This window comes from Erinaceus europaeus, chromosome 1, assembly GCF_950295315.1.
Source record: "Erinaceus europaeus chromosome 1, mEriEur2.1, whole genome shotgun sequence".
Classification (NCBI taxonomy): domain Eukaryota; kingdom Metazoa; phylum Chordata; class Mammalia; order Eulipotyphla; family Erinaceidae; genus Erinaceus; species Erinaceus europaeus.
In genome coordinates, this window is record NC_080162.1 from 31,559,987 (window position 1) to 31,794,970 (window position 234,984).

Sequence of the window (234,984 nt, forward strand, 5' to 3'; positions counted from 1 at the left end):
GTTATTATTGTTGTTGTTGTTGATGTCATTGTTGTTAGATAGGAGAGAAATGGAGAGAGGAGGGGAGACAGAGAGGGGGAGAGAAAGACAAACACCTACAGACCTGCTTCATCGCCTGTGAAGCAACTTCCCTGCAGGTGGGGAGCCAGGGGCTCGAACTGTGATCCTTGAGCCGCCAGTCCTTGCGCTTTGCGCTGCCTGCGCTTAACCTACTGTGCTACCGCCCAACTCCCATTTTGCAATTAGTTTAACAAGACAACTGCTCAGCTCTGGTTTATGGTGGCACTGGGGACTGAACCTGGGACCTCAGAGCCTTAGGCATGAAAGTAACCATTATGCTAGTGCTGCCTTTCCCCTCTCCCTGTATTTTCAATTTGCTTTTTCTCCTAACTGCTTCTTTGGGTTGGGAGAAAATAGAAGAGGACAAACCGTAAGGGATCTTCAGGCTAAACTAGTCTGGACTGAGGTCAGCTAAAGTGGGAGGTAAGAGAATGTTTAGCTCCTAGCCTGAACCTGGAACATTCAGACTGGGGGAAAGTCATGGTCGGATAGAGTGGAGCTTTCACGTGGGACAGAAGAGGATATTTTGGGAGTCACAGAAGTCACTTCCTGAAGCAGCTGGTTCCAGAACCTGAGCAGAACATAGAGGAGGGTCCAGAATGTTCAGTGTTGTCACTGAAGAAGGAGGCCAGGCAAATGAGCTTCAGGGGAACTCTGGAGCTTGTGCTCCTGCCCTGCCGTTCTTCTGGTATAGTGAAGATGAGACAGTCCAGATCCTGTGAGAATTGTGTTCTCTTTGAAGAAAATTCCAAGCAGGGACCTCAGAGAGTGAGACCCTAGCTAGTCAGAAGCCTACATGTAGCTATCAGGACACCAGCAGAATAGGCTAAACTGAGCAGCTAGTCTCAACAACAAATGGAACAAAAAAGAAGGAATTAGTGAAGTCTCCCCTACACAATCCCTGACAAGCTAAGAAGTGCTGGATTTGGTAACTTGGTCCCTTATTCTGCCAAGATTTGACTCTCCCAGTAGAAAGACCAACCCATCCCAGAACCCCCAAAGAGGAGTTAGGTTGTAAATAAAACACTTTTTTTTAACCAGAGCACTGCTCAGCTGTAGTTTATGGTGGTGTAGGAGATTGAATCTGGGATTTTGGAACCTCAGGCATAAGAGTCTTTTTACATAACTATTATGCTATCCACTCTCACCCATAAATAAACTTCCTTTCCTCAGACAGCGCACACACACACACACACACACACACACACAGTATTGACATTCCCCTACCCCCACCCTTACCCTCCCCCAGCCTAGATTGGCTCTGAGTGGCTCTCTGAACATGTTCTCCAGTTCAAGTTTTCACTCCCCCACTCTGAATTTCTACCCACCAGTTGCTGCCTGCTTCCTCTCTCCCTCTCAGTTTTCAATTTCTCCCTTTAGGCTTCTCTGGCTCTCAGATTCTAGGTGCCAAGGGAAGGGGAGTCCTTGACACACTGATCCCAGACTCAGACAGTTTAGAATCCCAAAGACTTTCCCACCCCTTCCTAGGTCTCTGGGGAAGGAGGGCGGGGTCTTTGGTGCAGGGTCTCAGTACCCCCTGTGCCATTTGAGCTGCTTGCACTCATCATCTCTATTAATAACTGACCTCCCTCCCCCACTGCCAGTGCTGCCCCCACACCGATCCAGCTCAGGTTCTCTGGTCACAGCAACTCAGTCCTCCTAAGCTGCTGGACCCCAGGGAGAGCTGACCTCTGCTTGAGCAGCCGGTAAGTCTCCAATTGTGGCCAGAGGGACTGGTGCCCCTCCATTGACTGCTGTGTTTGTGTTTGCAATAATGACCCACAGTTCTGGAGAGGTTGTCTCCCTCCCCAATCTATGCTCAGCTCCCAGCTGTCTAGTTCAGAGAAGCCACGAAGAGTGGGAAGGAGAGGAATTGAGGAGGGATAAGGGGAATGAAGATGTTTGAGAAGACACTGAGGCATGAGAAGGGGCTCTGGGAGACTGGATGAACTGTCAGAGCCTGATTGGGGAGAGAGAGGTACAGGGAGAGTCCATTTAATTCCTGGACTCTGACTCTAGCAGGCCCCAATGAGTTAGTAGAATTGCAGATTCTATCCTGAGACAGGACTCAAAAAAATAACATTTTGATGAATGACAAATTTTGCTACCAGGAATCTGCATAATTTTCCAGCTTCTCCTCCTTACTGCCAGATCCTGTTATTGTATTCCTATCCTCACTCAATTTCCCTCTTCTATGATATTGCCGAGTTGATGGTCGAAGTTCAAATGTTCCTTGACCCTCTTTCCATTCCAGTTCAGGGGTCTAGGGTCAGGAGAGACTAAAACAGAGCAGAGAACACTGCTGTGATCTCCCAGGCCCCATAAAGGAGCAATAGCTTCCTATGGAGACTGTTTTTGGCTGGAACTCTGGCAAACCTGGCAGAACATCCTCTCCTCCTGCCCCCATCCCCAACCCCCAAGGAAGATCAGAGTTTCAACTGGATGCCTCCATATAAGATCCGCAAATGCCAAACCAATAAAATCCCCTATGCATTGCTCTGCCTGTGTATCATTTGTGGGTTTGTTTGTTTTACATCTACCTCTCCCCAAACACACACTGTTCTTCTAATCTCCATACTAACTCTGTAAAACTGCTAAAAAAAAAAAAAAAGCTGATTGGAGATAAGAACAAGTGTATTTCCTGCACTGCCTCCCAAGGGAAGAGAAGCTCTAAAGTAGAGGTAAGAGAGGTAGGGAAGCTTTTTTCCAATAAGGACCATATATTTACTATTTACTTATTTATCTGCTAGGACAGAGAAATTGTGAGGGGAGGGGGGGAGAAAGAGACATTTGCAGCACTGCTTTATTGCTTTGAATCTTCCCTTGTGCAGCTGGGAACGAGGGTTTGAAGAACCTGGGTCCTTGCATATGGTAATGTGTGACTCTACCCAGTCCCCATTTGGATATTTATAACTTCCTTCATGAGCCATATAAAATTATCAACTTAGGGGGCTGGGCGGTAGCGCCGCGGGTTAAGCACACAAGATGCAAAGTGCAAGGACCAGCTTAAGGATCTGGGTTCAAGCCCCTGGCTCCCCACCTGCAGGGAAGTCGCTTCACAAGTGGTGAAGCAGGTCTGCAGGTGTCAATCTTTCTCTCCCCCTCTCTGTCTTCCCCTCCTCTCTCCATTTCTCTCTGTCCTATCTAACCACAATGACAACAATAACAACAACAATAAACAACAAGGGCAACAAAATGGAAAAAATGGCCTCCAGAAGCAGTAGATTCATAGTGCAGGCACTGAGCCTCAGTGATAACCATGGAAGCTATATATATCAACTTAAAAATTAGCACTTACTGTTGCTATGAAAAAAAGCTCCTGGGGGCTGGGTGGTGGTACACCCGGTTGAGCACACACATTATACCTGCAGGGGGAAAGCTTTGCAAATTGTGAAGCAGTGTTGCAGGTTAGGTGTCTGTTTCTCACTCTATCTCTATCCAGTAAGTAAAGATTTTATATATATATATATATTTTTTTTTTTTCATGGTGCCTTGGCAGGGCCCAACCATATATGGCCCTCAGGCCAGATGTTCCCTACTCTTGCTCTAAAGTAATGGGTTTTCATCTTTGGTGAAAAGATTTATTTCTTCTTCTTCCTTTTAATATTGATTTGATAGTAATTGAGAGGGCAAGGGGAGACCGAGAGAGAGAGGGAGAAAGAGACATGCAGCACTGCTTCATTACTCATGAAGGTTTTCACTCTGCAGGTGGGGAGAAGGGGTTTGAATCAGGGTCCTCGCACATTGTAACATGTGCGTTCAACCAGGTGTGCCATCTCCCCAGCCCAGATATATTTCTTTAAGTATCTAGGACCAGGAAGAGAGCTCGTCCGGATTGTGTGCCTTCTTTGCCATGTGCACATTATGGTTCAAGCCCCAGCCCCCACCACAGTGGAGGAAGCTTCAATGCTGTGATGTTATCTTTCTCCTTATCTCTCTTTTTTTAAATATCTTTATTTATTGGATAGAGACAGCTAGAAATCAAGAGGGTGATAGAGAGGGAGAGAGACAGAGAGACACCTGCAGCACTACTTCACCACTTGTAAAGCTTTCCTCCTGCAGGTGGGGGCCAGGGGCTTGAACCTGGGTCCTTGCGCATTGTAACATGTGCGCTCAACCAGGTGCACCACCACCCACCCCTCTCCTTGTCTCTTTTTTTAATGTTTGTTTATTTATTTTGGATAGAGACAGAGAGAAATTGAGAGGGAAGGGGTAGGTAGGAAGGGGCTGGGTGGTGGTGCACCTGGTTGAGCACACATATTATTATGGACCTAGGTTCGAAGCCCTGGTCTTCATCTTCAGGAGGAAAGCTATGTGAGTGGTGAAGCAGTACTGCAGGAGTCTCTCTTTTACTCCCTCTCTACCTCCCCTTACCCTCTCAACTTCTGGCTGTCTCTATCCAATAAATAAAGATAATAATAGTAATACAGGGGTAGATAGGAAGAGAGTCACCTGCAGCATTTGCCACTTGTGAAGCTTTCCTTGTGTAGTTGGGGAGTGGGAACTTCAGCCTGGGTCCTTGTGCACTGTAATGGGTGTGTGCATTCCACCAAGTGAGTCACCACCTGGCCCTATCTGTGTCTCTTTTCAGCTGAGAAAGACCAGTTTGAAGTAGTGAAGTCCCAGTGACGATTACACAACAACAATAACAAATCTAGTAAACTTTGCTCCCTGAAGTTATTTTTGAAATTATTATTATTATCATTATTATTTTTTTTTTACGAGAGCAGTGGCTTATGGTGGTGTGGGGGATTGAACCTGGGACTTGAGAGCCTCATGTATGAGTGTCTGTTTGCATAACCATTATGCTATCTCCCCCACTAGCTCCTGAAGTTCTTTTTCCCCCCTTTTTGTTGCCCTTGTTTTTTTTTTTTTATTGTTGTTGTAGTTATTATTGTTGTTGTTATTGATATCGCCGTTGTTAGGTAGGACAGAGAGAAATGGAGAGAGGAGGGGAAGACTGAGAGGGAGAGAGAAAGACAGACACCCGCAGACTGCTTCACCACTTCACCCGCTGCACCACTGCCTGACTCCCCTCCCTGAAGTTCTTAACCTCAGGTTCAGAAGTACAGCTATGGGTGCACCCAGAAGAGCACACACATCACCATATACAAAGACCCAGCTCCAAGCCCCCAGTCCCCACCTACGGGGGTGGGGGAAGGAGCTTCACAAATGGTAAAGCAGGTCTGCAGGTGTCTCTCTCTTTTTCTGTCTCCTTCTCGCCTAATTTCTCCCTAAGAAAAGAAGAGAGGGAAGGAGGAGGGAGGGAGGGAGGAACTAGGCAGAGCCTTTTTTTAACCAGAGCACTGTTCAACTCTGGCTTATGGTGGTGCGGGGGATTGAACCTGGGACTCTGGAGCCTCAGGCATGAGAGTCTGTTTGCATAAGAGCCTTTTTATTAAACGAAAAAAAACGGTAGAAAGGGGAGGAGGAGTGAGGAGGAGGAGGGGAAGGGGAAAGGGAAGGGGAAGGGGAAGGGGAAGGGGAAGCACAGCCTTACTATACACATCTACTTTTCCAGTCTTTGTCCTTTCTTCTAACTTCCCCTTCCAACCCTATTCAGGCTGCTGAATCTGCCTCCACAATGCCACTCTCAGGCACCCCAGCTCCCAACAAGAAGAGGAAATCCAGCAAGCTGATCATGGAGCTCACTGGAGGTAAGGCATGTTTGCACCTCCATATTGTGGGATTAAAAAGAACAAAAGAGGGAGTCAGGTGGTAGCGCAGTAGGTTAAGCACATGTGGCTCAAAGCACAAGAACCGAGCTAAGGATTCCAGTTTGAGCCTCGGCTCGCCACCTGCAGAGAATTTGCTTCACAGGCGGTGAAGCAGGTCTGCAGGTGTCTATCTTTCTCTCCCCCTCTCAGTCTTCCCCTTCTCTCTCCATTTCTCTCTGTCCTATCCAACAATGATGACATCAATAACAACAACAACAATAACTACAACAATAAAACAATAAGGGCAACAAAAAGGAATAAATAAGTAATAAAATAAAATAAAAAGAAGGAGGTGGGTGGTGGTGCACCGGGTTAAGTGCAAAGGGCAGGGGCTGGCTAAGGATCCAGGTTTGTACCCCCGGCTCCCCACCTGCAGGGGAGTAGCCTCACAAGCGGTGAAGCTGGTCTGCAGGTGTCTTTTTCTCCCCCTTTCTGCCTTCCCCTCTTCTCTCAGTTTCTCTCTGTCCTATCCAACAACAACAACAAAGACAAAAACAGCAGCAGCAGCAGAAACAACAGCAAAGGGGAAAATGGCTATAGGAGCAGTTGATTTGTAATACAGGCACTGAAGCCCAGTGATAACCCTGGAGGCTATATATATGAGAGAAAACCAGAGCATCACTCTGGTACATGTGATGCTGAGGATCAAACCTAGGACCTTATCTGCTGTGCCACTTACCAGGTTGCTAGGAGACTTCTTCTTCTTCTTCTTCTTCTTCTTCTTCTTCTTCTTCTTCTTCTTCTTCTTCTTCTTCTTCTTTTAAAGATTTTATTTATTTATTAATGAGAAAGATAGGAGGAGAGAAAGAACCAGACATCACTCTGGTACATGTGCTGCCGGGGATTGAACTCAGGACCTCCTGCTTGAGAGTCCAATGCTTTATCCACTGTGCCACCTCTTGGACCACGCTAGGAGACTTCTTATCATGAGCAGCTCTGCCCCAATAGTCTCAGAAATGTCTTAAGGGTTTTTTTTTGTTTTTGTTTTGCTTGTTCTGTTTTGTTGCAGTCATTTGTTTTACTTGTACCCCCACCTCTTCTTCACCCTCCTCGCCGTCCCCTTGCTGCACCAGAGGACGCCAGTGTCCTGAGTATCCTCATTAACTAGTTCATCAACACTCTCCATTTTGTCTCCAGGGTTATCACTGGGACTCGGTGCCTGCACTATGAATCCACTGCTCCTGGAGACTGTTTTGTTGCCATTGTTGTTGTTATTGTTGGCGTTGTTGTTGGATAGGACAGAGAGAAATCAAGTGGGGGGGAGACAGAGGGGGGAGAGAAAGATAGACACCTGCAGACCTGCTTCACCACTTGTGAAGAGACACCCCCCCCCCCGCAGGTGGGGAGCCTGAGACATCCTTACACCATGTGCGCTTAACCTGCTGCGCGACTGCCCAGCTCCTTTCCGTACTCTTTTTTAAAGAGAGCAGCGCGCTATATTTCAGATTATCTTGAGCTTATCTGCCTTTGGATGAAGAGATGTGAAGACAAGTGGAACTGGAGGTGGAGTGGGGGATGGGAGGAAGGACTCAACACTGCTCACCCTTCTACATTTTCAATTTTCCCTACTCTTTCTTTCTTTCTTTCTTTCTTTCTTTCTCTCTCTCTCCCTCTCTTTCTTTCTTCCTTCCTTTCTTTCTTCCTTTCTTTCTTTCTTTCTTTCTTTCTTTCTTTCTTTCTTTCTTTCTTTCTTTCTTTCTTTCTTTCTTTCTTTCTTTCCAGGGTACTACTCAGCTCTGGCTTATGCTGGTGCAGGGAATTGAATCTGGGACTTTGGAGCCTCAGACATGAGAGTCTCTTTGCATAACCATTATGCTACCTGCCCCCCCCACCTTTTCACTTTGTAATCTAAAGGTTCTAGATATTTTCCTTTCTTTTTTCTTTTAATCTTTCTTTTTTTAAAAAAAAAGTAAATCTTTTTTTCCAAATATTTATTTCCTTTTGTTGCCTTTGTTGTTTTATTGTTGTAGCTATTATTATTATTATTATTATTATTTGTAATTTTATCTTCCCTTTTGTTGCCCTTGTTGTCTTTTTATTGTTGTTGTAGTTATTGTTGTTGTAGTTGATGTCGTCGTTGTTGGATAGGACAGAGAGAAATGGAGAGAGGAGGGGAAGACAGAGAAGGGGAGAGAAAGGTAGACACCTGCAGACCTGCTTCACCGCCTGTGAAGCGACTCCCCTGCAGGTGGGGAGCCGGGGGCTGGAACCGGGATCCTCATGCCGGTCCTTACGCTTAGCGCCACCTGCGCTTAACCCGCTGCGCTACCGCCCGGCTCCCTGTTGTAGTTATTATTGATGTCATTGTTGTTGGATAGGACAGAGAGAAATCGGGAGGAGGGGAAGACAGAAAGGGGGAGAGAAAGATAGACACCTGCAGACCTGCTTCACCGCCTGTGAAGGGACTCCCCCGCAAGTGGGGAGCCAGCCAGTCCTTGCGCTTTGCCACGTGCACTTAACCCACTGCACTACCGCCCAACTCCCTCTTTTTAAATTTTATTTTATTTATCTATTCCCTTTTGTTGCCCTTGTTGTTTTTTTATTGTTGTAGTTATTATTGTTGTTGTCGTTGTTGGATAGGACAGAGAGAAATGGAGAGAGAGAGGGGAAGACAGAGAGGAGGAGAGAAAGATAGACACCTGCAGACCTGCTTCACCGCCTGTGAAGCGACTCCCCTGCAGGTGGGGAGCCGGGGTTCGAACCGGGATCCTTATGCCGGTCCTTGTGCTTTGCGCCACCTGCGCTTAGCCCGCTGCACTACAGCCCGACTCCCCTCTTTTTTTTTAAGTTAATTTATTTATTGTTGGATAGAGCCTGAGAGATAATGAGAGGGGATGGGGAAGATAGAGAGGAAGAGAGACAGAGAGACACCTGCAGCCCTGCTTCACCACTTGTGAAGATTTCCCCCTGCAGGTGTGGACGAGGGGCTTGAGCCTGGGGCCTTAAGCACTATAGTGTGTGTGCTTAACTAGGTGCACCACCACCTGGCCCCCCTTTCTTTTCTTTTAATTTTTTTTATTATCTTTATTTTATTTACTGGACAGAAACAGTCAGAAATTGAGAAGGAAGGGGGAGATAGAGAGGGAGAGAGACAGAGAGACACCTACAGCCCTGCTTCACCACCCACAAAGCTCCCTCCCAGCAGGTGGGGTCCAGGGACTCAAATCAGGTCGGGTCCTTGGGCCCTGTAACATGTGCACCCAGCCCCTAGATATTTTCTTTTCCATAAACCTTTTCACAGCACATATAGTTGCTGCCTTACTGACTGTAAGGCAATTTTGCTGTGAAAGAAAACATCATACAATGTTTAAGAAGTATTTTTAATTTAATTTTATCAGAGCACCACTCAGTTCTGATTTATGATGGTGCTAGGGTTGAACCTGGAACCTTTGGTGCCTCAGGAATGAAAATCTTTTTATTTATTTATTTTTATTGCCACCAGGGTTATCACTGGGGCTTGGTGCCAGCACTATGAATCTACCACTCCAGGTGCCTTTTTTCCCTTTTTTAATTTTTTTCTTTTTACCAGAGCACTGCTTAGCTCTGGCTTATGGTGGTGCTGGGGATTGAACCTGGGACTTGAGAGCCTCAGGCGTGAGAGTCTCTTTGCATAACCATTATGCTATCTTCCCCTGCCTATATATGTGTGTGTGTGTGTGTGTGTGTGTGTGTGTGTATCAGAGAGAAATTGCGTGAGAACAGGGAGAAAGAGAGGGAGAGAAAGACCAGATCTGCTTCACTGCTCATGAAGCAGACTCCCTGCAGGTGGGGAGTGGGGGCTTAAACCCAGGTCCTTGAGCTTGGTAATATGTGCACTTAACCAAGTGTGCCACTGCCCAGCCCCCAGGAATAAAACGTTTTTTTTTCTAATTTATTTCTTTATTGGGGAATTAATGTTTTACATTCAACAGTAGGAATAAAACGTTTTTGCATAACCATTATGCCACCTCCCTAGCCCAAGAGGGATTTTTTTTTTTAAGATTTTATTTATTTATTAATGAGAATGATAGGAGGAGAGAGAGAAAGAACCAGACATCACTCTGGTACATGTGCTGCTGGGGATTGAACTCAGGACCTCATGCTTGAGAGTCCGATGCCTTATCCACTATGCCACCTCCCGGACCACCAAGAGTGATTTTCATTAAAAAAAGTGAAACAAGGAGTGTACATGACCCTTGTTGGAGCCCAGTCCCCTCATACACTGAAGGAAGCTTTGGTGCTGTGGTTTTTTTCCCTTTTTTCCTCTCTGCCTCAAAAAAAAATCATTAATATTTAAAAAATGACATAAGGGGGGTCAGGCGGTGGTGTACCTGATTGAGAACATATGTTACCATGCACAGGAACCCAAGTTCAAGCCCCCAGCTCCCACCTGCAGGGAGGAAACTTCATGAGCGGTGAAGCAGGGCTGCAGGTGTCTCTCTTTCTCTCCGTCTCTATTTTCTCCTCCCTTTTCAATTTTTCTCTCTCCTATCAAGTAAAAAGAATAGGGCAAATAAATAAACAAAAATAATAATAAAGGAAAAATGGCTGCCAGGAGCAGTGGATTTATTGCGTAAACACTGATCCCTAGTAATAATCTTGGTGGCAATTAAGAAGCCTCCCCCTCCCCTAAAATTTCTTTCTTCATTGACAGATGTGCCATGCTGCTGTTTCTCATCATCTATGTGACAAATATAACTGACAGTGCCTTTCTGGACTACTTGTAACTATTTCATCACAAACTCAATCCTCAATATTTCAAAAAAATCATCTTAGTCAGACTCTGTGCCAACTACCATTTTTTTTTCTATATTATGTTCTCTACTACCAAATAGCAAACATTTTTCACTATTTTCAAGAAACTCACCAAAGGAGCGTTTGCAAACTGACATTCTATTTTCAAGTGGCATGCAATCTGGCTTTACACTCTTATTTCACACTTCCAGTAAGTTTTATTGCTTTGTTTTCATAATATAAAAATGGAAATACTGTGCCAGTTGAAAAACCAAACTGTCAAGCAGTAATTTTATCTTTTACAGCAGAGTTACCCTACAGCCAATTTGTTAGGCAGTGAAAATGCTTGCAGTAAAAGTCCTTAAGCAATGAACTTAAATGAACTCACTGGACATGATAGAGACAGTAATACTCTCCTTTACTACCAAGCACAGGTCCAGGGCCATAGGATCTATAGATGAGTGACATATATCGGAGGAAGAACATTTATAAGAAAGGGGACTAGGTGGTGGCAACCCAGTAAAGCACGCACATTACCATGCTCTAGGGTCTCAGTTCAATCCCCTGGTCATAAGTGGTGCAGTGGTGCTGCAAGTCTCTCTCCTTTTCCTTCCTTCCTTTCTTTCTTTCTTTCTTTCTTTCTTTCTTTCTTTCTTTCTTTCTTTCTCTCTCTCTTTCTTTCTTTTTTTTTGGTCTCCAGGGTTATGATTGGGTCTCAGTGACTGCCTGCATATGAATACACTCTTCCTGGAGGCTTTTTTTTTTTTTGCTATTGGATAGGACTGAGAGAAATTGAGAGGAGTAGGGGGAGATAGTGAGGGAAAGACACTTGCAGATCAGTTTCACCATTTGTGAAGTGTCCCCACCAGCAGGTTGGGAGCCAGGGGCTCAAATCTGGGTCCTTGTACTTAGTTCTGTGTGCGCTTAATCAGGCGCACCACGGCTTGGTCACTTCCCCTTCTTTTTTCTGTCTCCCTCTCTCCCTATAATTTAATCTCCATAAAACAAAACAAAACTGGGAGTCGGGCGCTAGCGCAGTAGTTTAAGTGCATGTGGTGTGAAGCTCAAGGACCGGTGAGAGGACCTGGGTTTGAGCCCCCGATCCCCACCTGCAGGGAGGTCGCTTCACAAGTGGTGAAGCAGGTCTGTAGGTGTGTCTATCTTTCTCCCCCCCCCCCCGTTTTCCCCTCCTCTCTTCATTTCTCTCTTCCTGTCTAACAACGACATCAAAAACAACAACAATAAAAAACAAAACAAACAAAAAAAAAACCTACCGGGAATGATAGAGTCATATAGACAGTGAGCCCCAGCAATAATACTGCTGGGAAAAAAGGGGAAAAAAAAAAAAGAAAGAAAGAAGAAAACATAAGATGGGGAACTGGCACCAAGTAAGTTCTCAATAAATGGTTGATTGATTTCCTCAATGCTTTATGTAGACCTGGGAAGTTCATGTAAGCACTTAAAATGGAAAACTGCTCAGGCGTTTTTCCGGGGTGCCAGGAGTATATGCATGTGAAGAGCCTTCCCAATATCTAGAGGCTGTTTGCAGCCAGTTTACTGAGGGGAAGGAAAGGAGTTAGACAGGAGTATGTATCCAGGGGCCAGCTCTACACAGTGTTCACCATTGGGCTTCTCCCATGTTTTGTCAGCGGCCTCTATCTGTGATATCGCTTTACTATTTTTGTTCTGCCCCCATGCCTGTGTCCCTTTTACTCCAATCACCCTCTCCACTATTGTAGCCCAATACAATAATCCACTCTGTACCCCAGTGCCCTGGCATTCTCTCTAAGTCCAAAACCAGAAATCAAAAGTTCTCACAAACTAGACTGAAGTTGATTAGACATCATAATGTCTTCTTTCAGTGACCTCTGCCAGGACACACCTTTTTTTTTTTTCCCCACCAGGGTTATTGCTGGGGTTTAGTGCCTGCATGACAAATCCATTGCTCTCAGTGGCCATTTTCACACACACACACACACACACACACACACACACACACACACACACACACCTTTCCTTTTTTATTTATTATTTTAAAATTTATTTTCCTTTTCCTTTTTATTTATTTTTATTTGATAGGGCAAAGAGAAATTGAGAAGGGAATGGGAGATAAGAGAGGGAGAGAGAGAAGCACCTGCAGTGATGTTTCACCACTTATGAAGCTTCCCCACTGCAGGTGGGGACCAGGGGCTTGAATTTGGGTCCTTGTTCATGGCAATGTGTGCACTCACTGAGAGTGGCACCACCCACCCACCATCCTTTTTTTTTTTTTTTTAAATAACATTTATTTAGGACTGGCAAAATAACTCACTTGGATAGTGCACTGCTTTGCCATGTGTGCGACCCAGGTCTGAGCTTGCCCCCAGTATACTGAAGGAAGCGTTGGTGCTGTAGTCTCTTTCATTCTGTCTGCCTCTATTTTAAAAACAAACAAATGAAAAACAAACCAAAAAAATTTATTTATTCATTAATGAGAGAGAGGAAAGAGAGAACCAAAGCATCACTCTGGCCCATGCAATGCTAGGGATCATCTTTTTTTTTTTTAAAAAAAAAACATTTATTTATTCCCTTTTGTTGCCCTTGTTTTATTGTTGTAGTTATTATTGCTGTTATTATTGATATCCTTGTTGTTGGATAGGACAGAGAGAAATGAAGAGAGGAGGGGTAGACAAGAGAGGGGGAGAGAAAGATAGACACCTGCAGATCTGCTTTACCACCTGTGAAGCAACTCCTCTGCAGGTGGGGAGCCAGGGTTTTGAACTGGGATCTTTAAGCTGGTCCTTGCCTTTGCGCCACCTGCGCTTAACCAGCTGCGCTACTGCCTGACTCCCTGGGGATCATCTTGTAAGACCTTATACTTGTAAATTCAGAGCTGTAGCCACTGAACTACCTCCTAGGCCATAAGGACGCACTCAGTGATGGATGGCATCTGCATTGTGAGTCACGAAAAAAGAAAAAGGTCCAGGGGTGGATAGCATTAACGGTTATGCAAAGAGACTCTCTTGCCTGAGGCTCCAAAGTCCCAGGTTCAGTCCCCCTCACCACTATAAACCAGAGCTGACCAATGCTTTGGTAAAACAAACAAACAAACAAGAAAAGTTTTTTCTTTGCCTTGTCTCTCTTGCTTTCTTACCATCTGGAAAGGTGGACAGGAGAGCTCAGGCTTGAATCTGGGCAAGAAGATCAGTGTCCCAAGAGATGTGATGTTGGAAGAGCTGTCCTTACTCACTAATAGAGGCTCTAAGATGTTCAAACTTCGGCAGATGCGAGTGGAGAAATTTATCTATGAAAATCATCCTGATGTCTTCTCTGACAGCTCTATGGTGAGTCTGGAACTTTATTGATCTCAAACCCTAATGCCTCTACTGCCAGCTTCTCTCTATATAAAATTTATTTATATCCCCTTTTGTTGCCCTTGTTTTTTATTGCTATTGTTGTTGATGATGTCGTCGTTGTTGGATAGGATAGAGAAATGGAGAAAGGAGGGGAAGACAGAGGGGGAGAGAAAGATAAACACCTGCAGACCTGCTTCACCGTGAGGCGACTCCCCTGCAGGTTGGGAGCCGGGGGCTCGAACCGAGATCTTAATGCCAGTCCTTATGCTTTGTGCCACGTGAGCTTAACCCGCTGTGCTATTCTGACAGCTTCTTGGTAAACCTTGAGAATATAAAAAATACCATCAGCCTCCCCTCCCTGCAAATTTGTAAACCATAAGCCCCTATATGTATCAAGTTCCCAAGAGTTCCAGCATGATTTGCAGCCCCCCACCCCTCACCTTCAGAGCACTGCTCAGCTCTGGCTTATGTTAATACAGGGGAATGAACCTGAGACTTTGGTTCCCCAGTTCCCCAGACATGAGAGTCTCTTTATATAACCATTAAGCTATCTCCTTCACCCCCCCACCTTTTTTTTAAAGACTGTGTCTCTATTTTAGTGTTTGTAAAAGGGGGTAGAAAATACCACACCCTTAGTGAGAAAATTCTTTCCCAATATGGATAAGTGTTAAAGATAAGATTGCCAGATAAAACACATGATATACAGTCCTGTCTCTTAAAGTTAACCTAAACAACTTTTTTAAGTATATGTCATGAAATATTTGAGACATACATAAAAATCCTTTAGTTAAATTTGGGTTTCAATATTGTATTTACTTATTATAGGGTAGAGACAGACACATTGAGAGAGGAGGGGGAGATAGAGCAAGAGAGAGACAAGAGACACCTGCAGCTGTCATTCACCACTCATGAAGCTTTCCCCCTGCAAGTTTGGACCAGGGGCTTGAACTCAGGTCTTTGTGCCATGTAGAGTGTGCGCTTAACCAGGTGCGCCACCACCTGGCCCCAGTAATCATTCACTTTTCATTTTCTTTCTTTCTTTTCCTTTTTTTTTTTTTTTTTTTTAACCAGAGCACTGCTCAACTCTGGTTTATGATGGTATGGGGGAATTGGGACTTTGGAGCCTCAGGCATGACAGTCTCTTTGCATAACCATTTGTCCCCACCCCCAATAATTTTTCTAAAATATGTCCTAAGCTGTAGATCCACAACAAATATTTTATGACACATGCAATATCTGAGAGGCACATTTATACTAGAAAGGCTTTGTGTACCTGAGATTCAAATCTATCCAGTGTCCTGCAATTTTATTTCTCATTCTGGAAAACCTAGAACAAAATAAGTGAACTTTTATTGTTATATGCTTTTTGAGTTATTTATTTATTTTTGCCTTCTGGGTTATTACTGGGGCTTGGTGCCTGCACTACGAATCCACTGCTCCTGAAGGCCATTTTTTCCATTTTGTTGCTCTTGTTGTTGTTATTATTGCTGTTGTTGTTGTTGGATAGGACAGAGAGAAGTCGAGAGAGATGGAGAAGACAGACAAGGGGAGAGAAAGATAGACACCTGCAGAACTGTTTCACCGCTTGTGAAGAGACCCCCCCCCCCCCACGCAGGTGTGGAGCCAAAGGCTTGAATTGGGATCCTTTAGCTGGTCCTTGCACTTCATGCCATGTACACGTATCCCACTGCACTACTGCCTAGCCCCCCTTTTCTCTCTTTTTTTAAAATTATATTTTTACTTATTTATTATTGGATGGAGACAGAGAGAAATTCAGAGGGTAGGAGGAGGTAGAGAAGGAGACAGAGAGACAACTGCAGCCCTGCTTCACCACCTGTGAAGTTTTCCCCATGCAGGTGGAGAACAGGGCCTTGAACCTAGGTCCTTGTGCACTGTAATATGTGCGCTTAGCCAGATGCACCACCGCCTGGCCCGTTATTCTTTTTTCTCTAAAGAGTCAATCTAAGGGCTCCAAATGTGGTGACTAAAGCTGTCCTTTGTTTATTTATATTTATTTATCTATTTAGTCCCTTTTGTTACCCTTGTTTTTTATTGTTGTAGTTATTATTGTTGTTTTTGTTGTTGGATAGAACAGAGAGAAATGGAGAGAGGAGGGGAATACAGAGAAGGGGAGAGAAAGATAGACACCTGCAGACCTGCTTCACCCACCGCCTGTGAAGCGACTCCCCTGCAGGTGGGGAGCCAGGGGCTGGAACCGGGATCCTTACGCAGGTCCTTGAGCTTTGCACCACGTGCGCTTAACCCACTGCGCTACCGCCCGACTCCCCCTTTGTTTGTTTTTAATGAGAAAGAGGGAGATAGAAAGATTAGAGCACGTTTACCCCTTTTAAAAAATTTTTTTGGTATTTATTTATTTTAAGCCAGAGCACTGCTCAGCTCTGGTTTATGGTGGTGTGGCGAATTGAACCTGGGACTTTGGAGCCTCAGGCACGAGTCTCTTTGCATAACCATTATGCTATCTACCCCCCCATCCACAAGTTTACACTTTATTATATAGTTTTTTAAAGTTCTGTGTATTTATTGAGTGAAAGGGAGGGAGAGAGAAAGAGATGGGGTGGGGTGGGGTGGGGTGGGAGGAGAGGACCAGAGAACCACTCTGGCACATTTGTTGCTGGGAATCAAATTCAAGATTTCATACTTGAGAGAGTCCAATGCTTTACCTAGTGCATGATGTTCCAGATCACTCAGTTTTTGTCTTTCTTGTCTTTATGTAGCGCCAGGGATTTGAACCTAGGGCCTTATACATGAATGGAATTCACTCTACCAATGAACCGCTTTCTAGTTTAAAATCTAATTGGAGAGGGCATAAAATGTCATAGCTAAGAAGGAAAAGATCTTCTCCATTTCTTTTTTTTCTCTTCCACCTTTCCTTGGCAACTCAGGGGAGAGTAGAAACAGGTGCCTACATGGGACCAGGGCAGGAGTGTCAGTCTTGACCCTTACGTGAGAGCAGAATAAAAATGCTGAGTTGGTCATATCTAACTTTAGGAGACCAAAGCCCTTTTCCTTGCCTGGGTCTGATTACAGTGGGTAGAACATGCAGGGGTAGGGTGGCCAGGATAGCCTCCTGGAGGAGATGGTGGGGTTATTTTTAGGCTTTGGAGCCAAATGCAGTGTTGCCCTTTTGGCCAGCCCTTCTAGCCACTACAGTTAGTAAACTTCAGTAAGTCTTTGTGCAAGTGGTGCCAAGAGGAGAGAGGAAGAAAAAGACACTTCTATCTGTTGGACAAGATGAGGAGGGGCAGGAGACAGAGATCTCTTTAGTTCGTTAAACTAAGGTTGGGTTTTTCAGGTACACCTATCCTCTTAAATTTTAACCAAGCCAAAATTTTGACTCTCTTTGTCTTGGCAAAGACAGTGAAAGGGGCTGTGGATGAGTTGCCTCATCCTAGTATAATTAGAAGATCAGAGCTAAGGGAGGTGGGGCTGCCTTTTAGGGAGAGTTTAATTCCTCCCAGGCAGGGAATCCATTATCCAAATATTAGGGATAGAAGTCAATCCCAGAGAATTCAGTATCTTCTGGTCACTGATGACCTCATCCTTGCTGTGCATGCTTCTGTATTTGTCTATTCTTCATACTCCTTTCTAACCTTCCCCTTCTATCATCCTTTCTTTTCAGGATCACTTCCAGAAGTTCCTTCCTACAGTGGGGGGACAGCTGGGCACAGCTGGACAGGGATATTCTTACAGCAAGGGCAGTGGTGGAATCCAGGCAGGGGGAAGTGGCTCTTCTGGACAGTATGGTTCTGACCAGCAGCACCATCAGGGTTCTGGATCTGGATCTGGGGGTGCAGGTGGTCCTGGTGGCCAGACTGGAAGAGGAGGAGCTTCTGGCACAGCAGGGGGTGGTGAGCCAGGAACAGGCAAGTATTCTCACCTAACACACCCAACAATAATGCGTCTGGTTCCTATAGCAGAGATATCCTCCACAAAGCAGGCCTAGACTGGGAGCTTGAAAGGCCTATTAAAATACCGTGATGGACTCTGAGTCTAGGGTGATAGATGTGTCTGCTCTATCCAGATTTAAAAAAAAAATTATTTATTTTCCCTTTTGTTGCCCTTGTTCTTTATTATTGTAGTTATTATTGTTGTTATTGATGTCATTGTTATTGGATAGGACAGAGAGAAATGGAGAGGAGAGGGGAGACAGAGGGGGGAGAGAAAGATAGACACCTGCAGACCTGCTTCACCGCCTGTGAAGCGACTCCCTTTGCAGGTGGGGAGCCGGGGGCTGGAACCGCGATCATTACGCTGGTCCTTGAGCTTTGTGCCAGGTGAGCTTAACCCGAAGCGCTACTGCCCGACTCCCCCAGATGTATTTTTTAAGATTTTATTTATTAGTTAAAAAGATAGGGGAAAGAACTGGACATCACTTTGGTTCATGTGCTGCCAGAGACTGAACTTGATGCTCTAGAATCTCATGAACCTCATGCTCTAGAGTCTAGTGCTTTATCCACTGTACCACTTCCCAGACTTTTTTTTTTTGCCACCAGCGTTATCGCTGGAGTTTGATGCCTGCACCATGAATCCACTGCTCCTCAAGGCCATTTTTCACAATATGTTGCCCTTGTTGTTGGATAGGAAAGAGAGAAATTGAGAGAGAAGGAGAAGGCAGAGAAGGGGAGAGAAAGATAGACACCTGTAGACCTGCTTCACCTCTTGTGAACCCCACCCCCTACAGGTGGGGAGCTAAGGCTCAAACCAGGATCCTTTCTCTGGTCCTTGAGCTTTTCACCATGTTTGCTTAACCTGCTGTGCTACTGCCCTCCCCCAGCCCCCTTTTTAACAGAGTACTGCTCAGCTCTGGTTTATGGTGGTACAGGGGATTGAACCTGGGACTTTGGACCCTCAGGCAAGACAGCCTCTTTGCATAACTGTTATGCTATCTAACCCTAATCCAGATGTCTTCTCTTTAAGTCACTTTTCTCTCTATTTTTTAAAAAATTATTTATTTACTTTGTATAGAGACAGAGAGAAATTGAGATGGGACGGGGAGACAGAGAGGGGGAAAGGTAGAGAGACACCTGCAGCATTGCTTCACTGCTTGGGAAGCTTCCCCACTACATATGGGTCCTGGGGGCTTGAACCCAGGTCTTTGTGCATTGTAGCATGCTATCACCTGGCCCCTGAGTATCTTTCTAGCTTTTTGTTTTTTTTTAAGAATTTATTTATTTATTTATTCATTTATGAGAAAGATAGGAAGAGAGAGAGAAAGAAACAGACATCACTCTGGTACATGTGCTGCTGGGGATTGAACTCAGGACCTCATGCATGAGAATTCAATGCTTTATCCACTGCGCCACCTCCCAGACGACTCTTTCTAGCTTTTTAATTTCAGTCACTGATCTGACCCTACCTTCTCATTATTCCTCAAATCTTATACAATTATCAGGATGTTTTATCTTTGGTTCCTGAACCTAACAACTCTCCTAGTGCAGGGATGTGGGACTAACTTTCGTTGACTACTAACTGATATTATTTGGCTTACTCTCCTGTCTGCTAGGAGACCAGGCTGGTGGAGAAGGAAAACATATCACTGTGTTCAAGACCTACATTTCCCCATGGGAGAGAGCCATGGGAGTTGACACCCAGCAAAAAAAAGAATTTGGCATTGACCTGCTGGCCTATGGAGCCAAAGCTGAACTCCCCCAATATAAGTCCTTCAACAGGTAAAGGTGGTGGGGAAGGAACCAGATGCATTCCAGTGAGTGGATTTGGTGGGAATGAGATGCTTGTTCAGATGTTTCAGAAGGAAACTTAGGACTGAAAATAATATGGGCGGGGGAGGGGGGCAGGTGGTGGTGCACTTGGTTAAGTGTGCACATTACAGTGTGCAAGAATCCAGGTTCAAGCCCCTGGTCCCCACCTGCAGGGGGAAAGCTTCACGAGTGGTGAAGCAGGGCTGCAGGTGTCTCTCTGTCTCTCTCACTCTCTATCTTCCCCTCTCAATTTCTCTCTATATACAATAATAAATAAATAAATAAAACATTAAAAATTATTTAAAACAAAAGAGAATAATATGGGTCCTGCTCTAGCTTAGCGGAACAGTGCAGTATGATAAAGAAAAAAATGCTGAAAATCAGTATTTAAATTTTAGGTCATAAGTCACTTGTAAGCTTTGTGGGCATCAGAAGGCCACCTTATCTTGGAGTCTCAGTTGCTCAAACTATAAAAGGAAAAAAATATGTATCTAGAAAGAGAGAGACAAGAAGCAGAGACTTAGAAGATAGAGGGGCAGAAAGAGAAAAAGAAAGAGACCAAAATACTGAAATTTCCTTCAGTGCAGTGGGGGCCAGTCTTGAACTTGCGTTGTGCACATGGCAAAGCAGCACACTTTGAAGTTGCAAATGAGCAATTTCACTGGTGCTTGATTTTATAAAAAATATTTATTTCCTTTTGTTGCCCTTGTTTTATTGTTGTAGTTATTATTGTTATTGTTATTGATGTCATCGTAGTTGGATAGGACAGAGAGAAATGGACAGAGGAGGGGAAGACAGAGAGGGGGAGGGAAAGGTAGATACCTGCAGACCTGCTTCACCACTTGTGAAGCGGACTCCCCTGCAGGTGGGGAGCCGGGGGCTCGAACTAGGATCCTTACATCAGTCCTTGCGCTTTGCACCACATGCGCTTAACCTGCTGCGCTTCTGCTGGACTCCCTATTTTTATATTAAAAAGATGTATTGATTTAATTAATTGATTTTTGCCAGACCACTACTCAGCTCTCGTTTATGGTGGTGCTAGGGAATTAATTATGCTCAGAGCCTCAGGCTTAAGAGTTATTTGCATAACCCTTATGCTGTCTCCCCAACCCTTCTTTTATTTTTATATTTATTTACTAAAGAGTAAGAACAAGGGGAGAGAGAATCAGAGCATCATTCTGGCAAATGCACTACCAGGGATCAAACTCAGGACCTCAAGATTATGAATCTGATACTCTAGCCACTGGGCTGCAGTTTTATTTTATTTTGCCTTCAGGGTTATCCCTGGGGCTTGGTGCCAGAATTATGAATCCACTGTTCCTGGTGGCCATTTTTTCCATTTTATTGGATAGGATAGAAATTGGGGGGAGTGAGAAAGAGAGAGCTAGAGTGGGAGAGAGAGAGCAAGAATAATAAAAGAGAGAGAGAGAATGACACCTGCTGGGTTGCTGCATCTCTTCTGAAAAGCTTTCCCCCTGCAGGTGGGGAGCTGGCGCTTGTGTGGCTCCTTGCACTTACTACTATGTGCACTTAACCAGTGTGCCACCACATGGCCCTCAGTTTATTTCTTTAGTAGGCATACCTAATCATTCTTTTGGAATTAGGCTTCTTGAGGCTGTGAATAGATCTGTGTGGAAGCAGGATCAGGAAGTGCCAGAGCAGTTCTTTTACATTAGATGAGACAGGCTCAGTTTTCCAAGTACATTAATTCCTCTAAAACCATCCATTATTTACAGGAGATGAAATAGAGGTTCTAAGTAGGGTAGTCTGGTCTGAGTCACAGTTATTTCTGAAAATCTACAAGTACCCACTAGCTTTTTTTGTTTTTTGGATAGAGGATGAGAGACAGAAAGCAGGAGAGAAGCAAGGAAAGACACTGCAGCACTGTCCCCCTGCAGGTGCTCCCATGTGGTAGCCAGTCAGGGGCTTGAACCGGGGTCTTTATGTGTGTGTGTACTATAGTTGAGCCACCTCCTTCCCCCCAGATCCCTTTTATTTTTCTTTTTAATATTTTTATTTATTTATTCTTGGATGGAGACAGATAAATTTAGATGAATAGGACAGGTAGGGAAGGAACAAGACAGAGACAGACACCTACAGCCTTATTTCACCACTTGTGAAGCTTTCCCCCTGCAGGTGGGGACCAGGGGCTTAAACCTGGGTCCTTGCGCACTGTGATGTGTGTACTTAACCAGGTGCACCACCACCTGGCCCCAGATCTCTTTTCTTTTCTCTTCCCTTCCCTTCCCTTCCCTTCCCTTCCCTTCCCTTCCCTTCCCTTCTCTTTTCTTTTCTCTTCCTTTCCTTCCTTTTCTTTTCTTTTCTTTCTTTCTCTCTTTCCTTCTTTCTTCCTTTCTTTCTAAAGATTTTATTTATTTATTGATGAGGAAGATATGAGAGACAAAGAACCAGACGTTTCTGTGGTACATGTGCTACCGGGGATTGAACTCAAGACCTTATGCTTGAAAGTCTAATGCATTATCCATGGCACCACAGTCCCTTTTCTTATTAGCTTTGAGAAGATAAGCAAACCAGGAAGTGGAATGGAGTAATAAAGGAAAACAACAGAGTACAGATACAATCTGAAACTTGAAATCTGAGACTTCCTTATCCTCAAAACAGGGTGATAGTATCATTCATAAGGTTTTGTTTCTTTCGTTCTTACTTTTAACTCATTATTGTATCTCCTCCACAGGACGGCCATGCCCTATGGTGGATATGAGAAGGCCTCAAAACGCATGACCTTCCAGATGCCGAAGTTTGATCTGGGGCCTCTGCTAAGTGAACCTCTGGTCCTCTATAACCAGAACCTCTCCAACAGACCTTCTTTTAATAGAACCCCTATCCCCTGGCTGAGTTCTGGGGAGCCTGTAGACTACAACGTGGATATTGGCATCCCCTTGGATGGGGAAACTGAGGAACTGTGAGGCATTTACTCCCGTACTTTGTATCAAATTTCCCTTCTCTACTTCTAGCTGGGAAAGGGAGAGCTGAGCAGGATACCCCCACTGTAAATCCAGTATTCTTGTGGGAATAGAAGAGAAGGGAGGCTGAGATCTACCTTTCTAGCCTTCATGTCAAGTCTCCACTCCAAGCATCTTTCCTTATCAACTCAGGGCTTCTTTCCACTTGTGTTGTATGGGGACTGCTCTTTTATTGAATTTGTTCTGTAAATGCTAACAGCTAATAAACTTTAAGGAAATAAACTTATTCTTCTTTTGTTTTTTAAATATTTATTTAACCAGAGCTCAGCTCAGCTCTGGCTTATAGTAGTGCTGGGGATTGAACCTGGGACCACAGAGCCACCTCAGGCATTAAAGTCTATTGCATAAACCACTGTGCTCTCTCCTTAGCCATATATATATATATATATCATAATGGTTATGAAAAAAGACTGTCATGTGTGAGGCTCCAAAGTTCCAGGTTCAATAATCCCCTACACCACCATAAGCCAGAGATGATCAGTGCTCTGGTAAAATTAAAAAAAAATATATATATATATATATGTATGATTGTTACCAGGGTTATCACTGGGGCTTGGCTATTATACAATTAATCCTGGTGGCCATTTTTCCCTCCCCCCCCTCTCTCACTCCTTTTATAGAGAGAAATTGAGAGGGGAGGGGGAGATAGAGAGGGAGAGAAAAATAGAGACACTTGAAACACTGCTTCACTGTTCCTGAAGCTTCTACCCTGTAGATGAGGACCAGGAGCTAGAAACCAGGTCCATGTGCATGGCAACATGTGTATTCAACCAGGTGAACCACCACCTACCCCCAATATTTATTTATTTATGAATGAAGAGAGAATTAGAGCATCACTCTAGCACATATAGTGTCAGGGATCAAGCTCAGAATCTCACACACAGAGGTCTGATATGATATCTACTATTTCACCTCCCAGGCCACCTCCTTCTGATATTTGAGAGTAGATAAGAACTGATGGTAACAATGTAGAGATACTAATTAAAATCAAATGCTAAATATTCATTGTTCAGAATTCAAGAACAGACCTGAACTCTGGCTATTTACACACCCACACCCTTGAAACCACATTCAAATAAATACAAAGACATATTTATTCAGTGGTATGCAAAATAAATAATCATGCCCAAACACATGGCTCACATATGGGAAAAACTAAGAAGATATTGTGTGTTGTAGTAAGGTGTTAAGACCTGGTATTGGGATTCGGGTGGTAGCGCAGCAGGTTAAGTGCACAAGGCGCAAAGCGCAAGGACTGGCTTAAGGATCCCGGTTAGAGCCCCTGGCTCCCCACCTGCAGGGGAATTGCTTCACAAACGGAGAAGCAAGTCTGCAGGTATCTATCTTTCTCTCCCCCTCTGTCTTCCCCTCTTCTCTCCATTACTCTCTGTCCTATCCAACAACAACGACAACAACAACAACTACAGCAACAACAAAAAGACAAGGGCAACAAAAGGGAAAAAAATCTTTAAAAAAAAACACTTGGTATTAACTCTTTTTATGTAGGTGATTAGAAATTGGGATAATCAGGGCTATCAGATTATCACAGAACTAAAGCCATGAATTTTCTATTTTTAGATATAGAGAGGAAGAAAGAGAGACTACAGCACTGAAACTACCTTCAATGTATGTGTGGGAGGATACACTTGAACCTGGCTTGTACACAGTGGAGCAGCACTCTGTTCAAGTGAGATATTTTGCTGGCCCATGCAATGACATTCTCAAATGACACCAAGTTGGGTGTATGTATGTGTACATGTATATGTGCATGTGTATGTGTCAAGGACTGCAGATTCCCAAAATTATAGTTTAATTAATTAATTAATTTACTTCCAGGGTTATCACTTGGGCTTGGTGCCAGCACTACGAATCCACTGCTCCTGGAGGCTATTTTTCCCATTTTGTTGCCCTTGTTGTGATTGTTATTGTTGTTATAGCTGTTGTTGTTGTTGGATAGGATAGGAAGAAATTGAGAAAGTCGGGGAAGACAGAGGAGGAGAGAAAGACACCTGCAGACCAGCTTCACAGCTTGCGAATGGTCCGCCCTGGGAGGCTGGAATCGGGATCCTTTTGCTGGTCCTTGTGCTCTGCGCCATGCGTGCTTAACTCGATGTGCTACCGCCCATGCCCCTATAGTTTTTTTTTTTCCTTTTAGTTAAAATTGAAGTGTGGAAAGATGGAGGATTCCATTTGTTGTGTTAGAACAGGAACTTTGGTAGTAGGTGTGGTGAGTTGAATGCATATATATGTCTATCTGAAATATTTTATTTCAACTTTGAAAATGTTATTCTCCATTAACTTAATTTCCATTTTATTTAATTATTATTTTTTAATGAACTTTTAAAAATTTAATTATTTATTAATGAGAAAGACAGGAGGAGAGAGAAAGAAACAGACATCACTCTGGCACATGTGCTGCCGGTGATCGAACTCAGGACCTCATGCTTGAGAGTCCAAAGCTTTATCAGTGCGCCACCTCCCAGACCACTAATTTCCATTTTAGGTTTAGTACCACTGAGTAGTTATTAGTACCTGTTCAACGTCTGAGCAGTGAAAGCAGAAGATCAATCTTCAATGGCAAAGTGAGTGTCCAATCTTTAGTATGTAGCTGCTGAGCAGGTACAGAGGGCACTTCTACATCTTCGGACTAGTCTACAACCTCAGTTAAATAGTTGTGGAGATGGGAGCATGTTTAGAACTTCCTAGACCATCTTCTACTACATAAATCCACTGAGTGAGTTCCTTTACTGCCAGAGACCTTAGTGTTCACTGCCTGGCCCCTGAATGTTCTCTTTTACCCAGAAGAACACTTAAATATCTCTCTCTGGGTAGCTAGGGAAGGCCTAAAATCTTACACTTTAAAAACTCAATGTTAGAGTGAAATAAGTCAGAAACAGAAGGATGAATATGGGATGATCTCACTCTCAGGCCGAAGTTGAAAAACAAGATTAGAAAAGAAAACACAAGTCGAACCTGAAATGGAATTGGAGTATTACACCAAAGTAAAAGACTCTGGGGTGGGTGGGTGGGTGGGGAGAATACAGGTCCATGAAAAATGATGAATGAAATAGTGGGGGTTGTATTGCTAAATGGGAATCTGGGGAATGTTATGCATGTAAAAAAAAAAAAAAGAAGTAGAAACGCAAAAAAAAAAAAAAAAAAAAAAAAAAAAACTCAATGTTAGGACAACAAAAGGGAAAATAAATACATTAATTAAAAAACAAACAAACAAAACAAAAAAACTCAATGTTAAGGGGGTCGGGCGGTGGCGCAGTGGGTTAAGCGCATGTGGCACAAAGCGCAAGGACCGGCGTAAGAATCCCAGTTCGAGCCCCCGGCTCCCCACCTGCAGGGGAGTCGCTTCACAGGCGGTGAGGCAGGTCAGCAGGTGTCTATCTTTCTCTCCCCCTCTCTGTCTTCCCCTCCTCTCTACATTTCTCTCTGTCCTATCCAACAACTAACAACATCAACAATGGCAATAATAATAACCACAACGAGGCTACAACAACAAGGGCAACAAAATGGGAAAAAAATGGCCTCCAGGAGCGGTGGATTCATAGTGCAGGCACCGAGCCCAGCAATAACCCTGGAGAAAAAAAAACCAAACCAAAACAAAACAAAAACCTCAATGTTAAAGCAACAACAACAAAAAAATTGAGGTATAATTGACATATAATGTACACAGAATTCTGTATTTGTATATATTATGAAATGATCGCCTCACTCTTACTATACAAGATCTTTATTTACTGGTCAACAGTTTAATTACTGGGGCTGTATACCTGCGTGATTTCACCGCCCACACAAGATTCCCCTTTTCCTCCTAAGATTTATTAATTTTGGCCCAGCAGGTGGTGCAGTGGATAAGGCATTTTTGAACAGAATTGAATTGAATTATCAAGCATGAGTCCCTGAGTTTGATTCTTGGTATGGTACGTGCCAGAGTAATGTTCTGGTTCTTTTTTTTTTTTTTTTGAGCAGAGCACTACTCAGTGCTGGTTTATGGTGGTGTGGGGAATTGAACCTGGGACTTTAGAGCCTCAGGCATGAGAGTCTCTTTACATAACCATTATGATATACCCCCACCCAATGTTCTTGTTCTATCCTTCTCTCTCTCATTAAAAGTAATAAATCTTTAATTAATTAGTTTTTTGCCTCCAGGGTTATTGATGGGGCTCAGTGCCTGTACCATGAAAACACTGCTCCTGGAGGCCATATCCCCCGGCCATATCACCACCCCCCCCCCCCCCCCCCCGCCTTTTGTTGCCCTTGTTGTTGTAGCCTTGTTGTGGTTATTATTGTTATTGATGTTGTTCGTTGCTGATAGGACAGAGAGAAATGGAGAGAGGAGGGGAAGACAGAGAGGGGAAAAGATAGACACCTGCAAACCTGCTTCACCAGCTGTGAAGCGACGCCCCTGAAGGTGGGGAGCTGGGGCTCAAACCGGGATCCTTGCGCTTTGTGCCACCTGCGCTTAACCCTTTGCGCTACCGCCCGACCCCCAAAAGTAATGAATCTAAAACACACACACAATGTCTCTCAAAAAATAAATAAATATAGAGGTGGTTCCTGTCATCAGCGTTTTATAGATGAGGGAGTTAATGAACAGAGACCTTAATTAGCTTGTCCCAAATCATTCAGCTAGTAACAGGTGGGTTGTGTGTTTGACCTTGACATGGATTTTGTGTCTAGAATCCAAGTTACTCAGCATCATCAAGAGCAAAAGTGAGCTCATAGCCCATCTCACTCTGTCTCTGACTGTTGTTAGTTAATGCAAATAAATAAATAAATAACAACAACAACAACAACAACAAAACCCTAGAGAAAGGAGAACCAGAGCATCACTCTAGTACATGCCATGTGCCACTTCCTCCTATCACTCTGCATATACCCTTTTTTTTTTTTTTTTACTTTTTATACAGTTAGAGAAAGAAAGAAGGAAATAGGAAAGGAGAGATATCATAACACTGTTGCATTGCTTGTGAAGTTTCCGGATGTTGGTGTTTCCATGTGGTGATGTACGGGCTCAAATATGGGTCCTTGCGCAAGGTAAAGGGAGCTATCTAAACACTCCTGTTATCTTTAAATCCATCTTCTGTTCCAGATGGTACTCAATCTATATTTATAGTTGTCTGAAAACAAAGTCCTACAACTAAGTATCAGATGTTGTGTCCACTGGAGCGCAACAAGGTAAAAGTTAAAAACACACAAAAATACAACCCCTTTTCCAAGTATAACCTCCTATGTTCTATTATTATTTTAAATGCCCTGTTTTGGGTACTGTTGAGTTGATGGTAGTGGAGTACCCGTGGATAAAAACAAAATGAAAACAAAAACAAAAACAAAAAAACCACAAAAAATTTCTTAGACTCAAATACTGTAAGGGAAAAAAATGGGTGAAACTTCTCCAAATAAGGGAATGAGGGGATGGGCAAGGCAATTTCTGTCTTGCTCGCTCTATTCTGCAGTTATTTGTCCGGGAAATGAGGCTTCAGCTAGTGGCCACACTGCTCTATATCTGCTGCACTTGGAAAAACAAAATTACAATCCTAACGTTATTACAGAGTAGTGATTGCCTAGAACACTTGCAACAGTTTTTGACCCCTTGGACAGCTCAAGATTCTTGCTCACCACTGCCCACTGCCGACCTTCCCAAACCACGGCTAAACTACCTCCAGACCGCCATTTTAAACAGCACTATCGCGAGATATACTTAGCCGACTGGAGTCTGATTCATTTACTTTCTTGCTAGAGGTTCTTTTTGGACTGTTCTCGCAGTAGCTGAGGAAAGTGTCGCGAGAGCTGGTTGCCTTGGCTCCCTGTAGCTATAGCAGCCGCGGCGGTTAAGGTTGCGGCGGCAGCGGCGGTGAGTGCGACACCCTCAGGGGGGCGGGGCCGGAGGTAATGGGGTGCAGGGGTAGTGCCTAGGGAGCGAGTGGGGAAACGACGGGTCTCGGGCGGAATGGGCCCGTGTGCGTCGTGTGGGGAAGGACCAAGGTCCAGCGGGTGCAGGAACCGGGCGCCGGTCTGTACTAGGGCACGCGGGGAGCACCGGAGCTGTGGGGAGGTCCAGGGGGAGGGACCGGGCTGGAGTAGGGTCCCAGGGGCAGGATCGGGAGCCTGCGAGGCTGTGCTTGTTGAGATCGAGGAGGTTACCGAGACTCACAACTGAGTACAGGGACCAGGTTACTGCGAGGAAGAAGTGGGGAGAAATGAGGTGCATGGAGGAGGAGGAGGGTATGTTGAGCGGGAGCAGGAAGGTTGGGCCCGGTTTGCTTTGCAGTGGCGGGGACGGGATGTTCGTGGCCCCCCAGGGTCCCCTGGAGGGTGGTCGGGGCTGCGTGCCAGGACTTGGATCCGAAGTGGTTTGGCGGGAATGGTGGCGTCTTAGACCTTCCTCGCCCTCTGCCCCATTGCAAACAAGTATCTATGGACTCTGAGCTGAGAAAGTAGGTCCCTGGTGAACTAGTATTAGCTGAGAAGGATCTGTTGTTGGTAGAGAGACGGGGCGAGTGGGATAATGAATGACATAGTGTGGAGTGGGGGCGGAAAAGAAAACTTCTTGGGAAAAAACACTGAGCTGTGTTTCCTCTGGAGCTTATTGAGTTGGAAGAAGGGGGTGTGTGTATGCTGAGATCACGTTTCTTAGATTCATTCAAGTGTAGATTCCTTTACGGTGTGCTTATGAAATTACATGTGCAGTGCAACAGTTTAGAAGATACAGCGAAACAGTATTCAATAAGCCAGTCAAATCGTCCAGGCTTGTAACTTAAAACTAAAGAAAGTTTTCCTATTGCAGCAGCAGTCTGAAGACTAGGGAAGTTTTATTTACATGAGTATGGAACCTGGTGTTCCCGAAGTTCAGATTACTTGCCCTTTTAAAAGACAAATTTTTATTGACGCATTTGGATTAGACAGGACAAGGAGTATAATTTTCAAACATATGAGGCTAATTTACCTTTTCAGAATGGAGGTATGGTAGATGCAGTGGTATATGCATTTATCAAGGTGTGATGTTTATGTAGCATTGTATACCACTGGTACATCAACTTTTCCATAAGAAATGATGAAAATAGAACAAGTCATGAATAATTGTGTTCTGGAAATAAAAGGGAACTTCCAGGAATTAGTATCACCAAGGGCAAGATTTAGCATCTGAGTCTCAAAGACTGTTTTCTGTAGACGTTTTGAACTACTTTGTTATTATTTCTGGTGAAAAAAACTTCAATTAAGGCCTAAATTTATTTATTTTATTGTTATTATTATTATTTGTATTTTTCTGGGCTCTTTCTCTCTAGGGCGGCTTTTTCAGATGGGGGAGGGGCTATGGAAACTGCAGCACCCGGTCTTCCTCTAGTGTAGTGGGGGTTGTGATTAAACCTAGATCTCTGGGTAGATAGCATAATGGTTATACAAAGAGACCCTTGGAACTGGAGCTCCAAGGTCCTAGGTTCAGTCTCCTCCTACATCACCACAAACCAGAGCTGAGTAGTAGTGCTCTGGTAAAAACAAACAAACAAACAAACAAACACCTAGGTCACACACATGGCAACTATGAATCCACTGCTCCTCATGACCATTTTTCCATTTTATTGGTTAGGACAGAGAGAAATTGAGAGGGGAGGGTGAGAGACAGAGAGACACCTGCAGTTTGTGAAGTGACTTCCCTGCAGGTTGAGAGCCAGGGGCTCAAATCTGAATCCTTGCACGTGTTCTTGCACTTAGTAAGTACTATGTGCCTTTAACCAGGTGCACCACTGCCTGGCTCCCCCCCCCCCCCAAGTGAACTGGCTCCTAGGCATACAATTATTTGCCTCAAGATAGCTCACCAGGTAGGATGCCCACTTTACTGTCTGTTCCAACTTTGGCACTACATGGAATTGCCATGGTACTGGAAGCCCTGTTTCTGTGATGTCTCTCAATAAAAAAAGGTAGCTTGGGAAGGGTGAAATCACACATTTGTGAGACCCCGCTTCCACACCCACAACAATATCCAGCTAAATATTTTCTGATATTTTTCTTTTTTTTTTTTTTTTTTTGCTTTTTTTTGTTTTTGCTACCTTTTCTTTTTTTTTTTTTCTTTTTTTTTTAATTTAAGAAAGGATTAATTAACAAAAACATAAGGTAGGAGGGGTACAACTCCACACAATTCCCACCACCCAATCTCCATATCCCACCCCCTCCCCTGATAGCTTTCCCATTCTCTAGCCCTCTGGGAGCATGGACCCAGGGTCATTGTGGGTTGCAGAAGGTGGAAGGTCTGGCTTCTGTAATTGCTTCCCCGCTGAACATGGGCGTTGACTGGTCGGTCCATACTCCCAGTCTGCCTCTCTCTTTCCCTAGTAGGGTGTGTCTCTGGGGAAGCAGAGGTCCAGGACATATTGGTGGGGTCTTCAATCCAGGGAAGCCTGGCCAGCATCCTGATGGCATCTGGAACCTGGTGACTGAAAAGAGAGTTAACATACGAAGCCAAACAAATTGTTGAGCAATGATATTTTTCTTTTTAAAGTTTATTTATATATTTACTAATCTTATGGGTTTTCCTTTGTAGGTGACTCTTTGTTTTTCTCTTGCAGCCTTGAGGATCCTTTCTTTATCCTTATTCCTTTCCAGTCTAAGTATGACATGTCTTGGTGTCTTTAGGTCTGGGTTAATTCTGTTTGGGACCCTCTGGGCTTCTTGAATCTTTATGTCTTTGGTGTTGTCTAGACTAGAGAAATTTTCAGCTATTATGGCCTGGAGAACGCTTTCTTCCTCCCCTTCTCTTTCTTCCTCTGGTAAGCCAATAATGCGTATATTGTTTCTTTTGAAGTCATCCCATAGGACTCTGTTGTTATTTTCAGCGTCTCTTAATCTCTTTTTGAGATCTCTTACTTCTTTTTTAGTTGTCTCTAATTCATCCTTAATCTTGCTAATTCTGTCTTCAGCCTCATTGATTCTATTCTCTCTGCCCTCTACTGCTTTCTGGAGTTCATCTATTTTGTTGCCCTGCTCTGATACTGTTTTAGCTTGTTCAGCTAGTTGCCTTCTTAGCTCAGCGATTTCAGCTTTCAGCTCTCTAATAACCATGAGATTATTAGACTTTTCTTCCATATTCTCATTTGTTGTTCCTGCAGTTCTGATTTATATATTTACTAATGAGGGATAAGATGAGGAGGTGAGAGAGAACCAGAATATCACTTGGGTACATATGATGTGGGCCTTATGCTTGAAAACCCAACACCTTATCCACTGTGTGACCTACTAAATAGCCAAACTTTCTGTTTTTTTTTTTTCTCACCATCTTTTTGGAAGGGACAGCTTCTTTGATCACATAACTGAACTTTTTCATGATGAGGTTTAAAATTCAATAGTTAGAACTCTTTCTATCATTTTTTCCCTACTGAGTTTTTTTTTTAATTTCCTTATTGGGGGATTAATGTTTTACATTTGACAGTAAATACAATAGTTTGTACATGTATAACATTTCCCAATTTTCCACATAACAATACAACCCCCACTAGGTCTTCTGTCATCCTTTTTGGACCTGTATTTTTCCCCCATCCACCCCAGAGTCTTTTACTTTGGTGCTCCACTGAGTTTTTTTGCTGGGCCTTTATGCTTGCACAATTCCATCATTCCTAGCAGATAGAGTCTCTCTCTCTCTCCTTCCCTCCATTCCTCCCTCCCTCCCTTCCTCTCTCTCACCTTTTTTAAAATCTTTATTTATTGGATAGAGACAGCCAGAAATCGGGAGGTATGGGATATATGAAGAGAGATAGAGAGAGACAGAGACACATGCAGCACTGCTTCACCACTTGCAGAGCTTTCCCCCTGCAGGTGGAGACCTGGGGCTCGAACTTAGTTCCTTGTGCAGTGCCACCACCAGGCCCCTTTGGAAGAATTTTTTTATATTTATTTATAATATATAGTTTAAAGTATTTTATTTATTCATGAGAAAGATAGGGAGAGAGAAAGAACCAGATCAGATACATGTGCTGCCAGGGATTGAACTCAGGACCTCATGCTTGTGAGTTAGTGCTTTATCTACTATGCCACCTCCTGGACCACTGAAAGAATTAATATATATATATAATTAGCGACTGGGTGGTGGCACACCTGGTTGAATGCACTTGTTGCAATGCACAAGGACCCAGGTAAAAGCTGCCAGTCCTTATCTGCAGGGGGAAAGCTTCACAAGTGGTGAAGCAGTGCTGTGGGTGTCTCTCTGTCTCTCACCCTCTCTAGCACTCCTTCCCTCTCGATTTCTGGCTGTCTCTATCTAGTAAATAAATAAAGATAATAATAAAAATAAAAATTTTTATTTTGCAGCCCTGCTTTACCATTTGTGAGGTTTTCCCCCCTACATGTGAGGTACCAGGGGCTTGAAAACGGGTCCTTGTGCACTGTAACATGAGCGCTTAGCCAGGTGTGCCACCACCCAGTCAGAGAGGGAAGGAGAGACATTGCAGCACTAGTCCTGCTTGTGAAACTTGCCTTGTGCATTATATTTCCATGTGGTAGCCAGGGGTTTTCACTCATGATAGTATTTTCTTTACTGAGTGAACTATCTCCTGGCACCCCAATGGGGGAAAATACATATATATATATTTATACATATATTCCCATTCTGTGGTTAATGATTGAACTTATTACTGTGATTGAGACTCTGTGTTTGAGTTCTGGAACCACATGGGAGCACATGATGGTGTTCCATGGAACCTCCACTCATGGTGGAGAGGTGTTGTGCTGTCTGTACCTCTGATGACTAATAACCCAGCGCATTGTTTTACCTTCACAACACTTTGCTCTTTAGTTGATACAGTACTAATAGTTTAACTCTGAAGATAAGAAAACTGCATTTTAAAATACTTAGGGAAGTTGCGAAAAATCACAGAACTAGTAAATAAATGGTGTGGTAGGGATTGGAGCTGGAACACTTACTGTGACTGAAAAAAATCTGAGCAAGACTTTTGCAGGCAGGGAGTTTTGGTATGGTGGGGAGAGAGACAGAGATGGAAGGCGAAATTGTTCAGAAGAGCAGAATTCAGTCTCTGCCTTTATGTATAGATTTGTCTCCCACAAACAGTTATGGGGAACTAATTTGAATATTAGCATGATGCTAAATATGAGGTTTCTGTTGTGGAACAGGGAAATAAATTACCATGTTCATGCTGTGTGTAATTGCAGGGAGGGAAAATAGTTATAATAAGCAATTATTAACATTTGTAAGATTCCAGAAAATTACCATTTAAATAGTGGAAATGGTTATCTGTATTCATATGTAGGGCAAATGTTACTACTACTGGTTATAAGGAGTTTAGTTAAACATTATTTTATTTTACTTTTATCATTTGGTGTCTGGAAATGAGAACAGGGCCTCATGCATGTATGACACTGCTGAGTGACCTCCTTGGCTCAATTTTCTTCTTTTTTTTCTTCCTTTTTTGAGAGAAAGAGAAAGAAAGATAAGAGAAGGAGAGCTAGACGGAGAGGATAGACTTTGCTTCACTATTCATGAAACTCCTTTGGTGCTATCTGTGGTTTGTCCCTCTGTTGCTGGATCCCGGCTCAGGCAAGGTATATGCTCCTATCAGGTGAGATATTTATCACTCCCTCAAACTTTTTTTTTAATTAATTTATTTATTTTCCCTTTTTGTTGCCCTTTTATTGTTGTAGTTCAAACTTTTTTTTTTATTGCTGCTGCTGATGTGTGCTGGTGAGTGTGTGTGTGTACGTGCATGTGTTTGTGATGGTAAAAATCATCTATATAAATCAAATTATGTATTTTCTTTTAACATTTATTTTGATAAGAGAGAAATTGAGAGAGGAAGGGGATCTAGAGAGAGAGAGAAACACTTGCAGCACTGCTTTACCACTTGTGAAGCTTGCCCCTTCAGATGGGGACCAGGGCCTTGAGTCTGGGTCCTTGCACATAGTGTGCACATGTGTGTTTACCTGGGTGTGCCACCACTTGGTCCTTGTATTTACTTTTAGTTTTTTTTTTTTTTAAATTACCAGAGCAATGCTTAACTCTGGTTTATGGTGGTGCAAGGGATTGAACCTGTGACTTTGGAGCCTCAGGCATGAGAGTCAATTTGCATAACCTGCTTATCTACCCCTGCCCCTACTTTTAGATTTTTAAAGAACTCTTTATTCCAGAAACCAAAATTGATTTTCTGTTTGAAATTAACATTTTATATCTTAGTACATGATTTCTTTAAAAATAGAAGTGAAAATAATAAACATTACCACTGAAGTGTTGCTATTTAATTTTAAACTTGGTTGAAGGCTTACAGGTCATGTAATCCAATCTTTCTTTCTTTCTTTTTTTTTTAACTAGAGCTCTGCTCAGCTCTGGTTTATGGTGGGGTAGGGGATTGAACCAGGGACTTTAGAGGCTCAGACATGAGAGTTTCTTTGCTATCCACCACCACTCCTATCTATTTTTTCTTTCTTTTTGCCTCCAGGGTTATTGCTAGGACTCGGTGCCGGCACTGCGAATCCACTGCTCCTGGAGGCTATTTTTTCCCCCCATTTTTGTTGCCCTTGTTATTATTATTGTTAGCATTGTTACTAATGCCATTGTTGTTGGATAGGACAGAGAGAAATGGAGAGAGGAGGGGATGACAGAGAGGAGGAGAGAAAGATAGACACCTGCAGACCTGCTTCACCGCCTGTGAAGCGACTCCCCTGCTGGTGGGGAGCTGGGGTTCGAACCGGGATCCTTATGCCGGTCCTTGTGCTTTGCGCCACCTGCGCTTAACCCGCTGCGCTACAGCCCGACTCCCAACATGAATCTTTCAAGGTCCATCCAAGATCAGCTGAAAACGGTGAAGTCGCCATTTTTTATAGCTCAGTAGTATTCCATTGTATATATATAGCACAGTTTGCTCAGCCACTCATCTGTTGTTGGACACCTGGGTTACTTCCAGGTTTTGGCTATTACAAATTGTGCTGCCAAGAACATATGTGTACACAGATCTTTTTGGATGGGTGTGTTGGGTTCCTTAGGATATATTCCCAGGAGAGGAATTGCAGGATCCTAGGGTAGGTCCATGTCTAGCCTTCTAAGAGTTCTCCAGACTGTTCTCCACAGAAGTTGGACCAACTGACATTCCCACCAGCAGTGTAGGAGGGTTCCTTTGACCCCACAACCTCTCCAGCATTTGCTGCTGTTACCTTTTCTGATGTATGACATTCTCATAGGAGTGAAGTGGTATCTCGTTGTTGTCTTTATTTGCATTTCTCTGACAATCAGAGACTTGGAGCATTTTTTCATGTGTTTCTCGGCCTTCTGGATCTCTTCTGTGGTGAATATTCTGTCCATGTCCTCTCCCCGTTTTTGGATGGGGTTATTTGTTTTCCTTTGGTTGAGTCTGGCAAGGTCTTTATATATTTTGGTTATTAAACTCTTGTCTAAAGTAAAGATCTTCTCCCATTCTGTGAGGGGTCTCTTGGTTTGAGTAGTAGTTTCATTAGCTGTGCAGAAGCTTTTTAATTTGATGTAGTCCCGTAGGTTTATGCTTGTCTTAGTCTTCTTTGTAATTGGGTTAGTTTTATTAAAGATGTCTTTAAAATTTATGTGGAAAGAGTTCTGCCAATATTTTCCTCTAAGTATCTGATAGTTTGTGGTCTAACATCCAAGTCCTTGATCCACTTGGAATTTACTTTTGTATTCGGTGAAATATAGTGGTTCAGTTTAATTCTTCTGCATGTTTCAACCTATTGTTTCCAACACCATTTGTTGAAGAGAGTCTGCTTTCCCCATTGAATAGTCTGGGCCCCTTTGTCAAAGATTAGATGTCCATAGGTGTGGGGCCTCATTTCTGGGCTCTCAATTCTATTCCACTGGTCAGTGTGTCTATTCATGTTACAGTACCAAGCAGTTTTGATGACAATGGCCCTATAATACAGTTTGGGATCTGGGAGTGTGATGCCTCCGGTTCTGTTCTTTTTTCTCAAGATTGTTTTGGCAATTCTAGGTCTTTTCTGGTTCCAGATAAACATTTGTAGCATTTTTTTCTATACCCCTAAAATATGTGCTTGGGATCTTGATGGGGATAGCATTAAATTTGTAGATGGCTCTGGGTAGTGTATTCATTTTGATGATGTTAATTCTTCCAACCCATGAACATGGAATATCTTTCCACTTCTTTGTGTCTTTTTCAATTTCTTTGAGTAGTGACTCATAATTTTCAGTATACAAGTCTTTCACTTCTTTGGTTAGGTTTACTCCTAGATATTTTATTGTTTTTGTTGCTATAGTAAAAGGAATTGATTTCTGGATTTCAGCTTCTTTTTTTTTTTTTTTTTTTTTTATTTAAGGAAGGATTAATTCACAAAACCATAGGGTAGGAGGGGTACAACTCCACACAATTCCCACCGCCCAATCTCCATATCCCACCCCCTCCCCCGATAGCTTTCCCATTCTCTATCCCTCTGGGAGCATGGACCCAGGGTCATTGAGGGTTGCAGAAGGTAGAAGGTCTGGCTTCTGTAATTGCTTCCTCGCTGAACATGGGCGTTGACTGGTCGGTCCATACTCCCAGTCTGCCTCTCTCTTTCCCTAGTAGGATGGGTCTCTGGGGAAGCTGAGCTCCAGGACACATTGGTGGTGTCTTCAATCCAGGGAAGTCTGGCCGGCATCGTGATGACACCTGGAACCTGGTGACTGAAAAGAGAGTTAACATACAAAGCCAAACAAATTGTTGAGCAATCATGGACCCAAAGCTTGGAAAAGTGGAGAGGAAGTATTAGGGAGGTACTCACTGCAAACTCTGGTATACTTCTGCTTTCTTACTTTGGTGCCATACTCCAAACTCAGTCAATTTCTGCTTTGCGTTTCTACTTCTTTTTTTTTTTTTTTTTACATGCATAACATTCCCCAGATTCCCATTTAGCAATACAACCCCCACTATTTCATTCATCATTTTTCATGGACCTGTATTCTCCCCACCCACCCACCCACCCCAGAGTCTTTTACTTTGGTGTAATACTCCAATTCCATTTCAGGTTCGACTTGTGTTTTCTTTTCTAATCTTGTTTTTCAACTTCGGCCTGAGAGTGAGATCATCCCATATTCATCCTTCTGTTTCTGACTTATTTCACTCAACATGATTTTTTCAAGGTCCATCCAAGATCGGCTGAAAACGGTGAAGTCACCATTTTTTACAGCTGAGTAGTATTCCATTGTGTATATATACCACAACTTGCTCAGCCACTCATCTGTTGTTGGACACCTGGGTTGCTTCCAGGTTTTGGCTATTACAAATTGTGCTGCCAAGAACATATGTGTACACAGATCTTTTTGGATGGATGTGTTGGGTTCCATAGGATATATCCCCAGGAGGGGAATTGCAGGGTCATAGGGTAGGTCCATTTCTAGCCTTCTGAGAGTTCTCCAGACTGTTCTCCACAGAGGTTGGACCAATTGACATTCCCACCAGCAGTGCAGGAGGGTTCCTTTGACCCCACATCCTCTCCAGCATTTGCTGTTGTTACCTTTTCTGATGTGTGACATTCTCACAGGAGTGAAGTGATATCTCGTTGTCTTGATTTGCATTTCTCTGACAATCAGAGACTTGGAGCATTTTTTCATGTGTTTCTCGGCCTTCCTTGCTCCTGCCTGATTGCTATGGAAAGAACTCCCAACATTATGTTGAATAGTAATGGTGATAGTGGGCAGCCCTGTCTAGTACCTGATCTGAGTGGAAATGCTTCCAGTTTTTCACCATTGAGTATGATGTTGGCTGTAGGTTTGCTATATATAGACTCCACTATCTTCAGGAATTTTCCATCTATTCCCATTTTTTGTAGTGTTTTGATCATAAAGGGATGTTGTATTTTGTCAAAGGCTTTCTCTGCATCTATTGATATGACCATGTGGTTTTTGGTCTTGCTTTTGTTGATGTGGTGGATCACATTGATTGATTTACGTATATTAAACCAACCTTGCATACCTGGGATAAATCCCACTTGGTCATGATGAAGAATCTTTTTGATATACTGCTGTATCCGGTTGGCTAGAATTTTGTTCAGTATTTTCGCATCTATGTTCATCAGAGATATTGGTCTGTAGTTTTCTTTTTTGGTTGTGTCCCTGTCTGCTTTTGGTATCAGGGTGATGTTGGCTTCATAGAAGCTGGCAGGGATTATTCCAGTGTCTTCAATCTTCTGGAAGACTTTTAAAAGTAGAGGTATTGGTTCTTTGAAGGTTTTATAGAATTCATTTGTAAAACCATCTGGTCCAGGGCTTTTATTTTTGGGAAGATTTTTGATAACTGTTTCAATTTCATTAGCTGTGATGGACGTGTTCATGTTATCTACTTCCTCTTTACTTAGTTTTGGAAGTTGGTAGGTATCTAGGAAATCGTCCATTTCTTCAGGTTTTTTTTTTAAAATTTATTTTATTTATTTATTCCCTTTTGTTGCCCTTGTTGTTTTATTGTTGTAGTTTTTATTGTTGTTGTCGTTGTTGGATAGGACAGAGAGAAATGGAGAGAGGGAGGGGAAGACAGAGAGGAGGAGAGAAAGATAGACACCTGCAGACCTGCTTCACTGCCTGTGAAGCGACTCCCCTGCAGGTGGGGAGCCGGGGTTCGAACCGGGATCCTTATGCCGGTCCTTGTGCTTTGCGCCACCTGCGCTTAGCCCGCTGCACTACAGCCCAACTCCCTTTCTTCAGGTTTTTTAGCTTGGTGGCATGTAGTTGTTCATAGAAGCCTTGCATGATATGTTGAATTTCTTGTGTCTGTTGTGATATCTCTTCTTTCATTTACAATCCGATTTATTTGGGTCTTTTTTTGTTTTGTGAGTCTGGCTAAAGGTTTGTCCATTTTGTTCACTCTTTCGAAGAACCAACATTTACTTTCATTGATATTTTGTATGGTTTTCTTATGTTATTTATTTCTGCCCTAACTTTAGTGATTTCTGCCCTTCTGGTTGCTTTAGGGTTCCTTTGTTCCTCTTCTATGTCTTTAAGATGTGCAATCAGGCTGTTTGTGCTTTTTTTTTTTTTTGTTTCCTAATGTGTGCTTGTATGGCTATGAATTTCCCTCTCAGTACTGCCTTAGCTGTGTCCCAAACATTTTGATAGCTTGTGTCTTCATTTTCTTTTTTTTTTTAATATTTATTTATTTATTTCCTTTTTGTGCCTTTGTTTTTATTGTTGTTGTAGCTATTGTTGATGTTGTCATTGTTGGTTAGGACAGAGAGAAATGGAGAGAGGGGAAGACAGAGAGGAGGAGAGAAAGATCGACACCTGTAGATCTGTTTCACCACCTGTGAAGCGACCCCTGTGCAGGTGGGGAGCCGGGGACTTGAACCGGGATCCTTACACCCCGTCCTTGCACTTTGTGCCATGTGCGCTTAACCCGCTGCGCTACCGCCCGACTCCCTTGTCTTCATTTTCATTGAACTCTCGAAACATTTTGATTTCTTCCTTTATTTCCTCTTTGACCCAGAATTTGTTAAGAATTGTACTGCTGAGCTTCCACATTTTGGGACTATTACTAATCTTTTGTTGATTGTTAAGTGTTAGTTTAGTTCCACTGGAGTCTGAGAAGATGCTTGGGATGATTTCAATGCTCTTGAATTTGTTGATGCTGTCTTTGTGGCCTAATATATGGTCTATCCTGAGAATGACCCATGTGGACTTGAGTAAAATGTGTATTCCAGTTTCTTGGGATGAATGACTGAAAATGTCCAATAGTTCTAGTTTATCTATCTCTTCATTTAGCTCTCTTATGTCTTTATAGATTTTCTTCCTGGATGATCTGTCAAGTTGAGAGAGAGGGATGTTGAAGTCCCCTACTATGACTGTGTTGCTGTTAATATATTGCTGTAGCTCTTTCAGTAGATGTTTGATGTATTTAGATGGCTTCTCATTGGGCATAGATGTTAATAATTGTAAAGTCCTCTTGATTGACTGATCCTCTGAGCATTAAATAGTGTCCATTCCTATCTTTTTTAATCTTATCTATTTTAAAGTCTATCATGTCAGATATGAGAATAGCTGTTTCTGCCCTTTTTTTGTGGGCTATTGGCTTGTATGATAGTTTTCTATCCTTTCACTTTAAGTCTTTGTCTTGTTGAGTTAGGTGGGTTTCCTGTAGACAGCATATTGTTGGGTTGTGTTTTCTGATCCATCTTCCTACTCTGTGTCTTTTAACAAGTTAATTTAGGCCATTGGCATTTATTGATATCAAAAATTGAAGATATTTTAACACCATTCTTATAGAGTTTTAGAGTGTTCTGATATATGGCCTATTTATGGTGGTCTGACTATTTATAGGAGACCTTTCAGAGCAGGCTTGGTGATAGTTGATTCCTTCAACTGTTGCTTGTCTGAGGTTTTTATGCCTTCATCTACTTTGAATGACAGTCTAGCAGGATACAGTATTCTTGGTTGAAAGCCTTTCTCATTGAGTACTCAATAGATATCTTGCCATTCTCTTCTGGCCTGTAGTGTTTGTGTCGAGAAGTCTGCTGCTAATCTTATGGGTTTTCCTCTGTAGGTGACTGTTTGTTTTTTTCTTTTTTCTTTTTCTTTTCTTTTCTTATTTATTTATTTATTCCCTTTTGTTGCCCTTGTTGTTTTATTGTTGTAGTTATTATTGTTGTTGTCGTCGTTGTTGGATAGGACAGAGAGAAATGGAGAGAGGAGGGGAAGACAGAGAGGAGGAGAAAAAGATAGACACCTGCAGACCTGCTTCACCACCTGTGAAGCGACTCCCCTGCAGGTGGGGAGCCGGGGTTCGAACCGGGATCCTTATGCCGGTCCTTGTGCTTTGTACCACCTGCGCTTAACCCGCTGCGCTACAGCCCGACTCCCTCTTTGTTTTTTTCTTACAGCCTTCAGGATCCTTTCTTTGTCCTTACTCCTTTCCATTCTAAATATGATGTGTCTTGGTGTCTTTAAGTCTGGGTTAAAGATTTATTTAAACTTGCACACGCACACACACACACACACACACGACTTGTTTTACACACACACACACACACACACACACACACACACACACACACACACACACACTGAGCACTGCTCTGCTCTGAAATAGAACCTGGAACTATGAAGTTCAAGGCATACTCATGCTGTATTCCCAACAAGTCAAGCTACTTCCTCATCCCCAACTTACTTCTTTGCCTAAAGTTACATGGCTACAGTGTGGCACTCACTGTCTTGATTCCAATGAATTGTTTCTTCTACTGGGCCACATTGTCAAATTAATAGTTAATGATTTCTAGAGGGGCACACTGATAACTCACAGTAGGATACACACTTTAGCATGTACAGGGAGCTGAGCTTGAGCCCCCAGGACCATATGGGACCACCATACATAACAGGTGCTATAGTGTCTCTTCTCTCTCTGTCTCTGTTTCTCTTACCTTCTACCCTTTGTCTCTGCCTTAAATAAGAAAGAGGAAAAAAAAAAAGAAGAAGATGGCACCATAGTAGCTCTGTAAATACTCATGCCTGAGGCTCAGTGCTTTGGTGTGTCTCTGTATCACACATACACATTGTGTGTGTGTGTGTGTGTGTGTGTGTGTGTGTATCATTAAAATAAACACACTAGTTAAAAGAGCCTAGGAGTGGTGAAATTGCACAGGTACAGAGCCCCCAATATGCTAAAAATTGCTATATAGATGGTTAAAGATATTCTTTATTCTATTTTTTCAGAGATTCATTTGTTAATGAGTGAATCAGAGCATCAGTGTGTTGCTGGGGATGAAACTCATGAGTGCATGCTTGCAAATCCTTCACTCTACTGATGTACCACATTCCTGGCTGCTTATTTTACCTATTTTAAAAAAGATTTAGGGGCAGGACTTGGCGGTGTCGTACCTAGTTGAGTGCACACATTACCTTGCTCAAGGACTTGGGTTTGAGCTTCCTCTAGCACCTTTTACAAATGTTGAAGCAACTTTGTAGGTGTCCGTCTTTCTGTCTCACTGTATTGCCTCTCCTCTCAATTTCTCTTTGTCCTATCTAATAAAAATAGTAGGGGAAAATATTAAGGGAGCAGGGATAGTTCAGCATACAGAGTGTACACTTTATTTATTTAGCCTCCAGGGTTATTGCTGGGGCCCACTGCCTGCACTGTGAATCCACTGCTCCTTCAGGCTATTTTTTTCCCCCTTTTGTTGCCTTTGTTTTTTTTTTAATCGTTGTTGTGGTAATTATTGTTGTTGCTATTGATGTTGTTGGATAGGACAGAGAGAAATTGAGAGAGGAGAGGAAAACAGACATGGGGAGAGAAAGGTAGACCTACAGACCTGCTTCACCGCCTGTAAAGCGACTCCTCTGCAGGTGGGGAGCCGGGGGCTTGAATCGGGATTCTTTTTTTTTTTTAATTTTAAAAAAATATTTATTTTCCCTTTTTGTTGCCCTTGATTTTCATTGTTGTAGTTATTATTATTGTTGTTGTTGATGTCTTCATTGGGGGACAGAGAAGGGGAAGACAGAGATGGGGAGAGAAAGACACCTGCAGACCAGCTTCACTGCCTGTGAAGCGACTCCCCTACAGGTGGGGAACCGGGATCCTTATGTGGGTCCTTGCGCTTTGTGCCATGTGAGCTTAACCTGCTGCGCTATTGCCCGGCCCCCTATATGGAATAATTCTAAACATATTATTGAACTTTCACCCTCTAGAAGAAGCCTGAAGACCTACTTTTCTACTTGTACCCGTACCCTCTGGGAAAGTTCTGTCATCTTCATCCCTCTAGGGATATGTAAAAGCACTAATTTCCCAGCACTTGTATTTGTAGTAGTACATAGGTGAAAAGTGGATTTCACTCCAAATTCCGTTTCTTTGGTTGCCTGTGAAGTTGATTTGTTTTTAATACTTTTTTTTTAAAACACTGCACAGTGGGTAGAATACCTTTCTGCATAATCTCTTTACTTTTTTATATAGAATATTTTATTTATTTATGAGAGGGATTAGAGGAAAGAGAGAAAGAGCCAGACATTATTCTGGTATATGTGCTACCAAGGATTGAACTCAGGATTTCATCTTTGAAGCCCAGCACTTTATCCACTGTGCCACCTCCCAGACCACCCTTTCTGCATAATCTCTGTGCTCTCTTCCCAACCTTTATTTTAAAAATATATATATTTGTTTTAAAATTTATTCTTATAAAAATGAAATGGATTTGGGAGGCTGCCTAGTAGCATGAAGCTCTGAATTTATCTTCTGGTGTCACATTATAAAAAGTATATAGTCGTGGTCTGGGAGGTGGTGCAGTGGATAAAACATTAGACTCTTAAGCATGAGATCTCAAGTTCAATTCCCCGCAGCACATGTACCCGAGTGATGTCTGATGTCTGGTTCTTTCTCTTTCTCCTCATGACTAAATAAAATCTTTAGCAAAAAAGCATATAGTCTAGTTGTGTTAAATACATTCACATTATGGTTGACGAAGTAAATCATTTGAATAGTATGCTCCTTTGTCATATATAGGACTTAGGTTCAAACCTGGCCCCCAGCACATTAAAGGAAACTTTGGTGCTGTGGTCTCTTTCACTCTCTGCCTTTATCTAAAAAAGAAAAAAAAAAAAACAATACATTCACACTATTTTACAACCAGTGTTCAGAACTTTCTGAGATACAGATTAAGCATAAGCAACCTTCTATCCTTTGCTTCTATTCCCAAGCAACCATCATTCTGAAATTATTGTTTCAGGTGTCTGATGGTGATAGAATCATGGAGTATTTGTCTTTCTGTGAATGGCTTTCTTTCTTTTTTTCCCCCCACTGAGCACAAGGTCCTTAAGAGACATCTGGGAGTCGTGCGGTAGCGCAGCGGGTTAAGAGCAAGTACCGGCAGAAGGATCCTGGTTCGAGCCACCGGCTTCCCACCTACAGGGGAGTTGCTTCACAAGTGGTGAAGCAGGTCTGCCTGTGTCTATCTTTCTCTCCCCCTCTCTGTCTTCCCCTCCTCTCCATTTCTCTCTGTCCTATCAACAACGACGACATCAATAATAACTACAACAATAAAACAACAAGGACAATAAAAGGGAAAATAGATAAACATTTGAAAAAAAAGAGACATCTATGTCAGGGCAGGGGAGTTAGCATAATGGTTATGCAAACAGACTCTCAAGCCTGAGACTCCCAGGTCCCAGGTTCAATCCCCTGTACCACCATAAGCCAGAGCTGAGCGTTGTACTGGTTCAAAAAAGAAAAAAATGAATCATCCATATCAAAGGATCTATTAGAGTTTCCTTTTTAAGGCAGAACAATAGCCTGTTTTATGTGCATACCACTTTTTCATTTATACAATATTTTGGTTACTTCAACTTTTTGCTATTTTAAATAATGCTGTTATGAACATGGGTGTACAGTAAGCTTTTTGAGACCTAGTTTCGCTCTTTCTTTTAATTTTATTATCATTATTTGTTTACCAGAGCACTGCTCAGCTCTGGTTTATGGTGCAGAAAATTGAACCTGGGACTTTGGGACCTTAGGCATGAAAGTCTCTTTGCATAACTGTTAGGCTATCTACCCCCACCCAAGACCCTGTTTCTATTTCTTTTGGACATATACCCATGAGTGGAATTGCTGGGTCATATGACAGTTCTTTTTTCAATTTTGAGCTATTTCCATACTTGTACTGTTTTTTTTTTTTTTTTTTTTTAACTAGACCAGTGCTCAGTTCTGGTTTATCCTGTGGTATAGGGGATTGAACCTGAGACCTAGGAGCCTCATGCGTGAGAGTCTTTTTGCATAGCCATTATGCTATTTCTCCTGCCCATATTGCTTCCCTTAGTGGCTACATCTTTTTATATTCCAACTAGTAGTGCTTTCCCACATTGATATCATTTATTATTGTTTAAAGAAATACATATTTGTGAAAGAGAAGAAGAGGAAGAGGAGGAGCTGCAGCAGACCATCACTGTCTCCTTGCTTGCTGGGCACTGAACTTGGAACTCCATGCCTTCAGCCTGACAGTTTACCCACCGCACCATCTCCTGCACTGTTATTTTATTACTATTGATATAGTAGTTATCCTGATGGGTGTGAGATAATATCTTACTGTGGTTTTGATTTGTTTTTCCCTAATGACTAGTAAGGTTGAATATCCTTTCATGTGTTTATTGGCCATTTGTATATCTTCTTTAGAAGTGTGTTTGTCCCCAGGGCCTCACAAATGTATGGTTCCATAGCTCCTGAACCGAATTTTTTATTTTTACAGGGTGAGTTGGGGTGGAGTACCACAGTACCAGTGTACTGTCTGTTCTGTTATATTCTCACATGTTATTGGGGTTTAAGCCCAGGACTTTGGACATGGCAAGACATACATTTTACTGGATGAGCTTGCTTTCCTGGCTCCAATATCTGACTCTTTTTTTCTACTTAAGTTCTTCGTATATTTTAAAGTTAAGTTGGTGCTTTTTTTGTTGTTAAGTTCTAAGATATATATATATATATATATATATATATATATATATTCTGGATTTTAGCTTTTTTAAAATATTTATTCATTCACTTTTGTTGTCCTTTTTTTTATTGTTGTAGTTCTTATTGTTGTTACTGATGTCATTGTTGGATAGGACAGAGAGAAATGGAGAGAGGAGGGGAAGACATAGAGTGGGAGAGAAAGATAGACACCTGCCGACCTGCTTTACCGCCTGTGAAGTGATTCCCCTACATGTGGGTAGCTGAGGGCTTGAACCGGAATTCTTCCGCTGGTCCTTGCGCTTTGCGCCACTTGAGCTTAACCCACTGCGCCACTGCCCGACTCCAACTTCTTCTTCATATTTTCTTTTTCAAAGATTTTATTTATTTATGAGAAAGACAGGAGGAGAGAGAAAGAACCAGACATCACTCTGGCACATGTGCTGCCGGGGATCGAACTCAGGACCTCATGCTTGAGAGTCCAAAGCTTTATCACTGCACCAACTCCTGGACCACCAGCTTCTTTTTTTTTTTTTTTTTAAATTATTTATTCCCTTTTGTTGCCCTTGTTGTTTTATTGTTGTAGTTATTATTGATGTCGTAGTTGTTGGATAGGACAGAGAGAAATGTAGAGAGGAGGGGAAGACAGAGAGGGGGAGAGAAAGACAGGCATCTGTAGACCTACTTCACCGCCTGTGAAGCGACTTCCTCCCCTGCAGGTGGGGAGCCGAGGCTCGAATGGGGATCCTTATGAAGGTCCTTGTGCTTTGTGCCACCTGTGCTTAACCCACCTTGCTACTGCCCTACACCCTGGATTTTAGCTTCTTATCACATAAGTGATTGCAAATATATTCTCTCTTTCTTTAGTTCTCCCTCTTCTCTCAATTTCTTTCTGTCTCTACCCAATAAATAAATAACATATTAAAAAATCCTTAAAAAATTAGTTCCAAGTCTAGTTCAGTGAATCAGAGATATGTGTGTAATAGGTGCCCAGAAATGTTCCCTCCTTTTAAAAAATTTTATTTATAAAAAGGAAACATTGACTAAAACCATAGGGCATAGGGGTACAACTCCACACAATTCCCACCACCAGAACTCCATATCCCACCCCTCCCCTGATAGCTTTCCTATTCTTTATCTCTCTGGGAATATGGACCCAGGGTCATTATGGGGTGCAGAAGGTGGAAGGTCTGGCTTCTGTAATTGCTTCCCCACAGAATATGGGTGTTGGCAGGTCGATCCATACTCCCATCCCCTCCCCTTTTGTTTTATTTGATGGGACAGAGAAATTGAGAGGGAAAGGGAAGATAAGGAGAGAGGGAGACACCTGCTGCACTGTTTCACTGCTGGTGAAGCTTCTCTGCAGGTGGGGACCTTGTGTATGGTGATCTGTGCACTGTACTGAGTACACTACCTCCTGGTCCCAGAAATATTTTTTTAATGATTATTTGATACCCTAATTAGAAACTGTTTAGTACCAATATCCTGTCATTTTGAATTGAAGTGTAAATATATTTTCAGTTAAGTTGTAGGTTTTATTTATAGTTAAGTTGTAGGTTTTAAGAACAGACCACTGTGGTAGAGTATTAAATTAAAAGTAGTAAAAATGAAGGGAAACTTGAGCTTAGAACATACAGCTCTAACTGCACGCAGCACATTTAATTGCCTTGGTTAAGGCATGTAGACAGAAAAACAAACAGTGAAGGAAGCATTTCATTTTTAGTTCAGGGAAATTAGTTGTAAATTCTAGGGGAAAAGTTTGTTTCTGAGAAGATGTAACTCACAAGGAATTGTTGAAAAAAAAATGATGTGATGTTCACAGGGTGATGATGAAGAAACTGACTTCAATTATCGCTGAAAATAAAATTCTTTCTGGTGAGGTCACTATTGGAAATGCTTCCAGCACTACCACTCAAATTTGGTGGCTGTCAGACCTACCTTCTGCAACCCTCAATGACCCTGGGTCCATGCTCCCAGAGGGATAGAGAATGGGAAAGCTATCGGGGGAGGGGGTGGGATATGGAGATTGGGCGGTGGGAATTGTGTGGAGTTGTACCCCTCCTACCCTATGGTTTTGTTAATTAATCCTTTCTTTAATAAAAAAAAAAAAATTTGGTGGCTGTATGGCTAAAGCAGGAAATGTTCCCATAACTCTAGGTGTATTTATGGAAGGACTTGCCTGGCTGTGACCAAGTGGTTGCACAGGTTGTGGGTGTCACTGTAAACATACAGAAACCTGCTTTGCTGGAGGAGGGGCAGCTTCCTAAGGATCAGGTGCGCATATGAAGGGATGAGCTCATCCTTCTAACCAGACCTGCTCTAGACGCGGAGTGAATGGTTTTCTAATTACAAGTCCTGCAGCTGGGAGAAGCAGGAAATGGTTGAAACTTCAGACTCTTTGTGAGTACTAAACAAAATATAGAAGCATTTTTGGAACTCTTAAGATATATGGATGTGTGAATATCAGGTTGCTGGAGACACACTCATGTACACAGTGTTTCTTTAAGTTGCGGACTGCTATAGGAATGGTGGGTTGAGGAACACTTTGGTGTCTCTAGCACTACCCTAATGATAATTTCTGAGGCAGCTTAATGATTTGTTTCCTGGACTGTCTTAATTGATTTTGCTTCTTGAGAAATAAGAACCCTGGGGACTCCTTTTTAATTTCTAAGAAGCTTTAGGACTTTTATTCCACACATCAACTTCACTGTCTGACATCTGACCTTTAGAGCCTTATGTGTGATTCTGCTTTGTTTTGATTTATCTAAATTATTCAAGTTTCTTTAAAATTGTTTTTTAATTGATTTTATTTTTATTAGTGATTAACAAAATTACAAAATAAATTTCTTTAAAATTGGTTTTAAAAAGCATCAAATATTTCTTTTTTTCCCCCAAAAATATTTATTTTTAATTAAACATTTTACTTTGAAGTCACTTTAGGTTTATGCAGAATTAGAGAGCTTTGATATTACTCTATCTGTAGTTTCTTTCAATGATAACATCTTACAATAAGTAAGATGTAAATAAGTATTACAATATTACAGCCAGTTTATGGATGTTGATAGAGTATAGGTTAATTTATCATAACTTTTTTTTTTGCCTCCAGGGTTATTGCTGGGATTCAGTGCCTGAACTACAAATCCACTGATTCTGGAGGTTTTTTTTTTTTTTCCTTTTTGTTGCCCTTGTTGTTTATCGTTGTTGTTATTATTGCTGTTGTCATTGCTGTTGGATACGACAGAAAAATCGAGAGAGGAGGAGAAGACAGAGAGAGGGAGAGAAAGACACCTGCAGACCTGCTCCACCGCTTATGAAGTGGACCCCTCCCTCCCCCACTGGTGGGAGCCAGGGGCTCGAACCCAGATCCCTCAGCGGGTCTTTGAGCTTTGCCTGTCGCGCTACCATCCAATCCCCGCATTTCTTTTTTTTTTTTTTTTTTTATTGTTGTAGTTATTATTGATGTCATTGTTGTTGGATAGGACAGAGAGAAATGGAGAAGGGAGGGAAAGACAGAGAGGGGGAGAGAAAGAAAGACACCTGCAGACCTGCTTCACCGCCTGTGAAGTGACTCTCCTGCAGGTGGGGAGCCGGGGGCTCGAACCGGGATCCTTGCGCTGGTCCTTGTGCTTAGCGCCACCTGTGCTTAACCCGCTGCGCTACCGCCCGGCTCCCAATCCCCGCATTTCTATTTATAGTTTTGGATCCTATGATTTCTATATCACTTTAGGATTATGAGGTCATAGATGAGGGGATTATTATTATTATTATTTTTAAATTTATTTCTTTATTGGGGAATTAATGTTTTATATTCAACAGTAAATACAATAGTTTGTACATGCATAACATTCCCCAGTTTCCCATTTAACAATACAACCCCCACTATGTCATTGATCATCTTTCATGGACCTGTATTCTTCCTACCCACCCACCCCAGAGTCTTTTACTTGGGTGCAATATGCCAATTCCATTTCAGGTTCTACTTGTTTTTTCTTTTCTGATCTTGTTTTTCAGCTTCTGCCTGAGAGTGAGATCATCCCATATTCATCCTTCTGTTTCTGACTTATTTCACTCAACATGATTTTTTCAAGGTCCATCCAAGATCGGCTGAAAACAGTGAAGTCACCATTTTTTACAGCTGAGTAGTATTCCATTGTGTATATATACCACAACTTGCTCAGCCACTCATCTGTTGTTGGACACCTGGGTTGCTTCCAGGTTTTGGCTATTACAAATTGTGCTGCCAAGAACATATGTGTACACAGATCTTTTTGGATGGATGTGTTGAGTTCCTTAGGATCTATCCCCAGGAGAGGAATTGCAGGGTCATAGGGTAGGTCCATTTCTAGCCTTCTGAGAGTTCTCCAGACTGTTCTCCACAGAGGTTGGACCAATTGACATTCCCACTAGCAGTGCAGGAGGGTTCCTTTGACCCCACACCCTCTCCAGCATTTGCTGCTGTTACCTTTTCTGATGTATGACATTCTCACAGGAGTGAAGTGATATCTCGTTGTCTTGATTTGCATTTCTCTGACAATCAGAGACTTGGAGCATTTTTTCATGTGTTTCTCGGCCTTCCTTGCTCCTGCCTGATTGCTATGGAAAGAACTCCCAACATTATGTTGAATAGTAATGGTGATAGTGGGCAGCCCTGTCTAGTACCTGATCTGAGTGGAAATGCTTCCAGTTTTTCACCATTGAGTATGATGTTGGCTGTAGGTTTGCTATATATAGACTCCACTATCTTCAGGAATTTTCCATCTATTCCCATTTTTTGTAGTGTTTTGATCATAAAGGGATGTTGTATTTTGTCAAAGGCTTTCTCTGCATCTATTGATATGACCATGTGGTTTTTGGTCTTGCTTTTGTTGATGTGGTGGATCACATTGATTGATTTACGTATATTAAACCAACCTTGCATACCTGGGATAAATCCCACTTGGTCATGATGAAGAATCTTTTTGATATACTGCTGTATCCGGTTGGCTAGAATTTTGTTCAGTATTTTCGCATCTATGTTCATCAGAGATATTGGTCTGTAGTTTTCTTTTTTGGTTGTGTCCCTGTCTGCTTTTGGTATCAGGGTGATGTTGGCTTCATAGAAGCTGGCAGGGATTATTCCAGTGTCTTCAATCTTCTGGAAGACTTTTAAAAATAGAGGTATTGGTTCTTCTTTGAAGGTTTTGTAGAATTCATTTGTAAAACCATCTGGTCCAGGACTTTTATTTTTGGGAAGATTTTTGATAACTGTTTCAATTTCATTAGCTGTGATGGGCCTGTTCATGTTATCCACTTCCTCTTTACTTAGTTTTGGAAGCTGGTAGGTATCTAGGCAATGGTCCATTTCTTCCAGGTTCTCTAGCTTGGTGGCATATAGTTGTTCATAGAAGCCTTGCATGATATGTTGAATTTCTACGGTGTCTGTTGTGATATCTCCTCTTTCATTTACAACCCGATTTATTTGGGTCTTCTCCCTTTTTTGTTTTGTGAGTCTGGCTAAAGGTTTGTTGATTTTGTTTACTCTTTCGAAGAACCAACATTTACTTTCGTTGATCTTTTGTATGGTTTTCCTATTCTCAATGTTATTTATTTCTGCCCTAACTTTAGTGATTTCTGTCCTTCTGGTTGCTTTAGGGTTCCTTTGTTGTTCTTCTTCTAGGTCTTTAAGATGTGCAATCAGGCTGTTTATTTGTGCTTTTTCTTGTTTCCTAATGTGTGCTTGTATAGCTATGAACTTCCCTCTTAGGACTGCCTTAGCTGTGTCCCAAATATTTTGATAGCTTGTGTCTTCATTTTCATTGAACTCTCGAAACATTTTGATTTCTTCCTTGATTTCCTCTTTGACCCAGAAGTTGTTAAGAAGTGTACTGTTGAGCTTCCACATTTTGGCACTGTTACTAATCTTTTGTTGATTGTTAAGTGTTAATTTAATCCACTGTGGTCTGAGAAGATGCTTGGGATGATTTCAATGCTCTTGAATTGGCTGATGCTGTCTTTGTGGCCTAATATATGGTCTATCCTTGAGAATGACCCATGTGGATTTGAGTAAAATGTGTATTCCAGTTTCTTGGGATGAATGACTCTGAAAATGTCCAATAGTTCTAGTTTATCTATCTCTTCATTTAGCTCCCCTATGTCTTTATTGATTTTCTGCCTGGTTGATCTGTCAAGTTTAGAGAGTGGGGTGTTGAAGTCCCCTACTATGACTGTGTTGCTGTTAATATATTGCTGTAGCTCTTTCAGTAGATGTTTGATGTATTTAGATGGCTTCTCATTGGGTGCATAGATGTTAATAATTGTAAAGTCCTCTTGATTGACTGATCCTCTGAGCATTAAGTAGTGTCCATTCCTATCTTTTTTAATCTTACCTATTTTAAAGTCTATCATGTCAAATATGAGAATAGTCCTGCCCTTTTTTGTGGGCCATTGGTTTGTGAGGGGATTATTTTAGTTAAAGCCATAATCCTGCAGTTTCACAGATCTTTAATGTTACATTTGTGGCTGCTACATAGTAAGATATGCTTAGATTAATTGGTTGAAATGAATGTGTATGGGATTGCTATCTGTACCCATGTTGAATCTTGGACAATCCTCTGACAATAAACTAGAATGTGGGGCCAGGACATAGCTCACTGGATAGCATATGCAAGGTCCTGGATTTGAGCCCAACACCACATGAGAACACTGTAGCACTAGGGAAAGCTCATGAATGATGCACTAGTACTGCGTTGTCACTCCTTCCTGTCTCTTAACTCTTTCTCTATATTTTAGGAAAAAAACAGTAAATTTACCTGGGGATTAAGCTATTATGGTAGATATATGAACCCCCAGTACTGCATTACAAAATAGTAATAAACTATAAAATAGCCAAATATTTGAAGGGAGCAGATCTAGGGTGCTCAGGCAACCTATCTTTGTCATTCTAACTAATTATGAATTTATTGGTTCCCCCCAAAGACCCCTACTAAAAGTGGTCTTCACCCACCTGTTTAACCTTCATGAACTGGCCTATCACACCATCTTAGATGACAAATTCAGTTGGAACCTCCTGGGAACCTTTACAGTGGTGAGTTGTAGGAGGCAGACCAGTTCTTCTAGATGGCAAGGGACCTCAAGTATGAGGGCTGAAGCCATATATGGAAGCTGCTGGAGAAATTTAGAGGTGATGTCGATGAGGACCCAGATGGTGACCCACTGTTGCCAGACCAAGAAGAGTGGATGGGAGTCCTGGATGCTATGGAAGTCACTTTGATCCTGAGGAAGCAGTTGAACCAGGCCAGCTGGAGTCTGTATGCCCAGGCTTCTGCCTGTATAGACTCTGAGCTCTGTCAGCTCTTGCACACATTCTTCCTGGAGGAGGAAGTGAAACTTCTTCAAGAAGTGGGTGCTCATCTGGCCACTGTGTATAGGCTGGTATACTCCTATCATAAGGTGGCCAAACGTATCAATCTTAACACGGGCTCCTGTCATGCTGGAGGACCAGGAATCTATAGGGAACTGAAAGTGTGGGGATTCTCCCCCTAGTGTGAGAACCTCTGCAAGAGCCTGTTCACCAGGTCGTAGTCACTCTGGGGTCCTGCCATCCTACCTGGCAAAGGATTCCAAGTTCTGAGTCTTTTGCAGGCTTCTGCAGAGGGAGCACACTTGCATTCAGTTGCTGATATATACCCTACAGTTCTTTTTCTTGTATGTTAGTCAACACCACACTTATTTTCCTTTTCAGCTTCCAAGGCTTTTGTGTAAATTTTACTCCTGCAACCATCTACTTTCCTAGTTTCTTTCTTTTTATGGATTTTTACACTTTGTATTCCTTTATTGTATTCCTTTAGCCAAATTATTCTTAGTGAACTTCATTTAGGAAGGAAGAGAGGTAAATGTGTATAGCTAATCCATGTATTTAAACAGAAACAGCAATCCATTTCTTAGAATTTTACATGGATACAAATTGACTCCCATTAACATATCGTAGTGTTTTGAAATTCTTTTTTAAAAAAATTATCTTTATTTATTTATTGGATAGAGACAACCAGAAATTGAGAAGGAAGGGGGACAGAGAGACACCTGCAGCCCTGCTTCACCACTCATGAAGCTTTCCCCCTGCAGGTGGGGCCCCGGGGGCTCGAACCTGGGTCCTTGTGCACTGTAACATGTGCACTCAACCAGGTGCACCACCACCTGGCCCCTTGTTTTGAAATTCTTTAAACATATTTAATGAGAGAGAGAGGAAGAGAAAGACTTAGCATACGTGATGTTGGGGATCAAACTTGGAACCTTATGCTTGAAAGCCCACTGTGTCATCTCCCATGCCTCAGTGTTTTGTAATTCTTACATAAGCAGCTAGGAAAATGGCTCAGCAGAGAAAGCAAATACTTCGCAAAACTGATGCTCCAGATTCACCCTCAGCATTGATCCCTCACATTGCATATGACTGAACATTCCTGTAATCTCTTTCATGAAAGATAAATAAAATACGATCCATGCATAAATGGAATTTTGTAGAGATGATTCTGTAACTTTATTTATTTATTGCCTCCAGGGTTATTGCTGGGGCTCGGTGCCTGCACTACGAATCCACTGCTCCTGTAGGCTATTTAAAAAAAAAAATTAATATTTATTTATTTTCCCTTTTTGTTGCCCTTGTTGTTTTTTATTGTTGTTGTAGTTATTGTTGTTATTGATGTCTTCATTGTTAGATAGGACAGAGAGATATGGAGAGAGGGGGGAGAACAAGACAGACACTTGCAGACCTGCTTCACTGCCTGTGAAACGACTCCCCTGTAGGTGGGGAGCTGGGGGCTGGAACCAGGGTTCTTAGGCCAGTCCTTGTGCTTTGTGACATGTGCGCTTAACCTGCTGCGCTACTACCTGACTTCCTGGAGGCTATTTTTCCCTTTTGTTGCCCTTGTTGTTTATCGTTGTTGTTGTTACTATTATTGTTGTCATTGCTGTTTGATAGGATGGAGGGAGGAGGGGAAGACAGAGAGGGGGAGAGAAAGATAGACACCTGCAGACCTGCGTCATCACTTGTGAAACAACCCCCCTCCATTGGGGAGTCGGGGGGCTCGAACCCGGATCTTTATGCTGGTCCTTTTTGCTGGTCCTTGCGCTTCGTGCCACGTGTGCTTAACCCACTGCGCTATCACCTAACCCCCGATTCTGTAACTTTTTGCTGACTGTTAGGTTAAGATCTAATATTGAAATAAATACCCACACATTACAGTGCACAAGGACCCAGGTTCAAGCCCTTGGTCCTCACCTACAGGAGAAAAGCTTCACAAGTGGTGAACAGGGCTGCAGGTATTTATCTCTCTCCCTTTCTATATCCCCTTCCCCTCTCAATTTCTTTGTCTATTTAATATTTAAATATTTAAAAATATTTTTAAAAGAAAGAGAAACAGTTACTCATTTAAAAAAAATAAATAGGGAGTCAGGTGGTAGCGCAGCAGGTTAAGCGCAGGTGGCGCAAAATGCAAGGAGTGGCATAAGGATCCCGGTTCGAGCCCCTGGCTCTCCACCTGCAGGGGGGTCGCTTCACAAGCAATGAAGCAGGTCTGCAGGTGTCTATTTTTCTCTGTCTGTCTTTCCCCTCTCTGTCTTCCCCTCCTCTCTCCATTTCTCTCTCTCCAACAATGATAACATCAATAACAACAACAATAACTACAATAATAAAACAAGGGCAACAAAAGGGAATAAATATTAAAATAAATAAAAGGGAGGAAAAGAGACACTTGCAGCAGCACTGCTTGACCACACATGAAGCTTCCCCCTGCAAGTGTGGACTGGAAGCATGAACTCGGGTCCTTGTGCATTGTAATGTGCTCTACTGGATGCACCACTGCCTGATCCCTACATATAGTTCATTCTTACAGTAGCTGAATTGTGTGACTATACTACATTTATTTACTGTTTCTACTTTTTGGCTATTACAAATAATGCTGTTGTAAACATTTGTGTAAAATTTTGTTGTCACCAGGACTTCAGTGCCCTGGACTGACTTTTTCAGGTAGACAGAAACAAGAGGGTGGGGAGGGGGAGGAGGGGAGGGAGAAGGAGAGAGAGAGAAACATTCAAATTTGCCCCAGTGTGCTTGAGGCTGGTCTGGAATGTGAATTATGTGCATGGCAAAACAGACACTCCCAGGTGAACTATCTTGCTGACTTTGAGTTAAATTTTTAAGTGAAAACACACACACACACTTTTCCCCTCCCATTTTTGGTGCCAGAGCACTACTACTCACCTCTGGTTTATGGTGGTATGGAGGATTGAACCTGTGACTTTGGAGCCTCAGGCATGAGAGTCTCTTTGCATAACAGTTATGCTATCTAACCCCAACCTAAATGAGCACAAGTTTCAGTTGCTCTTGGATATATATCTACGATTAGAATTACTGGCTTATATGGTAACTATGTTTAGTCATTTGGGGATCTGCTTGACTAGATTATACCATTTTTACATTTCCACCAATTGGGTTCAGATTTACTGGGACTTTGGACCTGTACTATTCCATCGCTCTTGGTGCTGTTAAGTTAAATGGTGAAAGGTAAGTACTGCAGTATTCCATAGCTCCTGAATCTTCTCCTTTGCATGGTGTCCTTCCTATGTGGTGGCCAGGGGCTCCAACTGGATTCCTCAGACACGGTAAAGTGTATACTCTATCCCAGTGAGTTGTTTCCAGGCACCCTGCTAATACGTGTAATTATTAGTCTTTTTGATTATAGACATCTTAAGGGTTTCAAGAGTGGCTTTGATTTTAGTTTCCTTAATTTAATTTAACCTGTGCCTCCTTTAAGTCATTAGTATTAATAGTCATTTTTATGACAGTTTTAGGTTTACAGCAATATTGAACAGAAAATAGAGTTCTCATTTATCCACATACTAACATGTGTCTTTTTTCTGTTGTTATCTTGCAGGAGCATTTTATGTATGTTGTTTTTAACAATATCTTATTGTCTGAAGTTACCTAATGCCTTTTCTTCTGTTCTAGCCTCTCATCTAAAATTCCATGTTACTCTACTGCTTATATTTTCTTCTTTTTTTTTTTAATGTTTATTTATTTATTCCCTTTTGTTGCCGTTTTATCGTTGTTGTAGCTATTATTGTTGTTGTTATTGATGTTGCTGTTGTTGGATAGGACAGAGAGAAATGGAGAGACGAGGGGAAGACAGAAAGGGGGAGAGAAAGATAGACACCTGCAAACCTGCTTCACCACCTGTGAAGCGACTCCCCTGCAGGTAGGAAGCCGGGGGTTCGAACTGGGATCCTTATGCCCGTCCTTGCGCTTTGCGCCACCTGCGCTTAACCCACTGTGCTACCACCCGACTCCCTGGTTGTGTTTTCTTAGCCTTCTTTTAGCTAAAATAGATTTACACACTTGGAATATTTTTATAATCTTGACAAATTTGATGACACTGGTCAAATATTTTTTTGGGATGCTCCTCTATTGAAATTTGTCTCATATTTTACTTATGATTACACTTTATTTAATTTGCTAAGACAGAGAAATTGAGAGGAATGGAGGATAAAGAGGAAGAGCAAGAGAGAGAAAGAGAAACCTATAGCCCTGCTTCAGTACTTGTGAAGCTCTCTCCTCCAAGTGGGGACTGGGGACTTCAACCCGGGTTTATACATGGTAATGTGCACTTAACCTGATGAGTCACTGCCTGGCCCCTTACATTGGGTTATGTGTATTTAGAGTATTTAGAAATAATATAGAGATACAGTGCCATCCTGTTTACATTATATTGAGAATATTATGGATATGATTTATGTTTGTTGATATTTATCTTGATCACCTGACCAAGGCACAGATTGTAAAGTGACCATATGTGACTTTTTCCATACTCTGTTGTTAACTTTTTTAAATATTTAATTTATTATTATTATTATTATTGCCTCCAGGGTTATCACTGGGACTCAGTGCCTGCACTACGAATCCACCACTCCTGGAGGCCATTTTTCCCATTTTGTTGCCCTTGTTGCGCTTGTTGTAGTTGTTATTGTTGTCATTGTTGTTGGATAGGACAGAGAGAAATGGAGAGAGGAAGGGAAGGCATAGAGGAGGAGAAAAGGATAGACAACTACAGACCTGCTTCACGTCTTGCAAAGCGACCTCCTATAGGTGGGGAGCCGGGGGCTTGAACCACGATCCTTATGCTGGTCCTTGCGCTTTGGCCATGTGCGCTTTGGCCATGTGCGTTTAACCGCTGTGCTACCGCCCAGCCCCCTAAATATTTTATTTTAATGAGAGAGATATAGAGAAGGACTCTCTCTCTCCTCTCCCCTCTCTCCTCCCCCCCCTTCTCTACCCCTTCTCCCCTCCCCTCCCCTCCCCTCTCCTCCCCACCCCACCCCTCTCTCACTCCAGCCCCCTGGGGCAGAACCTCAGCACCCAGTATAAAAGGCTTATGGTAGGAGTCGGGCAATAGCGCAGCGGGTTAAGTGCAGGTGGCGCAAAGCGCAAGGACCGGCATAATGATCCAGGTTCGAGCCCACCTGCAGGAGAGTTGCTTCACAAGCAGTGAGATAAGTCTGCAGGTGTCTATCTTGTTCTCCCTCTCTCTGTCTTCCCCTCTTCTCTTAATTTCTCTCTATCCTATCCAACAACGCTGACATCAATAACTACAACAATAAAACAACAGCAACAAAAGGGAATAAGTAAATATTAAAAAAAAAAAAGGCTTATGGGGAGTCCTGCGGTAGTGCAGTGGGTTAAGCGCACGTGGTGCGAAGCACAAGGACCTGTGTAAGGATCCAGGTTCTACCCCCCAGCTCCCCACCTGCAGGGGAGTCACTTCATAGGCGGTGAAGCAGGTCTGCAGGTGTCTTGCTCTTCCCCCTCTCTGTCTTCCCCTCCTCTCTCCATTTCTCTCTGTCCTATCCAACAACGACGACATCAACAACAGTAATAACTACAACAATTAAAAAAAAAAAAGAAATGTTTATGGCTGTGTTGGGGATTGAACCTGAGACCTTGGAGCCTCAGGGATGAATAAGTCTTCTCCATCATACCATCTCCCCAGCCCTGTTGATCAACTTTTCCTATGCTTATTATTTTTGTCTCTTCGAAGAAATGTCTATTCTGAGCCTTTTTAAATTATTACTTTAAAAAGTGACCATTATAAAAACTGTGTTTATGGGAGTCGAGTGTAGCACAGCGGGTTATGCGCACATCGAAGTGCAAGGACCCGCATAAGGATCCCGGTTAGAGCCCCCAGCTCCCCACCTTCGGGGGAGTCGCTTCACAGGCGGTGAAGCAGGTCTGCAGATGTCTATTTTGCTCTCCTCCTCTCTCCATTTCTCTCTGATCTATCTAACAACAACAACATCAATAACAACAATTACTACCACAACAATAAAAAACAAGGGCAACAAAAGGGAAAATAAATATAAAAACAAAACAAAAACCCTGTGTTTATTTTTATTACTGATTTGTAAAAGTTCTTGATACTTGTCTAGTTATGAGTCCCTTTCCAGATAAGTAATTTGTAAACACTTCTTTCTTTTTCTTTTCTTTTTTCTTATTTTTTTGGTCAATGCCTGGTGTTCATCACATCAGCCTTTTAGAGAAGTAAGAAGAGATAGGGCAGTCCGGCGGTAGTGGAGCGGTTAAACGCACGTGGCACGAAGAGCAAGGAATGGCCTAAGGACGGCTCAAGGACCCCTGGCTCCCCTCCTTGAAGGCGATGAAGCAGGTCTTGGTGTCTTTCTTTCCCCCTCTCTGTCTTCCCTCTCCTCTCTCCATTTCTCTCCTATCCAACAACGACATCTATAACAACAATAAAATAAACAAGGGCAACAAAAGGGAAAAAAAATATATATATTTAAAAGCAAGAGACAGAAGGAGAAGGAAAGATTTCATAGCACTGACGTTCCTTTCAGTACAGGGGGCTGTGGTTTTAACCTGCTCGCCGTTTTGGAAAAAGCTAGTAGGTTTATTTTAGGTATATTCCAAGGGGCCCATGACTTTACCAGTTTTTGCCTGCCATCTAATATGCAGGTGGACCTAGGTTATTGTCTGGGGAGATGGTGTCATGGTTGGAAAAAGGACTAGAAGGCTGGATCAGGGCAGAGAACAGCTCCCAAATGTGGGGAAAATATATAAATATTATTAACTGTAAACCCCAACAATTTGATCTGGGGCCCATATTCAGCACAGGAGCCTATGTAACCTCTGCATCCCTGTAGGTCTGAGCTCGAATTCTGTGGTCACGGCTAGGAACATTCCAGGTTGCACTAATTTCAGGACTCATCTTCCTCGGGTGGTAGAATATGTTGTCCAACCTCCCTTTGGAGAATGGAACATTCCCTACCGTTGTTGATCCACATTGAGGGCAAGGTCCTATAGGGGCCCACAAAAGAGTCCATTATGTTCTTCCCGATGGAGATGCCCAGTGACAGTGGCGAGAGGGATCTGTTAGAGGACTAGGACCATCATGTCTGTGAGGCCTCCAGGTGATGGGGTGACAGGCCCAATTTTTTTTTCCCTTTCGTTGCCCTTGTTGTCTTTTATTGTTGCTGCAGTTATTGTTGTTATTGATGTTGTCGTTGTTAGATAGGACAGAGAGAAATGGAGAGGGGAGGGGAAGACAGGGGGGAGAGAAAGACAGACACCTGCAGACCTGCTTCATGGCTTGTGAAGCGACTCCCCTGCAGGTGGGGAGCCGGGGCTCCAACCGGGATCATTACCCTGGTCCTTGCACTTTGCTCCACTGCGCTACCTCCCAACTCCCAGCAGGCCCAATTTTAATGAGAGTGAGCAAGTAACAAAGAGCTCCATTTCACCATATGAAGTTTTACTTGTTTTAACTTTGTTATTCTCATATGCTGTAGGGAATTGAACACAGGGTCTCACACATATGCAAGGCAAGTATCCTATTACGAAGTCACCTCTCTGGTTCCTGTAACTGACCTGTAAGTGATAGTTGAATGTGGCAAAAATATTACATATGAATTATTATATATTATAAACCTACCAAAAATAGGTTGTAGTTTTTTGGTGTGATATAAATCTCAAAGATTTTCATTATTTTTTTTTAAATAAGTTATATTTTTAGATTTTATTTATTTATTAATGAGAAAGATAGGAGGAAAGAGAGCAGGAACCAGACATCACTCTGGTACATGTGCTGCCAGGGATTGAACTCAGGACCTCATGCTTGTGAGTACAGTGCTTTATCCACTGCACCACCTCCCGGACCACTATTTTCACTATTGTCAGAGAAGACAAGGTATGATCCAGGGCTGGTGTGATAGGTTAGCCGGGAGGATGCCCACTTTATTAAGCATGTGACTCAGTTATGAGCCCCTAGACCTCTATGGCATTGGGGTACACTTTGGTGCTATATCTCTCAGTCTCTGAAAAGGTTGTACTTGAGAAGAGAGGCTTTGGTTGGACTTGATTGCCTGAGGTTCCCAGTTCAAGTTTTACAAGTGTCAGAGTGGTGTTATGATTTATTTCTCTTCTTCCTTCTCTTTGCCTCATGTGAAACTCTTGCTCTCATCTGTAACTAAAAAATTTAAAAAAAAATTGGCGGTACATTTTTCTTGTTAGAGGATTGCATTGGTTTTAATTTTAGACAGTGCTTGCATGTGGTTAGCAAAAATCTTAAGTACATATTTTAGGGGCCAAGTGGTTGTGCACCCAGTTAAGTGCACATATTACCAAGTACAAGGACCTGGGTTCAGGCCCCTGGACCCCACCTGCGGGGGGCCCACTTCATAAATGGTGAAGCAGGTCTGCAGGTGTTTCTCTTTCTCTCCCTCTCTCTGTCTTCTTATCCTCTCTCAATTTTTCTCTGTTCTATCTAATAAAAATTAGGGAAAAAATATATATACAGCCACCAGGAGTGGTGGATTCATAGTGCCAGCACCGAGCCCCAGCAATAACTCTGGTGGCGATAAACAATAATAATAAATAAAAATAAATAAAAACCATATTTAAAAATATCAAGTTATTTTTTTCATAACCTATAGAAGAGACCTTCATATTCAGCCAGAGTTGTGCTGAGCTTTCATCAGTGTGCTTATAAAACAACTTCTCAGTAAAACTGTTTTATAACTGGAAGTACTATATAGAAGGGTGTGTTTTGTTTCTCTGGGGCCTTTGTGCCCAGCCTACAAATGTTAAGTCCTGGGCTGACTGATCACATGTTTGAGGGCAGGACCCTGTCTGCTGTTTGTTCTTGATGATATAACTTGGCCTGGCCCCTGAGAAGAGGGGTGGAGATCGTTCACTGTCCTTGCCTTCAGGATTGAAAAATTTTGACATCCCAAGTGTTTAAAAATTGATTATTGAATTCAACAGCTCAATTTACATAATAACTTTAAGAGTCTATCTTGTTTAAAACAATTGGAATTTTGGCAATTAATATAAGTCCACACAATCTTGGAATTAAAGAGTTAAACAGTGATACTGATTTATTTTTTAAAGTCCAAAGCATTTGTTTATTCTTTAAAGTCAGAAACATTCCTTTTGACTTGAGTGCAAAGGGCTTTTTTTTTTTTTTTTAAAGGGTGGCCCTTGGTTTTGAAACAGCTGCCACCCCACAAACCTTATTGTTATACTGCTGACCTTTGTCATCAGGAATGTCCCTGGAGGAAACAGCCTCCTAATTGTTTTTCTTAAGCCTCTATGACTTTTGTGATGTGTCCTTTCATGTTGCTTTTGGTTAGTTTTTTAGGTCTACTTTGCATTTGATTGGAAGCTTCATCTCTTTTCTTTTCTTTCTGTTTTCCTTTTCTTTTTCTTTTTTCCTATATGATGGATTGTTAGTGTCAGTTCCTGGTAGGTGGTAAGAAGAAATGCCCTTTCCCTGTCATCTTGTTCTACGGGGAAACCTTTGTGGTTTAGATTCAGTTTCCCATTGTTGCTAGCTGATTTTGTCTCCTCCCTCTCAGCCCTTCCCTCCCAACTTTAGTTCTCCCTTGTCCCTCTACATTCCTGTATCACTTGCTCCATACATGCCCTTGTGATAGCAAGAGGCCTTTTGCTGGTGTTTGAGTGTGCTGTCCTGTGAGTATACTTGTAAAACTGGGTGGGTGGATGGAGTGATGGAGGGAGCTGCTGCTTAGTGCTTGTGTTGTGCTTAACAGAACAGCTTAAACTTTAAAAATCAAAGTTTTAGGTCGTGCTAATTGTTCTGCTCTTCCTCTCTGTCAGTTACAAGGTTTAGAAGTTTGGATTTTTTACTATTGGTTTAAAAAAAGTATCCGCAGATTTTCTTGAGTTCAGTAAAGGCAAGGATTTAGTATTTTGTACTTTACTCAAATGGGTTATTTGATTTATTTATATTTATTTTTACTATTAATATATTGAAAGCAAGATTCAAAACTATTAATAAAGAAAATATGTTGTGGCAAAGTTGGAAAGTTGCATTTACTTCTCAAATCAGAAGTTTAATTTCCCATATCAGCAGAATGTTGGCAAAATTCACTAAGATTTCGGCACTATGTTATCAGTTCTTGGAAATGGTTTGCAGAGTACTTTAGAATAACAGATGCTTCTGAGAATTAGCTTTGGGAAGTTGGATAAATTCAGTAATAGCACCTGCTCTTTTGAAGTGTGAGACTTACATATTCCGTTTGAAAGTTAAATACTTAATATTTGGTGTTTAAATTGAGCCAAATAATCACTTCATAATGGCTTTTTTCATTGAGTTGTATGTTTTAGTCCTTAACAGAGGAGAGAAACAGAGATACTGGGTGGATGGTAACTGATATTCTGAGTGGTTCTAAGTTGTCCATCTTGGGTTCTCCAGAAGTCCTGCTAATTAAAAATTTTATATAGGCAGCATGAGAGAAAACTTGTAACATGTACACTCAACCAGGTGTGCCACCACCTGGTCCCTCATGAGAGAAAACTTGTTTGTTGGATTATATTGCTATTTAATTGAATCACTTATTCGGTTGATAAACTGTATAGTAATGAGGTCCAGAGTTTCTATTCTGTGACAAGTGCTAGTTCCTATGCTAAATGCTTTGTATTGATATTTACCTTTTTTTTTTGACATTTATTTATATATTTACTCCCTTTTGTTGCCCTTGTTTTATTGTTGTAGTTATTATTGTTGTTGTTGTTGGAAAGGACAGAGAGAAATGGAGAGAGGAGAAGAAGACAGAGTGGGAGAACAAGATACACACCTGAAGACCTGCTTCACTGCTTGTTAAGCAACTCTCCTGCAGGTGGGGAGCTGGGGGCTTGAACCAGGATCCTTATACTGGTCCTTGAGCTTTATGCCACCTGTGCTTAACCCGCTGCGCTACTGCCCGACTCCCTTTACTTTTCTGCTGGGCTATCTATCGTTGCTGGTGTAATGTCCTACACTTTTCTTTCCTTCTTTCTTTTTTTTTTAAAGAATTTATTTATTTATTCATGAGAAAGATAGGCAAGGAAGAACCAGACATCATTCTGGTACATATGCTGCCGGGGATTGAACTCAGGACGTCATGCTTGAGAGTCCAGTGGTTTATCCACTATGCCATCTCCCAGACCGCAATATTTACTTTTAATACCTAATACAAACCTACCAGGTAGGCAGTAGGAGAATAAACATGGGCTTTTTTTTTTTTTTTTAATATTTATATGAGAAAGACAGGAGGAGAGAGAAAGAACCAGACATCACTCTGTCACATGTGCTGCTGGGGATCAAACTCAGGACCTCATGCTTGAGAGTCCAAAGCTTTATCACTGCACCACCTCCCGGACCACAACATGGGCTTTTCTTTTCTGTAAATGAAGAAAATAATTCCTATGTGAAAGATTGTAAGATTTAAAAGATATTCCATGTGCTCAATGCCTAATGTAGAGTAGGTGCTCATTAAGTGTTAGTAGCTACTTTCATTATAACTTCACAGCTGAAAGAGCCAGAGAGGTGAAGTAACTTGCTGAGGGTCTAAGATGTAAATGGTAGGTAGAGCTAGGATTTGAACTGGCTCAAAAAACCCTGGAGATGGCTGGGATATTTTGTTTGAGTATTGTGAAGGCTTTTAGAATGGATCTCTGCCCGTCCCTGTACCTCCTAACCACACAGAGGAGGGGTTTTCATAGCTGCCTTTCTTTGGTATCCTCTGTTACCTTCCTAGTCATGTGCTTGGTCTTTCTCATTGCAGTTGCTGGTACCATTCAGTGCCAGTGTTCTTCCAGCAGAAATGAGACAAGCCAGTACAGTCAGTGGTTTTTCTTTTAATTTTCCTCTTGTTGATAGAACCATCACACTTTCATTATTGTTTGTGCTGAAAATTTTGAATAATGATGTATTTATAATGATTCATAAATAGTGCATATTTTAAATCAAACATTAAAATTTATAAAGCCTTATTAATAAAGAAACAGGAGAAAAGTCCTTTGGTTCTGAGTTATTAAGTGCAACATTATGGAACTCATAGTATCATTTTGCTACTCTGAGGCCTGATAATTAACTATTGGCTCTCTTTCTTTTAACCATTGTTATTAGTTTGGTGACATTAGAAGTGTGTTTGAGAAAGAAATTGTGTTTGTCCTGATGGCAATAAAGTAGAATATCTTTCTTCTGTTAATCTTTTGATAACACAAGGTATGATATAACTTAGACAGTAGGTTCAAAGAGATATGACAGGTCATTCTTATAACTTATCTCTTACCTATAACTTGTATCTCACTAGACTTAGTTTTTGTTTATTCTTTATTTGGCAAGTATTGAGCATCTGATGAATACAAGATAATTTTATCTTTCTCCATTTATTTAATGTTGGGTGTGATTCTACCATTCCTGCAAACTCTTGTTTATTTGTTTTTTCTTCCAGGTAGATGGTGAGGGAGAGAGGAGAGACACAGCAGCACTGCTCCACTATCTGTGTAACTCCTTTTTTGCATGGTGCTGCCAAGTGTTGGCCAGGGTCTCAAATCTGGGCCTTTATGTGTGGTAAAATGTGCACTTTACTGGATAAACTATGTCCTGACACCTGTATAACAATTTTCTAATATTATAGTCCAGTAAAGTACTGATATACTTTTTTTTTTTTTGCCTCCAGGATTATAGCTGGGGCTCAGTGCTGGCACTTCAAATCCACTATTACTGGTGGCCATTTTTTCCATTTTATTTGCTACGACAGAGACAAATTGAGAGAGGAATGGGAGACAAAGAGGGAGAGAGAAAGATAGACACCTGCAAACCTGCTTCACCGCTTAGCTGGGTGCACACTGCTTGTCCTTCTATTCCCTCCCCCCGCTTTATTATTATTATTAACCAGGTCACTGCTCAGCTCTGGCTGATGCTGGTGTGTGCTGGGAATTAAACCTGGGACCTTGGAGCCTCTTAGGCATGAAAGTCTGTTTTTGCTTAGCCTTTATGCTCCCCCACCCCCACCCTGATAAATAAGTGCTTAATGCACTTTCTAGGAGGGAGAGATTAAGTCCCATTTGGTAGAGAGTAGTATTTAGATAATCATTCCTTTGGAAATTGAGTTATTATAAATTATTACGTCTTTCATATAATATGACTATTATTAGTTTTTTTGTTGTAGAGTTTATTTTTTATTATATTTATTTTCCCTTTTGTTGCCCTCGTTTTTATTGTTGTTGTTATTGATGTCGTCATTGTTGGATAGAACAGAGAGAAATGGAGAGAGGAGGGGAAGACAGAGAGGGGGAGACAAAGATAGACACCTGCAGACCTGCTTCACCGCCTGTGAAGCGATTCCCCTGCAGGTGGAGAGCCACGAGCTGGAACCGGGATCCTTATGCCGGTCCTTGAGCTTTGCACCACGTGCACTTAACCCACTGTGTTACCGCTGGACTCCCCTTTGTTTGTTTTTAATGAGAAAGAGGGAGATAGAAAGATTAGAGCCCGTTTACCCTTTTAAAAAATTTTTAAAAACTTTTTTGGTATTTATTTATTCATTTATTTATTTTAAGCCAGAGCACTGCTCAGCTCTGGTTTATTATTTTTTTTAAGTTTCTTTCTTTTTTTAAATATTTATTTATTCCCTTTTGTTGCCCTTTTTTTTTATTGTTGTAGTTATTATTGATATCGTAGTTGTGGTATAGGACACAGAGAAATGGAGAGAGCGGGGGAGACGGAAAGGGGAAGAGCAAGATAGACACCTGCAGACCTGCTTCACCGCCTGTGGAGCGACTCCCCTCCAGGTGGGGAGCCGGGGCTCGAACCGGGATCTCCTTGTGCCAGTCCTTGCGCTTTGTGCCACCTGCGCTCAACTTGCTGTACTACCACCCAACTCCCTCAGCTCTGGTTTATAGTGGTGCAGGGGATTGAATTTGGAGCTTTGGAACCTCAGACATGAGATTCTCCTTGTATAATCATTATGCTATATCTACCTCCACTCTGAAAATATTTTTTTACCTTATTTCCTTATTTTTGGATAGACAGATGGGTAGGAGTAGTTAGCATAATGGTTATGCCTGAGACTCCACCCCAGGTTCAGTTCCTTCCTTCCTCCCACCATAAGCCAGAGTTGATCACTGCTGTGGTATAAAGAGAGAGAGAGAAAGAGAGATGGAGAGGGAAGGGGGAGATAGGGAATGAGAAAGAGAGATAATGTCAGTAAAGCTTTCCCCCTGCAGGTGGGGAACAGGGGCTTGTATCTGGGTCCTTGTGCATTGTAATTATGTACGCTTAACCAGGCCTGCCACCACCTGGCCCCCAATTTTTCAGTTTTTTTTCTTTCCAACTGGTTTTAGAGAAATTTATTGTAAATGACAGTTTTCTAAATTATTACAAAAGGAGATATAAGACTTTCTGTCCACTGTCAGGTTACAGTTATTGTTGTACGCAGTGTAATAATTTGAAGTTGCTAAAGTCCAACCTACAGGAAATTGACTTCAGCAACTGTATTCACTAGTGAGTTTGAGATAACCAGCCCATGGGATTATGCATCGACCTGCCAGTGCCCAAATCCAGCAGAGAAGCAATTACAGAAGCCAGAACTCCTCCTACCTTCTGCACCTCCAAAACAACTTTGATCCATAATCCCAGTGGGGGAGAAGTGATAGGAGCAAGAGGATAAGAGGACTCCGAACTCCAAACTCCATCAGGTCCCAGAGAGAGAGGATGAAAAGGGGAGAGATATTTGGATGTAGTAATATGGTTATGCTCTCTTAGAGCGGAAGAGAGGATGGACCTGGAAGAAAAAGGGGACAATAATGTACAAATGTAGACAGATAGTTGTAGAGATAACAGTTAACCCATGTCTGCAACCTTGGGAGAACCACAGTGGTTTGCAATGTAGGGACTTGGGATGCCGAACTCTGGTGGTGGGAATGGTGTGGAATTTTACCCCTGTCGACATGTAATTTTGTAAATCAATATTGAATCACTAATAACAAAAACAAAAACAAACAAACAAAAAACCACTGAACAGAAAAAGGATAGCCAGCTTAGAAATTAACTTAGCTGGGGACTTGGGCGGTAGCGCAGCGGGTTAAGCGCAGGTGGCGCAAAGCGCAAGGACGGGCATAAGGATCCCGTTTTGAGGCCCCCCGGGCTCCCCACCTGTTGGGGAGTTGCTTCACAGGCGGTGAAGCAGGTCTTCAGGTGTCTATCTTGCTCTCCCCCTCTCTGTCTTCCCCTTGTCTCTCCATTTCTCTCTGTCCTATCCAACAACAAAGCAATGGCAATAGTAACCGCAATGAGGCTGCAACAACTAGGGCAACAAAAAGGGGGAAAAATGGCCTCCAGGAGCGGTGGATTCATGGTGATGGTGCAGGCACCGAGCCCAGCAATAACCCTGGAGGGAAAAAAAAAAAAAAAAAAGGCAACAAAAGAGAATAAATAAATAAATAAATATTTAAAAAGAAATTAACATAGCCTTCTTTCACAGTTGTAGAGCTTCGCTCTGTTTTTCAAGCTTGAATTAGAGACAGATATTGATTTCATTGATATGGTCTGTATTAGAGTGAGTTTTCAGTAATATCTCAAACTAGATTTTAGAGGGCTCTTTTATTTAAGGACTGTCTGAACTTAACCTGGTAAAGTTAGAATTGGTTGTTGTGGGAGTGGATCAGTAGTGCAACGGATTAAACGCACATGGCAGGGGAGTTGATTCACAGGCAGTGAAGCAGGTCTGCAGGTCTCTTATCTTTCTCTCTCCCCTCTGTCTTCCCCTCCTCTTTCCATTTCTCTCTGTCCTATCCAACAACGAAAACATCAGTAACAACAACAACAATAATAGCTACAACAACAATAAAAAAAAAAAAACAAGGGCAACAAAAGGTAAAATAAAAAAAAAAGAATTAAAGGAGTCGGGCGGTAGCGCAGCGGGTGAAGCGCAGGTGGCGCTAAGCACAAGGACCAGCGGAAGGATCCCGGTTCGAGCCCCCGGCTCCCCACCTGCAGGGGAGTCACTTCACAGGTGGTGAAGCAGGTCTGCAGGTGTCTATCTTTCTCTCCCCTCTCTGTCTTCCCCTCCTCTCTCCATTTCTCTCTGTCCTATCCAACAACGATTACATCAATAATAACTACAACAACAAAAAACAACAAGGGCAACAAAGGAATAAATTAATTAAATTAAAAAAAGTTTAAAAAAATTTTAAAAATTGGTTGTGTATTGATTCCTTCAAACAAAGTTTCTGTTTCATTTTATACTTTTAGTGCCCATTGTATTCAACTTGTGAGGAATAAAAATACCCTTAAGGGGGAGTCTCAAGCTGTAGCGCAGTGGGTTAAGCGCACGTGGCATGAAGCGCAAGGACGGTGCAAGGATCCCAGTTCAAGCCCCTGGCTCCCCACCTGCAGGGGAGTCGCTTCACAGGCGGTGAAGCAGGTCTGTAGGTGTCTCTCTTTCTCTCCCCCTCACTGTCTTCCCCTCCTCTCTCCATTTCTGTCTGTCCTATCCAACGACGATGACATCATCAACAACAATAATAACCACAACAATAAAAAACAAGGGCAACAAAAGAAAAAATAAATAATAATAAAAAACTTAAAAAAATTTAAAATACCATTAAGGAATACGAAATGTAGTTTATATACATAAAAAATACAATAAGAGGGAGAATGAGAATGCTGTAATCTAAACCTCAAATGCACTGAGAATATAGAGTAGGGGAGTCCAGGCAGTGGGATACAGGGTAGAGAGGACATGTTAGCATGCTGAAAGACCAGGGTTTATGCCCCTGCTTCCTGTCTACAGAGGGGAAGCTTCATGAGAAGTTAAGATCTTTTATTATTTTACTTTATTACTTACTGTATTGACATACAGTATATTAGCTTCAGGTGTACAATAGATTGAGTCAGTATTTGTATAGTACACCTAGCCAACATCTGTCACCACAGTTACAAACTTTTTTCTTATGAGAACTTTTTAGATCTATTAGCAGTTTTCAAATATGCAATCCAGTTGCTAACTATAATTACCATACTGCTCATTCTGTCTCTGTGATTTATTTTGTAGCTGGAAATTGGTACCTTTAGACTTCCTTCACCCACTTTTTTAGATACTGCATAAAGAATGACGTTTGTAGAAAAAAAATTTCAAAAGGAAGTTTTGAAATTAGAAAATTTCTTTATGTATAATATATATATATATATATATATATATATATATATATATATATATTTTTTTTACCAGAGCACTGTTCAGCTCTGGCTTATGGTGGTGCAGGGGATTGAACCTGGGACTTTGGAGCCTCAGGCATGAGAGTTGCTTTTCATAACCATTATGCTATCTACCCCTGCCCTATAATATGTATATTCTTTTAAAATGGCAACAATAGATCACCTTTGAATTTATTTTTTAATTTTTTTAAATTTTATCATTATCTTTATTTATTTATTGGATAGAGACAGTCAGAAATCAAGAGGGAGTGGGGAGATAGAGAGGGTGAGAGACAGAGAGACACCTGCAGCCCTACTTCACCACTTGTGAAGCTTTCCTCCTGCAGGTGGGGACCAGGGGCTTGAACCTGGGTCCTTGTGCGCTGTAACATATGCACTCAACTGGGTGTGCCACCACCTGGCCCCACCTTTGAATTTATTAAGTCTTCTGCCTACTGTCCCAAGTTTTCATCCTTTGTATACTAAATGTCTCTACAACTGATATCTTATAATTGCTGTCTCTTTTTAAAAACATTTTATTTTAATGAGAAAGATACAGAGGTTAAGGCACAGAGAGAAACACCAGAGCACTGCTCAGCGCTGGTTTATGGTATTGCTGGGGACTGAACCTGGGACCTTGGAGCCTCAGACTTTAAAGGCCTTTGCATAACTACTATGATATCTCCCAAGCCCTAATTGCTGTCTCTTCTTGCTCACCATTACTTTCTTCAGAAAAGTAATGCTCCTTCATCCCACCCTCACAATGTAATTTATTTTATTTTTTATTTTAAAAAATATTTATTCCCTTTTGTTGCCCTTGTTTTATTGTTGTAGTTATTAATGATGTTGTTGTTGTTGGATAGGACAAAGAAATGAAGAGAGGCGGGGAAGACAGAGGGGGGAGAGAAAGATAGACACTTGCAGACCTGCTTCACCACTTGCGAAGCTACTCCCCTGCATGTGGGGAGCTGGGGCTCGAACCAGGATCCTTATGCAGGTCCTTGCACTTTTCGCCACGTGCGCTTAACCCGCTGCGCTATTGCCCGACTCCCTGTTTTTTTAAATTTTATTTTTCCTTTTTGTTGCCCTTGTCTTTTTATTGTTGTTGTAGTTATTATTGTTGTTGTTATTGATGTCGTCGTTGTTAGATAGGACAGAGAGAAATAGAGAGAGGAGGGGAAGATAGAGAGGGGGAGAGCAAGATAGACACCTGCAGACCTGCTTCACTGCCTGTGAAGCGACTTCCCTGCAAGTGGGGAGCCAGGGGCTTGAACTGGGATCCTTACACCAGTTCTTGCACCTTGTGCCATATGCGCTTAACCTGCTGCGCTACCGCCCGACTCCCTGTTTATTTATTTAAAAAAATTTTTTTTAATTATTTATTTATTGGATAGAGAGAGTCAGAAATCGAGAGGAGAGGGAAAGATGGAGAGGGTGAAAGACAGACAGACACCTGCAACAGTGCTTCACCACTTGCAAAGTTTTCCCCCTGCAGGTGGGGGCTAGGGGCACAAACCTAGGTTCTTGTACACTGTAACATGTGCGCTCAACCAGGTGTGCCACCGCCCAGCCCCTTATTTTTTTTTTATTTATAAAAAGGGAAGCATTGACAAAACTATAGAATAAGAGGGGTACAACTCCACACAGTTCCCACCACCAGAACTCCGTATCCCCCCCCCCCCCCCGATAGTTTTCTTATTCTTTATTCCTCTGGGAGTATGGGCCCAAGGTCATTGTGGGATGCAGAAGGTGGAAGGTCTGGCTTCTGTAATTGCTTCCCAGCTGAACATGGGCGTTGACAGGCTGATCCATACTTCCAGCCTGCCTCTCTTTCCCTACTATGGTGGGGCTCTGGGGAAGCGGAGCTCCAGGACACATTGGTGGGGTTGTCTGTCCAGGAAAGTCTGGTCACATTGGTATTATGTTAACATCTGGAACCTGGTGGCTGAAAAGAGAGTTAACATACAAAGCCAAACAAATTGTTGACCAGTCATGGACCTAAGGGCTGGAATAGTGCAGATGAAGAGTTGGGGGATACTCCATTTTGTAGATAGCTACTAAGCATATTTTAGTTAAATTCCAAAGGGCCTGTGGCTATACTAGTCCTCCTCCCCACCCCCCACCCCCAGCCTGATATGCAGGTGGATCCAAGTTATTGTCTGGGGAGATGATGTCATAGCTGGAGAAGGACCAGAAAGCTAGATCAGGGAAGAAAGTAGCTTCCTAATATGGGAAAAGGGTACAATATTGTTGACTGTAAACCCCATCAATTTGATTTGGTCTGGGGCCAATATTCCACTTAGGAGCCTATGTGACCTCTGCATCCCTGTAGATCTGAGCTCACATTCTGTGGTCATGAATAGGAACATTCCAAGCTGCCCAATATCAATCCTTCTTCCTCAGGTATAGCATAGAGTATGTTGTCCTTCCTCCCTTCGGAGGATGGAACATTCTCTACCATTGTTGATCCAAGTTCAGGGCAAGGTCCTGTGGGGGTCCACAAAGGGGTCTATTGTGTTGTTCCTGATAGAGATGACCGGTAACAGTGGAGAGAGGGATTTATTTGAGGTCTAGGCCCATCATGTCTGTTTGGGAATCTCAGGACTCCCCAAATAGGGCCCCACAATGTCATTTCATGGAACACTGCTCTCCAAATAAATTTTTCTAATTTAAAAACTTTAAACATATTCATAATGGTTATGCAAAACAAATAAATAGATAACAAAACCCAGAAAAACCCTGTTGTTCGTGGTGCTCTAAGGTCCCAGGTTCAATTCCCAGCACTGCTATAAGACAGAGCAGAACAGTTAAAGCAAAACAAAACATAAACAAACAAAAAAGAACTAGTGTTAACCTTGGTGTTAAAAGACATGGGTTCAGACTGAGGAGATGAGTAAAATAGTTACAGAAAAAGGCTTCCATACCTGGGGCATCAGTGGTTCCATTATGCTATTTCTACAGCCCAACACTAGTCCTTTTTATATAACTTCACAATTATTCTACTCCACTTGTCTCTTATAACAACTTGACCTTTGATCTTTTACTCCATTTGAGGTTTAACTTTTTTAATTAATGAATTAATTTATTCTCTTTTGTTATTCTCATTGTTTTATTGTTGTAGTTATTATTGTTGTTATCATTGTTTGATAGGACAGAGAGAAATGGAGAAAGGAGGGGAAGACAAAGAAGGGGAAAGATAGATACCTCCATACCTGCTTCACTGCTTGTGAAGCGACTCCCCCTACAGGTGGGAAGCCAGGGGCTGGTACTGGGATCTTTACACCCGTCCTTCAGCTTTGCACCACCTATGCTTAACCCACTGCGCTACTGCCCAACTCACTGAGTTTTACTTTTTACAAAATAATAATGAAACTTTATTCTATTTCTTATATATACATTTTTTTGTATTTAAACCTCACCCTCCCCCTTTGGGATGCCAGATTGCCATTTTTTTTTGCCATTTTTTTGTTATTATCATTAAGCTAAATAATTTTAGTAGTGATTTTACATTTAATCACTAATACTGTATACAGTATAAAGTGATTTTTATAGGATTAAGATCTTTTGAAAGTATTAATTTATTTTTCAATTTAAAACATTTTAAACCTGCAGAGAAGTTGTAAGAAGTAAAAGTGCTAGCAGGAGAAGCATAATTGTTATGCAAAAAGACTCTTGATTCCAGAGGCACCAAAGGTGCCAGGTTCAATCCCCCACATAAGCCATAAGCCAGAGCTAAGCAGTGCTCTTTTATTTTATTATTATTATTATTTATTTATTTTTTTCCTCCTCCAGGGTTATTGCTGGGCTCCGTGCCTGCACCATGAATCCACCGCTCCTGGAGGCCACTTTTTTTCCCCCTTTTGTTGCCCTTGTTGTAGCTTCGTTGTGGTTATTATTATTGCCCTAGTTGACGCAATTCGTTGTTGGATAGGACAGAGAGAAATGGAGAGAGGAGGGGAAGACAGAGAGGGGGAGAGAAAGACACCTGCAGACCTGCTTCACCGCCTGTGAAGCGACTCCCCTGCAGGTGGGGAGCCGGGGGCTCGAACCTTATTATTATTTTTTAAATATTTATTTTTTTATTCCCTTTTGTTGCCCTTGTTGTTTTATTGTTGTAGTTATTATTGTTGTTGTCGTTGTTGGATAGGACAGAGAGAAATGGAGAGAGGAGGAGAGAAAGATAGACACCTGCAGACCTGCTTCACCGCCTGTGAAGAGACTCCCCTGCAGGTGGGGAGCCAGGAGCTCCAACCGGGATCCTTACGCCGGTCCTTTAGCTTTGCACCACCTGCGCTTAACCCGCTGCGCTACAGCCCGACTCTCTAGCAATGCTCTTTTAAAAACAATGAAACGGGGTCTGGCGGTAGCGCAGCGGGTAAGCGCAGGTGGCGCAAAGCTAAAGGACCGGCGTAAGGATCCCGGTTGGAGCTCCTGGCTCCCCACCTGCAGGGGAGTCTCTTCACAGGCGGTGAAGCAGGTCTGCAGGTGTCTATCTTTCTCTCCCCCTCTCTGTCTTCCCCTCCTTTCTCCATTTCTGTCTTATTTAACAACAACAACATCAATAACAACAATAATAACTACAACAACAATAAAAAGACAATAAAGGGCAACAAAAGGGAAAATAAATAAAATAATAAAAAAACCAAAGAAACATACATTTTCTTTTTCTTTTTTTTAAATTTTTTAAAAAAAATTGTCTTTATTTATTTATTTGGATAGAGACAGCCAGAAATCGAGAGGGAAGGGGAAGATAGAGAAGGAGAGAGACAGAGAGACACCTGCAGCACTGTTTCACCACTTGTGAAGCTTTCCCCCTGCAGGTGGGGGCGGGGAGCTAGAATCCAGGTCCTTGCACACTGTGACATTTGCCCTCAACCAAGTGCACCACCACCGAAACATTAATTTTCTAATTAAAATGCCAGGGAGAAACACCAAAGTACATTTTTCTTCTGAACTGTTGCTCTTTTGCCCCTAAATGTTTCACTGATATCCTAGAAATTCTTTCCTTTTTTTTTTTTTTAAATTATTTTATTTATTTATGAGAAAGATAAGAGGAGAAAGAACCAGACATCACTCTGGCACATGTGCTGCCGGGGATTGAACTCGGGACTTCATGCTTGAAAGTCCAAATCCCTATCACTGCGCCACCTCCCGGACCACCTCTCTTTTCTTCTTCTTCTTCTTCTTTTTTTTTCTTTCCAAAATAGAGCTATGTGGGTAAAATTCTTTTTTTTTTTTAATGTTTTTAAAAAATTTTTATATTTATTTATTTCCTTTTGTTGCCCTTTTTTTTTTTAATTGTTGTAGTTGTTGTTGTTATTGATGTTGTCATTGCTAGATAGGACAGAGAGAGATGGAGAGAGGATGGGGAGAGAAAGACAGACACCTGCAGACCTGCTTCACCACCTGTGAAATGACCCCCCTGCAGGTGGAGAGTGGAGGCTCAACTGGGATCCTTATGCTGGTCCTTCAGCTTCGTTCCACATGCGCTTAACCTGCTGCGCTACTGCCCAACTCCTAATTCTTCCTTTTAAAAAATTTTTTTTAATTACATTTATTTACTGGATGGAGACAGCTAGAAATTGAAAGGGAAGAGGGTGGTAGAAAGGGAGAGAGACAGAGAGACACCTGCAATACTGGTTCACCACTCGCAAAGCTTTCTCCTGCATTTGGGGACCGGGGACTTGAACCTGGGTCCTTGTACACTGTAACATGTTCACTCAACCAGGTGCACCACCACCAGGCCTTGGTAAAATTCTTTTACTTTCTCATATCTGCAGTAGATGACATTCTGTAGAAGGATTATGTTGTTTGGTGCCAGATATACAACTATGTGAAATATTTTGTCATTAGTAATTTTTCAGACCATTTGCCTCTTTTGACTTTGTTCTTATTGGCTCTAACCTCAAGTATTTTTTAAAATTTTATCTTTTTCCCCCCTTTTGTTGCCCTTGTGTTTTTTTATTGTTGTTGTAATTATTGTTGTTATTGATGTCGTCATTGTTGGATAGGACAGAGAAATGGAGGGAGGTGGGAAGACAGAGACGAGGAGAGAAAGACAAACCCCTGCAGCTGTGCTTCACTGCCTGAGAAGCGACTCCTTTGCAGATGGGGAGCCGCTGGTTGGAACCAGGATCCTTATTCCCGTCCTTGCGCTTCGCAGCATGTGCACTTAATCAGCTGCATTACTACCCAACCCCCTAATCTCAAGTTTTTGACACACCTAGAGCAAAGTATTAAATCTTTATGTTGCTGCCATTAAAGAGCTTGATAATTTATTACTGCCTTTTTTTCTCTTTGCTTATTGAATTTAGGAGAGCGTATCATAAGGCAGACTGAGTTTCAGTAAACTCCAAATGTAGGTATTGGAAACCCTACCTGCTTGCCAAGTTCTTTTGCCTGTGAGCAAAGTGTAGGCTTGGTACTTGTCATTCTTTCACAGCAGTTGAACGGAAGGAATGCTACATAGCTTGTTGGAAGTTGCTTAGTGGTTTCAATTAGGGTGTGTGTGCCAGTGTGTGGAGAGAGTTGAGGGTCTTATAGTTGATATGGGAGTTGTGGAGCCCTTCCTCGTACCAAGCTAGTCATCAGATAGTATTTATTTAGTTTTTAGCACTGTGATAGGAAATTTTAGAGTAGTTTAATAAAATACATAATGAAATTATAGTATAATAGATAGTTCTAGTTCTGTTACTTAAAAGCTCTTATTTAGGTCACTTAATGGCTTTAGGTCTCATTGTACTCTTCTGTAAAATAAAAATACTTATATGATAGAGCTGTTGTGAAGATTAAATAATGTTATGTACAGTATTTAGCACGTATGACATGAGTATTTTATTTCACACAGTCATACCACAGATATATGACTGATGCCATATGAAATATAGAGAGTAATAAAAATAAAGAGTAACATGACACTAGAATGTATAATCAGATACTTTAATTGTGACATGTTGATTATAAATAGCCTTTTAGAGGAATTTAGAGAAAGAACAGTCTTATGCAATCGCTCAGTGTTCTTATATGCCTCAATTTTTCTAGTGGATGATGTTTAGTGATCTCCCAGAGATTTACTAAGATGCACCTGTATGTTTTTAGCTGGTCCACACAGTGATAGGAAGGCATGGGGAACTGTAGAAACCAAATTTAGCACTACCATTCTTGATTTTTTTTTTGTAATGTGGATATAGCATCTTATAGAAAAACTTAAAGCTTGACATTAAAAGCATTTCCTTTGAATGAAGGTTCCTACTTTAGTGTTTCTCCCTGATGTCTCACTGGCATTTTAATTAGGAAATTAATGTTAGGGAGATGGGCGGTAGTGCAGCAGGTTAAGCACAGGTGGCGCAAAGCGCAAGAAGCAGCGTAAGGATCCCAGTTCGAGCCCTCAGCTCCCCACTTGCAGGGGAATTGTTTCACAAGTGGTGAAGCAGGTAGGGAGGTGTCTATCTTTCTCTCCCCCTCTCAGTCTTCCCCTCCTCTCTCCATTTCTGTCTGTCCTATCAACAATGACGACAACAATAATAACTACAACAATAAAACAACATGGGCAACAAAAGGGAATAAATAAATGAATATTAAAAAAATTAATGTTGGCTAATGGATGACCTCTGATTGTTAGTCCCTTGGATATAATCTGAAGATTAAATGACGTATAGCCCAAATTATCTCTTTTATCCCCTGGCAAAAATAAAACATAAACCAACAAACAGGACTGGAGAAGAGAAGAGAAGATCTTGGACTGTTTACTAAAGGCATATAATTTAATCACCATGAATGGTCCTTTGGGATGGGACAGTTTTACACAGAATAGAATACAGATTGATGGGAGTCAGGCTGTAACGCAGCGGGTTAAGTGCACTTGGTGCACTGTGCAAGGACCGGCGGAAGGATCCCGGTTCGAACCTCAGGCTTCCCACCTGCAGAGGCGTCACTTCACAGGCAGTGAAGCAGGTCTGCAGGTGTTTATTTTTCTCTCCCCCTTTGTCTTCCCCTCCCTCTCCATTTCTCTCTGTTCTATACAACAACGACTACAACACTAAGCAACAAAAGGAAATAAGTAAATAAATATTAAAGAAAATATTTTTTAAAAGTATTTTTTAAAAAAATGAATACAGATTGATAACTTAGTCCTCTCATGTTTAAACAGGCTTTTATAACTATAAACATTTAAGATATCGGGAGTGGGGGCGGCGGTAGTGCAGTGGGTTAAGCGCAGGTGGTGCAAAACTCAAGGACCAGCAAGGATCCTGGTTCGAGCCCCCGGCTCCCCACCTGCAGGGGAGTCGCTTCACAGGCGGTGAAGCAGGTCTGCAGGTGTCTGTCTTTCTCTCCCCCTCTCTGTTTTCCCCTCCTCTCTCCATTTCTCTCTGTTCTAACAACATCAATAACAATAATAACTACAACAAAGACAACAAAAGAGAAAATAAATAAATAAAATATTAAAAAAACATTTTAAATAGCTTTAGGAATTTCTCCTTTATTCAAAATATTTGAAATAAATAATTCTAATTCCTAGTTTGGTGTGTACTTGGTAATTTTGTTGTTAGCTGATTTTGGAAAGTTTATATTTGCTTATTATTTCTGTCCAGATCCACCTCTTCCCTTCTAGAAAATTTCAGAGGCATTGAAAATAAAGTTGCTCCACCTTTACCAGTCCTTTGATTTGAGTGTTTCTCTTCTTTGGGGGGGGGGTCATAAGGGGTGTGTGGGTGAAGGAGTGCATTGTTTGCCAAAGTTTCAAGTTATAGTGAGAAGTGAGGCAACCTTGATCTTGGCTGGCAGAACAGCCTGAAGTTAGTAGTCATTAAGTGATGCAAGCTTTTGATTTTCTTTATTTTCTTTTCTATTAAAGCTCTCTCACACGACTGGCTATTCTAGTCACAGAGGGAAAGAGAAGAGACTTTCTGAAGCTCTGGGTGGAGTAATAGAAATTGTCTGGGGTATACTGAAACGGAGTAGCAAGCAACAGCAAGATTTTTACTTCTCAAGGACGGCATGTCAGTTGCTGAGAACTTGACATTTTACTTCAGAGGATGACAGGAGGAGACAGTAGGCAGTGAGGAGAATTATATGGATTTTTATCTGCCTCTTCTTCTAGTTGGAAAACTCTTCAGTCCACAAGACATGTTATAAACAAGCCTACTCTGATCCCTGGATGCTGCTGGAGTTACAGATTATTTCCACCTCACCAGGATTTTATGGAAGCAGTTCAAGACAAAAAAAAAAAAATAAGGAAGTAATACTTGAAGATTTCTCTGTTTGTATTAGTCCTGTGCCATGTTAAATTTTGAACATTGTTTGGAGCAAGTGGAAAACAGCTCTGTCTATGGATCTAAGAGGATACCTGACTTCCTTGAGCTACATTTATGATGTTTGGGGAGTTGTAAATTCAGACTCTTTCAACATAAGTTCAATAAGTACTGATTTCTCTTTCCATTAAGAACTTCATCAGAGAGAAGCATCCTCCCAAAAGATACAAGACCTCCTCTGTGTTTTCTGCCTAATGTGATCAATAATGTCTTGGAAGAGAAATTATTTTTCGGGGGGCCGTGGTAGTGTACAAGGAATGTTTGCACCCCGCAGCTCAACCTCCATAGCCCCTAGCAAAGGCCTCATAAATGAACCAGGGCAAAACAGCTGCTTCCTCAACAGTGCCCTGCAGGTAAGACTTGACTTTTGGTTGCTACTGATGCTTCACTGCTCTGGGTTGACATTTTAATATATAGTCAATAATTATATATAGATTATCTATCTATCTATCTATCTGTAGGGAAAGACACCACAGTATATATGTAGGGAAAGACCACAGTACAGGAACTTCCTCTACTGTGGTGGGAGTTGGGCTTGAACCTGAACCTGAGTTATATGACAAATTAGGCCTACTACCTAGGTGAATATTTTTTGTGTGTGTGGTTCTGAGGCATTTTTCAAAAAAATTTATTCTCTTTCATTGCCCTTGTTCTATTGTTGTAGTTATTATTATTGTTGTCATCATTGTTGGATAGGACAGAGAGAAGTGGAGAGAGGAGGGGAAGACAGAGATGGGGAAAGAAAGATTGATACCTGTAGACCTGCTTCACCGCCTGTGAAGCGACTCCCCTGCAGATGGGGAGCCCCCCGGAGCTTGAACTGGGATCTTTACACCGGTCCTTGCCATGCACTTAACCTGCTGTGCTACCGCTCAACTCCCGGTATTTTTTTATTTATTTTTATTTTTTATGAGTAAAGATACCTTCTGTAAGCATCGCTGAAGTATTTTTCCTTCTCTTGCCAGGTTTTATGGCACTTGGACATCTTCCGACGTAGCTTTAGGCAGCTTACAACTCACAAGTGCATGGGAGATTCCTGTATCTTCTGTGCTCTAAAAGTAAGTACTTCAGATTTGTCTCTTCTTGTTTATTATGTTACCACATGATTAGTGTTGAGGTGATTTGGTTAATCAGAATAATACTAAATTTGTTACTGGAGGGCTGGGTGGTAGTTGAATGTATACACTATTATGCTCAAAGATTTCAGTTCAAGCCCCCCTTCTCACCTCCAGAGTGGTCGCTTCAGTGGTGGTGAAACAGATCTGCAGGTGTCTATCTTCCTCTCTATTTTTACTTCCCCTCTTAATTTCTCTCTGTCCTATCACATAAAAATAGAATTTAAAAATTAAAAAAAAAAGTAATAATAAAAGAAGGAAAAAATGGCTACTGAGAGCAGTATATTTGTAGTGCTTACAATGAGCCCGGGCGATAACCCTGGTGGCAATTAAAAAAAAATCATTATATGAATTATATGCCTTTGGTTTAACACAAAAGATGAATATGATTAACTTTGCTTACTTCAGAGAATTGTGACTTGGTTTGGGTGTCTATTTTCCAAACCTTTTCCCGATATAGACCTATTTATTATGAGAGAATGTTGTTCAAATGATCTTATTTTAGAATACTTACATGAAAAATTAATTCTCTCTCTATATATATTTTAAAGATTTATTTATTTATTCATGAGAAATGATAGAAGAAAGAGAAAGAACCAGACATCACTTTGGTACATGTGCTGCTGAGGGTCAAACTCGGGACCTCATGCTTGAGAGTCCCAATCCCTATCCACTGTGCCACCTCCCGTACCACAATTCTATATTTTTGTAAGAGTAAACAACAAAGTGTGATATTCATAATGATATTCATTATTTCTGTTAAAGCTAAATTTTTAGCTTAGTATTTCTTCCTTTCTTTCTTCCTGTCCTTCTTCCTCTTCCTATACTCCTCCTTCCTTCCTCTCTCCCTATTTTTTTGTCTTTTTTTTTTTTTTCTTCCAGAGTTATTGCTAGGGTTCGGAGCCTGTACTATGAATCCATTGCTCCTGGAGCTATCTTTTCCCTTTTGTTGCCCATGTTGTTTATTGTTGTTATTGTTGATGTCGTTGCTGTTGGATAGGACAGAGAGAAATCAAGGGGGGGGGGAGACAGAGAAGGGGAGAGAAAAATAAAAACCTGAAGATCTGCTTCACCACCTGTGAAGCGACCCTCCCCATATGTGAGGAGCTGGGGGCTCAAACAGGGGGCTCAAACTGGGATTCTTGCACCTGTCCTTGGGCTTCGCACCATGTTTGCTTAATAGACTGCACTACCGCCTGGCACTTCTTTCTCTTTCTTTCTTTCTCTTTCTTTCTTTCTTTCTTTCTTTCTTTCTTTCTTTCTTTCATCTTCTTTCCTTTCTTTCTTTCTTTCTTTCTCTCTCTTCCTTTCTTTTTTCCTTCCTTCCTCTCTGTTTTTCTATTTATTTCTTTTTTATTTTATTTATTTATTTATTTAAAAAAGAGACATTAACAAAACTGTAGGATAGGAGGGGTACAACTCCACACAATTCCCACCACCAGATCTCGTATCCCATCCCCTCCCCTGATAGCTTTCCCATTCTTTATCCCTCTGGGAGTGTGGACCCAAGGTCATTGTGGGTTGCAGAAGGTGGAAGGTCTGGCTTCTGTAATTGCTTCCCCGCTGAACATGGGCGTTGACTGGTCGGTCCATACTCCCAGTCTGCCTCTCTCTTTCCCTAGTAGGGTGGGGCTCTGGGAAAGCAGAGCTCCAGGACACACTGGTGGGGTCATCTGTCCAGGGAAGCCTGATCGGCATCATGCTGGCATCTGGAACCTGGTGGCTGAAAAGAGAGTTAACATACAAAGCCAAACAAATTGTTGAACAGTTATGGACCTAAAGGCTGGAATAGTGCAGATGAAGTGTTGGGGGATACTCACTGTAGACTATTGTGTACTTTTGCTTTCAGGTATATATTTTGCCCTAGTTTATGGATACGTGTGAACATATGCCCTATCTCATGGGACCTGGTCTATATCTAGGTTTTGGGACTTTGTTAGGAAGTGAACCATCTGGAATGGAATTAGAGAATACTATGAAAGGAAAGGTCTTACCTGAGTAATGAAGCTGAAGGGTTGTCATTCCACACCTGAAGTCTCTGGACACAGTCTGAAGTGAAGTATGCTGAGGTGGCACTCGTTGCATTGATTAGGTTGGGATCGGTGGATGCAATATTATTTGGTATGAAATGAGAGAAGCATGCAGGAAAAGTGCGCCCTACCCTAAGGTTCCAGGACTGGAATATAGGCTCTATAGTGGAAATGTGAGGTTCCTGCTGTCTTAGGGTTCAAGAAGACAATAGATAATTATTGTTATCATCACATTATTTGGTAATTGGGTTAACTTTGAAAAGTTCTTTTGTTAGGATTTGCTGTATAATACTCAACATCTTGTATATAGCTGTGCCACCGGTTACTTCTGTTCTCCCTGGTCTAGGCTTTTGAGAGAGTCAACATATCAAAGACTCAGCCTATGTATTGAAAAGATTCAGTTTGTGCTTTAAAAACTTTGAGACGGGAGTCGGGCTGTAGCACAACGGGTTAAGCGCAGGTGGCGCTAAGCTCAAGGACCAGCGTCAGGATCCCAGTTCGAGCCCCCGGCTCCCCACCTGCAGGCAGGTCCCTTCACAGGCAGTGAAGCAGGTCTGCAGGTGTCTGTCTTTCTCTCCCCCTCTCTGTCTTCCCCTCCTCTCTCCATTTGTCTCTGTCCTATCCAACATCAACGACATCAATAATAACTACAACAATAAAACAAGGGCAACAAAAGGGAATAAATAAATAAAATAAAATATAAAAAAATTAAATCTTAAAAAAAAAACTTTGAGACATACAATCAGTTTTTCCCCTCATATTAATTAGTGATTTATATGACTATAAATTAATAGGAGTGTACATAAACACCATTCCCACCACCAAAAGACTATGTCCCATTCCCCCCCAGCCAAATGTCCACCCTCACCCTCAACCCAGAGTTTTTACTTTGATGCCCTACTCCAGTTTCTCTTTATTCCTATCTTTTTTTTCAAAAATTTATTTATTCCCTTTTGTTGCCCTTGTTGTTTTATTGTTGTAGTTATTACTGTTATTGTTATTAATGTCATTGTTGTTGTATAGCACAAAGAGAAATGGAGAGAGGAGGGGAAGACAGAGACGGGAGAGAAAGACACCTGCAGAGCTGCTTCACCGCTTGTGAACAGTGTACAGTAAAGTGTGCACTTTACTGGGTGAGCTATCTCTTGGCCCTTGAAAGACAAATTTTTTAAAATATTTATTTTTCCTTTTTTGCTTCTTGATGTCTTTTTGTTGTTGTAGTTATTGTTGTTATTGATGTCATTGTTATTGGGTAGGACAGAGAGAAATGGAAAGATGAGGGGAAGACAGAGAGGGAGAAAGATAAGACACCTGCAGACCTCCTTCACGGCCTGTGAAGCAACTCCCCTACAGGTGGGGAGCCGGGGGGTCAAACCCGGATCCTTATGCCGGTCCTTGCACTTCGTGCCTCGTGCGCTTAACCCACTGCACTACCGCCCGACTCCCAAGACAAAATTTCTTAAGGTTGAGAAGAAAGTGTGAGAGAATAACCTTAGAGGTAGAGAAGATTTATTATGTAAGACATGAAAAATGCAAACCTAAAAAAATGTTCCTTCTGTTCATCAGAAGTCTCCATAAAGAGATTAAAGACACAATAGTTAAGACTGGGAGAAGTATCTAAGATATATAACCTAAAAAGGACTGGTATTGATAATTTAGCTCCAGAGAGGAACTTACAAAAAGTAAGTAGCAGCCTGGAAAGTGGCACAGCAGATAAAGCATTAGACTTGCCTGCATGAGGTCCCGAGTTGGATCCCTGACATTACATATGCCAGTATGATACTCCGTCATGCTGTCTCTCATAAGTAAATAAATAAATAAATAAACCACTTAAAAAGATTAAAAAACAAATGAGTCAACAGAAAAAATGTCAAAAAGCAAATTGTTCTGCAATGTGCAGAATAGGATACCTAAATGTCCTTCCCTTCCCTTTCCCTTGTCCCTTTTCCCCTTTTTTCCCTTTTTGCCCTCATTCCTTTCTACTTTACCTTTCCCCTTCTCATCCCTCTCTTCCCCTTTCCTTTCCATTCCTTCCCTCCCTCCATCTTCCTCTCCCCTCCCTCCACTAGGCTTATCGCTGTTCTATTGGAGGTGGTTATTCTTAGTGAAATAAGAGAGGAAAGATAACTACTGAATGGTTTCACTCATGTAGAATCTGGAGAACTGATAAACATGAACTTGCAAAAACAAACAAAAAACCAGAAGCAAACAACCTGTTTCTAAGACTTTGTAAGAACTATGTTGTTTATCTTTGGAAGGGGGAGAGTGGGGGACACCGAACTTTGGTAGTGGGTACTATACACTGTAATCTTACAATCATGTAACATTATTAACCACAAATAAAAAAATGGAAAAAATTATGTTCTAAGTATAGGGTCCTGGGATTCAGCCCCCAGCACCACATATGCCAGAACAGTTCTATGCTCTGTCTTGTTCCACAAATAATAATTTTTTAAAGTTATGGCTTATGGGAGTCGGATGGTAGCACAGCGGTTAAGCGCAGGTGGCGCTAAAGCTCAAGCACCGGCGTTAGGATTATGGTTCGAGCCCCTGGCTCCCCAACTGCAGGGGAGTTGCTTCACAGGCAGTGAAGCAGGTCTGCAGGTGTCTAACTTTCTCTCCCCCTCTCTGTCTTCCCCCCTCTTTCCATTTCTCTCTGTCCTATCCAACAGCGACGGCATCAGTAACAACAACAATAATATCTACAACAATAAAACAACAAGGGCAACAAAAGGGAATAAATAAATGAAAAAAACTTTTAAAAAATTATGGCTTATTCCCTCAGTAATATGTTTTACAGTAGTGAAAATCAGTAGCCTGCTGCTCCATGTATCAACTTGAGTTTAAAAAATTATATTAAATGAAGACAGCAAGTCCTTGAAGTTTACATAAATTTTGACTCCATTTACTATAAATTAAAATCATATAAAACTATACAGAGTCTTCTGAAGGAATACATCTATGTGATAAAATAGAAGCTTCAAAAGTGGTGAAGCAGTATAATTCATGTGTCTCTGTCTTTCCTCTCCTCTCAATTTCTCTCTGTCTCTATCCAAAAGAAAGAAACAAATAAAAATGTTTAAAATAACATCTATTTTACATAGCCACATTATCCTTCCAGATCTGTACTTCATAAATTTGTATTTAAAAAAATAGATTTGGAAAAAAAGTGGATTTGGGCAGGGAGATAGCATAATGATTATGATTATGCAAAGAGACTTTTATGCTTGAGACTCCAGAGTCCCAGGGTCAATGCCCTGGACTGGACCACATGAGCCAGAGATGAGCAGAGCTCAGGTAAAATAAATAAATGATTTTTTTTACTTAATAATAAAACAATAATTTAATTATATGTACTTATATACCATATAAATAATAAGGTAATAATAAAATAATATTTATTTATTTATAGCAAGATAGAAAACCAGAATATCACTCTGGAGTTTGCAGTGCTGGGGAATCCAACTTGGGACCTCTTGCTTGAGAGTCTTATTATCCATTATGCCACCTCTTAAACTGCATAGAAATTTAGCTTTTCATGAAGTTTTACTTTTTAATATTTTAATTTCTTTATTGGGGATTAATGGTTTACAGTCAACAGTGAAATACAGTAGTTTGTACCCACATAACATTTCTACATAATGATACAACCCCCACTAGGTCCTCCTTTCTATGACCCACATAGTCAATGACTGCCACCTCTCCAGATTCAAAGGAGGTCTCGAAACTTTACATCAGGCTCAACCTGACGCTGTTGAGTGGCTACGGAAGAAGGGCAAACGCTAGAAGAAGAAGAACCCTCCTCCTCCCTCTCCCCCTCACCCCAGAGTCTTTTACTTTGATGCAATACACCAACTCCAGTCCAAGTTCTGCTTAGAGTTTTCCCTTTTAATCTTGTTTTCCAGCTTCTGTCTACTGAGTGAGATCATCCCCAATTCATCCTTTTCTTTCTTTTTTTTTTTTTGCCTCCAGGGTTATCGTTGGGGCTCGGTTGCACCACGAATTCACTGCTCCTGGAGGCTATTTTATTTTCTCTTTTGTTGCCCTTATTTTTTTTTATACTTTATTTATTTTCCCTTTTTTATTGTTGTAGTTATTATTGTTATTGATGTCATCATTGTTAGGACAGAAAGAAATGGAGAGAGGAGGGGAAGACAGATGGGGGAGAGAAAGATAGACACCTGCAGACCTGCTTCACTGCTTGTGAAGTGACTCCTCTGCAGGTGGAGAGCTGGGGGCTTGGCCCTTGTTTTATCATTGTTGTGGTTATTATTATTGTTGTTATTGATGTCATAGTTATTGCATAGGACAAAGAGAAATGAGAGAGGAGGGGATGACAGAGAGGGGGAGAGAAAGAAAAGACACCTTCAGACCTGCTTCACCGCTTGTGAAGCAACTCCCCTGCAGGTGGGGAGTCGGGGGCTCCAACTAGGATCCTTACTACCGCCCGACCCCCCCCCCATCTTTTTGTTTTAAATCTTTTCTGACTTATCTCACTTAACATGATATCTTCGAGCTTCATTCAAGATGGGGTAAAGAAGGTGAATTCACCATGAACCTGAGACTTTGGAGCCTCAGGAATAAGAGTCTTTTAGTATAACCATTGTCTACCCCTGTTCACATTTCTCAGTTTTCCACATAACAATTCAATGCCCCTCTAGGTCCTCCTCTGCCATCATGTTCCAGGAACTGATCCCCTCCCTTCCCCAGAGGCCTTTACTTTGGTGCAATATACCAGACCCAGTCCAAGTTCTAATTTTTTTTTTTTTTTTGTAATTGGATTCGTTTCATTGAAGGTGCACTTTAAAATTTAGATGTAAAAGAGTTCTGCCAATATTTTCCTCTACATATTTGATAGTTTCTGGTCTAACATACAAGGGGTGTTGAAGTCCCCTACTCTTACTGTGTTGCTGTTAATTTATTACTGTAGCCCTTTCAGTAGATGTTTGATGTATTTAGATAACTTCTCTTTGGGTGCATAAATGTGAATAATTGTTAAGAACTCTTGATTGACTGATCCTCTGAGCATCAAGTAATGTCCATTCCTATCTTTTTTTTTTTTTTTTTTTTGCCTCCAGGGTTATTGCTGGGGTGTGGTGCCTGCACCATGAATAAACTGCTCCTGGAGGCCTTTTTTTTTCTACCCCTTTTGTCGCCCTTGTTGTTGTAGCCTTGTTGTGGTTATGTTGCTGTTGATGTCGTTCGTTGCTGGATAGGACAGAGAGAAATGGAGAGAGGAGGGGAAGACAGAGAGGGGGAGAGAAAGATAGACACCTGCAGGCCTGCTTCACCGCTTGTGAATCGACTTCCCTGCAGTTGGGGAGCCAGGGCCTGGAACCGGGATCCTCACTTCGGTCCTTTAGCCGGTGCTTGAGCGGGTCCTTGCGCTTTGCGCCACGTGCGCTTAACCCGCTCGCTGCCCTACTACCACCCGACCTCCCACCCATCCCTATCTTTTTAAATTTTATCTGTTCTTAGGTCTGTCGTGTCAGATTGAGAATAGTTGTTCCTGCCCTTTTTTATGGTCCATTGGCTTTTATGATAGTTTCCCATGCTTTCTTTTGGGTCTGTGTTTCTCTTGTTGAGTTAGGAGGGATTTCTGAAGACAACATGGTTGGGTTCTGTTTCTGATCCATCTTCCTACTCTGTCTAAAAAATTACCTGTTGTTCTTAGTTTCATACGGTAACAGTGTTCAGCCTGAATGGGTAAAGTTGGGGAAAGTGACTAAGCTTTTCTTCCCTTTTGATGTTTTCTTTGATCACAGAACCTGAACCATGATAAAAGCACTTAAATTTCCTGAGTTGGTATGTTCTTTTAAGTAGTTCTTAGGTTTTTATGGAGTAAAAACCTTAGGTATTTGCCTTCTCTTTCTATTTTTTAAAAAAATTTTAAATTATTATTATTTTGCCTCCAGGGTTATTAATGTAGCTCAGTGCCTGCACGACGAACCCACTGTTTTGCAGGCTACTTTTGCCCGTGTTGTTTATTGTTGTTGTTGTTACTATTCTTGTTATTGTTGTCATTGTTGTTGGATAGGACAGAGAGAAATCGAGAGAGGAAGGGAAAATAGAGAAGGGGAGAGAAAGACCTGAAGACCTGCTTTACTGCTTGTAAAGCGAGCCCCTTGCAGGTGGGGAGCCAGGGGCTTGAACTGGGATTTTTCCGCCAGTCCTTGCGCTTTGCGCCATATGCGCTTAACCCGCTGTGCTACGGCCTGACCCCCTATTTTATAATCTTTATTTATTGGATAGAGACAGCCAGAAATTTAGAGGAAAAGGGGAGATAAGGAGGGAGGGAGACAGTGAGACACCTACAGCACTGCTTCACCAGTTTTGAAGCTTTTCCCCTGCAGGTGGCGACGGAGGACTTGAACCTGGGTCCTTGCGCATTGTAATGTGTGTGCTCAACCATGAGCACTACCACCCACTCCTTTATTTATTTATTTATTTATTTATTTATTTATTTATTTATTTATTTATTTATTGCCTCCAGGGTTGTTGCTGGGGCTCAGTACCAGCACTATGAACCAACTGCTTCTGGAGTTTTTTTCCCTTTTGTTGCCTATCGTTGTTGTTATTGTTGTCATTGCTGTAGCTGTTATTGAATAGGACAGAGAGAAATGGAGAGAGGAGGGGAAGACTGAGTGGGAGAGAAAGATAGACACCTACAGACCTCCTGTGAAGCGACCCCTAGCAGGTGGGGAGCCAGGGGCTCTAACCGGGACCCGAGCTTCGTGCCATGTGCGCTTAACCGATTGCGCTACCACCCGACCCCCTCTTTCTTTTTTTTAATGCTCTTTACTCCCTACTCTTGTCCTATTTCCATATTGTGCTTTTAGCATTTTAGTGTGTTTACCGATCTGGGCCTTTATTTTTTATGTAGTAAGGGGAAGGTAGGATATGTGGTGGTAGTGGAGATGTGGTAGGTTTGATGGTGGGAAGAAAAACCTGGGATTCTGTCAGAGTACTTATCTGGTATTCTGTAGGTAAATTACATGCTAACTTTATTGTGTCTCTGTGTGGTAAAATTCTGTATATTTAAATCCTGGCTTTCTCTGTGTCCTATTTAAAAATTAGAGCAACATTTGGTGATATTAGTAAGAATTATTTTTTGTTTCACGATCTGTTTGCATTCTCTAATACCATGTTTGATAGAATTCCTTCTTTATAGATTTTTTTTTTCAAAACAGTAAATTCCAAATTGAATTTGAAGTGTTCTTTTTTTTTTTTTTCTTTTTTTTTTTCCTCCAAGGTTATTGCTGGGGTTTGGTGCCTGCACTACAGATCCACTGCACCTGGAGGCCATTTTTCCCATTTTTGTTGCCCTTGTTGTGGTTGTTATTCTTATTGTTGGACAGGACAGAAAGAAATGGAGAGAGGAGGGGAAAACAGAGAGGGGGAGAGAAAGACACCTAAAGACCTGCTTCACCGCCTGTGAAGCGACCCCTGCTGGTGGGGAACCAGAGACTCAAACCAGGATCCTTGCGCAGGTCCTTGAGCTTTTGTGCCACCTGCGTTTAACCCACTGCCCTACTGCTGGACTCCCGAATTTGAAGTGTTAAGGAATTGTCAATTCCATAAAGTCAGAATTCTTTGTGTTGATGCATAATTATTTAACTTTTGACCATTATTAAGGACAAAAGAATATAAACATGTTATTAGGTGATCAGAATCTAGCCAGCTTTCTCTTAATCTGATGTTGGAGGAAGGATTTACCCTTCCGAATCTCATTGAAAGATGTGTATCCCTGCTCTTTTCTTTCTTTAGTTGTTTACTTTATCTTACACCAACCCTTAAAAAAATGCACTTACTGTTATCCTATAGTGAATATGTTTTCATTGTTTGGTCTTTAATATTTTTGTTTTTTCTTTTGCTTTGTTGAACAATTTCAGTATTCCTTACTTACCCTTATTCAGCTTTTGCACTCCTTGCTTTAATAAGGTTAGCTTTGGAATGAGTGAGAGAACTGTAATATAGGAAGTAGGTGAGGAGGGTATCTAAGTCTAAGTAGACACTATTTCATTATGAAATTGATATTGACTCACTACAAACTATTGTGTATTTTTGTTTTCAGGTATATATTTTGCCCTAATTTATGGATATATGTGAACATATGCTCTATTTTATGGGATCTGGTCTATATCTAGGTTTTGGGACTTTGTTAGGAAGTGAACCTCCTGGAATGGAATTAGAGAATACCATGAAAGGAAAGGTCTCACTTGAGTAATGAGGGTTGACATTCCACGTCTGACGTCTCTTTACACAGTCTGAAGTGAAGCATGCTGAGGTGTGGTACTCATTGTGTTGATTAGGTTGGGATCGGTGGATGCAAAATCATTTGGTATGACTTGAGAGAAGCATGCAGGAAAGTGAGCCCTACCCCAGAGGTTCCAGGACTGGGGGAAATACAGGCTCTATAGAGGAAGTGGGAGGTTCCTGCTGTCTTAGGGTTTAAGAAGACAATAGTTAGTTATTGCTATAATCACATTGTTTGGCAATTGGGTTAACTTTGAAATATCCCTCTGTTAGGATTTGCTGTATCATACACACCATCACTATATTTCATGTCCTTTGACATTATTTGTATATAGCTATGCTACTGGTTGCTTCTCTTCTCCCTGAACTAAGCTTTTTAAATTTTTTTTTAATATTTATTTTATTTATTTATTCCCTTTTGTTGCCCTTGTTGTTTTATTGTTGTAGTTGTTGTTGGATAGGACAGAGAGAAATGGAGAGAGAAGGGGAAGACAGAGAGGAGGAGAGAAAGATAGACACCTGCAGACCTGCTTCACCACCTGTGAAGCGACTCCCCTGCAGGTGGGGAGCCGGGGTTCGAACCGGGATCCTTATCCCGGTCCTTGTGCTTTGCGCCACCTGCGCTTAACCCGCTGCGCTACAGCCCGACTCCCAGCTTTTTAAATTTTTTATTGTTGTTGTAGTTATTATTGTTGTTATTGATGTCATCATTGTTGGTTAGGACAGAGAGATATGGAGAGAAGAGGGGAAGACAGAGACGAGGAGAGAAAGAGAGACACTTGCAGACCTGTTTCACTGCTTTGTGAAGTGACTCCCTTGCAGGTGGGGAGCGGGGTTCTCGAACCTGGATCCCTACGCCGGTCCCTGTGCTTTGTGCCATGTGTGCTTAACCCTCTGTGCCATGTGTGCTTAACCCTCTGCGCCACCCCCCGACTCTCTGGACTAAGCTTTTAAGAGGGTCAACATATCAAAGACTCAGCCTATGTATTAAAGACTCAGTCTGTGCTTTAAAAAGTTTGAGACATTCAATCAGTTTTTTCCCCTCTCATATTACTTAGTGATTTATATGACTATAAATTAATAGGAGTGTACATAGACACGATACCCACCACCAAAAGACTGTGTTCCACCCCACCCCCCATGAAGCTGAACATCCACCCTCACCCTCAACCCAGGGTTTTTACTTTGGTGCCCTACTCCAAAAATGTAAATTATTAACAATGGTTTTTATTAGAAAGAAATTGTGTTGGAGTGTCTTTCCACTTACTTTTTTTCCCCCCAGTGGTGCTTGGGATTGAACCCAGGACCTCATGCATTTGAAGGATGCACTTTACTACTCAAGTACATCTCTGGCTCATCTTTCTGCTTACTTTGAAGCATAATTCCTCTCAACTCTAACTGAACAAATAGAAGGGATCTATGTGCTAATTATCCTGCTCCTTCAAAGATGCCCAGTTTATTCCTACTTAGTGTGAGCAAAAACATTTTCTGACCTCAATAATTGTTGTGCTATAGCCCAGGGCCCTTATTCATATTGAATTTTCTCTTATATTCTAACCCCCATGGTATTACTTTACTTTGGGGTTGGTTTATTTATTTATCTCTGTCAAGGGGAGGAAATCCGTCCTCTGTACTTAGTATGCTGTAGAGATTTTGTTCTCTTTCCAGGGATTGTACTAGAGGCTCTGCATTGCCAGCTTGTAGGACAAAGTGTTTTTTGTTATAGGCAAAGAAGAATGCTGCATTGATTGATTAAATTCAGCAAATCTCAATTACTGATTTTTCTTTTAAGAATGCTAGTAAAAAAGAAGAAAGAATGCTAGTACAAGGCATTTAAGACAAGGGAATATTAGTAGGAGAGGAAATAGGTATTTTTATATAAAGTGCCCTGGAGTGTAAGCTTGTGTATGTTGAGCAGTAAGAGTGTTCTTTTTTTTTTTTGAATTTATTTATTTATTTATATAATATAGGAGGAGAGAAAGAGTAAGAACCAGATATCACTCTGGTACATGTGCTGTTTGTGATTAAACTCAGAACCTCATACTTGAGAATCCAATGCTTTATCCATTGCACCACTGCATGTTCTAAAGGAGCAAGAATGTCTAAATTGATAGTTAACTAACTTGATAGAGAATAAATCCCTCAATGTTTTTGGAATATGGAATATTGTAGCATGTACATATGTCTCTATTGAGTACTGAAACATAAGCACAGGGAATAAAGGGGCTGAACCCATGTTTGAGGGGCCAGATTGTGGCACACCAGGTTAAGTACACATAGTACGAAATGCAAGTATCTGCTCAAGGATCCCGGTACGAGACCCCAGCCACCCATCCCTCCCAGCTTACCACCTGCAGGGGGAAAGCTTTACAAGCAGTGAAATAGGTCTGCAGGTGTCTTTTATCCCCTCTCCCTCTCTGTCTATCCCCCTCCTCTCTCAATTTCTCTTTGTCCTATTCAGTAAAATGGAAAAAATGGCCATCAGGAGCAGTGGATTTGTAGTGCTAGCATTGAGCCCTAGTGATGAAAATAAATAAATACTCATGTTTGAGTCCCGGCATCCAACCTGTTGGGGAGAAGCTTCATGAGTGGTGGAGTAATGCAGATGTCTCTTTCTCCCTCTCTCTTTTCCCCTCACTTCTCAATGTCTATCTGTCCTATCAAAATAAATAAATAAATAAAAAGAATTAAAAAAAAAAAGAGGAGGGAGGATGGCTACCTACCAGGAGTGTGGTGGACTCGTTGTGCAGACACTGATATCCCTGATGGTGATGAAAAGGAAAAAGAAAAGAGAAAAACAAAAAAGAAAAGGAAAAAGAAAAGCAAAGGACCCTGGGGGAAAGGAAGGCCAAAGGAGATAGCCTTTTGTGAGAGCAGGGAAGACAGCATAATGGTTATGTAAAAGACTTTCATGCCTGAGGCTCTGAAATCTCATGTTCAATCCCTAGCACCATCACCAGTGCTCTGGTCTTTTGTCTCCTTCTTTGTACATCTCTCTCATTAAAATAAAATAAGTAAATATTACAAAAAAAAAAAAAAAGGGCATTGTGAATCCAGTGCAGATTATGGAAATTTTTTTAACTTGATGGTGGGAATAGTGTGTAGACACTTATCACAGGGAGACATGAAATTATACCCATGTCTTAAACACTGTCCCATGATTTACACAATAAATTATTTGAAAAAAATCATTCACTTTTTAATTTTTTATTTATTTAAAAATATTTATTTAATACCTTTTGTTGCCCTTGTTGTTTTATTGTTGTAGTTACTGATGTTGTTGTTGGATCGGACAGAAAGAAATGGAGAGAGGAGGGGGAGAGAAAGATAGACACCTGCTGATCTGCTTCACTGCTTGTGAAGCAACTCCCCTGCAGGTGGGGAGCCGGGGGCTCGAACCGGGATCCTTACGCCGGTCAGTCCTTGCACTTTGCGCTATGTGAGCTTAACCCGCTGTGCTATAGCCTAACTCCCCTCACTTTTTTATTATTACATATATTTTTTGCCATTAGAGTTATTCCTGGAACTCTGTCCCTGCAATATTCAACTGCTCTCTGCAAACTATATTTTAGATAATGAGAGACAGAAGAACAGAGTGATGGAGAGGGAGAGAGAGAAAGAGCAGGAGAAACACCACAGCACCACTAACCACCTTTGAAGCTTCCCCCTGCAGGTGCTCCCATACGATGACTGTGGGCTCACACCTAAGTGCTTGCGTATGGTAAAAAGTGTACTTTTCCAGGTGAACTATCTTCTCTCCCCACCCTACCCCTTAATGTGGTGCCAGGGAATGAAGTCAGGGTTTTGAACATGCATGATACTGCCTAGTGATCTCTCAGCACCCCCCCCCTTTATCATTTAGAGAGAAAGAGGCAATGGAGAAAGATGAAAGATACATAGTACTGCGTTAGCATCCATGACATCCTCATGGGTACTGTCCATGGTGCTCCCAATGGTGCTGGGGCTTGAACCCAGGGTTTGTGTTTTATTAGGTGAGCTCTACTAGGTGAGCTGCTTCCCATATCCTCATGGCTTATTATTAATTCAGTTCTTTTTTTATAGATTATAGGAATGGAAGGGTCTTCATTGCCCTTTAGTCATGGACAGTAATCAGAAAGAAATTTAAATAAAGAAATTTAGATTTCTATTATGTTTTCTGGAAATTTAAGCTAGTAATAAACAACCCAAACATAATTAAGGTTTATCTCTTTTCTTTCTTTCTTCCTCTCTTTCTTTCTTTCTCTCTCTTTCTTTCTTTCTTTTACAAAATTACATTTCAACAGGGGTTTAAATCCACACCATTCCCACTACCAGAGTTCTGTATCTTCAGTCTCCCCACTGCAAGCCATTATAGTTCCCCCAAGGTTGTAGACATGGGCCAACCATCATCTCTACAACTATCTGTCTACATTTATACATAACTGCCCCCTTTTTCTTCCTGATCCAATACTCTCTTCCTCTCAAGATATATCTTTATGTTTGGGGCAAGTGTCATCGATCCGAGTTGAACTTTCTTATGTTGTGTACTTATGGGATGTGAGAATACCATTTTTTGTTTGTTTTTTGCCATCAAGCTGAGGCACAGTGCTTGTATGTCTCTACCGATTCCTGTGACTATTGGTTTTTTTTTCCCTTTCCTCTAGATAGAAGGTGAGAGACAGAGATAAAGAGGGAGAGAGAGACAGAGAAGCAGAGACAGTGCAGTACTGCTTATGTAGCTTTCTACCTGCAGATGCTCCATGTAATCCAGGGCTTAGAACCTGGTCCATGTGCATGATAATGTGTGCACTCTACTGAGTGAGCCACCTACCCAATCCACACAGGATTTGTGTGGTCTTTTGGTTAACATATTTTAGTATTAAAAGTCTAATAAAATTTGTTTATTATCTTGGTATCTAGCTATACCAAGATATTCTCAACATGGATACTATAAAACTGAGCCTTATATCCTTTTTAAAAGTGGAGTTAAAATGGGTGAGGCCACAAAAAAAAAATATATTAGATCATCATGATTCTTTCCATTCCAGAGTATATGGCAGAACTTGAAATTTATACAATCTCAGAATCTTTGTGCATGTCCAGGAGGTTTCTCCTTTTTATTTCCCCTATGGGGTAAGTGGCTATGGTATTGATTCTCAATATCTGATGCGAATACTGTTAGTAACCTATAAGACACTGTGTTTTTAGTCTTTGCAAAAATTTGTAGTTTATAAAATCCTAACATATTAATTTATGATTTCTCACTGAAAATTATACTATCCTCTAGTGAAATTTACATTTCTCTGTCAGTATGTCTGCCTGTCCAGTATGTTTAATTCTTGATTTCTTTCTTATGTGTATGTCTGAATATATTGTATATGTAATAGGAATGACTGTTAAGTAATTTATGATGGTCTTTTAGCTCATTTAAGTCCAAAAACTGTATTATGAACTGAGTCCAAATCAGGTTCTAAACTGATGGGGGATTGTTGATATTGATAACTGAATTTAATTTAAAGGAACTGATGCAGGTGCATTTCTAATCAGGAAGCCTTTAAGGTAGCTATTTTCAGAGATAAGATTAAAGAATTCCAAAGGGAAAACAAGCCAGATGTTCTCTACTTTCCCTAAAGTTGGACTAATTGATTTTTTAAAAACTTTATTTATTTTTTCCTTTTTGTTGCCCTTGTTGTTTATTGTCATTGTTGTTGGGTGGGACAGAGAGAAATGAAGAGAGGAGGGGAAGACAGAGAGGGGGAGAGAAAGACAGACTCCTGATACCTGCTTCACTGCCTGTGAAGGATACCTGCTGCAGGTGGGGAGCTGGGAGCTCAAACTGGGATCCTGATGCCTGTCTGCGCGCTTTCTACCATGTGTGTGACTAATTGATTTTTATTAAGCTGACTGGATATTTGATGATACTAAGGAATTATTATTACTACTATTTTAAAATTATTTTTATATTTATTTATTTATTTCTCCTTTGTTGTCCTTGTTTTTTTATTGTTGTGATAGTTGTTGTTTTTATTGCTGTTGTTATTGTTAGATAGGACAGAGAGAAATGGAGAGAGGAGGGGAAGACAGAGAAGGGGAGAGACAGACAGACATCTGCAGACCTGCTTCACCAGCTGTGAAGCAACTCCCCTCTGAAGGTGGGGAGCCGGGGGCTGGAACCGGGATCCTTTCACGGGTCCAGTCCTTGTGCTTTGTGCCACGTGTGCTTAACCCGCTGGGCTATACCCGACTCCCACTAAGGATTTATTATTAACATTTTAAGGAGTTACTCTGGTTATAATACAAGAAAAGTATTGCTTTTTTAGAGGAATATCTTGAAATAAGTACAGATTATATCTGGAATTTGCTTTACTGTAATCTGGGAGTGGTGCAAATGGGTGAGTGATATAAATGAATTGAGACTGCCCCCCCCCCCGTAATTATTGGAAATAGATGGCATGTACTTAGGAGTTTATTGTGCTCTATTGTCTATCGATGTTTATCTGAAATTTCTACATAGGATGGTGTCCAAAATGGCAAACATTTTATAATCTTTTATGCTCTTTTTTTTAAACATTTTTTTCCTTTATTGGGGGATTAATGTTTTATAGTCGCCAGTAAATACAATAGTTTGTACATGCATAACATTTCTCAGTTTCCCACATAGCAGTACCCCCCCCTACTAGATCCTCTGTCATCCTTTTCCAGCACTTGTTTTCTCCTCCCCACCCACTCCAGTTTCTTTTACTTTGGTGCAATACACCAACTGCAGTCCAGGTTCTTGGAGTTTTCACTTCTGATCTTGTTTTTCAACTCTGCCTGTGAATGAGATCATCCCATATTCATCCTTCTGTTTCTGACTTATTTCACTTAACATGATTTCTTCAAGCTCCATCCAAGATGGGCTGAAAACAGTGAAATCACCATTTTTTTTTTAAATAGCTGAGTACTATTCCATTGTGTATATATACCACAACTTGCTCAACTTGCCACTAATCTGTTGTTGGACAACTGGGTTGTTTCCAGGTTTTGGCTATTAAAAATTGTGCTGCTGTGAGAATAGGTATACATAAATCTTTTTGGATGGGTGTGTTAGGTTCCTTAGGATATATCCCAGGAAAGGAATTGCAGGGTTATAGGGTAGGTCCATTTCTAGCCTTGTGAGAGTTCTCCAGACTGCTCTTCACAGGGGTTGGACCAATTGACATCCCCACCAGCAGTACAGGAGGGTTGCTTTGTCCCCATACCCTCTCCAGCATTTGTTGCTGTTACCTTTTCTGATGTATGACATTCTCACAGGAGTGAAGTGGTATCTCATTGTTGTCTTTATTTGTATTTCTCTGACAATCAATGACTTGGAGTATTTTTTTCATATGTTTCTTGACCTTTCAGATCTCTTCTGTGGTGAATATTCTTTTTAAAAATATTTATTTATTCCCTTTTGTTGCCCTTGTTTTATTGTTGTAGTTATTATTGTTGTTGTTATTGATGTCGTCATTGTTGGATAGGACAGAGAGAAATGGAGAGAGGAGGGGAAGACAGAGAGGAGGAGAGAAAGATAGACACTTGCTTCACCACCTGTGAAGTGACTTCCTTGCAGGTGGGGAGCTGGGGGCTCGAACCGGGATTCTTACGCTGGTCTTTGCGCTTTGCGCCCCCTGCGCTTAACCCTCCATGCTACCGCCCGACTCCCTGTGGTGAATATTCTGTCCACGTCCTCTCCCCATTTTTGGATGGGGAATCTTTTATGCTCTTGAAAGAGCATTCAGTATTCTTTTGATATGCAAAACTGGTGAAAGGTCTATTTTCTAGTAGTCAATGATCCTCAGGAACTAAGTCCATTTTCTTCCTTTCAAAGAGTTGTGCTTGCAAATAGGGTAGATTGACCACATATAGGTTCTGTGATTTCTAGAAGTTGAAAAAGGGGTGTGACTGTATAAAGCCAAAATAATGAGAGCTTTGGGAAGCCCAAGTCAAGATGAGAAACTGTCAGAACTGAATAAGTAGGATTGTATGAAGTATGTCATGCCTTTATGGAGGGCATTATAGTATCTTTATTTTCTCAGGGATAAAACGGACTGCTTTCTGGGGTACTTTCCATACACTTCGGGGCTTACAAAGCATCGGATTTAGTGACTGCAATTTTCCTTGACTTCTATCTTTTCTACTACTCTTTTCTTCTTTTGAATACAAAGCTAGGAAATCCTAAGAGAAATAAGCAACTGTACTTTTGCATAAAGACAAAAGTCTTTTTTTTGGGGGGGGGTCCCCTTTAGTAACAGCTGCATTGTGTTGCCCAAAGGACAAAGGCTTTTTGTCTTTATAGTACTTCTATGTTATTTATTATTATTATTTTCCTAATCCAAATAATTATGTATTCATGTGGGTAAGATTATTTGCTACTTGATCCAAGAAAGTTGGGTGAGGAAGCACCTGCTTTTAGTCATTAAAGTCTTGTTGTTTTTGCACTTCGTCCAAGAAAGTAGTTATTAGGCAAGCATAATTTGCTTTTTCCTGAGAATTAAAAGGAAGGCCTCTTTGCTTTTATCCTATAAAGAGTAGAGAGAAACCTCAAAGGTAGATTTTTTTTTTTTCTGTTTATTGAAATGAAACCATCAGGGCTTCCACTGGAAAAAATGATTCCAGAGTTTTGGTTTTTCCTGCCCTTTCTTCCTCCCTGCTGTATAATTCAGCAACTGGAAGAATACCAGTTTTTGTTCCTTATTGGTGCTACCACCTGTTCTTACTGTTGAACGAAATGTTCTTGGCTTTCTCTGATGTGAACAGGATCTCCCTTTGGGAAAGGTGGGAGGAGGGTGAAAAAGGGAACAGGAGGAGGAGGTCCTCTCCAGCCTTCAGCTCATGTGAGAGGGAGACACAGAGGCTAGTGTGCTCTGCTAACAGAGGGGCTTTGTGCTACACAGATGCATGCTGGGAAGATGCTGGCTGCTTTATCTATGATATACTTGCTTCTTCCTAATAATAAAAAATTAAAGAAGAAATCAGTATTTAAATTGAAAATAAACAAAATGAAGACCTGAGGCTATTCTGACTTCACAGTAGGTGAAGGCAGAGCTCTGACTTTAGGTCTTTCCATTTCTGTGCTGAAACTCTTGTTATCTAGGTCATGGGAGGTCTGCCTCTCTTGAATAAAAGCAACAGAATAGAGAAGAGTTTGACTTTTCTTACCCAGATCTCAAAGACTAGAGTAGAGCTCAAGGTAAAAAGCATTTCTGACTCAAGACCGACTTCTTCAGCATAGGTCAGTGACAGACATCATTTTAGTAACCTAAAATGACTCCCAAATGTAATGCTAATAATAGATAATACTTAGCTAGCAGTTATCATATTGCCATGCATTAATCTAAGACACAGACAGATATAGATATATAAATGTTTAAGTCAAATAAGGATTTAGAGAATAGTATTTATATTTAGGGAACTAAATATAAATACTATTATTGACCCTTTACAAAGTTTTAAAATTTATTATTTATTATGAGTGAGCATGAGAGAGAAGGGACAAAGAGATCAGTACATTATTCAGCTCTGGCATAAGCTGGTGTTGGGATTGAATTTGTGGTCTCTGAGACCTCAGACATGTAAGTTGGTGCTCTAACAGGCTGAGCTTTCTACCTGACTCTCTCTCTCTTTATTTATTTACTTTTTTCTCTCTCTCCCTCTCCCTCCATTTCTTTCTTTCTTTCTTTCTTTCTTTCTTTCTTTCTTTCTTTCTTTCTCTCATATATAACACTGGACCACCTCACCTGTCCAATTTATTATTATTACCATCATTATTATATTTTTCACTTTAAAGAGAGAAGGATATTGATGGGGCAAAGGAGAGGAAGAGGAAGAGACACTGCTTTGTCACCCGTGGGTTTCCCTTGGTGTGCTGTTCATGGTACTCCTATGTGGAGATAGGGCATCAAATTCAGGACCTAACAAATGGTAAGGCATGAATTTTACCTGCTGAACCATTCTTTGCCCCTTAATTCTCTTTGAAAAGTAAAAACTAAAGACGGAAAAGTCAAGTAATTTGAATAAGGTCATACAGATGCTAAGTAGCAGGACTGTGATTTTTTTGAGGGGTGGGTGGGCACTGGGACTTAACACTTGTACAGTTCTACCTTTCTCAGCAGACCTTTTATTCTCCCCTTTTCAATCTCAGAAACAGTGATGGGGTGAGGAGAGACACTGCAACACTGCTCCACCATTCGTGAAACTTCCCCTGGTCATGTGCATAGTTTCCTATATGGTGCTAGGGACTTAAACCAGGGTCCTTGAAAATGGGAAGCTGTGTGTTCTATGATATTTATTTATTTATTTATTTATTGATCAGAGCACTGCTCAACTCTGACTTATGATAGTTCTGGGAACTAGATCTGGGACCTTTGGTCCATTATGTTCGCTCCCCAACCCTAATGTGTTTATTATTATTAGTATTTTTTAAATATTTATTTTATTTATTTATTCCCTTTTGTTGCCCTTGTTGTTTTATTGTTGTAGTTATTATTGTTGTTGTCGTTGGATAGGACAGAGAGAAATGGAGAGAGGAGGGGAAGACAGAGAGGGGAGAGAAAGATAGACACCTGTAGACCTGCTTCACCGCCTGTGAAGCGACTCCCCTGCAGGTGGGGAGCCGGGGTTCGAACCGGGATCCTTATGCCGGTCCTTGTGCTTTGCGCCACCTGCGTTTAACCCGCTGCGCTACAGCCCGACTCCCTATTATTATTATTTTTAACCAGAGCACTGTTCAGCTCTAGTTTATAGTGGTATGGGTAATTGAACCTGGGACTTTGGAGCCTCAGACTTTGGGTTCTCTTGCATAACCATTATATCAACCCCACCCTATTTTTTAGTTGTATTTTTATTTATTTATTATTGGATAGAGACAGAAATTGAGAGGGGCAAGGGTTAGAGAGGGAGAGAGACAGAGAGGTATCTGCAGCCCTGCTTCACTATTTGTGAAGTTTTCCCCCTGCAGGTGGGGAGACTAGGGGCTTGAACCTGGGTCCTTGTGCACTGTAATGTGAATGCTTAACCAGGTGCACCACCACCTGGCCCCAACCCTAATGTGTTTTTACACATGCAGCTAGTACTGGTGTCATGCTAAATTTCCATAGGAGATGTCCATTCAAAACAAGATGAGGGCTGGAGAGATAGCATAATGGTTCTGCAAAAGACTTTCATGCTGGAGGCTCTGAGGTCTCAGGTTTCAGTGTCTGTCAGTGTCTTTGTCGCTCTCTCTCTACCATTCTCTCTGTATTTCTCTCGTTAAAATAAAATTGTATATATATTAAAAAAAGAAAAAAAAACCTGGCTAGGTGATGGCACAACTGGTTGAGCACCTGGTTGAGCACACATTTTACAATGCACAGAGACACAATTTCGAGGCCCCGGTCCCCATTTACAGGGGGAAAGCTTTGCCGATGTGTCTCTGTCTCTCTCCCTCTCTTCCCTCTTGATTTCTGGCTGTCTCTATTCAGTAAATAAATAAAGATACAAATTTTTTTTAATTGTATAGCAATAAAAAAACAACAAGACGGGGGTCCAGCAGTAGCACAGCGGGTTAAGCACACTTGGCGTCAAGCGCAACGACCAGTGTAAGGATCCCGTTTTGAGCCCCTGGCTCCTCCCCACCTGCAGCGGAGTCGCTTCACTGGCCCAGCCCCCTTCTTTATTATTATTATTTTTATTATTTATTTATTTTAATGAGAGATATAGAAAGAGGCAAGAGAGACCGGAGCACTGCTCAGCTCTGACTGATGGTGGTGCTGGGGATTGAACCTAGGACCTTGGAGCCTCAGGCATGAAAGTCTATTTCTATAACCATTTTGCTGTATCCTCAGCCCATAGCTTTCCTATTCTTTATCCCTCTGGGAGGATGGACCCAGGATCGTTATGGGGTGCAGAAGGTGGGAGGTCTGGCTTCTCCAGAGCATCATTCTGATACATGTAATGCGGTGAATCACACTTGAAACCTCATACTTTCAGAGTCCACCTAGGGCTTCATTTTTTCTTAGTATTAATAATTAGAAAGAACAGCAGATTGGGATATAATGGTTACCACCAAACTTGCTGATCTGACTTGACTTTCTTTCAGCAAATCATCATGTGGTCAGATTTGAGAAACTTATTTCTGGACATTAGAATTATAATGCAATCAGAGGAAAAAGATTTCTGTCATATTTATACTATAGATATTAGTCATAAAATAAATAAATCTTAAATATTATATGTGGTATGACAGATGGCAGTAAGCACCACACGGAAGAATATATCTGGTAAGGTTGGGAGGTTTAGAGAAGGGTGACTCGGCTTGCAATTTTAAATAGGGTGATATGTCAGAGAATACAATATCGAGGAGGTAATATCTATATAAAAATACGGAAGGAATGAATGATGGACTTGCTAATAGGTAAGTTAAGATGAAGGACAAGAATTAGTCATTCTAAGTTGGGAGAGCTCTCTATTGTTAGGTCACATAGGTCATTTTTATTTGTTTGGTTTTGTTTCTATAAAAATAAATAATAAACAAGTAAAGTAAAAATTAAACTTAAAAAAAAAAACCAGCTGTCTAGAGTGGTGGATTTTGTTGTGCAGGCATTGAGTCCTTCTCCATGGAAAGGAAAAACAAAAACAGACAAATAAAAATGACTTGTGTGATCTAACAATAGAGAGATCTCCCAACCTACTCAATGCTTGCACAACAAATCCACCAGACTTAATGCTGGGGCTTGGTGCTTGCGTGAAGACTCTACTGCTCCATGTATGTATGAGAGAGAGAGAGAGAGAGAAGACAGGAGAGATACCTGCAGCACTGCTTTACCATTTGTGAAGCTTCCTCCCTGTCAGTGAGGACCAGAGACACAGAGACACTAGAACCTAGATGTATGAGCATGATAACATGTGTTCTCTACTAGATGTGCTACCACCTAGCCCTGAGTAGGTGTTCTTAAATACGCATTCAGCTTTGTGGATTGGTAGTAAATATAATATGACACATTTTTCTATATAAAAATGCCTCATGACATTTCCAAGAACAATTTTTATTTTGGGTGTTATACGTAGGTATTATGCTATTCTTTGTACTTTTATATTAACAGAACAGTGGGTAAATTTGATACCATGAGCACCTCGGAGAACAATATATTAGAGGAAGTAAGACCGTTGCATTTATTTATCACACTAGTCTGTCCTAATGTGTCCTCAGTGACATCACCCTCATTTGTAGGAGCAAGGATCTTTATTATATTAGCACTTTTTTTTTTCTTTATTGCTAACTGCAAGTATATCAACTCATGGGAATAATATTTGGTTCCATATCTATAAGCATGGAAATGCAAGTGCAACAGTCTGGGATATATAAACAATTTAAATAACAGCATTATTGCATTTTTTTCCCCTTTCCTCTCCCCTACAGGGAATCTTTAACCAATTTCAGTGTAGTAATGAAAAAGTGCTTCCATCGGATACTCTTCGTAGTGCTCTAGCAAAGACTTTTCAGGATGAACAGCGTTTCCAGCTGGGAATTATGGATGATGCTGCAGAATGCTTTGTAAGTGCTGGTCTCTTTGATATGGCGTGGAACTGCTGATGACTGGGTTTCCAGGGACTAGCTACTTTATTCTGGACTTTGGTTTCTACAATTAGAACTAGGAATTTGCCTAGATATTCTTTTTAAAAAATATGTATTTATTTATTTATTCCCTTTTGTTGACCTGTTCATTTTTTTTTATTGTTGTAGTTATTATTGTTGTTATTGATGTCGTTGTTGGATAGGATACAGAGAAAAGGAGAGAGGAGGGGAAGACAGAGAGGGGGAGAGAAAGATAGACACCTGTAGACCTGTTTCACACCCGTGAAGTGACTCCCCTGAAGGTGGGGAGCCGGGGGCTTGAACCGGGATCCTTACTCCAGTCCTTGTGCTTTGCACCACCTGCACTTAACCCACTGTGCTACTGCCAGACTCCCTTGCCTAGATAATCTTAAGTTCTAGGTTGTTTCTGCTAATAAATGTTAATTGCTTAGTAGGTTTGTTCTTTTTTCTTCAGACTCAGGTATTTTGTGCATAGAACAACTGATACTATCACCTTTAGAGGAGATGGGGCTCATTAAAATGCATAATTGCTGAACTCAACCTTGCCCTTGAGACTTTCTTTCTTTCTTTCTTTCTTTCTTCATCCCTCTTTCTTTCTTTCTCTCTTTTTATTTATTTCTTCCTCCCTCTTTCTTTTCCTTCATTCCTCCCTTCCTTCCTTCCTTCCTTCCTTCCTTCCTTCCTTCCTTCCTTCCTTCCTTCCTTCCTTACCAGAGCACAGATCAGCTGGTATGGGTGATTGAATCTGGAACTTTGGAAGCTCAGGCATGAGAGCTTCTTTGTATAATTATTGTGCTACCTACCTGCCCCCCGGCGCCCCCCCCCCCCATTAAGTTTCTGATTCAGTTGTTCTGGAGTGGACCCAGGGATATCTGCATCTGACAAGTTCCCAGTATTACCCAGGATGGTGATACTGATGCTATTGGTCCAAGAACAACATGTTAAGAACTCCTGTATTACTAAACATAATAGAGAATAATTGATTCCCAAGCATAGCTGTGATTTACTAGATAAGTAACTGTGTGTTTACACTAATTTTTAGTAGAAAATTAACTTTTCTGAACTGCGGATTCTATTCATCAGCCTTCAGTCAACTCTGTTTTGTTTTTTGTTTTTTTTTTTAAAAAGTCAATGAGTGATATACATTCCATAACAAGGTAAAATGGAGGTCAAAATCAGAGGAATGGGGGGTCGGGTCGGGTGGTAGCGCACGGTTAAGCGCACGTGGCGTGAAGCGCAAGGACCGGCGGAAGGATCCCGGTTTGAGCCCCGGCTCCCCACCTGCAGGGGAGTCGCTTCACATGCGGTGAAGCAGGTCTGCAGGTGTCTGTCTTTCTCTCCCATCTCTGTCTTCCCCTCCTCTCTCGATTTCTCTCTGTCCTATCAAACAACGAACGACATCAACAACAACAATAATGACCACAACGAGGCTACAACAACAAGGGCAACAAGGGGGAGGGAGTAATTTCCAGGAGCAGTGGATTCATGGTGCAGGCACTGAGCCCCAGCAATAACCCTGGAGGCAAAAAAAAAAAAAATCAGAGGAACTCACTATGTTTTATTATGTTGCAGTGGAAATGTAAAGTAGCATAGGCCCTTTGGAAAATAATTAGACTATTCCTTAAGAAACTAAACTTACAAGTAATATTATTCACTGTTGCATTCATGGAGTATATCCTAGACAAAAGATAACTTCTGTTCAGATAAAAACCTGCATGTGAATGTTCATAGAAGTTTTATGTATTGGGGCCAGGCAGTGGTGCACCTCATTGAGCTAACACATTACCATGTGCAAGGACCCAGGTTCAACCTGGAGGAAGTAAACTTCTAGAGCAGTGTAGCAAGTTGGCTGGTTTTTATCTCCTTTTCTGTCTCTCTCTCTCTCTTCCTCTCACCTCTCACTCTCTCTTTGTCCTATTATAAAATAGAAAGAGGGGCCAGGTTGTGGCACACCTGGTTGAGAACACATGTTACAGTGCACAAAGACCCAGCTTCGAGCTCCTGGTCCCCACCTGCAAGGAGAAAGTTTCATGAATGGTGAAGCAGGACTGCAGGTGTCTCTCTGCCTCTCTGTCTCCCCCTTCCCTCTCAATTTCTGGCTGTCTTTATCCAATAAATAAAGCCAATAAAAAAGAAAAAAAGAAAAAATAGAAAGAGAAAGATGGCAAAAAAAAAAAAAGACTCATATCTGGAGTTCCAAGGTCCCAGGCTCAATCCTCAGTACCACTATAAACTAGAATCAAGTAGTCCTCTGATAAATAAAGGCATATGTATTGCACCAAAGTAAAAGACTCTGGGTAGGAGCAAGGGTTCAGGTCCTGGAAAATGATAATAGTGGAGGATCTAGAGGAGGTTGAATTGTTATGTGGAAAACTGAGAAATGTTACACATGTACAAGCTACTATAGGTTACTGTGGACTGTAAACCACTAAACCTCTCAATAAGGAAAAAAAGTAAAGACATGGGAGTTGGGTGGTGGTGCAGCGGGTTAAGCACACGTGGCGCAAAGTGCAAGGACCGGCATAAGGATCCGGGTTCGAGCCCATAGCTCCCCACCTGCAGGAGAGTCACTTCACAGGCGGTGAAGCAGGTCTGCAAGTGTCTATCTTTCTCTCACCCTCTCTGTCTTCCCCTCCTCTCTCCATTTCTCTCTGTCCTAACAACGATGATATCAATAACAATAATAACTATAACAACAATAAAAAGACAACAAAGGCAACAAAAGGGGAAATAAATAAATTAAATTAAAAAAAAGTAAAGACATAAATGATGACGATAATAACATTAAATTGTATGCAACTTTTATTTTTTCTCTGTCAGGAAAACCTCTTGATGAGAATTCACTTCCACATTGCTGATGAAACCAAAGAGGATATATGTACTACCCAACACTGTATTTCCCACCAGAAATTTGCAATGACACTGTTTGAGCAGGTGAACTATCTTTCTATCACTATCACTTCTTAGAATTGTTCTTTAAAAAGATTTTAAAGATGGGATGTGGGCTGTCAAATGAGTGCAGAATAGTGAGTGATTGAGGATGTTTGGTTTTGTTTATTCTTTCTGGGCCCAGTGTGTATGTACTAGCTGTGGTGCCACTTCTGATCCTCTGCCTTTCATCCAGATGGTCCACTACATCTCTACCACTTCTCTTTGGTGAGTGTTAATATGGTTCCCTGTTTGTGCTCCTGGTCACTCCTTCAGATACTGGGCTTTAACCGAAGGCATTAGACTTAACATCCCTGTTGATTAGTTGGTAGTACATTTAATTGAAAACTAACCTGTTTTCCTTATTTCCTCTCGTTCTTCCCCTTGTCTTAGGCTCAGTTTTGACCAGCAAAATTGAAGGAGGAATGGGAGTTTTATGAGCTTTGGAATTTGGGATGGGCAGAGACACTCATTGTGTTTGTGGGATATTGAGGACTGGTCAGGACAAGAAGTGGTGGTCAGAGGAAGAAAGTCAAAGCATGTGAGATATAGTGTACTAGAATGATTTATTTGATTAACTCTTTTTGATACCAAAACCATCCTTCTCCCCCCCCCCCCCCCCATCTTAAAGCAATCAAGCTATATGTATGCTGGAAAGACGAGAAAAGCCCTCACCGAGCATGTTTGGTGAGCTGCTGCAGAATGCCAGTACCATGGGGGATTTGCGAAACTGTCCGGTGAGTTAAGTCAGAGGTAGGGTCTGAAGCAGGAAGGGGAAACCCTGGGGTCATTGGAAATGAGTCAAAACTAATTGTAAACAATCAAACTAGCCTTAAATATGTATTTCAGAGTAATTGTGGGGAGAGGATTCGGATTCGCCGTGTGTTGATGAATGCTCCACAGATTATCACAATTGGACTGGTGTGGGACTCAGACCATTCAGACTTGGCAGAAGATGTCATTCACAGCCTAGGAACCTGTCTTAAGTTGGGCGATGTGAGTGTTACCTTTATCTCTAACAATAGTGTTCTTTTTTTTACCTCCAGGGTCATTGCTGGGGCTCAGTGCCTGCACCATGAATCCACTGTACCTGGAGGCCATTTTCCCATTTTTGTTGCCCTTGTTGTTGTAGCCTTGTTGTGTTTACCATTGTTGTTGTTGATGTCATTCATTGTTGGATAGGACAGAGAAATGGATAGAGGAGGGGAAGACAGAGAAGGGGAGAAAAAGATGGACACCTGCAGACCTGCTTCACCACTCGTGAAGCGACTCCCCTGCAGGTGGGGAGCCGGGGGCTGGAACGGGACCCTTATGCTTGTCCTTGCACTCTGCACCATGTGTGCTTAACCCATTGTGCTACCGCCTGACTCCCGATCCCCCACTTTCTGACAGACGAGGACACAGGTGATCCCCCAGCCCCCTCCACTAGAAGGCTAGCAGAGGGAAAGCCATCGCAACAATAGTGTTCTTATGTTTTAGTACTGCTCGAGGATAGTGAACACTGAACTTAAAATATGTCCCAGGTGATAGCTATTATAGGCAAATATGGTTATATATATTCATGAATATACATTTATATACATGTACATACTCATATCTTCTTTGGGTGAGTGACAAAAGTCTTTTTAAAAGAAATGGAATGGCCTTAGTTGTAAAGACAAGGGAGGCGGAACTTAGTTACTGATAAAAATAAACCAGGGGGCTGAGAGGTGGTGTACCTAGTTGAGTAAACACATTACAGTGCACAAGGACTTGGGTTTAGTCCCTGATTCTTACCTGCAGGGAAGAAGCTTCACAGATGTTGAAGTAGTGTTGCAGGTGTTTCTTTTTCCCTCTCTATCTCTCCCTTCTGTCTCAATTTCTCTCTCTATCCAAAAACAAAAAGCAAACAAAGAGAATAAATGACAACAACAACCAGTTTCCAGAGTTATCCTGCTCTGCTCTCCTCAATAGTTGTTTATACTCATGTAGAGTAGGGAGGGCGTATTCAGTCATGGGAGGTAGTCAGGTTAAAGAAGTGAGCAAACTAAATATAGCTACTATGGGACATGAAGGACAAAAAAGTTACTGACAGTAAATATCTGTGTCTGTTGAAAAGACAGTGAAGTAGCTTGGAAGGGAATTTAATGCCTTTCTGTGCATCTGTTCAGGGAAATAGTGAAAATACTTAAACCTGAGGTCTTTACCTTATCAGCTCTATGTCCTAATGTTGACTTTCTGTTGGTTCAAGAGAACCTGAAATTGGTTTCTTTTCAGTTAGTTTTTCTCTGTGACTATCCAGTGACTAAGGAGATCTTTTTGTTGCTGTGATAGTAGGACTCTGTGATATGACTGCTTTTGGTGAACTTTTAATTTTTTTTCCAGGTGGAGAATGAGGGAGGGGAGAGAGAGAGAGAGAGAGAGAGAGAGAGAGAGAGGACAAACACATACCTCAGCGCTTCTCTGTTTCCCATGAAGCTTCCCCTTTGCATGGTGCGCCAGTGTGGTGGCTGAGAGGTTTACGCAGCTTCTGTGCATGGTAAACTGCACATCTCCTGGGTGATCTGTCTCCTGACTCCTGTGTTTTGTTTGTTTGTTTTTTAAGTTACTAAACTGTAACTGAGAATGAAAAAACTATCTCCCATTTTATTTTAGGTCTTTTCCCCAAAGAATCTCTAACTTGAATAGGCTCTGCCTAGTAAAGTATCCTTTTCCTCAGTTCCTGTAGCATACGTATTATGTGTAGCTCTGGTTGTATTTTATTTTTATGATTATTTACTCAATTAAGTTTCCCAATGCCAGAATAATTTTCATCAAAACCTACCTACCTTCCTTCCTTCCTCTCTCCCTTCCTTTCTCTTTTATCTTTATTTTTTTATTAGTAACTTAATATTGATTTAAAGAATTATAAGATAATAGGGTATAATTCCATACCATTCCCACCACCAGAGTTCTATATCCCCATCCCCTCCATTAAAAACTGCAGTTGTTCTCCCAAAGGTTGGCTATTATTTCTTTTTTAAAAATTTTTTAATTATCTTTATTTATTGGATAGAAACAGCCAGAAATTGAGAGTGAAGGAGGAGATAGACACCTGCAACCCTGCTTTACCACTCGCAAAGCTTTCTCCCTGCAGGTGGGGGCCAGGTGCTCAAACCGGGGTCCTTTCACACTATAACATGATGCTCAACCAGGTGCGCCACCACCCAGCCCCGACTATTATTTCTATCTCTCTCTCTCTCTCTCTCTCTCTCTATATATATATATATATATATATATATATTTTTTTTTTTTTTTTTTTTTTTTTCCTCCTCCAGGGTTATTGCTGGGCTCGGTGCCTGCACCATGAATCCACCGCTCCTGGAGGCCATTTTTTTCCCCCTTTTGTTGCCCTTGTTGTAGCTTCGTTGTGGTTATTATTATTGCCCTTGTTGACGCAATTCGTTGTTGGATAGGACAGAGAGAAATAGAGAAAGGAGGGGAAGACAGAGAAGGGGAGAGAAAGATAGACACCTGCAGACCTGCTTCACCGCCTGTGAAGCGACTCCCCTGCAGGTGGGGAGCCGGGGGCTCAAACCGGGATCCTTATGCTGGTCCCTGCGCTTTGCGCCACATGCGCTTAACCCACTGCGCCACCACCCGACCCCCATATCTCTCTATTTTTTATTTATTTATTTATTCATTCATTTATTTATTTATTTATTGCCCTTGTTGTTTTATTGTTGTAGTTATTATTGTTGTTGTCGTTGTTGGATAGGACAGAGAGAAATGGAGAGAGGAGGGGAAGACAGAGAGGAGGAGAGAAAGATAGACACCTGCAGACCTGCTTCACCGCCTGTGAAGCGACTCCCCTGCAGGTGGGGAGCCGGGGTTCGAACCGGGATCCTTATGCCGGTCCTTGTGCTTTGCGCCACCTGCGCTTAACCCGCTGCGCTACAGCCCGACTCCCTTCTCTATATTTTTTTGCCACTTTTTTCCTATGACCCTGCACACTCTTCCTTTCTTTTCTTTCTTTTTTTTTTTTTTGCCTCCAGGGTTATTGCTTCTGCTTGGTGCCTGCACCAGGAATCCACTGCTGATGGAGGCTATTTTTTTCCCCTTTTGTTGCCCTGCTTGTTTTATCGTTGTTGTGGTTATTATTGTTGTTGTTATAGATGATGCTGTTGTTGGGTAGGACAGAGAGAAATCAAGAGAGCAGGGGAAGACAGAGGGGGAGAGAAAGACAGACCTCCAGACCTGCTTCACCACTTGTGAAGCAACTCCCCTGTAGGTGGAGTGAGGAGGGGGCTCTAACCAGGATCCTTATGCTGGTCCTTGGGATTCTTGCCTTGTGCACTTAACCTGCTGCACTACTGCCCAGTCCCTCACCCCCACTCTTCCTTTCTAACTCACACCTACACTTACTAATACTTCTGAGTGTCTTTCCTTTTTTATTCAAAGCATTTATTTATTCCCTTTTGTTGCCCTTGTTGTTTTATTATTATTGTAGTTATTGTTGTTCAGGACAGAGAGAAATGGAGAGAGGAGGGGAAGACAGAGAGGCGGAGAGAAAGACACCTACAGACCTCTTTCACCACTTGTGAAGTGACTCTCCTGTAGGTGGGGAGCTGGGGGCTCGAACCTGTATCCTTCAGCTGGTCCTTGCTGTTTGCGCCACCTGCACTTAACCCACTGAGCTACCCCTCAACTCCTGTGTGCTTCTTTTTTTCCTCTCTTCTTTCTCTGGGTCCTGATGGAATTGGCCTTCTAGTTATCTTTCTCTAATGTTTATCCCCCTCTGGGAGTATATGCCAAAATTCTTTATGGGGTGCAGAAGGTAGAAAGTCTTATCTTATGTAATTGCTTCTCTGGGGGACATGGAGATTGGCAGGTTGGTCCATACCCACCCCCAGCCTGTTTCTATCTTTCCCTAGTTGGGTAGGGCTCTGGAGATTTATTATTATTATTTATTGATGTCGTTGTTGGATAGGACAGAGACAAATCGAGAGAGATGGGGAAGACAGAGAGGGAGAGAAAGACAAGACACCTACAGACCTGCTTCACCGCTTGTGAAGTGACTCCCCTGCAGAGGGGGCACTGGGGGCTCAAACTGGGATCCTTAGGCTGGTCCTTGCGCTTCTTGACTTGTGCACTTAACCCGCTGTGCTACCGCCCGGCCCTCTGGAGTATTATTTTTTTTAACAGAGCACTGCTCAGCTCTGGCTTTTGGTGGTGTGGGGGATTGAACCTGGGACCTCAGAGCCTCAGCATTAGAGTCTGTGTTTTGTAGCATCTAGGAAAGTGCTGCGCATGTAGGAATTGAAATGCTGATAATCAGGAGGTAGCGCATATGATCCCGGTTCAAGCCCCTGGCTCCCCACCTGCAGGGGAGTCGCTTCACAAGCGGTGAGGCAGATCTGCAGGTGTCTATCTTTCTTTCCCCCTCTCTGTCTTCCCTTCCTCTCTTCATTTCTCTGTCCTATCCAACAACAATGACATTAATAGCAATAATAACTACAACAATAAAACAATAAAAACAACAAGGGCAACAAAAGGAAATAAATAAATAAATGCTTTAAAAAATCTAAAAAAGAAATGCTGATAATCAGACAGGTCATATTGAACCCTCCTAAGGGCTTTCTTGTTTTTTGTTTGTTTGTTTGTTTTTATAAAATGGAAACACTGACAAGACCGTAGGATAAGAGGGGTACAATTCCCACCACCAGAGCTCCGTATCCCATCTACTCCCCTGATAGCTTTCCTATTCTTTATCCCTCTGGGAGCATGGACCCAGGGTCATTATGGGGTGCAGAAGGTGGAAGGTCTGGCTTCTGTAATTGCTTCCCTGCTGAATATGGTTGTTGACAGGTCGATCCATACTCACAGCCTGTCTCTCTCCCTGAGGAAGCGGGGCTCCAGGACACATTGGTGGGGTCATCTGTCCAGGGAAATCCAGGGCTTTCTTAATACCTATTTAGGGACTCAGCAGAATTATTTATTTGAGGGGTTAGCTAGTAAATCACTTTTTTTTTTTTTTTTTTGCCTCCAGGGTTATCGCTGGGGCTAGTGCCTGCACTATGAATCCTCTGCTCCTGGAGATCGTTTTCCCCATTTTTGTTGCCCCTGTTGTTATTGTTGCCATTGCTGTTGTTGTTGTTGGATAGAACAGAGAGAAATTGAGAGAGTAGGGCAATATAGGAAGAGAGAAAGATAGACACCTGCACAACTGCTTCACCACTTGTGAAGTGACCCATCTGCAGGTAGGGAGCTGGGGGCTCAAACTAGGATCCTTGTACCCATCCTTGTGCTTCCCGCCATGTGTGCTACTGTCCACCCCAGTAAATCACTTTTTAAACTTGAGATTACTTTGCTTTTTCAATCTTTATTGGTTTTCTAGTGATAGGCTCTAGCAAGAAAATATCAAAAGGTATGAAGAAGCTACTACCATACCATTTTCCTGTTACTAGTCTTGCCTTTTGTCTTCATTTTGCCTTTTGGGGTACATTTCTATGACTAATATTAATCACACAAGTAAGAAATCATACACTACAAAGCAGTAAGCAAAACAATAATACCTTAATTAAGAAATGATGGGGGAGGGTGGCGGAGACCTAGTCTACTGAGAGCAAGTGTGAGTGATTATGTCACTGGCCATTTCTTTTCCTTTTTCCCCACAGCTTTTTTTCAGAGTAACAGATGACCGGGCCAAGCATTCTGAACTGTACTTAGTAGGAATGATTTGTTACTATGGAAAACATTATTCTACATTCTTTTTCCAGACAAAAATCCGTAAATGGATGTATTTTGATGATGCTCATGTCAAGGAGGTAGGATTATTGTTATTACTATTATTATTTTTTTAGATCTCTGAGATAATAATGGTCATGGTGGTACAACCATGTAAATGCACTAATCCCATAATACCACACACTTAAAAATACTTAATATTGCAAAATTTGTATATTTTATGACAAACTTTTATGCACATTTTAGAGTGAAGTCAGGGCCTAAGAGATCTCCCTGGATCAATTTTCTCATTTAGAGAGAGAGAGCTCCTTGCACTAATTTCTTATTCATTGAGAAAGAGAAGAAAAGACAAAGAAATCCATAGCCCTCCAATAAAATGATTTAAAAGAAACGAAAAGAGAGAGCAAGGGGAGAAATACAACCCCACCATTCATGGAGTTTCCCCAGTGCCATTTAGGATGCTCCCAAGGAATCCAGGGCCTCATGCATAGTAAGGTATGCACTGTACTAGGTGAACTATCTCTTGGTTACTTAGCACAATTTTAAAAAGCTAACACACACACACACACACACACACACACACACACACACACACAATTTGTGAACAAGTCCAATCAATTCCTACTTAGCTGGGTCTTCTGGTAGACCCTGGGTTACTTCTAAGCCTCCACAGTGGTTCCTTAATCACCAGGTTGAGCTGAGTTGACTCCTATATACCTGGCACTCTGTCAATCTGACAGATGAGAGGAGAGGAGAGGCAGCTCAGTTTCAATCTTCATTTCTTTTTATAGTTTTTCTTTTGGTGGGTAAGGTCTCACTTTTTTGCAATTCCATTGCTGCCAGACTGATTATATATATATATATATATTTTTTTTTTCCATCCTCTTTATTTCAGATAAAGGAGCTAAACCTTTCTTGAAGTGTCTGGTGATCAGATAAAAATCAAAGATTAATTGATTGCCTTAAATTTAATTTTAATTTTTTAAAAGACTTTATTTATTTATGAGAAAGATAGGAGGAGACAGAAGGACCCAGACATCACTCTGGCACATGTGCTGCCAAGGACTGAACTCAAGAACTCATGCTTGAGAGTCCAAAGTTTTATCACTATGCCACCTCCCAGACCACTAAGTTTCATTTTTATAATTTTAATGCCTACCTACCAATTTATTGAATTTATGAGTTTGTCAGTCTTCTCTTCCTAAATAGGTAACAAGTCCTAGAGGGTATGATAAGTTTACTTCCCAATATTTTATCTGGATTTCTTGCCATACATTTAGCACAATTCACAGTTGGCAAAGGTTTTTTTTTTTTTTTTTTTTTTTTTTTACTAGAGCACTGCTTAGCTCTGGCTTATAATGTAGCAGGGGCTTGAACCTGGGACTTGATAGAGCCTCAGGCATGAGAGTGTTTGCATAACCATTGTGCTATCTGTCCCCCACCCACAAAGTTTGTTTTTTTATGTTAAAAGTTAAGAAATTATTTGGGTGTGGCTAGGTGGTGGTACACCTGACTGAGTGTACATGTTACAGTGTGCAAGGAGTTCAGTTCAAATTCGGTCCTCAACTGCAGGGGGAATCTTCATGAGTGCTGCAGTTCTCACTCTTTCACTCTCCCTCTCTTACCTCCCGCTTCTCTCTAAATCTCTCTCTGCTTCTATCCAATAAATAATAAAATTAAAGAGAAATTGTTTAAAAAATGTAAACAAAATTTATTTGAGTAAGAAGAGTTTAATACCTAAAACTTTATAGAATTAACATGAAATTCAGAATTCCAAATCTTGAAATTATTAGTAGCTAGTATTTCAGGGCTGCTAGATAGTCATTTTCTGATTATTATCTCCCGGAAATATATTATGTTGGACTATCATGATATAAAATGAATACTGGAAACTCTTATCTAAACCAGAGTCTATGCCTGAAGTGACTTAGGTCCTCTACATGAGTTAAGAAGCCCCCTTTTATATATAATAAGTTGACCAGCTAGAAGAATGCTAATTATAATCCATACCAATCTATTGATCTTAAGCTGTTACCTATAAGTAGTAAAGTCATTGTCAAGCTCCCTAATTATCTTCTTTGTCTTTTCCCTTTTTTGGTGTTATAACTCTCAGCATCTCATATATAGGATTGTCAGAAAAGTCATGAGTTGTTTTTTTTGTCTGTTTTTTATACAAAAATGCTTCCTAACTTCCAACAACCCAATAATTTCTTCAACTTTAAGTTTTTTATTTGAAAAACAATGCTTCTTATGGTTTATATCTAAAAAGCATATAAATATACTTTAATTAAAATACTAATAACTCAGCTATGAATTTATGGGACATCTATTATGAAATAAGCACTATGCTAATTATCTAACTTCAGAAAAGCATGCCATTACAGAGAACCTAGTGGGGGTTGTATTGTTATATGGGAAACTGGGGAATGTTATACATGTACAAACTATTGTATTTACTGTTGAATGTGAAACATTAATTCCCCAATAAGAAATTTAAAAGAAAAAGAAAAGCATGCCATTTAAGCATGTGACTAGCTGAAGTTTAGAAGGTGGGCGGGGGAATTTGATTGCATTGTAGTTTCTATAGTTATTTTTTTGTTGTAGTAGTTATTATTGTTGTTATTGATGTCATCATTGTCGGATAGGACAGAGAAATGGAGAGAGGAGGGGAATACAGAGGGGGAGATAGACACCTGCAGACCTGCTTCACCGCCTGTGAAGCGACTCCCCCGCAGATGGGAAGCCGGGGGCTGAACCGGGTTCATTAGGCAGGTCCTTGCACTTTATGCTATGTGCGCTTAACCCGCTGCGCTACCTACCGACTCCCCTCCATAGTTATTCTATCACATTTCTTCCACTGTTTAGAGGTTGAGTTACTGTATTTAAAAGGTTGCTGATTCTAGAGTTGAGAGGGTAGTTCAGCTCTTTAGTCTAAGCAGTTCACAAAGTTACTTATTCTGAGAAATCTGTGAGATAGTTGTTTGATTTTTAGCTTCATGAAAGTGATTTTTTTTTTTTTTTTTTTTGCATCTCTAGGGTTATTGCTGGGGCTCGGTGCCTGCACTACGAATCCACTGCTCCTGGAGGCCATTTTTCTCCTTTTGTTGCCCTTATTGTTTATCGTTGTTGTGGTTATTACTGTTGTCATTGTTGGATAGGACAGAGAGAAATGGAGAGAGGAGGGGAAGACAGAGAGGAGGAGAGAAAGATAGACACCTGCAGACCTGCTTCACCGCTTGTGAAGCGACCTCCCTGCAGGTGGGGAACCGGGGGCTCGAACCGGGATCCCGAACCGGGATCCCTATGCGGGTCCCTGCGCTTTGCGCCATGTGTGCTTAACACGCTGCGCTACCGCCCGACTCCTCCCTTTTTAAAAAAAAAGATTTTATTTATTTATTAATGAGAAAGATAGGAGTAGAGAAAGAGCCAGACATTACTCTGGGAGATATGCAGGGGGGATCGAACCTTATGCCAATCCTTGCACTTTGCGCCACTTGGGTTTAACCCGGTGCGCTACCGCCCAACTCCCTCTTTCTTTTTTTAAATATTTATTTATTCCCTTTTGTTGCCCTTGTTGTTTTACTGTTGTAATTTTTTTTTTTTTTTTTAGTTGTTTTGTTTTGCCTCCAGGGTTATTGTTGGGACTCAGTGCCTGCACCATGAATCCACTGCTCCTGGAGGCCATTCCCCCCTTTTGTTGCCCTTTGTTGTAGCATTGTTGTGATTATTATTATTGTTGATATCGTTCATTGTTGGATAGGACAGAGAGAAATGAAGAGAGGAGGGGAAGACAGATGGGGGAGAGAAAGATAGACCCTGCAGACCTGCTTCACCGCTTGTTATGCGACTCCCCTGTAGGTGGGGAGCTGGGGGCTCCAACTGGGATTTAAGCGGGTCCTTGCACTTTGCGCCACCTGCGCTTAACCCGCTGTGCTACCGCCCAACTCCTTTTTTTTTTTTTTTTTTAAAGATTTTATTTATTTATTAATGAGAAAGATAGGAGAAGAGAAAGAACCAGACATCACTCTGGTAGATAATGCTGCAGGGAATCGAACTCAGGACCTCGGGCTTGAGAGTTCAATGCTTTATCCGCAGTGCCACCTCCTGGACCACTATTTGTCTCTTTCATTCCTTCTCTTTTTGCTTCAAAAAATAGAACCAGAACATATGTTTTGAATTGTGAATGTGAAGTGTAATTATGATGTTCTTCTGGTTGTTTCTGGTTCAGATTGGGCCCAAATGGAAGGATGTGGTGACCAAATGCATCAAGGGGCATTATCAGCCTTTGCTGCTGCTTTATGCAGATCCCCAGGGCACCCCAGTGTCCACACAGGACTTACCTACCCAAGTTGAATTTCAGTCATACAGCAGGACGTGCTATGATAGTGAAGATTCAGGTGAGCAATCTAATTCCATACCACTACCCCCTCAGTGTGATCACTGAGCACATACTAAATCAAAACCTATTTTTGAGAAATACAATTTATTAATATAAAATAAACCTATTAATATAAGAAAGGATTGCCAACTTATGCTGAAGCCCAGGTAGTGCCAAGCTTTATATTTTCTTGAACCTTTAAGAATGGTTGCTTAGGGGGCCGGGTCATGGAGCACCTGGTTGAGTGACATGTTACAGTGCCAAAGAACCCGGGTTCGAGTCCCTGGCCCCCACCTGCAGGGGGAAAACTTTGCGAGTGGTGAAGCAGGGTTGCAGGTGTCTCTCTGTCTATCTCCTCCTTTCCTCTCGATTTCTGGCTGTTTCTATCCAATAAATAAAGATCATTAAAAATAAATAAGTAAATACAAAAAAAAGAATGGTTGCTTAAATTACCTGACCCCAATTCAGAAGTGAAAAGTTTATTTTATTGACTTAGACTGAGATAGTAAGTTTGTGAGGTCCTTAGTATTTGGTGTTATTGTATTGATTAAAAGGACTGATTTTTTTTTTTTTTTTAATTGTGGTGAGTCTACTAGGGAAAGATAAACAGACTGGGTGTATGGATCAACTTGCCAATGTCCATTTCCAGCAAAGAAGCAATTACAGAATACAGACATCCTTTTTTCTATACCCACCCAAAAAGAATTTTGGTCCATACTCCCGGAGGGCGCTAAATGTTAGGGGAAGATGACTCGAGGGCTCTGAGCTCCAATTCCATCAGGACCCAGAGAGGGAAGAGGAAAGAAAAAACACATTTGGATGTAGTAATAGGTGTAGCTGTGACTTAAAATTTGAAGTGAAGGCAGGATTTTAGGGAAAATAGATAGATAGATAGATAGATATTATAGAAATAGTAATCAATCCATTATCTGTGACCTTGGAAGAACCACTGCAGTTTCCATTGGAGTGAATGGGGACACAGAACTCTGGTGGTGGGAATGTTATGGAATTGTACCCTGTTATTATGTAATTTTGTAAATCACTAGTAAAAAAAAAAAGAGCTAGAAACCAACAAGAAAATAAAGGCACATCTAAACAAGGGAACATTTTACAAAACATAAAGCGAAGAAAAACATTTAAAGACATTCCAAGAGATTGCTTTAAGCTTAAATTTTAATTTAGGTATGTCAAAATTTTTCTAATTAAAATTAAAGTAGTTGAAAGCTCCCCCCCCGAAAAAAAGTTGTTTCCTATGTCAAAGACAAGGTTGGATCGAATATCTTAAATTATAAAAATATATAAATAGGGAGTCGTGCAGTAGCACAGTGGGTTAAGTGCACATGTCACAAAGTGCAAGGACCAGAGTAAGGATCCCGGTTTGAGCCCTCAGCTCTCCACCTGCAGGGGAAGTCGTTTCACAGGCGGTGAAGCAGGTCTGCAAGTGTCTGTCTATCTTTCTCTCTCCCTCTCTGTCTTCCCCATCTCTCTCCATTTCTCTCCGTTCTATCCAACAATGATGACAATAACAATAGCAATAATAACTACAACAATAAAAAACAAGAACAACAAAAGGGAAAATAAATACATAAATAAATAAAAAGAATAGAAAAATATATAAATAAAAAGGCAAGGTTTATTTTAAAAAATTTATTTATTTCCTTTTTGTTGCCCTTATTTTTATTGTTGTTGTTATTGATATCATTGTTGTTGGATAGTACAGAGAGAAGTGGAGAGAGGAGGGGAAGAAAGAGAGGGGGAGAGAAAGACAGACACCTGCAGACCTGCTTTACTGCCTGTGAAGTGACTCCCCTGCAGGTGGGGAGCCGGAGCTTGAACCAGGATGTTTCTTTCTTTTCTTTTTTTTTTTTTTTAAAGATTTATTTATTTATTTAAATGTTTATTTATATATTTATTTGACAGAGACAGAGAAATCGAAAGGGAAGGGGAAGATAGAGTGAGTACCTGTAGTACTGCTTTACCACTTGCAAAGCTTTTCCCCTGCAAGTGGGGACCAGGGCCTTGAACCCAGGTCCTCGCACATGGTAACATGCACATTCAACCAGATGTGTCATCACCCAACTCCAGTTGTTACAGTTTTAAAACAATTAATGAGGCGGATAAAGACAGACTAGAGCATCACTCAAGCACATTGATGTTGGGGATTGAACTTGGGCCCTCATGCTTGACCTAAGGCTTTATCCACTGAGCGACCCCCTGGCTTGTAACCTTATATCCTTTATATATGTAGATGTGCTTAGTGATAGGGGAAAGCCCTTGATGGAAAAAGTGAGAGTAATAACTAATATTTACAGAGGACTTGCCATGTGTCAGACACTGTGCTAAGTATGTATTGCATTTAAACCTCATACTCCTGTGACATCATTATCCCCATTTTCTTGACCAGACAGTGGAAGTTTAGATTGTAATTTGCTTAAAACCACATCACTGTCTAACTGCAGTGCAAGCTCTCTTGGACCTGTCTGCCTCCAAAGACTAAAGCCCATTCACTTAATTCCACTGAGCTTCAAATCTGAAAAGGGAGAATACATACACATTATGTTCACCTACAATATATCTGGACACATAGAATATACTGACATATATATATATATATATATATATATATATATATATATATATATATATTACTAGTAAAAAAAGTTAAGGTGATATTGGCTTATAGGACTGTATATGTTTTAGGAGTAGTTCCACTATTATTTTAAATGTTTGTTGCCATACTATGCTCATCACCAAAGTACCAATAACCCTTTACCACAGTCCACTGGACACATTCCCCCCACCTTTTCAACCCTCTCCACTTTGTCCTTCATAGCCTCAAAGTTCAAAAGGATTGACCCTTACTTAACCGTAATGTAAGGATATTAATAAGTCCAACATGTCATTTGAGTTACTACAGAGCTAGTCATTTTGTTTGTGCAACAGTGATACTTTTCAGTTTATGAATCACTTTTTTACTTCAAATTAAGTTGTTTGAAATATAAGTTATGTTTTTAGATTGGGGGATATCATAATGGTAGTACAAAAAACATTCAGACCTGAGGCTCCTGAAGTACCAGGTTCAGCCCCTGGCATCACTATAAGGAATAGGGGAACAATTGTGTATTTTAGGACTCATTATCTAAATCTTTTTACAACTTTTTTCTTTTTTATTTCCAACCACCCCTCCCTTTTAAGGTTTTCTAAAAACAGGTTTTTTTTTTTTCTTATTATCTTTATTTATTTATTTATTGGATAGGGACAACCAGAAATTAAGAGGGGAGGGGGTGATTGAGAAGGAGAGAGACAGAGACACCTGTAGCATTGTTTCACCACTTGTGAAGCTTTCCCCCTGCAGGTGGGGAATGGGAGCTCAAACCTGGGTCCTTGCACACTGTGACACTTGTGCTCAACCAGGTATGCCACCACCTGGCCCCCTAAAAACAGTTTTTCATTGTGAAAAAGCAAAAGCGAGGTAGTAGGGACAGAAGTGGAAGAAATTGTTATGTCATTGGGTTATCTGGAAAGTGGATATTGGGGAAAATGTATCTGACATATCCTTTCCACTCTTCCATCTTTTTTCCTTTGTTGTCATTATTTTTTTCTTTTCTCACTTTTTTCTATATGTGTATCCTTCCTTCAGGGAGGGAGCCTTCCATCTCAAGTGACACTAGAACAGATTCTTCCGCGGAGAGCTGTGCCTACAAACACTCCCACCATGAGTCTGTCGTCAGTCACTTCTCTTCTGATTCTCAGGGGACAGTCATCTATAACGTGGAGAATGATTCCATATCTCAGAGCAGTCGGGACACAGGTAGGGCTTAAACAGTGGTTTGCCTGCTTCTGTCCTGGAGTAGATGGTTTCCCTAGAAAAAGAACAGGAACAAGACAGAATGTGATAGAAAAGAGGGCAAAGTAGGGTAGGGGAGATGGCATATTTATGTAAAGAGACTGTCATGCCTGAGGCTTCTAATTCCTAAGCCAGAGCTGAGCAGTGCTCTGGTTAAAAAAAAAAAAAAGGAGGGAAAGTACAGGATTTGGGTAATTAAATATGATGAAAAGAAACAACAAAACCGGAAGATAGCTCACTTGATGGGGTACATGCCCTACCATGTGGGAAGCCCCAGTTCCAGCCCCAGTGTTACAAAGGAGTACCACAGCTCCTAGAGAAGCACCACAGATGGTAGAGCAGTGCTATAGTGTCTCCATCTGAAGTAAAAAAAGAATGAAAATGTTAGCCTGGAAGCTGTGGAACTGTTTGTGTGCAAAGCACAATAGTGCATCAAAAGAAAGAAAGAAAAAGAAAAACAAGGGGACCGGGCAGTAGGGCAGCAGGTTAAGTGCACATGGCACCAAGCACAAGGACTGGCATAAGTAGCCAGGTTCGAGCCCTGGCTCCCCACCTGCAGGGCAGGTTGCTTCACAGGCGGTAAAGCAGGTCTGCAGGTGTCTGTCTTTCTCCCCCTCTCTGTCTTCCCCTCCTCTTTCCATTTCTCTCTGTCCTATCCAACAACAACGACAGCAATAACAACAACAATAATAACTACAACAACGATAAACAACAAATGGGAAAGAATAGCCTCCAGGAGCAGTAGATTCATAATGCAGGTACCGAGCCCCAGCAATAACCCTGGAGGGGAGAATAAAAGAGAGAGAGAGAGAGAAACAATACAGATCTTAGTAATCATGTTCTGTTGGACATATGCACATCAATAGGAACCACTGTAACATGATTTGTGATTAGATTATCTATTTTGAATAACTCAGGTTATTAAGTGGTACAGTTGATAGGTCATTGCATTCTCAAGCATAAGGTCCCAAGTTCAATCTGTAGCTTCACATTTACCAGAATGATGCTCTGGTTTGTTCTCTTTCTTATTTTTTTTCCCCTCTCATTACTTAATAAAAAGGCACTTTTAAAAATCCTGTCTGTTTTGAAATCTATTTTTCTCTTGCTTTGGAGTTCCTGTGGTTTTTAGGGTCATATTTATGCACAGAGCATACCTACTCATCATCTTGCTAGTCTTCATGGGAAAAACAGAGACAAAAGTATGCTGCATTTCAGCACACAAGTTCCATGAATCAAATTTTCTTGAATTAATCTGTAAAAGAGTATGTATCTCTAAAACACAAAAAAAATAAATATACCATAACCACACTTAAAATATTAACTGTAGTCTCTTTCATAAAAAAAATATTTTGATAGGACAGAGAGAAATTGAGAGAGGAAGGGGAGATATGCAGGGAGAGAGAGAGAGAGGGAGAGAGAGAGCTGCAGTATTGAGATAAGAAGGAAGAAAAGGAGATGAAGAAGGAAGGAAAAAGGAGAGATACCACTCCAGTGCTCCATCATCCACTTTCATGGTGTTATCCATAATGTCCCCATATGATACTGTTGCTGTATTCCAAGGCCTTACACCTGGAAGGCCTCTGTTCTGTAGAACTGCACCTTCAAGCCATACATAGTCAGAGTTCTTGATGGTAAAGACTAAGGTACCAGGGAAAGTACCAGATTAATAGTTAATAAAGTAATGTATTACTTGGCATATACTGCTAAATAAATAAAAGGAAAGTTCTGTCTTCTTATTATGAGAGTGAAAATGAAAATATTTTGCTATGTGTTATCTTTATAAAATATTTATTTATTTATTTATTTTTTACCAGAGCACTGTTCAGCTCTGGCTCATGTTGGTGTAGGGATTGAACCTGGATACTCTGAACCTCACGCATCAAAGTCTGTTGCTTTCTATGGTATCTTCCCAACCCAATCTTTAAAACTTTTGCCTTAAAAAAATTTCCAGATGGGAAGTGGCACAGTGGCTATAGTGATAGATTTACAAGTTTGATGTCCTGAATTCCCTGACATTGCAGGTGACAGGATGAAATTCTGTTCACCTAGTTCTCTCCTCTCTCACATAAATAAATTAAAAAAAAAATTACTGGGTAGTTACGCAGAAAAGACACAGCACATAAAGCAATGCACATGCAAGCTTGAGATCCTCAGTTAGATCCTTGGCATCAGAAATGCCAGAGTGATAATCTGGTTTTCTCCTTTTCTTGTACTCATTAATAAAGAAATATTTTAAATAATATTTTAAATAATATCCTTCAGGGTCACTAGGAGAGACTATGATAGAATTAAGACTAGTAATTGCTTAGTAGATATTGTAAATTTGCAATCTCCCATTAAATGCTTGAGCTTCTTTGCACTGATCTACTAAGAGACTCCTGCTACACTTAAATCGAATAGCTTTGACCCTTCTATAGCTTCTTATACATGGACATATTAAATTTGTGACATTACCATGAATTTGAACTATTTTCTGCTTGCCTCAAGAATACTCACGGTGGTACATACTGATCATCATACTATTTCTGTTATATAGCATTAGAGACAGGATCTGCTTAGAAATAACTCGAGGGGGTCAGGTAGTAGCACATGTGGCACAAAGTGCAAGGATCCCAGTTTGAGCCCTAGCTCCCCACCTGCAGGGTAGTCGCTTCACAGGCAGTGAAGCAGGTCTACAGGTGTCTCTCTTTTTCTCCCCTTCTCTTTCTTCCTCTCCTCCATTTCTCTCTGTCCTATCCAACAACAATGACATTATCACCAACAATAATAATAACCACCACAACAAAGGCAACTGAAGGGAAAATAAATAAAAACTTAAAAAAATAACTCCAAGGACAGTATTGAAAAGCAGTTAGATTTACTTCAACCTCACAGAGCTTATTCAAGTAAAATTAAATGAGCACTGGCAGCTAGCCACTGCTTTCTCAACAGGAAATGGGTTAAAGGGAGACTATGTTCTCAAGAGGATGGAATTGTGTCTCAGATACCAGTTTACCCCCATTTCCTTGTTTTTTTTCAGGACACCTAACTGATAATGAATGTAATCATAAACTCACATCCAAGAAAGGGTCACTAATAGAGCGCAAGCGGAGTTCTGGCCGAGTTAGGAGGAAAGGCGATGATCCACAGGCCTCAGGGTACCACAGTGAAGGCAAGACACCTTGTGTTGCTTCTCTTTTTTCATTTGCTTTACTAGATTTTCCTCACATTCCTGCCTGGCTTCTCCTTTCTGCTCAGAGAGTTTTTCTTGCTTTTTCTGCACTCTAGAGTCTATGATACTTTAAATATTTATTTATTTCATTCTTTGTGTTCTTAGGAGAAACGCTAAAAGAAAAGCAGGCTCCCAGGAATGCCTCTAAACCATCCAGCAGCACCAGTAGGCTAAGAGATTTTAAAGAGACGGTCAGCAATATGATCCACAACAGACCATCCCTGGCTTCTCAGACCAGCCTAGGATCTCCCTGTGGGGGCAGAGGAGGCGATCAGACTGACAAAAGACCCAAGAACTTGCCTATATACTCTCGCGACTGGGAAGTAGAGAGTACCAGCAGTGAGTCAAAATCCAGTTCCACCAAGTATCGTCCAACATGGAGACCCAAACGGGAGTCTCTGAATATTGACAGTATCTTTAGTAAGGATAAAAGGAAGCACTGTGGCTACACCCAGCTTAGCCCCTTTTCTGAGGATTCAGGTGAGGAGATAACTAGGGAAGAATTGGGTTTTTCAATAAAGTTGATTTATTTGTTATTTTAAAAACCTGGGTTTTCTGGCTGATTTATTAGCAGTTGTCAACTGGGATATTTGGATATGAGTTCAATGGATCTAGGAGTAAGTTATGTCTTGATCTGAGGCACATGTTAAATATACTTCCTTTTCCATATTTGTCTTTCAACTGGGATAGCTAAAGAATTTACACCAGATGAATTAAGCAAGGCACCTGCTTATGATATTAAAACTGACGGACCAAGCCCTCAGACTAAGACCTGGAGTTCAGCACCACGAAGCTCTCAACTCTTAGAGCAGCATCCTCGTCTAATCCAGCGAATGGAATCTGGCTATGAGAGCAGCGAAAGAAACAGCAGCAGCCCTGTCAGCCTAGATGCAGCCCTGCCAGAGAGCTCCAATTTCTACAGGTAGTGTTTGAGTATTAATACTGTCTTTTGCAGCAATGTGAACCACTCTAAGGCATTTCAGTTCACAATGAATGAAGAAATGAACTTTAGTACCATCTTGTGGGCAAGCAAAGTATTGTGTTCCATCAACTGTGATGGCAACAGCACCTTCTGCTGGCATAAGATGCTAAGACTTTTGAGAAAGGAGAGAATTTGGAATGTAAAGTATTCCTTTAAGAACAATTCTCTCATCTGAAACTTTTCATATGTCTTAAAATAAAGTAAATATATATGTATATATTTTTTACCAGAGCACTGCTCAGCTCTGACTTACGGTGGTACAGGGGATTGAACCTGGGACTTTGGAGCCTCAGGCATGAAAGTCTCTTTGCATAACTATTATGCTAGCTACCCTCTGCCCAAGTAAATATATATATATTTAAAGACAATTATTTTGTAAATAACTTTAGTGAATGCATTAATTCATGAATCAAAACTTACATAGTCCTATGATCAGAAAGAAAACCCAAATGCTATTTATTCTTACTTTTTATTTTAGAATTAAGTTTTTCTTTTCTATCTTTTTTTTGGGGGGAGGGCATCATGCCTGCATGATTTCAGCACTCCTAGCATACTCTTCTTCTTCTTCCATTTTCTTTTTCCCTGGATGAAGAGTAAGAGCTAGAAGGGGGGGGGGGGGCGGGGAAGGACATTCATGATAGCACTACATCAATACTTGCAAACTTTCCCCTTTGCATGGTGCACCCATATGACTCACACATCATATTGTTTGTTCTGCCACATGAGCAATCTCCTGGGTCCTTTCTGCCCCCCCGACTTTATTTATTTTTTATTTTTTGCCTCCAGAGTTATTGCTAGGACTTGGTGCTGGCACTGCGAATCCACTGCTCCTGGAAGCCATTTCCCCCCCATTTTTGTTGTGCTTGTTGCTCTTGTTGTTATTATTGTTATTGATGTCACTGATGTCGTTGTTGGATAAGACAGAGAGAAATGGAGAGAGGAGGGGAAGACAAAGAGGCGGAGAGAAATATAGACACCTGCAGACCTGCTTCACTGCTGTGAAGCGACCCCCACACCCCCCCCCCCCCCCCGCAGGTTGGAGCCAGGGGCTCAAACCAGGATCCTTACGCCAGTCTTTGCACTTTGCACCATATGTGCTTAACCCACTGTGCTACCGCCCAACCACCACCACCCCCTTTTTTAAAAGTCATTTAGATTCTGTGCTTTATAAGAATAGATAAAGTGACATTTAATAAAGCTCACAGTTCTCTGTCCCAAAGGCCCCAGGTTACTTTAGAACTTTCAGATCTATATATGTTGTTTTTAGTGAGTGGCTAGGGTCATGTTTCCTAACGGTACACCTACTTTGAAAGGGATAACTATATCTTCTTCACGGCTGATAACCACATCCTCATACTTTCTCACTGCTCTTTTCTGGTCAAACTAACACATAAGGTTTTTATAAAGGTGAAAGAAAGAAGAAGGCAATTCACATGAGAGCATACTAGCTTGATGTTTTGTTGCTTTTCAAGGGGACTTTATTCCTAGGTTTATTCATAGTTACAATTCTTTCAATGTGTTTATTAAACTCTAGTTTCTCCTTTGAAGGGATCCAAGTGGTAAGAGATTAACTGGTTTGGCTCCTTCCTGGCGTCACATCCCAAAGTCTCACAGTAGTAGTATCCTGGAGGTAGACACCACAACATCCAGAAGTGGCTGGACAAAGAATCAGCCCCTCTCAGGTAAACACAAGGACACTCGATTTAGAGGGCTAGATTTGACTGCCAATTTCCTTAAAAAAAAAAAAAGTGTGTGTATGTGTGTGTGTGTGTGTGTGTGTGTGTGTGTGTGTGAACGAGATTGAGAGAGAGAGAGAGAACAGAACAGAACACTGTTCTAGCATATGTGGTGTCATGGATCAAACCCAAGTCTTGCACACTACTGCTGAGCCACTGACTGCCAAATTTATTTGAGGAATAGCCTTATCTGATTACATTTGAAATTAGAAAACAGTTTCATTGTGAATATTCCATCAGAATGTAAGTGTGGGAACACTTAAACAGGTCCATTTTCCTATTTATTACTTTCATCTCCATCACAGCTTGCCAGATTGCTTTCTTTGTACCTAGGAGAAAGAACCTTGCAGGAGTAAGATGGAATATTTACTATAGTGGACAGTATTAGCAGTACCTTTTAACCTATTACACTCCTCAGAAGAATAAGTTCTGGCTAGGTAGATAAGATCCATCAATAGAAATCTTCAATTAGAAAATATATTTAACAAAGAACTGAAATAAATTCCTTACACATCATATAACACTATCATTTTCCTTGTATAGTAAACTCTACTCATGCCCCACAGTTTGGTCCAAATATTTCAGTTTGGCATTGAATAAGCATTTTTATATGTTGACTTTAATCACTTTTTTAAAAATTATAAAAGTAAAATAAGTCTAGAAGTACAATAATATTCCTTTTTGTCTTTTCAAATTGAGGGAACTAATACTGGCATCATGGTATTTATCTTTCTACATCTTTTTCTTTGCTTGTACAAGGATATAGATGAGTTATTACCACCATTAAAAAATAAATAAAAGGAAGGACTGGCACAATACCCTGCCTGGGAGGATGCTTGCTTTTCCATGCATAGGGAGAGGCTCAAGCCCAGCCCTTTCAGAACTGGAAGAAGCTTTGGTGCTGTGGTGTCTTTCTTCTTCTTCCTCTGTTTCTTTCTCTCTTTAAAAGTCAACTTGGTGGTCCGGGAGGTGGCGCAGTGATAAAGCTTTGGACTGTTAAGCATGTGGTCCTGAGTTCAATCCCCGGCAGCACATGTGCCAGAGTGATGTCTGGTTCTTTCTCTCCTCCTATCTTTCTCATTAATAAATAAATAAAATCTAAAAAAAGATGCAAAACTTAAAAAAAAAAAAAAGTCAACTTGGAGGACTAGAGACATAACGTAATGGTTATGCAAAAAACTTTTATTCTTGAGGCTACAACAGTCCCAGGTTCAATTCCCAGCACTACTATAAATTAGAGTTGAGCAATATTCTGATAAGTAAACAAATAAAGTCATCCTGGAGCTGTGAAGCCACAGCAGTAGCAATAACAACAAATATATTGGGTTGTTGGGAAGGTCATGATGTATTTTTCTATTTATTTATTTATTGACTTATTTTTTATACCAGAGCACTGCTAAGCTCTGGCTTATGGTGGTGTGGGGTATTGAACTTGGCACTTTGGAGCCTCAGGCATGAGAGTCTCTTTGCATTGTGCTCATGATGTATTTTTCTAACTGTGTGTATATGTAATACTGTATATATAATTCTTTGACTTCATATGGTTTTATATTACAAATCCTTCTAGATTTATTTTGTTCCATCTATGAACACATAAAATTGAATTTTTGAGACTGGGTGGTAGTGTACCCAGTTAAGTGCACACTTTACCTTGCACAAGGACCTGGGACAGAGTCCTTGATCCCACCTGCAGGAGCACAGTTCACAATCAGTGAAGCAGGTCTGCAGGTGTCATATCTTTTTCTCCCTCTCTCTTTCCCCTCTCGATTACTCTCTGTCCAATAAAAGGAAAAAAAAGTGGAAATTAAAGCTAAGAAGCTGAGTTGCTTGATGCTTCCCTATGAGTCAGTGGCATCACATAGTAGAGAATTTCCCTATTGCTTAAGAGCAAGGGTTATGAATTTACCAATCATAAGATATTTATCCTCTTTATGACTCAGTTTCTCTGTTCCTTAAATGTGGAAATAATAGTAACTATTTCACAGGTAGTTGTGAGAATCTGTGAAGTATAAAAATAAAAGTGTTTAAAACTGTGTATGTCACATAGTAATGCTTAGCAAATGTTAGTTTTGACTGTTGCTAGAAAAACTTTAAATGAGGGCCCGGGTGGTAGCGCACCTGGTTGAATGCACAGGTTACAATGCACAAGGACCCAGGTTCAGTCTCCCAGTCCCCACCTGCAGTGGGAAAGCTTAGTGAGTGGTGAAGCAGGACTGCAGGTGTCTCTCTGTCTCTATCCAATAAATAAATAAAGATAAAAAATATTTTAAAAAAGAAAAATTTAAAAAGAAGCATTTAACAAATATTACTCTTGTTATAATTATTACCGTTCATACCCCAAGTTTCACCCATAAGATGATACGGGAAGTATTGTCCAAAACAGAACTCTGTATTAAAGTCAAGAGTTCCTAAAGAAAAGCAATATAATGACCATAATAAATTCAGCAGACCAAGTACTTAGTCTTTTTTTTTTTTTAATTTATTTCTTTATTGGGGAATTGATGTTTTACATTCAACAGTAAATACAATAGTTTGTACATGCATAACATTCCCCAGTTTCCCATTTAACAATACAACCCCCACTATGTCATTTATCATCCTTCATGGTCAAGTACTTAGTCTTAATCATGGAAATCTGTGGCTACATTTCTTTTCCCCTGCTTATCTTCCAGGTGTTGAGATATCTTCCAAAAGTGAATTGGATGAATTGCAGGAAGAAGTGACCAGGAGGGCTCAGGAACAGGAACTTCGAAGGAAACGAGAGAAGGAATTAGAGGCAGCTAAAGGGTTTAACCCTCATCCCAGTCGCTTCATGGACTTGGATGAACTGCAGAATCAGGGTAATTTGCTTTTCTTATTTCCATGTAGAAGGTGAGAGACAGAGAGGAAGAAAAGAACCATATTGTCAATCCACCATCTTGAAGTTTCTCCTATTCATAGTGTTCCTGTGTAGTGGCAGAGTGCTTGAACCCAGGTCCACATGCATAGTAAAGTTAGATGATCTATCATTCAGGCCTCATTTCCCTCTACATTTGGATAGTCTTTCTTTTTGTCCTCAAGTTATATGTTATAATAATGTCAGAACAATGCTGGTTTTCACTTTATATTGCTTCTGAAAGAGATTAGGGGATATAAAGGTCTTATCTCCTTCCCTTGCCTTCTTCTCCACACCTCCCCCCCCCCCCCTTTTCACTTGGGCAGTACCTTAAAGTTGAGAAGGGAATGTCAGGTGATGGTGAACCTGGTTAAGAACATGTTACTGGGAGTCGGGTGGTAGCGCACAGGGTTAAGCACAGGTGGCGCAAAGCTCAAGAACTGGTGTAAGGATCCCGGTTCGAGCCCCCGGTTCCCCACCTGCAGGGGAGTCACTTCATGGGCGGTGAAGCTGGTCTGTAGGTGTCTTTCTCTCCCCCCTCTCTGTCTTCCCCTCCTCTCTCCATTTCTCTCTATCCTATCCAACAACAATGACATCAATAACACCAACAATAATAACTACAGCAATAAAAAGCAAGGACAACAAAAGGGAATAAATAAATATTAAAAAAAAGAACATGTTACTATGTGCAAGGAATTCATCTGGCTGCATTTGATTATTAATTGTTCATACTCTTTGGCTCTGCATATCTCAGAAGATCAAAAGTGAAGTGCTAAGATTCTAGAGTATAAAAAATATATATCTAGTGCAGTAATAATACATCAAGTACAGTAATGCCTCTTTATCTGTAGAGAACTTTAAAAAAAATGTTTAGCTGCCATTTCTTGATTATAAAATGTTGTATAGATTCATTTGACACCAAATATTAAAAGAAAATTTTAGTCTGGGAGGACTGGGGTCACATCTTTGGAATAAGGGTAGAATACCAATTTCTTTAGAACCCATCTCCTGCATCCATGGCTTTCCCATTATTTCCCCAAAGCACTGGTGACTGAGGGGTATAGAATAGCCTTTCTAATCCTGTCCAGCTAGAGGTAAGTGAAGGATGAAGATAATGTGGGAGAAATGATAAGATTTTTTTTTTAAATATGAACTTGTAAAAACTCATTTTTAATCTCAACTGCAGGTTAACTTCTTACCAGTTTATGAATGAGTAAAGGTCAAGGAACTACATAAATTTGAGGGGTTTTATACCCGGACTCTTTCTGCACCTGTACTTTCTGGGCAGGAAAGATAGCTCCATGCTAACTAGATTGGAAGCTGACTTCTTTACCACAGGTTTGGTGAGCAGGGCTATGTTAAAAGTAAATATGCGGCAATGCAGATGACAGGTATGCATATGTAGACCAACTGCACAAGCATTTCAGCTGACTTGGTAGATATATTAATGTTATTAACTTTATTAATTTATTATTATTATTGCTGCTTCAGTGCCTCATGCATATATGTATGATTCCACAACCATCCCCAGGCTAATTGTTCATCTCCTTAAAAAGTCTCAGGTTGGGAGTCGGGCAGTAGCGCAGCGGGTTAAGTGCGCAAAGCGCAAGGACTGGCTTAAGGATCCCGGTTCGAGCCAGGGGAGTCGCTTCACAAGCAGTGAAGCAGGTCTGCGGGTGCCTATCTTTCTCTCCCCTTCTCTGTCTTCCCCTCCTCTCTCTCCCCTTCTCTGTCTTCCCCTCCTCTCTCCATCCATTTCTCTCTGTCCTATGCAACAATGAATGACATCAATAACAATAATATCTGCAACAATAAAAACAACAAGGGCAACAAAAGGAAATAAATAAATAAATGCTTAGAAAAAAGTGAACTAATCATGGAGTCAATGAATTTAAAAAAGAAAGTCTCAGGTGAGGAGAGACAGAGAGGGAGAGAAATAGAGAGGGAGAAATGCCACAACACTGCTCCACCATACATAGAGCGTCCTCTGGCTGCCATGTTGCTCCCATGTGATGCTGCGACTCAACTTAGGGGTTTAGTCTCAGTCCTGCAGTTAGGAACTTTAGCTCACCTGTGCTCAAGAGGTTTACTGAGTTTTCATCTGAGGGTGATGCAAAGAGATCTGTTAGTTGATTAATAAAGAAGTTGCAAATCTCTTGCCACAGAGTAGGGAAGCCGCTTTTGTCTTTTTTTTAATTTTTATTTATAAAATGGAAATATTGACAAGACCATAGGATAAGGGGTACTATTCCCACCACCAGAACTCCGTATCCAATCCCCTCCCCTGATAACTTTCCTAATCATCCCTCTGGAGTATGGACACAGGATCATCATGGGGTGCAGAAGGTGGGAGGTCTGGCTTCTGTTATTGCTTCCCCGCTGAGCATGGGCGTTGGCAGGCCCTTTTTTCTTAACCTAGAGATTGTGTTAGAGATCTGGTGGCATTTTGATATTATTGTCAATATGTTTCTTAAGGCACTGTGAAGAACAGGTCAGTGTTAAGCATAAGAACCTACTCTTCTGCTATAACCAATACTTTGTCCTTACTTTAGGTGACTCCTTAAGAGGTTTTTGGAGTTGGAATTTGTGGTTGACAATAATATGCCCCTCTTTAATTGATAAGGTCTCAGTTAAGACCAAAAATAGGTATGTTTGTATGTTTCAGGGAGTTTTTAATAGTCCTGTCAGTTGAAATTAGGGTCGATCAAAAGCTAAGCAGCAAGAATTCATGTGTACTGAAGGGGAAACAGTAATACATATGAAAAAGTGGAATGAATTATAATGAAAACGAAAAGTCATGACCCTTTCAGGGAGGAGTGATGGCTTTGAGAGGTCCCTGCAAGAGGCAGATTCAGTATTTGAGGAATCGCTACACCTGGAACAGAAGGGAGATTGTGCTGCAGCTTTGGCTCTCTGTAATGAAGCTATCTGTAAGTAACTCTAACGCTATGGCTATGGCACTTTTGACTAACTTCACAATACTTACTATTACTGTAGTCATCCAGATGCAATAAAAACAAGCATTATGTCTCCTTACTCTCAGTTTTCCAAATTGAAGTCCATCAGCTTTGCCCTTCAGATTTCTAAGTGTGCCAGCTGTGGACACTGTGGCCTGTGGTTACTTATTGGAATAATCTGTGCAGGAGACCATAGATAAATTATCCATCCATGTCTGTCTTCTCATCCAAGACAATATTACACCTCAGATGTAAGGTTACTCTGCTTTCACTATTCATTGGCCAGCCAGATAGAGCTTATGACAGAAAAAAAAAAAAAAAAAAAGAATAAATTCGCTATAACTTCCCAGGCCTATGATTTTGTACTGCATATTTGATTCTTTGTTTACCCCTCCCTTCCTGGTCTGCTTCACCATAAGGTTACAATAAGAGACTAAGGTTTAGATCTTGTATTTGACTCAGTGTGTTCCCCCTGAAGCTGTTTCTTATAAAGACAAACAGGTTTGGATCTTATTTCTGCTTTTAATCATCAGGAAGGGGGAGTTGGGAGCAGAGTTGTGGAGACCAGAGCTGGACAGGTCAGTTGCAAAGGACAATGAGAGTGGCAACCTCTAAGATGGAGTTTATCTTGCTGATTCATTTTAGTTTAGCCTTTTTTTGTTTGTTTGTTTGATTTTTTTTTTAATTTGAATTAACCTGTTTGGTCTCCATGGCTTCTGTGAATGTTCTTATAGCCAGAGACAGCTCTGTGCCCTAGACAGCATATGCATGGTCCATGCCTTGCATTCCTGCTGCATATTTTGAGTTTCACTGCATATCTTTGCTTATTTTTGGTTCAATTTTATTTTCACTTTTATTTGTATTTTGTGTTCTGTTTCTGCTATATTTTCTTTTGCATTTTAGCTAAACTAAGACTTACCCTGCATGGTGCCAGTTCTAGCACGCACAGCAGAGCCCTAGTCGATAAGAAGTTGCAAATCAGTATTCGAAAAGCAAGGAGCCTGCAGGATCGCATGCAGCAGCAACAGTCATCGCAGCAGCCGCCGCCGTCGCAGCCCTCAGGGGGGGCCCTTCCTCACCCAACAAGGTAGTGCCTGGGAGCCTCCGTAGTTTATGGCTGCCAAGGGAGGACGCTCCACAACTAGGACTCTCATTGTCTAGGCAACTACAGGGGAGAGGGGGGGTTTCTGAGATTTTCTTCTGATTTAGACATACAGTGAAACACTTACTCTCTAGTGGTCCATTCCATAGTGTTTAGAAAGATACAAAAAATATAGCATAATAAACAGGCCATTCAGCCATATTTCCTATGGGTTTGTTCCTGGACTTGTATAATAACACTATCATTAAGTTTGTACATAACTTATTCTTAGATATGGCAATATGAGCTACAGTTCATGTTACTGTAGAAACCATATAATTTATTTTTGAAATTTCAGTATTTCTTGTTCTTCATGGAAACAGAGATAGTTCTTCTTTGCTGTGACTGAACTTAAACAAGTAAAGATGTTTCCCTTCTTTATCTCTAAAACTAGGGAAGAAATGTCCCAGTGGTCATTGGAATAGTCCCACATTTTTGTTTTTGAATTTAACTATTCCTTAGAATAAGGAGACCTAAGTAGAAATTAGTTTTTATTGTGTGGTTTTTATTTATTTATTTATTTTCTGCCAAGAATTCTGGGGTTTTGCATCTTTATGATTCCACCATTCCCAGCAGATTTTTTTTTTTTTTTTTAATTCAAATAGACAGTGAGAAGCAAGGGGTGGGGGGAGAGAAAGTAGAGACACCGCATACCATATAACTGTTCCGCCTCCCATGAAAATTCCCCTTTGCATGGTATTTTCATATGGTAGGAAGTTACTCAAACCTTGGTTCTTGCATTTGGTAAAATGTTTACTGGGGGACCTATCTCTTGGCCCCTAATTTCTACTGTTAATAAAACTATGTGTTTTTCATATACTAAAGGATATATGGAAAGCAGCTTTTAAATTTTTATTTATTTATTTTATTCCCTTTTGTTGCCCTTGCTTTATTGTTGTACTTATTATTGTTGTTGTTGTTGGATAGGACAGAGAGAAATGGAGAGAGGAGGGGGAAGACAGAGGGAGAGAAAGATAGACACCTGCAGACCTGCTTCACCGCCTGTGAAGTGACTCCCCTCCAGGTGGGGAGCCGGATCCTTACTCGGGTCCTTTCACTTTGCACCACGTGCCATGTGTACTTAACCTGCTGTGCTACCACTCAACCCCCTATTTTTTTTTTTTTTAATTGCCACCAGGAATATCACTGGGACTCAGTACCTGCATGGTGCACTGCTTCTGGTGGCTTTTTTTTTTCTTTCTTTCACTTCTTTTTATTTATTATTTTAATTTATTCCCTTTTTGTTGCCTTTGTTTCATTGTTGTTGTTATTGATGTTGTTGTTGTTGGATAGGACAGAAAGAAATGGAGAGGAGGGGAAGACAGATAGGGGGAGAGAAAGATAGACACCTGCAGACCTGCTTCACCGCCTGTCAAGTAACTCCCCTGGGTAGGGAGCCAGGGGCTCGAACCGGGATCCTTATGCTGGTCCTTGGGCTTTGCGCCATGTGCGCTTAACCCGCTGCGCTACTGCCCGACTCCCCTCTTTCTTTCTCTTTTATATTAACTACAACAAGGAAAAATTGAGAGGGAATGGAGATATAGAGAGGGAGAGATAAAGAGAAACACTTACAACCCTGTTTTACTACTCCTGAACTTTCCTCTCTGCAGGTGGGTAACAAGGACTCAAACCTGGGTTCTTGTGCATGGTGACCTGTGCACTCAATCAGGTGTGCTACTGTCTGACCCCAAATGTGTTTTAATTATAGTAACTAAGGACACAAGGCTCTTTCCAGAAAACTTATGCCATTTGATATATATGAGTGGTTGAGGTTTTATTTAACTATTTTTTTTGAAACTTTTTTTTTTTTTTTTTTAACCAGAGCACTGTTCAGCTCTGGCTTGTGGTGCGGGGGATTGAACCTGGGACTTTGTAGCCTCACGCATGAGAGTCTGCATTAACCATTATGCTATCTACCCTCCGCCCTATTTAACTACTTTTAACACTAAATATTCTAGGTTAGAAATAAAAAGCAGTTGGTTAGAAACCACCCAAATGCAGTTAATTCCTGTGCTCATTCCTAAATTTCAAGTGAGTAATAAAACCAAATTCATTATTATTCAAATACACCTGAAATAATTGAGTTCTCTGCAATCCCTGTCATCTATAAATGTGGCCTTTTGGTTCATATGACTGGACTGCCTCTTGGGAATTCAGGTAAGACTTCTCTCCTTTTCTAGTATCCTGTATTTTTGCTGTTTGGTATGACTGATTACTGGGCTTTGCTTTCATGTCATCTGCATATAGGACTAGTAATTTTTGTTTTTTAATGTAAGTAGATTTTGATTGGAATGGAACTTCATGGATAGTGAAGGATGTTGGCAAGGACTTCAATTTTACTGTGTGCAACTTTGGTGAGGGTGTTTAATAAAGAGGATTGATATTACCTATTATTTGGGTATGAAATGATGATGTATCCTCTATTTTGTTTACCTCTGAACTGTGACTGTACTTCTGCTTGTCATCCCATTTACTTTTATCTCTTCTTCTATAGATCTTCTGTGGGTAGTTACAAGTAAAAACCAAATGAACAGTTCCATTGGAAGTATACCTGTCAATCAAGGCAGTTTATGCCTGACTCTCTCTCTCTCTCTCTCTCTGTTTATTTCAGTGAACAACTTTTCCCGCTCCAAGTATTGTTAAACCAGGAGGCCCAACTGGAACCCTGCACAAATACAGAGTGTGGGGCCAGTTCATTGATCCACCCACCTGCTTTCTGTCATGAGTCACACTCTTCACTATTTCCAGAGTCATCTACCATGACTGTCCCACAGCAGATTGCCCCCAAGAGATCAACTTCAAACCTTCTAACTTCAGTTGAGGTAGACAGCGCTGACCCCTCTGCATTACACAGGCAGAACTTACCTAAAGCATCAGGGATGACTGAGAAGAATTCTCATCATAGTTGGGAATCACTGGATATATCACAGACTAAGCTGCAAGGCTACAGAGGTAATAGCAGTAGCTGTAGCAAGTTATCCTCTCAAGAAGGAAGAAGCATTGCTCAAGAGCAGCTATTCCAAGAAAAGAGGGATCCTGCTGACTCATCCCAAGTGATGCCTTGGTCACACCCAACTGAAACATCCGCCTCTGAGAGAGGAGATGTACAAAGCCTAGTCTATAGTCCTTCAAGTTCAGTAGCTCAGTCCAGCTTTCCTAAACACAAGTCCTGCCACCCTGTAATGCCTGCTGCTTCTTCATCTGTGCTTCACTCTCCAGATACTGTGCAGAAAACTAACCAATGTCTCCAAGCCAACAACCTCAAAAGTTTGTTGACTCCAGAAGTGGACCGAGGTAGTGAGGAGCCCTATAGGCCAGACCTTCCCAACACTAAGGGTCTTGTTCGTTCTCTAGCAGAGAAGTTCCAGAAGATGCATGGTGCCTCCACAAAGGATGGTCTAATTTCCCAGGAAAGAAGTTTGCCAAATAGTCTGAGGAAGAACTCTTCCCTTCCTGACCCTAAGACTCCTGTCCCACAGGGCCAAGGGAAAGGCCATTGGCCTTTGGCAAGACAGCAACCTTCTCTTGATGGTAGGGACAGCAGACCACCTTCTTGGGAAGAATCTGTTGATAGTCCTTCTCTTGCTATGAACTCTGGCTTTCTTAATGGTGAAACTTCTAGGGGAGGACAGCCCAGATTGACAGAGCCAGGTTTGTACCAAGGAAAACTGTCCCAAGTGAGTTATGTTAGGCCTAAGGAGCTGGACAACAGTGCTGACTTGGGTACTTCCTTGCCTTTAGATTCCTGGGTAAATGTTACAAGACTCTGTGATTCTCTGTTAAAACATGGAGTCCCTGGGCCAGGAATGAAGTCCTCCTCTCATGATTCCCATACCTGTTTAGCCTATCCAGAAAGAAACCACCTCCTTTTGCATCCACATTGGAATCAAGACACAGAACAGGAGACCTCAGAATTGGAGTCTCTGTATCAGGCCAGTCTTCAGGCTTCTCAAGCTGGCTGTTCTGGATGGGGACAGCAGAATGTCACTCGGCACCCACTTAGCCAAACAGGTAAGAATGAAGCCAGTAGGGGGTCGGCGGTAGTGCATCGGATTAAACGCAGGTGGCAGTAAACGTAAGGACTGGTGTAAGGATCCCGGTTCAAGATTCCGGCTCCCCACCTGCAGGGGAGTGAAGCAGGTTTGCAGGTGTTTATCTCTCCCCCTCTCTGTCTTCCCCTCCTCTCTCCATTTCTCTCTGTCCTATCCAATACCGATGACATCAATAACAACAATAATAACTATAACAATAGAAAGACAACAAGGGCAACATAAGAGTAAATAAATAAATAAATATTTTTTTAAAAATGAAGCCAGTATACAAAGGAGTGGGTGACATACAAAAGCTGATCATAGAAGGACAAGATGGGGGGTTATTCTTTTTCCTTTTTCAGTAACAAAATGGATTTATTCAGAAATAAACAACAGAAATGAGAGAAGATTGAGAGTAGATTAGGGAAACATGACTCCCATATATGATATTGCCCCAAGGTGAAACAAGGAGTAACATACATTGCTTCTAGAACAAAGAGGTGATATCCCTCCCCCCTATTTCTTCTGGCCCTGTTCTTTTGATGACTTTTGTTCTAGGAAGGGTTGTAGGAAATGTAAAGATTTAGGAGTTTTCAGGGTTAGGTTTTGGCACATTTGCCAAAGCACACATTAAAATATACAATGACCCATACCTGAAGGGGGAAAACTTCATGAATGATGAAGCATTGTTACAAGTTTCTTTATTTCTCTCTCCATCTCTATCTTCCCTACCCCTCTCAGTTTCTCTCTGTCTCTATCCATTAAATAAATATTTAAAAAAAATTAAGAGTTTTCAAACCCTCACTGACTTCCCTGAACTCAGTTCCTGACTTTCCTCATCTCTCCTGTTCCCTCCTGAACAAAATACTGATGATTTTCAACAAGGGCCGTACTACTGGCCAGTGACACAGAAAGCTAAACTCTACCACAGTAGCTTTTGTATAGTGGGAAATTTGCTTTATTGACATTTGAAGGTCTAAGGAGAATGATGCATTGCTCAGATAAACCTGTTGCTTCTTTGTTTTAGAGACTATACATGCAGGTGGGTAGGGTATCTAAAGTTTGGGGTAAACAGTTTTAGGCCTTGAAGAGGTCTTAAGTTACTGTTTGCCTTCAAGGTAAAATAATAATAATAATAATATTAATGAAACAAGGGTGATGCCAATCCCTAGACCATCAGAGCACCTGGCCTGGATCACTGTCAGATCCTCATGTCAGGTAACCCTGTTCTTCTGGGTCCACAGCTTCACCCATGTGCTTTGGAGGCTGGGAGGTTGATTTGAGTAATGCTCCATCCTCCTTGCAACTTTGGCAATACAGTAAGTTTCTCTTTATGCAGAAATGGTGTGGCAGCAGATAATATTCTAACCAAACAATATCCTCTGCTTAGGAATTGGTACTATAACTTTATTCATAGAATTTGGGACAGGGGGCTAAACATTTTTCTGGCTAGAGTAGAGAAATAGAAATGGAATCATCATTCACAGTCCAGAATACATATCTGAATAGATGTCTAGGACTTCTGCAGTATACAGTGCTAATGAATGATTCATATGCCTTTAAGACTAACTCAGTATGAGGTGTAAGAGGGTCATAGGAAAAGTCATATTTCTCTGACTTAAGAGCTCAACTAATTTGAGATCAGCCCTCCAGATCGAACTTTCTTATTGCTGGGGTTCCACTGCTTCTGGTAGCCATTTTTTTGTTTGTTTGTTTTGTTATATTTTATTTGATAGGACAGAGGAATTAAGAGGGGAAGAGATAGAGAGGGAGAGAGAAAGATAGACACCTGCAGACTTGCTTCACCACTTGTGGAGCATCCCTCCTGCAGGTGGGGAGTAGGGACTCAAACCCAGGTGCAGCACAGCCCAACCCACAAATCCAGCTTTCAAAGAGGATATCCATATTGAGCCAAGGTCTCCATCTTGGCAGTGCCAGAACACACTGAACCATCTGCTCATACTTGTTCAGCTGATCAAGACCACATACCTTCAGGAACTTCCAGGTTTAGAATGTAGGATATCCTGTTCACTGAGTCTCTGAGATGATACTGTATGAAGAATGAAGTCTAATTTACTTGTAAAAGTATTTATTAGTGAGAGGGAGAGCGAGAACCAGAGCATCACTGGTCCATGCAGTGCCAGGAATTGAACTTGGAAACTCGTGCCTGTAAGTCCTACATGTTTCTTCTATACCACCTCCAGACTGCAAGATGTTATTCTTTAAATTCACACTACAGCAGCCAGTAGGTGGGCCACTCAATGAAATGCTCACACTATCACACACAGGGACCAGGGTTCAAGCTCTAGGCCACCATATGGGAGCACCAGTAGTAAGGAAGCTTCACAAACAAAGGGAAAGTGCTATGGTGTTATCTTATCTCTGCATCTCTCTCTCTCTCTCTCTCTCTCTCTCTCACCTTCTATGGGCGGGTTTGGGTGGTCACCATTTTTAATAGCTGAGTAGTATTCCATTGTGTATATATACCACAACTTGTTCAGCCACTCATCTGTTGTTGGACACCTGGGTTGATTCCAGGTTTTGGCTATTACAAATGGTGCTGCCAAGAGCATATGACAAGTGACGCATATTTTAAGAGTTGCAATAAACTATAGCCCCAGGGTTATGTAGTGGATATAATGATGAACTCTCAGGCATAAGGTCCTGAGGTCAGCCCCAGGCATTGCATGTGCCAGTCAGACTGATGCTCTGGTTCTTTCCCCACCCACCCCTATTTTCTAAATAAATAAATATCTAAAACCAGTAATAAGCACAGATAATGCACTGTAGCTAAACTAATTAAATATCATACATTATATTACCAAAAAACTGAAAACTAGCATGGCAACATTTTTTTCATTTTAGTTTTGAAACGTACTGTAATAAAAATTACTGATAATCTCACTTTCAATAATTTCATTAATTTCCTTCTGCTTTTCTTTTTATGCTTATATACTTGGATTAAAAAAATTTTTATATTTATTTTTCCTTTTGTTGCCTTTGTTGTCTTTTATTTGTTGTAATTATTATTGTTATTGGTGTTGTTGTTGTTGGATAGTACAGAGAGAAATGGAGAGAGGATGGGAAAACAGAGTGGTTGAGAGAAAGATAAGACACCTGCAGACCTGCTTCACCGCTTGTGAAGTGACTCCCCACAGGTGGGGAGCTGGGTCTCGAACCTGGATCCTTCTGCCGGTCCTTGTGCTTTACGTCACATGCGCTTAACCTGCTGTGCTACCGCCCAACTCCCATACTGGAATTTTTAAATCTGGCTGCCCAACACAGTTACTTGAGAGGTGACTTTAACATGATAACACAGAAAATAATTTTATATAAATGTGGTGATAGCACACCTGCTATTCTTATTATAGACAGTTTTCCTGCCTTCCTCATACCAGTCCCTACTTTTCATTCCCTCTGCTTACATCTAATAATCTAATGTGCCTTTTTCTGTAAACCTATGTAAATCTACCTCTATGCTTTTTAAAATTTTTTTGTCGTCATTGTCAGGCTTCATGGCTGGTTGAATTTTTCAGATAGAAAAACAGACAGAAAGAGAGAGAGAAAGATAGCACAGCACCAAAGCTTCAGCCAGTGCAATGAGGGTGAGGCTCAAACCTGGGTTATGGACAAGGGAAAGCAGACACATTACCTAACTGTGTTCTTTTCCCAGCCCTCCTTTTATCTTGTTTATGTATTCATTTACTAATGGTGGAGAAAGAGAGCCAGAGCATCACTCCAGTATATTTGGCATAAGGCATCCAACCTGGGCTTTCACTTGTGCAAGTTATGTGTGATGCCACTGAACTATCTCATAGATCACAATATAATGTTTTTTTGGGGGAAAGGGAATATTTCAGATTGTTTTATTTCATCAAAGACCTACTGCCACATCTAGTTTAACTGAATTTATTCTTTTTAGTAGAATAAACAATTTTGGGGGGGCAATTTATTTAATGCAGTGCCAACAAATGAACCCAGGAGATTCATGCATACATGATACCATCACTGAGCAGCCTCCCTGGGGCCAATTTTGTTAGTACTGTTGTTGTCTTCACAAGAGAGAAAGAGGAGAGAGGGAGTGATGCACCATCACTAGTCCACCATCCATGTAGTTCTGGCTATTATTTGATATTTGAGAATAAATACCATAAAATATTCTGTTATAGTTGGGCATTGCTTTATTTCTAGTTCCTGACTGCTACAAACAATTTCATAATAAACTGGAATTTTTGCTCCTTATTTTCAGGAGTAGAATTTTAGGTAAAGAGTAATTTTTGTATACATTTATATTTTTTCATATATATATATATTTAAGAGTAAGTGTATTTTTATATTGTAATGGAGAAATTGGTGTTTAGAAAGACTAACAGTTCACATTTTCTCTAACAATGCTTGAGGTTATTTTTCCACACTTTTGGGTAAACTTCTTAGAAATAAATATTCTCAGGTTCTAACCACAAAGTTTCTGATTCAGTAAGAAGATGTATATTTTAAAGCTCCTAGGTGAATCTGAGATGATACTGGTACCACTGCGTTTAGGCACTAGATGTATTAAAAATAACTAGACATTTAGCTTGGTGTCTGCAATGTCATGTTGTATCCAAGCCACATATATCATAATTAGAATATCAAATGAGAACTTTAATTGGTGAAACACACACACACACACACACACACACACACACACACACCAAATATAGGTCAAGGACATGTACATTTTCAGGCTGGAAGACTTAATTAGTTGTATTGGGTCAAGCCCCTTGGGTGTCAGATAGCAAGACTGAAGCAGCTCTTCTCTTAATACTCTTAACAGGATTTTGAAAAAGAGGTAAACATCAATTATTTAGAATTTAAGTTAATTGAGAAAAACTAATGGGTAAAATAACAGAACATTATGTACAGTACTCCTGGTATAGCAGTACATTTCAAGTTGAACAATAAAGACTGCTGTGCTGAAAACTTAAGAGATTAAAATTTTTTAATGTTTATTTTAATGAGAGAGAGAAAGCTATACACACACCACCATCACCACCCAGAGCTCTACTTAGATCTGGCTTATGGTGGTGCTGAGGATTGAACCTGGGACATCAGCTTCAGGTATAAAAGTTGTTTCTAGAATTTATGGGTTAATAAAGAAATAGATAACCAGTGTGCAAGGACCTGGGATCAGTCTTCCTGGTCCCCACCTGCAGAGGGAAAGCTTTGTGAGCGGTGGAGTGGAGCTGCAGCTATTTGTCTTTTCCCCTTCTGACTCCCCCCTTCCCTCTCAATTTCTCTCTGTCTCTATCCAATAATAAATAAATAAAATAATAAAATACTTTTTATAACTCCCAAGAGTTAAATTTTAATACTGTGGGAGTCAGGCAGTAGCACAGCAGGTTAAGCACACATGGCACAAAGCTCAAGGACCGAACCGGCGAAAGGATCCCAGTTCCAGCCCCTGGTTCCCCACTTGCAGGGGAGTCACTGCACAGGCGGTGAAGCAGGTCTGCAGTTGTCTACCTTTCTCTCTCCCTCCCCATCTTCTCCTCCTCTGTCCATTTCTCTCTGTCCTATCCAACAACAACAACAACAATAATAGCAACAATAATAACTACAACAATAAAAAAAAGGGCAACAAAAAGGAAATAAATAAATAAATAATTTTAATGCTGCTTAAACCTGTCAGAACCTGGAACCCATTTTTCTGTTATGTAACATGAAGTTTGATAGATGATTAACATGAAGAGGTGTCATACATGATTAAAGAATCTTTATGTCAAATTATTTCCTGTGTGTCTAAGACTTGGACCCACTATGTTAATGCTGACTATATATTTTTTAAATTTTATTTATTTATTTATTTATTTATTCTCTTTTGTTGCCCTTGCTGTCTTATCATTGTTGTGGTTATTATTGTCGTTGTTGTTGGATAGGACAGAGAGAAATGGAGAGAGGAGGGGAAGACAGGGGGAAAGAAAGACAGATACCTGCAGGCCTGCTTCACCGCCTGTGAAGTGACTCCCCTGCAGGTGGGGGGCCAGGAACTTATGCCAGGATCCTTATGCCGGTCCTTGTGCTTTGCACCATGTGCATTTAACCCTCTGCACTACTGCCCGACTCCCACTGACTGTATTTTTAAAAGTGGAATGAGGGAAAATAGAAACACTCATGTCTTTGTCAGCTTTCTCTATAATGTTCTTCAATGCCTGTATTGAGACCTTGTGATCTACAGGAAATAACCTATATTCTGAAATGTTTATGTCTATATTCCAGGAACACGTTCTTCATTAGATTCAAGGGTGTATATTGGTTATTTAATGAAATAAAGACTCCTGAGTTTTGTTTTTTCCAAGTTTAGAGTTTAGACCCCAAGAAAGATATGACTTCAACTGTGTTTATGTTTTCCCCCTCAGGCTCTGCAGATGCCATGGGGAGGAGGTTGCATTCAGCCCCTGGCCTCAGTCTCTCAAAGACCCCAACAGCAGAAATGGAGCACAGTTTCCATGAAACCAGCACAGTGCCTGCTTCTCAGGTAGCAGCCTCAGATTCTAAAGTACTGGACATGGGTGGTGTGTTGGGGAAGGAAATATAGGGATATATGAGTGATAGGGCTGGTAGTAAGGCAGGAGCATGATACTGTGGGGCTAATTGGAAGAGAGCAAAGGGTTTATTTTGAGTAAGAGGCGATTGTTACATGATGACTACCTTTCAAATTCATGTAATTCAGGTCTCTAATCGTGAGTCTTCTCTTTTCTCCCATATCTTGAGATAGGATCTGTGGAAAAACCACAGGTTTGATATTTTGTATCTGCCTGTGTGTGTTGGTATGCTGTACAGGGAGTATGGGGAGAGTAACCAGTACAGTGCAGAAAACTCTGCATGACTTTCATGCAGTCTGAGTGGCACCACTGTCTCAGAGAGGGAGAAGACCTTGGTCTCTTGCTATAGTGTTTCCCCATATCTCTTTCTCTCTGTCTCTCTCTTTTGGATACTACCAAGAGGCAGAGAGAAAAAGTGAAAGGACCACAGCATCAAAGCTTCCTTCAGTGTGGTGGAGGCCAGGCTCAAACCTGGGTTGCACACATGGTAAAGCAGCACATTATTCAAATTAGCTATTTTGCTATAATGTTTTAAGTAAAATTGGGGTCTGTGTATCCAGAGCACCCATTGAGTAGTTTACAATCTAGTAAACGAAATGATATATTGGCATATAGATTATTTTATCTTTTATTAAGTGCCTGCAGTGTTCCAATTGCTGTTCAAGTTGCTGGAGATAATAAAATGAAAAGACACTTATGGGGGCCGGGCAGGGGTCAAGCGATAGAGCAGCAGGTTAAGCGCACATGGCACAAAGTGCACAGACCTGCATAAGGATCCCAGCTCGAGCCCTCGGCTCCCCACCTGCAAGGGGGTCGCTTTGCAAGCGGCGAAGCAGGTCTGCAGGTGTCTTATCTTTCTCTCCCCTCTCTGTCTTCCCATCCTTTCTCGATTTCTCTCTGTCCTATCCAACAACATCAGTAATAACAATAATAATAACCACAACAACGATAAAAAACAAGGGCAACAAAAAGGGAAAAAAATAGTCTTCAAGGGGAGTCGGGCAATGGCGCAGTGGGTTAAGCGCAGGTGGCCATGCAAAGCACAAGGATGGGCTTAAGCATCCCAGTTCCAGCCCCTGGATCCCCACCTAAAGGGGCGTCACTTCACAGGCAGTGAAGCAGGTCTGCAGGTGTCTGTCTTTTCTCTCCCCCTCTCTGTCTTACCCTCCTCTCTCCACTTCTCTCTGTCCTAGCTAACAATGACATCAATTACAATAACAATAAGTATAACAACAATAAAAAAAACAAGGGCAACAAAAGGGGAAATAAATAAATAAAATTTTTAAAAAATTTTTAAAAAGGAAGAGAAAAATAGTGTCCAAGAACAATGGATTCGTGTTGTAGGCATTAAGCCCTAGCAATAACCCTAGAGGCAAAAACAAACAAACAAACAAACAAAACCACTTATGATACTAAGAGAGAAAGGTAGTTAACAAATGAAGAAGCTTAAGACCTCAGACAGTGATAAGATGAATAAGACAAAGCAAGCATATGAGGAGTGAAAGGGTGGTCTAGGAATTGGCACAGTGGATAAAGCATTGGACTCTCAAGCAGGAAGTCCCAAGTTCCATCCCAGGCAGCATATGTACCAGAGTGATGTCTGGTTCTTTCTCTCTCCTCCTATCTTTCTTTTTTTAATTTTTTAAATTTATTTTACTTACTTATTTTCCCTTTTGTTGCCCTTGTTGTCTTTTTATTGTTGTTGTAGTTATTGATGTCATCTTTGTTAGATAGGATAGAGAGAAATGGAGAGAGGAGAGGAAGACAGAGAGGGGGAGAGAAAGATAGACACCTGCAGACCTGCTTCACCGCCTGTGGAGCGACTCCCCTGCAGGTGGGGAGCCCGGGGCTGGAACCGGGATCCTTACACTGGCCCTTGCGCTTTGCACCATGTGCACTTAACCCACTGCGCTACCGCCTGACTCCCTCCACCTATCTTTCTAATAAATAAATAAATATATATATATATATATATATATATATATATATATACACATACATAAATACATATATATATATATATATTTGTTAAGATTATGGGACCTGGAAGTGCTGTGAGTAGGGTGTTAAACTTGGAAGCATGAGGCCCACAGCTTGATTGCTGGCATCCCACATGCCACGGTGATGCTCTGTTTCACACACACACACTCTCTCTCTCTCTCTCTATATATATATATATATATATCTTGTGTTTAATAAAATCTTTAAAAAAGAAAAAAGATCTTCCCCTCCTCTCTCCATTTCTCTCTGTCCTATCCAATAACAACATCAATAACCACAACAAGGGCAACAAAAGGGAAAATAAATAAATATAAAAAAGAAAAAAGAACATTAAGGTTACAGAAGTAGCAATAAAGCACATTCCTTTATGCATGAGATCTTCCTTATATATATATTCCCTTCTTGGCACCACATAGAAACAAGAAAGAAAAACAAATTGAGAGCTGGCAAAATAATTCATCTGGATAGCATTCTGTATAAACAGTCCCCCAATAAAATTATTAAAAAGAGACAGAAAGGAAGAAAGAAATTCCTTGGGAGGATAATTAAGTTTTTAAAAAATATTTATTTATTTACTTACTCCCTTTTGTTGCTCTTGTTGTTTTATTGTTGTAGTTATTATTGTTGTTGTTGCTGGATAAGACAGAGAAATGGAGAGAGGAGGGTCAGACAGAGAGGGGGAGAGAAAGACACCTGCAGACCTGCTTCGCTGCGTGTGAAGCGACTCCCCTGCAGGCAGGGAGCCCGGGGCTCAAACCAGCATCTTATTACCAGTCCTTGCGCTTTGCGCCACATGCATTTAACCCACTGTGCTACTGCCTGACTCCCAGAATTAAGTTTTTAAAAAAAGTCTCCACCTGTAGGGGGAAATTTTATAAAGAGTGAAATTGTACTATAGGACTCTCTCTGTCTCCCCCTTTCCTCTCAATTTCTCTGTGTCTATCAAATACATAATAAATAAAAAATATATTTAGAGATAGAAAAAAAGAAAAGAGCCACCTTGAAGATAGCACTGTGAATAAAGTGTTGGACTCTTTTTTATTTTATTTTATTGAGATAAATGCAGAGAGCGAGGGAGAGAGACACAGAGAGAAACACCAGAGCACTGCTCAGCTCTGGCTTATGGTGGTGCTGAGAGTCTGTTTGCATAACCATTATGCTGTCTCCCCCGCCCATGTGTTGGACTCTTAAGCATGAAGTCCTGACTTCCATCTCTGGTATTGCATGTGTCCGAGTGAGGCTCTTGTTCTCTCTTCTCTATCTCTCTCCTTTTCCTACTCCCTCTCCCATTCCCGACTCCCCACTACCCCCCCTCTTCTTCTAGCTGTCCCTCTTACTCTTTCTATTTTTTTTTTTTTTACGTATTTTCCCTTTTGTTGCCCTTGTTGTTTTTCATTATTATTGTAGTTATTAATTTCGTCGTTGTTGGGTAGGACAGAGAGAGAAATGGACAGAGGATGGGAAGACAGAGAGGGGGAGAGAAAGATAGACACCTGTAGACCTGCTTCACTGTCTGTGAAGCGACTCCCCTGCAGGTGGGGAGCTGGTGGCTCGAACCGGCATCCTTACACAGGTTCTTGTGCTTTGCACCACGTGCACTTAACCTGCTGTGCAACTACCCCACTCCCTCATTCTATTCTCTGATAAATAAATCTCTTTTTTAAAAAAGAATCACACAAGAATGGTGAGTAGAATTGGGACTGCCATATCACATAAAACAATTTCCAGAGCAGGCTGGAGATAGATCAAATAGAGGTTGTTGCTGTGGTTAAGTTTACATAGGAAACCTAAAGATAGAAACAACAGTACTTGGTAAAGGCAGTGAATGGAATTGTGGATTAGAAGTAGAAAAATCTGGGGCAATGTCAATATTGGCGTCTAAGTGATTGAGGGAATTGTAGTTCTATGAGGAGGAATTTGGAAGAATGTTGGCTTGATTATGGACATATTAGTGTTTCAATTGTTAAAGGGGAATATTTCTGGGACTAAAATGAAAGGCTAGTGGTATAAAGCAGGACATAGTATGTCTGGGTATAAAATTGACATTCAAAAGAAAAGATTGGAATGTAGCAATGGCAGGAGAAAGATGGAATAGGAGATTTCTTGGTTGTATAGTTATTTATTTTATCTTTATTTAATTATTGGATAAAGACAGCCAGAAATCAAGAGGGAAGAGGGAGGGATAGAGAGGAAGAGAGACAGAGACACCTGCAGCACTGCTTCACCACTCGTGAAGCTTTCCCCCTGCAGGTGGGGACCAGGGGACTCGAACCTGGGTCCTTGCACAATTGGTTGTATATATAATGAGATATATTTTAGTTCTCAATAATTAAAGTGTAGAGTTTGTTTTTATTAGACTTTCTTTTTTTTCTCTCTGTAAAAAACTATTGAAAAGATTAATTATCATTATTTTTAAAAATTATTTATTTATTAATGAGAAAGACAGGAGGAGAGAGAGAGAAGCAGACATCACTCTGGCACATGTATTGCTGGGGATGGAACTCAAGACCCCAAAGCTTTATCACTGCACTACCTCCTGGACCACAGGATTATTTTAATCTTTTTATTTTTCCTTTTGTTGCCCTTGTTATTCTATTGTTGTAGTTATTATTATTGTTTGATAGGACAGAGGGAAATGGAGAGGGGAGGGGAACACAGAGAAGGTAGAGAAAAATAGACACCTGTAGTCCTGCTTCACCGCTTGTGAAGCGACTCCCTTGCAGGTGGGGAGCTGGGGGCTTGAACCAGGATCCTTATGCTGGTCTTGTGCTTCGCACCACGTGTGCTTAACTCGCTGTGCTACCACCCGACCCCCGTTTTTTTTTTATTATTGTTGTTGTAGTTATTGTTGTTGTTATTGATGTCATCGTTGTTAGATAGGACAGAGAGAAATGGAGGGTGGGGGGAAGACAGAGAGGGGGAGAGAAAGACACCTGCAAACCTGCTTCACTGCCTGTGAAGTGACTCCTCTGCCCATGGGGAGCAGGGACTCAAACCGAGATCCTTCCGCAGGTACTTGTGCTTCGTGTCAGGTGCACTTAATGCCCTGCACTACCGTCCAACTCCCTGGGGGAATTAATTTTCTTACTATAAAATTTAATATTCAAATGTTGTTAGTATAAGGAATAAGAGCTATGAAAAAAAATAGGTGTAGGAAAGAGAATCTTCTGTTGATGTCACTGATTCATAGTGATTAGAATTTTTACTAGACTGATTGACAGGGTAGAGTGAGTGAATTGGGTCCCCTTTCAGAACAAGACATATTTGTACCCTCCATCTCTCTGTTTGCTTCATTGTGTTTACCCAACCATATCCTGCTATGTGTTAATCCTCGTCTCTATGTTTTTTTGTCTTGTCTCATTACAAGGATTCATCAAACACGTGGAAAAAACCTTTGGAAACCAGGCACCGTTGTTCCAGCTCCTCTTCCCTCCCTATCATCCATGACCCTCCTGTGTTTCTCCTTGGTCCCCAACTCTACCCAACCCAACCTCAGTTCCTGTCCCCAGATGTCTTGATGCCCAGCATAGCAGGGGAGCCCTATAGACCCCCAGGTAATTCTGCCCAATCCTAATGTTATAAGACAAAATGTGGTATCTTTCCAATGACCTAGAAGGATGAAATTAGAACACCTCTTGGGTGGGAATTGGAGAGCTCAATGGTGAGGAGGTAAAGGGATATGAATTCCTGCTTTGATATCAAACATTAGTCTAGATGGATTGTAATTGAATCATTTCTTGTGCAACATGGTTCTCAAAAGGGTCAGACCACAACCCCCAGAATATAACTATAGAATGAACTATTTCAGTCATGATAAGTGTTTAAATGATCATGGGAAGTTAATGCTTTGTCTTAGTGACCTCTTTAAAACAGGTCTCTTATCTATTTATTATCTTATTTATTTATTTACTTACTTATTGATACCAAGGTTATTGCTGAGGCTTGAACACTACAAATGCACTGTTCCCGGTGGCCATTTTTTCCATTTTTTTTTCCTTTATATTTTATTTGATATGGCAGAGAAATTGAGAGAGGAAGGGTAGAGAGGGAGAAAGATACCTGAAGACCTCCTTCACTGATTGTGAAGTATCTCCCTTGCAGGTGGGGAGCAGGAACTCGAACCAGGGCTCTTGGGCATAGTAATGTGTGTGCTCAATCGAGTATGCCACTGTCTACCTCTCTCCCTTTTTAATATTTTATTTTATGAGAGAGAGAGAGAGAGAGAGAGAGAGAGAGACTGAGACCTCAGAGCACTGCTCACCTCTGGTGGTGCTAGGGGTTGAACCTAGGACCTCAGAATACCAACCCCACCCCTCAGCTAGTTTTTCTTTCCTTCTATTCCCTCATTTTAGTTGAGGGATGACCTGTGAGAACACGAGTGAATGGGAGACTTGTAAACAGCCTGTATATGAAATGCCAAACAACACTGGGGATGATGGGCAGCATCCTTCTGGCTTATAGTTTCACAGGAAGATTTGCCCATTCTCCTCCTCATGGGCTGAATCTAAGGCTTAAAATAGTGATTTTAAAAATATTTATTTATTTATTCCCTTTTGTTGCCTTTGTTTTTTATTGCTGTAGTTATTGTTGGTATTGATGTTGTTGTGGGATAGGACAGAGAGAAATGGAGAGAGGAGGAGAGAAAGCTAGACACCTGTAGACCTGCTTCACTGCCTGTGAAGTGACTCCCTTGCAGGTGGAGAGCTGGGGGCTCGAACTGGGGTCCTTCTGCCGGTCCTTGTGCTTTGGCCATGTGCGCTTAACCTGCTGAGCTACCGACCGACTCCCTAAAATAGTGATTTTTAATGGGAAAGGAGAGATGGTATAGGCATCTAGTAGGTTGAAGCCCGAGATGTTGTTGCACACCCTGTAATCTATAGGCAGTTTCCTTGTCCCTTCATACTAAAACAAAAAAAATTAGCAGCCTCAACTATCAATAATGCCAAGGTTGGTTTAAGATTTGGGGAGCACAGTGTCTTACACAACAGACGTTCATACCTGAGGCTTAGCATTCCCACCCACATTCAGTCCCCCACTCTACCATAAACCAGGACTGGACAATACACTGGTTGTGCCAAGGTGTGTGTGTGTGTGTGTGTGTGTGTGTGTGTGTGTGTGTGTGTGTGTGTTGGGTGAAGGATATAAATGTTATGCAGAGGTGGTTGTAGTTCTAGAACAGAAGACAGAATAGTATTGTTAATACGTGTGTCCAAATTGTAGAGAGCTTTGTGTAAGCAGTCCTTCTGGATAGATAGACTTCCTAGTACTTAGTGAAACAGTCAGGTTACTAGTCTCTTTTGACAGTTGTTAGGGGCATCTGAGCCTTTTTTCAGCTTGTTGTGCACTAAGTAGTTCAGTGACTAGGGGTGGAGAAGGGATCTCTATGCTTTCCAAGAGCTCAGAGTTTAATCAGAATATATGTAATATATATATATGTGTGTGTGTGTGTGTGTGTGTGTGTGTGTGTGTGTGTGTGTGTGTGCAAGTGTGTAGTGCATATGCTGATGGCTTAAATAATAAAATAGAAAGTGTTTTGTTTGTTTTTTAACTAGAGCACTGCTCAGCTCTAGCTCAGGATGGGGCTGAGGACTAAACCTGCTACCTTTAGGCCTGAAAGTCTTTTTGCATAACCAATATACTGTCTCCCAGCCATAGAAACTATTTTTTTTTTTTTATTTATTCCCTTTTGTTGCCCTTGTTGTCTTTTTATTGTGGTAGTTATTATTGTTGTTGTTATTGATGTCATCATTGTTGAATAGGACAGAGAGAAATGGAGAGGGGAGGGGAAGACAGAGAGGGGGAGAGAAAGATACCTGCAGACCTGTTTCACTGTTTGTGAAACGACTCCCCTGCAGGTGGGAGCCAGGGGCTCGAACCTGGGTCCTTACACCGTGCGCCTAACCCGCTGCGCTACCGACCAACCCCCAAAATAAAGGTATTTTTAAAAAATAGTTTCTGGGGGGAGTCGGGCTGTAGCGCAGCGGGTTAAGCGCAGGTGGCGCAAAGCACAAGGACCAGCATAAGGATCCCGGTTCGAACCCCGGCTCCCCACCTGCAGGGGAGTCGCTTCACAGGCGGTGAAGCAGGTCTGCAGGTGTCTTTCTCTCCTCCTCTCTGTCTTCCCCTCCTCTCTCCATTTCTCTCTGTCCTAGCCAACAACGACAACAACAATAATAACTACAACAATAAAAAAACAACAAGGGCAACAAAAGGGAATAAATAAATAAAATAAATATTAAAAAAAAATAGTTTCTGGGAGTCGGGCAGTCTTACCCTCTCTGTCTTACCCTCCTCTCTCCATTTCTCTCTGTCCTGTCCAACAATGAACGACAACAACAATAAGAACCACAACAAGTCTTCAACAATAAGGGAAACAAAAGGAGAAAAAAGTGGCCTCCAGGAGCAGTGGATTCATGATGCAGGCACTGAACCCCAGCAATAACCCTGGAGGCAAAAAAATATATATATCTTTATTTTATAGAGATGGAGAGCAATCGAGAGGGAGGGGCAAGGAGGAGAGAGACACCTACAGCACTGCTTCACCACTTGCAAAGCTTTCCACATGCAGGTGGGGACTTGAGGCTTGAACCTTGGCTCTTGCACATTGTAACATGTATACTTAGCCAAATGTACTACCACCTGGCCGTGGAAAGGTTATTGCTGGGGCTCAGTGCCTGCACTACAAATCCACAGCTCCTGGTGGCCATTTTCCCCATTTTGTTGCCCTTGTTATTGCTGTTAGATAGGACAAATAGAGAGAGGAGGGGGAGATGGGGGGGGGAGGGAAAGGTAGACACCTGCAGACTTGCTTCACCACTTGTGAAGTGAAGTGACCCCCCCACACACACACCTATTGGTGAGCTGGGGGCTTGAACTGGGATCCTTATGTGGGTCCTTGTGCTTTGTACCATACACATTTAACCTGGTACACTACCCCTTGCTGCTTACCACCCCCGAAAGTATTTTTTATAAGTGAGTTTTGAGGAGTTGTGCAGTGTCATACCTTGTTGAGTGTACATGTTATCATGTGCAAGTACCCAGGTTTAAGCCCCTCAGTCTTCACATTCAGGGCAAGCTTCAGGAGTGGTGAAGCTTGGCTGCAAGTGTATCTCTTTCGCTGCCTATCTCCCCACCCCTCAATTTCTCTGTCCTATCAAAAGAAAAGAAAAGGGGGAGAAGGAAGGGGAAAATGGCCACAGACAATAGTGAATTTGTAGTACAGGCACAAGCTCCAGTGACAACCCTGGTGATCAAATAAATAAGTAAAAAGTGAGTCTTGAAAAATAATTGCCTCCAGGAAAAATTAATATATATAGAAAAGACATTCTATATTGTGTGTATGGAAAGAATGTTGTGAGCAGAAGCAGACATAATCAGAGAATGAACAAGAATGTAGTCAAAGATTGCTTAACTGGAGATACCATGTTAAGGAAACATGAATGATAGCTCTAGAGTAGAATTGTCACACAGAGTTTGTACTATTAGGGAGCCATTTATATATGTGATTATATGTATGTATTGTTGGAAATATTAATAGTGAACTAAGGTAGAAGTATGGCAACAAATAGAAAACTATTTGCCCAGGTTAGAGGTAAAAAAAAAACAACACTTAATTATGATGTGTACTAAGGATTTTTAAAATGATGTTGAAAGCAAATCTAGACTCCTTTTCATTGTGTGTATGCTCTTAGAGGTGTAGGGGTTTGGGACTAGCAAATAGCATAGTCTTTTTGGAGGGAGAATGGTTTATTAAAGATGTTCAATTTAGGGGTTTGTTTCTCTTCCCAGGAACTTCAAGGAGTGTCCAGCAGTTTCTGGCTATGTGTGACAGGGGTGAAACTTCCCAAGAGGTCAAATACACAGGAAGGACTTTGAACTACCGGAGTCTTCCTCGTTGTTCCAGAACAGAAGCCTCCTGGGAACCATGGTCAGAAGCTAACCAGCATGTTGGTGCCAGATTCCTTACCACTCCAAGATGCAAGCCTCAGCTAACCCACATTGCCACACTGCCAGAAAGACACCAGGGTCTTCAGGTTCCTCATGCTCAGTCCTGGGGAGATCTTTTCTATTCACCTTCCCACCCTCCCACCATATACCCCATGTCCTCACCATCAAGAAGTCATCATGTACCTCTGAGGTCAACTTGGAATTCCGGTCCTATTCCAGGGTCTCAAAAACCTGGTCCTCGAAGAGTAGATATGCCCCCAGATAATGACTGGAGGCAAAGCAGCTGTGCCCCACAACCTGGGCAGAGGAGGACAGGGAGAGAGGAGTTTCTGTTTGTTCTAGCAGATGCTCCCCAAAGAGAACACATAAGGGCTAAAGCCCCACAGCACAACAGGTAGTAATGTCACCCCTTTCCTTCCCAGTCACAGCATTCTCCATGAAACTGTTACACTGCAGAGTCGGTACCCTATAATCTTTTTAAGATTGTGCTGTTTTACCTTGGCATAGAGTTAGTAGTTTCTCATGGGGGTGCCAGAAAGTTCTAATGAGACCTGGAATTTTGAGAGGGAATATTTTAAATTCTAATTTTCATTCATCTAGCAAAAGGAACCCACCACTGTTTAGGATTTTATTTGAGTCTTTTTTTTTTTTTTTTTTTTTACAGCTCTGGAGACTTACACAACTGCAATTTCAATGCACCTGGTCCTTTTTTTTTTTTTTTTTTTAATCTCAGATAGAGACAGACAGAGTGGGAGAGACACCATAGCACAACTTCACCATTTGTGGGACTTCCCTCAGTGCTCCGATATGGTACTAGGGCTCAAAGCTGTACTTCAACATGGAAAGGCATGTATCCTACTGGATGAGCTGCCTCCTGACCCATACTTGTGCCACTTTAAATATGAATACATATTATTTTGTACACTAGCTATTCCTTAGAATCTTAGGATCACTTTTATTCTTGGATACTTTATGCCTTCTCCCCCAACTTGAGCCGCCATCCATTTTTCCCTTCTATATTCTTTGTTTTAACCCACCCCATGTCCTTATTACCTGACCTTTTGTCTTCTCCATCCTCCACCCGTAGAACAATACATAGCCCTGTGGTCATGGTCCTGATCATATTATTCAGAGCCACTCACCTGCCTAGGTGTTTTAAACTGTTAGCCTTCCCTGTTCCTGTAAACTGTAGGCCTAGAATATGGAGCTACCAAAATAACATTTGCCTTTGTGAACAGATGGAGGTGGGCCCACTAAAACACTCTCTTATTCTCAGCAGCAGAGTCACTACTGCCACTTGCTCTGTCGCCATTGTAAACCCTCAGAGTCAGCTAAACTATTTTAGGGCCAAATATATGGTTTTTGTAAAGTATTTTTCATTAATAAATCTATAAGATAGTTCTATATAATCCCTTGTCATTTAATTGTTTAATCATTTTATGTCTTTATTCTTTTGTATTGGGACGAGGAAACCTGGATAAATAAAACATAGTTTTCTTGTGGCATAGTTGATCTATGGCACAAATATACATTGACTATATGTATATGTGTGGAGATCTATCTGTCTGTCTAGCTAGTCCTTTGACTAAGCAAAGGTGGGGAGCCAAAGAGTAGTTAAAAGTTATATATACAGAGCTAGGCAGTGGTGTGCCCAGTTGAGCTCACACATTGTCACGCGTGAGACCCAGATTTGAGCTCCCTACTCCCCACATGCAAGAGGATGCTCCCACAAGGGGTGAAGTAGGTCTGTAGGTGTCTCTTTCTCTTTCCCTCTCTGTCTTCCCCTTCCCTCTCAGTTTATGTCATATCAAATAAAAAAGGGAAAAAAGGAAAAATGGCTGCTGAGAGTGGTGGATTTGTCATGCAGGCACTGAGCCATAGTGATAATCTTGGTAGCAAAGAAAGGTATATATTTAAGATAGGGGATGACTGGCCCTAAAATTGAAGAACTACCTTTCTAAAAAAATTTTTTTAATTTAAAATAATTTTTTGTTATTACTGCTGTTAGCATAGTTTTCATTCTTTTCCTGCCAAGAGGTAATCAAAACCTTACATACTTTTTCTTTCCCTCCTCAGGGGAATTGGTATTTGATCTTATTCCCGATCTATGTATTCTTGTTGCCTTTCTTCTTTTTTAAAAAATATTTTATTTATTTATTAATGAGAAAGATAAGTAGGGAGAGGTGGAGATAGTGAGTGAGAGATACAATCAGACATCACTTTGGTACATGTGTTACCAGGGATTAAACTTGGGGCCTCATGTTTGAAAGTTCAGTGTTTTATCCACTGCACCATCTCCTGGACCACCCTTTCCTCTTATCTAATGCGTTTTTGATGTGCCTTCTTCTGTCCTTCCCTAGATCTCTTCCTATGGCTATACTCCTCTTTGCTTTCCTTATGGAATTAATAGACTTCCAGAACAGAAAAATTCCTCACCTCTACCTCACTCTCAATTTCTTTTCCCTCTAAAAGCTATTTCGTGGGCTCTTTTTGTGAAGAACACTCATTGCACATTACTTTCATTTACCCTAAGTCTCATCATTGAGAGTAACCAAACAGGAAATAGTACTACAAGGTATGTTCTTTGAGACTTTAGGTCCACTGCTTATCTAATTATCACCATTCATTATAAGCAGGAATATACAGCATATACAGGAGTAGAATGTGCAGGAATTTCTCACCCTACCCCCAACTCAAATCCTATGCTATCAAAATATATGTCTTATTCACTGGCCTCTATAACTTAGTGTAACTGCTGGTGTCATACACATGCTTTTCTAATAGTAACTGATCATATCAGTTCTTGTCCTACTACTTCCTCCTTCATGAATACTCACCCATACAATGATTTCAGGGCCCAGGTTGTGTGTATGTGCATAGAATTACTTATACGGAACAAATTTTCAGCTCCTTAATTTCCTAATGCCTTCCAAATCTCTACTTTCTGTATGAATCAAGGAAGAGTGTCCTTTTTCAGGTGAATTCTACAAATTCTTTGAACATCTCTTGGTAACATTCCTTCCTTTCTATTTTGATTATTACTCATGGTGCCTACTCTGCACTACCTGTGCCTTTAGACTTGATAATACCAGGCTCTAAGCACAAGGGCCAGTTTTTCTCTTAAACTCCATTTTGAATGGTCACTTCTTGCTAGAACCTACAATGTTGTCTCTAGTCTCCTGTCCCTTGCCAATCAACCCTTTAGTACCCAGATCTGATACTAAAATTGTTATGCATTTGTTTCTCTATTTGTAGGAATCTGAGGTTTGAGTACATTCCCCAACCGAGAGCTCTTTGAAATCTAGTATTTCCAAGTCATCATTAACTAAAGCAACCTGCTACTGACAACCTCCTTGATTTTTTTTTTTCCCCCGCTTGCTCAGAATTTTAACCTAATCCCTTGGCCTCGTCCGGTTTCAGTTAGCCTCAGTAATTTTGCCTAAGTCCCTAGAGTCAGCCCCGCCCTCGCCCCCTCGCGCGGTGCATGCCGGTCTCAGCCCCTCTGAAGGGAAAGAGGGTCCGCCATGTTCCCCGGCGGCACCGCCGCTTGGCTCTGGTAGCCGCCGCCCCCGCCCCCAACCCCGCCCGGCTCAGCGCCTTGCAGAGCCCCGGGCCCAGCATGGCGGCCCCGGAGCCGGCCCGGCCCACACCGCCCCCGCCTCCGCCCCCGCCGCCCCCTCCGGGGGCTGACCGCGTCGTCAAAGGTGAGCGGTGGACGAAGCCCTGGGGGGCCTGGCCTGAGGAGCTGAGTGAGGGCGGGAGGGAGACGGTCCTCTCCGGACCCGGCCCGGAAGGGCGGGCGAGTAACTGGCTGCCTCCCTTGGGGAGGGGCCCCTGGGCGGGCCCCTGCGGGGCAGGGTTGCATCGGACGCTGCGGCTATGCGGTCTCTGGCTCCCTTCGGCCGGGGGCGTTGGGTTCGCTCCCGGATACGGCAGTTCCCAGCTGGGAATAGCCCGAGGGGTGAGGCTGCGAGCCGCTGTATCGACCCCCGGGCGGCGCTTAGTCCCGCTCCGCGACAGCTGCACGCCGGGCTTGCCCGGCTGCTCCGAGGGGCTCGGAGACCTTCAGCCACGCGGGACCCGCGATGAACAGTCAAAAATCACTGGGGTTCTGGCCCACGCCTGCTCCCCAGTGACAGCCATCCGCCCTGTTCGCGCCTACTTAGCGCCAGCCGCTGGGGGTGCGTTTGGCCTCCAGGTGCCACTGCGAGGAAATTGGGGGAACCCTATGAGATTGGACAAGGGTGCGGGGATTTGGAAGGACTAAGGAATCCCAGCTTGCAGAGCAAAATACATTGGAGGTGGAGGGGGGACGGACGCCTCCTGGATAGAAAGAACCAATTATTTAGAAAACCATTGACACTGCTCGCAGGCCAAAGGGGTTACCTCTCCCCTGCAAACACTGACCCCTGGGAGGGAAAGTTGAAAAGTATTTCTCTACTGGCGCCAAATTTATGGATGTTAAATGACATTAGGTCAGCAGATTGATTTAAAATAGTGAAATGGAGACTAGTTGAGAGGTAAGAGATTTCCATGCTCTCTGGAAGAGCCCATCAACGTTCTACACAAATGAGAAAGCGCAAAACAAAATTTGAAGTTGTTTTCGTTTACTGTGTAGTTTGAATAATAAGTTGAAATCATTGTTCAATAAAGTGTTCTTTATTTTTGATAGGTGGATACTGCTTTTTTTTTCCATTCAACTTTGCAAATAGCTTATTTTTGGAAATCTTAGCATATAGGTATCTATTAAAATTTAGAAACTAAATACATTTTCCTTTGTGCTTGTCAAAGTTTTTCTATTTAAGATTCCTTTGCTATTAGAAACATTAATTTGCATCTGGATTTATAGATCTTCTGATATTAATAATTTATCCAACTAAGCCAGGCATTGGTATGAACTGAATAGAGTTTATGAGGATCCAGGTGAGATAGTATAAAGGTCATGCAAAGAGACTCATCCTGAGGCTTCAAAGGTCTCAGGTTCAGTCCTATCTACCACCATAAACTAGAGCTGATCAGTGCTCTGGCTATTTAAAAAAAAAAAAATGTGTGTGTGTAGGGGGAATAGTTTGGGCATTGGCAAACGCTAGAAGAAGAAGTTTGGGCATTCATTGAATCATGAAATCCTCATGGTCTGTGGTGTAAGAATTGCCTATTAATTTTAATTTTATGACTACATACATAACTGTGTGGCATGATCTTTTTTTTTTTTTTTTTGCTTGGACACTTTGAACCCTGTTAGATCTTGAATGAGTTTATGTTCTCCTTATTCATGGTAATACTTTCCCAGTACTGCTTTATATAATAAAAATGAGTCCAAGAGTAAGGCATATTCCAATGGGTGAGCTGTGAATCCAGGACAGTAATATATGCAGTTTACTGGTATGAAATAAAAGTTATTTGATTTAGGTACATAAGAAAAGAACTTACTATAGTAAATTTTAGCTTCTCATATACTAATAATTACACTGGAAAGCATTACCCCCCTCAAAAAAATTTTTTTAGGTAATTAGAGCTCATGGATATAAGATTTTGTGCCTACTAGTATATTCTTTATCAAGATAACTTTAATTCCTCTATGAATTTGTTGGCTAGTTGGAATTTCTGATTGAGATCACATGTTCAGAGATGGTATACAGCAGACTGGTTTCAACTACTCAGAGTCTCATCTCTTGCTTCCTTGGAAGTTGCTAGGAAATTCACTTTACACACAGAAATCCATTTTTAAGTTTCATCCTCAGACTTTTTTGCCTTTCTAATTCAGTAACTGTACCATAATGTTTGTTATCAAAGATAACTTGCTATCAAAGAACATCATTGCCTGAAAATACATAACTATAGGACTAGTTCAACTTAAGATCTAGATTTCCGTTCAGTCCTTTATGTACTTGCTATGTCTATACCACTTAGTAATATTAAGATCAAGACCGTCGGAAGCATTGAATACAAATGGTCTTTCACTCCCTGAAATTTATCCTTCTTTTTTAAAATTTTTATTTATTTTATTTTTGAGAGAGATTAAGAGAGAAACACACACAGAGAGAAACACCAGAGCACTGCTCAGCTCTGGCTTATGGTGATGTGGGGGATTGAACCTGGGAGTTGGGAGCCTCAGGCATGAGAGTCTGTTTGCATAACCATTATGCTGTCTCCCCCACCGAAATTTATCCTTCTTGTCTCTAAATTTTATGTTAACTAGCTAGGAGCCCTGTCTTTTACAGTCACATGGCTTTTGAAGGGCATATAGAGATTTCTTTGTATAATATTAGGTAACATTTGAGATCTTGGAATATTGTAGGTGGAACTGTATACCCTGTAATCTTGTAAACCACTATTAAATCACTAATACTTTTTAAATTATCACTTCTGCTATGCAAAAAGCCACTTCCCTTGATAAGGCCAGACCAAATGATTTCTAGTTAGTCCCCACCCTTAAACTCTTTGTGTGTGTATGTTCTTCTTAGCACCCACAAGGTGACGACATACTCTTTTTAAGTTTTTTAAAAAATATATTTATTCCCGGGAGTCAGGCGGTACCGCAGCGGGTTGAGCGCAGGTGGCGCTAAGCACAAGGACCAGAGGAAGGATCCCAGTTTGAGCCCCCGGCTCCCCACCTGCAGGGGAGTCACTTCACAGGCCGTGAAGCAGGTCTTCAGGTGTCTGTCTTTCTCTCCCCCTCTCTGTCTTCCCCTCCTCTCTCCATTTCTCTCTGTCCTATCCAACAACAATGACATCAATAATAACTACAACAAAAAAAACAAGGGCAACAAAAAGAATAAATAAATAAAAAATATTATTCCCTTTTGTTGCCGTTGTTTTATTGTTGTAGTTACTGATGTCGTCGTTGTTGGATAGGACAGAGAGAAATGGGGAGAGGAGGGGAAGACAGAGAGGGGAGTGAAAGATAGACACCTGCAGACCTGCCTCACTGCTTGTGAAGGGATTTCCCTGCAGGTGGGGAGCCGGGGGCTCCCACCGGGATCCTTATGCTGGTCCTTGTGCGCTTTGTGCCACCTGCACTTAACCCGCTGCACTACCACCCAACTCCTGATGACATACTCTTGCAATCAAACAGAGCATATCTATTTCCTAGCTTGCTTAGCTTTATCTCTTAAATTATCAGACTTTAACATTGAACCAAAAGCTTGAAGTGTGTATTTCCCGTGTTTATGTATGTTTCATTTATTTATTTTGGATAGAGACAGAGAAATTGAGAAGAAGGGGAGATAGAGAACGGGAAGGACAGCTGTTCACCCTTTGTGAAGCTTACCCTGGAAGGTGGGAACCAAGGGCTCAAACCCTGGTCCTTGTGAATTGTAATGTGTGTGCTCAGTCAGGAGCACCACCACCTGCCCCCTTGTGTATGTTGTTTAATACAGTGCTGGGGAATAATTTCAATATGTAGCACATGTGCAGCACCAGGGACTGGCCTCCTGGATCCAACTTTTTCACTTTTTTTAGTTAAAGAGCAAGGAAGAGGCAGAGGGAAGAGAGACATTACAGCACTGCTTCATCCATGGAGCTCCCTTCAGTGCTGCCTCTGGTGTTTGCTTGTAATCCCTGGGCTCATACCCATCATCTTGTACATGGTAAGGCACACAGTCTACCAGGGGAGAGCTTGTTCTCATGCTTTCTCTGGTGTATTTTCAAGCTGGTATTTTTCTTTATAGGAGTGTAAAAAAAGAAAAATGCTTAACAAAAATAATTAAGAGAGCATATCATCTCACTTAAATCACCTATATCAAACTTTATAATTAATTTATTTCCTGTTCTTTTTTCCCCCTTATACCAGAACATTGCTCAGCTCTGGCTTATGGTAGTGCAGGAGATTGAACCTGGGAACTTTGGTGCTTAGGCATGAAAGACTATTTTCATAACCATTATGCTGTCTCCCTAGCTCAACTGCCTTGCTCATAAATCTCAGATTTTTATATGGCTCATACAGATCTTGGGATCCATAGCTCTGTTTTTTAGTAGCTAGAATTCCTTAGTTTTATTGGATAGAAACAGAAATGAAGAGGGAAGGGGGAGCTAGAGAAGGAGAAAGAGAGACACCTGCAGCAGTGTTACCCCACTCCTGAAGCTTCCCCCCTTCAGGCAAATACCGGGGGCTTGAACCTTGTTCATTGCTCACCATAATATGTACTCTCAATCAGATGTGCCACCACCTGGTCCCCTAGATGATTATTTCTTGATGTAATTTTATTTCATTATATTTTAGTTCAACTTAAATTTGCTTACAAAGCATTTTGTGGACTCATCCAGAATAATAACTCTTGAAAAAAATTTCTTGTCTACTCTCATTAGATGGTTAAACATGCTAAAATAAATCTTCAGTACTGTGTGTCCTAGAGAAAGTAAAGAAACAGAATACAGCATGTCTGTGTGTGTGTGAGAAAGGGAACAATGATAGCAACTCATCTTGGAAGGAAAATGCCAAGGAAAAAATGCAGCTGCTCAGTCGTGAAGCAAAGGCTTTAGGTTCTAGAGCAATTAAAAGAATTGCCTAGAGTAATGAAAAGTTTAATGAATCAAATCTTGGTTTATTAATTGAGGTATATTTTAGTGCCAATTTTATGAGTTCTTGTCACCATAAAATTGTTTATACATAAAAATGAAGTAAGATGAAGCTAATTTATTATCCTTATATCGCATGTAATTTTATTTTGGGGGGAGCAAGTGGTGGTGTACTTGCTTGAGCACATACATTCTAGTGCACAAACACCCACATTTGAGCCCCTGTTCCCCACCTACAGGCAGGGAACTTGCTCAATAGAGCATATGCCTTACTCTGTGTGAGAGACCTCTACCACATGGGAGGATGATGGGTGGGTGCACCAGGAGAGCTTCATGGATGGTTTGAGAAAGCTAAGTGGTAGTACTGTGTAGAACAAAATATTAGTTGAAGAGAGGCCTAAATCAGAATGTCAGGAGATTAATGGAGTAGTCTCAAGCATGAAAACATGTCCAATTGACTCAGTCTCCAGTGCAGGAACAATGAATGATTACTTAATACTCAGACTTGGTTTTAAGAGTCCTGGGGTGGCTCGCATGAACTTACTCTCCTATAGGAGGATTGTAAGAGGACTAACCGCTGGGTCCCCCGCCTTTTATTAGTTAGCTACAAGATACATCAAAGGGATTTCAAAACAGCATATCAGAAAAAAAAAAAAAAACGTGTAGCAATATATTAAAAGAGAGAGACAATAGAGATGGAACAAAACAGGAGGAATGAAAGGGCTGGGCCACTGGCAAGGAGTAGTAAGACCATCCAGTTTCCTCCAACTGGCATTCTGTATTTCATGGTCTTTCTTAACTAGCACTTTAGAGGAATCTCTAGCCAGATATATGGCTGCAGAATTTTAACAAGCCACATACCCACTTATTCACATCAGGTGTCAAATTGGCTGTGGCCTTTAGCACCTGAAACTTTGGCAATCGATTGACACCTAGTAAGTGCTTGAGAATTACAGATCTTTGTTAGCAGCCATGCAGGGTAATTAGGCCATGGCTTATCAAGCATGTAGCAAGCATGAGCCTGGCATGCTGAGATAACTGTCCTGAATGTTTCCTCACAGAAGTGACCAAGGCATGAAATAACGGGAAAAGAAACCAGATTCAAATTCTGAGTAATATTAGATGGTAGCAATTCTGAATCAGTGGTTGGATATGGGAATGAAACCAGTTGAAGGGCACCATTATATTTTTGTTATTGTTTTCCTAGGGCTTCATTACCTCAAACCAACTTTTTTCATACAGAGACAGGAAGAGGGGGAAATGTAACACAGCTATGAAACTTCCTCCAGTATGGTTGAGTTTGGGCTCAAACTTGGGTTGTGCACATGAAAAAGCAGGGGCACTAAGTGAGCTAGAGTGTAGCTTTCTTTTTTTTTTAAATGTTTTTAAAATATTCCCTTTTGTTGCCCTTATTGTTTTATTATTGTAGTTATTATTGTTGTCGTTGGATAGGACAGAGAGAAATGGAGAGAGGAGGGGAAGACAGAGAGGAGGAGTGAAGCAACTCCCCAGCAGGTTAGGAGCCAGGAGCTTGTACCGGGATCCTTACACCGATCCTTGTGCTTTGTGCCATCTGCGCTTAACCCAATGCACTACCGCCTGACTCTGGAGTGTAACTTTTAAGGAAGCAGTAATCCAGTTGATTTATTTAATTGAGCAGTTTAGTTGGAGTCAAAGATTGGAAAGACATGCAGTAAACTGAATATGATCAAGTTGAGATGGACCTTAAAAACAAGCTTTAGACTTTTTCTTCCCTATATTTTTCAGTCTTTACAAAACTACTCAAAGTTTTTGAGTAAACTAATTCAGCAAAATTTTACCAAAATTTACCACAGTTACCAAAATTTTACCAAAAGAGAGTTAGCCTTAGATTTTTTTTTTCCTGATACACAAAATGGAAACCATTAGACTTGGAATCCAGAAAGAACAATGAGATCAACATTTTAAGTATGAGTGATAGTAATGATACTGTAATAAAACAAGCTAGAAAGGAGAACCAATTATGGGGGGGCATTCCAAGAACCAACAGAAATTATAAAATCCAAAAGATAACCTTGAAAATTTGAAGGCAGTACTATAGGATTTGTTAGGGAGTTTTGGGATCCTGGTACATACTGGTGAAAAAGAACCTAAGTTGGGGGTGAGATTGCTTAGCAGATGCTTATCATGGGGTGATAATAAATTGTACCCCCATGTCAACAACTGTTCTGTAAAGCAGCTCCCCTCCCCCACAAGGTGACTTGAGAGAAACAACATCTTTGAACATTTTGACATATTTGCTGCTTCTCCTGGCAGTTGAGTAGTATATACTATTTTTCTCAAACTTTTGATGACTCAGCATAGTTTAAAAAGTTTTTTTAATAAAGACACAAATATAGAGAATGGAGAAAGAGAGAGTTATGTGCAGAACTGCTTCACTGCTCAGGAAGCTTCCTCCAGAAGGTGGGGACTGGAGACTTGAACGCTGGTCCTTGCATTTGGTAGCGTGTGTACCCTACTGGATGTGCCACTAGCTGGCTCCCGGAAGAGTATTTTTGGACTGAATGATAGCTTAACTTGCCATATGCATGAGCCATCCTCAAACTTTTAACAACACATAGTGGTGCCGTGATACTAGAGAAAATCCTGGAGATATATATATGAAAAGATTGGCCCAGGAGTTGTGACATTGTGCATGTGCAAGAGACCCCAATGCCACAAAATACAAAACAAAACAAAGAACACTGATACTGTATTAGAATAACACAGTTGGTATAGGAGTAGCAGCTGAAGATCAGTTTCAGCCATGGCCCTGCCTCTTAATAGTTGAAATGCCTTGAGAAAATCATTTTACTTTTCCAAATCTTTTGCTTAATTTGTGAAATGAAAGTAAAATCTGTGCTATCAGACTCACAGATTGTTACAGAGAATCATATGAATTTGTACATCTGAAAATACATTAAAGCACTGTAAACATACTGTCATTGCTATATAAATTAGTAAAGACAAACAAGTATTTTTAAAGGCTTACTATTAATGGAAGAGAATCAGAGCATCATTCAGGTATATGCTGCATTACTTAAAAAAGACTGAACACTGAAATTATATTTAAGGATAAGAAGTTAAGCAAAAAAATAGAGTAAATAGTACACCTTAGCCAAAGAGGTGTACAAAGTACAGAGATTTTTTTTAAATTTTTTATATATTTATTCCCTTTTTTGTTGCCCTTGTTTTATTGTTGCTGTAGTTATTATTGTTGTTGATGTTGTCGCTGTTGGATAGGACAGAGAGAAACGGAGAGAGGAGGGGAAGACAGAGGGGGAGAGAAAGATAAGACACCTACAGACCTGCTTCACCGCCTGTGAAGTGACTCCCCTGCAGGTGGAGAGCCTGGGGCTCCAGCAGGGTTCCTTACCCTAGTCCTTGCGCTTTGCGGCACGTGGCTTAACCCGCTGCACTACCGCCTGACTCCCGCAGAGATTTTTTTTTTTAAGTGATGTAGTTTGAAAAATGGAAATAAGTATTTATACAGTAAGATGTATCTAGAATGTGAGATAGTGGCAAAAGAGGGTGGGTTGGAAATGTAAGCAAGTTCACAAGGACTCTTGCATGATATTTTATGAAAAAGAATTTGAATTTTATATAATGAAATCAGTCTTGAAATACAATTATGTTGTTGTTACCAGAGCACTACTCAGTTCTGGCATAAGGTGTTAGGGATTGAACTTGGAACCTCTGGTTCCATAGGCCTGAAACTATTTTGTATAACTACTATGCTATTAGCCCAATCCAGATTAAGAGAATTCTGAACTTGAGAGAGTGCTCTGAAACACGGGTAAAACTAAAATAAATGTAGTTTCTGGGAGGAAAAGCTCTTACTCATCTTCTCAAAATCAAAGGGACAAAACTGATCAGAAAGTTATTTCGATTTTATTGGCAGCCATGTAGAGTGAAGAAGGAAATTCCTAGGATAATTCCTATATGGGTAGCTATTGGTAATGGGTTCAGAGGGAAAAATCATGTATTTTGGACATCCCAAATTTGAGATAGATGTAGAACATACAAATGACAATATTTAATGGTAATGGGGATCTAGAATTCAGGGTGGAAGCCTAAACTGAGCAATCTATTTGGGAATCCTCAGGAGCTGGGCTGTGGTGCAGTGTGTTAAGCGCACATGGTGGAAAGCGCACAGACCTGCATCAGGGAATCCTCAACGTGCAGACTTTAGCTGATGATGTGATTATGAGTGACATCACTAGTTCAGAATAGTGTAATAGAAGGACCAAAGACAGAATGCAGTGTGGGATACATTTGACTTTTTTATTAGTCATTTACAAAGTTAGAAAATAGCAGGGATACCATTCCATTCCCACCATGGGTTCTATATCCCCATTTCCTCCAGTGGAAACTGCAGTGGTTATCCCAAGGTCACAGATATGGGTTGATTATTCTATATTTGCCTGTCTGGCTGCCTGCCTGCGTGTCTGTCTGTCTGTCTGTCTGTCTGTCTATCTATCTATCTATCTATCTATCTACCTGCCCATTTTTTCCCCATGATCCTGCCTTCTCTTTCAAGTCACACCTACACCTATTACTCCTGAATGTGTTTTCCTTTTTCTTCTCTTCAGTCCCTGGTGGAATTTGGCTTTAGAACTCTCTAGTCATCTTCCCCTAACATTTTTCCTCCCCTGGGAATAGAGACCAAAACTCTTTTTAGGGTGAAGAAGGTGGACTAGCTTCTGTAATTGCTTCTCCGATGGATATGGGTGTTGGCAGGCCGATCCATACCCCCAGCTTGTTTGTCTTTCCCTAGTGGGGTAGGGCTCTGGAGAGGTAAGTTTCAAGGACACGTGGATGAGGTCGTCTGCCCATGGAGTCAGGATGGAATCATAGTAGCATCTGCAACTTGGTGCCTGAAAGGCAGTAAGTTATGAGGCAGGACAAAATGTTTAATAAACAGGAACCAGATTGTAGGACTAGAGCAAGAGAGAATAGGGACTTTAGGATGCTAAGAAGATAGGAATTTTATTTTAGTTGTGTTCCTAGGGGCCTAAAACTTTAGTGATGTTTGCCTGAACTTGATAGTTAACATGATGGTGGACTAAAAATGTTGTCTGGGAAGGTGTAGTCAGAGAATAGAACTAGAAAGCTAGACTAGGGCAGAGAATACCTCCCAAACTTGAAGAAAACATATAAATACAATTAACTGTTTACCACATCAATCTGACCCAGGGTCCAGGGTCCATGTACACTTATACTTAACGCAGGAGCCTGTATAACCTTCGAGTCCCTGTCAGTCTGAGCTCGCAGTTCATGGTCACAGCTGGGAACATTCTAGTCTGCACTCATTTCAGAACCATTTTTCCTCGAGTGGCAGAGTAGGCTGACCCAGCCTCCCTCCAGAAAGTGGGACAGTCCCTACCATTGCTGCTTTATAGTAAGGTCAAGGTCCTGGAGAGGCCCTTGAAAAATGATTGTGGAGAGAGGGGAGGGGGGTATGTTAGAGGCACGCTGACATTTAAAGGTCAGGAAAGAAGTAAAAAATTGTGAAATAGACAAACCAGATATGACTGGAGAAGAAGAAGAAGAAAAAACAAAACAAACAAACAAAACAGGTAAACAGATCCAAGAAGGATGACAGAGGACCTAGTGGGGGTTGTATTGTTATATGGAAAACTGGGAAATGTTATGTATGTACAAACTATTGTATTTACTGTTGAATGTAAAACATTTATTCCCCAATAAAGAAATTAAAAAAAAACAAGCAGGTGAGTGATTCTAAGGACCCAAGAGATGAGAGAGTTATAAAGGGGTAGAGCAGAAACTAGATAAATCTGGATTGTGGAACACACTAAAAGTAAAATGTAGATATCCATTGGAAATAACTATTTCAAGAAATTTAATTGTAAAAAGGGGGGGAAGATAATATGTGCAGAAAAGAGATGTAGATATGAATGGTAAGGGTCAGGAAAATGAAATTTAGTTTATAATAAAAACAACTAACTCATCTACAAATTGGGAGTTGTGGTTGGCATGTAGAATGTAAGTACAAAAGGACAAAATTCAGGATATTTAAAATGTGGTAGACACCTTAGTATCTTCAAAATTGGAAGAGAACTGTGGGGTCCTGGTATATAATGAAATTGTACTCAAGTATCAATGATTGTGCAGTAAAAGAAAACATATATATTTAAATTTGGAAACAAAAATGAAAATTTATGAAAAAATACAAGGAATGTTTTTTTAAATTTTTTTATTGAGGGGACTAATGGTTTATATTCAATAGTAAATACAGTAATAGTTACATGAGTAAAATTTCTCAGTTTCTTTACATAACACTCTAACCACCACCACCACCCCCAGGTCCTCCTCCACCATCATGATCCAGGACCTGAAACTCCAACCCCAACCCCAGCATTCTTTATTTGGTGCAATACACCTAACCCAGTCCAAGTTCTGCTTTGTGTTTTCCCTTCTGTTCTTATTTGTCAATTTTTGTCTGTGAGTGAGATCATCTCATAATCATCCTTCTTTTTCTTGCTTATTACACTTAACATGATTCCTTCAAGCTGTGTCCAAGATGAGATGAAGAAGGTGAATTCACTATTTTTTTTTTTTTGACTCCAGGGTTATTGCTGGGGCTCACTCAGTGCCATGAATCCACCACTCCAGGCCATTTTTTCCCCTTTGTCTTGCCCTTGTTGTTGTAGCCTCATTGTGGTTATTATTGTTGTTATTGTTGATGCCGTTCGTTGTTGGATAGGATAGAGAGAAATGGGGAGAGAAGGGGAAGACAGACGGGAGAGAAAGATAGACAGACACCTGCAGACCTGCTTCACCGTCTGTTTAGTGACTCCCCTACAGGTGGGGAGCCAGGGGCTTGAACCGGGATCCTTACTCCGGCCCTTGGTCTTTTTGCCATGTGCGCTTAACCCACTGCTCTACCGCCGACCCCCTAATTCACCATTTTTGATAACTTAGTAGTATTCCTGTGTGTATAGATCACAACTTACTCAGCCACTCATCTGTTGTATGACAGCTGGGTTGCTTCCAGATTTTAAAGGAATGGGTTTTAACACATTTAATTGACTCTTAAGAAATTTCCCAAAGTAGATGGAATTAGAACTGACATTAAAAGAAAAAATAAAAAAAGAAAAAGAAATAAATAGAATAAAGAGCTAAAATCAATTCTAAAAAAAAGCAAAACAAAAAAAATACATGCAAAGGTAGCCAGAAGGGTTTGATAAGGAGGACTGTTTGTTCTTTTGTTTGTTTGATTCTTAGTACAATTAAAGATCAAGTGGAGATACGGGAAATGAAATGAGTGTTCTTTTTTTATTTCTGATTAATAGTGGGTTACAAGATCATACTGTATATATATATAGTTCCCCACCACACCCATCACCAAGGTTGTGTGTCCCCAGCTCCCCACCTCCCAAAGATAACAGGTAACCACTATAGTTCTCACAAAGTCTTACAGGCTAGTTCCCCTTTCTCTCTCTCTCTCTTCCTTCCTCCCTCCCTCACTTCTTTCCTTCCTTCCTCCCTCCTTTCCTCCCTTCCTTCCTTCCATAACTTCATCTGTATCAGTTTTCTAGATTTCAAATGAATGAAACCATCCGGTAGTTGTCTTTCATCTATTTACTTATTTTGCTAAGAATTACCTCCAGTTCCATCCATTTTGTCCTAAAGGACACAGTATTGTATTTATTGATTGTAGAGTAGTAGTCTATGGAGTATGTGTTCTGGAATTTCTAATTTTTCTTTTTTTTTTTCCTTTCCTTTTTTTCTTTCTTTTTTTTTTTTTTTTTGCCTCCATGGTTATCACTGGGACTCAGTGCAGGCTCTATGAATCCACTGCTCCTTGCGGACTTTTTTTCATTTATTTGATAGGACAGAGGGAAATTGAGAGGAGCGGGGGAGATAGAAAGACACTTCTAGATCTGCTTTTCAGCTGGCAAAGCTTCCCCTAGGAGGTTAGGAGCTGGAATTTAAAGCTGGATCCTTGTGCAGGTCCTCATGCTTCATACTGTGTGCACTTAACTGGGTGTGCCACCACCTGGCACCCCCTATAACTTCTTCAGCCGGTCATCTGTCAGTGAGCATTTTGCCTGCTTCCACACTTTGGCTATTGTGAATAATGCAGCTATGAACATAGGGGTGCATATGTCCTTTTGAGTTAGTGATTGTGTTTCTTTTGGATAAATGTATAAGAACGGTCCTGCTGGATCACAAAGTAATTCATTTTTATTCAGTTGAGGACTCTCCATACAGTCTTAATAGGGCTCCTTTTTCTCCACAACCTCTAAAACACTTGTTATTTTCTGATTTATTGATGATGGACATTCTCACAGGTATAAGATGAAATGAGAATATCTCTAATAAATCATATCTCTGATAAATGGACTACATATCTCTTCTTTAAAAAATGTCTATTTATTAGTTCTTAGTCCCCTCTTTTTACTGGGTTATTTTTTTTCTTTTGTTGAACTAACTGTACCAGTTCTTTATAGATGTTTGATATCAGTCACTCATCAGATGTGTGATGTGCAAATATTTTTCTCCTATTTAGTGGTTTACTTGGTTATCTTTGTGTAGTTTGTTTTTGTTGTGTAGAAGCTTTTTAGTTCAATGTAGTTTCATTTATTTACCCTTGTTTTAATTTTCCGTGGGGTTGAATCTCCAAGTACATCTTTGATGTGAAGATCATGCAGTATCATTGACAATTTTTCTTCTATAAGTTTTAGAGTTTCTGGTCTAATATCCAGGTCTTCAACCCATTTTAATTTTATTTTGGTGCATGGTGTTAAGTAGTAGTCTAGTTTCATCTTTCTACATGTGGCTGCCCAATTTTTCCAACACCATTTGTTGAAGGGACAGGGCAATTTTGGTCATGTGAGAGATTAGAGTTCAAGATGTCAGAGACAAAGCAGTAATTATGGGTAAGGCTTAGGATTGGAGTGAACCTCATGTGTCAGTCCTTATGTCTTATATAATGTTGATTACAGTGAAGGAAGGCTTATAAGTCAAGAATCTTGAGTCTAGAATAAATGTGAGAGATGATTTAAAAAATGTTTATTGATGAGAGAGAACTAGTGCATCATTCTGATATACAAATTGTCAGGGATTGAGCTCAGGACCTCATGCTTACAAACCCCACCCCCTACTGCTGCACCACTTCCTAGGCTGCTAGATAGACTTTAATATGCTTTAGGAATTGCCAACTACCTCTTTTATTTTTATTTAAATTTTTTATTATTTTTATTTATTGGATACAGTCAGAAATTGAGAAGAAAAAGGGAGATAGAGAGACACCCACAGCCCTCTTTTAAATTAGTAGTTTAGAATATTATTATTGTTTTAGTTTCTTATAATTATTTATTTTCCCTTTTGTTGCCCTTGTTGTTTTTCATTGTTGTTGTAATTATTGTTATTGTTGATGTCATCGTCGTTGTTAGATATGTCCTAATAGAGAGAAACGGAGAGAAATGGGGAAGACAGAGATGGGGAGAGAAAGACACCTGCAGACCTGCTTCACTGCTTGTGAAGCAACTCCCCTGCAGGTGGGGAGCCAGGGGCTCGAACCAGGATTCTTAGGACGGTCCTTGCGCTTTGTGTCACACGCTTAACCAGCTGCACTACCGCCCAACTCCCTAATTTTTTTTTTTTTTTTTAAATAGCCAGAGCACTGATCAGTTCTGGCTTATGGTGGTGCAGGGGATTGAACCTGGGGCTTTGGAGCCTCTGACATGAGAGTCTCTTTGCATAACTATTATACTATCTACCCCCCACCCCAAATACTAATTTTTGATGGAAAAATATTCTAACCCCATTTTGACCAACAGGGTCAATAATTATCTCGTTAGACCAAATTCTGTTTGGTCAGTTTTCTTTTGCCTGCTTAGGTTGTCTGCTATCTAGTACATTATTACAAGTTTCAGCCCAATACCTGGCCTTTCCTTCTTTTTGTTTTAATGCCATGCCAGAGAACAAATTTAAGGCCTCATGCATGTGTGATACCACTGAGTGATCTCCATGATGCAGTTTTTTATTCTTTATTTTTTGACATGAAAATTTAAAACAAATTTAAAAGACATGAAAGCCCTATTTCACTGTCCATGGGACTCAAACCTAGGACCTCATGAACAGCTAGGCAGTTGTGCTCTACCTAGTAGAACAGCATTTCCTCCCTATCCCTCCCCTCAATTTTGAATTACTTTCAAGGCCTAGTTCAAATTGTTCAAATTCTGCCTCTCTGTATTTCTTTAAAAGATAATAAAATAAAACATGCAGTATGTTTGGCTGGTAGAGGACAGGAAGGAAAGAGGTGGTTTTCCAGATGGTTTTGAGGAAATTCTGTATTTTGAACAGAATTCAGCAATTCATAATTTAGAATGTAGATTTAAACTGCATTTCTTAAGTGGATTAACAATTTTTTTCTTGGCCTGATGTGTAAAATATAATCCCATTTTGATTTCAGAAAATTATATTTAAGAGATGTTTAAACTTCTCTTTATAATATCCCCAAAATAACTTTTTTACTAATCAGTTTTTAAATTCTTTAGCTTTAATTATTGTTATTATTGGGGAGTCAGGCAGTAGCGCAGCAGGTTGGGCACAGGTGGCGCAAGGCACAAGGACTGGCATAGGGATCCCGGTTCGAGCCCCCAGCTCCCCAACTGCAGGGGAGTCGCTTCACAGGCAGTGAAGCAGGTTTTCAGGTGTCTTTCTCTACCCCCTCTGTCTTCCCCTCCTCTCTATTTCTCTCTGTCCTGTCTGGCAACAATGACATCAATAATAACTACAACAATAATACAACAAGGACAACAAAAAAGGGAATAAATGAATAAATTTTAAAAATTATTATTATTACCAAAACACTGTTCAGCTCTGGCTTTTAGTGGTGCCAGGGACTGAACCTGGGACCTTGGAGTCTCAGATACTTCCCTCCCACCTCATTGTTTTAGTTTCAGGTAGAGAAAGGGAGAGCCTCAGAGAGAAAGAGAAATACCACAGCACTGGAGCTTTCCCTGGCATACCTATACTCCCCAGCAGTGCTGGAGTTTGAACTGGGGTCATATAACAAGGCATGCATCTTCTAGGGTGAGCTATCTTCTGGCCCTAGAACTTTTAACTTAGTGGGACATTTCAATTTTCTAATAATTTTCAACAAAGAACATGTTATGTAATTAATGAAAAGAAAGATTTGATTATGTCTCCTAAAATTAATGTTTATATTATAATTGAAATAAGATCTTGAGTCTTAGTTTTTACCTTTATGTATCTAGATTGATTTATTAGTTTTATGTGAATATATTAATAGTAATTTAAAATTACAGCTGTCCCCTTCCCTCCAACACATCGTTTGACATCTGAAGAAGTATTTGACATGGATGGGATACCCAGGGTTGATGTTCTGAAGAACCACTTAGTAAAAGAAGGTCGGGTAGATGAAGAAATTGCACTTAGAATTATCAATGAAGGTGCTGCCATCCTTCGGAGAGAGAAAACCATGATAGAAGTAGAAGCTCCAATTACAGGTATATTCATTTTTATTTTGAATACTATTTTTAATTTACTTTTATTTAGTTGCCTGGGTATAAAACTGTTTCTTCTTCAGCAATATCAAATGCTAAGTTAGTATCATGTGGGTGTTATCCTCAGTTTTCAAATTGCTTTTTGTAGTTTTTTTTTTTTTTTTTTAAGTTTTACCTTTTCCAGTGAATAAATAAATCTGAGTGCAGAAACTAGTCTAATATGCTTTTGTGAAGGTTTCATCAGTTGTGTTGGCCATAATTCAGTTTGATTCAGCAAATACTTAATTACTTTGTTTTTAATCATTTGGGCAGATGTTTCAATGTAAGATACTAAAAAAAGATCATGTAGAAGTCAACAGAAAGTACAGAGTTAGAGTGGAGATTTGACTACCACCACTGTGATTTTGTCATCCTAGAACTTAAACATATGCTTGACTTCCTAAAGAGTAATACATAAACTTTTCACTGACTGCAGGTTTTATTATTTCTGTTAAATATTGTTCTAGATCTTGAACATATGAACACCTGGGTACAAACCATCCTTATCATGACTCTGTAGACAACTTCTCAGATATTTCTTAATATAATTTACACTATCTCTCACGTAAAAATAAGAATTTAAGTAAATTTTGTTATATTAGAGATTATTTTTCCCCATAACTAATGATTTTCTTGTTTCAGTGTGTGGCGACATCCATGGCCAATTTTTTGATCTGATGAAACTTTTTGAAGTAGGAGGATCACCTGCTAATACACGATACCTTTTTCTTGGTGATTATGTGGACAGAGGTTATTTTAGTATAGAGGTAATAATCATATACTATCATTTGATTTGTTGTTAAGTGTTAACATAGATGATTTCTATTAATTTCTGGTAATATAAGTTTCATAAAGTACATATATTGGGTTCTTTTTTAATACTTCTGCATATTCTGAAGTTTTTAGGAAAAGCTACTGTTTATTGCTCTTCTATCTTTTAAATTGTTTATTGATTTCCTTTGTATTACCTATGTAACTGTAGTTGCTATTTTCCCCAGTAGAAATTATAAGCAAACTAATGGGTATTTACTGTTCTGAATTGAGTGGCATTGAGCTAGTGTTGTATATCTCTCTTCCCTCTAAATGTATTAACCCACATGAAGAAAGAGTAATTGAATTTTCTCTGAGTAAATACAACCTGTTATAATACTTTTACTGTTTAAAATCTTGTGTTTCTATCTCTCCTTATGTACTATTAAGAACTTCAAGTGTATCATGCAATTGCTGTATATTTTTAAAGCATTCATTTGTCTTAAAAATTCTGAGAGGAGTTAATATGATTAAGAAAAAAATTGCAGTAGAGTTGCATTAAACATATTAAGTCTCAGGTATGTGTAACAGCATTTTAAATAGTTGCATCATATTCCATTGAATAAGTAAACTATAATTAATGTAATCATTTCCTTATTATTTGGATGTTTTCAATTTTTTTGCTATTACAAATGATGCTTCACCAAGTCATATTATTAATACTTTTTTTTTTATGCTTGTCCTATCATTTCTGTAAGAGAAACTTCTAGAGATAAAACAGCTAGGTAAAAGTTCTGACAGTAGGTTCTTATGTTGAACATTTAATATGATCCAAGCATGTTCTGAGTAGTTAACAAATATTAATGTAATCCTCACAACTTCAGGAGGTAAGTGCTGTTATTTTATCCATTTTATAGATGAGAAACCTGAGGCTTGGAAAGGCTAAGTAACTTTCCCAAGGTTACATTGTTAGTAGTGATGTGCAGCCTATAATTTGACTGTAAGTCTGAATGCTTAGCTATTTTTCCCAGCAGAATTACAGTGGTTTGTATTTCTTTCTGTTATGTTTTGCTTGTTTTTTTGTTTTGATTTGTTTTGTTTTGTTTTTGTTTTTGTTTTGTTTTTTTTTGCTTTTTACCAGAGTATTACTAATCTCTGGTATATGGGATTGAATTTGGGACCTCAGGGACTCAAACATAAAAGTCTTTTGCATAATCACTATGCTAGCTCCTCAGTCCTCCCACTAGATATTAAAAGCCTTATTTGGTGAATTTCTGTGTTGGCTTTATTATTTTTTAATTGCTACCAGGGTTATCACTAAGGCTCAGTGCCACCACTCCTGTTAGCCTTCCCCCCCCTTTCTATTACACTTGATAGGACAGAGAGAAATTGAGAGGGGGAGAAAGACACCTGAAAACCTGCTTCACTGCTCACCCCCTGCAGCTGAGGAGTGGGACTCAAACCTGGATCCTTACACATAATAATATATGTGCTTAACTTGGTGCACTACTGCTTGGGCCCCTGTGCAGGCTATAGTTGCTTATTTCCCCTTCTTTAGTGTCTTCAACCTTATTGACATATGGTAGGATTCTGTGTGAAAAGGCGTTCAGAACTCTGTTCACCCAAATTCCCTTAGGAATTTTATCATCCTGAGTTGTTCCATGTATAGTTTCATTATCAGACCCCTTAGTCCTTCCTCATGGAAGTTTTCAAAAAAACTAAAAAATGGGCCTTCCTTCCTCCCTCCCCTCCCTTCCCTCTTCCTTCCTTCCTTCCTTCCTTCTTTCCTTCTTTCCTTCTTTCCTTCTTTCCTTCTTTCCTTCTTTCCTTCTTTCCTGCCTGCCTGCCTGCCTGCCTGCCTGCCTGCCTGCCTTCCTTCCTTCCTTCCTTCCTTCCTTCCTTCCTTCCTTCCTTCTTTCCTTCCTACCTTATCAGAAAAGACTGGAGGCTTTGAAGGGGCTGGGTGGTAGTGCAGTGGGTTAAGCGCCTAAGGACTGGCTTAAGGATCCTGGTTTGAGCCCCCGGCTCCCCACCTACAGGGGGCTCTCTTCATGGGTGTTGAAGCTGGTCTGCAGGTGTCTCTCTCTCCCTCTGTCTTTCCCATCTGTCTCAATTTCTCTCTGTCCTATCTAACAATAGCAACAGCAGTAACAATAATAACGATAAACAGGGGCAACAAAAAGAAAAAAAATAGCCTCCAGGAGCAGGGGATTCTTAGTGCAGGCATGGAGTCCCAGCAATAACCCTGGAGGCAAAAAAAAAAAAAAAAAAGTAGAGGCTTTGACAGAAGCAATAAGCAATTTGGGAAACTTAGTTGGTAACTGAACATATATATCCTTATATTAAAGTGTATCATGGGGGGCCAGGCGTTGCACCTGGTTAAGTGCACACATTACAGTGCACAAGGACTCAGGTTCAAGCCTCTGGTCCCCACCTGCAGGGGGAAAGCTTTACAAGTGATCAAGTAGGTCTGCAGGTGTCTCTCCTTCCCTCTTTCCTCCCCCCTCCCTTCTCAATTTCTGTCTCTATTCATTAATAAATAAACAATATTTTTTAAAATAAAGTATTGTAGGGTAGGGGAGATAGTATAATAGTTATGCAAACAGACTCTAATCCTCGAGGCTCTCAGGTGCCAGGTTCAATACCCCACACCACCATAAGCCAGAGCTAAACAGTGCTCTGTTAAAGAAAGAGGGAGAAGGAGAGTAACCAGAGCATCATTCAGGTATATGCAATGCTGGGATCTAACTTGGGACATCATGATTTTAAGTTCAGAGCCTCTAGCTACTGAACCACCTCATGGATTCCTAGCAGACTCTCTTACTACATTTTAGTATTTTAAAAAAATTTTTTTTAATTATATTTATTTATTGGATAGAGACAGCCAGAAATCAAGAGGGAAGGGGGTGATAGAGAGGGAGAGAGACAGAGAGACACCTGCAGCCCTGCTTCACCACTCATAAAGCTTTCCCCCTACAGGTGGGGACCGGGGGCTCAAACCTGGGTCCTTGCGCATTGTAACACATGCGCTTAACCAGGTGCGCCACCACCCGCCCCCATACATTTTAGTGTTATGCATGAGAAATAATAAAATAGGGAGTCGGGCGATAGCGCAGTGGGTTAAGCGCAGGTGGTGCAAAGCGAAAGGACCCGCCCAAGGCTCCCGGTTCGAGCCCCCAGCTCCCCACCTGCAGGGGAGTCGCTTCACAGGCTGTGAAGCAGGTCTGCAGGTGTCTTTCTCTCCCCCTCTCTGTCTTCCTGTCCCCTCTCCATTTCTCTCTGTCCTAACAACGACAACATCAATATCAACAATAACTACAACAATAAAAAACAAAGGCTGAACAAAAGGGAAAATAAATTAATTTTTAAAAAACCATCAAAATAAACAAAAGTGATGATAATAATAATACAGGTAGAGTTTTAGTAAGTACGACCCTAGTTTATTTTTTTCCTTGTGAATAAAATAAAGATGTGCAAAGTTACACAAACAATATCCTTTAACTCATTTTTTCTTCTAAGATTTATTTATTAATTAATGTTTGAAAGGAAAGACTGGGAGCATTGCTCTGTATGTGCAGTGCCAGGGATTAAATTCAGTAACAAGCTTGTAAGTCCAGTACTTTAACTGATGCTCGATGTTCCAGGCTTTTCCTAACTTGTTAATATTTTTTTCGGGGCTACAGCGGTAGCCCACGGGTTAAGCGGACATGGCGCAAAGCGCAATTACCGGCGTTAAGGATCTCGGTTGGAGCCCCCGGCGGCTCCCCACCGTCAGGGGAGTCGCTTCACGGGCGGTGAAGCAGGTCTGCAGGTGTCTATCTTTCTCTCCCCCTCTCTGCCTTCCCCCATCTCTCTCCATTTCTCTGTCCTCTCCAACAACAATAACAGCGATAATAATAACTACAATGATAAAACAACCAGGGCAACAAAAGGGAAAAAATGGCCTCCAGGAGCAGTGGCATGGTGCAGGTACCAAGCCCCAGCAATAACCCTGGAGGCAAAAAAATATATTTTTTTCCCCTTTGTTTTATGTTTGTTTGTTTTTTTGTAGTTTATGTGGCTTCACCTCTCCAGACTAATTTTTAATGGTGAAAAAACAAAGAAATATAGAGAGAGAGGGAGAGCCACCACAACATCAAAACCTCCTTCAGTGCTGTAGTATTGCCATGTAGTATGCTGAGGACTTAAGCATAGCAGGCACCTTCCCAAATCTCATATACCCCAGACCCTTTCCCCCTCTTTTAACCAGATAAGTAACATGTGAATGTGCTTCCTGAGTTAAATCTATTTAGAGAAAAATATCTGATGTGTTTGTTTTAATTTTAAAAAATTGTACTTAGAGTGGTCCGGGAGGTGGCGCAGTGGATAAAGCATTGTATTCTCAAGCATGAAGTCTTGAGTTTGATCCCCAGCAGCACATGTACCAGAGTGATGTCTGGTTCTCTGTCTCTCCTCCTGTCTTTCTCATAAATAAATAAATTCTAGAAAAAAAAATTGTACTTAGAATCCATTTAGATAATGACCATCTAACTTATGTAAGGCAACACTCATAACCAACAACAAAATATATATATATATAACATAGCCATCCCCTTAGGTTGGCATAATACTTAGGTATTGGAGCTCCATCCTCCTTCCTTCCCTCCCTGCCTTCCTTCCTTCCTTCCTGAGGATTCCTATCTTCTGTTAGTTACAAGTTTAGTAATTATGTAAGTTACTTATGCTCTTTGCTTCAGTTTCTTCATTTATAAAACAGATAATATTGCACACTTCATAGGCTTGTTTGAGAAATAAGTGAGAAATGATGCATAGTGCTCAGCATAACTATTTAATAAATGTTAGCTGCTATTATCTTTCCTATTTTATTTATTGAGACAGCTAAGAAACCAACCTACAACCTAATTAAATAGATTTTTTCATTCATCAGATACTTGTTATTCTTTCACTATTTTCTAGTTACTTTTCTAGGCATGAAGAATCAGAAGTGAATAAGATGGCCAAGTCCCTGGTTCCATGGAGCTTATATTTTAGTAAGGGACAAAGAAAAAAAAGTGTAATGGAGATATTAAGGGGAATTGGGTAGGAGGAAATGGAGCAGAGATCAAAAGAATAAACAAAGTACAAAATAAATTCACTGGGAACATTTTCTTTTGCAGTGTGTCTTATATTTATGGGTCCTGAAGATTCTGTACCCAAGCACATTATTTCTTCTGAGAGGCAACCATGAATGCAGACACCTTACTGAATATTTTACCTTTAAGCAGGAATGTGAGTATTGCTAGGAGGGGTAGTTTCTTTTCTTCTTCTTTTTTTTTATTTATTTACTTATAAAATGGAAATACTGGCAAGACCATAGGATAAGAGGGGTACAGTTCCCACCACCAAAGCTCTGTGTCCCATCCCCTCTCCTGATACCTTTCCTATTCTTTAACCCCATGGGAATATGGACACAGGGTCATTATGGGGTGCAGAAGGTAAAAGGGCTGGCTTCTATAATTGCTTCCCCACTGAACATGGGAAGGGATATTTTCACTTTAATATTCTTTTGGTGTTATGTAGGTAGTAAGAGTTATAAAGACTTTATAGAGTAGTAAAACAGGGCTGCAGGACTTCCTCCCTCTTCCTTCCCTCCCCCTCCCATTCCCTTCTTAATTTTCTGTCTCTATCCAATAATAAATAAATTAAATAATTTTTTAAACAATTAAGTGATGATGACTAATGATTTTACATAGAAGGAAGTTTTTTTTATTTTATTTTATTTTATTTATTCCCTTTTGTTGCCCTTGTGTTGTTTTATTGTTGTAGTTATTATTGTTGTTGTCGTCGTTGTTGTATAGGACAGAGAGAAATGGAGAGAGGAGGGGAAGACAGAGAGGAGGAGAGAAAGACAGACACCTGCAGACCTGCTTCACCGCCTGTGAAGTGACTCCCCTGCAGGTGGGGAGCCGGGGCTCGAACCGGGATCCTTATGCCGGTCCTTGTGCTTTGCACCACCTGCGCTTAACCCGCTGCACTACAGCCCGACTCCCCAGAAGGAAGTTTTGATGCTGTGGTCTCTTTCTTTCTCTACCTGTCTACCTGACTATTTAATAAATAGCTATTTGGTTTGCTTGAGTTTTTCATTCTTGTGTTACATGTACTTGAATTTTTGCCTTACTTGGCCTATACAAGTGAAGTATTGGCTTATGTTTTTGACAATATCTAAAATACATTTAGAGAGAGCAAATATTTTGTCTTCAAGACCAATAACTGTGTTTATTTTTGTTGATTCTCATCAGGCAGGATGCTGACATCTTTTTCTTTTAGTCAATTTTTTTTTTTTTTTTTTTACCAGAGCATTACTCAGCTCTGGCTTATGGTGTTGTGGGAGATTGAACCTGGGACTTTTGGAGGCATGAGAGCCTCTTTGCATAACTATTATGCTATCTACCCTCCGCCCTAGTCAAAATTTTTTATTGGTTTAGCATTGGTTTATAGTATACATTTTAGTAGTGTAGTTTCACATGGTAGACATGTATGTGTATAGAATTCTCCACACCCAGCATCACCTATCCCGACTGAAAACATTTATATGTAGTGGCTGGAAGATAGCTCACCTAGTAAGATGCATCCCTGGTCATGTACACAGTGTAGATTTGAGCTCCACTCAACCACCCTTGCTTTCATTTTTATGAGCAATTTTATATATGTGTATATGTTCAAAGTAATCATCTAATCATATGACCTTCAGTTATTTATGTTTTTCTTTCTCTAGGTAAAATTAAATATTCAGAAAGAGTGTATGAAGCTTGTATGGAAGCTTTTGATAGCCTGCCTCTAGCTGCACTTTTAAACCAACAGTTTCTTTGTGTACATGGTGGACTTTCACCAGAAATACACACACTGGATGATATTAGGAGAGTGAGTATCTATTTGCTTCCACTACAGTGGAGAGTAGAAGCCTTGAACTTATCACTATTAAGATTAGGTTAATGGTAAAAATTATTTTGATACTTTAAGGAAATGCTTCTAATCATAACAATGTAGTATATATAGACAGTAGTTAAAAGTTGTTACTGTATTCTTATGTTCATTCCATTTTCACTGTTTTTTCAAGTTATTTATCTTTTTCTTTGACAGTTAGATAGATTCAAAGAGCCACCTGCATTTGGACCAATGTGTGACTTGTTGTGGTCTGATCCTTCTGAAGATTTTGGAAATGAAAAATCACAGGAACATTTTAGTCATAATACAGTTCGAGGATGTTCTTATTTTTATAAGTAAGAAGTAATATTCAAGATTAATAGCATTTTAGTTATTTAAATAGCATATACTTAATATAGAAAATCGTATTTTACTTAATTTATTTTCTTTCCCCCACAGCTATCCAGCAGTGTGTGAATTTTTGCAAAACAATAATTTGTTATCGATTATTAGAGCTCATGAAGCTCAAGATGCAGGGTAAGAATTCTGTTCCCCTGACCTAATTTAACACCTAAAATAAAAATCATACATAGTAACCATGATTGATGCTTTACGATGCATATTAAGCTATTTGTTTTGCAGCTATAGAATGTACAGAAAAAGTCAAACTACAGGGTTCCCTTCATTAATAACAATTTTTTCGGCACCTAATTACTTAGATGTCTACAATAATAAAGGTAAGATGTTGTTGATAAAAAATTGTTAAACAACTTAGTATTATAATTTACTTAAGAAAAAAACAATCGAAAGAAAGGGCATTGTTTGAAACTGTAACTCTCCAAATCTCATTATAAAAACTAAGATATAAGGGAGGGGAGAAAACAAGGAATAAAATTCCAAAATGTGAAAGTTAAGTCTTATGTAACCATTCCACAGCTTGTTGATCATAATTGCTGTCTTATGAAAGTATGCTTTGAGTTACGTATGTCAATCAAAATTAAACATGATTTCCCTAAACTCCCCTTTCTTAAATCTTTCCCATTAATTTATAAAAATGTTTTCTTGTTTGCATAAAGCTGTTCTATTTGTAGTGTGTAGTTTTTTAGTTCTTGTTTCATATTCACTGATTTCGGTTGTCTTTCCCCTTCTTATTCCCTTCATAATCTTATTATCCTATGAAGATTTGTAATTGACTCTTTAATTAATTCTCTCTGACCTCCTTTCAAGGATACATTCTTTTCTATCTTTTCTCTTTCTTGGATTTGGGCATATATGCGTGTGTGTGTGTGTGTGTGTGTGTGTGTGTGTGTGTGTGTATGTGTGTGTGTGTGTGTGTGTGTGTGTATGTATCTTCAGTTTCAGAGGTTTCTATTCTCCTTCCCTCCAGGTGATCTGCCTATAATTACTGAATTTCATTTTATTTTGAACACAACTTTACATATTGCAGATAGTAAAGAATATTAATCTAGTTAAGTTTGTGCCAAGTACATTGAAGATGAGCTTGGATTATGTTTGCATAGTCACATTTTCACAAGACGATAATAAGAAGCCAACTCTATCTTGACATGTCTGGAATTCACTTGACTGTGTCATAGCTTCCAGGTTTAGAATGGAGTAGATGTGCCAGGAGGAAAGAACACAAGGTTAAAGTCTTTTAAAAGTACTTTATGTAAAGAAAAACAAAAGTACCTTCTGAAAGGTAGTGGGTAATTGCTAAATAAGGGGCCTGATGTGAGTTCAAAAGAAGAGCAGTACAAGAGCTTTTTTTGAGGATTGGAATTGATAGTTAAAAGATTAAAACATTTGCAGAGATTATGTAGTAGGATCTGTAAATAACTGTGATACAGAATATGCTACAAGAAACATAAGACTTTCATAAGTACTAAAGCAGCTATGTAATGGCTTCAGCTGAGTTGTTACTCTTTAGAAGCTGATGTCAGTGCAGCCTAAAGATTATGCCATTGCTAAAATGTTCTTTTAAATTGTATTTGGTTTACACGTTTTTAAACATATGAAAATAACTAATGCAATAATTCTTAATTTTCAAAAAGAAACATCTAAGTTTTGGCTCCATTATCAAGAATGAAATCTACACTTTTCTGTCAGCACTCTGTTTTTCAACTATAAATGCCCTTTTTATTTTTTTTATATTTATTTTATTATTCCCTTTTGTTGCCCTTATAGTTATTATTGTTGTTGTTACTGATGTCGTTGTTGATGTCGTTGTTGGATAGGACAGAGAGAAATTGAGAGAGGAGGGGAAAACAGAGAGGGAGAGAGAAAGATAGACACCTGCAGATCTGCCTGTGAAGCGACTCCCCCTGCAGGTGGGGAGCTGGGGTCTTGAACCGGGATCCTTAATGCTGGTCCTTGCGCTTAGCCCGCTGCACTACCGCCTGACTTCTGCCCTTTTTATAAAGGAGTTCAGTGCTCAGTTGATTACTGTCTTAATGGTTGTCCTTTGTCAGTTGATTCAGGAGGTTAAGTGATCACTTTTCTTATTATTTAGGAAACAAACTCAAACCATTGACTCTGTCTTGTCAAAATCAAATGTCTCTTGGTGGTTCTGAGTCTGTACATAGTATTAATGATTTGAGTGCTTATGTGGTATGGATATGTTTGTAATGTTTGATTTCACCCATAAAGCAATTTTCTAGATTCTCTTTTTTCTTTTTCAAAGTCAAAACCTTGATACTAAGTCTTAGTTTCTAAGGTTAAATTGAAAATACTAAAACCTTTATAGTGGACTTTAGATTCTGAGGTTAACTCTAAAATACTTTTCTTTCATGTATGAATTTTATAAGGGAAACACTACTTATAGTAGTATATTGGCCAAAATCACAAATCTTGATATTTGATAATATGCATTTCAGGGTTTGGAATTATAATGGAAAAATAGCTGCATAATTATTACAATATCTACAAAACACTTTATATACTTTTTTTTTTAAATATATTTTTTATTTTATTTTATTTATTTATTCCCTTTTGTTGCCCTTGTTGTTTTATTGTTGTAGTTATTATTGTTGTTGTCGTCGTTGTTGGATAGGACAGAGAGAAATGGAGAGAGGAGGGGAAGACAGAGAGGAGGAGAGAAAGATAGACACCTGCAGACCTGCTTCACCGCCTGTGAAGCGACTCCCCTGCAGGTGGGGAGCCGGGGTTCGAACTTTTATGTGAAATTCTTTCTCTGGACTAAGCATTGCAGAGCTACTACATGCTGTTACTTGGATTAAAATCTAACCCAGTGATCCACAAATTAATATAACAAGTGACTGAAATCTATGTCAGTTAATTTGCGATACGATATGCATCAGTATACTGAAACATTAGAAAAATACTTGAAATTGAGATAACATTTACTTTTGGGATAATGGTATTTTCTAAATGAAGTAAATTATTTCTTTGTAGTAACTTCACATATAAAAATTAAATAAATGATGCATACATTAATAAATAGTATATTTCAAAGTTATTTTTCTTTCTTTTTCTTTGTGATCATTTAGCTGGTTTTTTTTTCCTTGTTGCTTGCAACTTTGAAATCTTCCACTTATATGAACTTTTAAACCTAGAAAATTGTTTTTTGTCATTCTATATGTCCTCTAAAACTTGAGTGTTCACAATTTTGGATTTAGTAAAAGTGCATGTCTGTTCTTTGGTTATAAAGTAAAAAAAAAAAAATCTAGAAAGAATCTGGGAAGTCACAATTTTGGATTTAGTAAAAGTGCATGTCTGTTCTTTGGTTATAAAGTAAAAAAAAAAAATCTAGAAAGAATCTGGGAAGTTCATTAATGAATTAAATTCTATACTTTATATAAGTATATTAAAAATGAAATGTATGTTTTTTAAAGAAATTAGTTGTTCTGTATGCTAAACTTCATATCCCAATTCCCCACTCCATTAATTTTTGTTACTGGATTTATGTATTTTAGACATATAGACATAAAGACAAATTGTTATATTGTCATTTAAACTTATCTTGCAGCTGCTGTATTAAAGTATGAAAATAATGTGATGAATATTCGACAGTTTAACTGTTCTCCACATCCTTACTGGTTACCCAATTTTATGGATGTCTTTACATGGTCATTGCCATTTGTTGGAGAAAAAGGTATGATTTTATTTTTAAAAATAAACAACTGTTTTGTTACTGTTATATTTACTCCAGTTTACTACAGCAGGCAAATACTTGATAAAGGAAACTGATGTCTAGTTTTGCTGTGGATATAGCTCTACTTGTGTCAGTGGGTGTGGATATGAGATCCTCTAAGATATTTTAGTTAGCTGTTTACAGCCCCCATGTGAGGCTGTCTGGGGGACTGGGAAGAGACTTATAAATAGCTTGATGTTGCCTTCAGCTGTTGGTTTTTCTTTCTTTTCTCTTTAGCTTAAATATTTTATAGAGGAAAGGAGAGATAACTTTGATTTGGAATGGGCACTTGTATAGTTTAGCATCACTTGGGGGGTATCACAGCTATTCTTGGGAGAATTTAATAGCCTTTGTTTTGGGCAATTTTTATCATTTTATAACAATTCTTTACTCAGAAAAATACAAATGAAAAGTTCAGGTTCTAACCTAATATTTCTTCTTTGTAAATAGATTTATATAATCTCAGTGGTAATGATTTCTGATAATTTAGAGGGCTACCTATTAATATATACTTACTTGACTTTATAAGAGAATATAAGTGCTATTTAAGAAGCTTTGTTTCTCTTTTATGGAATTAAAGTTTTCTCAACTATTCTACATAGCAAAAGCATAACAGTTTTGGACCCCACAGTGAAGTTAACAATTACTACATTCTATGGAATGTAGAATCTATAGAATTTCTATATCACTTTTTTCTTATTTTTGTGTTGATTTTTTTTTACAAGGTAATGCCTCACTTTCCAAATGTGGAAAATAACTGTGTGAAATAACAGATAGGATTATAAAACATTTTGTTGTATATGCCCCTCAATTTTTTCCCCATGTTACAAAATGTTCCTTTCTGTTTAAGATATTTTATTTCTGCCAAGGCAATTTTTGTTTCTGAAATTCAGAATTAATACTTACGGTGTGTTTGTAAAACAGGGTTTTTGTTTGGTTGGTTGGTTTTGTTTTGGTTTTTTTGCAGATTGTTTTTTATCTTCATCAGTTACTGAGCATATCAGCATTAAGTTCATGTGGAGATAGAATTACCCAATTTAGCATTTGAGAAAGGGGCCAGTAAAGAGCTTAGGTTTAAGGGATGCATTACACTAGAACCTTCTATCTTTGGTATACGAGAAATAGTTCAGTCATAGCATCATCAAGCTAAAAAGAATAGGGACTTATCTTGCTAATTCTTCTGCCTCTAAGTTAGACTGCAAATCAGCTATTAGTATGTAATATGAATATAGTAAGAGTAGGATAGAGGAGGTGGGAAGAGAAGGGGATATAAGGTAGTACGGCAATATATTATAGATTCTAATTTAATTTTCTGTTTCATATTGCCTCCATGATGAATCCACTGCTCCTAATGGACACTTTGTCTTTTTTCTTTTCTTTTTTTTTTTTAATTTGATAGGACAAAGAAAGATTAAGGGGGAGAGACAGAGAGACACAGTACTTGCTTCACGGATCATAAAGTTTCCCTCTAGCAGTAGGGAGTGGGAGCTTGAACCCAGGTCTTTGTGCTTGGTAACATGCATACTTAACCAGTTGTACCACCCACCACATGGTCCCCTTAATTTGATTTGCTTCATGCCTCCTAAATAAGAAAAATATTTATGTGATATAAATGTTTATGCTGCAAGTGTTTAAGCAAGGACAGAAAGATAATTGAGGAGGCTGGGCTGTGGTGCACCTGGTTAAGTGCACACATTACCATGCACAAGGACCCAGGTTTAAGTCCATGATCCCCACCTGCAAGAGGGGGTGGGGGTGCTTCACAAATAGTGAAGCAGATCCGTAGATATCTTTCTCTCTTCATCTGTGTTCTCCTCCCCTCTCAATTAATAATTAACCTCTGTCATAGCCAATAAAATATAAAGAAAGAAAAATGGCTGCCTTGAGCAGTGTATTCATAATGCCAGAATGGAGTTCCAGTGATAACCTTAGTAGCAATTAAAAAAAAAAAAAAGGATAGTTTTCTCAGCTATTCTACATAGCAAAAGCATAACAGTTTTGGACCCCACAGTGAAGTTAACAATTAGTGCTACTCTTTTTTTAAGATTAGAAAGTTTATGTTTTGAGATCTCCTATAAATAAAAATGGAGAATAGTACGCTTTTGTTTGCCCCTCTTTTTTTTTTTTTTTTTCCTGCCTTTAGGTTTATCACTGGGGCTCATTGCCTGAACTATGAATCCACTGTTGCTGGCAGCCTTTTTTTTTTTTTTTTCCCATTTATTGGATTGGACAGAGAGAAATTGAGAGAGTAAGGGAAGCTAGAGAGGGAGAGAGAAAGATAGACACCTGCAGGCCTGCTTCACTGCCTGTGAAGCAACCTCCTTGCAGGTGGGGAGCCAGGGGCTCAAACCGGAATCCTTGCATGGGTCCTTGCACTTCATACTATTTGCACTTAACCCACTGCACCCAGTGTTCTTTCATTTGAAATCTACTAAGTGATCTTAAATAATCTAAATCTGTTATAAAAGGAAGTATTCAAATCTTTTGGTTATTCAAATCTAATTATCTGTGGACTTCTAGTTTATTTACATCATTTAAAATATATAATTTTAAATTTTTATGTGAAAAAAGAATCCTAATCAATGTTAATCAGTAAAAAAACATTCTCATAATCTGTAAGATAGCACAGTTGGAGGGCACAGGATTTAGATGTGATCGGTCCTGAGTCTGATGGCCATCATCACACATGTCATAATGATGATCTAGTTCTCTCTCTTTCATCAGTTAACTAAATAAAATTTAAAAAAAAAAGTTTTTTAAAGAAAACTTTCTCAAGCCCTTTGTATAGTTTCCCATTTTCTACTTCTTTCCTTTCTTCTACTTTCTTTCTTTCTCTTTTTCTTCCTTTTCTGCTTTCTTTGTGATAGGGACAGAGATAGGAAAAAAGAGAGATACCTTCAGTACTACTAAACCCTAGTGAAACTTCTCTACTGCAGGTGGGAACCAGTAGCTTGAACTTGATCTTTGAGCATGTTAATGTCTGCGGAACGTTACCTGGCTTTGCATTTTCCCATAATACATCAACTATTTAGTTTACCTACTTTTTGATTCTAATGAAAAATTTCTGTTGCCGTGAAGAGTAAGCAGCAAACTATCATACTTGTTCCCCTTTTATTGATAATAAGGGATAATAATGACAATCTATTCCTTAGGAAGCAATTCACCTAATCTATACTATAGACTTTCTGAGAGTCTGGTTTAATCTTAAAAGTTAGATAAAAACAGTTTTTATTTATTTAACCTTTTGAGAGCTCTATATTTTTTAAATATCATCAGAAAGTTGGTAACATATGCAGTGATAGTGAATAATATAATTCCCATTGCCAGTTTCTCAGCTTAGACAATTATAAAATCATACTCAATCTTTCTCTTTTTTCTCATAGCTGATGTCTGTCATTTGCATTTCCATACACCTGAACCCTGTTGAAAATCTGGTGAAAGTTATGTACAATTTTTTTTTTTCTTGTCACCAGGATTATCACTTGGTCCCAGTACTGTGAGTCCACTGCTCCTGGCAGATATTTCTTCTTTTTTCTTTCTGTTGTATCTAATATGTTTTGATCTTCCAAGAAGATCACACATGAAAATTTATTTATTTCTAGATTTTTTAATATTTATTTTTTAAATTTATTTTCCCTTTTGTTGCCCTTGTTTTTTGTTGTTGTTGTTGTATGTTATTGTTAGATAGGACAGAGAAAAATGGAAAGAGGAGAGGAAAACGGGGAGAGGAAGATAAGACACCTGCAGACCTGCTTCGCCACCTGTGAAGCAACTCCCCTGCAGGTGGGGAGTCGGGGGTTCAAACCGGATCCTTATGCCGATCCTTTCGCTTTGCACCACGTGCTCTTAACCCGTTGCACTACTGCCCGACTCCCTCTGAATTTTATAGTATGAGAATCTTGATCACCACATAGAGAACTTTCATAAATGGTGGTAAGCCTTAGTAAGACAAAAATCTCACCATTATAGTCATTTAGAAAAGTTATTGTGGATATGCCCTGGAGCCCCACCTCTCTAGAGCCCTGCCCCAGCAGGGAAAGATAGGGACAGGCTGGGAGTTTGGATCAACCTGCCAATGCCCATGCTCAGTGGAGAAGCAATTGCAGAAGCCAGACCTTCTGCACCCCATTATAACCCTGAGTCCATGTTCCCGGAGAGATAAAGAATAGGAAAGCTTCCGATGCAGGGGATGGGATATGGAACTCTTGTGGTGGGAAATGTGAGGAATTTCACCCCTCTTATTCTATGATTTTGTTGATATCTTCTATTTTTCTTTTATAAATAAATTGAAAAAAATTCTTAAAGAAAAGTTATTGTGGCATAATGAATTAGAATGAAGGTTAGAGGTTTGGAGACCTGTTATGGAGGAAGTCTTTAAGGAGATTATATGCTTAAGAGGAGTGAAACATTGAAAATTATTTGGATATTTTGGGAGTTGGGTGGTAGTGCAGCAGGTTAAGCTCAGGTGGCACAAAGCGCAAGGACCAGCATAAGGATCCCAGTTTGAGCCCCTGACTCCCCACCTGCAGGGGAGTCGCTTCACAGGTGGTGAAGCACATCTACAGGTGTCTTTCTCTCCCCCCTCTGTCATCCCCTCCTCTCTCCATTTTTCTCTGTCCTATGTAACAACGATGATATCAATAACAACAACAATTACAAGAACAATTAAAAAAAACAGTTGTAACAAAAAGAAAAATAAATATTAACAAAAATTTTTTAAAGAAAATTATTTGGATACTTTTAGTCTGCTTTTAATAGTACCACTAATACTCTCTGATCAAAACCTTTGCTAGTGGGGACAGGAGATATCTCTTACCCAGTAGATCATATACTTTACCATGAGCAAGGACCTGAGTTTGAGCCTCCTGTGGGAGTACCTGCTTGGGGAAGCTTCACAGGCAGTAGAGCAGTGCTATGATGCGTCTCCTCTCTCCCTGTTTATTTTTCCTTTCTCCCTCTTCACTCGAAATAAACAGCAGTCCAGACATTAGAGAAGTAGAATCAAGCCGGTACAGCCCCCTCCCCCCCCCCAGTGAAAACCTTGGAGATGAAAACAAAGCAAACAAAATCCTGTTATTCAAAATTCCTTTACTCCCACTCTATCTGTGTGTGTGTGTGTGTGTGTGTGTGTGTTTAATCTACATTGAGATAAAGAGGCTTTTATATCCAGGCCTTTGACTAGTAATTTTTTATTAATCAGATAGCTCCTTGCCTGTCTTGGCTTTTTAACAAACTCTTAGCTGGGGAGATAACACAGTGGTTATACAGAGAGACTCATACCCATGAAGTTGCTGGTTCAGTCCCTTCAGTCCACAGTGCCACCATAAGCCAGAGCTGAGCGGTTTTCTGGTTAGGGGTGGGGGTGAGTGGGTGGGGGATAGAACCTCAAACTCTTTCTTGTTTTTCATTTATGCTCTAATTAAATCTTAACCTTATTAAAGTCCAGCCTTCCATTTTCTCTCTTCTTCCAGCCAGAGTCATAGTGCAGCCTTATGAATTGGTGCCATTCTTTGGTTTCTAGCATTGACTAGGCTTTCCATAATTTTCAATCATTTTTCTTTATTATTATTTTTTTCAGCAAGATTTATTTGACAGGTGACATTATTGAGAAGGAGAAAGCTCAGATCAGCACATTTTGGCATATGCAGTGTCAGGAATCAAATTCAGGACCTCATGTTTTTTGAGGAACTCACTTTTAAGTCCAACACTTTATCTACTGTGCCACATTCCAAATTTACTTTATTTTTCCACTTTCATTTTTTTCTTTATTTTTTTCTTTCTGTTTTTATTTGACAGGACAGAGAGAAGTTGAGAGAGGAAGAGAGATAGAGAGAAAGAAAGATAGACACCTGCAGACCTGCTTCACCGCTCGTGAAGTGTTCCCCCTGCAGTTGGGGTGCAGGGATCCTTGCTTATGATTATATGTGCACTTAACCTGGTACGCCATTGTTGCCTGGCCCCATTTTTCTTCTTTTTTTTTTTTTTTTTTTGCCATCAGGGTTGTCTCTGGAGCTCAATGCTACTACCACTTCAGTCACCATAGCCATTTTTTACATATATAAGGTGAGAAAAGACAGAGTTAAAGGGAAAGATAAACAGAAGGGGAGATGCCTACAGTTCTGTTGCACTGCTCCTGAAGCTTCCTATTTGAAAGTGGGAGCCAAGAACTTGAACCTGGGTCTTTGTGCATTGTAATGTATTTGCTCTACCAGGTAAGCCACCACCCAGTACACCAAACAATTTTTAAAATTCTCTTATTATTTTTATTTATTTATTGGACAGAGACAACCAGAAATTGAGAAGGGAGAGAGACAGAGACAGAGAGATACCTACAGACCTGCTTCACCACTTGTGAAGCTTCCTTCCCCCCTTGCACACTGTAACCAAGTGCACCACCACCCAGCCCCTTCCCCAAACATTTTTTTTATATATATAAAAAGCAAACACTGACAAAAACATAAGATAAGGGGGGTACAACTCCACACAATACCCACCACCAGAACTCCGTATCCCACCCCCTCCCCTGATGGCTTTCCTATTCTTCATCTCTCTGGAAGTATGGACCCAGGGTCACTATGGGAGGTCTGGCTTCTGTTTTTGCTTCCCCAATGAAAATGGGCTTTGGTAGGTCGATTCAGACTCCCAGCCTGTCTCTCTCTTTCCCTAGTGGGCCAGGGCATTGGGGAAGTGGGGCTTCAGGACACGTTGGTAGGGTTGTCTGTCCAGGAAGGTCCGTTTGGTATCATGGTAGCAACTGGAACTTGGTAGCTAAAAAAAGATTTAGCATATAAAGCCAAACAAATTGTTGACTAATCATGAACCTACAGGCTGGAATAGAGCAGATGAAGACTTGGAGTCTCCGTTTTGAAGATAGCTTCGTAGGCCTATTTTAGTTATATTCCAAAGGACTCATGACTATACTAGTTTTTTTTTTTTTAATATTTATTTTATTTATTCCCTTTTGTTGCCCTTGTTGTTTTATTGTTGTAGTTATTATTGTTGTTGTCATTGTTGGATAGGATAGAGAGAAATGGAGAGAGGAGGGGAAGACAGAGAGGAGGAGAGAAAGATAGACACCTGCAGACCTGCTTCACCGCCTGTGAAGGGACTCTCCTGCAGGTGGGGAGCCGGGGTTCGAACCGGGATCCTTATGCCGGTCCTTGTGCTTTGCGCCACCTGCGCTTAATCCGCTGCGCTACAGCCCGACTCCCGACTATAATAGTTTTTTCCTGAGCCTGACATCTGATATGCAGGTGGACCCAAGTTATTGTCTGGGGAGATGATGTCATGGCTGGAAAGAGGGCTAGAAAGCTGGATCAGGGAAGAGAATAGCTACCAAATATGGGCAGGGTGTCTAAATGTTGATTATAAACCTCATCGACTTGATCTGGGGCCCATATTCAGCTTAAGAGCCTATGTAACCTCTGCATCCCTGTAGGTCTGAGCTCAAATTCTGTTGTCATGTGTAGGAACGTTCTAAGCTGCCCCAAGTTCAGGACCCATCTTCCTCAGGACCCCCAAACTTTCTTTACATCACTGGTCTGTTTCTCCCAGTTCCTTAAAGATTATTCAAAGTACTACAACAACAATTTAAAAAGAGAGAGAAAAAGTAAATATAAAAAAAAAAGTTACAAGAGTTCATTGGAACACTAGGTGATATTAAAAAAAAAAAAAAGATTATTCAAAGTATCATCTGTTGTTGTTTCTTAAATAGAAACTTTCCTCTAGCCACTATCCTCATTCTCAGAAAAAATTTCACTAGTAGGCATTTTCTCTAATTACTATTTCTCTGCTTTATAAACAAATTCACTTAAATTCTTGGTTTGTTGCAGAAGCAAACCTTCTATCCAGGTATACCGCTTCTAATTTTTTCCTGGACTCTATTACCCTTCTGCTTCTTTAGTTCCTCAAGTTAGAAACTCTGTGTATTTTCAGATAGTTACTGTTTTTTTCAAACTCTACTAAACTTTTTAAAATTAAGTAAATCTGTGGTCTGAGAGGTGTGCAATGGATAGAACATTGGATTTTTTTTTTTTTCCTCCAGGGTTACTGCTGGGGCTCAGTGCCTGCAGTACACTGCTCCTGGAGGCTATATATTTTTTATTTTTGTTGCTCTTGTTATCATTATTGTTGTTATTATTGTTATTGCTGTCATTGCTGTTGGATAGGACAGAGAGAAATCAAGAGAGATGGGGAAGACAGAGAGGGGGAGAAAGCCAGGCATCTGCAGACCTGCTTCACCGCTTTTTGAGTGACCTCCCTGCAGGTGGGGGTCAGGGGCTCAAACCTGGATCCTTGTGCCAGTCCTTGCTCTTCGAGCTATGTGCACTTAGTCGACTGTGCTACCTACCGCCTGGCCCCAGAACATTGGACTTTAAAGTATGGGAGACTGCGTTGATTTCCTGACATTGTACATGCAAGAGTAATGCTCTGGTGTTCACCCCACCCTTCTTTTTCCACCTCCTCCTCCTCTCTCCTATTACAAATATTTTTTAATTAAGCAAATCCATCTGATCCTTAAATATAAAAAAAAAAATTACCTTCATTTGATGTCCTCCTTTGCCTGCTATACTTTGATATACTATTCTATTTTATTTATCATTGCCATCATTGGGGTTCCGTGTTAGCACTCAAATCCACCTCTCCCAGTGTCTATTTTTTTATTATTATTTTTTGCCTCCAGGGTTATTGCTGGGGCTCAGTGCCTGCACCATGAATTCACTGCTCCTGGAGGCCATTTTTTCCTCCTTTTGTTGCCCTTCTTGTAGCCTTGTGGTTATTGTTGTTGTTGATGTCGTTCGTTGTTGTCTAGGACAGAGAGAAATGGAGAGAGGAGGGGAAGACAGGGGGAGAGAAACATAGAAACCTGCAGACCTGCTTCATAGCCTGTGTAGTGACCCCCCTGCAGGTGGGGAGCTGGGGTTTGAATCGGATCCTTACGCTGGTCCTTGCACTTTGTGCCACGTGTGCTTAATCCACTGGGCTACCGCCCCACCCTAAGGACTGGCGTAAGGACAGGTCCCCACCTGCAGAGGAGTCACTTCACAAGAGGTGAAGCAGTTCTGCAGGTGCCTTTCTCTCCCCCTCTCTGTCTTCCCCTCCTCTCTCCATTTCTCTCTGTCCTAAAAACGAAAAAGCAACATCAATAACAATAACAATAACCACAACAACAATGAAAAACAAGGGCAACAAAAGGGAACATAAATTAATTAATATTTTTTAAATGTTTTATCCAGCGAAGATACACAAGTGACTATAAAGCACATGCAGATAATTACTCATCAGGGGTGTGGAAGATAGCTCACCTATAGAGTACACACCTTAATAGACTCAAGACCTTGGTCCCCCATGACGCTCTGGCATATTACCTACTGTACTCTCACTTTGACCTTATCACCTCTATCTTTTTTGTTTGTTTATCTGATTAGTGTATAGAGACATAGAGAGAGAGAGACCACAGCACCAAAACTTCCATCATGTGGTGGCCAGGCTTGAACCTAGACCACACACATGGTGACACAGCACATTATCCAAGTGAGCTATTTCACTGACCCCCTTGTGTCTTTTAAATTCACAGTGATAATATTGGATATGAAGTTGCATCTCATTGTGATTTTTGTTTGCAGTTCTCTAGCTTGTAATGTGGCATTGAAAAATGAATCCAGGACTTCATGCATATATGCAGTACCATTGAGTGATTTCCCTGGCCCAGTTTCACATTTGGCGGATATGGGTGGGACAGAAGAAAGGGAAAAAACAGAAATAGAGGAGAGGTACCGTAACATAGCTTAGCTGCCAACCATGGCATTTCTATGATGCCAGGGCTTGAACTTAGACTATGGTATCTTTTCATTTCTCCCTGTCTCTGCTTCTGTTTCTTTCTCTCTCCCTTCCTGTCCCCCTCTCTCCCCACCCCCTTTTCTCGTTCTTTCTCTTTCAGTTGCACTAGGGTTATGGCTGGAGCTTAGTGACTGCATAATGAATCCAGTGTTCCCAGTGGCAAACCCTCCCCCCCTTTACTTTATTTTTTGGTAAGACTGAGAGAGATTGGGGAAGGGGTAAGGGGAACAGAGAGGAGAGATACTTGTATTACTCCTCCACCATCCATGAAGCGCCTTTCCTACTTCTCCACCTCCCCATCCCTGCCTGGCAGGTAGGAACTGGTGACTTAAACCCAGTCTGGATGACTTACAGTTTTCCCTCTATACCTATGTCTTTGATCCACTTTGATTATTTTTTTTAATATGATGTGAAGAGAAGGGGCTCTAACATTTTTTATATGGATAAATAGTTCTTGCTTCATTTATTGAAGACTATAAATATTTCCCCACAGAGTTGTTTTGACACTCTTGTTGAAAAGTCAACCTTAAATATAAGGTTTTAATACTGTTTCGTTTTATTTATTTGCCTCCAGGGTTATTGCTGGGGCTTGGTGCCTGCACTTTGAATCCACTGCTACTGAAGGCCATTTTTTCCATTTTTGTTGCCCTTGTCTTGATTATTGTTATTGTTGGATAGGACAGAGAGAAATCGTAAGAGGAGGGGAAGACAGTGGGGAAGAGAAAAACATCTGCAGACCTGCTTCACCACTTGTGAAGCAACAACCCCCCCCCCCCCCCCCGCAGGTTGGGAGCCAGGGTCTAGAATTGGGATCCCTACACCAGTTAGTGTACTTCACGCCATGTGTGTTTAACCCACTGGGCTACCGCCCAACCCCCATTTTTATTTGTTTATTATTGGGTAGAGACAGAAATTGAGAGGTGGAGGGAGAGAGAGATACCTACAGTTCTACTTTACCACTTGTGAAGTATAAGTTCACAGTGGTTATGCTAAAAGACTTTAATATCGGGAGTCGGGCAGTAGCGCAGCGAGTTAAGCGCAGGTGGCACAAAGCGCAAGGACCAGCAGAAGGATCTCAGATCGAGCCCCAGGCTCCCCACCTGCAGGGGCATCACTTCACAAGCGGTGAAGCAGGTCTGCAGGTGTCTATCTTTCTCTTCCCCTCTCTGTCTTCCCCTCCTCTCTCCATTTCTCTGTCCTATCCAGCAACAATGACATCAATAACTACAAGAATAAAACAAGGGCAACAAAAGGGAATAAATAAATATTAAAAAGAAAAGTTTCATGTCTAAGGCACCAAAGGTCCTAGGTTCAGTCCTCAGCACCACCATAAACCAGAGCTGAGCAGGACTCTGGTGAAAACAAATAAATAAAATATACTAAATCTTTGAGCCCAGGAGGTTGTTTAGTACATAAAGCTTTGGTCTTGCAAACATAAAGTCTTGGGTTTGATCCCCAGCACCAAATGTGCCAGATTGATGCTCTAGTTCTCTCTCCCTTTCATTAATTAAAAAAACAAAACACCTTCCTGACTTCATCAAGTTTTCATTCTAGTAAGAGAAACAACATGGTTTAAGATGTCTGATAGAAAAGCCATCAAAGAAATCCAAAGTCTAAAATTCAAGGCTGTCTATATATTTTTGTAATCCTCCTCAAAAAAGTAACATTTAAATTACATAGCAATAGGCAAATAAGTCAGCTAGCGATTGAACATGTAGAAAGAATAGAATTGAGACTCTCCAAATTTGGGGGTGGTGGGGTTGGTTTAAAAAACTTGGAAGATGTGGGGGAAGACATAATGGTTATGCAAAGAGACTCTTATGCCTGAGGCTTCAAAGTCCCAGGTTCAATCCCCCACACCACCATAAGCCAGAGCTGAGCAGTGCTCTGGTGTTTCTCTCTGTGTCTCTCTCTATCTGCATGTCTCTCAAAAATAAAATAAATATCTAAAAAAAAAAAAAAAAAAAAACTTAGAAAACCAGTAGAGTTGAACCCTAGAAGCAAATGGAAAGGAGAAGGAACATCTGTGGAATGGTAATGGAGAGTTAATCCTAGTAAAGAACTAGATTCAGGGCAGCTTTGTAGTAGAGGCACTGAGCCCCAGCAATAACCCTGGAGGTAAAAACAAACAAACAAAAAAAAACCTATAGATTCAAATTGTTAGATAGTTACTATAGATTATTTTTTCTAATTTTCAGGAGAGTTGCAAGAGTCAGTTTTTTTTTTTTTTTAAGTTTATTTATGAGAGAGAACACCAGAGTATCACTCTGGCATATGCAATGCCAGGAATCAAATCCAGGACCTAAAGTTTGAGAGTACACTGTGCCACCTGTGGGCTGCTGTTTTGTTGTGGTTGTTGTTGTTGAAACCAGAATACTAATCAGCTCTGAATTGAACCTGGGAGCTCAGAGACTCAGGCATGAAAGTCTTTTTCATAACCACTATGCTGCTTCCCTGGCTCTGCAGCCAGTTTTCAAATGATAGAATCCTGGGACATTTTTGAAGCAGAACAATTATGCTGTTTTTCCTCCTCTGACTCCACAATGCTGTATCTGTAAATAAAGGTATTAAATACATAGATCTGAATGTTACTCATTTCTGTCTTTATCTCTCTGGGGGCTTTATCTATTTTTGAGAGACCTTCAAACTTATTCCATAGAGAGTCTCTCAAACCTGTTATTCACTAAATTCCTTTCAGTTTGAAGGCATTATAGTTTTTAATTCCATCATTCCTGCTGTCAAAATGTGTTAGTTTTCTTGAGTTAAAAATTATTTTACCATTTATATGAATATTTGTATATACATACATGCAGTTGAGTATAGTCAACTAATACATATTTTTTTCAATAGTGACAGAAATGTTGGTAAATGTTCTGAGTATTTGCTCTGATGATGAACTGATGACTGAAGGTGAAGACCAGTTTGATGGTATGATTATTCATTTTACTATTTTTTTATTGTGCAATGGTACTCTGACTGCCTGTCTTTAGTAAACAGTTTTGCAAAATTGGTCATTGTTCTCAAATAGCTATGCTATTTGATTAATAACAAGTCATGTTTTTTCATCTATAACTTATTTTGAGATTTTAAAGTAGAAAAGTCTTTAAAATAATTTTGCTGATTTTTTTTCCTGGTGGTATGGGAAATAAATGAATTTTGGGGAAGGAGAAATTTAAAAAGAAAGAATAAAAGGAAAGGAAATTTGAAAGGTACAAAAAAGATGTGGTTCTTTATGCATATGGACACTGCTTAGAAAAAGAAGAATAAAAATACATTTTTGATTCATTCATATAGTATTCTTAATATATCACAAAAATGCCTGAACCTCAAATGATGTTGTCATTTCTTCCTTCCAAAAAGCTAAAGTATTCTGTTTTCAGTTATTCAGTGGCTATGTCCTATGAAGCCATGTGTTGATTTTTTTTCAAAAATTAGAAAACATTTCTTCCATAGAAACAAGTTATCTGGGGCCATGTGATGTCACACCTGGTTGAGGGCACACAGTACAGTACACAAAGACCTACGTTCAAGCCCCTGATCCCCACCTGCGGAAAGGATGCTTCACAAATAGTGAAGCAGTGCTGCAGGTGTCTTTCCCTTTATCTCTCTCCCTACAGGAGGAAGGAAGAAAGGAAGGAACAAGTTGTATATGGTTGTTAGCTCTTCTCTAAGTCCACAAGCTTATGTGATCTATCGTATAAACTAGTATAGAAGCAAATTTAATATTCTTTTAAAATATTGATTTAAAACCTTAAAAGTATGGGTTAAAATTAACTGAGTAAACAAATACAAGTTTGTAAACTGAAAACTATTCCTTTTATATTTCCCCACATCTTTGTTGAAGCAACTCTTTATAGACATGATTAACATATAAATGTTTCCATGTATTAAAGATACTTTACATATTGGTAAAATAGCGAGATTTTCATGGTTAATCTCATATTATTTGGTGTTCAGTTGTTGTAATTTTTCTTATAAAAAGAATGTTATAAATATATTTGTACTATAGTTTTATTAAATAGTTTTCTTGAAGAGAAAGAATATAAAGAATTCTAGCTTCATTATTTTAGCTAACAACCACCAGCTTACTATGCAGAACAATTGAACATTATGAAGTGCCTCCAACAATGAATTCATAAACCTTTTTCTCCACATATCCCACTTCATTGGGTTTTGATCATTTTATTTATTTTGCTAGATAGCTATATACTGCTAAATTAATAATTTAATTTATATTTCTCTGATTTCTAACAATGCTAAGGAAAAAAATATCTCTACTTACACAAAATTTTCATCCTTAAACATTGTTGTAAGCCCATTTGTTAATAGCAGAAGGTGAGTGTATAGTGTTTGATTTTGCCACCTATTGGTAGCAGGTAGATAGGTGCTTGTAGGGTTGGTGTGTGGCTCTGCTGAGTAAAAAAAATAATATATAGATATATATATTTTTTTATTATTTATATTTATTTTCCTTTTTGTTGCCCTTGATTTTTTTTTTATTGTTGTTGTAGTTATTATTGTTGTTACTGATGTCATTGTTGTTGGATAGGACAGAGAATTGGAGAGAGAAGGGAAAGAGAGAGGAGTAGAGAAAGATAGACACCTGCTTCACCACCTGTGAAGCAACTCCCCTGCAGGTGGGGCTGTATAAGTATATTTATAACATTTTTTTTGTTTAGTTAATAAGCTTTAATAAATAATGTTTATTTTTCTTGTTTTAATTTTTCTCCTTTGTGTAGTTTTTAGTTCAGTTACATTTCATCATGTGTTTTAATTAGATATTTCTTTTTTTTAATAGTTTATTTGCTTATTATTGGTTACAAACAGAAATGGAGAGAGATGGGGAAGATAGAGAGGGAGAGAGACAGGCACTTGTAGCCTTGCTACACCACTCATGAAGCTTTCCCTCTGCATATGGGGACCAGGGGCTTGAACCCAGATCCTTTTGCACTATAATGTGTACGCTTAACCAGGTGTGCCACCGCCCCTCATTAGATATTTCTTTTACCTGTTTTGCTACCACCTTTGTTAGACTAGACCTAGGTTCAGATTCTGCTCTCTCATAATGACTGTGGCTTCAGGCAAGTACTTAACCTTCCTGTTTCTTTTCTTTCCTTCCTTCCTTTATCCCTTTCTTTCTTTCTTTTTTTAAAATACTTATTTATTTATTTATTTTGCCTCCAGGTTATCACTGGGGCTTGGTGCCTGTACCATGAATCCACTGGCAGCCATTTCTTTTTCGTTGTTGTTGCTGCTGCTGTTGGATAGGACAGAGAGAAATTGAGAAGGGTGGGGAAGACAGAGAGATGGGGAGAGACAGATAGATACCTGCAGACTTGGGTCACAACTTGTGAAGCGGCCCCCCCCACCCAGTTGGGAGCGGGGCTCAAACTGGGATCTCTGTACCAGTCTTTGTGCTGCGTACTATGTGCACTTAACCCAGTGAGCCATCACTCAGCCCCATAAACCTCAGTTTCTTTATCTTCAAAATGAGAATTAAAGAGTACCTACGTGGTCCAGGAAGTGGTGCAGTGGATAAGGCATTGGACTCTCAAGCATGAGGTAGGTCCTAAGTTCAATCCCTGGCAGCACATGTACCAGAGTGATGTCTGGTTCTTTCTCTCCTATCATTTCTCATTAATCAATAAATAAAATCTTTAAAAAAAAGAAAGAAAAAGAAAAGCTAGAATCTTAAAAAAAAAGAAAAAAAGAGTACCTACTTCAGAATGTCATACATATGGTAAAATGACTGAAATAATTTTGGGTATATAGCCTCATAATCATTTCAGATATTTTTCTATTAATTTTTCAGTGTTTATGAAGTATCTAATAGGAGTTTTAAATGAGTCAGGTGTGAATTTATGTAGTTTTTTTAAAATACTTAATTTTCTAAACAAAGATCAAGAGCTCTTACTCTGATAATTAGTTCATTTACTATACTCTGATATGTATAATATATAGTTATTTCAATTATCATTGTATAGTCTTTTTAAAATTTACTACCAAGTTAAATGAATACTTAAGTATTTTGTATTATTTGTTTTATATTTTTTCTTTTTTTAATATTTATTTACTTATTTATTTATTCCCTTTTTGTTGTCCTTATTGTTTTTATTGTTGTAGTTACTATTGTTGTTGTTGTTGGATAGGACAGAGAGAAATGGGGAGAGGAGGGGAAGACAGAGGGGGGAGAGAAAGATAGACACCTGCAGACCTGCTTCACCGCCTGTGTAGTGACTCCCCTGCAGGTGGGGAGCCAGGGCTCGAACCGGGATCTTTATGCCAGTCCTTGCGCTTTGCGCCACCTACGCTTAACCCGCTGTGCTACAGCCCGACTCCCTGTTTTATATTTTTATATATTAGATAGAGACAAATTTAGAGGGAGGCAGGAAATTGTCTGTTTATGAAGCTTCTTCCCCCCTACTGATGGGGGGCCAAGTCCTAGTACTCTGTAATGTGTGTACTCAACCAGATGCACCACTGCCAGCCCCAAGTATTCTGTATTCTTATATTATATATATTACAACTATATTACAATTGCCATCTCTCTTAATGTATTTTTTGTGTATAAAGAAATGTTTTATATTTATGTTTTTTTTGTTTTTTTGGCTCAATAACAGTGAACAGTACTTACTTTTGTGGCAATTTTTATTTTGTGTTTCTTAACTGTGAAATATGTGTCATTTGCATAAAATGTTATTTATCCTCCTTATTTTTACATTTATTCCTTTAAAGTTTTACATTAATGTTGCTAATAAGTTAGTTAGGAGTAGTGATAAATAGTGCCTTATTCCTTTCTATTAATAAAAAGGGGAACATTTTCTTACATTTACTACAGCATTTGGTTTATATGAAGTTAGACATTGAATAATTTGGGGGGCTTAATCAGGATTAAATATAAATGTTTATTCCTTCTAATTAGTTTTTATGTATTTCAACATTTTTCTATCTATGATTAATCTTATTCGTCCACTTATTATATCATTCTTACTGTATAAGGATGAATCAAATTTGATCTTTTTTTAAAAATTTTTTTTTAATATTTATTTTATTTATTCCCTTTTGTTGCCCTTGTTGTTTTGTTGTTGTAGTTATTATTGTTGTTGTCGTTGTTGGATAGGACAGAGAGAAATGGAGAGAGGAGGGGAAGACAGAGAGGAGGAGAGAAAGATAGACACCTGCAGACCTGCTTCACCGCCTGTGAAGCGACTCCCCTGCAGGTGGGGAGCCGGGGTTTGAACCGGGATCCTTATGCTGGTCCTTGTGCTTTGTGCCACCTGCGCTTAACCCGCTGCACTACAGCCCGACTCCCCAAATTTGATCTTTAAAGGAGTGTAGATTAGTGAGTCTATTTTAGAATTTAGGTATTCGGGTTCAGTAACATACTGTTGGGTTGTTGAAAAGGTTATGATGTATTTTTTTTTTTATGTTTTTCTATGCAGAAGTGCATCATGACTTTTCTGACAACCCAGTAGATAATGCAGTTGTAAAAGTATCATCTAATTTTTCAGATTTTTCTTACCTTCTTCTAGATTGAGGGAATAGAGATCATGAAAATTCTATCTCAATTTTAAGTAACTTAATGTATTGGTAAGCACCATTTATGGCATTGTTTGTATAATAGAGTTCTACCTTTGAATACCAGAATGGCAGGTGCAGTAACTCTTTGTTTTCTCACTCTTCCTCTACCAAATTATAGGTGCCATACCTGGTTAAGAAGAATTCCAAGAAAATGTTAAAAAAAGACTGTAGGATTGGGAGTTGTATAAAGGAATGAGAGTGGTTTTTTTTGTTTGTTTGTTTTAGTTAGAGGAACACTAAAAAATGGGGGAGATGGGAGTCGGGCTGTAGAGCAGCGGGTTAAGCGCAGGTGGCGCTAAGCACAAGGACCCGCATAAGGATCCCGGTTCAAGCCCTGGCTCCCCACCTGCAGGGGAGTCGCTTCACAGGCGGTGAAGCAGGTCTGCAGGTGTCTATCTTTCTCTCCCCTTCTCTATCTTCCCCCTCCTCTCTCCATTTCTCTCTGTCCCATTCAACAGCAACAACAACAATAATAACTACAACAGTAAAACAAGGGCAACAAAATGGAATAAATAAATAATTTTTTTTTTTTAATGGGAGAGAGGAGACTAGAGTATATACTAGGATGGAAAAGAGAAAATAGCTACTGGAACCAGATTTACTTCCTTTATATACTCATATTTCCTTACTTGTTTCCCTATTATCTATCCATCTTCCCGCCTTTCCTTTTAGCCATGATGGCATTCCATCTGTACTCTTTTTCCACGTTTCTACTACTTAGCAGTGGAATCATTCTATTCACCGGGCCGGGGGAGAAATATGACTTGGAAAATTTGGTGGAGTTGAGACTGCCATAGGGGTGCCATGAGGGCTTAACTTTTTTGTAGGTAAAGAGAGAAAAAATTGGGGCCAGGCAGTGCCATACCTGGTTAAGTGCACACATTACAGTGTGCAAGGACACTGACTCAAGTCCCCTGTCCTCACCTGAAGGGGGAAAGTTTTGTGAGTGTTGAAGCGGTATTGTGGGTGTCTCTGTAGTAACCCTCCCTCTCAGTAATCCCCTTCCCTCTTGATTTCTGGTTATCTCTATCCAATAAGTAAATAAATAAACATTTTTAAAAAGAGAGAAAGAATCAACAATTTCTCAAAGTTAAAACTAGTTTTTATATACTCAAGCCTGAGAGTAGATAAAGGGGCAAGATGACTTAAGTGATGATCTTTAGTATTTTGTATTATTTAACGTATGTAGAGGATTATTCTTAAAAGCAAACATTATATATGTATATAGCATTCCTTTTAGAAGTATTATTTAATCATTAAAGAGATTTTGAACTCTGATTTCTGTGATATTAGAATGCATACATACTATTTCAGATATTTATCTTTTGCCTGGAGTTTGATAAAGAATATATATAATCTATATATGTTAAAATTTTACTAAAACCTTTGTATTTCCTATAGTAGAGTCATGTAACTTAGCATTAAAATGGAAGATACCAAAAGCTGAAATGAAAAATCTCTGCTGCCTGCTCTTTAGAATTATTACTTGCTTTGCAACAGTCTGTTGCTATTTCTGAAAGGAAAAAAAAATATCCCTCAAACTCCCAGACTGAATTGGGAACAGAAAGCACATAATGTTGTTCCTGAATATGTGCAAATGCTCTACAATTCAAATTCAAGAAATTGTGTTTTCTCATTATTCAGTGTGGGAAGCTTAGCCTTTCCTTTATTGGGAGTGGGTAAGGTTTCCTACTGAGATAGTTTATAAAGTTTTATTTCTCTGTATATACTACAGATTTGCAGATGTTGATGTCCTTGAAGAACCCCATGAGTTTGTATCTCATTTGTGTCATTTCCTTTCACTCAGCATATTTTCATGGGTAACACATTTCCTTGGGGGGGTATTAATATAAATGTGCAATTGTTGTTAGCATAGTCTTTTATTGGCTCTATATGTTTTCACATTTTTTCCTGTCCCTAATTTGTCTACTGTCATCAAATATTAGTCGCCTGTCCTTGATTTCTTCCAAATACACATCTTTTAAGAAGTCTTTCCTTTAGATCTCTACCTAGTGACATTCCTCTTTGATTTACCAGATCCTATAGTACTACATTTTCCAAATTTCAAATATGAAGGCTTTCATTTTCTCCCTTTCTTTCTACATTCATTTCTCAGTATCACTGCCAAGTTAAATCTCTATCTTTTTATTTGTCTCAACCACCTTTTTCTCCATCATTCACTTCCTTTTTTCTGGACTCTCCATCTGAAGAACGGCTCATATATGGCAATAAAAAAGGTACAGACCAGACAGAGTAACATTGTTTTGAAATATGACTTCATTAAGTTACCCTCATGTCATTGCATACTGTTTATGCAGAGTCCTCTTGGGCCTTATGCAAATTTAGTTTATCTGAATTAGAACTTGGTGTTTTTTAGAAGTCATATTCCAAGATATCTGTCTTTCTGTGCATGGAAATATATTCCCTCTTTTTTCATTCCTCTTGTTTTAAAATTCCATCCTTTTCTTATTTGTAATGTTTTGTACTTTTCCCTGCATGATTAGGGTGTTTTATTGTCTGTCTTATTCCCCCAAATAATTATACTGTGGACATTTACTTTTATATTATGCATGAAGTGTTTATAGACTGACTTAAAATCCTGATTTGTACAGTGTTTTATATTCCAGTGAATTTTAATATTTGAAATCAGCATAGTATACATGTCATTTTATCATTATATAAATTAGGCTGAAAATATGGATATACTTCATTATAGCCATCCTCCCCTATACCTTCTACAGTTTAGCTGTTTTAAAATGATAATCACCTTTAAAACAAATTTTTATATTAATTCATTAAAAGAGAATCGTGCTTAGTCTAGTTTTGTCTTTGGACAAAACATAGTAAACTTTGTTTTTTTCTTTGTCTAGTAAATAAGGAGATTATACTTTGCAATATCCCCCAAGTCTCTTCAAAGTTGAGTATTTTGTGATTTTGAGTTTTAGTAATTTTTGGCATTTTAAGACTACTGAAGTAGTATCATGATAACATACAAAGTTTTAGACTGTAAAACTTTGTTTTAGCTGTAACTTCAGTGCTCATAATACTTACCACCCATCACAAACATGGTTATAGGTCTATTTTCTCTAAAATGTGTCTTCATTTTCATCTTTGAAATTAGATTTCTTTTTTTCTGTTTCCATGTGACAAGATCACTACATCTTGGTTTTTAAGTATATGTGTTTGTGGGATGCTTGAATTTTAAATGAGGTACTCTATCTCAGAAGATTTATGGCTGTATAGACCTTTGTGTACCTAAGGCCTCTTTTGGTCTGGTGTCTTTAGCCTTTCCTTAACCTTCTCTTCAAACATAATGTTTTCATATTTATGTTTTTATCATGGTGAAACGGAGTTCTACAGAATCACACTCTTGGATCCAGGGTGATTCTAGTTGCTATATATGAGATAATAGGACTCTGAGATTTATTATTCTTTCTGGAGGCCAAGGAAGAAAGATACAATCTTTGAGTCATTAGCCAACGTTCTAGTAACTTTTGATATTTTCTCTGTTGTATCACTGATAAGGCAGCATAGTTTACACTTTAGATATGAAGTGTTAGTGATCCCTCAGCCATATTTTTAGTCTTTTCCCATTGCTTATTCCCCTTGTATCATACTCAGTATGTAGCAGTTTGTATATGTTTGCATGAATTTCACTTAGGCCATAAGACTGAGATGTAAATTGTTGAAATGCTAGTATGGTGCTTAAGTTTGGGGTCACTTGCACAGTAAATGCTTCATAACACTTTTCTTTTTTTTAATATTTATTTTCTCATTACCCTTGTTGTTTTATTGTTGTAGTTATGATTGTTGTTCTTATTGATGTCGTCGTTGTTAGATAGGACATAGAGAAATGGAGAGAGGAGGGGAAGACAGAGGAGGAGAGAGAGATAGACACCTGCAGACCTACTTCACCACCTGTGAAGCGACTCCCCTGCAGGTGGGGAGCCAGGAGCTCAAACCGGGATCCTTAACGCCGGTCATATCACTGTTTTTAAACTAAATTAAAGCAAGGAGACTTGTTTTGTTATTGTATGATGGAATATTTTCTACCTGCATGTCAAAGACTTTTATGGTAGCAAAACAGAGGGCCATGTGACTTAGGTTAACTATAAATTCTTTTATGTTGGTCTGCATGCCATAGGTTGTCATGAGAAATAAAGATTGTAGTTTTGTTACCATTTATTGTCCTCTCGTGTGTAGTATAGGTTGAGCTCTATTTTCTTTCCTGTTGTTGATTTACTGTTGAGTTAATAGTCGTAAAGTTTGTGGATTATTTTTCAGTGTATCTATATCAGGTCCCAGTATTAGACCATGAGGGAATGAGAAGATTTGGGGCATGAGTTCATCTAGTTTCTCTCAGATGAGCTGGCAGCAGGGGGCTTGGTGTTGGTTCATTAAAAGTGTGGATATAACAAGCTAATAATTGCACAAGTGTGACTGACCTAAACTTGAGTCTTTCTTTCTCTTTATTCCATTGAAAGTAGGTTCAGCTGCAGCCCGGAAAGAAATAATAAGAAACAAAATTCGAGCAATTGGCAAGATGGCAAGGGTCTTCTCTGTTCTCAGGTATTGATTTATTTTTCCTAATTATTTGTCCTTCAGAAATTATTTTTGTTGTGCTTTGTTACAAGCAGTGTCCTTCCTGACATCTAGATGCAAATAGAAATATTCTTCTTGTGAGAAGCTAGTTGTGGGGAGTCGGGCTGTAGCACAGTGGGTTAAGTGCAGGTGGCGCAAAGCGCAAGGACCCGCATGAGGGTCCCGGTTCCAGCCCCAGCTCCCCACCTGCAGAGGAGTCGCTTCACAAGTGGTGAAGCAGGTCTGCAGGTGTCTATCTTCCTTTCCCCTCTCTGTCTTCTATCTCCTCTCTCCATTTCTCTCTGTCCTATCCAACACCAATGACAACAATCATAACTACAGCAATAAAACAACAAAGGCAACAAAAGGGAATAAATAAATTAAATAAATATTAAAAGAGAGAGAGAGAGAAGTTAGTTGTGTTGGTCCAGGAGGTGGTTCAGTGGATTTTCAAGCATGAGGTCCTGAGTTTGATCCCCAGCAGCACATGGAGTGATATCTGGTCCTCTCTTCTCCTTTCTCATTAATAAATAAAATCTTTAAAAGAAGGAGAAGAAGTTAGTTATGTATTTACATGTTTAAAAGGGAACTGAAATCCCTTTGAAATTAGAGTTTTGCTTGTTGGCTAGGCTGGAGTATATGCAGTTTCATCACTGGGACTTTTTCATTCAGGTTTATAGATGTAGATATAGTGAGAGACAGACACAGACAGGGAGAGATACCACAGCACCATAACTTCTCTTAGTGCCATTTAACACTTATGTATAGCACTTACCGTATGGTGGGTCATGTACATGACTAGACATAAGTCCTATCTGTGAAGTGAACTTTTTCTCTGGCCCCTGAAATGGGTTCTGAACCTTCTTGCTTATTTTTCTTAGCTCTTATCCTTCTGTGGTGAACATACTCAGTCTATACCTTGAAAATAAGAATATGTTTAGAAGAACAGGCACTTTTTATATCTCAGATGAACTTGCCTATTTAGGAAGTACCTTTTGCTGGGGCCACAGATTGACTTTCTGTGTTAAATGTGTCCATAAAACTTTATTAAATTGTCTCGTAAATTTGTATTTGTAAAACTAGTTACATCAGGGGGCCAGGCAGTGGCACACCTGGTTACGTGCACATACTACACTGCACAAGGACCTGTGTTCAAGCCCCTGGTCCCCACCTGCAGGGGGAAAGCTTCACAAGTGGTGGGCAGGGTTGCAGGTTTCTCTCTGTCTCTCTCCATTCTCTATCTCCCCTTCCCCTCAATTTCTCTGTCTCTATCCAATAATAAATAAATAAATAAAGTTTAGGAAAAAAGATTTAAAAAAAGAAAAAGAAGAAAAACCAATTACATCAGACATTCAAAATACTGTATTTTGTCTGTTGTATATGCCTACCAATGATGAGTCTCATTGTTTTTAAAAGTTTTTCAGAGAATACAATGTATTTCTCAGCTGTAAGGCACATTCTCATATATCAGACATTCAGAATATGGGAAACTATATATCTTGGAATTGAAGGAAATTTGCTAGTAACAATGCTGTAAATTAGAGGCATGACCTACATTTAGACCCTTTCTTCTCTTTTAAAATAAATACTTAATGAAAATCTCTTTTAATTTCTTCTCTCGCTCTCTCCAGGGAGGAGAGTGAAAGTGTGCTGACACTCAAGGGTCTGACTCCCACAGGGATGTTGCCTAGTGGAGTGTTGGCTGGAGGACGACAGACCCTGCAAAGTGGTAATGATGTTATGCAAATTGCTGTGCCTCAGATGGACTGGGGCACACCTTTCTCTTTTGCTAACAATACACATAATGCATGCAGTGAATTTCTTCTGCTTTTTAGTTCCTGTCTCAGCAGCTAATACAGTCAAAATACTTAATGGTAGATAGTGTTTAATTAATAGCCTGACCAGGTCAGGAAGTTGACAGACTGAATATTCTTTTCAACTGAAAAATAGTGATTGCTTCCTCAGCTTTTCATGAAATGATATGGGAGCAACTCGGATCTTAATGTCTGAAATATTTATTTGTCTAGTGCACTCCTTCTAAAATCCCTAACTTTAGAATGTGAATCAAGGATAATCGTACTACTAAGACGGAAATGTAATTCCAGTTTTCTTATTTTTTATATTTTAATTTATGTAATTGTATTAGCTCATGCTTATATTTGCAGAGGCCTAATTTTATAGTTAACAATCTGCTTAGGCCCAGAACATTACTTATGAACTGCATTTGCCAAAAGATTTATGCAAGGTTTTGTACCCTGGTAAATGATACCAAAGTTTGTTTTTTGTGGTGTTTGTCAAATGTTTCGTGTATAATTGACTGTCTGTAACATGCTGTTTCCTTCCTCTGCAGATGAAGCTGCTTTCCTAAATCTGTCTGTCTTTCTTTAGGTTAGCTGTATGTTAGCTGTATGTACAAGTCTGTTAAATTAAGTTACTCTATCAGGCATTTGTCTTATATGTAGAAATTACTTTGTAGCACCTTGTTTTGAGGTTTGCTGCATTTGTTGCTGCACACAATGCATTCTGAACATGAATGTAACACTAGATACTAAGTTATTGTTATAAGGGTGTTATTAAGTGTGCCTTTATTTTGCATGAAAATAAAAAGAATTATACGTAAAGCATTTCTGTAATCTGGCTCATTGAATATTTTATATTAAAAAACAATTTTTTGGTGTAAGTATTTGTGTAACTTTTTGAAAGCACATTATAGATTGAATGTTAAAGGCTACAAACAGCAACTTAGAGTCTAGATTTCTTTCCATTGTTATTGGAAAGCAAAAAAGTGTGACATGGAAAGCCTTAATTTATTTATTGTTGGCATTTTTGACAACCCTCCAAGGGTCATTATCAAAATAAGCAGCAACAGCTCTGAAGTTTTCCTTAATCATAATAAAGAGTTGCTTTATGGTATTACAACTAGTAAATTTTTTAAAGAAAGGGAAACTTAAGTTTTTTATACATTCAATTGACTTTTCACAGTTTTACTTAGTCTCATAATAAATGCTTAAATAAAAGTATTTTCTCTGATAGGCAAATCATTTCTATTTGTAGTCTATACATGTTCTATTTTATATGTTATTGTGTTGTCTGCTACCATCACTGGTATTGTGAGAAGTACAACTATGGTTTGAAGTTAGAGTTTCAAATCTTCATTCTGAACGAGATTTCTTCTTATTTTTAAAAATAATTTTGAGGTAACACGGTAATAGGACAAGGGTTGTACAGAAGATCTATCTTTTTTTTCCTCCAAGGTTATTGCTGGGCTGAGTGCCTGCACCATGAATCCACCGCTCCTGGAGGCCATTTTTCCCCCCTTTTTGTTGCCCTTGTTGTTGTAGCCTGGTTGTGGTTATTATTATTGTCATTGTTGATGTTGTTCATTGTTGGATAGGACAGAGAGAAATTGAGAGAGGAGGGGAAGACAGAGAGGGGGAGAGAAAGATAGACACCTGCAGACCTGCCTCGCCGCCTGTGAAGCAATTCCCCTGCAGGTGGAGAGCCGGGGGCTCGAACCGGGATCCTTATGCCGGTCCCTGCGCTTTGCACCACATGCGCTTAACCCACTGCGCCACCGCCCAACATCCGTACAGAAGATCTATATACAGGAGGTCCCAGGTTCAGTTCCTAGCACCACTAGTAGCCAGAGAATTGTTTGGTTAAAAAAATGAAAGAAAAAAAATATATTGGGGGCTGGGCAGAGGCACACCCAATTAAGCACACATATTACCAAGCATAATAACTCAGGTTTGAGCCCCTGCTTCCCACCTGCAGGGGTTCTACTTCAGGAATGGTAAAGTAGGTCTGCAGGTGTCTTATTTTTCTCTTCTTCTCTTTATCTCCCCATCCTCTCTCAACTTCTCTCTGTCCCACCAAATAAAAATTGGGAGAAGGGATGGCCGCCAGGAGCAGTGGATACTTAGTGCTGGTACTGAGCCCCAGTGATAACCTTGGTGGAAATAAAAAATAAATGAATAAAATCATTTGACTCTCTATATATAGTTCTTGTCTTCCATTTTTCTTATGTTGTTAACATTGAGAAAACGAGCTAAAATTAACTTTATAAATGTATTTTAAAACAAATTAAGAGCTTAAATGTTCAGTAAACTTGCAAAAAATGTTAGTAGAAAGGATAAGTTTGAATAACATTAAAAATGTTACCCCGTTCCTTCTCTTTGTTCAGAAAAGAAGTTTCATAAATAAACCTGCATTAAGGTCATTAAGTTGTTCTTGGGTACATTATTACTTTTACTTTGTATCTACAGCAGACTTTTCTTTCAAATTCCGCAATTAATTATATAGCTAATTATATGTTTGTTGACAGCTTAGCACATCTACTTATTCTTAATTTTCATGCAATTTGAATCTCAGTTGTCTAACTTCGATACCATGCCCAACTACAAGGAAGATTTGAAAAACAGTTTTACTGAAGGGGCTATCTGTTTCTACCATGCATGGCATCAATTACTAGATGGTGCTGAGCTTAAAAGTTTAATGGGGGTTAAGCACATGTGGTGCAAAGCACAAGGACCGGCAGAAGGATCCCAGTTCGACCCCTTAGCTCCCCACCTGCAAGGGAGTCGCTTCATAGGTGATGAAGCAGGTCTGCAGGTGTCTGTCTTTCCTCCTCTCTGTCTTCCCCTCCTCTCTCCATTTCTCTCTGTCCTATCCAACAACAACATCAATAAAAACAAGGACAACAAAAGAGGAAACAAATAAATATTTTTTAAAAAATTTAATTTGGGAAACCAGGTAACACCTTAGCTCCACCAGGAGGGATGGCTCTTGATAACTTGAGCACTTAGTGGAAATGATGCCCTGTTATAGTATAAGCCCATTTTGAAACAAGTAACAAATTCATTAGAAAAAAAAAAAGTGTTTATATGTAAGACTGGCAAAATAGCTCAATTGGGAAAAAAAATAAATAAGTTGGAAAAATACCTGCTTTGTCATACATACAACCCAGGTCCCTACCATATTTGGGGAAGCATTGATGTTGTGGTATCTAAAAAAGTTGGCCCGGTATGGTGAAGCCTTGGTTATAACAAAAAATTTTAAGTAAAATTTAGTAGATATGTCCCATGATGTTAGTGTGAATAACAAAGTAAGATATTGTAACAGCAAATTTTTAAAAAATCTAAGAAGGACCTCAGTCCTGCTGTCAAAAAAATAAAAATTGTCTTCTCAGTAACTTAAAACTTTATGCTATTTCTTCTTTTTTTAATATTTATTTATTTTTGTTGCCCTTGTTTTATTGTTGTCATTATTATTGTTATTGATGTCATCATTGTTGGATAGGAGAGAGAGAAATGGAGAGAGATGAGGAAGACAGAGGGGGAGAGAAAGACAGACACCTGCAGACCTGCTTAATCGCCTGTGAAGCGACTCCCCTGCAGGTGGGGACCCAGAGGCTCAAACTGGGATCCTTACTCTAGTCCTGTGCTTTGTTCCACATGAGCTTAACCCGCTGTGCTATCGCCTGACTCCCAAACTTTATGCAATTTCTCAAGTGTTTTTTTATAAGCTACTCAGCTTTTTTGTAGTATTAATAATCATATTTTATGTCCACCTTTTTTGTGGAATTTTTTTGGGGACCTCACTCTGTAATGCTACCTTCAGCAGTACCCATATGAGAAAAATTGTGGCTATCTTTATTTTACTAATGTTTAATTCCTCTTGATAATTTATTTGTAGTATTGAGGAATGCAGTTGAAGGTAACACTGTAATCAAGCTTTTATTAAGGCCATGTCAAATTTTATACCATATAAAACTGAAAATGAGCTACGGGTAGCATAATGGTTATGCAAAACAACTTTCAAGCCTGGGATACCAAAAGTCCCATGTTCAGTCCCTAGCACCACCATAAGCCAGAGCTTAGTAGTGCTCTGGTTTTTCTCTCTGTATCTCTCTCATCAAAATAAATAATGAAAATATTAATAAAATAAAACAACTGAAAATTAAATAAAAATAGTTCCTTTCAAACAGAATTTTACAAATATCAGATCTTTCCAATTTAAGGATTAAGCTTCAAATGACCTTTTTCCAATTTTAAGTATTCAAGCTTGACATGTATAATTCTAAGGATAATGCCTATTCTTTTTAATATTTCACTTATTGATTGGATAGAGTAATCATGGGGGCCAGGCGATAGCACAGTGGGTTAAGCGCATGAAGTGCAAGGACTGGCTGAAGGATTCTGGTTCGAGCCCCCCCGGCTCCCCACCTGCAGGGGGAGTCACTTCACAGGTGGTGAAACCAGTTTGCAGGTGTCTATCTTTCTCTCCCCCTCTTGTCTTCCCTTCTCTCATGATTTCTCTCTGTCCTATCCAACAACAATAGTAAGGCAACAATAACAAGGGCAACAAAATGAAGAAAAATGGCCTCCAGGAGCAGTAGATTTGTAGTGCAAGCACCAAGCCCCAGCAATAACCCTGGAAGCTGGGAAAAAGAGAGGGAGAAATCACATAAGAAGGTGGAGAGAGGGAGAAAGGGGGAGGAATGGGAAAAGAGAGATGCCTGCTGCGCTGCTTCACTATTCATGCAGTTTCATCAACACAGGTGGGGACCAGAGCTTAAACCCAGGCCCTTGTGCATGAGAATGTGTACGCTCAAGCAGGTATACCACCACCCAGCCCTGATAACTGTTTTGTATTATTCTGAGAAGGATTTAGAAGTTTAGAGATGTCAGAAAAAGAAGAGAATATAATTGACCTGGAAATGCTTTTGCATATAAAAATAAAAACACTATATAGAATGATTTCAGAAGTATGCTGTCATACTTCATAATTTGAAATTTTTATTAATAGGCTTTTTAAACTATTGGTATATTCATAGGTATTGATATATTCCATAGTTTTAAAATGTATACATGTAAGTTATAGTACTTTATATTAAGTCACTTCTAGAAGTCACAAGTTGGGTTCTTGTTCACTTGTTTATTATCTTTATTTATTTGATAGAGACAGCCAGAAGTAGAGGAAAAGGGAGATAAATATATATATATATATATATATATATATATATATATATATAGAGAGAGAGAGAGAGAGAGAGAGGCAGATACCTGGAGCCCTGCTTCATTTGTAAAGCTTCCCAATCCCTATAGGTGGGGGCTAGAGGCTTGAACCTGGGTCCTTGCGCACTATAACATGCAGTCAACCAAGTATGCCACCACCCAGCCCCACAATTTCTAAATTATAAAGAAAATAATTCCCATTTTGAAGAATAGGAATTTGAACTGATCAGGTAGAACTGGGTCACTTATTTTCATTTTCTTTCTGGACAAATTCTGTTTGGGAAGATTTTTCAAATGAACAAGTCTAGATTTTTTTAGTGGTGTACTGTACAATGGATATACAATAAGTACACCTATGAATTATAGTTTACGATTAAGGATTCATTGTTCATTTGGCTTCTTTAGGTTTCTAATTCACTTTACTGTCTGGTTAGAGCAATATTCTTTTTGATTTTTTTTTTTTTTGATAGAACAGAGAGAAATTGAGAAGGGAGGGGAGGGGAGGGCAAAAGAGGGAAAGAAAGATGGACACCTGCAGACCTGCTTTGCCACTTGTGAAGCAACACCCCCTTCCCCCACAGGTGGGAACCCGAAGCTTGAACCAGGATCCTTGTGCACATCCTTAAGGTCCTTATGTATACTTAACCAGTGTGCCACCACCTGACCCTTGAACAATATTCTTTTCTAACAGTATGTTTTAATTCCGTAGATTCATTCGTATCTTTTGGCATTAATTGCTTTACATAAAATTTATTTCTAAATCATGTATAGTATTAAAAGGTCAATTCAGGAATAATTATTCTAATTTACCTTATTCTTAGAAGAAGCAAAATAGGAGGCCAGGCAGTGGTGCCACCAGTTAAGTGCACATATTGCCACATTCTAGGACCCAGGTTTGGGCCCCAATCCCCACCTAAGGCTATCAAAACAAAGAGTGAGACAGGTCTGCCAGTGACTTTCTTCCTCCCTCTCTATCTTCCCCGCTTTCAATTTTTCTCTGTCCTATCCAATAAAATGGGGGGTGGTGTGGGGAGAGATGGTGGCTTCCAGGAGTGGTGGGTTCATAGTGCTGCTACCGAGCTCCAGCAATAACCCTGGTGAAAATTAAAATAATAATAATAATGATAACAAAGAAGCAGAATAGTAAGGACAGGGCATTGTTTTAAATATTCTGAGTGTGTACACTTTGGGTAAAGTTGCAAATTGACAACATTGTTCTGTGCAGTATTTGGTTCTGGTCCTCGCTGTTTTATAGTTTGCTTTATACAGTTTGAACCAGAAATCAACCAAGAATCACTGATTACAGGGTTGGAGCTAGCTCACCTAGTAGAGCACAAGTTATACTGGAGAACTGTAAGCAGCAAAAGGGAGCTCCATGAATGGTGGAGTTATGTTGGGGTGGTGTCTCTCTTATCTCTATATCTGTCTCTCCTTCCTTCTCTTTATCTCCCAAAGAATGGAAAAATGGCCCAAGGGTCTAGAGAGATAGCTTAATATGAGCACAGAATTTGCAAGCCTAGGTACATTCCCTAGTGCCATTATAAGTCACAACTGATTGGTGGTCTGGTCTCTGAGAAGCTGCTCAACCACAGTATTGCTTCATTAAAAAGAATCATTGATAACAAAACTTGTGGCTGTGCTGAAATTCACTAAGTAGACTAGAGATAAGCTATACCAAGAATGCCTTTCTCATTTACATGACCTATATATAGGTAAATTTGTTGAAATACTTAGGATTTATTGCCAGTAAGACCTCTGTTCCCTCTCTTGATTCCTCTCTAGTTGGTAGATGGGCTTGAATTGATGTTTAGTAGCTTTTCTACTTAACTTGCAAAAATGAGCTGTTAGTACCTGAGGCAGGTTTAAGATTATGATAAACTAAATATGAATTTTTTTTTTTCTCTATTTGATAGGACAGAGAGAAATTGAGAGGGGAGGGGAGACAGATATACACCTTCAGTACTTGCTTCACCACTTGCACAGCCCAAGATGAATCAGACTCACTATCAAGTTTGTCGAGGTGGTGAAGCTTCCCTCCTGCAGGTGGGGAGCGGGGGGCTCAAACCTGGGTCCTTGTGCATGATAACTTGTGCTTAACCAGGTGCACCACCATCTGGCCCCCATATAAATGATTTTTAAAGCTATTGATGGTTAGTATCTTTATATATTTGGAATACTACTACTAGAATAAAAATTCCTTATAGGGGCCAGGAGGTGGTGCACCTGGTTGAGCACACATGTCAAAAGTTCCTTGTAGAAAAGAGGGGTCCCAAATTTCTTTTTTTTTTTTTTAAAAAAAAAAAAAACCCTTTTAAAGGGTGGGGATAGATAGCACAATGGTTATACAAAGAAACTGCCATACCTGAGGCTGCAAAGTCCCAGGTTCAATCCCCCACACTACCATGAGCCAGAGCTGCTCGGTGCTCTGACAGAAATAAAAGAGGGGTCCCTTTGGGTTGCCTATAAAGAATAGAGCTACAGAACTGTTAAATTTAAAAAAAAAAAAGAAAGAAAGAAAGAACTGTTAAACTGAATATAATTCACCAAGTTTACTTTTCTTAAGCTTTATTGAAGCCATACCTACTTTTATAGCTTTTGCTTTGTCATCTGAATTATAAATGACAAGAAAAACAATACTGACCCCTTTTAATTTATATCTTAGGAAGCCAACTGGTAGTGAATATTGTTTCAGTTAGACATAAAAGAAAGAAATCTCCAGTTTGCTCATCTACAGTTTTACCATCATAACTATACCGTAGCATTTCCTTGTAGTTGTGATGGATATGTTATAATAAACATTGGAAAAGTCTAAGGCTATCAAAACTCTAAATTCAAGATGGTAATTGATACTGGGGTACAATTGTATGGGTGCTGAGGTGTCTGTGTTTACAGTAAGTCTATGTGTTCTGTGCTCTGAGTGATGTCATAGTGCTGTGTGTAAACTGTGCAGTATCAGGATTTGGGGGATTAGATGGGGCTTTCTAATATGGATACTATTTATGTTAAATTGTAAATGATGATGTAGTATGGGATACTGTGATATTTTAAGTGACCATTGCCTTTTCTGCTGTACAATATGACCCTTCTCATCTCTCTCATTCATTTTGCATGCCTCTGCTCACTTCTGTACAGCCACAGTTGAGGCTATTGAGGCTGAAAAAGGTATGATCAGAGTCCTTGTGCTGGGCAGAGATCTGTGGTGTGTGGGTGGGCATTAGAAAATGTCCTGTGGATGTCTAACTTGCACAACCCAAGATGAGTCAGACTCACAATAAAGTTTGTCGAGTTTAACAGTCACTTCCTTTTTTTTAATCACTAAAATTTATTTCCATAGTGACAATCTGTTTTTTCACTTTTCTAATAGAATATGCAACTAGCATTTTGTTCCTGAATTTTTGAGAGTACAGCTGGTCATGCTATGACATTATAACATTTGAAGTTGCAGAAAGGAGTTATTCCATATTTTGCATGATTCTGTGCTACTCAGGTCATTCCCCTCCTACTGAAGCCTTCTACATAAATATTTGTATTAATTTTTACTCATTTTTTATATAAATATAAATTTTACTCATTTTGAGTAATTCACCTAAAAGTCCAGAAGCTCCTACAATGGCTTTTGTTTTGTCTGTTTTTTGCTGCAGTTCAGGCTATTGCTTGATAAGATATTTATATTCACATATATCTTGACTTGTTTGATATTAAGCATTACTGAATTCATTGTTGCTCCATCCATTGATCTGAATCATATGCACAGACTCTTGAGTTCCAGAGATTGCACTATTAACCAAAATATAACCAGTAAGATAGAAATATTTTCTCTCACATTTAAGTAATGGAGGGCTCATCATCCCAGATGAAGTGAATGTGAAAACATAACTATAAGAGAAGAATTACCACTTAGACAGTAATTACCTTTTTACTAACAGTCAAACACAGATCTAACTTATGGAGGCATTTCCCACCTTTTTCATTTCATGTTGGTGGTGATGGGGTAATTATACCTTACCCTCCAAGATAGATTTGATCTGCTAAATTTCAACTTAACTTTATCTCTCTACTCCCAGCCTCTTGGTACAGATTTGTATGTCTGAGATTAACCTTATTTAGCCTCCTCACGTGCCCCTACTCTTGTTGCTGCCTTACTTTGAAAAAGTCACTGGTAATCTTAGGGTTTGAGGTAGAAGATAATTGCTATAGTAGAAGTAAGATTGAGACTCCGAGACTAATGTCTGGAAGTTGATTTTGAAGGTAGGGGAAGGTTATTTTTGTGTCTTTTTTTTTTTTTAAAGCCTATGCTAACATTTCTATGAAGCTATAAGTTTTATATTTAAGTATAAACATTTTAAGGGAAAATCTGGAAGGGGATTAAAATAAGATTTAAGTGTTGCTATATAAAGCTAATGTCTTTCTTAAAAATCATGTTTGTTTTTTTTAATCTCAGAAATGTGTTTTTCAATTACTGACTTATCAAATTTGCATTTTATTAAGCAATACGAGGATTCTCTCCACCACATAGAATCTGCAGTTTTGAAGAGGCAAAGGGTTTGGATAGGATCAACGAGAGAATGCCGCCCCGGAAAGATGCTGTACAGCAAGATGGTTTCAGTTCTCTGAACACCGCACATGCCACCGACAACCATGGGACTGGCAACCATAGTGCCCAGTGACCCACAGCTTCCCAGAGAATCTCCCATCTCGGGGCCCTGAATGGACAGATCACCCAAGGAGCTGGAGGGGTTGGCCGAGCTGACTATGTAACAGTCCCTCTGGAGAAACCATTGTGCTTTTGAAACCCTAGTCCCTCCCCTTCCTGTATGGAGACTTGAGAGCCCTGGGATATGTTGTGCTATCTGATAAGATTGGGTCATCGCTGCCCAAGTGGAGAGCAGTGAGCAAGGGGCTTGGGGCAATTTCCAGTGGAGGGCGATTATACCTCCATTTATGCTTGTGGTTAACACATTTAAGTTTACAAATGAGATTTCTTTTTACCTTCAGTAGAATTAGATTTTGTTTTTCAATCATGACTTTAAATGCAATCCTAAGAGCTAATGTAGACATTACCTCCCCCCCCCCCCCAAATGTCTTTAAAGGATGAACTAGCATGGTCTTAAAATACATTTCTGAGGTTACTAAGCTGTATTTTGAATTTTGAGCAAAATACTGAGAAACCCAGTTGGCTTGTATACAAAAATGCTGACCTCAGGTCTATAGTTCTTAAATGTGAGTAATTCTGTAATTCTGTAAACCAAGACTGTAATGCAGTCTTGGCATTTTTCAATTATGAATGCATAATCTGTTTCTAAACAGAGTCTTACTTGAACACAAATCCACAAAGTAATTTAGAATATTTTTTGCCCAGATATTTTGAGATTTACACCCCAGAGGTTAAGAGAAAATCCCTAGATTTTGAAATTATGGTGAATTACAGAATTATTCATTTAAGACACTTTAAAAGAAGTTTGTATATTGTCAAAGTAAATTTTAATTCAAATCATATCTGTAAAACTTGATTATTTTGTGTATGCATGTTTTCATTTTGCAAATATTTAATATATAGACCTATAATGTACAGGTACGACATGTATAGGTTACCTAGATGTTATGAGAAATTTTAGTTTATTGTGAGTATTCAAGTCGCTTATATAGCCACCAGGGTGATTTGCTGCTGGCTTTCTATCATTTTTATGTTTTGAAGCAAATGAAACTTTTCTAATGTTCTGGAAGTGTTTTTGATTAAGCAACAACAGCATAGAAGCAATGGTCTATTCAATCACTCAGATGTTAATGGAAGCATAAAACTCAAGACTGCATGTTGAACACTTAATTTTGGTAGTTACAGAACTGCTTGGTTAAAATAAGTGGAACCATGTGCTGTTTTTTTTTTCACAATTATTGACCTGTATTAATTGCCACTGTAGCTTAGTATTTCCTTTTACTTTGGTGGCTTGCTTCCCTCATGCCCTGGAATACAACTCAGAGCTCCAGGCAGCGGAACCATCTATTGTTTTGTTTATCAGGAAGTGCACCCTGTATGGTCTCCTGTCTAAGTTGGAAATATTTTGCATGTGCAGGTCTATTCAAGTATTTTATAAACAGTAGCACACAATAAATTCCATGCATGGGCCGCTGCTCTTACTTCTGTGTTGGGTTTTATTTGGCAGATGAAGTTTGATTTGATCTTTTCATGCTAATCAGAAAAATTTATTAATAGAACTGGAGTATACCCTTTAAATAACAGTATGTCATGGGTAGTTCGTGCTAAGTTGAGAAATTATTTGAGTTGCTTTATTCCCCCCTACTTTTTATTACTCTTGCTTTTCTTTTTCTTCCAGAGCTTCACTACTCTAGGCCAACTTTTTTTGGATAGGAGACTGGCAGGGAGAGAGTAAAAGAAACCACAGTTCTGAAGCTTCCTTCATAGCAGTGGGGACCAGGCTTGAACTTGAGTCATACACTTGGCAAAGCAATGCATTTACTCAAGTGAGCCCTTTTGCTAACTCTTAGTACACTTATTTTATATGAGCACTAATTACTGTGCACTTTTATCTATTATAGACATCCTAAATTATATATTTGAAATCCCTGTTTCACTTAGCTTTAATTGAAAATACTGTTGTCTCAGGCTTCTTTGTGGTAGTTTTGAGAATTTCTTGGATGCTTTAATTGAAAATTATATATTTTTTAAATTTAATTTTAATGAGCAGGGAGATACAGAAGGAGAGATAAAGAGACCAGAGCTTCTAGGAAAAAGGTATCACTAATAATGCATTTTCTGGGGCTGGATGGTGGTGCACCTGGTTATAATTGCATAACGACTCCAGTTCAGACTCCTCCACCTGCAAGGAGGAAGCATCATGAGTAATGAAGCACTGCCATTGGTGTCTCTTTCTCCCTCTCTATCTTCCCCATCTATCTCAATATCTCTATCTCTGTCCAAAATATATATATATAATTGCATGTTCCTGCCATCATACTTCTTTCTTTGTCATTATCAAAATAAGCACAGCATTTGACAAATTGAAGAAAATCAGAATACTGCTAGACATTTCATGTTAATATAGTAACTTTAATAATAATTTTCCACAGTAACTATATTTTTATTTATTTTAAAGTATGATAGAGACAGAAATAAGGAGAGAGAGAGAGAGAGACACCTACAACCTGCTCCACCATTCATGAAGTTCCCCTCACCCCCTCTCCCTGCAGATGGGGACTCAGGAGCTTGAACCTAGGTTCTTGCACATGGTAAGTTGTTCACTTTACCAATTGTACCAGTGCCTGGCTCCTTAATAATAATTGTAATGTTGCACATTTTAAGCATTAGTTTAAATAGTTAATACATATATTTCCTTAATTCCAGGTAACAGAACTCAGATTGTCGATTATTACAGTTTATACTAATATTAACTTGCATACCAGTCCATGAACTGTCCATATAAAATTTTGCACTGCATATCTTAAAGATGATACTTGCTGTTGCTGCAATTATCAGATGCCAGGAATTTCCTTAACTCTTGGGTTCATCATTAGAGTTTGTAGAAATTTTGGACAAGCATAAAGCATCAGTAGCACCATCACTAGAAGAATTATGGATTAATGGTAAAAATTTAAAAGAACTGGAACTCAAAAAAAGTGGTCTGCGTCAAGAGAAGTAGGATATCATCCACTGTTTCACATTACTTCCTACCTATTAAATAGGAAACTCTTGCTAGTCTTTTCTTCATAATGAATGAAAGTTTTTTTAAAGGGTTTCCCTAAAATCAAACTCATGATAAATTCAAATTGTGAAAAGTTCATATCTCTCTAAATTGTAAATTTAAATATCTACCAGAGCAAGTAGTAGTAATGATAAGATATATCCATTATCCAAAAATAAAGATATATTCACTATCAAAGTTTTTCTTTATCCTCTAACTTCCTTTGTATTTAAAGATGAAAATTCTGAGTTAGCAAAGCCAATCTCTGGGGCTGGGTGGTGTCACAGTCCATTGAATGCATGTGTTGCCACGTACAACAAACAACCTGGTTTCAAGTCCCTGGTCCCCACCTACAGGGAGGAAGTTGCATTAGTGATGAAGCAAACATGCAGGTGCTCTACCCTCCCATCTCAACTTCTCTTTGTCCTAATAGGGGCAGGGGTTTAGGGGGAGGGGGTGGAGAGAAGTAAATAAAGAAAAGCCAGTCTCTGACTCCTTGTCACTTCTCTGGTTCAACTCACAGAGTTTGTATATAACCGTTAATGGCTCTGCCTGTTAAATTTGAGATCAGGAGTGCTGAAGTTAGTCTGACCATAGACACCAACTTGCATGTTAAATTTGAAATTGCCCCAAATCACGTGTCTTAACTCAGTTTTTTGGTTTTGTTTCTGTTACTACTGATTTTCTTTTGCCCACAGCTATTCTGCATAATGTTGTGTAATGGGTTTTATTTGTTTGCTTTTGTTTTGGCTGTGGTCTTTAACGTTTTTCTTCCACCTTCCTGTTTGTAATTTTGAATTTTTGCAGTTCAGAGTTCCTTTTGAATCCATTCTTTGCATCTATCCACATGTAGATTTGACTTACCACATTCTAAAACCTTATTGCAAATTATTTTTTTCTTAAGATCTTGTTTATTTATTAATGAGGAAGATAGGAGGAGAGAGAAAGAACCAGACATCACTCTGGCACATGTGCTGCCGGGGATCGAACTCATGACCTCATGCTTGAGTCCAAAGCTTCATCACTGCACCACCTCCCAGACCACATGCAAATTATTCTATTTCCCCATTTTGGTAATGCAAAGAGGCAGGTAAGTGACAATAACTGGGGGTCAAATGTAAACAGAAACTCATAACCATTGTCCTAACAACTTCTGATAGGTTCTGGAACATGATAGCTCTAAGTGAAAAGGATTGTGGAATTGAATCACCTAGTCAACATCCATAATAGGAATTAATGTGATGTTTTATTCTTTTTTCAGTTCCTGGAAATCACGTTTTTAATCATTGATACTTTGGTCTTGTTTACTTTAAAATTCCAGAAGCAGGGAGTCCTGCAGTAGTGCAGCGGGTTAAGTGTAGGTGGCACAAAATACAAGGACTGGCGTCAGGATCCCTGTTTGAGCCCCTGGCTCCCTACCTGCAGGGGAATTGCTTCACAAGCAGTGAAGCAGGTCTGCAGGTGTCTTATCTGTCTTCCCCTCCCCCTCTCTATCTTCCCCTCCTCCATTTCTCTGTCCTAGCCAACAATGACGACATCAATAACAACAACAATAAAAAGGGCAACAAAAGGGAATAAATAAATAGTGTAAAAATTCCAGAAGCATTCAGATAAAAAGATGGAGGGCCCTTGATGACTTATTTTAAATAGATGGAGTGCCTCCTGATTACACTTAAAAGAAACCTCCTTTCAATGAAAGTGAATTTTACAAATTAATGCTGTTTCTCCTACAGTTGATTTCCTTTTATACCACTAAATGACTGTTTCTAGCCTCCTTTTTTGTGTTATATTTGTACTTAACCTTAGTGTGGTCATTTTTGACATGTTGATCTGTGTTTGTTATTCCCAAAAGGACTTTGGTCTTAAGGGAACTCACCCTGAGTCTACATTTATATCCAGAACTTCAGAGTTTCCTGTCCCTGTTCTTCTGTGCCAATGTCTTTACACTCAAGTGGAACTAATCCCACGTTTTAGTGTGTGTGTGTCTGTGTGTGTGTGTGTGTGTGTTTTCCTCTAAAGTTGTGGCCTGAATGTAGAAAGGCTGTCTTAGGCAATAGGCTTCATCTTTCCTCAACTGTCTTCGCCTTTGGTGAGTTTGGAAGTATTGACAGATGCCTGAGCCTTGGCAGGAATAGGAGGTCAGAAAGAGAAGCCCAGGGGCAGGAAGTCAGATCCCTGCTTGCCTCATTAGGGAGAATTCAGTGTTGTCTGGCTGGCAGGGCACACTTAATCACAAGCGACTCAGCATTTCAGCAGTTTGCAAAGAAAAGTGATATGAAGGGACAGCTGTAGTCAGCCACAACCTAGGTATGAGGAGATCAAGCATTTGCTTCACTTGGAAGAGAAGGAAAGAAGCCGAGGGCTTAGCAGGGTAAGTTACTTTTCCATCAACCTGTCTGCTTGCTTTAGTTTATACTTGAGTAAAGCATTTATCACCATGAGAGTGTTAACCACTGATTAGGCAGCTGAATGTGATAGCAATAGCAGTGTTCCTAATGTATTTCTTACTCTTTTTTTTTTTAGCCCATTTTGAGACTCCCCAATGGCTAGCTTCATTTTCCCTTTCCTTTCCCTACTTCCTCAGATTTTTTTTTTCTTTTCTTAAATGCTAAGTTTTGAAAAAATAGTTAAGTCTTCCTGATCTGGCCATGATATGAAGATGGAAGTGGTTTAGGTAAAATTGGGGACTTTAAATGGTAAGGAAGGAGGAGACAAGATAAGAGATCTGAGTCTGGGAATAGACTAACACTTAGAAGAAATTAAAGCTAAAGTAAAAGTCTTTCTAGGCCATCTTGTTCAGTCTCCTGCCTGGCCTTTGGTATTGGTGCTTTCTCATATACTGGGTATTAATTAGAGCTCAAGTGACCCAGGATGACCAGAAGAAAAACAAAAATAATTCCTTTAGGTAGTATATACTGAACTCTGGAAACTTCTGAAAGCTATCTTAATTTTCTTTCTTACCCCTTCTGGCTTTTGCTTTCATTTCTTTTTCCTTTCTTTCCTTTTTTTTTTTTTTTTTTTTTTTTTTTTTTTACCTCCAAGGTTATTGCTGGGGCTCGGTGCCTGCACTGTGACTCCACTGCTCTCGGAGGCCATTTTTCCCATTTTTTGTTCCCCTTGTTGTTACTGTTATTGGATAGGACAGAGAAATCGAGGGAGGAGGGGAAGACAAAGGGGGTAGAGAGACAGATACCTACATGCAGAGGTGAAGCAACCCCCTTGCGGATGAGGAGCCGAGACTCAAACTGGGATTCTTGAGCCGGCCCTTGCGCTTTGCATCGTGTGCGCTTAATCCACTGCGCTACTGCCGGGCCCCTGCTTTTATTTTTCTCACCTTAAAATTGGGAGACGTTGAGACTCATTACAGGAAAGTTAGATCCAAGGATCTACAAAAACTCAAGCATAAGTCTGATTGTACGTGTATGTAGAAGCAAAACTCATTCTCACTACCTGCCAGAAGATTAGTGCATTTGTATGAAACTTTTCAAGACACGCAGGGTACTGTATCAAAGCATGTCACCCGCACCACTACTTCTCATGTTGTTTGATCTTTGACTTGCAACCAATTCAGCCAACTTCAAATTGTTAATTTTCCATTTTAGAAATAGAGCCAGGAGGTCCGAGAGGTGGCGCATTGGATAAAGCATTGGATTTTCAACCATGAGGTCCCGAGTTCAATACCCGGCAGCACATGTACCAGAGTGATGTCTGGTTCTTTCTCTCCTCCTATCATTCTCATGAATAAATAGAGCCAGGGGAGTCGGGCTGTAGCGCAGCGGGTTAAGCGCACGTGGTGCAAAGCGCAAGGACCAGCAAGCATTAGGATCCCGGTTCTAGCCCCACTTTCAGGGGAGTCGCTTCACAAGCAGTGAAGCAGGTCTGCAGGTGTCTATCTTTCCCCGTCTTCCTGTCCTCTCTCCATTTCTCTCTATCCTATCCAACCACAACGACATCAAGAACAACAATAATACTACATCAAATTGAAAAGCTTCTGCACATCCAAAGAAACTATTAAACAAACAGAGAGACCCCTCACAGAATGGGAGAAGATCTTCACATGCCAGACATCAGACAAGAAACTAATCACCAAAATATATAAAGAGCTCAGCAAACTCAGCCGCAAAAAAGCAAATGACCCCATCCAAAAATGGGCAGAGGAAATGAACAAAACATTCACCACAGAGGAGATCCAAAAGGCTAACAAACATATGAAAAACTGCTCTAGGTCACTGATTATCAGAGAAATGCAAATCAAGACAACACTAAGATACCACCTCACTCCTGTAAGAATGGCATACATCAAAAAGGACAGCAGCAACAAATGCTGGAGAGGATGTGGGGACAGAGGAACCCTTTTACATTGCTGGTGGGAATGTAAATTGGTACAGCCTCTGTGGAGAGCAGTCTGGAAAACTCTCAGAAGGCTAGACATGGACCTTCCATATGACCCAATAATTCCTCTCCTGGGGTTATACCCCAAGGACTCCATAGCACCCAACCAAAAAGAGGTGTGTACTCCTATGTTCATAGCAGCACAATTCATAATAGCTAAAACCTGGAAGCAACCCAGGTGCCCAACAACAGATGAGTGGCTGAGAAAGCTGTGGTATATATACACAATGGAATACTATGCAGCTATCAAGAACAATGAACCCACCTTCTCTGACCCATCTTGGACAGAGCTAGAAGGAATTATGTTAAGTGAATTAAGTCAGAAAGATAAAGATGAGTATGGGATGATCCCACTCATCAACAGAAGCTGACTAAGAAGATCTGAAAGGGAAACTAAAAGCAGGACCTGATCAAATTGTAAGTAGGGCACCAAAGTAAAAACCCAGTGGTGAGGGGTAGGCATGTAGCTTCCTGGGCCAGTGGGGGGTGGAAGTGGGCGGGAGGGATGGGTCACAGTCCTTTGGTGGTGGGAATGGTGTTTATGTACACTCCTAGCAAAATGTAGACATATAAATCAGTAGTTAATTAATATGAGAGGGGGAAATCAATTGTATGTCTCAAAGTTTCTCAAAAGACAAACTGAATCTTTTTAATATATAGGCTATGTATTTGATATGCGGACTCTCTCAAAAGCCTAGACCAAGTAGATTAGAAGCTTCCAATAGCACAGCTATATACAAGATACTGGGTACTGTCCAGGAAACCATAACAAAGGGACTTTTCAAAGTTAACCCAATTAACAAATAATGTGATGATAATATTAACTATCGATTGTCTTTTTGAACCCTAAGACAGCAGGAACCTCACATCTTCACTATAGAGCCCCTACTTCCCCCAGTCCTGGAACCCTTGGATAGGGCCCACTTTCCCGTATGCATCTCCCAATCCAAACCAAACAACATTGCATCTGCCGATCACAAACTAACCAAAGCAACGATTGCTACCTCAACATGCTTCACCCCAGAATGTATCCAGAGACTTCACGTGTGGAATGACAACCTTTCAGCTTCATTACTCGGGTGAGACCTTTCCTTTAATAGTACACTCTAATTTCATCTCAGGTAGTTCACTTTCCAACAAAGTCCCATAACCTAGATATACACCAGTTTCTGTGAGAGAGAGCTTATGTGCACACGTATCCATAAACTACTGCAAAATATATACCTGAAAGCAGGACTACACTAGAGTTTGCAGTGAGTACCTCCCTAACACTTCCTCTCCACTATTCCAAGCTTGGGATCCATGATTGCTCAACAAATTGTTTGGCTTCATAAGTTAACTCTCTTTTCAATCACCAGGTTCCAGATGCCACCAGGATGCTGGCTAGGCTTCCCTGGATTGAAGACCCCACCAATGTGTCCTGGAGCTCAGCTTCCCCAGAGTCACACCCTACTAGGGAAAGAGAGAGGCAGACTGGGGGTATGGACCGACCAGTCAACGCCCATGTTCAGCGGGGAAGCAATTACAGAAGCCAGACCTTCTACCTTCTGCATCCCTCAACGACCCTGAGTCCATGCTCCCAGAGGGATAGAGAATGGGAAAGCTATCAGGGGAGGGGGTGGGTTATGGGGATTGGGTGTTGGGAATTGTGTGGAGTTGTACCCCTCCTACCTTATGCTTTTGTTCACTAATCCTTTCTTAAATAAAAAATTAAAAAAAAAAAAAAAAAAAAAAAGAATCCACAGAAATGACTAAATAAAAAAAAAAAAAAAAAAAAAAAAAAGAACAACAATAATAACGACAAAGGGGGTCGGGCGGTGGCGCAGCGGGTTAAGCGCAGGTGGCGCAAAGCGCAGGGACCGGCATAAGGATCCCAGTTCGAACCCCCGGCTCCCCACCTGCAGGGGAGTCGCTTCACAGGCGGTGAAGCAGGTCTGCAGGTGTCTGTCTTTCTCTCCCCCTCTCTGTCTTCCCCTCCTATCTCCATTTTTCTATGTCCTAACAACGACAACATCAACAACTCCAACAGTAAAACAAGGGCAACAAAAGGAAAAATAAATTAACATTAAAAAAAATTAAAATAAATAAATAAAAATTAAAAATAAATAAAAATAAAATAATAATAACGACAAAAAAAAAGGCAACGAAAATGAATATGTATTTTTAAAAAACCAAGGGCAACAAAAGGGAAAATAAAAATAGAGCCAGGAACTAATCTTCTCTTGAAAGAAGACCTTTCTTTAGAAATGCAGGTTAGGGGAGTCGGGGCTGTAGCGCAGCAGGTTAAGTGCACGTGGTGCAAAGCACAAGGACCTGCCTAAGGATCCCGGTTGGAGGCCTGGCTCCCCACTTGCAGGGGAGTCACTTAACTAGCGGTGAAATAGGTCTGCAGGTGTCTATCTTTCTCTCCTCCTCTCTGACTTCCCCCTCCTCTCTCCATTTCTCTCTGTCCCATCCAACAATGATGACAATAATAACAACAATAAAACAACAAGGGCAACAAAATGGAATAAATAAATATTTAAAAAATACTTTTAAAAAAGAAATGCTAATTAGTTGCCTTTCATTACAACACAAAGGCTTTGGTTGGAGATCAGGAATATGCATTTACTTTTCTTGCTGGGATTTAGGACACTTCTACCTTCTTTAACTGTTCAGCTCTGGTTTGTGGTATGGGATTGAACCTAGGACCTCGGAGTCTCATATATGAAAGTCTTGCATAACCAATATGTTACCTCCACCTTACACCCTAAGACTGATTTAATGAAAAAGGAGGAGGGAGTCGGGCGGCAGCGCAGCAGGTTTAGCGCAGGTGGCGCAAAGCGCAAGGACCGGCTTAAGGGTCCTGGTTCAAGCCCCCGGCTCCCCACTTGTAGGGGAGTCGCTTCACAGGCGGTGAAGTAGGTCTGCAGGTGTCTTTCTCTCCCCTTCTCTGTCTTCTCCTCTCTCCATTTCTCTCTGTCCTATCCAACAACAACGACATCAGTAACAATAATAGCTACAACAATAAAACAGGGGCAACAAAAGGGAATAAATATTTAAAATAAAGAAAAATATAGGAGGAGAGAAATAACCAGGCATCACTCTGGTACCTGTGTTGCTGGGGATTGAACTCAAAACCTCATGCTTGAGAGTCCAATGCTTTATCCACTGTTCCACTTTCCGTGGAGGGTATTCTTCTTCTAGCGTTTGCCCTTCTTCCGTAGCCAGTCAACAGCGTCAGGTTGAGCCTGATTAACTGAAGGGATTTCTTGGGAAGAACAGATAAGATGTTTCTGGAATTATAAATGTGAGAATGTGTAATGATTAAAAGCAAAGAAGTCAGGTCAGTTGCTAGAAATGGGATGTTAAAACTTGGAAGGCAATTCCAATCATTAGCAGAGATATGACCTTTAAATCCTAAAAACTGATTTCTAGGTCACATCTTTATTGGCAAGCATGCAGCAAGAGATAGAGTCTGAGAATAGGGGATAGGGGCCCACATAGTATGAAGCACAAGGACGGATGCAACAATCCCAGTTTGAGTCCCCGGCTCTCCACCGTCAGGGGGGTCACTTCACGAGCAGTGGAGCAGGTCTGCAAGTGTCTGTCTTTCCCCCTCTCTATCTTCCCCTCCTCTGTCAATTTCTCTTTGTCCTATCCAGCGAGAAAAAGAGAGTGAATTTAGCTATCACTTTTCCACTAGTTTTGAAAGTGTCCATTTGTGGGATGAGAAGAAAGAAGAGTGTTAGACTGAAATGAAAGAGAAAGGAAAAAATAGATTAGTTTCTTCATTAATTTGAGTCCAGGAAAAAGCCATATTTTAAGATAATTAAGATATTGGGGGTCTGGCCGTAGCGCAGCGGGTTAAGCACACATGGCGCAAAGCAGCAGGACTAGCGAAGGATCCCGGTTTGAGCCCCCGGCTCCCCTCCTTCAGGGGGGTTGCTTCACAAGTGGTGAAGCAGGTCTGTAGGTGTCTATCTTTTTCTCCCCCCTCTGACTCCCCTCCTTTCTCCATTTCTCTCTGTCCTGTCCAACAACAACAGCAATAACAACAGTAATAATAATGACAACAACAAGCGCAACAAAATGGGGAAAATGACCTCCAGGAGCAGTGGATTCATAGTGCAGACACCAAGCCCCAGCAATAACCCAGGAGGCAAAAAAAAAAAAAAATTAAGAGATTAATGATGATTCTGGGAAATGTTTTCTGTTTTCCTGCTACCTATACCTCTTGATACTACTTTTCTATCAGATCTGTTCCAGAAGGATTAAATGTCAGACCTTTTTAATAACAAAACATGATCCCTAATTTGAACTTTAATAGTTACCTCATTCACAGTAAAGTCAATCACTGCCAGCATTTGTTACCCTTCATTATTCCATTTTCCTAGTGGCAGCTAAACTGGCAGTTAATTTTTTTTTTTTTTAGTATCTCAGTCTCTGTGGATACTATTTTAAAAACTGAGGTGAAATGTACATAACAACACTAACCCTTTTTAGATGAGCAACTAAATGACATTTAAACCACACTCACAGTGTTGTGTAACTACCACCTCTATCTAGTTCCAAAACATTTTGACACCTGAAAAGAAAACCGAATCCCATACTCCCTTTCTCCTTCCACCCAGGCCTTGGCAACCACAAATCTGCTTTCTGTTTCTGAACGGATCTGTTCTTGATATTATGTAACTGGAATTATATGCTATTTGACCCTTGTATCTGACCTTTTCCCCTAGCTTAGTATGTTTTGGAAGGTCACCTATGTTGTAGTATGCCATCAGTATTTCATATATTTTCATAGCTGAATATATTCAGATATTATGAATATATATGTGTGTATACATAAACCAGTTTGTTGTTGTACTAGTGGACTTTCTACCTTTTGTTTCTACCTTCTGGCTATTTTAAGTAGTGTTGCTACAAAATATCTATAAGCATTCATTTAAGTATTTGTTTTCAATAATTTGGGGTATATAAAAGTGAAATTGCTGGGAGTCCGGCGGTAGCACAGTGGGTCAAGTGCAGGTGGCGCAAAGCGCAAGGACTGGGATAAGGATCCCGGTTCAAGCCCTGGCTCCCCACCTGCAGGGGCTCGATTCACAAGTGGTGAAGCAGGTCTGCAGATGTCTCTCTCTCCCCCCCCCCTCTGTCTTCCCCTCCTCTCCATTCTCTTTGTCCTATCCAACAATGACAACAACAATAATAAGTACAACAGTAAAACAAGGGCAACAAAAGGGAGTAAATATTTTTTTTAAAAAGTGAAATTGCTGAATCATATTGTAATTCTGTTTAAAGTTTTGTGGATCCACCATATCTTTATGGTTATCCAATTTTACTTTCCTACCAGCCAAGCATAAAGGTTTCAATTTATCTACATTCTCACCAAGTCTTACTTCCTTTTTCCACTAATAACCATCCTAATGGATATGAAGTTGTATCTGGTAGTTTTGATTTGTATTTTCCTAATTATTTGTTATTGAACACCTTTTCATGGGCTTATTGCCAACCTGTATGTTTTCGTTAGAAAGATGTCTATTTGAATCCTTTGTCCATTTTTAAATGGGTTATTATTGAATTTTAGTCTTTATATAGTCAGGATCTTATTCTCTTACCAATTCATGATTTGCAAATATTTTCTCTCATTCTATGGGTTGCCCCTTCACCTCTGCCCTTTGAGTCATAAAGGTTTTTTGTTTGTTTGTTTCCTTTCTTCTTTCTATTATACTTGATAAGACAGGTAAGTGGGGGGGGTATATAGGGAGAAAGCTAGACACCTGCCGACCTGCTTCCCCATTGCAGGTGGGGAAGAAGGGCTCAAACCCGGGTCCTTGAACATGATAATATGTGCATTTAGCCAGGTATGCTACTGCCCAGCCACCCACAAAGGTTTTGAATTTTGATGTCCAGCTTGTGTATTTTTTTATATTTATTTATTTATTCCCTTTTGTTGCCCTTGTTGTCTTCTTGTT

General features: G+C 40.3%; 3 protein-coding genes across 9 annotated transcripts; all 3 read left to right on the forward strand.

Annotated features, from left to right (window-relative positions):
* The first annotated feature begins 1,609 nt into the window (after positions 1 to 1,609).
* On the forward strand, positions 1,610 to 22,755 carry MYOZ1 (myozenin 1). Of its 2 annotated transcripts, XM_060175757.1 has the most exons (7): positions 1,682 to 1,766; positions 3,769 to 3,827; positions 5,624 to 5,717; positions 13,635 to 13,813; positions 17,466 to 17,709; positions 19,350 to 19,515; positions 22,241 to 22,755. In XM_060175757.1, exons 3-7 carry the CDS (start codon positions 5,645 to 5,647, stop codon positions 22,470 to 22,472), a joined length of 894 nt encoding a protein of 297 aa, XP_060031740.1. In that variant the 5' UTR covers positions 1,682 to 1,766; positions 3,769 to 3,827; positions 5,624 to 5,644; the 3' UTR covers positions 22,473 to 22,755. The 2 variants fall into 2 exon arrangements, with proteins under 2 accessions (XP_007520387.1, XP_060031740.1); XM_007520325.3 differs by lacking the exon at positions 3,769 to 3,827 and having other exon boundaries at positions 1,610 to 1,766.
* A 5,712-nt stretch (positions 22,756 to 28,467) lies between these two features.
* Positions 28,468 to 156,115, forward strand: USP54 (ubiquitin specific peptidase 54). The gene is made up of 21 exons (XM_060177791.1): positions 28,468 to 28,554; positions 79,289 to 80,098; positions 80,711 to 80,803; positions 104,546 to 104,680; positions 107,543 to 107,656; positions 107,796 to 107,878; positions 108,282 to 108,387; positions 108,500 to 108,646; positions 114,286 to 114,435; positions 118,584 to 118,752; positions 122,374 to 122,544; positions 125,600 to 125,731; positions 125,897 to 126,271; positions 126,482 to 126,713; positions 128,322 to 128,455; positions 131,182 to 131,349; positions 134,195 to 134,314; positions 135,245 to 135,428; positions 138,094 to 139,493; positions 145,912 to 146,030; positions 155,887 to 156,115. The coding sequence occupies exons 2-21, from the start codon at positions 79,952 to 79,954 to the stop codon at positions 155,971 to 155,973; spliced, it is 4,266 nt and encodes a 1,421-aa protein (XP_060033774.1). The 5' UTR covers positions 28,468 to 28,554; positions 79,289 to 79,951; the 3' UTR covers positions 155,974 to 156,115.
* A 3,413-nt stretch (positions 156,116 to 159,528) lies between these two features.
* On the forward strand, positions 159,529 to 223,076 carry PPP3CB (protein phosphatase 3 catalytic subunit beta). 6 transcript variants are annotated; one of them, XM_060177340.1, is made up of 15 exons: positions 159,542 to 159,749; positions 175,884 to 176,084; positions 176,763 to 176,887; positions 182,027 to 182,138; positions 183,625 to 183,770; positions 183,990 to 184,129; positions 184,233 to 184,310; positions 184,416 to 184,510; positions 187,759 to 187,884; positions 200,614 to 200,691; positions 207,555 to 207,581; positions 209,829 to 209,913; positions 211,557 to 211,654; positions 220,074 to 220,103; positions 221,430 to 223,076. In XM_060177340.1, the coding sequence occupies exons 1-15, from the start codon at positions 159,665 to 159,667 to the stop codon at positions 221,606 to 221,608; spliced, it is 1,605 nt and encodes a 534-aa protein (XP_060033323.1). In that variant the 5' UTR covers positions 159,542 to 159,664; the 3' UTR covers positions 221,609 to 223,076. The 6 variants fall into 6 exon arrangements, with proteins under 6 accessions (XP_007520383.2, XP_007520384.2, XP_007520385.2 ...); XM_007520321.3 differs by lacking the exon at positions 207,555 to 207,581 and having other exon boundaries at positions 159,529 to 159,749; XM_007520322.3 differs by lacking the exon at positions 207,555 to 207,581 and having other exon boundaries at positions 159,529 to 159,749; positions 209,832 to 209,913.
* The last annotated feature ends 11,908 nt before the right edge of the window (positions 223,077 to 234,984 follow it).

Bases quoted from the DNA above. Each gene is read 5' to 3' on its own strand.
- MYOZ1 (XM_007520325.3), top strand. From the start codon at position 5,645: ATGCCACTCTCAGGCACCCCAGCTCCCAACAAGAAGAGGAAATCCAGC. The intron at 17,710-19,349 runs GCAAGTATTCTC...CCTGTCTGCTAG, and splicing joins GGGTGGTGAGCCAGGAACAG to GAGACCAGGCTGGTGGAGAA. The intron at 19,516-22,240 runs GTAAAGGTGGTG...TCTCCTCCACAG, and splicing joins CAATATAAGTCCTTCAACAG to GACGGCCATGCCCTATGGTG.
- USP54 (XM_060177791.1), top strand. From the start codon at position 79,952: ATGTCTTGGAAGAGAAATTATTTTTCGGGGGGCCGTGGTAGTGTACAA. The intron at 122,545-125,599 runs GTAGGGCTTAAA...GTTTTTTTTCAG, and splicing joins TCAGAGCAGTCGGGACACAG to GACACCTAACTGATAATGAA. The intron at 146,031-155,886 runs GTAGCAGCCTCA...TTCTCTTCCCAG, and splicing joins GCACAGTGCCTGCTTCTCAG to GAACTTCAAGGAGTGTCCAG.
- PPP3CB (XM_007520321.3), top strand. From the start codon at position 159,530: ATGCCGGTCTCAGCCCCTCTGAAGGGAAAGAGGGTCCGCCATGTTCCC. The intron at 184,130-184,232 runs GTAAGAAGTAAT...TTTCCCCCACAG, and splicing joins GGATGTTCTTATTTTTATAA to CTATCCAGCAGTGTGTGAAT. The intron at 187,885-200,613 runs GTATGATTTTAT...TTTTTTCAATAG, and splicing joins GCCATTTGTTGGAGAAAAAG to TGACAGAAATGTTGGTAAAT.